The 288,358-nt window shown below is 40.7% G+C and overlaps 1 pseudogene; it reads right to left on the reverse strand.

Moving 5' to 3' along the window:
• Window positions 1-214,957: 214,957 nt before the first annotated feature.
• Window positions 214,958-215,803, reverse strand: LOC118905754 (annotated as a pseudogene).
• Window positions 215,804-288,358: the final 72,555 nt, after the last annotated feature.

A 288,358-nucleotide genomic window follows, 5' to 3' on the forward strand; every position in this document is an offset into this window, starting at 1 on the left:
TTGGGAGTGATCCTCCCTCTGCTATATTTTGGAAGAGTTTGAGAAGGATAGGTGTTAGCTCTTCTCTAAATGTTTGATAGAATTCGCCTGTGAAGCCATCTGGTCCTGGACTTTTGTTTGTTGGAAGATTTTTAATCACAGTTTCAATTTCAGTGATTGTGATTGGTCTGTTCATATTTTCTATTTCTTCCTGGTTCAGCCTCAGAAGACTGTGCATTTATAAGAATTTGTCCATTTCTTCCACGTTGTCCATTTTATTGGCATAGAGTTGCTTGTAGTAATCTCTCGTGATCCTTTGTATTTCTGCAGTGTCAGTTGTTACTTCTCCTTTTTCATTTCTAATTCTATTGATTTGAGTCTTTTCCCCTTTTTTCTTGATGAGTCTGGCTAATGGTTTATCAATTTTGTTTATCTTATCAAAGAACCAGCTTTTAGTTTTAACTGATCTTTGCTAATGTTTCCTTCATTTCTTTTTCATTTATTTCTGATTTGATATTTATGATTTCTTTCCTTCTGCTAACTTTGGGGTTTTTTTGTTCTTCTTTCTCTAGTTACTTTAGGTGTAAGGTTAGGTTGTTTGTTTGAGATGTTTCTTGTTTCTTAAGGTAGGATTGTATTGCTGTAAACTTCCCTCTTAGAACTGCTTTTGCTGCATCCCATACGTTTTGGGTCGTCGTGTTTTCATTGTCATTTGTTTCTAGGTATTTTTTGATTTCCTCTTTGATTTCTTCAGTGATCTGTTGGTTATCCAGTAGTGTATTGTTTAGCCTCCATGTGTTTGTATTTTTTACAAATTTTTTTTCCTGTAATTGATATCTAGTCTCATAGCATTGTGGTTGGAAAAGATACTTGATACGATTTCAATTTTCTTAAATTTACCAAGGCTTGATTTGTGACCCAAGATATGCTCTATCCTGGAGAATGTTCTATGAGCACTTGAGAAGAATGTGTATTCTGTTGTTTTTGGATGGAATGTCCTATAAATATCAATTAAGTCCATCTTGTTTAATGTATCATTTAAAGCTTGTGTTTCCTTATTTATTTTCATTTTGGATGATCTGTCCATTGGTGAAGGTGGGGTGTTAAAGTCCCCTCCTATGATTGTTTTACTGTCGATTTCCCCTTTTATGGCTGTTAGTATTTGCCTTATGTATTGAGGTGCTCCTATGTTGGGTGCATAAATATTTACAATTGTTATATCTTCTTCTTGCATCGATCCCTTGATCATTATGTAGTGTCCTTCTTTGTCTCCTGTAATAGTCTTTATTTTACAGTCAATTTTGTCTGATATGGGAATTGTTACTCCAGCTTTCTTTTGATTTCCATTTACATGGAATATCTTTTTCCATCTCCTCACTTTCAGTCTGTATGTGTCCCTAGGTCTGAAGTGGGTCTCTTATAGACAGCATATATATGGGTCTTGTTTTTGTATCCATTCAGCCAGTCTGTGTCTTTTGGTTGGAGCATTTAATCCATTTACATTGAAGGTAATTATCAATACGTATGTTCCTATTACCATTTTCTTAATTGTTTTGGGTTTGTTATCGTAGGTCTTTTCCTTCTCTTGTGTTTCCTGCCTAGAGAAATTCCTTTAGCATTTGTTGTAAGGCTGGTTTGGTGGTGCTGAATTCTCTTAGCTTTTGCTTGTCCGTAAAGGTTTTAATTTCTCCATCAAATCTGAATGAGATCCTTGCTGGGTAGAGTAATCTTGGTTGTAGGTTTTTCTCCTTTATCACTTTAAATATGTCCTGCCACTGCCTTCTGGCTTGCAGAGTTTCTGCTGAAAGATCAGCTGTTAACCTTATGGGGATTCCCTTGTGTGTTACTTGTTGTTTTTCCCTTGCTGCTTTTAATATTTTTTCTTTGTATTTAATTTTTGATAGTTTGATTAATATGTGTCTTGGCGTGTTTCTCCTTTGATTTATCCTGTATGGGACTCTCCGTGCTTCCTGGACTTGATTAACTATTTCCTTTCCCGTATTAGGGAATTTTTCAACTATAATCTCTTCAAATATTTTCTCAGTCCCTTTCTTTTTCTCTTCTTCTTCTGGGACCCCTATAATTTGAATGTTGGTGTGTTTAATGTTGTCCCAGAGGTCTCTGAGACTGTCCTCAATTCTTTTCATTCTTTTTTCTTTATTCTGCTCTGCAGTAGTTATTTCCACTATTTTATCTTCCAGGTCACTTATCCGTTCTTCTGCCTCAGGTATTCTGCTATTGATCCCTTCTAGAGAATTTTTAATTTCATTTATTGTGTTGTTCATCACTGTTTGTTTGCTCTTTAGTTCTTCTAGGTCCTTGTTAAACGTTTCTTGTATTTTCTCTATTGTATTTCCAAGATTTTGGATCATCTTTACTATCATTATTCTGAATTCTTTTTCAGGTAGACTGCCTATTTCCTCTTCATTTCTTAGGTCTGGTGGGTTTTTGCCTTGCTCCTTCATCTGCTGTGTGTTTTTCTGTCTTCTCATTTTGCTTAACTTACTGTGTTTGGGGTCTCCTTTTCGCAGGCTGCAGGTTTGTAATTCCCCTTGTTTTTGGTGTCTGTCCCCAGTGGCTAAGTTTGGTTCAGTGGGTTGTGTAGGCTTCCTGGTGGAGGGGACTAGTGCCTGTGTTCTGGTGGATGAGGCTGGATCTTGTCTTTCTGGTGGGGAGGTCCACGTCTGGTGGTGTGTTTTGGGGTGTCTGTGGCCTTATTATGATTTTAGGCAGCCTCTCTGCTAATGGATGGGGTTGTGTTCCTGTCTTGCTAGTTGTTTGGCATAGGGTGTCCAGCACTGTAGCTTGCTGGTCATTGAGTGAAGCTGGGTCTTGGCGTTGAGATGGAGATCTCTGGGAGATTTTCGCCATTTGATATTACGTGGAGCTGGGAGGTCTCTTGTGGACCAGTGTCCTGAACTTGGCTCTCCCACCTCAGAGGCACAGCCTTGATGCCTGGATGTACCAAGAGCCTTTCATCCATGCTGTGCCTGGATATACCAAGAGCCTTTCATCCACACGACTCAGAATAAAAGGAAGAAAAAATAGAAAGAAAGAAGAAAAAATAAAATAAAGTAAAATAAAATAAAATGAAGTTATTAAAATAAAAAAATTTTTTAAAGTAATTTAAAAAACCAAAAAATAGACAGACAGAACCCTAGGACAAATGGTAAAAGCAAAGCTATACAGACAAAATCACACACAGAAGCATACACATACACACTCATAAAAAGAGAAAAAGGGAAGAAAAAATATATATCTTTGCTCCCAAAGTCCACCTCCTCAGTTTGGGATGATTTCGTTGTCTATTCAGGTATTCAACAGATGCAGGTACATCAAATTGTTTGTGGAGCTTTAATCTGCTGCTTCTGAGGCTGCTGGAAGAAATTTCCCTTTCTCTTTGTTCGCACAGCTCCCAGGGTTCAGCTTTGGATTTGGACCTGCCTCTGCGTGTAGGTCGCCTGAGGGCGTCTGTTCTTCGCTCAGACACGACGGGGTTAAAGGAGCGGCTGCTTCGGGGGCTCTGGCTCACTCAGGCCGGGGGGGGGGGGGAGGGAGCGGTACGGAGGAGGCGGGGCGTGCCTGCGTGACGTTGCGCCAGTGTGACGTTGCAGCAACCTGAGGCGCGCCGTGCGTTCTCCCGGGGAAGTTGTCCCTGGATCACGAGGCCCTGGCAGTGGCGGGCTGCACAGGCTCCCGGGAGGGGTGGTGTGGAGAGTGACCTGTGCTCGCACACAGGCTTCTTGGTGGCGGCAGCAGCAGCCTTAGCGTCTCATGCCCGTCTCTGGGGTCCGCGCTGGTAGCTGCGGCTCGCGCCCGTCTCTGGAGCTCGTTTAGGCGGTGCTCTGAATCCCCTCTCCTCGCGCACCAGGAAACAAAGAGGTAAGAAGAAGTCTCTTGCCTATTCGGCAGCTCCAGACCTTTTTCCAGACTCCCTCCCGGCTAGCTGTGGCGCACTAGCCCGCTTCAGGCTGTATTCACGCCGCCAACCCCAGTCCTCTCCCTGCGATCCGACGGAAGCCCGAGCCTCAGCTCCCAGCCCCGCCTGCCCCGGCAGGTGAGCAGACAGGCCTCTCGGGCTGGTGAGTGCTGCTCGGCTCCGAGCCTCTGTGCGGGAATCTCTCCACTTTGCCCTCCGCACCCCTGTTGCTGCACTCTCCTCCGCGGCTCCGAAGCTACCCCCCTCCGCCTCCCGCAGTCTCCGCCCGTGAAGGGGCTTCTAGTGTGTGGAAACCTTTCCTCCTTCACAGCTCCCTCCCACTGGTGCAGGTCCCATCCCTTTTCTTTGTCTCTGTTGTTTCTTTTTTCTTTTGCCCTACCCAAGTACGTGGGGAGTTTCTTGCCTTTTGGGAGGTCTGAGGTCTTCTGCCAGCGTTCAGTAGGTGTTCTGTAGGAGCAGTTCCACGTGTAGATGTATTTCTGATGTATCTGTGGGGAGGAAGGTGATCTCCGTGTCCTACTCTTCCTCCATCTTGAAGCTTCCCTCAAATAATGTTTTAGAGTGTTTTGTGGGTTCCTCTACATTTCCCATATATCTTTTAATGAAATAAAAAACTTTAAGAATAATGCAATTCTGGGTTTTTAAGACAGCAACCCCTAAAATATAGCTTGACATTTTACAGAATCTTAAATTAAAGCTTCCCCATCTCCCTGTCTGGGCTTATGCATGCTGATCCAGCTTTGAATCAGCCGGCATCTATTATTCACCCTAAAATTAAAAAGCAAGAAAACAACCTCTCTTCTTGCAAACAGACATTCATGGAAAGTTTTGGCCTTGTTATGTTTGCTATGGTCTTAGTGATCCATATTTATATGGTTATAAAGTATCTCTCACGTGTTTAAAATAGACTTATCATTAGTATTACACTAGTAGTTATAATTACTAAGGTTATCACTTCAACAAAGTTAAACCAACTGAAAATACTATCAAAAGAAATTAACCTACCCTCACATATAGGCAACTCTAAAAATAGCTCGCTTATTGCCTAGAGATGGAGATCATGTCAGGAAAAATTGTGAAAATGGACATGAGTCATGGAACTAACTTTTAGCTTAATCTACATTAAACTCTTGAATGAGCATCACTCAGAATGAAATTATCCTCTTTGATTTTAGCAGATCAACTCCTATTATGCCCTCATTCCAAGATAAAAGCAAAACTATAAACAAAACCCTTTAAAATTTGAGTGTGTATGATGCAGAGTCATCCCTGAATCATCAAGGAATATCTCTTGCTAAATTTAAAAGCACTTGGAAAGGCAGGTATATATATATATATATATATGGAGAAGGGCCCTTACTTGATCATACTAGGGACAGCTTGACGCTGGCAGGGGTCTTTGTCATGCTGGGCAAGAAGAGTCTAGGCAGATATCATCATCATCTTTAGTTTGATGGTTCCAGGATGAGGCTCGCTACTCATGTGGATAAGTAGTAAGTGTTCGTCATTTCTTAATTCTGAAACCCTTGTCCTTATTTATTCTACTTAGTGAGTGAGCTTGTCTAACTTATAATGACTGAGGGCTCATTTACTCACCAACCATTCACTGAGCATCTATTATATGGCAAATGCTGGGCTGGGTTGCGGGGGTACTAAGAGGGAGACCCTGGGCTTTTCTTTCAACTGCTCAGGCATGTCTCTGGCTTTCTTGACAATATTATGGAAAAGTGTAATTGACACTGGGGCATCTGAGTCACAAGTGGAAAAAGAGTCATCGTATGCCTGGAACATGTCTTATTTTTAGGCTATTGAAAAGTGAAGTATGACCCAACTACCAAGTGATTGATAGAAATTTCCCCTTTGATCTAAATGTTTTCATCTTGGCTAGACATGACCGGACCCTTTTTACAAATGAGGTAACATTCACAGGTTCTGGGGATTTGACATGGATATCTTCCGGGGAGCCGTTTTCCAGCCTTCCACAGAGGTTATGTCTTTGTACAGGGTTGTGCAGCTGGCAGCAGTGGGGCTTGAATGTAGCCACGTCTACCTTTAGAATCCACTCTCTGCAACCTCCACACTGACTCTCTAGAATACACTTCGGCTTTCAACAGATGATGAAGTTTTCAATGCAATTATGTAAGTAGTTTCAACTTAGAAATCTAGCATGAAGAACTAGAATGTAGGTTTTATTGATAGAAGTCTTTTATTGCTATCCTCCTCCTTGTTCATTCAATAAGGATCAGCCAGTATTTATAGGGTGCCCAGGCCACTCCAGGCTCTGTGCTGTCATGGAGACTCAATGCTGAGCAAAACCAACTACCACTCCTGTCCTTTCAAGCTCACTGTCTAGTGGGGGGATAGAGATAGACTTTAAGTATCCCATGAATGAATGTATAATCACAAACTGAGAAGGAAAGGGGAGATGTAGAATAAGGAAACCTGACCCAGACTGGATGTGAAGAGAAGTTTTCCTTGGGGAAATGATGTTTGAGTCAAGATTCAAAAGCTGAGTAGGGGTTAGCTAGGTGAGGGAGGAAGGCAGCAGGGAAAAACATTCCAGAAAGACAGAATACCATATGTAAAGGCCTGTGGCAGGAGATATCATCAGCTTTTTAGAAATTGAAATAAGGTTGGAGCAAAGAGTCAGGCAGCTTTGTCAATATGGGCATTTGTTTCTAGGTGTAGTGACTAGACACAGAGTAAGATTCAATGAATTCTCTGTGTTGGCAAGTTCTTTGAGGACAGCAGGCAGCGAATGTGTTTCTTCATCTCTGGATGCTCTGGCCCAGCATGGTGTCTCGTACAGATGATATGCTCAATGCTATGCTTGTTGATTGACTTCATGAATAAATGAATGAACAAATCAGCCTTGACCTTACATGTGCAGGGTGTTTGACAAAGCAGGTGAAATTGCCATAGTCCTGCTTGCTAGGTGTTCCCGTTCCAAACCAGGGAGCCATAGCGTAGCCAAGTATATTCTGGCCATTTGTCACACCCACGTGATTATCCCATGTGAGCCAAAGGCTGGTGAGGGAGCCAGGAGTCAAAGCCCTTTCGCACGTGGTTGTGAAAAAATCTGGGAAGCCCATTGGCCTGAGGAGAGAACGCAAAGATAATAAAACCCAAAACAGCTTCCTCAGCCCTCTACACACGTCACCCTAGCACAGACATTGCTGATTGCATCCTGAGGCCAGAGCAGCGGTCCCCTATTGATTCCTCCATCTCCTTTCAGGCAAAAGAAAGTAGGAGGCTATTTTGCAAGCTGATCTTTATCTGTTGCTCCATTTTTAGGGCACAGCACCAGAAAAGAGCTAGCTTTGGGTCTTAAAAAAAAGGGACAGGCCATGAGGAATGTTCTCCCATCTTCCAGTCTGAGAGCTTCACCTGCCTTGATCACCACACGTTGACTGGGCTGCCTCCTGTTAGAGGAGATGTTTGAGAGATGCATAATTTTTTTTTAATTGAAGTATAGTTGATTTACAATGTTGTGTTAGTTTTAGATGTACAGCAAAGTGATCCAGTTATACATGTGTATCTGAAAAAGAATATATACACACATGTATATATTCTTTTACAGATTCTTTTCCCTTAGAGGTTATTACAAAATATTGAGTATAGTTCCCTGTGCTATACAGTAGGTCCTTGTTGGTAAGGTGCATAATTTTTATAAACACTCCTTTAACTTTTTCATCTGAGAGGGAAAAAATTTCACTTCTATGCAAAACCCACTCAAAAGGACAAGGTCTCAGAGATTGCCTTAGAACTCATGTATTGAGTGTTCTCCTTGGGATGCAACCTAAATGCCACAGATGTGATGCTCTGGCCATGGAAATCTCATAGGCGAGGAGGCCTACATCTGTAATTACCACCATTCTAGACAGAAAGCTCTTAGGGCTGAAAAATTGTCTTGGACAACACCGACCACACATGGTGGTGTCAACTCAGGGATGAGTATGATTTTTAAAATTTACTCCTAAAATAGAAATTCTAGGCTGACCCACTAGCCCTGTGCTTCTAAGACTTCCTTTCTCCCATTCCTTCCTTACTGTTTTTCCTCCTTCTCTCTTTTCTTGTAATTTCTGTATTCTTGAGATGGTATGAGATGCTAAAAATGGACAGTGAATCAGGAGAGTTCTAGACCAGACTCTGGCACTAATTTGCCATGTGGCTGGGCCATGTCACCTTGTTGGGCCTCAGTTTCCTCACATACAAAATGGAACACCGGACTCTCTGAGTACCTTGTGAAGTGCCCACTGTGGTCTTCAGATCTTTCTTGTCTCTCTTCCCCCCCGAGACAGTCCATATGGACCCTAACCGTAAGGCCCTCATCTTCTCTTCCCAATTGTACTCTTCACTTACTTCCCTCTTCTCTTTCTTCTCTCTTCCTTGTTCTTGTGAGGAGTGGATGGTCACAAGTCAGATTTGGTGTTTATCCTCTTTGGAGAATAACGGAGAGGTTTCTAAAGTCCCAGTTGGTAAGGTATCAGGCATAATTACATGAACAAGGGTCTGCACTACTTTGATTAGGACAATTCAGCACCGTGATGTCACAGGCTGGGAGAAGCCATGGACTGACTGCCAAAATCTGCCTGTTCATGATAGAAAAAGGAATTTGGAAGAGAGGGAAGACATGATGGCATTTCTTTCCCTTTCACGTCTATGCCCTTATTTATTTTCCTCATATCAGAGGCATGAGCCCCATGGCCTTTTCTCATAGGGAGGCCAAGAGATTCCCCATCTGCGCCCCTTCACAGGGCTCCAGGTTCTCTGCCAACAGCAGACAATATTGGGTAAACTATCAGGAAACTCTTTCTCCTTTCATCTGCTCTCCCAGATTATACCTTCTTTCTACTTTGTTTTTCAAAGACAAGACCACCTTAGAACATGGCTTCTTCCAAAAGAGCATTTGGCAGCTTTCTTCCAAGCCTGAGGGCAGACCGAGAAGTGGTTTCTTCTTTTTTCCTAATACAGGTATTAAGCTGACTTAATATTCACTTACTCTGAAAAATCCCACTTCACAGAAACATTTTTTAACATGAGCCAAAGCGTTTCTCCCCAATTCAGCACAATTGCGCCTGGTTTATATCCATTGATGTTAAATGATTTCCCGTTTAATATCAATTGGAAATGGCTGATTTCATACCCCAAACAGTACTTAATGTTAATTATGGCAAGTAGGGCAGAGCTATTTTTCAATTAACTACACCACTCCATTTTGTCTGCTGGCGAGTGGTGCAAAATACATGCACACAGAACTGCCTCGTGAAACAGTGACAGAGAGGGACTGAGTATTGATTTTGCTCCCTATTCCCAGCCATTGGTTTGGGAGGTGGTGGTGGTGTGGGGTGGGGAGGTTACCTTTTCCCTTTTCCCCAGGGACCCGTCATGGTTTAATGGGAATCTACCCTTCCATCAGAGGAACCTCTGGTGTGGTGATGACCAGAACTTGTTGAGGAAAGTACAATGCTTAGCTATAAACAGTCTTGCTAGGACAGAGTTCACAGAGATGTGGAAAGGGGTATGGATTCATAAAGAGGATATGACTGTGTTATGGATTCTCTAGTAATTCTCAGAGAGTTTGGGTATGGTTGCCATGTAAGGCTGAGAATAGCAGCTAACATTCATTGAACACCTACTGTGAGTTTGCAATGTTATATTATTTTGAATTCACTCAATAACCTTGTAAAAGATAGTATATGCCTGTTTCATAGATGTCCATATCTGAGACTGATAGGATTGCCTGATGCCATTGAGCTATTCAGCATTTGAAGGTAGAGTTCAAATCCAGGGCTGTCTGATTCTATCTCATGGGCCTTCTTTCTAATGAAACAGATGGTTGAAAATATCCTTGGTGATTCTACATAATCCCTAGGGTGACGCCTTAGTTGGAGGACAGAACCAGAGGGGAATGGGATCCAGGGTTTCTCTTTTCCTTGGTCTAGGATCCAAAGCTCTACACAGTCTTTTCTCATGTTGCTTTGTGTTTTTTCACCTCCCTGTGTGTGGATGCCTTTCCTCAGACTTCTGCCTTTGCTAATTCCACACCTTTTAGGGACTAGCTTGAGTTGCCTATGAGATGTTCCTTGACTATGCTGCCCACCTTTGGTACTCTCCTCTGAACTCTAAGATCCTTTGCTAACATTTTCCACATATGGCTACAGAAAACTTTCCTAAGAGTAGAAACCACGCAGGAAAGAACTTCGGGTGTGGGGGCTAATAGGTCAGAGCTGACATCCAGTTTTGTCATTTCCTACATCATTTTGTCTTCTTTCAACAAAGATTTATTAAGTGCTTACTATGTACCAGGCATTATGCTAGGAGCTATTGATGCCAAGGAGCCCATATACCAGTGGAGGGAGTTGACAATAAAGGGATAGCTTCAACAGAGTATAATAGATACTATGGGACACCCAAGACAGAGGCACTTAACTCAGTGGTGGGGTAGGTAGAGGAGTCAGAGAAGTTTCTTTGGAGCAGGCGTCTGAATTGAGTTTTGAGGAAGTGGTTCAGCGATAGTAGGTGGGGGTCAGAGAGGGATTGATACCTGAGGGAATGTCTTAGCACAGGAGTCAGCAGCTACATGGGTATAGATAACACTGGACCTGGCTCAGTCTTTCATCTACAGCTTCATCACAGGGATGAAGTAAGAATCCATAATAGCATACATTAACTGAGTGCTTACTCTGAGCCTTGCATTGTTATAAGCTCTTTACTTGTATTAACTCATTGAATCCTCCTAATGATCTTAGGAGGTAGGCATTGCTATTATACTCATTTTACAGATGAAAAAACTGAGTCACAAAGGGTTTAATTAACTGGTCCAAAATAACCAAGCTAGTAAGCCATAGGACTGGAATTCAGACCCGGTAGTCTAGCTCCTGAGGATAACCTCTTAGCCATTAATTTATGCTGTTTCTTGAATGAACTGATGCATACAAATTGCACACTACAGTGCCTGAATAAACTAGTTACTCCATTAATAGTTATTGCCTTGATTTCTTGTACTTTTTTTTAAAACCCCTCCTCTTTGGAAAGATAAGTCTTTCCTCTTCAGAACACTATTTTCTTGGGTTTAGGACTATACCAGCTACATGGTGATCCCCTCTCCTCTCCACTTTGGGATCTATTTCAATGATGTGCAAATAGACAACACAAAAACCAAAACAAAACACTGGGATAAATGCTTGTGCAGATGAAGTTTTCCAGCCAGAAAACGAAAAGGAAAGAGTAAAGCTTCTTGTTTCTAAGGTTTATTAGGCATCCAAATGCAGAGGATTTCTTGTCTGGGTATTGCCAAGGGAATGGACAGCTCTTTTCTTGGCTACTCTTTCTAAGATAGTTGGGAAATGAGCCTTCTGGGAGATCCATTTGAGCTTTCAGATTCCAGGATAACTCATACACTTTTAGAGGTGGTTCGAGTGTCATACTTGCTAATGTAAGTTAAGTTTTTCATCCTGACCAATTTATTTGGAGGAAATATCAGATACCAGTGTATGGGCTGATCCCACTGGTTGAAAAATACAGTATATTATTCAAGTATTTCTCTGAATAGCACTTGAAGATGTACATTTTTCCTCCTTCCTATGTCTTCCGTTGACCTACAAAAGACATTCTCTATACCACACATGTGTCTAAGGTATTCAGGTTTGTGTAAAAGACCATTTGATGAGAATTTGAATTTTCTTTGAAATTCTTATAGTAGTAGGTATTTATTCTTTAAAGCTTAAGGTAATTAAAGGTATCCATAAATACTAGTCATTTTTATTTTCCTATATGTTTTTGAGTTTAGGATCAACTTTAAACATTTCAGAAAGGGAAGGAGGATAAAAGACAGTGGACATAGGGAGGAGGTTGGACTCAAGAACCCTTAATAAGTTTTCAAGCCAGTGTATTATTGTTCAGAAGTGGAATTTTTAGCCACAGCAATCAGAGAAGAAAAAGAAATAAAAGGAATCCAAATCGGAAAAAAAGAAGTAAAACTGTCACTGTTTGCAGATGACATGATACTATACATAGAGAGTCCTAAAGATGCTACCAGAAAACTACTAGAGCTAATCAATGAATTTGGTAAAGTAGCAGGATGCAAAATTAATGCACAGAAATCTCTTGCATTCCTATACACTAATGATGAAAAATCGGAAAGAGAAATTAAGGAAACACTCCCATTTACCATTGCAACAAAAAGAATAAAATACCTACGAATAAACCTACCTAAGGAGACAGAAGACCTGTATGCAGAAAATTATAAGACACTGATGAAAGAAATTAAAGATGATACAAATAGATGGAGAGATATACCATGTTCTTGGATTGGAAGAATCAACATTGTGAAAATGACTCTACTACCCAAAGCAACCTACAGATTCAGTGCAATCCCTATCAAACTACCAGTGGCATTTTTCACAGAACTAGAACAAAAAATTTCACAATTTGTATGGAAACACAAAAGACCCCGAATAACCAGAGCAATCTTGAGAACGAAAAATGGAGCTGGAGGAATCAGGCTCCCTGACTTCAGACTATACTACGAAGCTACAGTAATCAAGACAGTATGGTACTGGCACAAAAACAGAAATATAGATCAATAGAACAGGATAGAAAACCCAGAGATAAACCCATGCACCTATGGTCACCTTATCTTTGATAAAGGAGGCAAGAATATACAATGGAGAAAAGACAGCCTCTTCAATAAGTGGTGCTGGGACAACTGGACAGCTACATGTAAAAGAACGAAATTAGAACACTTCCTGACACCATACACAAAAATAAACTCAAAATGGATTAAAGACCTAAATGTAAGGCCAGACACTATCAAACTCAGAGGAAAACATAGGCAGAACACTCTATGACATAAATCACAGCCAGATCCTTTTTGACCCTCCTCCTAGAGAAATGGAAATAAAAACAAAAATAAACAAATGGGACCTAATGAAACTTAAAAGCTTTTGCACAGCAAAGGAAACCATAAACAAGACGAAAAGACAACCCTCAGAATGGGAGAAAATATTTGCAAATGAAGCAACTGACAAAAGATTAATCTCCAAAATACACAAGCAGCTCTTGTAGCTCAATATCCAAAAAACAAAGAACCCAATCCAAAACTGGGCAGAAGGCCTAAATACACATTTCTCCAAAGGAGATATACAGATTGCCAGCAAACACATGAAAGGATGCTCAACATCACTGATCATTGGAGAAATGCAAATCAATACTACAATGAGGTATCACCTCACGCCAGTCAGAATGGCCATCATCAAAATATCTACCAACAATAAATGCTGGAGAGGGTGTGGAGAAAAGGGGAACCCTCTTGCACTGTTGGTGGGAATGTAAATTGATACAGCCACTATGGAGAACAGTATGGAGGTTCCTTAAAAAACTAAAAATAGAACTACCATATGACCCAGCAATCCCACTACTGGGCATATACCCTGAGAAAACCATAATTCAAAAGGAGACAGGTACCACAATGTTCATTGCAGCACTATTTACAATAGCCAGGACATGGAAGCAACCCAAGTGTCCATCGACAGAAGAATGGATAAAGAAGATGTGGCAAATATATACAATGGAATATTACTCAACCATAAAAGGAAACGAAATTGAGTTATTTGTAGTGAGGTGGATGGACCTAGAGTCTGTCATGCAGAGTGAAGTAAGTCAGAAAGAGAAAAACAAATACCATATGCTAACACATATATATGGAATCTAAAGAAAGAAAAATGGTTCTGATGAACCTAGGGGCAGGACAGGAATAAAGACACAGACATAGAGAATGGACTTGAGGACACGGGGACGAGGAAGGGTAAGCTGGGATGAAGTGCGAGAGTAGCATTGACATATATACACTACCAAATGTAAAATAGCTAGCTAGTAGGAAGCAGCTACATAGCACAGGGAGATCAGCTCAGTGCTTTGTGACCACCTAGAGGGGTGGGATAGGGAGGGTGGGAGGGAGACGCAAGAGGGAGGGGATATGGGGATATATGTATATGTATAGCTGATTCACTTTGTTATACAGCAGAAACTAACACAACATCGTAAAGCAATTATATTCCAATAAAGATGTTTACAAAAAAAAAGTGGTACTGATGATAACTTTTATGCCATAATTTCTAGCCTAGACAAAGTGAGTTTTGCTAGTTGACCTTAGACAATATTTATGGACATTATTCCATTCATCTTTGCAGTATCTCAGAATGTCATGAGAATAAATATCTTCTTCAGTTCAGACCAGCTCAAGGTCGATGCCTGGAAGCCAGACCTTTTGACTCTTTATTACGCAGCTGACTCCCAGTGGTTGTCCTGTGCCTTGATTGAAAGCTTTCTTCTCTAGGGTGAGGCTTTCAGAATTGTGAAGAATGGACAAGAAGATGTTTATGGAGAAATGAGTAGTTTATAAAGAATGCCTACTATGTGCCCGGTACTGTGCTAGACAGATTTCAGGCACATTCCTAATTCTTCAGGGGAAGCCCAGTTCCTTGCACCTGAAGTATTTGCCCTTTTGGCATAATCTTTGCAATAGTAGGTGGTGATTATGCCAGAGAACCCCAGGCTTTGCCAAACAGAAACAGGTATTTGGCACGATCTGGTCATCAAGTCCTCATTGTTAAATCTGTTTCACAGATATGGTGGAAAGATGGTCTCCAGGTCCCTGGGGGGAAATTCTTGACATTTGGTTCATATCTCTCCTTGGTTCCTCACCTCTGAGGGTATCTAATCCAACTGCTAATTAAAGGAAAAATAGAGACAGCAGATGAGAAGTGTGACTTTTTTTTTCCTTTCAAAGCAATTTAAACCTTTGGAAGGTACGCAAACGTCCTATTATTCAAGTTAATTTACAGTCCTTCCCCCCCCCCCCACCCCCGTCTACCACAAGGAATTTATGAACCTGGAAGAGCTGGAAGTCCCTTAGCAAAGTAAACAAACTGTAACTCAGGATTGCATACTTCCAGTGAGCCTCTATCAGCAGGTTATATTTTCACACCAGAGATGAAAAGATAATTTGGTGAGCCGTATTTTGTGTCACTGGGAGCAGCTGAGAGACCCCTGCCCGGTGCGAAAAGAGAGGGGCTGGCTAGGCAGCTGTCTGTGGGCCAGCACACAGCAGTTGTCATTGTCCTGGTGACAGTGGTGATGACAGTAAGAGCTAGCATTTACTGAGCCATCCCCATGAGTCAAGTATTGTCCTATGCTTTTTCAGCCTCACCACAGCCCTTTGAAATAGACACCGTTATTATCTCCATTTTACAGATGAGGACACTGAGGCTTTTAGATGTTTGGATATTTTTCCTCTAGAAACAAAGTGTGACTTCATACAATTTATCTACAGAAGGGGCACTATCTGAGCACAGAGAATGGACTCTGTGTGTTTGAGAGTGGGGGTGGCTAGCGTGTTCTGTTTAGGAAAAGGGAGATTTCTTGTCCTCTTCTCTAAATGCAAAAGCATCCCCCATCTTCCCCTTTCAAAGCAATGAGCACTGGACTGGGAGTCAGGAGACCTGTGTTCCAGTCCTAACTCTGAAAGGTGCCGGCCACATGATCTTGGACACGTCCCTTCCCCTCTCTGACATCAGTTTCCGTATTCATGAAACGAGGACCGCAGAGGTAGCTGATGTCTAGGATCGTGGCTCTCAGTTTCAGTGGCTCCAGGATTCTGTGAACCAGGGCTATCGATCGATCTTTGCTTTTCAACCCCTCCCTCATCCACCCTTGTGTGTGGGACAGCGATGCTTCTCTCAGATGTGCAAGGCACTGAAAAGAAGGAAAGTTGTTTTTTTAATGTGCTGTATACCAGACGACCTTGATGTGATGGACTACGGGATCTGGTGACACTGCACACTCAGTACTATTCAACACTTTGCCTGAAAGGGAGAAAGGAATGGATTTATTGACTTGTGACTTTGACTCGGGCCTGTGTATCAGGCCTGTTATTATGTGGAATGATTAGGCTGCAGTGGCAGGGACAAGTTAAACTAGAACAACAAAAGACCTCCTTAACCTTTACCTGGACACAAGGCCATTCATAATGACTTGCATGGTTTGGAAAACCAAGTCTGTCCTGGAGCACTCAATACTTCTGCAGCCCCAGCAAATGAGCAGGAAAGGGAAGATGGATGGGTGAGGGAGATGAAATGTAATCCAATTCTGCATAGTCCTGTTTAGAATGCTGAGTTCAGGTCTGTGTCAAAAAAGACAACGATGGCTTAGAGATCATCCTCATTTTTTTGGCTTGAAAAAGGAATCTGAAACCAGATACATTGGTTCCTTGCTGAGAAAACTTCCAACTATTTGTTATCCACTAGAGCAAATTATGCTCTTTCTGAAAGATATTTTCCCTCTTGAAGGAACCATGTACCTTCCATTAATGTGAACAGAAGTAGATACATGGAGCTTTCACACACACACACACACACACACACACACAAGCCCAGGATCAAACACAAGTTCTCCTTGAAAAGCTAGAATAGCTGCAACCATCTGAGGCTTCTCTTGCTTCTGAAAGATACTCTTTCCTGTAACTCACCTCCCTGCCTGATGAGCCATATTTTTGGTGGAATGGCTGTAGCATCCACCATTTCAAAATCTTGGGTAGGATGAGTTTTTTTCCAGACACCTTCCCCTAAATATTGCAAGTTTTAATGGAGCTGGATACAGCACTAGAATTAGAGAATCCCAGAGTATTACAGCTCGAGGAGAACTCGTTCATCGTCTAACCCAAGGGTAACCTAAGTTTTACTTTAAAGGGCCAGATGGTAAATATTTTAGGCTTTGTAGGCCAGTCAGTCTTTGTCACAAATACTCAACTCTGCTGTTGTAGCAAGAAAGCAGCCATGGCCAGTACATACACAGTGAGCGTGTCTGGGTTCCATGAAACTTTACTTACAGAAACGTGTGGCAGGCCAGTTTTGGCCCACAGGTTATAGTGTGCTGACCCCTGGTCTCACTCATTGTTCAGATGTGTGTGAAGAGGCTCATCCAGGGCCAACTTGGCCAGCTAGCTGCAGAGCTAGGACTGGAGATTCGTGGAGTGGGAATGAGATACTCAATTCCAGGGTCCCCGGCCTGGGGACTTTCCTTCCATAGCATGGTCTTAATCCAGTTGAATGCCTTAATATTTGAAAGCAATTTATTGTGAAAACTAATTTATAAGCTAGAATGTGGAAACCATGCTTGGTTAGTAGAGGTCATGGCTGGAGTGAGTTGAGACTTGTGTGTGGATATTGGTGACCTTGAAACTAGCACTCCCTCGCATACATCATTTGGGCAGACTCTGACCATCCACTGATTTACGTGGCCCTGTGGGAAGGAAGGTAAATCCTTTCCCTCACTGAGGCTCAGACTCATGCCAGCATACTTGGAAAACTTGAGTGGGTTTGATTCCAACAGATACCAGATCACAAAGAAGAACAGTGGGGCTTTAAGAGAAACACACACACACACACACACACACACACACACACACACACACACACACACACACACACACACACACACACACACACACACACACACACACACGGAGTGAGGAAGTCTGGTAGAAGTGGTCCAGCTTAGCCACAGGGAGATTGGTAAAGGACCATTGTTCTGGGACAATGAAAAGCTCTATTGAAATCCAGCTGACCCAGCCACCTGGAGGCACCCCTGAACCCTGGCCACAAAAAAACTAAAAACAAGAGATTGGTAGGAAGCCAAGCACCTCTGCAAGAAGTTTCTATGACCCCTCCCCCCAACACACAAAATAGCACAGACAGAAAGGTCATGCATTTCTTTTTCTGATAGAGATTCATGAGACCTGGAAATCTGGAGCTAGGCAGTAATGGTGTGCCAGGTGGTGTTAGCTGAGAAAGTGGGCACCAAGGGGTGACAGAGGTCATGAATGAGTTAGTGCCATCACCCAGGTGCCCTGCAGAGGAGAGCCAGGCACTGTGCAGACAGGCCCAGAGGCATAAAACACGGAAGACCCAGAGGCAGCCTACCATATTGCCCAGGGGCAGTGGCAGAGAGAAGAGATTACCCAGAGTTTTGGTGGGGGGCTAGTCTATGGCTAATTGGTGTCAGTGTGTTAGAGACTCAAGCTGAACATCAGCAACGTGGCAGGTCAGTGTGCTTGGCGTAGGTGTGGATGCACCTGGAGAAACAGGCCTGTCATGACAACTTACAGTTTCTGAACAGTGACTATATGTCAGATGCTATGCTACCTGCCTTTCAGGCATTATGTCATTTGAAGTGAATAACAACCTTGCAAGGTCCACACTGTTATTATCTTTGGGGTCAGTCAGCTATTGCTGCAGTAACAACTCCCCCCAAATACCAGTGACTTACAAGGTAAAACACTTTTTTCTCATTTGCATTTTGTGAGGGCCACAAGTTGACAGCAGCTCTGTGCCAAGCTGAAGGTCAGCTGTGGGTCTGTTCGTGTGTTTTCTCATTCTGGGACCCTGGCTGAGGAGCATCCCTTATCCTGGACATGTTGTTCTCATTGGTGGAACAACACAAGAAAAATGCAAGAGTGGGTTGAACTTTGTAATCTCTTTTTAAAAAATCGAAGTATAGTTGATTTACGATAGTATATTAATTTCAGGTGTACAGCATAGTGATTCAGTATTTTTATAGATTATATTCCCTGTGCTGTACATTACATCCTTGTATCTTATTTATTTTATACCTAGTAGTTTGTACCTCCTAATCCCTTTCCTCTATCTTGTCCCTTCCCCACAATTCCCCACTGGTAACCGCTAAATTGTTCTCTGGATCTGTGAGTCTGTTTCTGTTTTGTTATATTTATTTATTTATTTTTAGATTCCACATATAAGTGAAAACATATTGTATTTGTCTTTCTCTGTCTGACTTATTTCACTAAACATAATACTGTCCAGGTCCCTCTATGTTGTTGCAAATGGCAAAATTTCATTCACTTTTAAAGTTTCTGCTTGGATATTATTACATCGGGTCCTGCATCAGGTCCACGCACATGTCACTGGCCAAAGTAAATCATGGCCAAGTCTGACGTGGGATGGGGAAGCAATCTGTGCCTGCTGGGAGGCAGGGCAAGTCACATGACAGGGGAAGGAAAAGGTATTTGTGACTAATTTGATCTACATACCATCTCTGTTTTATAAATGAGAGAGGAGTCATTATAACACATAGCCAATCACCCTTGGCCACTCATTACACTTTTGGTGCTAGGGATGCACAGCTGATTTGTGTGGGGGCTCTTTTACCCCTTTTGTTCCCCAGGACATATGTACACACCACAGGTGAGGCCATTGGGAGGGTAGAGGATACTGTGTCTTTAGAATGAGGAACATGCCTAGGGCTTCTTAATTTAGAGTCTATAAACTTGAAGCTCAGGTACATTCAGATTACACTTTTTAAATTCATGGTACAGATACTTTCTTGCTATTAAGGAGAAAAGCTTTTCATCCACTACACCCGATCCTCTGTGGTATCATAAGGATTCCGATCTTGCAGAGTTGGCAGTATTATTTTAGAGATAGGATTGCCCTATGAAGCAGGCTGACTTCTCAGGTTTGAGGAAAAGTTTTCCCCCATCCCTTTATTATGAACATTTTCTAATATACAGAAAAGTTGGAAGAATTGTACAGTGACCACCAAGTTTCAACAACTGTTACTTGTTCTATCTGTAAATAGCTAAACACAGAAATTTATATACACACATACATATGTATATACTGAGCAATTTGAAAATAAGTTGCAGACCTCATGATACTTTAGCCTTAATGCTTCTGATGTACCTCCTGAAAATGGAGACATTCCTTTAAATAACCCTATTACCATTATTATACCTAAGAATAATTTCTTAAGTCTTCAAGATATCATTTATAGCTAATTAAATTTCAGTACCAGGATCCAATCAAGTTTTATGCAGTACATTTGGTTGTAATGTTTCTTTAGATTCCTTTAATTTAGAAAAGTCCAACAGTACCCCACTTTAAAAAAAAATAGTATAGATTTTAAAAATAGACCAGGACAGCTGTCTTGTATAATATCTCATTATCTGATTTTCTTCATCATTTTCTCTTGGTGTAATTTGTTTTGTGCCTCTGTCTCCTGTATTTCCTATAACTGGAAGTTAGCTCTAAAAGCATGGTGGGATTACCATTAGACCTTGATATCTTGGATGCTTTGTAGGAGATGCTATGTGCTTGACACTGTTTCTCACCCAGAGGCACATGGGTCAAGACATCCCACCATCAGTGATCTTAAGTTTGATCATTTGGTTAAGGTAGTGAATGCAGGTACTCTCCATGGTAGGTTTTTGTTTTTCCCTTTGCAATTTAGAGTGATACTTTGAAATCTTGTGACTATATTATTCCTCATAAACCTTTCACCTTTTATTAGCTTTAGCTAATGAAAATACAGACATCCAGTTAAATTTGATTTCAGGTAAATGATGAATACATTTTTTTGTATAGTATGTCCCAAATATTCCGTGGGGCATATGTATACTAAATTTTTGTTGTTGTTATCTGAAATTTAGATATAATTATGGATCCTGTATCTTATCTTGCAAGCCTAGACTCTATATTAGGGGAGAGTGTTGTGGAAAAGGAGAGGAGAAGGGAAGGTACCAAGTGCTGAAAACAAACTGCATAGACTTGGCAAGACTACCTGGAGACAAGTTTACACCTAAAGGTTTGGGGAAGCGTGGCTGGAGATGCAGAAGATGCAACTGCATAGGTTTGGGGATGGTCACAGTGATGGATGGGGATGGTCTGAAAAGATGCTCAGTTCATCCAACATGCAGTCTTCTAATTCCTACTACATACATACCCCAGGGTGGGCACCAGTGTAAGACAGAGTGGTGGTCTTATGGTTATTTCTCCAGTTCTTCAATGTATTTTGGACAGTGAAGGGGCCCTGAAGCTTGAAGTCTGGGGAATGGTAAAGATTAGTGTCTTTGTAACATCAGTGTTCACACAAGTCATCTGAGGATCTTACGAAAATGCAGTAGGTCTGGAGTGGGGTCTGAGATTCTAAATTTCTAACAAACTTCTGTTGATGTTGACTTCTCAGATGGTCTTCTAGCTGTCTAACGTATTGGATAAATGAATGGTTTTGGAGCCAAAGATACCTGAGTTCAGGTCTTGGCTTTGTAGCTTTTGATCTGTGTGTCCTTGGGAAAGTTGCACAATCTTTCTAAACTTCAGTTTCCTCTTCTGTAAAGTAATCTTAATTATACCTAGCAGATAGGGTTGATGCAAGGATTAAGTCAGATAGTGACTGCAAAGTACTCATCACAATGCCTGGCATAATGTGCAATAATATTTGCTATTTTTATTAATATTAACAGTAATCTAATACGCAAAATGAATATGTCTCCAAGCTCATGTGATTTACTCTGTTGGAGTGGAGGAGAGTCACCCCCAATTTGACATGATTTATTGTATAGTATACAAAGTATGACAGGCAAAGAGGGCAGCTGTCCTCTTATTCAGAGTAGTATGTTTCTTCCTAGGAAAAAACCCACTTATTTTTCAAGAGGGGAATGAAGTGAGAGTGGCATGGACATATATACACTACCAAATGTAAAATAGATAGCTAGTGGGAAGCAGCTACATAGCACAGGGAGATCAGCTCGGTGCTTTGTGACCACCTAGAGGAGTGGGATAGGGAGGGTAGGAGGGAGACAAGAGGGAGGGGATATGGGGATATATGTATACGTATAGCTGATTCACTTTGTTATACACCAGAAACTAACACAACAATGTAAAGCAATTATACACCAATAAAGTTGTTTAAAAAAACAAAACAAAACAACACATTAATAGCAGTGAATTCCAAGAAGGGAAGAAAGGTATGAGATATAGAACTAGTAGCAGCCTTGATATCTGAAAAGTAACAGGTAAGGGGGAGGGAGGGACCAATAAATAGGTAAGCCAACTCAAATGTGCAACAGTGTGGGGTTATTTGGTATAAGGGACGAACAGTCTTGCATCATTTCATAACCACTACTGGAATCCAATTTCCCAAAGAAAATGAGAGATAGCCATAGCAAAGACTGATATATGAGAACAGCAGAAAATCATTAGAAATAAATGACACTTGACTTTTGATTCTGCACAATGAAGGCTTTATTTCTTGGGGTTACTTGATGAATCCTTCCATTTTGTAATGATGGGAATATGGCTGGACCAAGAGGGATTCAAGACCTGTAACCAGGGTTCTGAGTTTGGGAGAGCCTGTGCCTGTGTACACCTATGACTGTAGCATGAGTTTTCAAGCCAGACAAATTTGAATCTCTGTCCCAGGCACTAGTGGGTAGTTGCCAAGAGAACTAGCTCCAGAGTCAGGCCATCTAGGTTGAATCCTACTTCTACCGCTTATCAGCCACGTGACTTTGGGCTAATTAATTAATCTCTCTGTGCCTTGGTTTCCTCATCTGTAAAATGGGGATAATAATCATAGTATCTTCCTCATGGCAATATTGTGAAGTTTAAGTAGTTTAAACTATATAAAGTATATAATGTTGTGTTCAGTAAATAGTAGTTCAATGAATAGCACCATTACTTATTCCTCCATTATTGTATAGATGAGAATTGAGTCTTTTTTGTGTGTCCAACTGTGAAAACACGTTATCTATCAGGGATAAGTCTCTGCAAACAGCCATGAAGGAGTATTTGCCCCCTGTTTTAACCAGAGTGGCAGAATGTGCAGCAACTTGAACTGGAAAGATCTGGTTGGTTGAAGTTGAGGTGGAAGTAGAGAGGTTGGGGTGAGAGTTGCTTAGATCCTAAGCAAGAGGTGTGGAGATGTCATGGTACGTGAAGCCAGATGAATATCTGAAGGGCATCATCAGGAGACCTGGTCTAGAAGGTTGAGGTTGAGACCAGCTCACTCATTATTGAGGTTAAAGGTCAGGAACTGAGCACATGCAGCTTGGAAAAGGGTCAGGCAAGCTGAGAAGTGGTGGTGAACATAGATCAAGACCGCAATGCAGACTGTGGTTTGGGCAGCTGTCCCTCCAGTTACACAAACCAGAAACCTGGACAACCCCTCACCACGCATATCCAATCTGAATCTTTTTTGCCTTTACCTCCTAATGCGTTCACTTTTTTCCCACATTCCCACCTCCAGTACCACCCTTAACTGAGCCAAATTGGACTGTAAATGACTCCCAGCTGATATCCCCGCATCTATGCTGGTTTCCTTCCTTTCTGTTCTCCATCCTGCAACCAGAGGGACTTTTTCTAAAATAGAATATGATCATGTGGCAGCCTGAAAAAGTTTTCTGTGGTCCCCAGGACAAAGTCGCAGTTCCTGAAGTGTGTGATCCAACTCCCATGTGTTCTTCTGCAGCCCTGTCTTCTTCCAGGCACTCCTTCTTGCTGTGCTTCAGCAGCCCTGGCCTTACTTTAGTCTTGCTACTCACCACACAGCACCCAGCTCTGGTGGCTGCAGTTGCTTCTGCCTGGAGCACTCTTCCCTCCTCCTTTTATGTACCTAACATCTTCTCATCCTCCCAATCAGAGTCAAGCATCAGGGAAATTCTCCGTGATCTCCCTGATCAGATCAACCCTCCCTCCTCATTTTAGGCTCTAATAGAGCACCCTGAATTTCTCCTTTGTGTCACTTAGTTGAAATTCTACATTTACTTACAATTAACTATTAATAAGCTCCATGAAGGCAAGAATCATGTTTGGTTTTGCTCAGATTTATCCCTCTAGAGTGTAGCATGATGTTTAGAAAATACTAGATCCTCAATAAATATTGGTTGACTGAATAAATGCATGCATGATTAAATAAATGGGTGCATTCCTGAACAAGCAGAGATTCAGGCAGAATCAGGATGTGAGATTATATAATAGTATAGGTTCATCAGGAGGCACTGAGAGCTGAGTCATCTTATCGAGATGGCTCAGAGCTTCCCTAATTGGTCCTGTTCCTTGAGCTCACCTTTCAAACCATGAGGGTTCTTCACTCTCCTCCAAGGTTCAGAAATGCAGAAGCTGCAGTTTGGTTGGTTCGTCTCTGAATCTTCAGCTCAGTGTGTGGCATGTAGTGGGCACTTAATGCATTTTCCCCCCTAATGAAGGAATGAAGCACTGCCCAGGGAGGAATCACCCCCCACATTCTCATCTTATCGGCCATTTTACTGTTGGGCAGTTGGGCTTGGATGTCTGGTTTCTATTGGAGTTGGTGCAGCTTATGCCTCTGAAAGATCTGCTTCTCCTTGGGAAAGGATTCTGAACGGTGTGTTTTGGTGTTTTAGGCAATTCACGATCAGAGCTTTGGCTTCTCCACCCCACCTCTGCCACATTGTGACATACCAAGCCTAAGCCCTCTCGCTCTGGGGTAAATTTGGACCAGGGCTGTCGTCATTCCTCTAGGACCCCAAGCTGGGTCAGGAATCCTCCTCCCCTCCGAGGCCTAGGAGTACCTTTGTTTCCTCAGTCGTTCTGAGGAAATGACTTTTCCGGAAAGAATAGACCCAGGCCCCACTTTCTTGGCAGCCAGACTGGAGGGAGAATGTAAGCTGAGCCTCATCCTTTTTCCCTGCACTTTACAAATATCTCATTTTTTATTTCCCTCCAACAACATGCGATGACCCTTTGGCAAGTCCTTAGTGCTAAATTTCTTTTTTATGGAGGCAGCAGTAAAAACTCTAGGGCCTTTGATAGGCAGAGCTGGGACGTAGAGCAGATGTAAATCACTTGAGCATTGGCTGGATTCGGTTGACAGATTTCTAGGTTCAATGAAACTTTCCTTTCCCAAATAAATCAAATTCTGACCTATGAAGGTCTAAGCTGGGAACACTTCTGAAGTGTCTGAATTTGGGCTGAGGCTGGAGGTCATCCTGTCTGGGTGATGGGCATGGATTTTGTAGTGAGCACGAAGGGAAAACTCATGACATAGAGTTTTGTACATTTCCCTTTTGCTTGAGGCTTTTGGTACTTTTTGCTCCTGGTCCCTTAAATGAAATGGTTACAAAACGTATACAGAGGAAACCGAGGATGTCTTGGAATAAGCATGGAGAATTGAATTCAAGGTTTGGTGGTGGAGACATTTTTATTTGAAAAGAAGTGTGTGTGTGTGTGTGTGAAAAATTCTAAACTCTATGGAACTTGTTGAAGTCTCTCCACAGTCACAGAGGACAGCTATGGCTGGATCCTATTAAGGGATTTGTATGTAGAATGGCCTTGAGAAGATCTGTTTTTAGAAGGACTTGAAATTTTACGATTATCCCCAAAGTGTCAGTTATCTTGCTGTGACTCAAAGTACCTTGAGGATGAGAGGCACCTATCTCTTCGCTTTTGGACTTAGTTTTATCATTTCAAATGGCATATTGTTTCCCCTCATAACTCAAGCACCCATAAGCCTGTTTACCATAGGAGTCCCGGAGACTAGGACTGGACACCCAGGTGTCCAGAATGGGTAATTTCGGAAGGCACCCACCCACCTGTCACCTGTGTGGGAACCATCACGAATGGAAATGTGCCGTTTCTCCGAAGCCACGTATCAGTCAGGTGGGGGACTGCGCTGACACTCACTAATGGCCCAGCTATCACAGAATAGCATAGTGCCATTAACAACTGATTATACACATTATTGGGTAGCTCACAGTTAATGGGACCTGTCACAAGATCTCAGAAGACTGGTCTTATGATCTGTTGATAAATAGATACGTGGAACACGTGGGTCAGTCATTTCCTAGTTAAGAAGGAAGGAGGAAATGAAGTGACAGCCTCAGCAGTTCCACACAGACCATGGCAATGTGCCCGGATGGAGTTTGGTATCAGGACGTGAGGCCTAGGGGTGGGCTGAGGTGCAACGGGATGCGTCTCCATTCTAGTCCTGCAAATATAAAGGGTAGTGGGGGATGAGGCAGTGGCATGGAGATTTTTAAAAATGCATTGGAACTTCAGCATTCCAAAGGGAGATGTCCTCCTCCTAGCAGTTCCCTTGGGAAGCTGAGAACTCTTTCTAGTGAGGCTGCCTTTGTTCTTGTATTTCCTTTGTGGGTTTTTTTGGGAGGGTTGTGGTATATTCTTTTTGAGTGTCCTCAGTTGTGTCAAATCTTTGAAGGAGTAATATGCAAATGTGAAGTAAACAGGGATGGGAATATCACTGTCAACTCGTATTGTATAATTTAAATCATGGTTGAGGTCTGCTTCCCATCCCGATACAAGTATCCAGGGTGATAATATAGTAGATCTGAACTTTAGGCCACAAACACAGGTGTGCAGTATTATTTTATTTAAATCAAATTTTATCTGATTGGGCTCAGAGACAAATTCAGTCTCACTCATTTTGGCAGAGAGGTGGGACCAAAGGCGTTTCTCTAAGCCCCTCTGGCATCAGTCCACCCTGAGTAGTATTCACACCCTCACCTGCTTTAGTTTCTTTTAGTCTGGCGAATCCAGTGCTTCTTTGGCACCATAATTTTGCCAAGGCTGGAAGCCTTCCTGTCTAGGGTCAACCTCTTTAGGTGCATTGTGCCAACTCCCCACCAGTGGCCCTGTCACCTCCCCTTGGTGTCACCACTATTGCAATGCAACCGATCCCTGGAGTCCCACTCCCCTCCAGTCCCTTCTCAGTCTTGGGAAACCTCTCAACTCAAAAGTAATTTTTTCTTTCCCTATGTCTCAGTGAGCTCAAACTTCTAGGGAAAAAAAAAAAAGCCAGGTAGGGATTTTTCTGCAGGCAATTTCTACTTTCAGTCTCTACAATCCTCTGCTAAAGTAAGGGAACACAAAGAGCCTGACGACTCTTTAGGAGCCAAGGAGGGGGAAATGTAGTGAGAACAAAACACACATTAATATCTCAGTACCTTATACTGCTATGATAAGGATGGTGATGACAATGATGGTGATAAAGATGATGATTTATATTGGCATTTGCTTTAGAATTTCAAGCCACTATCTGACATGATCCCTGTAGTAGGTCAGTAAGGTAGGATAATGTGCCAAAAGGAAATGAAGACTCAGAGAGGTTTTGTGAGTTGGCCAAGGCCACACAGCAGGTGAGTAACCACAAGCCCTCATTTGTTGGTTCAACATAGTCTTCTTTGAAAGAGGCCACATGTTGCCATTTTTGGTTTGGAAAATACCAGACCCAGCCTTCTGGGAGAAAGCGACTGGAAGTAACTTAGAGACAGCTGGGGTCTTGGACACCCAGGACACTGAGAGATGTTAACAGAAGGGATCCCAAGACTTGCTAAACCCCTCAAAGTCTCCATGCTGTCTGGGCAGAAGGGGACCTTGTAAGTCAGACAGAATTTGAGCCCCCTGCCATCCAGGTTGGGATCTCCTGGAAAGAAAAGAAAGTTTATTTTGGTGTTATTTTCTCCTCCATATCAATTTCCCTAAATTTCCGCTGCTCCTTTCCTTGTACCAGGACTAGCTGTTCACTTAATTATTTTGCCACTGAAAGTGGTTAAGGCAGGAAAAGATTGTGCTAGAAGGAAAGAGAAATGTTCTGTTTTTTCAGGGGGACACAGATTTACTTCAGTTTTAGTAGTTCCTATTCAAATCCATCTGGAGTAATTAATGAAAGCTAGAAGAAGGCCTGTAACGCGCACGTGTGTGTACACACACACACACACACACCCCTTCCTAGGACTTTTTTCACTCTTACTTGAGTTATTTTGAGCTGTTTGGTCTATTGGTTCAGTACCCCAAGCCTAGTGCAGTATTGTCATCCCTTGCTTTACAACACAGCCATTATATCCCTAAACCACATTGTGATACACAGTGCCTTCTGTTTACGACTCCCGAAACTCCCACTCCATATATCACCTGCCATAAAACCCATCAAACTGCTGCTACTAAAATGGTGCACAGTGGTCTAAGCAGGAGCCAGGCAAATTGTGTGCTACCCTACTGTGGTTAATGAGAGTGAAAATGTGGTTAGGATTTTATTCAGGCGATGTTCATTTGCAGTGCCATTGTAGTGAGATGGCAAAGAAAGATTCTTTTGTTAACTTGAATGACAATATATTTTCTATTGTATGGAGTGGCTCAGTGCAGAGTTTGCCAAGTTATTTGTCAATTGTAAGTAAGTCAAACTGTGACCTTGAACGACTAGGTTTTTATTGCTTGGGGGTCTCGAAAACTAATTAATATACTGAGATAATGATATTGGGTATCAGAAACCTGTTGCCAGATTTGGAAGAACAGTAGCGGAATTCAACTCTTTTAAAGACAAAAATAGTTAAAATAGAAGGCCTCTTTTCTGTAGAATAGATACAATTTATTGTGTCTTCTACCTGGGGGATTTTTTTTTAAAGAGGGGCCCCGTACCTTTTGAATGTTTCACATTCTTCTGAAACCTGCACATAAGCAGAAAATCCTTAGTAATATCCTTAACCATCACTGAGTTCCCTGAAACATATGTGAGGATATTGTTTTTCTTCATTGAAAAATAATTAGAGCAATTAAACATAGCTTTGTTCTGTAAATAATCTTAATTCAAAGGAATTCTCACCCCTCCCCACACCCTCTTCCATCTCCAACTCAAGAGCCAAGACTTTTTGATCCTAGAGAAAGGATTTCTTAAAATGGTTCAATAAATGCAAGTATTTTACTGAAGGAAAAATAATGTAAACTTTTCTCTTGTTAATCCCCCATTCCCCTTATTGTCTCACAGCTCTTTCTTTCCCTCCAAACAACTAATTGTGTGGCATGGAAGACATATACTACTAATGGTATTAGAAGACTTTCTTCCACAGCCTTGGTCCATTTATGAAAACTTTAAAGAAAAAATTAACACAGTGTATATACAGCATGCCTGATCTCATTAACTCATCACTGAGATATGAGTGTCCCCAGAGACTACTCTGGGCAGTGTCATGGGATCAGAGCTTGTCCCTGGCATGCTCCAGCCTCTCTATTTTGCTCTTCTCCACTGTTCTCCCCAGGATGATTGGGGTCCTGGGGCTGTCCCTGCAATAGCGTTGTTATCACTGCTAAATCTGGTATGGACACCCCACCAAACCCCACATTCTCTACTAAGTGAGTCCTATATGTTATTCATTTGACACACACACGCATGCTATCAGGTGGATTCTAGTGTATTTCTCACTTTATAGATTGAACAAATATGAGACCGGTGGAGATTAAGCAATTTTTCTAAGTCAAGTGAATAGGAAGAGGCAGGACCTATTGTGGTCTCCCTTCTTTTAGACTGTTTTTGTCTTCCTCCTTCTGATCACCTTCTCCTGGGATTCTTTCCATCCCCAGTCCTCTTCCCACCACCATTTCTTTAAAGTCTTATTCTCTTCTGAGGAAATTGAGTGGCCAGGGGGTGGGCTACATCCATCCTCTCCACTCCTGTATAAGCACGTGCCTTATTCTCAGCTCAGGACTCCTGTTTCCTTGAGGTCCTTAAAAGGATGCTCTGACTGAGAATGTCTCATGCCGTGACCCCAGCAGAGAAGCTGTGTAGAAGGAGGCACTAAATCCACTTCCTAAGTATTGCTGGCTGGCCCTGTGTGCAAATGAATAGGTTTCCTTAGAGATTCATATCTCTATGTTCATATCTTGGCAGCCCTAACCATGGAAAGGAGTAGAGTTAATATAATCAGGAAGGACTAAATAGGGACTGAAAAAAGTATATTACCCACAAAGTTTTTGTGGGTGATACTAATACATTCTATGTACTTTCAGGAGGCTTTGTTTATCAACCCCAATACCGCACCATCGTAAGGCTGAGAAAAACAAATCATTCAGGTAGAAACTAAAAGGTAGCAAAGGAAAGATAGGATTCTCTATGGAATGACCACAGGCTATGGGGCAGAGTTTTTAGACTGGGCCTCTCTGTGATCTGTTTGACTTTTTTAGGGGAAATCTGATTTCAATTGAGTCATATTGTTTTTAAAAAATTCCAACCCCAAACAGCACCACAAAAAGGAAATTAAACTATAAACAGTGCATTAAGGTAAGGGTAGGGATCTAAGTTACTGGCCCAGAAACAAGTCAAAATTGAAGTTAAGAATAGAACCTGTAAGTTGCTCTAGTTAGACATTACAGATGCCACTGGTATTTACAATTGTTGGATGTAAAACAGTCTACCTTGCAGTGGTTGCTGACATCATCAGCATAGCACTTAGGACTTTGGGATCTCCAAGTACTTTATAAGCATCCCTTTACTTATGCAGTTCTTGTGGACAGTCAGATAAATAGAAAGTGCCATTATCCAAGCCCCATGGATAGAAGCACTCCAGTTGGAAATGCATTCCCAATATAGGGGCTTCGTGATGATTTGGGGGGTAGCAAGGTATTGTTGGCCCTCAAAAGACTTGGATACATTCTCTCCCTGACTCAGCTATCCCGTACTTTGTAATTCATATTTCTGGCATTAGAGATCTACATTAAGATAGGCATTTGGGTGAAGAGGGCTGTTTATATTCTAGCCTTGGTGGTGCCGCTAACTAGCTATGTGACCTTGGGCAAGCCACTATCCTCTCTCCTATGCCTACTGTCCAAGATTATTTTGAAGATCAAACATGAAAAATAACATAATCAAGCCTAGGAAAGTCTGGAGCACAAAACGATTGTATTATCATTATATAGGAGAAAAAGAAGAAAAACAAAGGAAAGACAAAATTTTAAAAATTAAGTTGAGGATTGGCACAGTGTTTTGCTCGCATGTAAGCATAATATTAAGTTTAATTCAGGTATGGTTGTGCCCTTCCTAATTACTTCTTACACCTGATGTGGCCCATGGGGAAATTCTCTCAGAGGCCATGCATTTAGGGTCTTATATATTTTCAAGTTTCCTTATTAAGTAGAAACCAGAAGCCTTTTTATGTCTCCATGGGGACACCTGCAGAGCTTATATCAGCAAAAAAGAAACCATAACCTGAGGTGTTGGGGTTAGGACAGGAAGTCTGAAGGGGTTCAACCCCAGAGAAATGGGAGACTATTACACCTGGCTGGCCTTGTGGGCTACATAGCCCTGTGTCTCCTGGACATGGAATGGTCATTGTGTTTAAAAGGAGCTTTGCCTTTAAAGAAGAAAGAGATTAGAGATGTGTGTGTGTGTGTGTGTGTGTGTGTGTGTGTGTGTGTGTGTATGCTGCGTTTATATATAGGCCCTGGATCAAAAACTTTTGGGTCTCCCTATCAGCAATAGGAAAGAAGTAGCAGAGAAGGAGAAGGAAAAAATATTAGCTAACGAATATTAATTGAACATCTGGTGACAAAGAATATTGTGCAATATGTTATCTGTGATACTGTCTTTTAAAAGAGGTTGGACATGGTTGTATTTTTATTCTCAATTGCTAATTGTTTCCAGGCTCACCAAGCATTTATGTCTGATGGTTAATCCACCAAAATTTGCCTGGTTTTGAGCTGAGTGCTCTGGGGTTCAAAAGAAATCAGAGTCATGGTCACTGACCTGGAGAAATTTATGGACTGGTCAAAGATAATATATTGATAAGAAGAGAGACAGAGCACAAAGAGGATCTGCAATTACGTGTTGCCTCAAGTGGCAGAGACAATCCATGCTTTGCGTGTTAAGAGAAAGAGGAGTTCCAGTACTGGAGAAATGGGTATTGGAGTTGCAGGCAGGGGTAGGGAGGCCTCCTGGAAGTGCTGGAACCAGAAGTAGCAGAGAGAGGGGGTAGAATTTGGAGACTCACCTCTGTGAACACCTTGGTTCTGTGAGCCTGGGACCAGCAGGGGGAGCACAAGGTAATAAACAGCTTTGGTTTGAGAACTTGGCTGCGCTCTTTGGAGTTCCAGGAAAACAAGGTTGTGAGCAAGATGGGATCATTTACTACTGTCCTCTCTCCCCTTGCATGTACCTGGTGTCTTTTAAAAGCCCACCGCTCTCTTCCCCCGCTCACATATAAAACTTGTTTCATGGTAAATGCAAAAACAAACCCCAAACCAAACTAACCAAAAGAGCCCACAAGCAAACACAAAATCTAGACAAGGAAAAAAAGCAATAACATTCAGTTCTTAATTATTCCTTAAAACAACTTCAATCCTTTGCCTTCTCAATTCTTGGAATAATCAGTTAATATGAGGAACTCACAGAATATTATAGCTCAGAGACCTGTCACTTTAATATTTTCTCTGCCTCAGGGAAATGGGCTATTTAACAAAATTCAGCAAAGCAGTGACTGTTGGAAAGGAGATTTGGGGGAACTAATGTGATCTTTATAAGACTTCAGTGGTGAAACATGCACTTAAAAAGGCTGCAGCCTCATGTTTATTCTCAGTGGAACTACTTTAAGTTTCTAGAAACTTGGTCAAATATGGCTCATAGATGTGTTAGAATGAGGCTCCAGCTTTACTGAGCTACCTCTGCCTGGCTCTCCATGACCCTTTTCATGGATCTTCCATCAGTTCATCAAAGAATGGTACAGCTCTGCCTGCAGGCCCTTTGCACATGCTATTTCCACTGGAAGTCTCACTCTCTATCTACCCCTCAAACTTTCTTTTGCCTAGTTGATTTCAATTCATCATATCTCAACTCAGGCCTCATTTCTTAGGAAAGTCACCCATAACCTACAGACTAGGTCTGTCTGCCATATATTCTCAAGGTGCTTTGTACTTTTCATTCATTAACACAGTTTGTAATTGTATATGTATTTTTGTGACTATTCTCACCGTTCTTTACCTTACTAGACTGAAAGCTCCGAGTGTAGGGACTCTGCCCTTTTAATGCACCATTGTATCCTCAGCATGAAGTATAGTTCCAGGTATCTAGTAAGGCTCAATAACTACTCACTTATTGGATGAAAAAACTGCAGACTTAATAATTATCACCTTCTAACAGGAGGTGTTACCTTCGCTAAGGGCTGTGGGAGTAGAGAGAATTGATACTTAGGGGAGGACAGTAAGGTTAGGAGAGTCTTGGCAAATACTAGTTTTTGAAGGAGAGGGATGGAGTGGGAAGGGTGGTGGCAGAGAGGCTGGACAGGGGAGAGCGCATAGTGCTGGTTGAGGGAGGTATAGGGACGTATGACAGAAGATGTGGGGTTGACGGCCCTGTGCCTCAGGTAGGTTAAAGCACTAGTCCTAGTTCAGCTTACCATGACCTAAAGAATATTACAGACTGTGCTAGTTATTCTTCATTTGCTTCCCACCCCTGAACACACTCTTAGGTTTTTTAAGTCCTGCTGAACCTGGCCCCTGGTTGGATTTGGCCAATGGAAGGCACTGGCATGGACTAGACGGAGGGGGGTGGGAAGGTGGGTTTGCCCACCCCCTTGCTTCCTTGAGTGCACATCTCTAGTGGAAGCTGCACCCCTGCCTTACTACAGCTCCTGCTTCGTGGCCTCCCTCCCTTGGCCCAGCTCTCACTGGTCTCAGGAAACTACTTCCCACCCTCATTCCTTAGGGCAGCCTTCTAAGCTGAGTCCCTACATGCCTCTCTGCTCATTCCTCATTCCTTGTTTGTTTCCTTAACTCTGCTTACTCCTCTGTCAGTAGCCCCTTCTTTCAAGTCTCCTTGCTTGAACCATCTGGAGACAACTGTGTTTCCTGCTGGGACCCTGACTAATGTACTTACTTCCTCCAAGTGGTGACACTTACATGTTGCATGTGGTACAATGCTAGGTACAGGACTGCTTGTCAATAGGTAACGAAATTGTAACTGGCCATTTGTCTAGATTCACATTAGAAATATCTATTTCTGGGCAGCACATTGACTGTGAGATTCTTGATTCTGTCAATGGAGGGAAAGGCATGTCTTTCTGCTTCTTCTGCCATGCTTGCAAAGACTATACTGTTAACAACCTGATCCCAGACCTAAAATCTTTGACCGAAGAACTGTGACTTAGAAAACCCCACGCTGACAAGGGCATGGAGAATAGAACCATTAGCAGGTAAAAGTGCTTATTAGACATCCAGTCTGTAAAATTCAGGTCACGAAATCTTTTTTTTTGAACTGGATTATTACACTAGCTGCCTCAGTTCTCTAATTTATTTTGCTGGTACAGACCCTGGGTCTGTACTCCTTCCCTCATCCCCCAAAAAAGTACAGAAAAGTAGAACAGGAGGATTATAGGTGTAAGAGATTCTTTCCTGGTTCCAGCCCTATTTTGATATTATTGGCTAGTTAGATTTTTCTCCCTAGACATATTGAACATGTACCCCCAGATCTATAAAATGTCCAATTAAGAAACCAGAGAAAGAGTTCAGGAACCAACTCAGTTACACTGATACATAATGTAAGGCCTTGAAAAATAGAAGAGAATAATTTAAATGTTTTTAAACTTATGGCATAACATTTCTTCTGACACTTCCCTCACTCAAACCCCTGCCGGATACCCAGAGCAGGAAAATACTAAGAATGAATTTTCTAAGTTAGGAATTGAGAAATGACCCATTTACAGAAAATCAAAAGCAGTCTCTCTCACGTTCTACAAATACCTGGAGAAAATATGCTGAGGACTCATTTTAGAATCTGCTGCGAAAAGGGCCAATGCTTGATCTGTAGAGTCCCGTTCACTAAGGAAACCTTTCCTTGTAGGAGGGAAAGTTGGAATCGAAGGTACCAGGGCCTAACTCCTGTCTTCACTTGGGCTTAATGGGAGAGTGGTGAGATGCCACCCAGAACTCAATGACCTGAAGGAATGGAAATATCCAAGATTTAAGATGGAATGATAACCCGATTAGTTATTCTAATTTTAGTTTCCTTCAGATTATTTTAAAGAAAAACCTTGTATTACACAACCTGTACTTTTCTGCAGATAGACTCATTCTGTTTGTTTTGAGGCTTTACTATGATTTCTCTTGCATTCCTATGTAGGAAATCCTACTCAGAGACCACTGTCCATAATCCCAAGGCTTCAAAGGAGATCTGTCAGGGCCCTCACTGCACTGCCTGTATGCATACCCTCCTTTCTGCTGAGTCTATGGTGGAGATGAACAGAGATAAACGTAAAAATATCTGAACCGGAGACTTCCCTGATGGCGCAGTGGTTAAAAATCTGCCCGCCAATGCAGGGGACACAGGTTCGATCCCTAGTCTGGGAAGATCCCACATGCCGTGGAGCCACTAAGCCCGTGTGCCACAACTACTGAGCCTGCACTCTAGAGCCCGTGCTCCACAACAAGAGAAGCCACCGCAATGAGAAGCCCGCGCACCACAACGAAAAGTAGCCCCCGCTCGCTGCAACTAGAGAAAGCCCGCACTCAGCAACGAAGACCCAATGCAGCCAAAAATAAATAAATAAATAAATTTATTAAAAAAAAAAATCTGAACTGTACCTGAATCAAACCTCTAGACATTTTCTTTAGCCAGTTCTCCCACCCTTTTCTTTCTCAGGAGGTATCTGGCTAAAGGCTTTTTCGTTTGGTCTTGGAGTATTTACCATGTGTAAGGGACTGTGTTTTTGTTTTTATTTTTGTAAGGGACTGTTTATAGGGCTGATTCATAAGCATGTTGACTATGGTCCACAGCAGAAATTCACTTAGGTACTAACTCCAAGCCTCACTGTGTTGGTGCTCTAGGGTGGCTGGACCTACTTCAAGGGGAGCCAAAACATACTTGAAATAAATTATTTTAAATTCATTTTCATTTTAAACATATAAGCCAACCAGTTGTAGTGGCCTGGGAGTCAGAAGCATAGTTCCATTTCTGTCAGGAGTTTGTTGTGCAATTTGGGATAGCTTGAGACATGGCAAAACTTAGCCGTGAGGATTTTTTGATTACCTGATGTTTTATATCATTCATATTTCTTTTCTCTGTTGATGATTAATTGAGATGTGTAAAATAGTAACTTCAGTTAACATTTATTGACTGTGTAAAAAAGCACTGTTAAGAACACAAAGGTGGGTAACATGTAATGTGTGCCGTCCAGGTTGGGAAGGGCACACAGATTTCTAGATAACACGGATAGACCTTGTTAAGGGCTTAGCAATGTGCTGTAGGATTCCGGAAGAGAGAGAAGGAGTGCCCATGCATACTTGACTTGGAGGATCAGAAAGGTCTCCCTGCAGGAGATGCCTTCAAGATGACTCATCCTTCTTCCAGGATTGGCCTGCCCTCTGTCTCACACTCTCATAGCTCCCAGTACTTCGCTTTGCTGGCATGTCTCCCAGTTACAATTACACATTATTTTATTATTTGAATAATGTCTAGGCCACTAGATTGTAAACTCTGTGAGGGTAGAGACTGTGTCTTTTTTGCTCACTTTGGTGACCCCAGAGTCTTTAATGGTGCCAGTTTTAAAGGCAGTCAAAAATATCCAGTAACTGGATGAATGAGTGGCATTGAAGAAGAGGTGGGAACTGGGGTAGAGAAGGAGTCTTCCAGATGGAGGGAACAGTTTGAAAACTGGCCGTGCATAAGTGGCCCCCTATCAATCCTTAGAGACTTTATAAACGTTAGAAATGGCAAACTGCATAGGATTTTTTACCGAATGACGAGAGGGCTTATTGAGAGAAATTGCGGCAAGTCAGGAGTATCTGTAACCTTTCCTTAGTAAACTCAAGAAAATCTTATCACCCACGATTTTATTTTAGCTTTTCTTGAACCTAGTAGGTGCTCATTAAATATTTGGAAACAGAATTAGAAGATGGGTGAATTTACGGACGTTTTCTGTCCGACACCCTTTTGGAATAACAAGCTATCATTGCCTACCCCCCTGCCCCCTCCTGCTTCTCACTTAAGCCATGTCTTTATGCTGTGAGAAAAATGGTGCAATACTGGGAAAAAAAAGCAGGGCATCTGGTTCACCAGATATGCATATGGCCACAACATATGGCAAACCCAGGGCATTTGACCATCGTGCTCATTAGAATGTGCCGGCAACCCGGATGCCGCACGTTCACTGTGTCTGTGTCGTTCTTCTCTCAGCATGCCGACCTGGTGTTAATCATCAAGACACACTTGCCTTTCTCCAGCAAATCACCTCCTCCACTTCTTTTACCTCTGATTTCTTCTGTAATACCCTCCTCTTTTGTGTTTACTTTCAGTTGGTCGGTGGCCTTCAGACCAGCAGGATGGTCCTACTCTACAGATCGTACTAAAAGCATCAACACACCACGCGAGCCACCAGAAGCAATGGCAGCAGCTCATGGCCTTCTCAGGTGGTGAGAAGAATGTGCAAGGTTCGTTTGCATTAAGGCCTTATGGAAAGTAGTCTGTTTTTCTCAGAGTCTGGGATAATTAACTTTGCACAGAAAAAAAGAAAACCCACCCCACCCCAGAGCCCCTGATTCTCACTCAGGGACTTGACAACGTCAGGAAGAGGAGGGCCGGGGAGAGTGCCACCCAACCCCCACCCCGGCAAACAAAACAAGACTACAGGCAATTCAAACACTGAGCCTGGATCAGTCTTCAAAAGCCAGTGAGCTGCGTATTCATTGTGTGTATTAGATAGTTTCCCCTTAAAACGTCCTGGCTCCAGTTTTTCCGGGCCCTTCTTAGGTTTCTATTTCCCTCTCTCCTCAAACCTCTACCTCCCACTTCACTAAGGAGATTCCGTTTTTCAGTTCTCATCGGCAAGTGAAGCACCGTTCATTTAGTACATTTGCATATTCCATTTTTGTGCAGGTTGGTCCTCTCCTGTTGCATTTCTAAAATGAGGAATGAGATCAAAACTCGTATTAACCCCAATGTCATCCCCTTTGCTTTTCATTCATTGCTATTCTTTGTTTATCATCTTTCAGCAAATTTTCAATCCATGTGACAATACTCCCATCGAAATCAATTAGAACCAGTTTCACAAAATAGACTTACTGATGCCCTCTGTCAATCTTGTCTTGAATTCCAGCTGCATATCATTGATGCACATTCACTTATTGCTAGGTACACATTATTCCTTTCATCTGCTAGTAACTATCAAAAAACAGTAACAAATTTGTCTGGAAGGATTTATTCTCCACATAGTTCCCTTCTTCTCTTTCTTTCTAAGTATCGCTGATGATTTGATTGAACTCAAAAGAGTTACAGATTTTTCTCATTTAATACCCAATCCATTATTTCAAGGCAGGAAAAGTGCAGATTTTTTTTTCTTTTAAATAGTTTTATAGACAAAAGTGAAAGATTTTTCATTCTTGCTTCAAATTCATTGTGAAAACAGAAGGCAGTTTTCCCAGATGGAAATCTGTCATATCATTATGGAAATGTCAGATTTCCACCCGGGGCATATTGACAAAAAGCCATGGTTTTTGCCCAGGGGGTGGAATTTCACAAATTTTCCCAAGAAGAGCTGCACTCCCTGGTAGAAGACAGAGGCAATTTCTTTCCCCCATTTCAGATTTGTGAGACCGAGCTCTAAGAGATTGGTTTCAGGCAAATATCCACAGAGGAGGAAGAAAGCTTTAGCATTCCCAGTACTGGCCATAGGGGCTTGGCTCTTGTTTCTGAGTCAGTCCTGGCTGTATTTACTTTAATATTACAGTTACCCTGAGCTGTAACTCTATTGGCAATGTCACATAAAACGGGTGTGTCGTATTGCCAAACAGGGGAGAGGTTTCCTTCTCTGACCTACCTGATTCTGCCATGTAAATATCTCCCCTTTAGTTAATAGATATGCTCTTCTTGAAGTATCTCTTAATTTTGATAATTGTGTTTTTTCCCCCTGAGAATGGAGCATTTTAAACCTCCGTTAGTGAAGTATTCATGCATGTATTAGAAATATTAGCAAATCATGTCCATGTTAATGAATGATAGGACGTTTAGAGGAAAATAAAACAATCCCCAAACATTTTCATACATTTATAGTCATCAGAATCTCACGCTTTAAATAGATGAAAGAGATTTGTGAGTGGCATAAGTCATGGCGGAAATAGCCGTGGGACATGAGTTACTCTATTCTATTACGGAAAAGTCTCTCTGCCTCGTATAATGGCCTGCAGACTAGCAAGCACAATGCAAAGGATCTAAATATTTTTCTTAAATAGATTTGCTGTTCTCAACAAAAAACCTCCTCTAAAGATTACACTAGTATAGGTACTCTGCTCCATTAATATAAATGACTCCAATGTACATTTTTTCCTAGCAGAAATACCTGCATTTAAAAAAAAATGCAGCAATAACTTCAAACTTCAAAGGTTTGAACTTCAAAAGGTTTCTTGCATTCTGCTTGATGGGACAGCATCTTATGCACACATGCTTTTTTCCCTGCTAAATGCCTTAATAATGAGCTTGGGTTCAGATTTTGTGAATCGGAGCCAAGTAACTCTATTTTAGTATATTTGCTGGGAAATGAACTAGCTCAGGGTAATTAGGAAAGCAATTTTATTAGCTTCTATTTCATAAAGATTGTTTTTTAATCAGAGTCAGAACTTACTAGAAATGATTCTGTGCTCATTGCTTGGGTCTCAGGAAATGAAGTGGGGCACCATAGGTCCTAACCCACAGTAAAACCAATGTGATGAAGACAGAAGCTTTGCTCTTAATCTCTAACAACGCTGTAAAAATAAACCCAATCTGATGGCATTATAAATAAAAGGGTCACAGCTAACGATTACCTGTGTCTACTTTATTATAGACTAGGGCCTTGATAACTGAAGGAGTTAAAGCTTTCTTTTAATTGCTCAAGAGTCTTGGATTCAAGTTGTGAACAATCCTGGCTTGGGGCTGAGGGGACTGGGGTGGGTAGAAAGCAAAGTAAAACACTGGATTAGGTGCATATGTCTTCAAGAGACAAATGGGAGAAGGAATTGGGACTGATAGTGTATTTAGATAATGTAGTGCAGCTGTGAAAAAGACAAATGCTCTACTGGGGCACACAGCAGAGAAGGGGGGTGTTGCTTATAGGAAAATGGAGTTTCTGTAATCATGCCTCTCCTGGCAACCACTTATGGAGCACGGCATACTGTTTGGGGCACCTCATTATGAAGAGAACATCAATACTGTAAATTAGAGAGAACTCAGAGAAGGGTGACAAAAAAGATAAAAGGATTAGAAGAGATGACCTATAAAGAAAGGTTAAAGGAACATAGCATTTAAAGCTTTCAGGAAAAGGAGCTGGAGAGATGGAAGCCTATGCTAACTGTCTACAAATATTTGAGCAATAATAATTTTCAGGAAAGAAGGGGATTGCTTGCAGTGGTTGAGAATGGTCTAATAAGAAGTAACGGCTTGAAACTAAGGAAAGGGGAAAATGTCGGTTAGGAGACATTAGGAAGCATTTCTTCCCAGTAAGGGCAATTAGGCACTGAAGTGAACTGCCTGGGGAGGTGGCTGAGGCCCCATCACTGTAAGGGTTGCCAGTGTTTAAGAGGAGTTAAAGCACTCGGGGAGCTCCTCTGAAGGGAGGGAAAGCCCACCCTTTTCTGAAGACATTCCTGTACAGGAGAAGTGGTCTAGAACAACCCAGGAGGACTTTCCCAGCGGCCTCAACGGTGATTTAACACGTGTAAAGCGAGTGTGTGGAGAGTCGGGGTGGAGGTGGTCCAAGAGAAAAGCCATCCACGAGTATGGGAAGTATCCTTCCAGAAGCTGTTGTTTCCAGCTGTCGGTCATTAGAGCTGCTGCTCCTCCTTTACCTGTACAGTCATGAAGACATTTACGTGAATCATCGCACAACACCTCCAGAAGTCAGAGCTAAAGTGGGAAGCGAGGGACGCCTCTGCCTAGAAAGCACCGTTAACAATGGAGGGTGTGAGGCTGTGGGCGTCAGTCTCTGCTGTGCGAGCAGAGGGGAACAGAGAAAATTGCCATGTTTTATCATGTTGGGCTAGCTGGAACAGGTGACGCTGTGATCAGGTATGCGTGTGTAATCGCTCCCCCAAATAATCACCATGTGGAATAATTTCCCCCCAAATCTTGCAGCTTCAACTCATTCTCTGCGAATATGACTCATAACTCTTGGCCTTGAATGTGAATCAAGATTCCAAGCTGTAGGCTCAGGGGTTTGTTGGATTTATTCAACTTTAGTCTTTATTTATAGACATAAAAGTGTATTATTGGTTGTAACATCCAAACAAAAGAAAACAGATTGTAAGCATCCATTAATGTTTTCCCAAAAGGGAAATCGCACGTTTCTCTCCGGTCTTTCATTCTCTCCCTTGTAATATTAAGATGATGTCATAAACTCGTAATTACTTCGTGATGTTCTTGTGCACTTTATATCTGTTGGTTCAGAGACGCAAATTCCCTCTCTGATGAGAATGCAGCAAACAATATGAGCAGGTGGAAGGTAAGTCTTAGGTGGCTTGCAATTTAGAAACCACTGAAGTTTTGAATTCACACTATTTAAACTCTGTTCTCTGGGAGGGAAAAGATACATTTAAAAAACCTTAGATCTTGCATTATATACATGAGATGAGGTGTTAATTTTGCTGGAATAATTATTCTTACTGCCAGAAAAGAAAATGATTTTGGTTAACAATGAATGTAGGGGCTATATGAAAAAATGTTGTATTTATCTGGTAGAAAGTTTTCATCCACTAATCATATCCAGGAAAGCAAAGATACTTTAAAAGAAGGGGTACATTTGTATGTGCGTTATTAGATGTTTGGCTTTCAAGTATATTGGGATAAACAGAAAACACAAAACACAGGTCCGTGAGAGAAAAATGCATCACAAGATGGTGACTTTCTATTTTCTTAGCCAAATCTTTGTTCTTTTACTCCCAGCTCAGCGCTTCAATTCTGCAAGAAAGAGGCCGTAAAGTATCTATTTCCAACTCCTCTTTAAGCCTTGCTCAGGTTTCTTATTGCTCATTGCTAACCATTTTAATTTCTGACCTCTTCTGCTCCACTAGTTACAGACCCATTCAGTGACCCTCTAGGATTCCCAACTCGGTGATTTATGTCCTTGCCATATTCATGTGAAGCACCAGCATCAACCTCAGAGAGAGAGAGAGAGAGATGGGGGTGGGGGGAGGGAGAGGGAGAGAGAGAGGGAGAAGGAGAGAGAGAGAGAGAGGGAGAGAGAGGTGTTTCCCTAGCACTCTCCTGCTTGGTGTTTTAACAACTTTTCTGTATGTTTGTCTCTTCTTAGAATCTTAATAATGATCTTGATGCTGGCAATTTTAGATGTCCCCAGCAATGCCCCACCTCCCCACCCACTCAGAAAAAAGAAAAGGACTCTTTTGAGTTTTAATTGCTGCAGCTATTAAAGACTGAGAGGCAGCATTTCCATGAGTGGTGGAGTTTGGGGCACGATGGGAACGGTGATCCTGCAGTCTCTAATCTGATCAATAAAGCTATTGACTTCTGAGAGAGTCAGACGGGAGAGTAGGGTCTGGGGAAGCTTGCTTCCACCTTGGCCTTAATACCGTCTCTCTCCTGTGGGGAAACAGAACCCTTTTTCCTTTATTATTAAGGTATTGAGGGTTATGAGACCATCTATTAGGAGAAGCTGGGCCACTCTTATCATTTGTTTAATATATGCCCACTCTGGTCTTCTTATAAATTGACAAGTAGACCAACAAATGTGGATTCCATTGGCCATCCTTAGCTGAGTCATTTCCATTCAAAGTTGAGTTAAAGGTAATTTAGCTTTAGATCTTTGTTTTGCCAGTTTTATATATATTCCTTTGTGGTTTTTTCTCACTCCTGTGTTTAATTCCAGTCCTTTCCCCCATTCTCTGCATTCTTTACAAATCCTAGGTCTCCAGCAAAACAACCACATCTCACGTGAGCCCTGCTCGAGGATCAGCTTTATCTGTGTCTGACCCAGGCATGTGTTGCATGGTAACACGTTCAAAATCGAATACGAATGCAGACTAGCAAGCCTCTCTGTCAGGATATGGACGTGCCCCACACGTCGATCCTGTTTAGTTATTACAATCTGAAAACTTAATCATACACTCTAAGAAAAGGCTTTGATAGAGAATTTTACTCCTGCATGTTCATTTAAGATTTAGACTTGACGTATTAACGCCAAATTTAAAATTGTGTCCTCTTCATTGCAATCCTCTGTAGCTACAAGGTTCTAATAAATATTATGTCCTCCCATCGTGCAATTAAAATTTTCCACCTCATTTCACAATGCAAAACATTCACATGTTGTCAATCATCTTGAAACATGATTTTTTGACATCATATAATTTCACTTCATTTTTTCAGACAGACATCGCACCAGGATATTATTTAAGAAAGAATCCTATTATATCTTTATTTTTCCACCAAATTTCACCTTCAAATGCAGTCATTTGTGTACATTTCAGTAATTTCAACAGTAAACTTGCGAAGAGAGGGACTGGCAAGCCCTCAGACACGCTCACATACGGGTTTTGCCGCTCTTGCAAGGCTGCAGCTCAGTTGTGGGCACTCGGTTAGAAAACATGATTTTAGCCATGGGAAGTTTACAAGTCTTGCTGCACAAAGTGAAAAGGTTGCTGCTTGAAACAGCTACCACCTGGGAGGCTGGGAGAAAAACATGCGTGTGCTTTTGAACTTTCCTCTGTTTAATAACTAGCAGACACTAATGATTTGCCAAACATCCTGATTTAAAATGGCAGTAGTCAAAAGCAAGGCTGCCTGCTGGTTGTCAGGTAGCCCACCTGTTCTCCAAATCAAAGTTCCCCTGACCTGTGCCCAACGCAAAGCTGTTATCCTTTAAACCACTGCTAGATGTGCGCGTACGCCTTGTTGGGCTCTCTCGCTAACGTTCCGGTTTGCTGTCGGAGAGAAGCTTCCTACTGGCAGCTTCATGTTGCCTTCCTTATGAAGGCCGATCCTTGGGGAATGAGCTCATGCACACTTGTTGGGGAGGTTTTGGTGGGGGCTGGGGTGGGAGGGAAGGGAGGAGGGCTCGCCGTGTGCTTTAAGCAGCAAGGGACAGTTAACGGGAAAAAGTCGACTGAAGCAGTGCTCAATTCAGGATAGGATGAGGATCCCTTCCTAGTGTTTTAAAATAGTGGGGTGGTTTTTCAAGAAGGGGCAACTGTATTATTCATGACTTGGTGTAGTTTTTTTGAGAAGAAATGCAGAAAACAGCTAGTGGTTGAGGGTGGGAAAGATGTGAAATAGGGAAAGTCGTGGTCTCTAGGAGGGTGAGCAAAGGTGGTTTTCGATGAAAACAAAGGGGCCTGAGGAGGGGGGAGAACACTACTTTGGAGTGACGTAAAGGAGAAAAGTGATTAGCAGAGTTTATTAAGTGCAAGTTTGGTTATTATTTATTAGCATAGAAAAGTTAATTTAATTAACACTTGTGATATTCGAAGTTGCAGTGGGCCACGTGACTATTTCCAGCCAACTGCATAATGGCAAGAACATGGAAGCTGCTAGGCCTGGGCTCTTTCTTCATGTTCTGTGACTACTTGTTTAAGATATTCTAGGTTTGTGTAGATATCAATGAATATATCAGAGTGAAGCATTAGATAGCAATGGAAGGAATTCTTTTAAAATAATTCTATCTAATACTGGTTGTTAGAAGGATTACATTTAGGATTTTATTAATGATTAATCTGTGAAAGTGGTATGGAGTAAGAGCTCATGGCACATTTTTTTTTTTTTCATGGCACATTTTTTAATACCTACTGTGTACTACGCTTAACAAATATTATGTCATTTAAATCTCATACCAACAATGTTGGTATTATTATCTCTTTTTAACTGATATGAGATCTAAGACTCACACAAGGTCACATGGCTAATAAAGTGTCAGAGTTCAAAATCAAATCTCCCACACCCTCAATGTTTGTTCAGTGAATGTTGACAATTAAATCCATACCATAGTCACTTATGGATATTCATGCATGCTTATTCATTAATTATACCCACACATGTCAGAATACCCATCTGTTTTTTGATGGGTTGGTTAGTAAATTAGAAGGAGATCCTTTGTGATAGGTAAGAACATGTCTCCCCTATTTTTTTTCCTAAGTAAAGGCCTTTGTAATGTTCTTTAAGCCCCAATCCAGAGGGGTTGTCTCCAGGGACCAGGGGACACTTAACTTTGTTCTCTAAAGCCAATTGTGCTACAAATGAAGATAGCAATTAGCATTCATCATCCATGGTGATTTTTATCTCCCTCTCTGGGTTGACACAGTGCTTATCACTGGGGTACCTAAGTGCATTGACCTGCTTTGCTAACTTCTCAAGAAACAATGCTGGGAGGAGAATAGCTCCTTCCTCTGAGCTGTTCAATGCCTAGCTCACAGATAACCATTTAATTTTCTCACTATTGCAACTCCTTCATCATCTGAACTGCTATGTTGTTCACACTTGCTCAGTAGTAATGCAGTGAAATTCTTATGTGATGGTGAGCAGCCTTTTGAATCACAAGGTATATTGAAATTTATGCCATGGTGTGTCTACATACGACTTACCACATGTTTTAGGAACTATGTAGTACAAATAGGATCTACTTAAATAAGCTGAAAATAGGTGTTTTCGAAAGACTTCATGGGCATCTCATGAAACCCATAGGTACTAACAGAGCTTTGCATCACAGAAATGGGGGCAGAAGTGGGCATCTCCTCACTCCTCTCTCTCATCCCACTATCTCTCCTCTCTGCTCCTCTTTGCTCCTATGCTTTATTTTCATCTCTGATGACCAGTTTTCTCTGTTTACATATCTGCTTACACATGGCGCATTGTGGCTGCCTTCAAATGGTGGCCTTAGCCTGCAAATCTACGTGACTGTTCAGCTCATACTCCCCACATCAAAGTAATGCAGATCCCAGTTTCCCTATTTCAGATTCCTAGGAGAAGGAATCTGCTGAAGCCCAGGTCATGTGTCTACTCCTGGTCCAAACAGTTGTGATGGGGGAGGGTGGCTGGAGAGGAGAGGTCATTCATGCTTGCTGGGCTGCTTCTTTCAGGACACTGGGCAGAGCTCCTCTGAAATGGATTAGGAGGAGAGAGGTCTGTCTCTCTAGAATCATCTGGAGTGAGGATTGTCTATGGGGAAAAAAAAGGTGGACTTAAGTGTGTACAGTGATGGATTTTTAAGTCACTACACTTAAGAGAGAGAAACAAAATTCTCATACAGAAAACCATATCCTGTACATTTTTAGTTAGAGGTGCTTCTGCAGAGCACCAGGGAAACAGAAATACCTGATCTTAGATCTGAAGTCAAGAATCTCCATTTTTTTCTAGACTAAAATCACACAGTATTTTTGGAAGATTATATGTATTTCTACATATAAACCTATTTGTTGGAATTCAGGGAAAAGAGGAAATTGAATTCAGCCAATATTCTTCCCCTACCCTACCCCCACCCCTAGAATACACTGGAAAGCCACCTTTCTCCTCTCCCATCCATGTGCATTTCATGTGCAGACACAGCTACCACCAGGCTTTGCTGGCTTTGTAAGCACGGCCCCGAAAGTCTTGAAGACCCTTGAAAAGTTCAGTTAGCTCTTCAGATAGTTCTATCAGGCCGTTTTGTAGGTCATAATTGGGATTTCTAACAACCCTGAGTAGATGTCTATGATTTGCTGAGAAAAGGTTAAATTATAATCAATTCTTGGGGAAAGTTTGATTGGAGGACAACTTTCCTCATGTCTGGGGGCTCCCTCCTTCTCTTCCTGGCAATACCATCATGGTCTGGGTGTTTATAACTTCACTCAATTCAATTGCTGTTTCTCCATCCTTGAGTTGTACCCAGACAGCCAGTTCCCTCTCATGAGATGAAAGCATCTATATTTGAACAGGCTGAGACATCAGGTTTCTTCCCTTAATTCTAAGGTTCCAACCAGAATTGGAACCATCAAAGGTTCCGATGCCGTCAAAGAATATGCCATCAAAGGATGACCAATATGGCCTATTAGGTAAGAAGTCTTTTCCCACTTCTAATATCCTATTTGCATATTTCCTTTTCCAAAGAATGCTTTTCACACAGGTTTCTGGCCTTGAAGTATGTGGCTAAAGGTTTATAAGGGACTGATTTCTCTCCAAAAGTGCTTCACTCCCCAGTTGAGACAGACATGCCTACAGAAGCTTGAAGTACTGTGTTCTAGTTCTACTGAAAGGAGAGTTCTAGCACAAAGCCCCTTTGTGCTTTCCCTGTCTTCTGAATACTGTTTAAGAGCATTAAATTTTGTCCCTACTGCTTCAGTCCTTGGCCTCTCTGAGGGACCTAACCTTGGGGTGATGCTGAAAGGTTGCCATGTGCATGCAACTATCAAATTGCTCCACTAGGTGAAATATAAAAATGTAATGAACCCAAGCTTTAATGTAACCAAACAACAACAGAATCACTTGAAAGAGCCACTGACTTCCATTTTCTTGTGCTTTGAAGGCTTGTTGTACATGGGCAAAAGAAACCAGTAGCCCTGAGTCTCTGCCCCTTTCAGGGCCATGTACACGGCAACAAAAATAACATTTTAAAGTAAGTTATTTACTAGACACTGTTCTAAATGTTTCACCTGGATCATCTACTAATTATAAAAACCACTTTTCGAGGTAGGTGTTTCCATTATCCCAATTTTACAGATGAATGGTCTGAGATTCAGAGAGGTTAAGTAACTTGACCAGAATCACAGAGCATGGGTTAGGATTTGAACCCTGGACGGGAGAAGTCAGGGCAGGACTCTGTCGTGGGGAATTTCAGTGGGGGCATTTAAGTAAAACCGAATAGCATTATCAGAAAGTGATCAGATAAGTGATCTAAGCATAAGCCCCTTCCTCTGCGGCCTGTGTAGTATGAACCGAATAGCAGCTGGTGGATTCCCAATATGAACCCTTGCCTGCACCCATCCACTTCCTAACCCTCTTGCCTGCTTTCACCGCTTAGTCCTTGTTATCATTGAACACATTGTATATTTTACTTATTTAGGTTATTTATTATTCAGTTTCTTCCTCTGTGGAGTGTACGCTCCGTAGAGGCAGGGGGTTTTGAATATTTTGATCACATTTTAGGGGTCTTCTTAGGTGCTCAGTAAATACTGTTGAAGGAATGAATGCTGTTGTTGGACATCCATTAGGACAGTCTGGCCAGAGGCTGTGCCTTTGCTTTCCTGTTCACAGTAGTCATTCTGTCTCCCTCTCTCTCATTGTCTCAAGTTTCAGCTGTTTTATGGCCAGGTGGCTGGCTGAATAGGTTTTCCGTTTGGGGCTTTCTTCTCTCTCTGTTTCTCTGTCCTCCGTACTATATTTCATCCAATGTTACTCACTGTCATTTGGAGCAAGTTTCCCTCTCTTCCCCACCTGCCCCCCACAAAATCTTTATGCTAAGCCATGAGGTGGTGTGAGAAAGATGAGGATGACAACCTAGGGTAGACAAGGTAACTAGCACTTTATCCCAGGAGACAGGTGGAGAGCATCCCGGTGGCAGCAAAGCAGACCCAAGGGGTTACAACCATCCTGTTCTAGGTCCATAGGACTAAGTTATCCAGACAGAGAATGAAACATTAGCCAACATTCATACTGGGTTGTGAGTCAGTAGTTTGCCAGTATATCAAACCATCAAAATAAAATGTTTTCCTTTTTGTGGGAAAGAAGATTTCAAAATCTCCTTTGATAGAATTTCCTGGATAAATACTGTGTATGTGTGTATTTATTTATTTGACAAACATTACTATAGTGCTTATTTTGTTCCAGGCACTATCCTAAGTGTTTCAAAAATAAATATTAGGTCATCCAATAGTAAGTACTATTCTTATCCCCTTTCCTCCCCCCTATTTTATAGATAGAGAAACAGAAGCAAGAGGAGGTTATAGAACTTGCTTGAGACTAAGAGGTAATAGTAGCAGAGCTGAAACTTGTGCCTGTGTACCCAGGTCTGGCTCCAGATTCAACACTCTTATCTACTAACCAGGCTACCTCTCCAATATTTACTGATACTTTTATAGTATTGGTTACAGTCTTATTTAAAATCTGTAATTCTCTAGATCTTTACAAAGGAGATGACAAAAACCCGCAGCTGTTTTAACTTCAAAGAAAAGAAATTTCCTGATCTGATTTGTTTTGCTTTAATACATTGATTATCTAGTATATATATGTATACATATATATTAAATATATAAAAATATACATAGATTAGAATATATACATGCATATACATATATATTCAAATGTTACATAAATATATTTCGCTAATCCATACAGAGCTTCATCAATATTTCTTCTTTATTCTCTTTTATGCCAGCAGCTTTCTTTATGCATTTCCATTTTCCGCATTTTTCAGAGTGATTGGATTGGGTTGCATACACTTCTCCTGAAATATTAAGTGCATACCGTCCGCATCCACACGCACTGAGTCTATAGTTATGATCTATTATTTCAAAAACCCACATGGTAAAAAGAACAGAACAGGTCTTGAGTGCTATGAAGTATTAGGTCCAAAGAACCCCCTGCCATTCATCTTCTCACTAATGCCGGGACTAACAAGACCCCAGAGTTTCTGTCTCATTGGCAGATCCTTTGTCCTAAAAACACAGAAACCACACACACACACTTACACACATGTATGCATACCCGCACTCCCTCGCTCATATCCACTTTGTATATCTAAGAGAATTAATCTATTTCATAATGAGTAAGTTGTTGCATAGTCAAATAGGAGAAGGATCCCTAACTATTTTACCATTCCTGAAAAATTTTAAAGGGGATATGGTATCAGCACAAGTGTCAATCCAGATTGTTGAGCTCTGTCTCCAGGATGATTTGGGGGAAAGCTAGATACAGAAATGGCTGGGCAAGACATCATTTTTAACTTTTAATTGCTTCCACCTGATGTTGTCTTTCTCTCTCCATACCGCTTCTTCCTTTTGACCTTTGTCATTAAATACTCCCAGCATCTAAAGGTGCTGCTGCTGCGTCTCCCCCCTTTATTTTTTCCCTCTCATGGCTTGAAAATAGGATAAGGCAGCCTTCCTTGTTTGACTTATGGAAATTGGTCTTATTGCTTTGGAGTCAAGCCGTGTTTGTTGCAGTATAATTTCCTGGCTGGTGGTGGCTCACTGTGGTAACTTCTCAAACACCCCCATGCCTGCATTGGGTCCACAAATTCATTTTTTCTTCCTTGTATCCCAGCGGATTTCTGCTACGATACAGGCACACACCTCTGAGCACACATTCCCTTTACTTCTGTCTCCCCGTGAAGTCCACTGCTCAGAACTTCCGAGTCCCTGTCCTCTGCCTTGTGAGATTTTGCGACTTGTCTGAGGTTGATTCTGCAAGTAGAACAAAACCACAGACCCCTGCAGTATGTTTCTAGATAAATTCATGAGGAAAAAAATCAATTCCACTGAGTTAGTTTGTTCAGATGGAAAAATCTTGTGTCCTGTGTAGACATGGTGTTATTCACTGGGTATTTCAATCACTAGTTATTTATGGCTGTTAAGTCTACAAAGCCCAAACACCCAGATTCGGTCATCTTTATCTATACTATTCCCCAAGTAAGGATACTCTTACATACACACATACCCCTATGGTTAATGTCATGGACCAAAAATCCTGATTATTTTGTGAATTTTCACAGTTCAGTTAGATGTTTTGGCTCTGTGTAGACACAGATTACAAAGTGCTTCCCAGTAGGTATCCTTTTGAATCTGCTTTATTGATGTAGAACAAAGTTTCATTTGCTCACAGGTTTTAATTTAAAAAAGAAAAGCTAATGCATGTTGGATCTCATTCTTCAGTGAAGGTAATAAGCCTCGTATGTATATATAAAAAGCTACCACCCTCTGATTGTCAAAGTTTGCTTCTTTCTTTTCAGGTTCTTCTTTGTATTGTTTTACAATCTAGGTATATCTGTTTAACATGAAATGCAGAAAATGACAGGGCTCAGACAGCTACTGCATCCAGTGACAAAGATTACTGTCATCCTGGCTCATCAGTTAATTCATCATTGGCAATGGTCCATTCCATTTCCTAGTAGCCTAGCAACAGCCAATGATGGGGAGGGCTGCTTGCCATGTGACAATGGTATGTGGTACTTTCCAGAATGCTTTTACATAAAAATAGGATGATAATTTATAAATTTACATTTTTATTTTAATAAATGGGAATATTTGGTTTTAGGGGTTGACATTCAAAAGGGAGACAATTTTATTTTGCAGACCATGACTTTAAAGTGCTGGACTAGTGACTTGATAACAGAAATGGAGCTATCAATTTCACACATAAACAGGGTTTAAAGTTGAGCCTGTGAATGCCTTACTTTACCTTAGAATGAATGATATTCCCCCGCAGAGTAACTATAAAAAATAATATAATTAAATGAGAGCTGTTCTTATGTCAGTGCATGCACATACATACACTCACACACACACACACACACGCGACATAGGATTTGGGGCCTGAACTTTGGCTCCTAATTTTCTTTATCACTGGATAGAAAAAAAAGCAAAGAGATTCATGAGCAACAACAATTATTGTTGTCCTCAATATAAAAAAAAAATCTTTCGGTTTCTCGCAATCCTCCTAACTCTCTATTGATGATTCATGGTTCGGCAACTCACTTGAAAATCTGCTCATTTGTTTTCACTGATTGAATTCCCTGATTGTTAGTATGTATAAATGTGTTAGCTACTTTTGAAGCTATCTTCTGTTAAAGAATTGATAGAAAATCCTATTTAAATGTCATAATGCTTTTTCTCTTGTTATGACAGTCATTGGGTAAATAGTTTTATTTTAGTGCTATAGTTTAGAAAAATCTATAATCACCTCCTCATAAATCTTTTTTAAAAAATCTATATTTAGCCCCATTTGCAGAGACAGGAGTTGAAAATAGGCTACTACCTAAGACATGAATTCCGTTAAATATTAAAGAGATCTCATCAATGATTTTATTAGTCTCCGAGCTCAGTAAAGGCCTCCCTGACATCTAAAGCCTAATGATTTTTTTAAAATATATTTAAAGCCTTGCACTGCACCTTTAAATATTGAACAATATTGAAAAATATTGAAGCCCTTTTTTTGTATATTAGCTTTAGGCAGAACTGTTGTATGATTTCCACTTCTTTCATGACATTGTAATGATGTTACCACATACAACTTTATCTTGCATGAAAAGGTGAAGTCATGAGTGATTTCTCCAATTTAAAAGCACTCAACCCTCACAGTGCTAGAAATGAATATTTTGCATATATTCATGCAACAATGATTCAATTTAAGATTTCTATTTTCAAACATTGCTTGAAACCTTCACTATGTTAGTAGTAAAACTGCCAAAATGTGTAATAAGATTTATTATAGATGAGTAGCATTTTATTTAGTATTTCATGTTAACATGCTTTTAGGGTTACCTGGTTTAGCAGGAGAATTCATCTTTCTTTTCTAATCAGAGATAACATTTTATCGTATTTTAAAAAATACTCTTCCCGTACACATATATATTGTGGCACAAACTGAATTTTTCTTGCTGGCAACACAAACCCAAACATTGCTCCCATCAAAGCTCAGTGTACCCTCACACAAAGCTGCTCCAATTGAAAAAAAAGAGAAGGAAGATTTCCATTTCTCTTTTGTAATCCCTGTCCTTTTTCTCCGGAATAGCTCTCAAACCCTTTTGCTATACATCCTTAAAATGGGTTCAGAATTTTGCTGCAGACTTTACCCCTTTAAAGGGGTCTTGTTATACTCTTGTTTATACTGTGTAGATGCTTCATGCTGTAACAGCATAAAAACACAACATTATAAGTTTCCTAGAAGCCATAGCATATGTTACAGGCGCAAAAAGTATAGGTTGGCGGGAGCTCTTAATTGGGGGGTGTGTTTCTGAAAGAGGCTTGCACAGATGGAGAAAGAGATGTATCTAAAAGCGGTTACCTGTGGGCTTGTGTATGAGAGGTAGGGAAAGTGTGTAACCATTTCATGGCTGTACCTGGGATTATCACAGGGGCAGCATGAAAAGATATAAACTCTTACTATTTTTGTGTTCATTATGCATCTTTAGGCCCTAAATCTTCTTTCTATTCCAGATTTTCAGTTGTTTCAGCAAGGAAAGAGGGAGCCTTCCACAGACCAGTTTTGCAAGGCAATATAGCAATGCTCTTACTCCCAAAGGTATACTTATAAAGCACGGACACACACACACACAATCACATGAATACACACTCATACACATAACAAGGGAGAGCTGTGTATAGGGGAAAGCTTATACAAAAAAAAAAAAACCCAAAAAAAACCAAAAAAACTTACACCCAAAGCACACACTTCTCTCTCCAGAAAGGAAATACTAACTCGATTTTCATTTAGAAGAGACCTATAGTTGCTAGCTACCAACTCCATTTGTTGGTGCAAAGCCACTCATAGATGACACATCCATACAAATGTGATTTTAGGGGTTACCTTAAATTTTATAGTAAAAAAAAAAAAAGGTATAGGCAACTGGAGACGCAACACGCCAGTGAGTGACTTGTTCTGCATTTTGGCGAGGGAAAGAGAGTGGCGATCTTAGTAGGCTCCTGGGTGGGTCAAATTTTCCTAATTACATGGAAATCAGAGGCAGCCCTGAGACCGGTATCTTACCTGCACGGAGTAAACATTCCCCCGCTGTCACTAATGTTCTATAAATCATGTTAAAGAGAAGCATAATTAACATCTCTGATCAAATCAAGCTTCAAAGTCATGAGGTGACTGACTGAATAAAGCCACATTTCAGGGTCGGCAGTGAATAGATTCTCCACGAAGGCTCAGGATGGCTCTGTACTCTTCCTCGCTCACTCACCCTTCTGCCTGGAGGAAGAGGGCGCTCACACCCCCACGAGGCAGAGGGAGATGGGTGAGGAAGTCCTCAGCAGCACACCACATGCAGTTCTGTGGATCTAAGTTCATGAGGCAGCAAAGGACCTGGGGTGCAGAGAGGGAGAAGCAAGCCTGTGTCTGAGAAGAAGCAGCACTTAATTTTTTTAGTCTGGTGAAAGCAGATCCTTTCTGTGCATGGCCAGATTGGTTCTGCTTGTGTTTCCAACCATTTAAAAAGGACACTATTCCCGGTTAAAGGACAGGTGGTTTTGTACAAATTATTTCCATCTTCGCTTTTTGTGTATCTTGAGAAAATTTCCATCCAATTGCCAAAGGCTAATTAGAACTCAAGCTTGTCTGGAGGTGGGTGCCCGAGTGGAACAGTTGAAATCTATCTCAAAGGTTTCTTAGCCTCCAGGACAGCATCCACATAGAACCTGGGAACTCCTGCCTTGGGAGACAGTGCTTTTCTTTCTTTCAGTGACAGAAGAGACTTTTGGGTGCAAATTTCCCTGGAGGTTACTGGTAAACTTGCATTCACACCAAGGAATAAGCAGTTGATAGCAAAGCCTTGGTGAAGGGAGTAAACAAAGGGTGGAGAGAAAGAGGGAGCCCTGGATGCCCAACCAGACCAGTAGAAGGGAGGCGAGAGAAGTGGAAAAGAGGAGGTTGTATGACATGGAATCCTCTTCCTAAACATCACAGTTTTGACGTGGGTTTGGCTCTGGCTCTGAGACGGTCTCAGTGAGTGTCAATGACAACAAAAACAGACGTGGTAATGGAGAAACACCACCCACCCCCCACACCACATCCAGTGTAACTGGAGAAGGAAACTCGCCTTCAGTTCCTCCACTGGCCTAGTTACCCAGGGAGGAACATGCCCTGGCAGCATGGGATGCCAGGAGCCTAGGGTTAGGGTCTACGGCTCCTGCATTCCTGCTGGCTCCCCCTGTAAGCACAGTATGTGAATTTGCCTCCTCCCAGTATACCATCAGTCAGGGCTGGCTTCTGCATTGGTTTGGGGTGGAGCCTCTGAGAGGAAGTGATCCTTACCACTTCCTGCTCTATTGGCTGCATGTATGAGGGGAAGGGGGAGAGGCAGGAGGGATGTGCCTGGTGCCAGGTTATGCTAAGACTACTTATTTAAATAAATAATTACAATATTAAGAGTCCAGGAGCTGTGTGTACTCCAGAAAAGAAGTACATTTTCTGCAAGGGTAATGTAGATTACTTTGATTTTGAGGTATACTTATAGGAACCATAGGTTCTGGGTTTCTGGAGTCTATTTCAATTTTAAAGTTCCAAATATTGTACTTAATTATACAGATGTGTGTGTGTGTGTGTGTGTGTGTGTGTGTGTGTGTGTGTGTTTTGGTGAAGTGTATGCTTTTAGTTATGTAACTATATTCTTTTCCAGAAAGTCATTTTTAAAAAATAACAAGAACTAAGAGTGGCTTAAATTTAATAACTTGGAAAGGCTTTTTATAAAACGAATTCACAAATTAGAAAAATAATTCTTTATCAGGTCCTGAGCTCTAAATTATGACACAGGAATATGGTCACTAGAAATATGCATACTGCCCTTCCTTCTTGGGTCTAAGTCTAAATGCCTGGAAAACAAATGGCTTAAAAAGGTAAATCTGGCCACACTGGTTATCCGGCTGCTTAGAAAGACCAGGTCCTACTCCCTTCTCCCTAGTACCCCATACAGAGAGCCCGCAAGAGTTTTATTCCTTTCTTTCATTTTGCTTGATGTTATTTTATTTTGCTGAATTCAGACAAACTGATCTGTGTTTAAAACAAATGAGAGAAATACAGTTTGCATTATTCTGAGAAAAGTGTTTAATTCCTCTTTTTAAGGCATCTGTTAACTTGAACTCATACTATTGCACAGGAGCTGTAGTCCATGCAAATCTTCCCTGGAATCCTTTAAATTTTTCCTAACGTTATGCTTTCAAGAGGTTGCTGGATCAGTTTGATCATCTTTGCCCCGGAAGAGGAAAAGCTTATTCAAATCGATGATCTGATTAAGTTTCTATCCAAATAGGTCAGTGGTCTAGATGGCCAGTGGGTCAGATTTCACCCCTCAGAGACATCTTTACTGACCATCCTCTGTAAAATTGCATAACAACTCCCCACCCCACACACACTTTCAGCCCGCGTTCCTGTGCTTTATTTGTCTTCAAGGTACATACTGCCATCCGGCCTACTATGTATTTTTATTATTGGTTTGTCACCTGTCTCCTTCCACCACCAGCCACCCCCTTCACACCTAATGTAAACTCCATGAGAGCAAGGATTTTGTCTGTTTTATTCACTGAATCCCCAGGACCTAGACTAGTGTCTGATACATAACAGGCATCAAATCCAGAAATAGTTGTTGAATAAATAAATGGAATAGATTGGACTTTTAAGTTGTCTGGTTATTTTTTGATATGTAACAAATTTAAATTTGATTAATTATCCAAGTTTACTTATCTTTTTTGCTGTTCCTTCCTGTCTTTACCATTTTGGTCACTTCCTTTTCTATGTCTTGTTCCTTTGACAATTTATGTGACACCAAAATGTGGAGAAAAGAAACAAAAGATCCATCATAAAAGTTATTTTGCCTCATGTAGACCAAGGAAACTGGCTATGTCAGCAAATTTTTCACCTTCCAACTGGTTGTTTTGACACTTTGAGGACACGTCTTCTGCTATATGCACTGTCGTTTATTCTTCATGGTTTCCCAGCACATGGATTTGATCATAGAGTGCTTGACACATTCCCCAGGTAAAGAACTGGAGTGGGTAGCTTGAGGTTGCCATGCTGGAGTGCTGAAGCCTCAAGTTTGAAAGTGCGAATTGTACGAAGCTTTCCTTCTTTTGACCCTCAGTGATACAGATACAATTTATATTATACATAACTATTGACCATCAACAGTCATTAAAAACCTAGCCACCATGTTTTTTCCTTTTATTTCGGAGGATGGATATATATATATATATATATATATATATATATATATATGTGTGTGTATATATATACATATATATATACACACACACCTATAATATGTAATATGTTATATATGTACTACGTAAACATGATATATATACGGATATATATATATATATATATATATATATATGGGGAGAGAGAGAACAGGGGTGAGGGGGGAGGAAATGAATGAAGAAATGATATGTTGACTAATGCTTGAATCAGTATAACAGAGCGTAGTTCCACTTTCTGCTCTGGGCTGCTTTTAGCCTGCATGAAGAATCCATACCTTTTTACTTTCTACCCCTCCTTGGCTTTCTTCTGGTTGAGGAAACACACCCTACACCTGCTGGTGTATTTTTATGAGCTGTTTGGGATTTTCTGGGGCCTTCCTCAGAGGTGACTGTGTTTCAGTGGTGAGTGAATAATGCAAAACTGTCTACAGGCTGTATGCACTGAGTAATCACTGGGAATTCTTCAAAACAATCTCAGGTTGGTAAAATTTTCCACAGAAAATAATAATAACAGTAACAATAGCAGCACCAGCAACAATAAACAAGATATGCCCTGTATGCTTCCACCCAATTATTAGCTAATAATGCATAATTATGATTAATTCCACTCTTTAAATGCAGATTCTAAATAGCAATAACCATTTATTTTATGTTTTCACGTTATTTTCCTGCACGTCCTTTATGTCAATTATGTGTTTTCAGGCACATCTGATTGTGCTCTACTGTGGTTTTGATGGTTTGGTAATTGTACATTAAAAAAAAAAATAACAACACGTGTTTAGTATAAAAATTAATTACGTTAAGCATTCCTACTAATTTTGCCAGGCAAAAAATGACATCCCACAAATTTTCAGCATAAAGCGGGTGGCCAGCCCACTTAGGAGCTTTATGATCTGTGGCTGTGGTTTGCGAGTGAGCTCTGCGAAGGCAGTTTTCTCGACGCTGGAGCCAGAATGCAGTGGACGGCAGCATGCCCTTGTTCTGGTCCCTGTGTTCCCTTACAATGCCTCTCTGGCCTCCATCTAATCAACCACTTCTCAACTACAATTGTAATAACAGAGCTGAAAATACCATTTTGAAATGTCAGTGAAATCCAGATTGACAGAGCTTTGGCCAGCAAGCTGCATGGTCAACAATGTAGCTTCCTTCTTTTGGTTTGCTCCTATTTATAAGAGGTGGATCCCTGGTAATAATGAAGAAAAACATTAAATATGCTGTAAAAAAGTCTACCCAGAAAATCCATGGGAGCAGGGGAGGGGGTGGTAGTGGAGGGAAGAAAAGAAGAGGAGGGGAAGAACCAGAAGCAATTGTATGAAAGAGTCTGCTCAATATTGCAATCTTTTGGGAATATTTCCTTGTGAGGCATTAAAAATATCTGATTCTTAAAACAATTTTCTGCTTCTGTAACTCAAAATAGCGTTCAGTAAGGGGGAGGGGAAATGTAGCAATTAGTTGGCTTTATTTCTGAGGTTTTATTACTTTGATTCTTTTTGATTTAATCAGCCACGAACGCAGCTACCAGCAGACGGTGACTTTTCCCTGAAATGTGCTTCCTGCCCAGAACAGTGGCTTGTGATTGTAGGTTAATGTTAATGAAACATGAAAAGGCAGACCCTTTTTAGGAAAATTTGTTATTAACAAATAAAGACTTGGTAACATTTAGAATCACACCAGAAATCACACCGTGGAAAATATGGCCGGAGCAGACTCTGGAGCCAGCCTGCCATGCTCAAGTGATAAATTTGTTTACATCATTTAAAAGTTCTAACTCAGTACAGACGAGGTGACGTCCTACTTTTCACATTCATGTTCAATTCACAAACATAAAGAGACTCAGAGCCATTAGGGAAGCTTTCATTTTGGCTGGGGAAGGATGAAATGATAGTGATAGTGGCTTTCATAGCAGAAAATAATTGTATACTTTTCTTCTTATTATTTTTGGCAAGGCGCGCACATTTTGGCTTTCCGGTGTATTACATCATTACATTGTATAATGCATCATAATGATAGAGTGAATAGAGATGAAGAAATGCCAGCGTCTGCTGCAAGTTAAAAGAGAGAGACATTGCATGCATTTTCAGCTGGGGAGACTGCTGTTCAGCGAAGTGTTCTCTGAGATGAAACAAAGCTGCCTTCCCACTTGGCATTCACATTAATTGTAGACTTGCCAACAGGCCAGTTTCATTGGTGTATAAATTAGTGGGGAATAATTCCACTTGTCTCAGAAACCAGAATATCTGAGGAATGCGTCCTGAGCTGGTGACTTATTTTTCTGTGGTTTGCACCCAGCTCCCAGAATACCTCCAGGATATGCTGAACACAAATAATGCCCTGTGTTCTGTGCTCACATACCTGTGGGAGAGGTAATGGCTGTCCTCAGGACAGATAGACGTCTTCTTATTTTCAGCAGCACGTTTTTCAGATGTATTCAAATAGATCATTTCTCAAATCCTCATTATTGAAAAATGGAAATCCATTGACATCTCCTGAGAGGAAATTTAAACATGCTGATTGTTATTAATAATAATACCAGTAAACGCTAATTGAAAGTCGATGGTAGTCTAAAAGCTGCCAATCAGGATACGTCAATGGGATGCTAAGATAACTAGTTTCAAAGGAAAAAAAATTTTTAGTCAGTTCATTTATTTGTTATATTTGTTTGCCATTGTGTTGCAAAATAAATGCTTTCTCAATGATTACATTTTTTTTCTTATAACAACAGAAATTTATTTCTCACAGCTTTAGAGGCTGGAAGTCCAAGATAGGGTGTCAGCATAATCAGGTTCTGGTGAGGACCCTCTTCTGGGGTGCGGACGGCCGTCTTCTTGTTGTGTCCTTAAATGGTGGAAAGAGAGTGAGCTAGCTCTCTGGCCTCATCTTTTTTTTTTTTTTTTTTTAAATAGATCTTTATTGGAGTATGATTGCTTCACAATACTGTGTTAGTTTCTGTTGTACAGCAAAGTGAATCAGCCATATGCATACATATATCTCCATATCCCCTCCCTCTTGAGCCTCCCTCCCACCCCTCTAGGTGGTCACAAAGCACCGAGCTGATCTCCCTGTGCTATGCTGCTGCTTCCCACTAGCTAGCTATTTTACATTTGGTAGTGTATATATGTCGATGCTACTTACATTTTTTTAATAATACAAATATAAGCAAACCTATTTGATCTTGTCTCCTAAAGTGTCCTGTATTTCTTAGTTCTACAAGAGACAATTACAGTTGCAATAAATATATTGGTCCAGGGCTTTCAGTGTTTCTTTAACCTTTCATAATTAAAATTAACTGAATCTTAAATATTCACTTTTGATTCCAAAGTTTGTGAACATATTGAATGCTTTGTATTGAGCTGACACCAGAGATGTAAAGGTGAAAAACAGACTTGGATCCTGTCTTCTTGGAGCTAAGGGTCTAGAGGTTTAGATGTCTTTACACCAAAACAACTTGATGATCCTGGCCATACGAGGGTTTGCACACTTGCATCAAATCTATTCTAATAGTCACTTTTAGTCAGTCCAATTAGCCTTGAACTTTTTGAGAAAGGCCACGTTGGTTTTAATATTTATTCTGTCACCTTAAGCCTTAGTAGAAAAGGAAAAAAAAAAAGCCTTAGTTAGTAGTTAGTAGGAGACAAAGTGCATGGATATATTTCCATTGTCACCTGTATATTGGGGCAACAAGGAGACGCAGATTTTCTGTTCTTTACCAGTCATGCAATGCAAAGCTTACATAACCCAGTAAAACAGAGGTGTATTTAGTTATTGAGAAATTCTGGATTCCTAAGTTAGCTAGTAAGTTAGTTAGCTAGGTAGCTAATTAATCATTCTGTTACTTGGCTGTTTGACTATGTTTACCTGTACCCACACAAATGTCAGCTGCCAAGTGCTTTACAAGTAACAAAATATTTTTGAATACAATACCTTGTTTGCTTTTAGTGGTGAAAATCACAGGCTTTGGAGTCATCTCGATGAATAGGCCTGGCTTCAAATAGTGGCTCTGCCATATATTTACTAGATGACCTTAAATTCTGTAAGCTTCAGTTCCCTCCTTGTAAAATAAGGATAATAGCCATGAGAGTCAATGAGATAATCCACTAAACTAGCTGATAGGAAACAATAAATGGTAGCTATTATTTTTGTTGTTTTTTAAAATAATTTCTAATTCTTATTACAACTTTATGAAGCAGTCCTCTAATGATCCCATGAAATCCTCCTGTTCATTTTTATCTCTATGTAGCTGTGTAGGCAAATTCCCTTTCCTGGGATTCTAGGAAACTTCCATCTTCTTCAGTTAAGTTTTTCCTTCCCATTCCTTAGGGCTCAGTTAGCAGTCTTTTTCCTGACTTCAGCACTTCAGTTCAATACATTGCTCCACAAATATTTATTTAGCCTCACTGCATGCAAGTCACTGTGTTAAGTGCTGCAAATACAGTGGTGAAAGTGGGAGAGATTATGGTCCCTGCCACCATGGAGCTTACGTTCTATCAGAGGAAGCAGCCTTTCAACAAATATTGCAAAGACAGATGTTTACTTTGGGTTGGATGAAGTGCTTACAAGGTGAAGTACAGGATATTAAGAACACATATCCCTGGGGACTGATGTAGTCTGAGTTTGGAAAGATTTCCTTGAGGAAGAGGGATTGGGTTAAGATCTAAAAGATGATGAGGGTCAGGCAAGGTGGGGAGAGAATCTCGCGTGTTCTCCACCTGTGCAAAGGCTTCAGGAGCATGCAGCCTGCCCTCTAGGACCTTCTGTCTTAGGGGAGCACCTTCCCTGACCACCCTAGTAAACAGTGAGCTGCTTTGTCCTGGCAGCCCAGGAAGGCTTATTGTTGAAATTATTTATTTGACTTCTTTCCAAATATGCCTTGTTCGTCCATTTATTCGACAAATATTTGTAGAACACCTAGGGAGATCCCAAGTATAGAAGCATCCATGCTTCATATGCGTTTTTATAACCAACTATCTCTAAGGTATATATTTAAAGCTTAGAGCTGGTCTTTTACTATGTTACAATCCTGACCGCAGGAGACATGTCTTTCATCACTTTCTGTCCCATTCAGCAACATGCACACAGTGGGCACTCAGTAGATGTTGATGACCCCAGGTGACCTCTGGGCTGATCTCTCACATGTCTATCATCTGCCCCACGTTTTGAATTCCTGGCAACATCCTGCGATGTTGAATGTTTCTAGCCTAACAAAAAACATAATTAGGAAGGTAAATCTGCTGAAGCTGAAACAAATCATTTAATTCATTCCACAAGCCAAATGGAAAATGATTTTGAGATTATCCACCGTATTGGGTTATCTGCTCTACTGCTCCGTACCATTAGCTCAGGCAGTTGGGAATTGCTTGCAATTCACAAAGAAGCAGATTGTGTTTGGTTTGCGTTGGCTGTGTACCCTCCTCTGAAGTGGCTGCAAGTCCTCTCCAATTCAGCTAAGGCAGCCAGTCAGGGCGGCCAATAAGCCAAGTAGGTTTCTCCCATGTTGGTGCTTCTGTGTAGGATGGAGCTTGGGTGCACACGTGTATGCATGCCTGCCTTCCTCCACTCCAGTTCCCCATCAAATGAAGGTGGTACCTGGTAGGTACTTAGTCATCTGAGTTTCTGGATGACACATGGCTTCCCGTTAACCTTTCACTTTTCTTAGGTTAAAAGTGACCTGATACTGTCTTATCCAGAGTCATTTTTCTTTTACAAGAGGCGAATGCTGCCTCTGTTTCCAAGAGGTTTTGGAAAGGCATCCCGACCATGCAGAAGCTCCCTGGCCCTTGGGAGAGGTTGGAGTGCCGAGCATTTTAGCAGTTGAATCCACTTGTCTGTTTAAACGTAGTTCACACTGCTCTGAGGTCTCTTCCTGCTTCCCTGGTTTTTGAAAGCCACGCATCGAATATGGCAGAGTAGGGTAGCGCCATCATGAGGCACTTAAGGCAAGCTTGCAGGGAACCTACACTTAGACCAACCTCCTTTATTCAAGGACAACATTGAAAGAGAACAGCTGATTAAAGCTGTTCTTTGAAAGGTACAGTTTTTAGGTGTGCAGTTCTAAGGTGACTGACACCCAATGCTGCAGTTTTAAAGAGGGTTCAGGTGTCTATTCTCAAATCTTGAGAGTGAGCTCTGTAACTGACAGCAAAGAAGCTGGGAAACACATAGATGGAAGAGTAAAGAAGCAGATAGATAGATGATTATCAGATACTTAAAGTACTGGTTTCCTTTATGGATTTGCTCCCAGGATGGCTAGGGAGTTACTCAGATAGGCTAAGGAGTTTTTCTTCATCGTCTTTGCTCAGTGAATCTGGGGCCCTTCCCATCCTTCGGAGCTGTGAAGAGTGGCAGTGACACCGGTGCTTCGCAGGCCCAGATGCTCCCGCAGGCTGATATGGGCCATTCCGGCAAGGCTCCTTTGAGGCCAAGAGAGACGGACCACGGTATTGGCAGGTGTCATGCTTTACTAGGAAGGCTGCTTATGAGTTTGGCTCCATGTCCTTGTAATGTAGGAAAGCTGAAGTCTTGGGGGAGATAAGTTAATAAAAAGAGAGCACCTGACCCAAAGCAGGTTACTTAACTAGATTAGGCAATTTGCTAATATGAGAGTCCAAATGATGCTTTTCTTATGCTAACCCAGTTAGAATAAAGACAACTGAGATTGTGTCATAAAAAGTATCATAACTTTTGTATCCAAAATATTGTTGTCACCTAAATGCAGGATGGTTCCATCTACATTAGCATAAGAAAGGCCATGGATCTATAAATCTAGCATGATGGTAGCGTGGCACTCCATAATGGACACTTTTGCCTAGACTTTTTGCCCAGGAAGAACTCCCAAGCAGCTAAAAAAAGGCAGGATCTTCTTAAATGTCTGATAGCACTGAAGAACACAAGCTACATGAACTGTGATAGCAGTTCGCTCTAGATCTCCCTCCCATGTGTGTGCTCTCATTCCCTATGCCTCTGCTTGGAAGTTTGCAAAAAAGGTCAACTGGGGCACGGTTCTTATGGTGACAGCCAGTAAGAGGCCCAGACTCTGTGATACAACTGAAAGGAACTGACTTCTGCCAACTGCCATGTGAGCCTGGAAGAGGACCCTGAGCTCCAGAAAGGAACACAGCCCTGACCAGCACTGGGAGTGCAGCCTTGTGAGCCCGTGAGGAGAGAGCCCAGCTAAGCTGTGCCCAGACCCTTGACCTAACAGAAACCGTGAGATAATGAATGTGTTTTAGGTCATTAAATTTGGGGTAATTTGTTACACACCAATAGAAAATCCATACCATTATTCTCTTCATAAAATATTCCATTATAAAGCTTTTAGATAGCAAAGTTACTGAGTACTCTTATAGGATCCAATGTATAAAACTGCAGTTGACACACAGTTTCTGACATAAGTTTTACAATGTAAAGTGAGGTGCGTCTCTACTCCTGCTGCCACCCACTGCTTCCAGCTCCAAGGGGGGAGCCCCATCATGGTACCTGTGAAACACTGGCCCGTCCCATGGCACCCCTGCTCTTGCAGACCCCTTTGTCAAAGAGCATAGACACATTTGATCCAAGTAGGGATTATTAGTTCTGAGGGACCTGGGGGGAGGTGCTGATGGTGACAGGTCTCCTTCTCCTACGAATAACCCCAACTCTCCTGGAATGGCCCCCAAAGCCCTATATTGAGAATTCACAGGGTGCTCCAGGCAGACTTTCTTGCTGATCCTTTTCTGTTTTGCCCCAGGGAGAATCTGGCCAACTATATATTCATTGATATTTTCCCTATTATTTATTACCCAGACAGAATAGCGTGATTAATTATTGATCATAGACCAGTAACTGATTAAAGTGTGCTTCTGATCAGCAGTCAAAAGTCATTTATTTCCAGGCATTTGTAGTTCCTGCATAGAAAGTGGCAAAACAATACTCTCTTTTCAGTGCGTAAAATATGACACCTGTAGGCAGACTGTAGTTATAAGCCAGCAACGGAGCCCTTCAACAGTACTTTATCTTAATAAATGGGAAATAATGATTTGCCAAAAGAGAGAAACTGTTGGGAAGATTTACATGTAGAGAATGCGATGTGAAGAATAATAGGAGGATTCTAATTAGAATTGTTTCTCATGGTCTAAATGCCTTGCTGAAGAGAAACTCACTAGGAATAGCTCTTTACCATCTGGGGAGCATATCAAATTTTGTCTCATTCTTACTTTATTTCTGGGCTTATTCTCCCTCTCCACCTCTTCAAACTCTCCTTCTCCCCCTCTCTCCCTTCCTTTCTTGTTCCCTCCCTCCTTCTCTTCTGTTCTCCCTCCTTTACATTCTTCATCAGATACTCTATGTCAGGAGGTGGCAAACTACGGCGTGCTGGGCAAATCTGGCCCACCAGCTGTTTGTTTTTTGTTTTTTTTAAAATTTTACTCAATTGAATTTTCTTTTTTTTTTTTTGAATTTTTAAAAAAGTTATTTATTTTTCGCTGGGTTGGGTCTTCGTTGCTGCGCGCGGGCTTTCTTCAGTTGTGGAGAGCAGGGGCTACTCTTCGTTGCAGTGCCCGGACTTCTCGTTGCGGTGGCTTCTCTCGTTGCGGAGCATGGGCTCTAGACGCACGGGCTTCAGTAGTTGTGGCACAAGGGCTTAGTAGTTGTGACGCACGGGCTTAGTTGCTCCACGGCATGTGGGGTCTTCCTGGACCCTCAGGGCTCAAACCTGTGTCCCCTGCATTGGCAGGCGGATTCTTAACCACTGAGCCACCAGGGAAGCCCCCCACCAACAGTTTTTGTAAATAAAGTCTTGGAGCACAACCAGGCTCATTCATCTTCATGTTGCCTCTAGGTGCTTTTGCACTGTAATGGCTGCTGCACAGATACACAGAGACCATATTGTCCACAAAGCCTAAAATGTTTACTGTCTGGCCCTCTACAGAAGAAAGTATGCTGACCCCTATTCTATGTGCCAGGCACTGGGGACACGGTCACAAATACGACACAGTCCCTACCTTCAGTGGCTTCAGAGTTGTGTGAGTATCCAGTCGTACCATGTTGTAGCGGGTAGGATGACGGGCTTCTGAATGAACTATTGTGGGAACCAGGGGACAAGCATTATGTATTTAAGAAGTGGGACTAGAGGATGACATCTCAGCGAAGGTAATATTTGAGTTGGGGGTTTCCTAGCAGTTTGAAAATGGAGAAAAAGAATCAGGACTTGAATCCTGTTGCTCAAGTATCTTATTACTTCAGTCCCCACAAAATACCCAATCCAACGTTACGATTCCTTCTTTGGAGGATATACATTTTTTTTCGGCCAGTTATTACTGAGTTATTTCTCAATATTCTGCTTAGAAAATTCTCCAGACACGGGTGGCTTTGTGGAATCTGATTTTGCTCTTGGATTTTGGAACCTACTGCATTGATGAAGCATTGAGCTTCTGATGGCGGGGAGTGACAGGACATCTTGATTGGCCAAACTGTCTCAGAACTCCCGGGATGCTTGCAAGATGCCACTGATTTTTTTTTTTTTAAAGAAATTCACGTTCTTTTATTTATTTATTTATTTATGACTGTGTTGAGTCTTCGTTTGTGTGTGAGGGCTTTCTCTAGTTGCAGCAAGTGGGGACCACTCTTCATCGCGGTGCACGGGCCTCTCACCATCGCGGCCTCTCTTGTTCCGGAGCACAGGCTCCAGACGCGCAGGCTCAGCAATTGTGGCTCACGGGCCCAGTTGCTCCGTGGCATGTGGGATCTTCCCAGACCAGGGCTTGAACCCGTGTCCCCTGCATTGGCAGGCAGATTCTCAACCACTGCGCCACCAGGGAAGCCCCGATGCCACTGATTTTGTCTTGAAAAATATAAGAACATGTCTCTGTTTGTCCGATAATTGCAAATAGAGTCAGTTGACACCACACGAGGAGGGACTCTTACAAGCTCACAGACAGAAGCAACCTTAGGGTTCAAGCAGTATTTGCTGTAAGAGAGAGGTGTCGCTGAGGTTTTGGCCGTGAGTCCCTCCCCATTGCTCCACTTTGACTTTGGCTGGAAGCTAAGTTCATTCCAGAAACAAACAAACGTTATGGTTTTACTTTTTTCTTCTAAAAATGTGTTCAAACTCAAAGTGGGCAGTTCATTCAAGAACCAATGTAGGATACTTTCCAGGCCAAACAAAGACAAAAAACCCAATGACAAAAATCAAGTGAAGACCAGAAGCCAAATTCAGATTTATAATTCTCTTTTTATCAGAGCAGAAAGTAGAATTGGTATCAGTTTGCTCTCTAGAAAAAAGGAAATAGTAGAAGAATGTTTGAAGTCATTTGAAAATGAGTTTTAAAAAAATTGGGTAGCAAGCCTTTGCCAAAAAATGAAAATAAAATCCAACAGAATGGATGAAAACATCACACTTCATCTTCCAGTTATTAAGATGTCAATTCTTGTGTGAGAGGATTTTAATCCAAAATTTCTAAGGCAAAAGGAACTTCCCTTTATTGAATGTGGAGTGAATAACAGTTGAGTGACCTGGCTTACTTTGACTTTTAGGCTTATTTAATAAGACTCTGGAAGGATGTTAGGTTCTCTACTCTAGAAACTCTAGATGCTTTTGGCACAACTAGGTAAGGTAATGTCAGGTTGTGAGCCTAGGAATTGAGCCGACGAAACTTGTGCTTGAATCCCTCTTCTCCGTTCCTTAGCCTGTGGCCTTGATCAAGTTACCTAACTTCCCTAAACCCTGGTTTCTTCATCTGTAAAATGGGGCTAGTAATAGTGATGTGAAATTTTCATGAAGTAATATACATAAAGCAGTTAGTACCATGCCTGACACATAGCAGGCGACTAATAAATCTTAACTATTTTTATTTTCAGTTTAATGTTACAGTAATTTCATTTCCTAGGAGGTTTGAGGGTATTAGAGGATGACTTGGACTTTCAAGTTCACACTGTTGTCCATGCACATTTCGAATGTGCTCACTGAGTCAATTAAAATCAGAATGGTGCTTACTGAGCAATTTGTGAGCACACATTTCTGAATGTCTACTTGAAGAGTGGGCAGCAGAAAGGACAATAGAATCTTTAGGAGACAAGTCTATTTACTCAACATCCATTGAATAAACACCATACGTTAGACACTGGGCAATGGCTTGGGAGACAAAGACAAATACTGTTCTTGGCTCAAGATTTTATAGTCTAGTTGCTCTGTGGACATGTTAACAGAAGGTTATAATTCTGTGTGAAAACTGCCATATCAGAGTCTATGGGATTCAGATGGCAGCAAGGGGACAAGAAAGGCCTCATAGAAGAAGCTTTTAAGCTAAAATTCAAAGGAGCAGCAGTTGTTTTTCAAGCTGGCAGGTGAAGGGAAGACATACCAGGCAGAAGGAACCATGTAGAAAGACACTGTAGTAGTTCAGCAGTGCAGGAACATAAAGCACATACGTGGAGGGAGATAAAGCTGAACAGGTTGGCTGAGCCCTGTATGCCCCAAAAGGCATTCTATTTCAGTCCTGTAGGAGTGGTAGGAGCCATGGAGACATTTTGACCAGATCCAGTATGCTTGTTAGAAGGTTAATCTGGTTGGCAATGTGTGGGAATAACTGGAGACAAGGAGTCAGGGAGATAGATGAGTTGTGAGATATTGGATGTACCCAGGCAAGAGATGATGAAGTTCTGACTGAGGGTTGTGGCAGTGAAGAAGAAGAGGAGGAAAGGCATGTGAGTGATGCTGAGGAGGTAGGAACTGATAACCAGTTGATTATTATTTGAGTGAAGTCTGGTTTAGGTGTGCAGGTGAGAAGTTTGATGTATGTGTTTGAGATCTCCTGTGATCTGAGGTGGGCTCTAGACCGTATGGACTCTTGCTTGCTTTGTCTGGGACACCATTGTTGGCCTGCTCATATTAGCTCAGTAAAACTCTAAATAGGACCAGAGACTCAGTCCTCCAAGGTCAGTTCTTGTTGATTGATTACGTGGTTGTACGTCTTACAGTGGGTCAGCCTAAGTCAAGGTTGAGTGCCCACAGTCCGTGGATCTTAGTTTATCAACAAAAAGAAACAACCTATTGACAAAAATGGACAATTCACACTTTCCCTACAAATTCTGGCTTCTTAAAAACTCTGAGAGAAGCTTTAATCTCTCAGAGATTGTATTTAAATATCATACTATTCACCATCCACCTATTCATTTATCCATACATACATCTTTCCATCCATCGTTGATTATCTTTGACTAGACACAAAAACTACCTGTGAGTTTTAACAGGTGGTGTGAATCAGTTTACCAACCATTGCCATCCTGAAAGAGTCAGGAAAATTCAAGATGTAGATCTGGAAACATCTTTTGTCAAATCTAAAATCCACAAAGCCTGTTTGTTTGCTTGCTCTCGTAATGCAAATCTTGTGTTTATTAACATCCAGTATACAATTTTGTAAACCTGACATAAGCATTTTGTGCATTTAAGACTATGTGTGTGTGTGTGTGTACGTGTGTGTGTGAATAAAATGTTTCTTTTTAAAAGGGTACTTGCTAATTAAGTAATTAGTAGGGATATATTTTTTGGTATATGTATGTGTGTTTGTGTGTAAAAGTGTTTATGTGTATATATATTCAATCTGATTCTTAATATATTCTAATCTCCATAGCACATGTAATATTAAAAGAAAATTTGGTAATACTTTAAATATCCTATCATTGTGAATTCATTTTATATTCATTGTAGTAGCATTGATCAAAATGAATTCATTTGGTATTCATGTAGATGTCACATGTACTTCCATAGGTGTTTCATTGTAAATTAGCATTTCTCAGAGGACACTTAAAATAAGTGTTACTGAAAGTCCTCATTACACATATTGCTGAGATTAGTACATTAAAGATCATGTACTTACATAATACTAATGCATTTCTGCCACTTAAAATACTACATTACCCATTTCTGGTATCCAGCAAATATCTACGGCAATTTTGAGAATTGCTGACATCCTAAAGGAAGTGGTACATTTATGATTAAGCTGATTGCCTGTAGTTTGCTCTGAATTTTTAAAAAACTAGAGTTAGATACAAAAAAGAGGATTAAAATGAAATTTATATGATGACAACAATGGTTTTTAAATGACTTCGTATAGTTAGGCACCCAAAGAAAGTAGAACCTTATCTAATTTTAATTTTCACCAATCACCATGTTAAAAACATCAAGTGAAGTGAAGAATTTGTGGACCAGACTAGAGATTTGCCAATAAAACAGTGAATTCTTGGGTGTGCCATTTTTGAGCTTGACTTATATCAGAAGCAACAAACAAACACACAAGCCAATGAAAGATCATCCATCTTTACAATTTACACCATCCTTGTAACTTACCCATTACTTTTTGGGCCAGAATTTTTGTTGTGATCATCATGGATGTTGGGAGGAAATAGTGGTGGCTTACTTGGGTGGCAGTTGGCTGAAGGGGAATTCTTGAGTAAGTCAAGAGAGTTGTTGGCTCTTCCAACTTCCTGAGAATTCTGAAAGAGAAAGGAAGGAGGTCCTAGTGATTGGCATGCTGGTGGCAACATGCTTGCAGATCTACCAGGGAAAGCTTTGGGATTTATCAGTATATTCTGAGTGATGGTTGGGATATCTATGTCACACTTAGATATGAAGTGTGACATATTAGAGTCACACTTCAAAAAGATATAAAATATGCTTTGAAGAATAGGTTTTCCCAGTACACTGTTGGTGGGAATGCAAAACGGTATAACTGCTATGGAAAACAGTATGGAGGTTCCTCAAAAAATTAAAAATAGAAGTATCATATGTCCAGCAATCCCACTTCTGGGTATTTATCCAAAAGAATTGAAATCAGGATCTCAAAGAGCTATCAGCACCCCATGTTCATTGAAACACTAATCACAATAGCCAAGATGTGGAAACAACCTAAATGTCCATTGATGGATGAATAGATAAAGAAAATGGGGTACATACACACAGTGAAATATTGTTCAGCCTTGAAAAAGAAGGAAATTCTGCAATATTTGACAACATGGATGAATCTTGAGGACATTATACTAAGTGAAATAAACCAGTCACGGAAGGAAAAATACTGCATGATTCCGCTTATATGAGGCATCTAAAATTGTCAAATTCATAGAATCAAAGAGAGGAATCGTGGTGCCAGGGACTGTGGAGAGGGGGAAATGCGGAGTTGCCAGTCAAGGAACAAAGGTTCAGTTAAGCAAGATAATCTTTAGAGATCTGCTGTACAACATTGTACCTGTAGTTAACAATTCAATATCGTACGTACACTTAAGGTTTGTTAAGAAGGTAGATCTCATGTAAAGTGTTCTTAAAGCAATAAAATACATGGGAAAAAAAATACAGTTTCCAAATAAAAAGTGTGCACTGAAGGCGTTTAGGGTCATGCAAGGGAAAACCCTTAGTACTTCCAGGATACCCCCAATCATCAGTTGTATGTCTGAAGTTCTTTTACTTTTTAGAGTCACTTGTTTTTATCCTCCTCTCTGCACGAACTGTCTGTCTGTTTGCTGTCTACATCTGGTATCAAGTTTAAGGGCTGTCCCTGAGATGGACTTTCTCCCTGCAGCCGCCCTGTGAGGAGACAGCACCTTATTTGGTGCTGACTCAGTGGGAGCCAGGTTTCCAGCAGGCTACCAACTCACACCTGCAGAATTTGCCGGCACATCCGTTTTGCAAACACACAAAATGGGTAATTGGGCACACAAATGCCTATTTGCATTGCAATTTGGCATTTGTATACACAGTGATGGATTTTTTTCATGTGCAAATGTGGTGGATACAAGTGCAAAATGGATGTCCTCAAGAAGGAGGGGGCCTTTAAAAACATATATATCTTTTCAGAAACCTGCTGGAAATTTGAAGAGTGCGAGGAAAATAGGTGTGTTCATGAATATATTTTGTATTTTCTCCCCATTCAGGGAAATTCCTGATAGAATACAGTTCATAGTTCATTTGTTACTTTTTGAGGAAGGGCTATTTTTTCCCAAATAGGCAGAGGGACATCCAGGGGTTTTTCACCCTAATAAAAGACTTATCTAAGGTATTATGGAATCAGTTAATAAACGTTAATACTTTAATGAAATGTGAGGAGTTTTTATACCCTTAGAGTGTTTGGCATTTTATAATGAGTGCCATACACCGGTTTTGAGGTGCATTGCTCTGTTCAGTGTTAAAGTTACACACTCAAACCCGTGGGAACATTTGGAACCGTAGATTTTTGTAACTAATGAGAATGGCACAGAAAAAAATAATGGTGGCCCTTGTACAAGGAATGGATGCAGAATGTTGAGGTGCCCCATGTGTTCCAGCTCATTCTTAGGTTTCTTTGTCTCTTCTGTCTGCCCTTGTCCTTTTAAGGACACTGTGCTTCTCACTCAAATCTCATCATATCCATAGGGGCTCAATAGAGGATGTTATGAGCACCCACCTAAGGGGTACTAGACTATGGTCCAGGCCCATGCCCTCTTTTGCCAGTCACTGACTTGTATCTATCTGCCTCTTGTCCCTCTAACCTCTGGTTCCATAACAGAGTCCGTATCTTCCTCTGATCTCGTCTGCTGCTGGCAACTTGCAAGACCTCATCTTGGCTCTTTTGGACTCTGGCTTTCCTGCTCAGTTGTGGCTCCACTTCCTATCTTTGTTTTGGCAGTGCCTGTGAAGCTCTGTGGAATCGGCTTCTAGGACATCCTGACCTGTGGCCAGGAGATGGTTCATACATGAACTTCTGCTGAACAACTATGGGTATCAGTCAAGACTTTGTCCCTGGCTCTCCACTTCTTCCTCTGAGCATTCTTAGTTTTTCTGAGCTCAGGCACACTCAGGCAACTTCCACTCTCACCTGTAGTCTGATCTATACCACCAACCTATGTTTTGTCCAGATTTATTGTGTTGTCATTATCTCTAATTTAACATGCCTACAACCAGATCTTGTTTTCCCTTCTTAGTTTCCTCATCCTAGCATTTGACTTGCTGTCCCAAGCTTCTCTTCTCTCCCACCCTCTTCATCCTCATTTACGACTTTCTTTTCTACTCATTCCAAGGGCCATCATGTCTTGTTGAGACTCCTTTTGAAACCCCTCTCAGGTTCTAAGCCTTTCTCTTTACTACAGTGATCACCATCTGATCCCCTTATGACTGGATGGTGGTCTTTACTGTCTGAGATACCTCTTTGCTTGACTATTGTTTCATTAAATGCTCTGCCTAAAATGGCATTCATCTCATTATGAGCTAAAGAGATTCCATATTATCAGGTCAAGTTCCAGCTACCCATCATGGCCTTCAAGGCACATATTCAACATTACTTCCCACAGCAATAGTGGGAAATTCCTTAAAAGGTATTTTCACTCCAGACTTTTCATTTGCTGCCATATGCTTCTCTCCTACCTGCCTCTGCCTTTTTCCATGTGGATTTCCCAACCTGCAATCTTTTTCCCCTTCTCATATTTATGCAAACCCCCAAAACAACCTTTGAGATCTCCGCCGACCTCAGCTCTTTAAAAATACTACTTTAAATTATCCGAGCCCAAGACGAGTTTTGCCAAATCTGAATCACAGAGCACTGAGAGCCTTATACCAGTGGCTCTACATGGATCAAGATTTCCTTGAATTCTTTTTACAGGTCTTGCTCTAGGCTGGCATTTCCTTGAGGATGGTCATTATGCTTTATAATTTTATGTCCTTTGCAATACTTATCAGAGTGCTAGTCATTGGAAAGTACTTGCTTAATACCTCTTGACTTTGTCTTCACATCTCAGAGAGCTGGAAGTTAGAAAAGAAGGTTGAAGAGTTTGTTGCGAGGGGAAGTCGTGAAGCTCCATTAAATATTCTCTATTTGCAGTGCTGCCAGCACACCAGGTTATTATTATTGTTTTATATTTAAACTCCAGTTCCTCCCCTTTCCTTCTCCTCCAGAGTAACAAGGGCCTAATAGGTTTCATGTGTAAGTGCCTATTTTTATTAAAGACAAGTGTAATCTTTTGTAGACCAAATGTCCCTATCATAAATGCTAACGGAGAAAAATATTAGGACTCATTTATTTATGAACCTGTTAATAATGAGGTGCAGTTATGAAAAAAAGGCTTCCTCAGCAAAAGCTCCTGAACAAACAATGCACACTGGGGAAAAAGAAGCTAGTTAGCCTTCTTGACTTAGATAAAGCTATGGAGAAATGACAAGTGCCAGTAATTAGCACAGCCTCTTCAACAAGATAACCCTATACATCTTTGTCTATTTCAATCACCAAAGACTCCGATTCAGTGTAAAATTAAACCTTGGATGCCATCAATTTCTTTTAGCCTCTTTATATTGTTCTGTGTTCATGCCTTTGTGATAGATAGATTTTGTCATTTTATTAAATGGTGACATCTCTACAGACACGTGACCTAAAAATCTGTTTGCTCCTTAGCAAAGTATTCTTAATCATTTCCTGGTATGTTTCACCATCAGGACTAGATTTATTCCCACACCCCATTGGTGAACTCCTCATCTCTAAAACCTTGACACTTCTGTTTGTTTGAACTACTCTGCATTTGGCTGCCCACCTCAAACCTGCCCTTCCCCAAATAATCTAGTTAGAATACTAGTCAAGGTCTAGACACTGGTTCAGGATGTTTATTATTTATTCACATTTCTATTAAGAAAACTCTGCTTTGAAGCATTTTCTTCCTCCATAATTATTTCCTTCTTCCCACTCAGTGCCACCCTCCAGCCTATTTTAAAGGCTCCCTATTACCCACGACGTCAACGGTTAGTTTTAATCAGGGCTGTTTCGAAATTTTACTGCTTAATATCCTTTGCTGCCAATAGGCTTTTATTAATTTATTCATTCACTATTACAAGAGATAATAAAAGTTATCATCCAAATTGGAAATAATTGGAAAGTATAAGAAATTACAGTTTAACTTCAGGGTCCAGGTTTATCTACAATAAGTCTTATGTAGACTCGTGAAGAAGCCAGTAGAATCAATGCCCATGGCATATTTCAAGCTGTCCTGCCAGGCCCTGGCCCAGGTTAGTGTGCTGTTCATGTATCCACTCTGTGTCCAGGGCACAGGAGAACATCACTTAGCTTAGTAAAAAGTATACAGAGCTATTTCCATCCTAACGTGCTCTTAATTCCCTACTCTCCTTCATTAACTTCCTTCCAAATTTTAATTCATTAAAATGTTTCCTACATTGAATTTTGCCGAGGTCTGCATTCCCTCTTAGCCTCTTCCTGAGAACCTCACTTTTCCAGGTGAATAACATTTTTGTTTCAATGTGCTTCCCCCACCTTTTCTTAACTATGTTGTGCTCGTTTTTTTTCCCCATTCAGGAGACAGCATCACTTGCTTAGTCCCGTATGGCAAGAAAGTTGCCAAAATTCAGCTTCTGTCAACTTCTTTTCACTCTCAGCCTTGATTGCAATGGGTCCCTGGGAAATATTGCAAGCTTTCATTTAAATATGTACTTACACAATATTTTAAGACACACATTATCTAGTCAATAGAGCAAAACAGCTCACAACAAATAAATGGAATAAGGCACATTTAGATGCTGTTTAAAAGCACAGGTTGTTTTGTGGTAAATGGTGAGGGAGCCTTTGAGACAGATGCTGTTTATCAAGGGGACGTTATTCAGAGTCTTTACCTTGTTACTGCGATTGTTTTCCATGACCTGTGGCTTTGCCCTTTGGGTTAGATAGAAAGGACCATTGAGTAAAAATCACTATGATCTTTAACTTTGTGAAGTTTCTGGTAGTTAAAGAAAGAGATAGTGACGGAGGGGAAAGAAAGGCAGAAAGGAAATTAGAAATTAGGCAAGAAGAAAAGAAGATTAAGAGAAAAGAACGTTGATAGTTTGGAAATAAAGAAAACCCATGTAGGCAACTATTCTGAGCTAAAAAGAGGTGCAGACCTCCATGGGAAGTTCATACAAAAATGTGCTCTTTGCTTGTAAGTGACTATGACTGGGGATATTTGGATTGTTAGCCAGCCCCCTGAAAGCCAAGTCAGCCAAAATCATGGGAGGAAACCCCAAATCAGCACAGCCATCAATTCTGTTTAAGAGCTTCATCAAACAAACAACAGCGACACAACAGCAACCAAAGGGGAACTTTTTAGAGGCAGCTGCTGTCCAACTTGCATCCCTAGATATTGAAAAGTTTACAGAATGCAATGTTCCAAGTCATATTCAAGTTTTCCTTTGCTCAGTTCTGGCTCTTCCCACTTGCTATTATTTTTTCTGTTCCACGTCTAAAACCTCGAGGACTGGGCAAGACCTCTGTGATGTGATTGCCATTTCTGCCCAGTCCTCCTGCATTTACTTTTCTCTCCCATCTTTTCTCCTCTACGGCCTGAGCCTTAACTTTATTTTCTAGACACTTCTCAATTTTTTAGGCGCACTCTAAATGTCCTTTCCCTATTTTTTAAAAAAAGAAAGAAAGAAAAAAAAAAAAAAAAAAAAAACTCATGTGATTTAATTTTCATTATTTTTAGTTGTTAAGTTTTAGATTAGCACTCTATGTCTTAAACCACTGTATTAGAATGCTGCTTGACTCACTTCCAAATTGAAGACCGTTTAAAAAAATTGAAGCAGTCTAATAATTTTAAATCACTCTACACTGTGCATTGCAATTTAAAATTATTGGAGTGCTTCAAATTTTTATAAGCCCTTGAATTTGGAAGTGATCAAGGTTCTAGGCATACTCAGTGTAGAGCAATTTAAAATTATAAGAGCTGTCAAATTTTTATATAAGCACTTCAGTTAGAAAAGGGATTTGGGTTCTGGGCATGTGCAGAGAAAAGCCATTTAAATTATTAACAGTACTTCAAATTTTTTTTCCCCCAAGCACCTGATTTTGGATGAGTTTTGGTTTGTGCAGCCTAAAGTGACAACTTCCTTTGAGAGAGTCTGTGTAAAGAGACATTCAATCTTTCAAATAGGGCCAGCACTGTGGGGATATGAGGGAGGCAGCCAGCTTTCTAGGGTGCTCTGGGAGACACCTGGAGAGCGTGTTACCCCCAAACATCTCCTCTATGGCTTGACATCTCAGCACGATTGCAGTTCAATTTCGGATAAAAGTATTTCCAGAAGACCTCTGTTTAAGTGCTAATTTCTCATATTGATGAGATTAATGAGACTAATGTATCAGTGAAGAGCGTGGCCCTGGGGAACCGAAGACTCACAAACATTATGTTGGTGAGGAGGGGAGAGACAGGTCTCTGACACAAGCTGTGTCCCCTGGGGATGCTAAGTATAGGTCTGGACATACAGCGTGGGGTCTCCTGGTTGCTGAGGCTGTGGCTGAGAATATTCCAGGTGGCCCCAGAGTAGGAAGTAGGCAGGAGCATAACACTGACTTTGTGCGTGTCAGGATTTTACTGAGCATTGACCCCCTCCCCCACTTAAACTAATCATTACAAAAAGGTGGATTCTCTGATACTTTCAGTGTTCATTTGCATTATGACTTGCGCAGGACATCAATTTTCTCTTTTCTGAGAAGTGAAATATTATTCATCTGAAGCATTTTAAGGGGAAAATTGAAAGGAAGATAGAATCGATAGGTTCAGCTTGAAGGTTGATTTTCCTTATTTCATCTTCGGGTTGGGAGTTTCAATGATGTGAAAGAAAAAGGAAGGGGACAAATCTAACAAAATGAAAATAATGTTTCCCTTTCAAAGGTTTATTTACAACAAAGGGGAAGGGGAGATAAATGATGTAAAATTTAGGCACTTTACAATTGTAATTTGTATTAATTTCTCACCTCAGCGAGACTTAGGTGACTGTTTCAAATACTTACCTTTATAAGAAACATGACTGTCATGTTGCCATATATGACTGTGCCATTTGGAAAATGTTTGTGGGTCCTTGGATTTCTTAAAGGGGGAATAGCTTTAAATGGAAACTTGAACATGAAAAAAACAATTCACTTTTCTGAACTTCATCAGAGGGTTGTTGATTCCTCTTGAAAGTTGAAACCCTTTTAGTTGTGGTGAGTGAAGCATTCAATTTATCCAATGTCTCTGTCAAGGTATGAGGTGAAACTTCCCAGAGGGCGCCACATATTCATCATTTTCTCTCCCAGGCACACAGAGCCAAGGCACTGGGCCTGCAGATACCCTGACCTCCCACAGAACCCCTCCATCTGGGCCTCCTTCTCCTTGTCTGCATGTGAAAGAGACCTCATCCTACCTCTCCCTTGGAGCTGGTGGGCCTGAGGCTAGTGTTTGGAAAATGGAAACCACTTAACTTGCTGAACTGTTTGTGCTTCCTTAAAGAATAAGGAGAGATTAGCTTACGTCCTTGTCTTTGTCAAAAGTCAGCGAACTCATCGAGGGCCTGTGCAGGCTTCATTCAGAGGCCAGCAGGCTCTCCTCTGTCCAGGCCATGGCACAGGCCAGTGATGGAGCTCACCAGTCTTCGTCCCTCAGATGATGGCAGGAGACACTGCTTCAGAATGAGCAATGCAAGGACAACTTCCTGTGTCTTTCAGGCCAGATGAGTTTGAAGTAAAAAGGTCATTCCATCAATTAATCCAAAAGTTAGCACATTAATAAATATATTACTTAAATCACCATCTATTTATTGAATCTGAGCCATGTGTTAGGTGCTAAAAGATACAAAGATAAATGAGAAATAGTCATTTTCAAGGAACAGCAGTAGAAAGATATGTGCACAAATAGCTAGAATATAAGATACCATATTTTATTATGTGTTTTTATAATATATTATAAAACAATAAAATATATAATACAAATTCTATGTTAATATTACCTTTTATATTGGGCTTGACTCATTGTAATATTCCCACATGGAGCACAATTGTGTATTTGCTCGGTAAATAAATATTAACTAAATATGAAAAGTAGAAGGGATACAAACCAAGTACTTGAGCAGGGCTTCTCAAAGTCAGGCAATATGAAAATAACCTGGGGGGGCTCTTAAAAAATGCTGACGCCCCAGCACTTCATTCCCAGGGTTTTTGAGTTAATTAGGACAGGAAGTCAGCATTTTAAAAAGTGCCCCAGCTTTGAGAAGCACCTTCTAGGGACACTCAGAGGGGAGAGCAGTGAGCTGCATGTGGGGAGCAAGCCGAGGCTGTTCCAGAGGAGGGAAGGCTGGAGCCTGAAGGATGGGTGGGATTTAGGCAGGGTTAGATGGAGGCCGGATGTGGAGAAAATGACATTCTCAGGAGAGGGGACACCAAGGGCAAGGACAGAGGCAGGAATGTGCCCAGTATGCTCTGGGAGAGTCAAAGCCTGGGGTGACTCCACCATCTGCTGTGTTAGTACAAAAAGAGAAGGGGCTGAAACAGGGGATTGGGGTCATTTTGTGGAGGAACGAGGATGTGTCTCCTAAAAGTTTGAATTCATTCTTCACATGCTGAGGAACCAGTGGAGGTTTGGAACCCTTTGTTTTCGGAAAACATGGATGCATCGTGAAGAATGAATTGGAGATAGGGAAAACTGGAGCGGAGGAAACCAATTTGGAAGCCGTGGCTTCCAATAAGACTAGGTGAGGAAGGAGGAAAATCTGCACTAGACCAGTTTGGATGAGAGTGTAGAGAGGAGAGTGGATTTGGGAGACATTTATGAGCCAGCCTTGAATAGATTTGTTGGATAATTGTGTATCGAGGTTGAAGACCAGGGTGCAGTCAGTGAACATCCAGAGGGAATATAAAAGGAGCAACAGGTTCTAAAAGAGACAATGGTGTAGGCGGGGCTACCATATAGAAAGGGCTGACGGACAAATGGTAGTACTGGGTCAGAGCTCAGGGGCAAGATTCAGCCTAATACGCAGAAGTCACGATCCAGAACCCCTCTCTCTCATCATTTAGGCCTTTGTTTCAGTTTTCCTTTTATCCACGTCACTTGAAACAAGCACACATTTTGTTTAACAGCATGCATCAAATGCCAGTGATCTATTTTTGATCACCAGAGCTGCTGTTTTACTCAGGGCTTCTAGAAGAAGCCCATTTGCAGCTCTTACACCTTTCTCGAAAGTTTTGAATAAAAGCCAGTCATAGAATTAAGTCAGGGCAAAGTGGTGTCAGGGGTGAAATTCAAAAGACAATACGTAATAATTGGTTTTAAAACAGGAGCCAGATGAATCATAAGGTCAGACATATGAAAGGGAAAAGCTTTCTCAAGAAGACTTTGGGGCTAAGGCTGCAAGGGGCTGTTAGAAAACAAAGTGGCAACGACAGTGGTGAGTCTCCAAGTGAGACCTGCCTGGGGAACTTCTTGCCATTTCCAACATGTCTGAAAACACTCAGTGAGAAGAAAGAGAGCTGCCTCTTCCAACTGTTTATAGCCTCCCCAGAAAGCGATTTCCACCACGTCTATAGTCATTGCTTCGTTCCCTCCAGAGAAGCCACGGTCAGGGAGAAGGAAGACAGGGCCTTAGGAAGTCAGAAAGCCAGTGAGTCTGCTGGAAACCATTGGTCCCTGAGGGAAGTAGCTGCAGGACCCAAGCGTGGGCTCTAGAGAAAGGCACAGATGTTTAGAGCTGAGAGGGAGAAGAGGGAGAAGAGGTATTTTCTAACCCCCCAACTTCACAGTGGTGGGCGCTGAGGCTAGAATGTGTGGTGACTTGCTCGGAATTGGGGGCTAAGTAGCAGTGGGGTCAGCGGTAGAACCACAAGCTCCTGGCTTCCGGGCCAGAGCTGGTCCACCTCACCACCGCGCCACAGGCAGGTCCCCCACGACTGCCAGTGGGAGTGACTGCAGGGGATGGAGCAAGAGGAATCCCATCCATTCAAACATCTTTTCTGTTCTTTCACTGTTTTGGCCCACTCACCTCACTCACTCCCAGCTTTTACTCTTTGTTTCATTGACCTGAAGAGCACATTTCAGACGGCCTTTTGGAGTTCAAGAGGCTGACATGTGATTCTCCTAAAAGAAGCACATGTACAATTATTGCCCAGTTATGGGTTGTCTCTAGTCCCACGCTACCCAAACTGTCCTCATTGGGCCCTTTCTGTTACATTGGTAGAATCATGCTTTGAAAGATTTTTTTCTATGAAAATGTTTACGTAAACAATGTTCACCTCTTTGGGCTGCTGTCACTCACACTGCTGTCTTCTGGTCACCACCCCTGCAGCAATACATGCCACCCAACCTGCTGCCCCTGACCATGGCTGAGGGTGTCAGGGATGCAGCCAGATCTCAAGCTGCCCCATTTATTCCCCTTCAGAAATTTGCAACTGGGACACAGCGGTTCTGCTTAGCTGGATCTGGAAGGTCGTGGGAACTAGCAGGTTCTGGGCAGTCTAACTTAGTTGCCGAGAGCACAGCTCCCGGGGGCTTGTCGGCCAGGGCTCACATGTGGGCTCCATCACTTCCTAGCCGTGCACCCTTGGGCATGTCACCTCACTGCCTCCTTTTCCACCATTGAAAAGTAGAGAAGTTTATATATAATAATAAATAAAGAATGAATAATATAAGCAAATGAATGAAAAGTAAATTAAATGATAAAAAATAATAAGATTGTTGTGTTAAATGGGTTAATATGTACTATATATGTGCATAGAACAGTGCTGGTAGCTATTCGCATGCTTGCTATTATTAATGTTAGTAATAGCAGTAATAGTACCACCATCATTATGGTGCCTTTGAGATGGTCTGTGAGGAAGGCCAACAAAGGAAATGAAACTGCAGGGAGAGAGATGGTAATACACAGATATAAAGAGAGAAGCCTGGTCAAAATCTTGTGTATTACCTGAGTAAGACAGAAATATACATATGGAGAGAATAAGAGTTTGGAGTTTGATGCCTCTTCAGGCCACAGTTCTGTTATCTCTTGAGGCCTAAATATACTTCTCTCTCTTGGGTCCTCGGAACTCCTGCTATAATAAAACTTCTCCCTTGAGTTTCTTTGAATAAGGGTTTGTTCCATGTGACAGAAGGATTCCTGAAGAAGGACAAAGTTAAGTCACGCAGGGATGAAAGCACTGCCTTCCCGAGGGCAGTGTCCTGGCTTGGCTCAGGTGGATCTCTGACTAATCCCCATTTGGGTAATTCAATTTAAATCACAGGGCCTGATCCCAGAGTAGCACTTGCTGCCCTGGCCCTTGAGGTGAGTCTACGCGCTGTAAGATGTGGCCACAAGGAGCTGATTAGCTCCTGGAAAGTGTGTCTTGTTCAATTTTGTATCCCCATCACCTAGCAGAGGACCTGGCACCCAGAAGGGCTGAAGGAATATTAATTGTGGAACACATAAAGGAAGCAGCCTGTGACTGGCTGCATGGCCAGGTGGTGAGGACATAGGAAGTCAGAGGAGGAAGAGAGCCCCGGGGGCTGGGGTTGGGGACTGGTGACTACACCCTTGGCTGTTAACACTCCCTGATGGCAGTGTCTTGGGGAACAACTTTTGGAGTGTAAATCAGGCCCATTTTTATCCCCATTCCTAGACCTCCTTGACTCTCCCAGTCATTGGTTAATTCAAAAATCTCCAAAATAATCAAAATGGGAAAACCAGGACTTGCACATAAATAAACTTACTTTAGATTGTATTTTATTTTTCATTTTAAAGTTAATTCATTAATTGCATTTTGGATTTCATGGCAGGTTGGGTTTTATTCAAATGTGTATAGTGCTGGAGGACCGTCTAAGGGTTTGTGAGCTAGAGATTCCTCTTATTCCCTTACCTTCGCATCCTGCTCAGGAGGGAGGGCAGGTGTGGAGAAAATCTTGACCTAGACATTAGCCTTCATTCTCCCTGGACTTTTCAAGGAGGTGATATTTAAAATATTTAGCCACCCATGCCGCGCAAGCCCCAACAAATGGGGACAAATGTTGCTCCCGTCAGAAAGGGGCTGGTGATAAACAAGCCGTCCAGTGAGTTCTCGCTGAATGCCAATCTTGCTGTCTCTGGTTTGGTTTCCAAGAATTTGGAAGGAGTTTCCTTTCTTTTAGAAACCCATAGATCCCAGTGCTGGACTTCTATGCCTGAAATATTTGAACCTTGCAAGTGTACCACATATACCGGGAGGTGCACACCAGCCTCATGCAAGGGTCACTGTGGCAAAGCCCATTCCCATAATTGAAAATAATCCTACCGTTACTTTGCGTCTCTCTCAGTCAAGAAAATGGAGGCAGTTTTCAACACTTGCCGTCATTTCATTACTTAGGAAATACATGTAGCATAAGAGGAAGAAAAACAGAGCAGAGATTTTTGCAGTGTGGCTCCTGGCCCCAGGCCTTTTGAGTCTCTCTCCACCGGCCTCCGTAGGGTGGTCAGGTCAGGCACCCGACACAGATGTGTGGAAAGAGCCAGAGGCTTGGAGGAAGGACGCGGGCCCCTTCAGAGCCCATTTCTTGCATGAAGAATGAGAGTAGCCTGCCGCCTGTCCCCACCTCTGGTGACACACTTCACACAGGGACACAAGCAGTTGCCAGCCAGCTCCTTTTCCCCTTTAACTGAAACTTCCCTCCTTGATGATTTCACTTGAGACGCGGCTTTCCCTAAACCTTTCCTCGCATGGAATCATGCTGATGTTGACAGTTTGTCCCCACCCCCCATCCCGGGTTACATCGTGCAACCCAGAGAGAATGCGAGGTGAGCTTGTCGGAGGGGATGAAAGATGGCAAGAAATGGGTGTTTGGGGACCAGTTCTTTGGTGACATCGACTCTGCAATCCTCTTTTCACTCTCAGCGCCTCATTCCCTCTCTCGCCTTCTCCCTCTCCCTCGCTCCCCTGCCCGCTCTCCCTCCTTCTCTCTGAAATGGTGTGTGCCTCCAGTAATTTACATAATACTCTTCTGACACCTTTACTTTAGTCATCAATCACGGTACCTTCTCTCAGTCTATCTTTTGTCTGAGCATGTCTCTTCTTTATCAGGCCATGCACAAAAGATTAATTTCACAGTTTTTCTCCCTTCTTTCTTTCCTTGCAAGATACAAAGCTCATGAAATGACAGAAGCAAGATAATGAAAACAACAATGCAAGCAATTTTTTTTTGTTCTTGCAGGTTGGATCTCAAGATACTTTTTCTAACCTCATTGTGTGCCATCTGTCTTAGAAAAGGTCTGCTCTGTATTTTTTAATACCTTTCTGATGCTGCTCAGTAGACTACCTGGGGGCGGGGTGTGTGGGGGGCGGTGGTTGGAGATTACATATTTAAATCAGATCAGAGCCTTTGGTTTTCAAAATCTTTGGAACAATTAAAGCAAGGGGCCCATCTCTAATGGAGGCATGGACTACTGCACAATGCCCACACCCCAATTAATATTAATGAGATCTTATGCATAGCCAATTTATGACATTTGATTGACTCACCCAACCACCCTTCAACCTGTCTTATAAAGTGAAATATATGGCAAAGAGGACCTTATTTGCATATGCATATGTTCTTAATATTAATTAGGCTAATGGATCTAAGGACTTAGAGATAATTTGGAAACTGGTAAAGAGGGAAAAAAAAAAATCTACCACCCACAAGACAGAAAAGTGTTCATGTCCTGTCTCTGCACTTGAACAAAAGAAGTTGAACTGGAAGATAAAAATAACTCGTGCCAATTTCCTCCTTTTCTTGTTTCCAGAGGATTCATAGTTTTAAAAAATTAAAATACCACAAGCATTAGTATTATTTCTTATTTTTTTCATTTCACTTCAGCTGTTTAAGACTAAACAGCTTATGGAATAACATAAAAATAAAAGCCTAGTTCAATTGCATGCTGGTGGCCATAAGTCAGATCTCTCTCATCCTCTAGGGAGATGCTGCAGCTTCAGGAGCATGCAGTGTCTCACGGGGGCACATGTCGGATATAGGACGAGGGTTATGTCAGGAGGCAGCGTTCCCAAGGACATCTGCTCTAGCAGGGTCACTGATGGAACTTATCCCCGCAGTGGAGTGGCTGGGAAGAACTCCTTTGATGTAGCCTAATGAAGCCTGGAGAAGAGAGTCAGACTTCATGGGTTTTGTTGCTGGGATTGGGGCCAACACATATGCTGATTTTCTCTTCCAAACCATCCTTTAATGGTCTTTGGCTCCAGTGATGATAAGGAAAAACATTTATGTATCAGCTCACCCTCTGTATGCTAAAGGATGGTAAAACCAGGTAACTAGTAGGCTTTGGACAGCAGAATAGTCATATGAGCTTGCTTCATGGTACCATAAGTAAGAGTCATTGTAAATAATGATAGTGACTGTCGCTTGAGTGCTTATTCTATACCAGAAATGATGGAAAACACGTTCTGTATTCTATCTTACACCAGTTCTGTAAAGTATAGATTGAAATTCCTATTCCAGAAATCCCTACTCCAGTGAATTGAACCCCAGAGAGACTGTGGGACATGCCCAGGGTCACGCAGCTGGGAATGGTGAGGCCAGGATTCACACCTGGGGGAACAGTAACTCTGAAGTGTAATCTCTTTCCCTTGGTCTTTCAAGGTCAGGATCACTCAAGGGTATTGTAGACTGGAAGTAGCTCCGTCTGGAGTCAAGAAGACAGCAACAGGCACTGTGGAAAGAGGGACACACTGTGCTCCCTTTTAAGATAGGCAATGGCTTGGCTAACTCCATGAAGCACATAATTGCCTTCAACAGTAGAAATGATTATTAGTTGCCACACAGATAAGAGAAAATGAGATATGGAAAGATACTTGATTAATTGGCAGGTCAGTAAAGTGCTTTGGAACATAAAATATTTATTTGCATTTAACATTTTATGAGTGAAAACTCTTTATGGGATAAAGTCTTTTTAAAAATTAATTAATTAATTAATTTTTTGGCTGCTTTGGGTCTTCGTTGCTGCATGCAGGCTTTCTCTATTTGCACGGGCTTTCTCTAGGTGCGGGGAGCGGGGGCTACTCTTCATTGCGGTGCGCAGGCTTCTCATTGCGGTGGCTTCTCCTGTTGTGGAGCACGGGCTCTAGGTGCGCGGGCTTCAGTAGTTGTGGCATGCAGTCTCAGTAGTTGTGGATCGCGGGCTCTACAGTGCAGGCTCAGTAGTTGTGGTGCACGGGCTTAGTTACTCCAAGGCATGTGGGATCTTCCCGGACCAGGGCTCGAACCTGTGTCCCCCTGCATTGGCAGGCAGATTCTTAACCACTGCAGTACCAGGGAAGTCCCATGGAATAGTCTTATTGAGAGAAATCTTCCAGAGTTCGCTAGAATGGTCACATGCACAGAAAGAGGAGTGGGGCACATAAATGGGGACCAGACTGGGTGAGGTCTGCGCTGGGGGGAATCCAAGGTGGTAACTTTAGAGACCAGCAAGGAATGGAGGCTTCTCGTCTATTTTTCTCTCAACTCCCCATCGCCTCTCTGAAATCTGATGGCTGGGCACAACTGATGTTAAAACTCTGCTGGGGATTTTGCTTTCTGATAGAATTTCTAGTGAGTCTTATGAGCTGCCACAGCCCTCACCTTGCTTTCTAGTCCAAATGTGTGTGTGTGTGTGTGTGTGTGTGTGTGTGATATGAAGGTGCATTTTGGGGGAGGGAAGTGGGAGGAGCAGGGAAGGGTCAGGAGGCACCTTCTTTCCAGAAGGCTTGAGTTCAGCTCTTGTAGGGCTGGTCGGGACTAATCAGGAGAGTCCTTCTCTCCGATAACCATTTATTCTGCCCAAACTTGTTACCTTTTTTGTTTTGTTTTAATTATCTCTGCCGCTGAGAATGCTTTGACTACATTGTAAAGATGTGACAGGTAGTAAAAGAGTGTGTATGAAGCAATCGTGGAGCTGATAAGTTTTATTCTCTCCTCACATTAAATATATGTTCATTGAACAAGGGCTTGTTTGCAGAGAGACAGTGGGAGCTGGAAGCAGAAGGAGAGAAAGGACTGAAGTGTGTTGATGCCTGTTATTCTCACCCACATCGAGCTCGGTGGGAGTCAGCCTAGCGGAATGGTTACAAGTGCGTTAACTCTGCACCCAACTGCTTGGGATTACTTCCTGGCTCTGCCTCCTACGAGCCAAGTACCCAGGGTCATATTACTTACTGTCCCTGCATCGCAGTTTTTCCTTCTGCAGAAGAGGTACAATAAGAGCACCTATCTCATACTGGATTGTTGGGAAACTTAAACAGCTGTACAGTGCTTGGCACATAGTAAGTGCCCAGTACATATTAGCTCTCTTTAGTACTCCTGCCATGTTTCTCCACCCAGTTGATACACTAAACTGCCTACTTTTTTCGCTAAGTATTCTTGGAATTCACTCAAGAACATCTTTTTTTCAATAAATATGTATTACCATTGCCAATCACTTTACTAGTTGCCGGGGATGATCAAGACAAATGAAACAGCTGCCCTCACAGAGCTTATGGTCCAGCAGAACAGAAAGATATTTAACAACTGAAAACAATAGAGTAAGATGAGTGCTCAGCGTGAGGGTTTATATGAGTCGTGGGAAAGGCCAGGGCAGCAACTGCCTGAGTCCAGATGTCAGGGGAGATCCCTGAGTTGGGATCTGAAGAACAGGTTACAGAGAGCCACCGGAAGGAGGTCAGGGAGGAGTGGCATGGGGAAGCTGGCAAAAGCAGCATAAGTAAACTCCCAGAGGTAGGAAGGGGCAGGCGTAGGGTCTAGGGGTTAAAGGAGGCCAGAGTGGCTGGACCTTAAGAACTGCAGGAGGGGCTTCCCTGGTGGCGCAGTGGTTGAGAGTCTGCCTGCTAAGGGGACATGGGTTCGGGCCCTGGTCTGGGAAGATCCCACATGCCGCGGAGCAGCTAAGCCCGTGTGCCACAATTACTGAGGCTGCGCGTCTGGAGCCTGTGCTCCGCAACAAGAGAGGCCGCGACAGTGAGAGGCCCGCGCACCGCGATGAAGAGTGGCCCCCGCTTGCCGCAACTAGAGAAAGCCCTCGCACAGAAACGAAGACCCAACACAGCCAAAAATAAATAATAAATTAATTAATTAAATTAAAAAAAAAAAAAAAAAGAACTGCAGGAAAGAAAATGGTAGAGGGAAGGCAGGAGGGGCTGGCAGAGCTCAGCCACGTGAGGCGTGGTTAGCCATTCAAGGAAGTGGGATTTATGCTGAGAGTCATGGGAAACCACTGGTGGATTTAAAGCAGGACAGTTAGATGTGATGAGATGTACATTTTGCAAAGATTACTAGACTGGAAGGGTGAGAGGCAGAGGGGAGAGGGGTGTACCTGGATGGTAAGGAGCCAGCGATTATGATTGTGATTAAGGTGAGGGGCAGGGGAATGAGCAAGCTCTGGGGTAAATTATCCTGAGTGTCCATCAGCCAAACAGTGGTCTCTTGAACAATTGCTAGGGTCCAAGGAAGGCAGGTCATGTGCTCTAGCGTAACAGGAACCTTCCTAAAACTGGAAGCCCACCTGTGAGCTCTAGGAGCCAGCTCCAAGAGCATTTTCACTTCTACCCTCCGGTGTTAGGTTCCTCCTCCACCTGCCAAAAGGAAGTGTGTCAAGAGCACTTTAGGAGAAAACACACTAGCAGTTTCTCTCCCTTCACCCTCTCTGCCTCTGCCTCCGTGACAGTGAGAAGGCTGAGCCGTGGAATCCTTTGCATTTGGAGAAAGCATGCACGAAAAGTACCGACCGCTTTTCCTTCCAACTGTGCCAACCTCAGGCCTAGACACACAGAGGGTGTTCACTCACTGCACGTCGACTCACCTGGTCCCATTGATCACCGTTTTCTCGCCTCCTGAAGAGGGGCCCGGGTCTGGGGACACGGTGTTTCTATGATTGCCAAATCCTCCTTTTCCATCTGCTCAGCTTCGATCAAGGTGATGGCGATTGGGCTTCTGTGGAGGAGAGGACATTGCAAGAGGAAGCTGCGGCCGACTAGCCCAAGATGCTGGGCTGCAGCCAGAGGAGCAAAATGTGGAGTTGGATCCCAAGCCTGTCATTCAGCTCAACTGCCTGTCAGGCCCCTAGGGTTCCCAGACCTACAGGCTGCCATTTGGACCAACATTTGGGAAGCAGGATGCTTATGGAATCCATTTTAGGTTTGGCAGCCAGAACAAAGAACTCAGTTGGAATGGAGCAAAGAGGTGTAAATGTAGCCCAGAACGGGGGGCTACCGGTTGTCTCATTGCTGACCCTTCTGTAGCAAGGGTGGGGTGTTTGGTGGGAGGGTGTATGTAAGGAGACCATTTAAACCTCCACAACAAGCCCAAAGAGGGTGAGCCAAATTGCAGTTGAGGTCTCTCAGGCATCTGCCTCCCAGAGATGAGTAAACCCAATCTTTGTTCATCTGTAGGTCAAAAGGGTTTTTTGTTCTGCACTGTACATCGAGGGCACGTGGGAGGTGACGTGGACCTCTTGCATATCTACGGGCGTCAGCACCATCTCCTTAGGCCCTACAGATAGGATATGCTATTTCCTGGGACTTCGGCTAAAGCAAGCTTGGCTACCAATGCTCCCCATAACCTACATCCTAAAGAACGTGGGCCTTTGCCGGCAAATCTCCGTGTACCGTCTTCCCAGCCCCCATCCCATACGCACACTCACACACACACCCCAGTGAGCCCTGTTCTGCTTGAAAAAACTCTAAAATATTCTCTGTCCTTCATATGCGAGGGGGAAAAGCCTTTAGGCGTTAGATACTGCAGTAATTTCTATATAATGGAGTAAATACTATACTGTAATAATTAACTTGTAAACCTTGAAATAACATTTACTGTAATTTAGACCAAATATGAATTGTGAGTAATGGAGCTCGATCCAACATGAAATCATTTGCAGGGCGCTTTAAACATATGCCTGGGAAAGAAAAAGCAGCAGTTCCCGTTGTTACCAAAATGGGCCCAGGCGAGGCCCTCAGGCTGGAAGTGCATGCAGCTGCCATTATTTTGAAATATCTTGTTAGCATTTTTTTTTCCTTCTCAATAAATTGCTTCCCTCTTACTTTTTTCCTAAACTGTCCTTTCAGGCTGTCAGAAGGAGCCCAGGGTTTTGTTTTGTTCTGAATTTAGTTTTTACCCAAATGATTGCGAATGCTCTATGCAAAGCTAACATTTTAAAGCCTGGGCAAGAGTCTTGGAGTTGGGTAGAAGGCAAGAAGGTTCTTGGGGTGCCTACATCAGCAGTAAACTGTGGATGCTTCTGGAAAGTGGATCCATGAGACAAAGATGTTCTGGTCACCGTGGTGCCAGGGCCCTGGGACACGCAGAAAGTAACATGCCTTTTGATGATTCAGCATGTCACGCCTTTGCTTCCAAATCCCTTTTCCATAGGTTCCCTCAGCCTCTGAGGAAGTCATGGGTGGGGCAGGGGCGCAAGGGTAGATTTGTCTTTCTGAAAAGCCACACCTCCCTTATGCATTAAAGGCAAGGAAGGGACTTGTATTTGCTTGAACCAAATGAAATTGCTGGTTTTCTAGGTCAAAGGCAAGGTAGTATCAGCGATACCATATGGGTCAACCAAATATGAAGGGCAGGTATGTGCCTTGTGACGTCAGACCCCATACCTTCCTCTGAGCCACTGCTTAGGCTCCAGATTCAGTTAAAAGGTGCCGCTGGTGGTCTCATGTTGCTTAGCTCCCAACCTGCCCTTCTCAGAGTCACACTTTAGAAAAGCATCATCTGTCCTTCACTTACCTTTCTAGCTCTCTCTCTCACTGGTCTACAAACCTTTTACTCTAATCAGACTAAACCAATTTTTTTTTTGTTTGTTTTTTAATCCACAATTTCCAACTCTGATACTTGGTGCTCTCAGGTCCCTGCTCCTCCAGAATGCCCTTTTGGCTGACTTACGTTCTGTTGTTAACATTACATCTTTTAAAGATACAATTAAACTCTGCCTTTTCTCTAATGCCTTTCTTGAACAAAGAGTGTTTAAGCTGGGAATAATAATAGCTGGCCTTCACTGAGCACTTACTATGTATTGTTGATCATTGACTGGGGGCATCATATGGATTATTTTATCCCTCTTCACAAAACACATTCGAGGCAGGTACTATTCTCACCCTATTTTAGAGATGAGAAAACTGACACATACACTAAGGTTTAGTATGGTGCCCAGGGTCACAGGGCTAGCCTGCCAAAGGATTTCTCTTTGGCAGTCATGACCTGAAGTTGACAACCATATCCTTGCAAAGGACAGTCCAGTCTAAGAGCAGTCACAAGAGCCATCACCAGATACTTCAAGGATTGAATGAAGAAAAGGGATAAGATATTTGTATGTTTTTCAGAGAGATCCAGGACCCCTGCAAGGTGTCAGTTTATCACAATATCCAAATCATTCCAGGTCTTTGAAAAATGAGCTATGTAACTCCTGAAAATGGAATAGGTTGCCACCTGAGAATGAGTGAGATGCCTGTCACTGGAGATATTCAAGTGGAGACTGTGGATATGGGATTCACATACAAATGGTCTCTTAGGCAGAACAGCTTGGTGGCTAAGGACATGGGCTCTGGAATACACTGGATGGGTTCAAAATCCCAACTCCACATTTACGGTCTGTACTCACACATTTTTTTCCAACACACGCCCCCTCACACACATGCACCGCCCCCCACACACACACCTACTTTTAGTTTCTTGAATTCATGCCTACTACTTACACTTGTCAGACCTTAATAAAGATATGAATCCCTTTGATCTGGGGATTTTGTTAAAATGCAGATCCTGATTCAGTAGGCCTGGATGGGACCTGAGGCTTCGAGGTGATACTGAGATGCTCTGGTACAAGGCCACCCTGAGTGGCAAGGCCTTATATCGTATGCCTAGCCTCTACCTCCAAAAAACTGTGATATTAACTATTTTCCCTATTATATTTTAGGTAAATAATGATTGATTGATTGACTGATTGATTGATTGGATATACTCTCCAACCTAAGGCAGCCAAGTTTTGATGATGATAAAATCCTTCAAGGGCCCACTCCCCAACATGACCCACGCGTATCACTCTTTGCCTTCATGGCAACTAATACATTGTTAAAAATTCTGTGTGGTTTCCTTCTTTTACTCTTTTATGAAAATTGCTCTGACATCTCTCATAGTGTTTGCCAGCAGAGATTTTAATTGGGACATGGATAAGGCTTTGAGCAAATGGCAAACAGTGGGAATTTAGATCAGTTAAGCCAGCGGTTTCAATGACGGATGTCTCTGCAGAGATAAATTATTTTAGGGGAAGATACACATTCAAATCCGTCAAACTATTCCAATACATTTTTATCAGTTTTTATTTTCAAATGACATCACACTGATGCATGAGTTCTTTTTTTTTACCTTCTGTATTTAGAGCAAGTGACCACTGAACTCTCAGTTCTCGAGAGACCTGAAAGCGTTAATGCCCTTCTTTCTCTTGTAAGTCGTTGGCATCACAGATGGGTTTTTGCTGGACACTGGATCCCAGAGACTTCTGTGTGTGCATCTGGATATTAACATAACGGATTGAAATCATATTTACGGTTTTCTTTTTCAGAGGAGGATCGGAGATGGGGGAGTTGAATGCTTTTAAGCAGTTTTTCAAGAAACAAAAGGCTACATTTTTGAAATGCAAGCTATTACCAGTCCGCAGTTCAGACTCTAGGAAGTCTCACTAGCGCTTGCTCAGGTCCCTCCCTCCCTGGAAACGGTGTAGGAATTACACTCTGAGATGTGACTGTTGAAACAGACTCAAAGTCAGTGTGCACAATTAGTTACCACAACAGTGGTTAATGTGCCCTGAAATATTCCCAGCTCCCCTCAGGCCTGGGGCTTGATGGTTGATATTCAGATTTTCTTGATAAATGTCTTAGATGCTTTGCTTATACCATTTCCCCAAATGCTTCTGGGTTACAATGCATGTGTTTTCCCTCTTCATGTAGATGTAGGACCGGATGGAAGAAGGAAAGCCTCAGAAGGCTGTCACATTACAGCTGTGATGGGTTTAAATAACGTCCTAGCCTGTTACAGCTAAAAAGGGCTATAGTAATCATCTCCCTGGAGTTCAACCCACTCATTTTATAAATGAGGAAATGGAGGCTCAGAGAGGTAGAGTCAAATGACTGTACCAGGGTCACACAGCTAATTAGTGGCTGAGTCCAAATGCAAGCCCAATTCCCCTGAATTGAAATCCTGTGCCGTTTCTGTATCAAAGTGGACTGCTTCTCTTGCGTGTCCCTGCTGCAGTGGGAAGGACTGATTTCTTGTTTGGAGTCACCCAAAGGCCTGATTCTCCTAGCATTACCCCAGGCCATGCCCAACTGCTTCTCCAGTCCTCTGCTCCAGGGAGGGGTAGATTTTCCACATCTGCCCTCTTTTTTTTAATATTTATTTATTTATTTATTTATTTATGGCTGTGTTGGGTCTTCGTTTCTGTGCGAGGGCTTTCTCCAGTTGCGGCAAGTGGGGGCCACTCTTCATCGCGGTGCGCGGGCCTCTCACCATCGCGGCCTCTCTTGTTGCGGAGCACAGGCTCCAGACGCGCAGGCTCAGTAGTTGTGGCTCACGGGCCTAGCTGCTCCGCGGCATGTGGGATCTTCCCAGACCAGGGCTCGAACCTGTGTCCCCTGCATTGGCAGGCAGATTCTCAACCACTTCGCCACCAGGGAAGCCCTGCCCCTCCTTTTCTGACAGTATTGCCCCCCTCTGTCCTGAAACTCTGAGCTCTGTGCTACCGCACATGCTCAGGGGCCTTCCGGTGTGCCTGTGACCCACCGCTGCCCTCGTTACTCTGAGTTCTATGTCCTACAGTTTGGTTGGTTTTTGCACCTTCTATGTCAAGACTTCTCCCTTCTCCATCTCATTCCCTTGGGTTGTGCTCTGTTGTGACACTAGAGACAATGGATGATGTGTTGTCACCTGCCCAGATCACGTACTTGCCCTTGAGCAGCACCTCCAGCAATGACCCAGAAGAGTGACCACCATCCTGGGGGCTGAGTGCACCATGGACAGAGGGTGCAGAGGTGAGGATTGTTCATAAAACACCCAGATGTTTCCCTCTGTGTGCAGCTAACCGCAGCTCTGCAACGCTCAGCCAAGGAGTATCAGCCCTTCTTGGATGTGCCAGGCACTGTGAGGACCCCGGTGTGAAAATGATAGGGTTCCTGCTGTTATGAAGTGCACAGGAGAACAGGGTGACATGAAAAGATACTAAATCGCAGTCCCGCAGAGAGTGGCGTAACCACAGGGCTGGTCCCCTGAGGGGGTCAGAGCGGGCTTTGTATTCGAGGTGGTGGTTGGATTAAGCCTTAAATGACAGTGAGGATCTTGTTGACTTCTCTGCGGGGTTTGGGGATGCTGAGGAAGGGTTGGGGTGGGTACAAAGGGACAGGTATTGCAGGGATGAAACAGCATGGACAGAGTCAAGAGTCAGGAAGACATAAGACTGCTGCGTAGGACAGAATGATGCCCAATAGCCTTGTCTCAAAGTGACTCTCGCCAGTGTATTGACACAGTGTGCTGGCAAAGCAGGCCTTCGTGGAGCGAGCCTAAAGGCAAGCCCACACCCCCGTCTGGAGACACAGCCCCTCACACCTTATCTCCCCACAGGCCTCATCCCCCCATTCCAGCCCGGGCCGCTCTTGGCCTCTGCTCTGACCTCGTGCTTTCGTTCTGTCCTCACTAGTGGCCCCTCTCTTGCATCTGGCCAGATGGTTCTGTCCTTCCTTCTGCCTCCCTAGCCTTGACTCTTCCTTTAAGAGTCCAAGTCCTCCCTCCTCCTCTGTGAAATCTTCTCTAAACACTTCCTAATGGGTAGAAGACTCTCACACCACCAACTTGGTCTACAAAAACTGCCCATTTTGTAATTTTCTTTAAGTCAAATAAAATCTGACTCTAAGCTGCTGTCTGCCCAGAATAATGGTAAATTCAATCTCAGTGATTATTCCTCCTCCTTCCTGGGGGTTCTAAGTCTCCCTGTAGCTGGAAAAAGGAGGAGGAGCCTCTGGTTTTCAATCCACCATGCTTATTTCAGATCTGTTCTCTCTCCAAGCCCATGTCCTGCTGGAACGTGGGTGACTCTGTCACTCTCAGGCTTTGCAGAGCCTGCAGGACCTAGACTGGCGGGGGGTGGGGGGGTCCCACTGCCCAGGGTCCAGCCTTCCTGGGGAGACCACACAGCTGTTCTTCTCTGAGGTCCTGCACTCCTGGCAGTGGGGCATGGGTCTCTGCCTTCCCGGGACTTGCTAGCGTCCTCCTGGTCCCAGTCTTGGAGCCATCCCTCCTCTCTCTAGCTCCCTCAGAACTACTCACTTCTCTCTGTGCCCCAGGAGTTTGCAATAACCCCTTATTTATGAATTTAGGCTTTCATGGAAGACAAGAAGAGGGGGCACTTCAGAATCTTCAGCTTCCAACCTGCTACACAAATCTTCCAGAGCGAAGGGGGCACCCCGACCTTGGCTCCCTTCTCAAGAGAGGTGGGAGTTTGCAAGAGAGAGGATACACAGAGAATGAAACTCAAACTCAAATTAAATGTCAATAAGTTGTCTGGATCACAGTCCTATCCATCTTTTGAATTCTAGATTTAGACAAGTTACCTGCCTAGACTAACTCTCCCTGCCCTAGTTTCCTTCTCTATAAAATGGCAATAATATTAATAATTACTTCCTAGGGTTGTTTAAGAATTAACTTACTTAATACCTGCAAGTTACATAGAACAGTACCTGGATGATAGTTAAGCTCTTACAAATTGTGAGCTGCTTCATTAGTTATTATCCGTTTGACCATTGACATGCCATAGAGGACTGATAATGATTTTATTATGAGATTGGTGGTAAGCATGCACACACGATTAAAACCCCTTGCCCACTGCAGTGCTCAATACATTCTCGCTGATTCTGACTTGACAGAAGGAGCAAGATTTGTCCCACGGATCCCAGAGGAGAGTCTGCGCCCTGAATAACTATTCCAACTATTGCTCACCATATGTCCACAACCAAAAAAAATAATTTTGGAGGGCAGGAAATGAGCACACATGTGCACGTCTGCAGAGAGTTGCCTGCTGAAATCGACACGAAAGACATATTTACCACTGAGGCAAATGCCTTCATGTGTTTGTAAGTGGCTATTTCTGAACACCCAAAAGGGAAGAAGAGAGAAGCCAAATTCAAATGGCATCATGTGTTTGTTATTTTGGAACAAGGTTACTTCCTATTAATTCACTAATAGCTTCCCTTATGCCTGGAACACTTTAAGGGGGAGAAATGAAGTATTTAAAGGTATTTTAATGATCATGAAAGGCACAGGCTTAATAGGACAGGAAACTACGGTTCTCTTTTTCGTCCCAGAAGGAAAATAATAAGTCTGTAGCTTAGCCTTCCCTGAAGAGTCATAAACTGGACTGCAAAGAGGCAGCCCCTGGAGATACCCTCTCTGGGTCTCTGCGGCCCCTTAACTGTGGGTCTGTCTGCTTAGGTTTTCCGTGTGCTTATTAATTAATGATCACCGCACTGTTCTTAGGTAGCAGCAACTTGCATGGGGTTCTGGGAGAAGCCGTTTCCCCCTCTGGCATGCAGGGATAGGGACCATCCTGAACAAGCTGGCATATTTAGTTCCCACGTTTCCTGCTGGCTTCCCAGCTCTCCGTGGCCGGGTCCCCTGCTTTCCAACTCTGTCTTCTATTCTTTACCTATTCAAACACAGAAGTCCCCCCATGCTAGTACCCACCCCCCTCGCTTCTACCATCAGCATCCCATGACTCTCATTATTTGCAGTAACCATGTTCTCTAAAGTCACCAGAATACTGAATTAGTGAACACTGAACCCTTGCTCCTAGGGGAAATTCAGGGTTAGGTTCCTGTGAGCCTCTGGTCCTAACATTTTTGTCAACTAATAAACACATAATCTTGTTATGCGTGTTTCTGTTTAAAGATACCTTAAAAGCAGCCTACTGGGCACTCTGGGCTTAATCAGTGACCCAGGGCTTAATGGAAGAGACATCTCAGGACATCAGGCCCTGGGGTGCTCTCACCTCCACTTTAATTCCCTCTGTTCCAGCTTGTGGACCACTGTGAACCCAGAAGCTTTCCTGCATGGAGTTCTAGGTGTTACAGATTTTAATTCTACTGAATACATTTCCTCATTTCCCATATATGTGTTGCAGCCCCAGTTTGATAAGATAGTCTGACCCTCAAATCTGATCTTTGCCTTTGCTAGAGGCATCCACTGCCACTCTCACTCTGGTCTGAAGCCTGCTACAGTGAACCCCACCCATCATATTGCCCTATGTCCTTCCTTTGACATCTCCCTCTTTGGAATGGAATTTTTTTTTTTTAAGTGCTAAGTGTGTATTTTTCATCTCCTGAATTCCTTTCATCTCCAGAATCACTTGGCTCTCTTCATTAAATAGAAACATGCATGGGAACTATAGAGAGGCCCTCAAGCCAGCATGTTAAGGACACGTGTTACAGACATCATGTGGAGGTCATCAGCAGGCAGTGAGCCTGGATAGCATCAGCCTTTATTCCTGACAGCTCCTCCAATGGCCATTCCATGGAAAGCATGAGCGAGAGGAAGAGTATCCAAATAGTACAAGTCCAAATGAGATGACATAATCATGGAAGGCTCAACCTGGCTTATAGGAGACAGGGCATAGCAAAGAAACCAGGATTGAAATATAATCAGGAGAACATTTAGCAGATGACCAGAAGGCTATAAATATGATTGTGTTTTAACAGTTATCACCTTTCATGGCAGCATTTGTCCTCCAGGTTCTTAAAATTATCACACCAGACTCACTGGTGGCTTCTCCAGGAGAAATCACAATGCTTTTCCAAGTGAGTCCTTCAACCGGTTTCGTGAGTTTAGTCCCACTTGTGTTGTAGTTGCTTAATCTCCAGCTGGCTCTTTTCTCTATTTCCATTTTCCACAGCCCCTTCATCTTACTTTTTTTGTGCCTTTCCCCTCCACTCCACTATATCCTCCTCCTTCATCCCCTCTTGCACACAGGGACGTATACATGTTTTGGATTAGAACCCAAAGCTATTATCCTCCAAATGTGCGAGAGAGAAATTGCCCACAAATGGCCTTGGGTAGTGCTTTCTTTGGGGCCACATTTGTGAAAGTACGTGGCCTATTCTTAAGCTTGAGAGGAAATACTAACTGGGAAAGTTTTTTTGTAACTCAGGAAGAAACAGTCTTTGTAAGCATGAGACCATCTTCACAGGGTGGTCTGAAGAATATTCTCATCAACGTCCCCAGAGAAGGAATTTGAAGGATAGAATTTCTGTCCATCATTGGACAGAGTGAGAAATGGAAGAGCAGGGACAGCCGGTGATTTCTCAGACTCACGTAGAATGGCAGAATAAGGGCTCAGATCCAGGACTCTTGTCTCAAAACCAGGCCCGACCAAACACCAGCTTAGCCTGCATGTGTTACTGTGCCACTGACCAACTTCCGGCCTAGACGGAGCAGCCTTGCTCTTTGCCAGTTCCAGACAACTAACCCTGCTCTGGCCAGAGACCCTCACATGTTCCCTCTTTTGATGGCTCCTAGGCCCCATCATTCTGTGACCAAGAATGGCCCTCTTCCTAGTATCAGGGGTACCTAGATAGATGCAGAAATCAAATTTCTGGCTCAGTAAACTGAGCCTTAGCAGATGTGGTGCCTTCTGGGAAATCAGCCTGTGGAGGGGCTAATGCAGTTGGATTAGAGAGTGTGCCTCTTTTTAAGGTATATTCCCCTAAATACAGTTTCATGCTGCAGGAAACCTTTTTTCTGACAAAGTGCTTGCCTCATCCCATTTCCCTCCGGCCTCTGTTTTCTTAATTTTACACTGAAGGATCAGTGTGCCTGGGAAACATCCATCTCCCCTCGCCTCTTCTTTTGCTCACCTTCTCAGAGACAACAGGGTCTCCCTCCTTCCCACAGGGGTGGTGGAAAGGTCGGGGGGGGGGAGGTACACAAACTGAGTTATCTCAGCCTGTCAGTTGTTTGGAGGACATCAGTGATGGCGGGTGTCTGCTCCTCCCCAGTCATCGCCAGGCTCCTAGCAAGAGCTCCGCCCTTCGTTAAGAGCACACAGTGCCCCTTGAGGATGACCACCACGCTCATTGTCTGCTTTCCAGCACAGCCCCAGGACAGGGTCTGGAGCCTCTGCTTCCAGGCAGCGTCCTATCAGAGCTGAGCAGGGAAGCAGCTGAAAACAAATCCTTCCCTTCCGGAAGGGTACTTGGTGGTATTGGTGCCATGCTGGAGAATTTCATTTTGGGTATAAATGAGAGGCAAGCATTACAAGTGACAGTTATAGCAAATCAGAGTACAGTGGATGGTTCCAACCTTTATGCACATTGTGTGTCATAATAAATGGCTCTTTAGGAAAGACAGCGTGTGCAGAGTCAGATGCACAGGCTGCAGCTCTGCAAAGGAGTGTGAGGAATCGCCATTGTAAAAGCAGAGCATGGCCAGAGGATGAGGTCACCTCCAGCTCAAGCCCTCAAATCTCTTCCCTCCATCCTCTAGCAAACATGGCACACAGCATGACACTGGGTTCATTATTTCTTAATGTCAGAGTTAAGGGAGATTGAGTTGCATATTGATTGCAACTTTGGAACAGGGCCGGATGGGGAAGATATTGCCAGGCCTTGATCTGTTTTTCAGCATCTCTAGGGTGAGAAGGTCAAGGCTTACACAGGTTATGGACTGCAGTCCCCTTATGGCCAGCAGGAAAGCTGATCACATGCCATGTTTTAGCTTTGAGGAAGCCAAACACAGGGATTCTGTGACATAGTTCAGGTTCTCAGCTAAGTGACTAGCAAAATCTGATTTCTGAATCTTGGTCCACTCAGAAGAAAAGGCTGGGTTTCCCATGAGTGGAGGCTGTACTCTATATCAGTATATATTTGCTCACCATTCCCAAAGGTTCTATCTTCTGACTCTACTTAATCAGTAGCACTAAGGGCCAAATATGCCTGTATCCATCCCTCTGGATTTGCTTACCTCAGAAGAATTTGATGATTGGAGAGGTCTGTCAACATCATAGACAAAAATGGTCTAACATATCATAGTCATAGTGGACCTATGTATTTAAACTACATTTCTTCATAGAACTCGGCATTTCTTTCAGGGTTACTTCATGAGTCTCCAGGATTCTAAGGGGGCCTCAGTTGTGTCCCCAATAAGGATGGAGGAAGGAGGATTGTTTAACTGATTCAGAGGAAGCACACCCTTAAAGACAGTACTACCCTTATCCAAGCTCTAAATACAGTGACTACAAGCTGGGTGATTGTTGCTGACATAAAAAGGCCCAGAGATGTTAAGGAACCGGTCCGGAGTTTCATGGTTAGCTGGTTTCTTTACCTGCTCTGGGACTCAGTGCCCTGCCTTCAGCATTTCCACTGGTTGAGGGAGGAACTCAGAGTTCCTCCACCCAAAATATGAGCCGCAGAAGAAAGAACATCCCAGTGGCTTCCCAGAGAACTTGTGCTATTGAACTTGAATTCTAGGTTAAAGTTGAGCACACAGGAGTCTGCTCTATTTTCAGTTTCAGCCTTAGTGAAATGACTAGTGACCCTGAGGGTGGAGTATCCTAAAAAACAAGACTGATAGTAGGAGGGTACAAACTTTACAGTAACGGGCCAGATAGAATGATCCACGTGGCTCTGCTGTTGTAGGGGAAACCGGTGGGCTGGATTTGACACAGGAGCCATAGTTTTCTGACTCTTGGTTTATACTATCAGGTTGAGGTAATGCACTGATTTCCATTCAAAAGCAGTACCCTGTCCATCATTGAATGGGGACGCCGGTATTTTTTCCAGGTGAATTTAAAGGTGTGGAAAAGAGAAGGTAGGATTGTTAAAGAATAGCACTGTTGCTTTGTAAAACGCTACTACTGCTTTGTATAAAATTATTTTCTTCTCTCACTCTATTAATTGAACATGTACCTACATAAGTAGACACTGACATCAATTCCAAACCCATGAGTGCAAACACAGATGCACACACACATATACAAAGGCTTGTACAATACCAGATGTGTGTTCGCAAACACATCCGGGTAGACATGAGCATATGCACCGAAAACTCTCAGAATCCATCTGACACGATTCCCATATTGGGTATTTCAGCGAAATCTTTACAATCACAACTATGCTTAGAGAGGCCTCAGTTACCCGCACTCTTTACCTGGTTTCCTTTGTCACCTATTCTTGCTGCTAAGAAACCTGAATGGTGACACCAGCAGTAGCACGGTTCTGTATAAAAAGGTAAAAACTCCTTTCCATTTTCACCCTGGTCTTTTCCCTCTCCCCCGCTTGCCGGCAGGCTGCCCTGAGTAATGCCCAAGAAGCAGCAGCTTTTTCACTTCACCCTCTGTGCACATGGCTGAGGTCCCAGCGTAGAGAACCTTCCTTCTGTGGGCTCAGAGCTGCAGAGGAGATTGACTTTTAGACTCCAGCACAAGGTTTTCTACTTCTGTGGACTATCTACATTGTGTCCCTTTTCAAAGGGAAGGACTAGGGCAAGCTTCAGGGTCCAAGGTGCTCACTCCGTTTCCAAACCCATTTTACAGTTTACTTAGGGCAGGAAACACCAGTTACCATGAGAGCCTGCTTGATTTCTCCTGTGGGTTCTGCAGGCAAGGAGGAAGCACAGTGGACAGAGTTGGGTGGTTTTTATTCTAGAATTCATTCAAGGATTTTGTCCCCATTCTCCTGGCCACCCCAGGAATGAAGAATTTAAAAGGCTGCAAAAAAGTGTTAGGGCATGGTGATGGTCTTGAGGGCTGGAGTGTCCTGGGATTGAGGGCCTGGGGTGGGGCAGGGGCATAGCAGTGTCCTAGCAGCACTCTCTGTGTCCCTTTACTGGGTGGGAGAGGAGGAGCCTTCTTGGCACAGGTGGACACGTCAGCTGAGTCACAAGTGGTTCCCAGGTGACTCTTGGGGATGCTGGCAGGGGAGGGTAATAAACCAGTAAGGTCCTGCTGAAGGTGTGGTGCAAAGTTTTGTGAGCACAGAGGGGAGAGGTGTGGGATTTACCAGTGGTTCCTTCTGGGTGACAGATGGGGCTCAGCTGAGAGCAAGTCTCTGCTCGAGGTTCTCATCCTTATGAGATAATCTGCAACCTTAAACACCCATTTCTTCCCTCAACATAACAGTGCTATTGAAGAAAACTCCCAAGTTTAGTTCCATTGCTATGCAGTCAGTGCCCTTAAGCCAGCGTTTGCTAAACTGGGCTAGACTTTAGAAAGTTTCTGAATGTCCTGAAATTATATGCCACATATAAGAGAATTTTTCTATGTGCCTTATATGAGTTTGTGTGAGTGGGTGTGGGTGGGTCCATAACTTGGAGCAAATTCTCAGGAAATCTGTGATGTCCACAAGATTATGAACTATTTCTGAAGCCAAAAGAACCTTGCCCTAGTGGTTAGATTTCGGGCGCCATGGTGGGTGGGTGTAGAAGGTACTGTGAGCTAGGTGCTCCTCACTGCCCTTCATGGACAATCTCACTCCCACTGCCCTGCAGGTAAGGCAGGAGTGGGCGATAGGATGCCCAAGTCACCAAAGGGCATGATGCTTCGTAGTAAATAAGGAGCTCATCTAACTCTCCAGATCTGTGGTCTGTGATGGCAAAGCTAAAACTAAATGTGTGTTCCAGCTGGGTATGAAATATCTTCACCAGCTGGGTATGAAATATCTTCACCCTTTTGCAAGATATAGAAACAATAATAATAGCTTTGGTTCTAAGCACCTTGCCTGTATTAACTCATGTAATTCTCATCGCCACTTTATGAAGTAAGTCGTGAGTTAATTCCCCTTTACAACGTAAGGAACAGAGGCACAGGGAGGTAGGTAACTTGTTCAAGTTTACTCCACTAAGGAAAAAAGCCTCCTTTCATATGGTTGGACCGGCGGTTGGCATGGAAAGGGCTTTTTGCACAGGTCCCGGGCGAAGCCAGCTCTTCTCCCAGTGAAGCCAGGTCCCTCCTCTGTCTCTGGTGCCAGGCTGGGCACACATTCCCACCCACACAGCAGCCCATTCTCACATGTGAATGTGCCTTTCAGGAGCACACATCTCCTCTTTCCTCTCTCTGACCTTCCTACCCATGGCTGCATCCCTGGTGGCTTGGCCTGCCAGGTCCCCGGCCCGAATAATCTAGCAAGAACACACGCTTCGCTGCCTGCCAGAGTCCCTGCTTGGACCTGCTGACTCCCAGTTTGGGATGCTGTGCAGAACCAGGTTTGGAACCTGGCTCACCCTGCCTGCTGCTTCTGGTCAGGCTCAGCCAGAGGGAGCGTGGTGGTTTCTTCCCTTCATAAGACCTTAGCATAAGAGGACATCTTTCTGATACTGCCTAATTTGTGTTAGATTTTTCTTCCTCTTTCGGGACTCATAAGGAGATGTCAGTAAGAGGAAGTTCAGGGGAAGACAGTGGGGGCGTTGGTTTCAGGGGCGGTGTGGGTGTGTTGGGAGGATGGGCTTCCACCACTTGCCAGAGGTGTGATGGCAAGTTGCTTTACTTCTCTGAGCCTCAATTTCCATTTCTTTAAAAGAAAAAGTAAGATGAATAATAGTTACTCTATAGGTTGTTGGAAAGAGTGAACGGGATCATAACAGATGAAAAGATGATGGCGTATCCATGCTTAGCACCATTCCTGAGATGTTGTCAGCACTGAGTCCAAGATTGCTGTTCATTATTGAGGTGCAGAGAACGAGAGGTCAGTGCAGGCTGGAGAGTTCAGAATGGGATTTGTAGGTCTGGATATTCACCGAGGTGAAGGACAGGATTCCAGAATAGGGAAAAGCCAGAGGCAAAGGCACATAGGTGGTGTGGGAGATGGTATGCTGGGGATAGAGTTTCCTGCAGTGGTGGGTTCATTGGGCAGCAGGGCCAGGTGTGATGGGAATAACAGATGGAGGTTTTTTAATTGGTGATGCAGTTGAGGTCTTTATTGCCTAAATGATGGTCTTTGTTAAGTAAATAATTGAGAATTTATTCAGAAAGTTTCTGAACAGAATGGAAATGTGGTAAACTGTTATTAAATGGTATTTGAGAAAGGTTAGACAGGAGTGTACAGAAAAGATATATGGCAGAGACTGTCATGAATTCACCAAGGCCACTTTGCTTTTCCTTCTGAGCATAAAATTAGACTACATTTCCCAGTCCGCCTTGTGGCGAAGAGAGGCTGGGTGACAGAGTCCTGGCCAATTAAGAATTAACGGAAGAGATATGCACCACTGTCAGGCCTGGCCCATAATGTGTGGTCCTACCCATTCACTTTCTCATCTTCTAGCCAGAAGCTGAAGATCTGACAGAAAACTTCAAAATTCTGGGGAATGGTGCTGCCACAAGTTGCAAGGAGCCTGGGTCACTGAATATGTGGATCAGAGCCTCTCTCTCTTTGGTGCCTATTGGACTTTATGTGGGTAAGAAATAAACCTCTACTGTGTTAAGTTACAGAGAGTTTGGGATTGTTTGCTACAGCATTTAACTTACACCGACTAATACAGGTTGGGATAGAGAGAGACCAGCAGAGAATCTGGAGGCTGGTGCAAAGATTCAGATATGAAATGATAGAGGTATGATTTGGTGGAGATTGAAGTGAGAATAAGTGAAAAGTATTCCCTTGGGCAGATTCACATGACTTAGTGCCTATTTAGATGGGGACTCTGTGTGTGTGTGTGTGCGTGTGCGTGTGTGTGTGTGTGCGCATGTGTGTGCGTGTGTGTGTGATGCCTGTGATTTCTAGTCGAGTGACTAAGTATGGTAGTGCCATTGACATAAATTAAGATATCAAGTGATGAGACAGGTCTGGGAAAAATGATGATGAAATGTATTCTATTTGTGGTGGATTTGAGGTAATGGTACAAGAGGAAGTATCTAGACAAGGATTTCTCAACCTTGGTACCGTTGATATTTTGGGCCCAGTACTCCTCTGTTGCGTGGGCAGCGGTCCTGTGCACTGCGGGATGGTTAGTAGCAGCCTTGGCCTCCACCCGCTGGATGGGCCCCTCCAGCCTCTGCCGGTCATGACAGCCCATAAGGTCATCATGTCCTCATGTCTCCAGACATTGCCAACTGTTCAGGGAGGCAGAGCAAAACCATCCCTGGTTGAGACCCACTGGTCTAGAGGGAATTGGAGGTGTTCATGAGTCTGAATGGCCTAAGTTCTGTGAAGAACGCTATGTAATCAGGGCACTTCAGTTCTCCTGCAAGGCTCAGATTTCCAGAAGTTAGCAACTCAGTACAGTCCCCATGGAAGCTGTCTCCAGGATCTCAGGCCACATTTTGATGAACCCTCCTGTGATCTGTATTCTGGGCTTCGGAGAGGATGAAAGGGGCGAAGACCTGGGGGACGTATGATTGGACAGAGGGATTCAGGAGAGCCACAGTGAGGACCAAGCAAGGCTTCCCTTCCAGCATCCTAAGGCAGGGGCAGTGAGGTCTCTCTCAAGCCCAGGAGAGGCCCAGGATCTCTGAGGCATGTGTGTTTCCTTCAGTATATTGTCAACTGAGCTTGTAACAAAGCTTTCCAAATGGAATGAGAAAATCTCCCGGATGGCAACTGGCAGCATGGTTTGGGAGGATTCCCTTTTCATTTCCTATGTTTTATGATTTTTTTCTTCTGCTTTTCAAAGAGCATTTTTACAAGCTAGTATTCTATATTGCTCTGCCTGTACTCCGAGAAAAGATAAATATTTTCAATGTGTTTTCTGAGGCATATGTTCCCATTGAGAAAATGTATCCCTTATGGACATAGCTATTTTGACCTCATTAGCTGGGTAGATCAGAGGGAATTTGACAAACAGGCCCCAGTATGCCCAGGAAGCCTTGGTTGGTTTCCAGGGGAGCTGGGTGCTTGGCACCACTGGGGGTGCACATCTGGGTTTCCCAAAGGGCTGCAGCAGGAAGCCGAGGGGAGCCTAGTGAACAGGTTATAATGAAAGAGGCCTGGGAAAGTGACCTTGCTCCTAGTTCCTAACTCCAGAGTCCCACTTAGCGAGAGTGGTGAAGAGAGATGGGAGAGCCGGCTCACAGCTCTACAGAGGCTTGGGGACCGCCCCAGGGAAGCTCACACAGAATGCAAAACCTGCAGCAAGTAGCTACGGCTGCTTTCTCCTTGAGAGGCATTGGGAAGGTTTCACTGGATGGAGGGTGACCAAGACCTTCCCAGTTTTAGCACCAAAGGTCCTACATCCCAGAAAATCCTCTGTCCCTGGCTAACCAGGGATGGTTGGTTATCTAAACTGGGTGAATGGGACCAAGTATAAGCTGAGGCAATAGGGCAAAGCCCGCTGCTCCCAATCTCCTTCACGGCACCCCAAATGTTAGACATTCAGCCTTCGGGGTCTGTTGGCAACGCTGCATTATATTTTAGATATAGAATCCCGGTTTCAGACTTGCTAGCTGGGTGACTTCAGATAAGTCACTTAACCTTTCAGCACCTAACTTTTCTCATCTGTGATTTTGGGTAATTATATCTACCTGCACAGTTCTTGCATGGACAAAATTAGGTGTATATAAGACACTTGGCACGTAGAGGCTGTTGCAGCCTTATGTTATAGATGATAATAACACAGTAATTATTATTACTATAATTAACATCTAGTTCCCAAGATCCTTTATTAATAGGCAGTAACTCCTGAGAAGGGTGATCTTGTAAGCCAACATCAGCTCACAAGCCAGGTCAGTTTCAATCCTCACCTTCCTTGAATTGCCCGTAGCTTTTACACAGTTGATAAAGTGTCATGAAACACTTTCTCTACTTGACTCCTGAGACACCACTCTCTCTGCTTTCTTCTTTTCTCAGTCTCTTTTAATAGATCTTCCTCAAATCTTTAACCTCTCTACATATTGGAAGCCCCCATGTTTTAGTCCTTTGAATTTCTTGTTTCTGTCTGCCTCCTCATTCTTTTAAGATGATCTTTTGACTTTAAATACCATCTTGACACTGAACTTCTGAATTTACATCTTAATCCCCAGCCTCTCCCCTTACATGTAGCATCATAGATTCAATTTATTCTCACCAGTAGATATGAGAGCCCCCTTTGTTTCACATCATTGGCAAAACATATATCGTCAGATTTGTATTTTTCTTCCCTCTGATGAAAGGGAAACGTACTGCATTATTTATTCCTTGTCCATCGTTCTATCACCTAACCCCATTTCTGGCCCTTGAAGTCACTCTCACTCTCAAGCCTCCTTGGTATGAGACTATGTTCTGTATTGATGTCTGAGACTCTCGGATGCTTGGGGGCAACTTTGCGGTATTTCCTTAAAACACAAAATACTGAGGCAAAAAGAGCAGCTTCCTCTTGTCTAGAGGCCAGGACTAGAACCATTATATTTACTCCAATTCTGTCCAGGGACATTGCCTATCTTGATATATTTATCCTTTATTTATTTTATATTTTATTTTATTTATTTTTTTAAATTAAGGTGTGATGATAAAATCTTGTAACTGACTTTAAACTAATACACAAGGATTTGGTCTAAATCATATGATATTGCTCAAAATTTTACCATCATCATCATTTTGCAGTTATTTTGCAAATGCCTCAGTATCTTAAGTGATTTATGGAACAAGGTGGGGATATAGATAATGAATAAATAAGTACCTCTTTATACTTATGACCTATTCTTTTGAATAACATTAGAAATAGTAAATATTGTTTCTTTGAGGGTGAATATAAATCTGGAAATAATGAAATAGTGACACTTAATTATCAGTTTAACTTTCTGTGTGACCTTGGACAGGTTACTTAACCTCCCTGAACCATTTTTACTGATTTGTAAAATAAAAGGGTAGTATTTTCCAATCATCAAGGGTTTTCTCTTATAGTCTATAGTATAGAGGACCGTTTGGTTATCTGATAGCTTAAAGATTTTTATTGATCCCATATTGTTATTTGTGTATTTCTCTCTTTGGTAGATGAACATAAGTATGGGTCTGTGTGTGGTGCACATAAGTATATACGTGTGTATGACAGCTGAGGATTATACGCTTGCACAATCAAAGACTATGACTTTGAGATACCATCTCATCCAGTCCCTGCCTTCAAACCAAAGCATATCCAAAATTACCTAAACTGATAGAGGACTAAACTATTTTGAAATTCACAACTCTTGGAGTTTTTTGTTTTCATTTTTGTTTTTAAGAAATTCTTCTCAAGATTAAAATAAATCTCTCTTGTAGTCCTCTAGTCACAGGCAGCCTTGTTCTCCTTGGAGATAGGTAGACACACACAATGTGAAATACCAAACTTGAAAATGTGAGTTTGCACCCAAAATATACCTCTTTAGGCAGAGGCCAACATGAAGGGATGATAAACATCTGGTAAACATAAGAACAGCAAAAACTTCCCCTTGCAAAAAATAAAAATAAGTCAGTCTCTGTACCTATCTACCTATCTATCTATCTATCTATCTATCTATCTATCTATCTATCTATCTATCTATCTAATCTATCTATCTATCATCTATCTGTCTATCTATCATCTGTCTATCTGTGCGTCTATCTTAGCCTGAAGAACAAATAGGTAGCATTCTCCTCTGACGTGCCTGTCCCATTGTTATGTTAGTCGTTTCTGTCTTCAGAGGCAAAGAGATGTCAGAGGCAGTCATCCGTGCTAATACTAGACACACCACCAAACAAAAACTCACACGGAAGTGTGAATTTGAGGGCCATTTAACACTGTAAATTTCCCCCTTGTATAACAATTATGGAAACATGCATGCTAATTGACAATGCAGTGCGGCACTGTGTGAATGTGAGCAGTGTTCACTCGTCCTCATAATTCCTCTTTTTATGGCCGGCAGTGAGCCTGTCCAGAGGATGTGTACCCAGCCCTCTTATGCAGGAAGCTTTCTCCCAGCTGAATATTGTCCTATATTCCCCATGTGTGTACTCATACTGTTTGGACCAGTATCTGGCTCATTGTACCTGCAACTTGAGTTTTAGTCTCCAAACGCATGATGCCTTATTCCTTGGTTTGTGCGATGGTTTTTATTTTATTTTACTTCCCCCATTTAGTTATTCCCACCTGGGGTAGTTAAGGAATATTATTATACTCAAGAGAGGAGTCTATGACCTTAAGTTATTTGGTTCCCTAGCAATGGTGGAAATGGACTAAGTTTCCGTACAAAAATCACTTACCAGGAGCTGGAGGGGTATCCACAAGGACAAATTTTTTTTAAAAGCCTAAATGAATCCTGTTTATACTCACCAGGATGCTAATCCCTCCTAAAGAACTGTATGCTGTCTCTGGGGAGTCCAAAGAGAGATAAGGCTAAAGGCTTGTTACTGCAGGCTGACCACTTGGGTCTAAATCCCGGCTCTGCCCTAATGGCTAGATGTGTGACCTTCAGGAATGTACTCACTCACTTCGAATATCACTTTTCTCATCTGTAAAATGGGACACAGTTTGAGTTGTTGTGATGATTCGGTGAGATAATCCAGGCAGAGTACTTTACAACGTGCCTAGCATATGTTGAACACTCTTACAAGAAACATTAAGGGACTTCCCTGGTGGCCCAGTGGTTAAGACTCCGAGCTTCCACTGCACGGGGCGTTGGTCAAGGAACTAAGATCCCATGTGCTGCTTGGTGCACCAAAAAAAAAGAAAAAAAAGAAAAGAAACATTAAGTTGTCTTGGCAGGAATCTGGAAAGTGAGAGGAGGACTGGGGTCAGCCAGACGGTACTGAAATCCTAGTTTAAAATAAATAGCAGGCATGTTATCTCATTTGACCCTCATTCACATCAACCCTATGAGGATGGACCATGACAGAGAGGCCCCCACTCCTCATTGCCAGGATGGCCCCAGCTGAGCCCCTTACATCCAAGAGCACCCACTCTGCCAGCATCACACGGTTGATTTGAGGATAAATGAGTGAAAACAGAAGAACGTGTCTGAAAGTTTTAAGTGTTGTATCCATGTCATTCATATTTTAATCTAGGTATTGTGTATTGCATCTCATATCCTTAAAAGTCTTCAGAGTGCACAATGTGGGCACTGAGATTATGTGTGCGAACCCAAGTGTGCACAGGGCTTTGAATTTGAGCTCCTGCCTGTACTGACAGTAAGAGAAGTAGCAGAGATAAAGGTTGGTGATTGGAGTCTAAACTCTCTACTTAGGTTCTCCAGATTTGCCCCAAGGTTACCTCCCCAACAATGACCTTACGAAGCAAACAACACTTTTTAAAAAAAGACTGATGCCATACAAAAGAGGAAAATAAGGAGACACATAAAGGAGGGTTGGAAATGTGAGGGAGAAGAAAGGAGGAAAGAAACATTGTAATTGCTAGTGGTATTTCAAACTGATTTTAGTTACTATTAAATTAAAATTACAACTGGATGTGAACTGACACTTTCTACCCCTTAATGCGTTCTGGCGCACATGATAAATACTTCGTTTAGTAGATTTAGAAATTCTTGATGAAACATCATTAGCAGGCATGTCCTTACAACTGAGTGCTCACAGGTACAGATAAGAGCATCTCTGTTGCATTTGGCGTTTTTTAGATTTTGTGCTTTTGTTTATTTGTTTAATCTCAAAATGCAACCACAGCCTCTTCTGTTTAACATCAATCTTGTTTCCCCTCCCTCCCCAATCCCCAGTTCTCTTTTTTGTACAGTGAGGTCTCAGGGGGTATGGAGGATGGGGTATGGCAGGAAAAAAAACTATTAGATTATAACATTTTATGGATTGTCAAGGCTCTAATGACATTAGCCACCTAACTGCAAGGTAAAACCCTTTGTGATGTCATATAACAGGTTGCCATGGGCTTGACAAACCTTTGTGAAATAAGCAAGGGAAAGGAGCTGAAAAATGCCCACAACACACATCTCTCCACCACACCCGAGAGTCTATCGCCACCCATGGACATCCCCTTTTTGCTTATTAGCCCCTGAAGGGCATTTTTAATATAAAATATATATAAAGTCTTCCCAAATGAGAAAGGTCTCCAAGTCTCCAATTTAATTGGAATGGAAAATGCTAACTAATTGGCATCAAAATTTGATTTGTGGGAGAAACCTCCTTTTTGTTGGAAACACAACAGTGTGTCTGGGAACACAAGCCCAGTCCTTCAAAAATCATTCGTGAGCGCCACCGAGGAATCAATTAAAGTTGATTTGGCATATCTGCTTTTGACAAATATAAAGAACTCTCTGATTAGGCAGAGAAGAAAAGCAGCTTTCTCTTTCTTGCGCTCTCTTCCTCTCTCTTTCCTCTGCCTCTTCCTCTCTTCTCCTCATTTCCCTTTAAAGGCAGTAGGTGTCAGAAGGGGGTGGGTAGTGATATGCAAAACACGGCCTCCGTAACCAAAGTAGCCTGCAAAATTAGGTGTCAGCATGCAAAGCTTATTGATGTATGAATGTGGAAAATGAAAGGCGGCAGTAGACAGCCGGGGCTAAAGGTGAGACAGGCACAGCGAGAGCAGCTGTAGATCCACGTCAAGGTGTTGCTATATGAGCTCGGGTTTTTTCTGGAGGGCCACAGCCTAACAAGGTAAGCCTGGCCATGAAATGATGGAACAATACAATATAGGCACACACAGTGTGAATACCAAATAAGTTGACATGGTGTCACACCTCCCCCTCCCCCCCACATACCCCTCCTCCTCCCGTACTGCCACCCCCCCCCTCCAAAGGATGCCAGTGTATTCATTAATAAATTCATATTCTGAGTTTTCAATAAAAGAAGAAAATGGCAGTGTAAACTGGAGTTACTTAGTGACACCCAGCTCATTGCTTTTTATTGTTGCTTGCAGCTACGAAGCCTTCACAGTGCACTAGTAGAATTTATTACTGTCTGTCTCTGTAGCAAGTTGGCGAAGTGCGCCTTTTGAAGAAAATTGACCCACACTTCATGAATATGATGAAAAATGCCAATAACACTACAAAGACGAAGCTCTTGACATTACTCTGCAAAGAGCTAAAAGACAGTAATGAAAGTATTGCAATTACAAATCATTACCTCCTCTCCAGCCAATCGCCACCTTCCCTCCTCTTTTTTTTTTGGACCACTCTCGAGCTCTGCCGGCTGCCCCAGGTGCTGTTTTGCACAGCATGATGGGAGACAATGGAGGGTGGGTGAAAGCTCCAACTGGCCTCTGGAAGAAGGGAAAAGGAGACAAGAGGAAAAGAATGGAAGGGTCAGAGGGAATGTGACAAAAGTGCCCCTCCTATTGCACCTGGAAAAAGAAGGTATAAGTGAAAAGTTCTTAAAGCCAGTGGTCAGAAGGTCATGCCTTTATTGTGTGGCCTCTTCCATCTGAAAAGTGGACTAAGAACACCCCACCCACCTATTTTCTTGCTAGAACTGTTTCCTTCTGGTGGGATCTTTTTAGTCTGATTTAGGAAGAGCACTTTTAATCTTTTATCTTTTATTATATGCTAGAACTCCAATTCGGACATTGGCAAATGAATTATCAAAAATGTTTTTGATAAAAAACATATATTGGTGTGTTTTCAAGGTAAGAAAGTGGCCTATCTTCTTATCCTGAAGAAGGTGCTGAAAAAGTCTAAATGAGAGAGAGAGAGAGAGAGACTAACTTTAGACTATTAACTTTAGACTTTAATGTGTTGAAAGGATGAAGGCCCTTGTCCTTAATGTTTTGACAGCTTTCTGACATGCATCTTCTGCTGCATGGGCTTATACCGTTGATCTTTAGAATCTTGTTTTGTTTTGTTTTTTAATTTATGGGGGCTTTGTGGAGGTAGTGTATGAATACATGCATTTCTTGACTCCTGTATGTCTGCCCTAGAAAGACAGCAGAATCATCCTCTGCTTCTGCTAAGATAGGAGGCTATTAAAATTTTTGGAATTTTATACAGAATATATGAAGTCAGAAAGAGAAGCAGGGAAGAAATTATAAAGAAAAGAAAGTGGCAGCTTCAGAAACCTGCCTGGGAGAGAGGAGAAACAGAAGAAGAACAGATACTGTGGTGTAGTTACTTGAGTTTGAGGTGGTCCTGCTGCCTCCAGATACCCTTTCCCGGCTCCTGCGAAAAGGTTCATTCTGCTCTCTGACGCTGCTGGAAAGCCTACTAATTGGAGATTCAGTTTGACTCCATAATATCCCGTTAGAAACGCAAATTTCTCTGGGAAGGATAGACTATAAATCATTTACACATTAGTATGAAATAGCTGCATCAGATTTACTTTCCTTCTAAAATCTAGCGAAACTTTTGATTTGTCATAGGACATGGAATATTTTGCATCATGCAAACTGAAGTGGGGAAAGGGTAGAGACTAAGTCTAGGTGGATATGGACAATGTGGGGCTTAGAACACCCTGCAGGAATTGATTTTAGGGGAGAAGAGCAATAGATGGCAGAAGATTTTTCTAGGCGAGAAGGTGGAATTGGAGCTAAAATAACTTAGCCCATTTCAAAATGTCGTATGAGGTAGCCCTTTGACCAGAAAATGGGGAGAAGGCACACTTTCTCTTCCTCTTTCTCCTTTATCTTATAGTAGATGTTCCTTAGCCCTTTTCCAGGACCCAGAATTTAGGTTAATTGAAACATTGTTGTGAATCAGCTTTCATTGTCTAGTCTGCGAGTCTGGGGACCCAAGTCATCAAAAAATCATTGTTTAGATGTCAGAATGCATTGTAGGATCCAAAATCCCAACTTATTAACTGCAACTCACACTCCCAGCCTGGGATGGGTACCATGAGCTCTGGGGAATGGACTGGTTATAGGTGCCTGCCGGGTGGCCATGCCTGCCAGATGCTTGTGAGATTGAGAAACAACTATGGCCATTGTCCTTCCTTCAGGCAAGAAAATACTTATATTCCAACAACTCTGAACTTACAAAGCTTTTATTTCATCTTTTTAAAAACCTCTTACATTTATTAACACATTTGCTTACCTGATGATCTCATAGCTGAGAACATCCAGGTCCAACAATCCAGGCCTGTGGACCAGGTTGTTGCTAAGGACCTGAGGCAGGAATAACATTACCTAGCACTTACATCGTCACACCTCCCTACCATATCCATGGTATCTGTTACCAACAGACTAGTCATTTTCCACCAAGCCTCAGAATCCTTTCAGGAAACTCCTATTGATTGATCGAAGTTGGCATGCCAGAATAGACCTATTTGTCATCCTTGGGCTTACCAGGTCATTCAGTGTCAGTACCCCTAGCAAACTGTTCTCCCTGGGAATAGCAATTGGCCAATGAATCTCCTAAAGGGGAAACCAAGCCTCTGAGCCGTCAAGATAACAACATGAGATACCCATCTCTCATTCATTCATTCCTTCACTCCGCATAAATACAGTGAGTGCCTATTAATTGCCTGGAACTCTTCTGGGCCATGTAGCTACATCAGTGAAACTCTCTAAGGTTTAACTATGAAGAAAGACCACGTGGCTAAGCTGTCTAATACATAACTGGGAACTGGCCTACCAAAGAGCAGGGCCATCTGGGTGGAAGATAGAATTAGATGGCGCCATCTTTCTTTACAGGGCAACAGTGCAGTGGGAGGAACCTACAGAAGTAAATATAAACTAACACTGGGGCTCCTGACTAGACAGACTATGGATTAGTACTGCATGAAAGCTTTATTCTACATTTAAAAATGAGATTTGCAATAAATTACCTGGCTAGAAAAGGACAGAAATGACTAGGAGAGTAGCAACCACTAAGAAATAGAACTGAGATGCATACATAAATACAAATATGACACAAACTGTATATCTGTAAGTATCCATGACGCTAAATTTGCCCAACCATCAGAAGATTTTGCATATGCTCTTCTACTCTCTGTGTGAGTCAAAACATGGCTTTTCTTGTAGAAAGGGTGGTAGAATGAGACTGGAAATGGAAGCCAAATGGGCTCCTTGAGGAAGGAGACTATGTTTGTACTGCTGGGTCTAGCATAGTGTCTGGCATATAATCGGTGCTCAATAGATAATGATTGAATCAGATTGTTCAGAACTCAGAGGAAACAGGAGTGTCTTCAAGGGTTGATTTCAGGTCTCGTCTGCTGGACATGCTCAGGAAATTTGATAAATGGAATTGAATTTGATATGATACTAGAGTGCTTGCATGAAAGTGCAGGGACAGAGTAACTAAGTACTATAGACCCAGATTCTCAGTAAATATTAGTAGATACTCATACATTTTGGTTTCTTTTCCCACTTCCTTTCATTCCTATTGGCCCAATGTGTGAATTAAGCTAACACAAGAGTAAGGTACTGTAACAAATAACTCGCCAAGTTTCAGTGGTTGAACACACTAGAAGTTGATTTCTCACTAAGTAACAGTCCTATGTGGGTATTCCTGGTTGTCAGAAAGCTTTCCTCCATATGGGATTAGATTTCTTCCATCTTATGGATTTGCCATTCCTTATGGCTTTGGAGTCCTCCATAAACAGCCAGCAGACAGGGGAAGAAAGTGTTCCAGAGATCCAAAACTGAACTGCTCACATTCCATTGGTAAAAACCTTTTCAGACCCCTCCTGATGCAAGATGGGCTGGGAAATATGCTACCTGATGGGGCACCAACTTCCTAGTGAAAATTGTGCTCTGTGGAAGTGGACCAGGGATTTTTGGTAGACAGTTAGCCATCTTGCACACATAGGTAGGTGGTCAAGCAATGGCAGCTTCAAGTATAATACGCTTCAGCTCGTCAGATCTTCCCTACCCACTGCCGCAGATCAAATTTCACCAGCAGTTGTCCTTTTAGTTTATTCTTCTTACAGCTCCCCACTCAAAATTCGAAAATGTGAGGCAGCAATAACACATTTAAGTAGTTCACATTAAGGAAGGCAGTTGAAGATTGCTGACCCTTGGCTGCATCATCAAAGAAAATAAATAGTAAGAGGCTGACTTTAGAATCTGTCTAGGGTCATTCTCATTGTCTAGGCCCCAGGTGGAAAGTAAGTCAAAAAGAGTCTCAGTAAGCTGATGGAACCATTCAAGAGATGACATTTCTCCCAGTCCTGTCAGGTGGATGCTTCCTGATAAAACAATAGAAGGCTCCAAGGGAAACCCCTGCCGGCACTTTTGTCTTGGTGTAGCTCCAGTCAGAGAATCCTCTAAAGCACTTCCCAGGGTCTCTTAACGTCTAGAGGCAGCAGTGTTTTCCAATTTTCCAGCATCATTTGTCCAGTACCATCTTCCTCCTCTTCTGGGTGTTTAGGGGCTGTCTTAGTAGGAAAAGTGTAAAAATCCAATGTGAGAAGTGCAGTAAGTGGGCTTTGGTCTGAGAAACTTCTACAGGTGGCAGAAGTAAAAGGCCATCAACAAGGGTGTCAGACTGGGGCTCCTTTCACCCTAAAACAGTCATCTCTGTCCTTCCTCATACTCTCTTTGCCAGTGTGATCTGTGTTAGAATTGTCATTCAAAACCTATGGAGACAGTCCGATTCCAGCTTTGGGGCGTTTTCATGGGTTCATTAGGTTTACGTACTTCTTGAACGTGGATTTGCTGTTAACATTCTGATTGGTTTCCACCAAGGCTGATAACCTTTTTATGAGTGAGCAGGGTGAGCTACCTTGCTTCTGAGGGGCGGGGGCAGCTGTAGAGCTCAGGAGAGGGCCTGTTTCATTGCGCTACACCACCATGCTTCTTGGTGGAAGTAAACACCCAGATTATTGAAAGAATGGAGAGATTTGTTGGCAGTTCTGGGTCAAGGTAAGTCAGTAGTTACATTTTTTTTTTCTGTTTAGAATTACACTGGGGAGAGACTGCCCTCAGGTGCTTAGGAAACTGGCTCTACCTCCTTGTCACTTGGCCACAGAAATTTGAGTGGGTTTGTATACGCAGCTCCTAATATTTCAGGCCATTTACTTGTTTTGTAAGTAATGCAGCTTCTCCCTCAAGTTTTGCATTTGCTCTAAACTAGATGACCATGATGCCTTGGCTAATGCCTTTTAATATCTAAGCCTTGTACATCTAGTGCTTGGTTAATAACAGGGAAAAAGCTCTGGTGACTTACCTTGGCCTCGAGAGGGAAAAAAACATCCTTTTAATAATCTGGGAGTTTATTTGGATCGAAGGCATACTGCATGTTACACAATCTTCTTGTAGACCTGCACAGGTCACAAAGCGGCACCCGTGTTTTTTATGAAGTCAGCAAAGATGTATAGGGGCCAGGCTTGCTGCTTCTCTGAGAGCCTTCAAATTCATCTTTAATATGTAACCTACTAGCAGAGCAGAAACCCTCACTAAGTTTAACGGGCTTTTCTCTGAGAACTTTTCTAAGTGTATAACCTGTGTTGCAATTAAAGGTACGTTTTCTAAATGTCCTTAAAAAGGAGTGCACACCCATTTTTAAGGAGTCAACCCACAATCTCTCATGTCTTCTCACTTTAAACTTTCTCTCTGACACTAAACTGGGAACTACTTGAGGGTAGGGACAAGTACATCGATCAGTGTTCCAAATAGAAGATTGGCTAAATACATGAGTCAGACTTGTTGAGTACATGAATGGATGAAGGCTTGTCATTCACTAGTGAATCTCAACCAGGGGTGATTTGCACCCAGGGGACGTATGGCAATGTCTGGAGACATTTTTGGTTGTTACAGTGGCGGGGAGGGAATGCGGGGACGCTACTGGCATCTAATGGGTAGAGGATGCTGCTAACTCCTACAATGCATGGAACAGTCACCATAGCAGAGTTATTTGGCCCAAAATGTCAATAGTGCTGAGGCTGAGAAACTACCGTATACATCCCACAATATCACACGCATTTGTCTGGAAGATGGCCTTTGGACTTTGGAAGATTCATTCAGCAAATATTTATTGAACATTTTCATGTTGAAATTCAACCATGGCATCCACCCAGGAAGCTCTCTGACATTTTCTTTTTCCTTACCCCACCTCCCCTTTGCCTGTGCTGCCTGCCCTTCCCTTTCTGCACAGTTTTCCAATAACCGTAGGGGGAAAAATGAAAGTATACTGCAGGAGGGAATGTCTGGCGTCAAAAGCATGGTTCTTTCTAGTTACTAATTTGATTGTAGCCATGTTTTTTCTGGACCGTTCCTTCAGAAGATAAATATGTTTATGCTGCCCGTGCTGCCCTCGCACAGCTTAGGAAGCCCTTTGGAGATGGGCATCGAAGGTAAAGAAACACATTCACAGGATGTTTACTCTAATGGTGCTCTCAGAAGCATCTGGGACGTTTAAACATATGCTTCCAGCATCTCTCCCTATCTTCACATTGCTGATAAGTTGTGGAAAAACTGTAAATACAAATAATGGACTCAGTTTATTTTTAATTAGAAGGCTGCTGCTTATAGCTGAAATCGTGACACTACCAAGCATGTCTTTCTCTCATTTGGAAGGGAAGAATGGAGAGTTCCTAGGGTTTTGAACTTGTGCCAGGTTCCCTGAGTCTCTTGGTCTCTGAGTCCCTGCAAATCCAATGTCATTCAGTGGCATGTGACCATAGGACGATTCTCTGCACTGCTTAATAATGTTTTTAGGTGTAGCAAGTAACGCTGTTATTTCTACAAAGTTGAAGAGATGTTTTATTTTTCCTTTTTCTTCATATTTAACTGTTAACATCTATCCCTCAATTCAATAAAACTTGTAGAGTCATATTTATATTTAAATTGTTATTTTAGGTACATGGATAAGTAATGTTATGTTGCTCATATCTCCCAAATAAACGTTATTCTGGGAATATAATATTTGTCCGTAGACAAAATTTCTGAGGTTCTTTTTTTCCCAGCTATAAGATGACATAGATAGACACAGCTAGCCTGGTATTCTGTTATTTTAGGATGTCCTGGATGTTGGGAACTTTCACTGTTGTCTCAAACTTCTAACGGAAGTGGAGAAAATGCCTATCTACGCAATACCCAACTGTGGAATTCCCTGGTAGTGCGACAAAGAACAACCACACGAAGATCCAGCTCTAGGCCCATATGTCCCCCAAAATGCTGTGATTTATGAAGCACTACCTGCTTTGAAAGAGACGTTTCTCTCTTCTTCTCTGATACTTGATTTTTTTCCCTACTGAGTTAACATTTCCTGTTCTGCAGTGGTATGCCAAGCTTAAATATGATGACCCATGGAGAGAAAACTTTATGCTTAGACTATAGTTAGAAAGTCTAAGAAGAGAGTTTGATTGTTTAAATGGATGTTCTGGCAGGAAAACAGGTTTAAAGAAAAGGAAATATGAAGAGATATTTTAGAACTGTGCTGTCCAGTGTGGCGGCTGCTGGCCACATGTGGCTATTTGGCTCACATTTGGAATCTGCCTTATTTTTCTACCGTATGATGCTGCTTTAGAATGCTGTCTAGGAACAGCCTTGCCTTCCAGAGCACATTTCCATGGCCTAAAAGTGAATTTGGCCTACAGTTTTAAATTTTCCGTAGTTTGGCTTAACCCAAACAATACTGTAGTTTCAAGTTCTATAAGCAGTAAATTCCAATGTCACATGAAAGCCCTAGAATAAGGGTTTCTCTTATGTAATCAAGTCAGTGAGTAGATGCCATTGTATCTCCGAAAACTATAAAATTAAATGCAAAGTTTTGAGTGTGTGTGAACTCCACTGGAAAGTTTCTTCGGAATCGCCTAAGGATCCCTGACCAACACCTGCGTTGTGTAATTATAGGGGACCACTATTGCTGTAGAATTGAATGCTGGCTGAACCATATAGAAGTGACGGTGGGCAACATGGTGGTGTTGCCTTGATCTCAAACGGTTTAAGAACTCTCATCCACGGCGAGGAGTCTAAGTGTGGTTCTACCACTCTTTTGTGCTTTAGTCCTAGATGACTTACTGTTGCCTTTAGAATAAAGTTCACATTTTCCAGGATGGCATCTAAGGCCAATTATATGTGAATTGTTTTCTACTACATATCCATGTATGTTCCACCAACAAAAGCTCCATGGTCTCAGAATCTGAGCTCCATTTAAAAGCCATGGCTTTGCAGATGCTTTTCCCTCTTGAAATTCCACCAAACCTTCGTCCATCTAAATTCTACTTAACATTAAACTAGGTTATAAGACAGGATAGGGAGAACATATTTGCTTATTTCTTATAGGACTAATACATCAAACATACAAGGACTTCCATAAATTAGTAATCAAAAGAAATAAATACAATGGGAATGTAGGCAAAAGATAAAAATAAGAAATTCAAGGAATAGCAAGTTATGATCAGTAAACATGAAACTCTGCTCTATCAGTAAGAACATTTTATTTAAATTTTGGTGTTCTGATGTGCTAGATATCGTTTAAAACCCTTTCCATAGGCTAATCATTTAAATAAACACAAATAAAAATAGTAACAAATGCTACTATTGGTGATGTAGGAGAAATGGGCACTCTCATATATAATCAGTGGACTAAAATTGTGCAAGCTTTTTGAAAGCTATTTTGGTACTATCTAATCAAAATTTTAAATGCACACACCCTGTGACCTAGAAATCACACTTCTAAGAATCTGTCCTACATAAATATTAGGAGGGATGCATAAAAGTATAGGTACAGGGCTTTCTCAGTAATGATCTGGATTGGTTAAATAAATTCTGGAATAATCCTGTAATATAGTCATTGAAATGGAATCAAACTGACTAGTATGTGAAAAGAGGTATATGCATTGTTAATTGGAAAACATACATAGTGTAAGATATATAACTTGATTTTACTTTTTAAAACAAAGTATTATGCGTGTATATGTAGAGGTACTAGTGCTATATTTATTGAGTATTTACTGTATGCCAGGAACTGTTTATATTCATTTTCTCATTTATTTCTTAAAACAGACTTAGAATACATACTTTTATAAACACCACTTTACATATTAGAAAAATAACACAGGGAGAAGTTAAGTAACTAGCCTGAGGTCACAAAGGTAGTTGGTGGTTGAGCTATGACTTGAAGCCAGCCAGTTAGATTTCAGAGCTAGTTTTCTTAACCTCTGTGCTTGTGTTGGGAGAGAAGGTGGAGTGGCGCATTTACAGGAGAGCAAATTACAAGTGTTAAAGCCTATGCACTGCACTGATAACACTTTGTAAGCTGAGACTGAGAGCAGGGAGGAGAGACTTACACTTTTTTGTTTTATACACTTCAGTAGACTAAGAAGGAATGAAGGTCAGATTCAGGGTGATTTTTCTATTTTGTGCTTTTCTATATTTTCAAATATTGTCTCCTTTCTATATATTCAAATATTGTCAACTGAATATTGAACGTGTGATGCTTTTGTCCTGGGGAGCATAATCTCTAAGCGCTGTTTTGAAGTGTTAAGACTCTGTTCAGTCTCTAGGAAGCCTTTCCCAGTCTTTTCAGTAAGAATCAACAGTGCTCTTATCTGCGCTCCCTTTAGAACCTCCCCTCGTCGTGACTTGTAATGTATTTGTTTTGATTATGTCTTTCTCCTGCTCTAGACAGGAAGCTCATTGAAGGCGGGGATGGCATGTAGTAGGCATTCAGTTGCTGTTTGTCGAATGGATGGTTGCATGGGTGGATGGATAGAATGAAAAAGGCATGGGTGCCACTGAGGGATTTTCACCTGGAGCGTCAGCTTCCTTGCTGTGTTATGAGCTCAACGTTCTAACAGGTAGCACTGCTGGCACCTCTCTGACTCACCATGAGTGCCTAGCTTGATGCCAGGATGAAGCAGGGCCAAAAATGACAAGTGCTATAGTTAATGTAATTTTCTTGGCACAACTTTGGGCTTAAGAAGAAGAAGAAGAAGAAATGTGGCAAATCAATTGTTTGAAAATTTGTCAGCCTGGGGTGGAGATTATGAGAAATGGCCTATTCATAGCAGAAAAAAAAGAAACTTAGGAGCAGCCTTACAAGGTCGACTCTTTTACTGCAGCCTGCTATGAAGATGAAATAATCCCCGATAAAATAGAAGAATGTGTTGTAAGCTTTCAGTTCAGTACCTGGCACTTGGTAGGTATTCAGAAAAGGTACCTGTGTACATACATATCAAAGGAATATAGCTTCCATCAATTCTTACAGTAATCCTGGGAAGGAGAGTAAAAAGCTCATAGGCATCATTTATTATTTTGTATGATTTGAAAATTTATTCAAGAAAACAGCTATAATCTATAAGAAAGAAAAAACAGAAATGGAACTCACTTGATTATTGATCTGCTCCTGTATTCTCTCTCTGTCTCTACCCTTAAAGATAAGGGATTGATTAGTTAACTGGGGAAGCAATCATACTTCTGAATTATCAGTTTGATGCCACTGTAAACTTGGAGTAATTATTTCTTAAAAATAACTGTGCTGAGTTGAAAGTACAGGCTGTGTCTACAGCCCTCAGCAACAGACTTGACTGGTGGTAGCCACAGGCAGAATTGGCCTCCTTGGTCTACTGATCCTGGCTTAACCCTTTGAAGGCCCAGCTGATTTTCAGTAGATGTGCAAAGGGATGATACTTGCAGGGATTTTCCTTGCATGTATGCTTTCTGTGGGATCACTCAATTAATTATAATTGTCCTGCCCTAAAGAACATGGCCCTCGGCAGACTAGGGGGTGTGACCCTCCAGGGGTTTTATTTCAAACCTTATTTTACGGAGGGCAAGTCAATCCATGGACTCTCTTCCTCAATATTTAATCAGTCAGCAGGAGTTTCAGTGTCACAGCATCTCAGTCTTCACCAGAGAGTTACTGAGTCTTTGTGGTCTCCTTCAAAGAGAAGAAAGCAGGCTGTGCTTGCAGGTCAAGAATAAGCAGGGTAGATGTTACTCTCCCAACGCCCCTGCCCACCCCTCCTCCCACTTCAGCAAGGGCCAGGATATTTTGAGTGGGCTAATTGCTCAAACCCAGGAGCAGGAAACCTGTTTGTAGCATCTGTTTTGGTGCAAGTTATTTGTTGAGGAAGAGCACCAGTGGAAGAGGTAAAGAAGGAGAAAGAGGATGCAGAGGTAGAGGAAGAGGAGGAAGTAGAGGAGAAAATGGGGGAGGGGAAGGGGAAGGAGACAACTATATGATGACCACTTTAATCAGAGTCATCCCTAGAGATACTGACCTATCCTTTGAGCAGGTACAGGGCTCAAGGCAAAAAGTACATTGCCACCCTCTCTCCCCCAGCCCCCAAATCTCTACCATTTTATACAAGGAAAAGGATGCTGAATGTCAGAGAAGTCCTTATAGGAGACAGACCATCAAAGGCTGGAATATGCATGTGTGTTAAGGATGGAGGAGACTTTCTTGGTGGTGGTGGGGAAAGGGGTTTCCGGATTGCTTGTTTATATGCATATAGGTCTTAGGTCATTTTTTATAACCTTATGGAGAGCCACTTTCTTTCTTTCCACAGACCCTCTAGGAGCCATTCAAACTGATGGTCCTAGTTGCGTGAGCCTTAAGAGCAGTTCTAGCTCTGGGCTTTTGTTGAAGACCATTCCTTGGTCCTTGAGTTGTCCAGGAGAATTTCCTCATAAATATAGAGACAAAGTTTATAATATAAGGACCACCATGTGTTTTTGAGTACCTACTACATTTTTGTACCCAGCGCTAGGTGCTGTACAGAATACAAGAAAAGTTCAGAATCTTTGGCCTCAACTGATTTACTACCTAGTCATTAGCCAAGATTTTCCTGTAAGGTAAATACTTAAGTCATTTAATCATGCAAGTTTTGGGGAGCCATTTGTGAAACACATAAATTGCCAGGTACTGGGCTAGGCAGTAAGGTTTAATAATAAATAAAACAGTTTTTGCCTTGAAGAAGCTGTTGGAGAGAGTAAATATTAAATTGTGTTGCATGCACTGTGAGACCATCAAAATTCAGAAGACTGAGGGATCAGCACAGATTTTTCGAAGTCATGGAGACCAGAGCACACTCCTAGTAAATCCTCTTTGAGTGGTCCAATCTCAATGTGCATTTGTGCATTCATTTAGTAAATTTTTGGGACGTAGTACAGGTGTTTCAGCTAGAGTTTGACCCCTGGATAGGAGTTTGATGGCAAGAGAGGAAGGGAAACTTCAGAAGAGGGCTACATGAGTAGACAGGTGAGATCTCAACTGGGAGCTCCAGAGGATTCTTGCTTGTCCTCCCATGTTATAAATGAGGAAACTAGGGCCAGCAAGAGGGAAAGGACTTGAATTCAGGACAGGCAGCCTGGAAAACAGCAGCCCCTATCCAGGTCCTCAGGATTCCTTCTGCCTTTACTTCTTTTTCTCAAGAATGGAGCACTGCACTCTCTGAGCACAGAGGAAGGCTTGAGGCTCTCCAGGGACAGAAGCCTTGGTACAGTCCATTCTGGACATTGAAAATGACAGCAGCTTGGAGTACATCAAAAAGTAAGTGAGGATGAAGAGGGAAAAGAACAAGAGGAAAGGGAAGGAAGGGAAAGAAGAAGGAAAGGAGGAATAGATATGTGTATAATGGGCCAGACACTCTGCTAAGCTCCTGAAGTGAATTTTCTCCTTTAATCATCGTATCAGTCCTATGTACAAGGTAGTTATTGCTCACCTTTGCACATCAAGGCACTGAGGTTCAGAATACTTATATATCTTGCCCAAGCTCACAACCCAACCAGTGGTGAGACCAAGAATCAACCCCATATTTATCAGGTTCCTGAGTTTGTGCTCTAACAGCTGCATTGACTGCAAGAGGAGAGTATCCAGATGACCTTATACTTTGACCCCTGTGGTCCTGTCCTCCCTGCCTGGTATTTTGAGGGAAGGTGAAAGTGCCAGATGTCATGATATTCAAGTGCCAGTGTCACTTGAAACTTCACTTAATCTTCATCCCTCTCTAAAGATGTTATTATAAGTCCTGTTTTGCAGAACAGGAAACTGAGGCTGGGGAGCTCAAGCAAGTGGATTCAAGTCACCCAGCTTGTAAAGGACAGAGCTGATATTCAAACCAGATCCTTTGACTCCAAATCCATGTTTCCTCCTTTATAGTGTGAGTTTCCAAGCCATGGAAGGGAAAGATCCTTTGCAGGTATTTGAGGGCCAACTATAGCATGTCTACAATTTCCAGCTTGAGATGGAGCCCAGAACCTAAGAATCTTATCAGCTTTATTTCTCTGCCTGCCCTCAAATTCTTCCCTTGTGTTTTATCTTGGAGACAGTTTTTAGGAGTTGAATATGACCCATAATTCAAGAACAAGATTCCCAGGCTCCACATGTCCTGCTAAAAACTCAACTTCATAGAGGTGTCTAGGCCATGCAATCTGTCTGCATAATATCTTTCCTTTGTAGAGAAAGATATTAGGAAAAAGATGACTCTGTAATGGCAAAAGACATGACAAGCACCTCCGTTATCATATGATAACCATCTGCTTAAGGAGTTAGAGCTACTAATTGGTCTCTCACCTTCAATATAAAAAATGCACCTCCAACTTGGGGTTATTGTACAGTTCACACATCAAAATCTACATTAACTGAACCTTCAAGCTGTGGCACAGACCACAACTTCTTTTTTTTTTTTTTCTGTCATAGAAATTGAAATGACTGCCAGGAAGGCATGGGGAAAGCTTCTGCGACAGATGGAGGGATTTCTGAGGCCAGGGAAATCTGTACTTTGTATTTCTTAGGGCTAGTTTGAAGCACTCTCCAAAGAGCCAGCCTGAAATGCTTAGGGAGGTCGGTCATTGAGTTGCTAAATGTAGACTGTCTGATAGTGTTAGGATTTCAGCGTGTAATGATCTGATAAAATCCTTGTCCTCATGAAACTTATACTTTTCTAGGTCTTTACCTGTCTATGGCAAGATGGATTCTGAGGTAGAAGTTGGACTTAGAAATAGGCAGAGAAAATGCTGCTCACATAGGATAATTTAAGGACACCTCAAAGTCTGCCCCCCCCCCAAAAAAAACTGTTCTGTCAACTTGTTACAATGTCTGAAATATCACTATTAGAGATGCACTACTGTTCTGAATTTTGAATTTAGAAATAATCTCCTAGTAAAATGCACACATTCTTCCACATGTATTTCTTTCTTTTTCTTCCCAGTACAGACTTCTAGGAAGTGGGGATGTTGCAGTGGGGGAGGTAATGGTAGTAAAAATGAAATGGTTCACAGTTTTGTTGAGGTTGGACCTTCACACAGTATTGGGATTGAGCATCTTCTTTAGCTACTATGGCAGTATTGTAGGGGCACAACTTCACTCAGAAAACCTGACAGGCTAGAGACTGATGGATCTATATGAAGAAGATGCCAGTTTGTTTCTGCAGTCAGGAGGGTCCAAGATCACTCCCTTTCATTCTCCACTGCTCCCTGAATATCTGTAGCGTTAACTACAGAGTCACAATTGCTGTGACCAACTGATTACCTTCATAAAAGTATGTTCTTGTTTCCCCAGAGCCACCAGCCCAGTGGAAATCCATTTGCTACTTGGGTCTGCAGTTTTCTGTGGTTGAACCAATGAGAAAGATGATGACTGCATGAAAAAAAAAAAGATAAAAAGTTCTTCCAAGCCATGACTAAGGTAATGAACAAAAAAGCTTGTGTGACCCCAGGGTTCTTTGCTTCTATTTCTTCAAATGACTTAAAGGCAATGACCTAATTCATGGGCTTTCATCCTGCTGTCACTCCTAGTTGAAATGTCCTCCTTCATCTTTTCTAATCATTTAAATCCCCCAGTGCCTTCCAGGTGTAGAACAAGACTCATGTTCTCCATAAAGCACTTCCTTTACATTTTTGTCTACATAGTCCATTCTTCTGACCTTTTATTGCTCTTATCATCTCCTTAGACTCTTATCATTTTATTACTCTGCAGTATTATGTATCAAGTTCACAGGCATTCTTTGTTATCTCTCTAACTAAACTATAAACCCTTTAAGGAGAGGGATGGTATCTTATATATCTCCAGTGCTTAATGAATTACACAGCACTGTAGCACTTTCTGAATTTAATTGAATTGACCCATTTATCGCCAGTTCAGCTGCAATGCTAAGTTGCCAGCCTTGAGTTGGAATGAACAGTGCCAAAAGAAAAAATATTAAAGTTGATCAAGTCTTCAGTAGAACAGCTCCACTAGAAACCATAAATTCCCCGTGAAGGTCAGATGGAGAACATGCTTTGACTACGTAACCCTGGATCACTGTGAGCCAGTGGGTGAAAAAAGGTGAAGGGTGATTTAGAGGAAAGGAAGAGAAAATTAAAGATTAGGGAAACTGAAGACTATATTTTGAGACCATAACCAAGAGGACAGTCAATCATCATGTGTTTCCAGGGCAAGTGTTTGGTAGTAAAGGATGGTTTTAGAGGAAAAACACTGGGGCAGAGAACAGGTTGTTCAGCTGTTGATGTATGAGCTCCTGGAAATAACTGGGAGAGAAGAACAGTTCTGGAACTGGAAAAACACCGTTGTGGAAATGAGAAAAAATGGATTGGAAACTCCTGGCCCAGAGACTAGAAAATATAGGGCATACTTTGGGTAAAAGATTGTACAGAGCCAGCCAAGGTGTATCTTGAAGACTATCTAGTAGCGTTGTGCACAGTTACCCACAGAGAATGCATGGGCCATTGGGGGTCTTGACTCCTTTCCCCATTCAGGAAGGAGGGGTGGAAAACCACCGACAGGTGGAAGACCTCGAGGGGTGGGATGTGAAGGAAATGAGACTGTTGGGAGTTTATTTCAGCCAAGGGCTGATTATCAGCTGCCCTAACCCATGTTAAGGCTGCAGCCCATCCATCCCAGTGGGGCAGATTATCCCTTGGATAAAGACAAGATTGGGCTCTGGAAAAGAAAAGGCAAGTGGAGAGCAAATCTTTACCCCTCCATTCCCTATCTCATTTCATAGGCATTCAAGAGCTTGGTGTCCCTACAGGGTGTGTCAAATAGACTACTTCTTTTTGGCTGTGTCTACCTGCCCTGAAGTTTGCTCATTTCTGAGGATGAGATTTGTTGTTGCTGCTGGAGGGAAAATGGTCTGAACTTGGGAAAGACTCAGAAACCTATAGCAATGCTTTCATTCTCTTTCCGGGACTGATATCTCTCCATGTCCTTGGGCAAGACCCTCTGTTTTCCCATCTCTAAGATGGGATAATAACTGCTCTGACAGAGATATCATGGGAATAAATCTATTTGCCATGCTTCTCCCTTTGAAGTCAACAAGGTTACGTTATCATTACTATAACCACCCTAACACTCTCTCTTTGAAGACACAGGCATAAACCTGGAGGCATCTCAGATACATTTAATTGAGTCCATTTTTCACCCAGCAGAATTATAAGGAGGAGGACTAACACATTTGAGTGGGAAGAGACAGCCATGTGGGTGGAGGAGGAATAAAATGGTAAGAGAAGATTTTCACAATCCTATTATAGTCAGAAGCCCAATAATAATTATGTTAATCAGGAGCACCACCTGACTGTTTTTTAAAATATAAAGACCCTTCATGAGCATTCTGTAAACATCAATGAAAAATTTGGGTGGCCTCTGGGACTGGAAGCTGATTTCAGGGCTACCGTTTACAGGTGAGGAAAAGGAACCATGGTCAGGAGTCAAATGAGGAGCAGAAAGTTGGAGAAATTTGCCTCATAAGGCAGGTTTGTAGCCCACACATCCTACTTTGGTGGCAAAACGGTAATTCCAAAGAGAATTCCAACTTTCAGCTGCATGCCTTTGTTATTCAAGATTCAACCTCAGCACAAAACCTGTGGGTGATTTTTCCCTCTTTCTTTTTTTTTTCTTTTTACTCTTTCTGGACTGATTCTATTAACTTCCCTCAATGGCACGCACAGCCCTGCACTGACGCTGTCATTGATGATCTCCTTATTCATCTCGTAGCAGAGAGGCCATTTGGATGAATATATGTTCCCCATGTTCTTTGCGTTATAAATTCAGTGTTGTGGGGAAAGGAGCGAAATGTAATGGCAAAGCCTCCACAGAGAAATGTCCCTATCTGAGAAGAGGAGTTTTATAGGGGGGAACAATTGACAGCCTCTCAGTACAGTGCGCACATTTTTCTGTACAACTGCATCACCACTAATGATAAATGAGGAATGTTTGATAGCTGGCTCCGTTGTCTGACAGCTACAGTTTTGGCCAGAGGGCCGTGGCAGGCTTTAGACTTCTGTTCAAAATGAGTTAAACATATTAGGCATTATGAAGGCACAGAAGCCTCGAGAATGAATGCTGAAATGAGGGATCCGGGTAGGCTCCTGGGTACACAACTTGCAAAGCAGATGTCATTCTAATAATGTGTGATATAGAACATGCCTGGCCTAAACCCTGCTGGATGAAATATGAAGCCCCGTTGGTGATATTTAATACCACTTTATGAGGTGCCATCTTATAAAGACAATGCCCGCCGTATGTGGGATGCTTAAGGTATTTTGCCAAAGGCACCGGGAGGTATCTGGAGTAAGTAGAAGTTTTATTATTTTATAAGCCTTTACTTTGCAGTACTTCTGTTTCCACATTATTGTGGGGACTTGCTGCCCTAACCCTTTGTCGAGTGAACTTGATGAGTGGCTTGCCGGTAGATTGACGGATAGCCCTCGCTGTTTCTGGAAGAAAAGGCTAGCTCCCTACCTAAATGCATTCTTCAGAAAGCCCTCAAAGTGGAAATACAGCTTTGCTACAAGCATTCTTTGAGCAGGGACTTTGAGGCCAGCATACAAAAATATTGCCATTTTTCAAGTGGACCATTTCGAGGGTAATAGAGGATTTGTGTAGAATGCAGCTACCGGAACACATTTTCTCCTTCCTCTACAGTTCCTGATGCTGGGGACCTACCAAAGCTTCCAATTTTGGGGTCCCTTTCAGAACATTCTAAGGTCAACAAGGCTTGGGAACCTTAACCACAGCATCAGTGTGGATCTCGCTGCCCCTGAAGTCCTAGAAAATCTAAGCTTGTGAACAGTGATGGCCCAGGGCTGGAAGTGATTCTCAGGAGGGAGGTGTGCAGTGCAGAGAGAGAAAGGTCATTGCTGAAAACGATGAAGTGATAATAAGAGTACCCAACTTAAAACATAGCACATTTTACAGTTCTTTTCCAAGTGCATTCACATTTACAACTCACATACTCCATAAGGCATTCCAGAATTTAAGAACCACATAATTGACCAGACTCAGGATGCTTAGGAAAGCCACCACACATTACATTTCTGAAACAGTGTCTGTTCTCCTCATCCCGGTGTTCTGGGCAGTGCCATTTGTTGAAGGATCTATTAGGGGAAGGGTCTCATATTAAGTATTAATTATGGATACAATGGGTGAAAAGAGGTAGAGTTTTTAATTTTGTTGTTGTTGTTTGGCTGCGCCGTACGGCTTGTGGGTTGTTAGTTCCCCGACCACGGATTGAACCTGCACCCTCAGCAGTGAAAGCATGGAGTCTCAACTGCTGGGCCACCAGGGAGTTCCCTAATTTTTTTTTTTTTTTAATGAAGGAATGTTTTCATTTTTTTGAGAGCTTGGAGAAATAGAAGCTGGATCAATGAAAGAACTTCCCAGCACATCTGCAAAGTAACATAACCAAGGTCAATTACTTCAGAATTCAGGATTAGCTCTCTGGACAGACCTCTGCCTAACAGCCTGTGCGATTAAGCAGTGCCCTCTGTCAACTGAAAATGGTCTGGACGATGCCCACAGCCTGCTGTATGTGTGTGGCTAAGAAGGATACTCTTTCACATGCAATTGCCTTTCTGTCACCGTCAGTGGAACCGTATGCTAATACATAGTCTGGTTCATTTGTTTTCCAATGGGTTTATACATATTTTTCTTGTTATTGTTATTGTGTGTGATTTAGTTAAATATTTAGTAATTGATGAAATATGACTGCAAGAAGAAGGGGGTTGCTCCTCTGTTATTGAAATGCATGCTTTGGGACCACTTGATGAAAGCAAGACACTGAAAAAAAGTGTGCTGTTGAATTAGGCGTGTGTAAGACATCTGCAAAGGATTGGGGGAAGATCATAAAAATTAAGAGCGCTTTACATTCACATTGCTTTGCAAGTGTTTTAGTTCTCACCCCACTTTAAAGAAACTGAAGTTTGAAATTGTAGCTGATGGATGCTATGGATGTGGTTTATGCAAGAAAGATGACTTGAACTCCAAACAGCTGATTCAAAGACAATAAACTACTTTTATAAGTTTTAAGATAAAATAAATGTTTAAAGTCTCTATAGATGATTTTTTGCAGTTCATTTTTTAACAGACTTTTTCCATTCATTATCCCACTCTAGGTCCTCATTGTAGAGGCTCTGAATCGATTCAAGCATAATGGTTACTTGCTTCAATGAGGTGTATTTTTATTCCTGTTTTTCAGGAAATGAAGGAGACTGGAAAAGTTTGGTATTAGAAATAGAAGGACAGTGTTACAGAGTAGGAGCAAGAGCACAAGATTTGTAACTTGATGACCCAGCTCTGCTACTTAGTACAAATAACCTCGAGGAGGTATGTCACTTAACCTTTCTGGACCTGTTTCCTCATCTGTAAACTGAAGATAATGATTTTCTTCCCTATCTACCTTGCATAATTGCTCTGACTAGCAAATGGTATAATGCGAAACCTTATACATCATCTGTGAATATGAGTTACCTTAGCTGCTGCTACTACTGCTACAATTAATACCGTGCACCCACTTATTACTACTAGGGTGCTACTGCGACTAGGGAGAGTAGGCACGGGTTCTCCTCAATGCCACATGGTCTTTTCTGGAAGAACAGCTTTGCTTCGGAGAAGGAGAGAGTGCTCGATTAAGGTTTCGAAGACCATTTTCTAGTTTGCTCTTTGCCCCTCACCCCGCACGAGACTCTGGAGGAGGCATCCCGGTTCGTACTTGTGTGAAATGGGGTGGAGGTTACTAACCAGCAGTTTTCAAGCTGCTTTTCTTCAGGGCCTAGGTATCTGCTTCCATCCAGTCAGTTCCATTATTATGTAATTTTATGTAATGTTTCTATGTAAAATTTTGTTTAGAGATGAAAAATAAGTTAATATTAAAAAGGGCTTACAAATCCACTTCCTTAATGGAAGGAAGGTTCCTTAATGTCTCTTTTGGCTACAAGATTTTTCAACTGGTCATTCTGTTAATAATTACGATCCCTGTACCCTGACTCTCAGATGCTGTGGTTGCTTAATTCCCAGCTCGATCGCCAGAGCCAAGGAGAACAAATTGTCCAAGCAATTAAGTGTCTTGCATATGTGTAAGTGCCAGCTTTCAGCATGTGGTCTGGCCCTTCCCTTTGTGGACAATGGCAGGCTCAAGGTCCATATGACAATATTTTCTATGCCAGACCTCAGGTCCATCCTTTAAATGGGACCTGAGACCCCTCACACTTCTCAAGAAAATCAAGGGGATTGGCAGATTGGTGATTGCCTATCATTTTTAACCAAGGTGTTTTGAAGGCCTGTGTGCCCCTCTCCAAAATATAGGCATTAAAGAGAAGAATGAGTGACTGCTACAAATGCCTTATTTAAGTCTCTTTGTATAAAATCCCAACTGGTAGTGCTTTTGCTGTATATATCTTGATAAATCAATTGAGGAGAAATTCATATTCCAGATGAGGAGTAGAGAAGCTGTGATTGGATGTTATCATAGGGCCTAGCCTCTGCCCCAGGGAAGGTATTAAAAGGAATCAGATTATTTCTCTCTTTACATCCCTTTGCTGGAAAGTTCTGAGGTTGGTCTTCCTTCTGTTGCTACCCCACTTCCAGCTGAGCCCCACCCCTGCAGCTCTGGGTACAAGGTTGCTATGTCCATTGAAGACTCCCTCACCGAGAGTGGGTCATAACTTGACTGCTTAGCATAGGGGATTAGGGGAGCCTGAAACCCCTTGACTGGACTCATTCTCTTGAGTCCTGTAATATCCAACTCATTGTGATCTAAAGAATCAGAGAACTACCGAGGCCAGAGAAGAGAAGCGTCCCTAATTTTTGTAGGTTTCGGAAGCAATGTTTTTTAGTACTGATCCCAGCAGGCCCAAGGTCCTCAATTGTGTTCTATGAATGTTCACCAAGGATGTAGGAGGCTCTTCATTCTGATTTGCATTTGCAGTGAAGAAGGAAGCTCTGCTCTGTTGCTGGCCAGGCAGATTAATCTCCACCTAGTGTAAAGGGTCTCATTTTTCCCACAGTAGGGTACAGACTTTTGCCAACAGGGTCAGATACCTGAATGATTCAGGTAAACAATATTTTGGTTGTTGGAGGGTTATGACAGGTACTGTATACATGGTTACTTATTTCCAATGCTTTAGAATTCAGTACTTAATTTTTGGAATAATTAATTTATGCAACATAATTTTATGAGATACATACCATTGCCATTACTTAGGAGTTACAGATGCCTATCCAGAAACATATAAATAAGGACAAAAAGAATTCTTCCTGAGGGTTAAGCTCTAAAGTCAACATCCACTGGGTCAGAGCAAAGATAAGAGAAACCTCCTTACAGTGATGGAATGACTTCCAAGTTCAGAAATACCTGGCTGCAAGCCAAGTCACTAAAGTGGCAAAATTACACAAATAATATGCTTACCAGAGGAGGGACTAATCAGGTATAAAAGTAGAAAAAGAGGAGGATCCCAGCTGTAAACTATGGCTCATCCAAGTACCATCCAGGGGAGAAGGAGCCTCAGTTTGCTAATGTGATGCTGTGGGCAACATAGGTATGTCAGGCAACACCATCTGCATGCCAACCATACAACTGATTCTTCTTGTTCTGATTTATACAAACTTCTGAGGAGAGTTCACCTTACCATGAGGCTCTAGCCTTGGGAGGAAAACTACCTGGGCAGCCAGACCCAAGGATTTTGGTCTAAATGAGAGTAGTATTTCTCATTATAAGTGAATAAATAAACACTCAGGTTTTATAATTCTCTTGAGCTTGACTTGCATGAGTCTACTAGTAAGATGTGGGCTGTTCTTGGTGTGCTGACAAATCAGTTCCCAAAGGGTGTCAGAAATGCAGACCAAATCCTAATTAACCATGGATGCAGTTGCCTGTGTCCATCAGGGTAAATGCACCAACAAAATGAACGTGGCCCTGTGAGGCCTCATGGGAGACAGCTTGTTGGCCCTCCCACTTAGGCACGCTCTTCTGTATGTCTGTACTGTGACACCATTTCCCCTAATTGGAATTATCCACTGGTGATAGGTGAAGTGAGTGCACATACCAGGAGGTAGGTCGGATCCCTGTGACTCTCCTTTCCTCCATTTTACCACAGCAGACAAAAGAACTGTTGAGTCCTCAAGTCTAGAGTTGAACATCTTCAGCTTTGTTTTTGTCATGCTTAGACCTTGAACACTGGGCCTATTTTCAGCAGTGTCACCATGATTTTCTCTCTATTTAGTTTTTGAATTCTGAAATTTTTCTTTAGGGGAAGAAACTGAAAGGGTAAAAGATAATTCCAGCTTCTCTACCTCTGTCTTAACCAGCATCAGGGTGAGAAATTAAACAACAACAATAAAAATTTAATCTGATTCTCTCACATTTAATGAGTTACCACCATGGCCAGACACTGCTTTACTTAGTGGTGAGACTTAACTGACGGACCATTTCTGTTTTCACGTTGCTTTCAGCTTGGTGTATGGGAGGGGAAAGTTCCTCTTCTAATATCAGAACTCTTTTGGCAACTATTTCTTGTTATAATGGTTATTTATGGGCCCCATGTGCTCAGGGGCCTTTTATGCCTTAGCCAATAGACTCAACCTTACACCTGACTCTAGAAAAATACCTGTTTGATCATTCTAGTCCTGGCAATACTTCTGAAACTTTGATGCTTCCCTTACTGGTGACTGTAGGTCTGTTCCAGGTAAACTACTAGTTAGCTCATTAGGGTTGGGATGGTGGGGGAAATGCTCTGCTCTGGAGAACCTGAACTTTCTATGGGCCATCTACATGTATCACCCACTGGATTTGCATGTCCAAAGTACTGTTTGTGTTCACATGAAATCAGAGCACTGTTTTTTCCTACATACCTCAGTGGGTGTCAGTGGGTTTTGATTCTTGATAATTTTTTTAAGAAATGGAATTTTGGAAGTAAGGTCAGCCAATAGGGCAACTCAGACACCTCTATCCAGAGGGTCTCCTCCTACCTTTGAAAGACAAGTGCAATATGTAGAAAGAAGCATCCCTATTCACTTAAATATCCTCATGCCCATAGTTTGTAGCTAGTTATAAAGAGTTATAAAGACTTTAGTTTCTCATTTATTTACTAGTACCCTGATTTATAATTCTTGCCAATGCCACATCTGGATACCCTGAGCTGTCTCAGAATTCTTAATGTGCCCCCAAACACAGTTAATTTAAATGATATATTTCATAAGCTCATGCCATATAGCTATGTAAGAGAAGAGTATTTCTTGAGACTTCAAAAATGATTGAGGATGCCAATTTTAGAGTGTAGTGACAATAGCTGGTATGTATCTAAATGAGGCATCCAATGCATAAAGTTATTATAAGACCAATTAGCTTAACATAAATACCTTCTGATGCTTATGTACAGCCTGGTGACTATTGTTAATAATGCTGTATTGCATATTTGGGAGTTGCTAATTTAAAAGGTCTCATCACAAGAAAAAAATTTGTAACTACGTGTGGTGACAGACGCTAACTAGACTTAGTGTGGTTATCATTTCACAATATATACAAATAGCAAATCATTATGTTGTACAACTAAAACTAATATAATGTTATATGTCAGTTGTACCTCAATAATAAAAAAAAGGCCAGTTAGCTTTGCACAGGGTAAATCTCTGTAATCCAGTAAATTATAAAATTTCTAGCCTTAGTTTAGCCTTTTATTCCTTTCTGTGATGGAGTTGACTGTGTGTGTGTGTGTTATATGCATGTGTTTTGGGGAGGTGAGTGGAGAGTAGACATGAAAATGAAAAAAGTTATTAATAGTACAAATCCTCCCCACAGATGGTAATGGTGAGTCAGTAGCATGGTCATTATACACAAGCAAATGAATTTTGGTCTCTTTAATCTTTCATGAAATGAAATTAGTTCTCTTCCTTTAGGTTTTTCCCTGAGCAGAATTTTAGGGAGACTAGGTGATAGTGAAAGTTAGGGGAACATTATATTAATATCTCCTTAGAATATGAAATAAATACAAAAATGATGTAATAATCTGCACAAGTACACTTAGGTATGAATCATTAGCTTGTTTCATTCATTCATTCAACACCTACTTATTGGGCACTAGATGCTGTTGAGGAGACACCATGACAATTATGGACATAAACATGAATTTGGCAGTCTCTTCTCACATTGTGGTTGATAATGAACCTTATTCTCTGAAACAATGAAACAATTCTCCCAGCACAGAACCTGTCCCATAGGCTAGGTAAAGTAAGTGTTTTCTGACAAAAGTCACTGTTTCCCAAAGTGTGCTCTGTGGAACACTAGCTGGAAGTGCTCTGGGGGAAAAATAATGAAAAAGAGATTCCTGGTCAAAATGTTTGGAAAATAGTAGCTATTATCTTTCTCTCCTGAGGATTCAGAAAGAACAGTTATATAGTTAAGGCTCTGAGAATTTTGTTTAATCCAGCATTTCCAAAGCTCATTTAATTGGGGTACCCTTTTTTAAAGTAAACTTAGTAACCCCCATGGAACACATGTTAGGGAATACCAGGCTAAATGAAAGTGAAAATCAATGTCGGAAAGACCTCTAATAGTTTAAACAAGCCATGGAAACCTTCAGTTCCTCCCCTGACTGCATGACTGAGGCCCCATCCCTCAGAGGCCTCATTATTGTGTCTTTTTGACTTAGTTCAGAAGAGAAATTTTGACTAAACTAGTAATATTGGGATATATATGTACACACATATATATATAAAACACACATGTATATACACATACATACATATGTATATGCATATATGTGTGTGTGTGTGTTGGTGTGTGTATATATACATACACATAAATATAGTTTATAAAGCAAAACATCACTAGACAAAAACACACCAGTCTTAAAAATTACCGCCATTATAGTTCTTACGGAATCACACTTCAAGCAAATTCTAGGTATCTTTCTATCCCAAGTCACCTCGACGATTTTTATATTATTAACCACACGAGTAGAATTTAATGGGACTAGCTCAAATAAAACTTGCCCTCACACTACCTTTGATTGTCAGTTTCCATTTCCTGAATGGCATTGATGGGGGTTCTACTTTAAATCCTTCCGAAATCTTTGAGGATTCCTTCTACGTTTAAGAAATATGAATCAAGTTTAATTGAAAAAAAATGAGAGAAAATGTGTTTTTATGCTGCTCTGATAAATCTGTGACAAGGCAGTAATTGTAAAACAATACATAGGTGAGAAATAGGAGGTGACAACTCGAAGTAGCAAATGCTGGTTATATGGAATTACATTATTGCACTGGATTATTCAGCCCCTTTTCTATCGCACGCTTCCTTGGGAAAAGCTTGGAAACCAGGTGCATATTTCTGTATCTATTATTTTAGTTATACAGGTGGTTTGTTGAACAGGACTTTTATTTTTGGCTCCCAAAGTTGACTTCATTCCCTGAGCAGTGTGACTTGAGTTTCTTTCATGTATAGCCCTGTTTCAGGCTCCATGAAATTATTCCTTTTTTCCCTTCCTTCTGGATGTTGTTGCCACTGTCAAATGGGAAATACCTAGAAATCGGAGATTAAAAATGTAAATTTTATAAACAGAAATCAAAGGTCCTAAATCCTTAGCAAAGGAAAGCCAACATAAGTAAGAACATTAAAAACATACATAAATAGTGCTTCCAGGCTGAATATGTTAAATAATTCAACAGTTAAGTCATAAGCGTTCTTAAACTTAAGTATAAAAATGCCCTTGACAATATTTCACGGCCGTGCATTTCTTTAAAATATTTAGCATTCTCATTAAAGAGAATGACTTTAGTTTATATATTAGTTACACTCCTGCTTGTTAATATGAAGGAATTTAGGAGCAAAAAGCATTCTTATGTATATAAGCAAAAGGCAATTTGCATACAAAGTTGGACAACTATTCACTTTTTATTTATTTCTGGATCATCAGCATCTACATATAGCTATACAGCATTTAAACAAATTTGTTTTTTAATGTGCAGTATTAATATTCTCTGCCCCAAAGTGCCATTTGCTAATGCCATTGTGAAGACAGGTTCCTTCAAAGCTACACGGAAGTCCCTGCTTTAGAAAGACTTAATGAACCTTACATTTTTTGGAATACTGCACAGTGTAATGCCTATTACATATTCATTGCTAGAATGGAAGATTTCCTTTAACTCTGAGCTTCCTGGTCTAGCTCTCTGTAAAACATTGTCAAAAGTCACCAGAGACTTTCGTGGAAAATTGTGACTCTTGATAGCAGGATGTAATGGGGAGGTTTAGAGTAGAGAAGCCAGGAGCCTATCGCCCCACAGGGAGATGTTCTGACAGACAAATGGATGGATGATAAAATTTTTGACATAATGGGATGAAAAAGTTTATGCCAGAAAGAACTGAATTAAAGTTATTACTTTAAAAGAAAGTCTGAAGGTTGAAATCATCAGAATTTCCAATGTGTGCTTCATTTCACTGCTTATATGCAGAAAAGATTTTAAAACACAGATGCTGTCAACTGATTTATAGAGTTACTAACAAGGCGGCCATAAAATTTTAGTTACCTCTTTGGAAATATCCACAATAATAAACATAATGTTCCTTTTTTTCTCTCTCATATTTTTAATAAAGAAAATCTAACACTGTTTTTTTATATTCCTACTTTCTCCTTGCAAAATGCAGAGAGATAATATTCAGGAGCGGGGGATACACTTCCAGGGGATGGAAGAATGGAAGATACCACGGCATAGCTGTTCACCTTTGTTGAAAAAATGCTTCGTAATGTAATGAGGGGCTTGGAAATCAGCAGTAATGACTGGGCTGCAGGCCTCTGTAGGTGTGGTGAGGACTGATCTGAAAGTGTTACCAACCATCTCTTCTTTATATTTACTCTGTGTGACTCTAGTTTGCCAGCACCGAGGACTAACGTCAAATGCAGCCACCCCTGACGTACACTCCACCTCATTCAGTCAGCTCTGGATGATTGGAAAGGTAATGCCAACTTCATTCTCCTAATGTTCTCCATTTTATTTCAGATGCTTAAAAAGATCACACAACCCCATAACTGGCTTCCATTACACCCTGTCTTGTTCACGTTTAAATTAGTCCGTACTATCATTTCACCAAGCACAGTACTTTGTGCCTACTCCTATTACTTCTTTTCTTACTTTGTACGGATTTTATTCATTTAGTGTCTGTCCCCTTTCTGGATGGTTCCATGAGGGTCACACTATGCCTTTATGTCTTGTCAGTGCCCACCAGCCTGGGTCTAAGGAGACATACACTCTCAGCATTGAGCAAGGGAGTGCCTCTTTCATTTTTCACCATTTGTCTCATGGTACCCTTGGCCCTGCTGCTATCAGAGTGCCTGGCACATAACAAGAGCTCAATACACACTTGGCAAATGTCAAAATGCCTTACTAGATGAGTAAAATTTAAAGCATGTTGTCTATTCTTGGAGTAGACACCCTAATAAAATTGTTCTCTTGCCCCCAACATTTTGGAAGGTAGACAATCATCACCATATTGCAGCTACCAGAAATAGGTTTCATTTAATCACACAGGAAAAGGGAACAGTCAGACTTAGTGAGGGGGTGTATGTCAAACAGTGCAAAGCGTTTACCACTCCTGGGACTCAGGCAGTAGAACTCTTAACGATCCAAAGCTACCTTCTAAGTAATGCTAAATAATGGCTTAAAACTCATATAATTCATTAAAATTAAGTATATAGAATTATGAATATCAAAAGAAAACAGGAAAGGAAAACAAAGGGAAAAAAAAGAAAGGATAGAAAATAAAAGGAGACAGAGGAAAGAAAAAACACTGGTGGCTTAAAGGAATTCACTTCCCTCCCTCCACTGAATTCAGGAACTGGCTTATGTGTATGAAGAGATAATCCAGTGGCATGTGTGTTAGCAAGAAATATTCCGACAGTTCAGTGACTAGGAGGCACTTGTGTAGACTCCCAATTCTTACCATTAGCAGGGAAGGGGAGAAAAATGTAGATCCTGGGAAAGTAGTACTGTTTAAATATGTAAACAATATGTATGTAACGGGAGATGATAGTGTGATGCCATTTGATTTTTTTATGTTATTCTATCAAAAATAACCCTAGGCCCAACATGCCCTTCAGAGAAATAAATTCTAGTTTTCAAACTTTAAGATCACTTGTCAACTTTGATTCTTAAGCCTTAACAGCAAAAGGGGTATCAGTTTATATTATGGCAGTGATATTTAAGAAAAAAATATTTTTAATATTTGAATTAGGAATACCTTCTTGGAAATTAGATGATGATGGTGATGGTGATGATTATGATGATAAACATACATTAATTTTTATAGTGTTTTATTAAATGCATTCTCCAGTGTTATCCCATTTGATTCCCATAGAATCCTATGGCATGTAGGCGCTGGAACAATCAGAATATCAAAAAAGGAAACTGAGGTTCACAGAAGCCCAGCAACTTAACTGAGGTCAACTGGTGAGTACACACGCTCAGCCACTCAGTCTTAAAACCAAGTGGAAAGAACATTCCTTTCTGTGCTGTCATTTAAATGTATCACAAATCACATCGCACAATTGAAACCACTATTGAGTTATTCTATAAAGTATAAAGAGCTACAGGCCTGGCTTATGATATTTTAATTTCATGTGTGTGCCTTAACACATCATATCCATTAAAAATTACTTTGGGGGATTATTTGATGCTTGCTGGGTTGCCTTCCTGGTTTTAAAAGGACACAGCTTGTGTGAATGGAATTCATACCAATATTTGAGATGACTGAAGAACAGACAACCTAACGTGAGCTCTTTTTGTACGGAAAAAAATGCCATATTTTCCTAATTATGACAAGCACAAAAGCCACTGTTTTTAGTCAATGCCCCAGAGCCTCACAAAAGAATGGCTGGACAAGCCAGTAGCTACCAAGGAGAGGCAGTGGGCATCTACTGGGGCTCTAGGACAGGTTGGCACATTGCTCAGCAGTGTACCGGGTAGATTTGGACGGCATTTATTGGAAAATGAACCAATAATGACACAGCCCTTACACAAAAGTCCTTGTGCCCAGTATCAACCATTCAGCATCTAACAGTTCAGTGGACAGTCTCTCTGGGATGAATTTCAGCCATGCCAACACCCAAAATGCAATAAACAAAGCCACAAAATGTGAGAGAGACACACAACCAAGTGACTGCAAAGCATCAAATGGAAGTAACGCCATGAGCAAGAGATTGCCAAGTGTGGCTTAACAATATAGTACAGGCTGGCCACAGGGCAGTTGTTACTGCTCACAAACAGTTGACATCTGCCACCTAAACCAAAAATCATTTGGAGACCCAAGAACACACCAGCCCCAGAATGGTATGCCAAAGAGTCAGGGGAAAACTCTTGGATTGCAGGATAGAAAACAATTAGAAGGCTCGTAGTATCTCAGTAATCTCTCTCTCTCTGTGTCTCTGTCCCTTGCTCTCTCTCCCTCACTCAGATACACGCACACCTACTTTTATATATGTGTGTGTATACACACACACACACACACACACAAATATATATGATATATATGAATATATATATATATATACTCAAGTACATATGAATAGAAAAGCATACAATATAGAAAAACAAGTTGCATCTGTCCAGTGCCAAGCATCTATGTGGTTAATTGCTTTTAGATTTCACGTGCTATGCTTGGGAAAACCTAAGTCAGTTCTCACTGGATTTTCAAACAGTCATATACTGCTAATGGGGAACATCATAACCCACAAAAGTCAGACGCAAAGTGGCCCCTTAATTTATTTGAAGACTGGGTTCAGTACATGGAGATTATGTTGTCAACATAATCTATGCAGAGAGGTATACCAGTTGGTCCCTTGGCTACTCTTTACCCCGCTGATCCTGAGAAATTTAAATTTTGTCTGAAAGGGGAATTTGGAAAGCCCTGGATGTAGTAAAGTATTACCTTGTTTAGATATAGCACTACTTCAGATGACAAGCAACATCTGCATGTTGGGTTCCAGGGCTCTTTGAATAGAATGAAGTCAGTAGTATGACAGTAGGTTGTTTATGAGAGATACAAACTGAGAAACCACACAAAGGGAGGCACCAGAGACCCAGCTCCACAGAGAGAAAATGAATCTAAGTGAGATCCTGGAGAACCATATTCGGAGAGTAGCACAAATTTGGCTGTGCCCTTTGGCAAATTCCATGTAAGCGTGTTTCACCCTTCTAACTTTTTGGAAACACAAATCTCCCTCCACTTGGGAACTTCTACATTCCCAAGTCTTTTTCGTTCTTTGCAAGTTTTCATTATTTAATTTGTCAATTATTAATTAGTTTCTGGGACCGATGTTAGATGATGTTGGTTGAGAGGAGTGCCTAGGATTAAACTGACTTCGTGAGTACCATATCCCTGAGTGGCCTCAGTGGGGAAACTGAGTCTTCTTCCTCAGTCCTTGGAAAAGGGCAAGCTACTTCCTGGGCCATAGGGCACATTTGCTCTCTGGGTTCATCAGTCCCGCTCTATAGCAGGGGTGGAGGCAAAAATTGTTCATGAGAAACAGTGACATCCAGATGCCAGCTGGGCTCTGCAGGGCTGTGACTGTGCATGGGCTTCTCTGTCAGAAAATGGGAAGATAGGAACTGTGGCTTTCTAAGCTCCTGGCTGTTCTACTGTTCAGACCCCCATATGCTATCTGAGCTGGTTTTATTCACAACATTTCTGACACCAAATGTGTGTGGGTTTCCACACCAGCAATCAGTTCTCCAATTCTCCTGCACCACCGCCTGCCCAACAGTTCAATTCCATTCAGTTCTGATCCCATCCATGGTTAGCACAGACCCACGGGCTGAGGGCTCAGTCCCATAGCTTGTCCTTGCTTCTAACCTTCCAACACCAATCCCAAGTCCCAGTACTACTGACGAACTGGCATTACATTCTGAAGTTCCTGTGAACCACCCCACCCCACCCCCGCCCCTTTATGTTGGATAATTCCCTAGAATGACTCACAGAACTCAGGAAAGTGCTTTACTTGCTCTTACTGCTTTAGTATAAAGGATACAGGAACAGCCAATTTGGGGGGAGGTGGTGCCTGGAGCTTCCTTTCCCTTTCTGGGTGTGCAACTCTCCAAGCACCTCAATGTGTTCACCAACGCAGAAGCTCTCTAAATCCTATCGTGTAGGGGTTTTTATGTAGGTTCCCTTACATAAGCATGATTGATTAAATCACTGGCCTTTTGGGATGAACTCAGTCTCTAGTCTCTCTCCCTTCCTCAGAGGTCCTGAGGTGAGGCTGAAAGAACTGACCTTTCTGATGACAGCCCCCATCTGAAACTATCCAGAGCCATCTCATTAGCATATCAAAGACACTTACCACTCCAGAGATTTCAAGGGTTTTAGGAGTTGTGTGCAAGGAACTGCCTAAGATAAAAACCAAATCTTTGTTATTGTACCACACTATCTATCGAAGAAAATTTCCTTCCCGGACGACATTTTTTTTCACCTTCTATTCCATGCCCTGTCTTATTAGAACACCTTTTAATTCAGCTAAACTTCTGGGTCCTCTTTCTGAGAGTCCTGTGTGTCAGCACTGCATGCCTCCTGTCCTCTTTGTCTCTGGGAGGGAGGACAGTGGGGTTCCCTTCTCCATTCCATGACTCACCAGTCTTCCCAGTGTCTCTTAGAACTGGCTTTCAAAGGGCTAGTGCATCCCAGCAGGAAATGTGAAAAAGAGCAATGAATAAAGGGAGACTTCTCTGTTATCAGAGGCATCACCAGCCTCAAACAATTGGTAAGGGTGTGACAGTCAGTTTGGCACTACTGAAGAAGTTTTTCAAAAGCCATAGCTTCTGCCCTCTAGGGGCTCAGACAACTAGTAACAGAACAGTTAACACCTATAGGGAAAATACACAGAACAGTAATTGTATAAACGACAAATAATTAACTGTACTTACTAAATAGGTAAAAAGAATAGCTTAGTTGACAAAACACAGGCCAGGACTCCGGATCAGGGTGTGCTCTGTGACTAAAGGAAATAAATCACTTAGCCCTTCTGTGATGTTGTGAAATGAGGGCAATGATAACCCCATCTCAGAGCTCTAAGATAGGGAGTGAGAGCGCATTAGCGAAGGTGGCCATGAACTGCTCCATGTTATGAAGGACATTATGGCGCCTTGAGAAGAGTACTGAGCACTCGTGGCAGGCACTGTACTGGCCATGAATATGACAGGTGATTTCGGAGAAGGGCAGACGTGGATACACAGGTTACTATTGTGAAACAGACTGCGGTCAGTCTTGAGTAGGGGATACCCGAAGTCCTCTGTGGTCTCATCACCTGTCTCCATCCTCCTTGACCTCCCTGTCTCATTACTACACTGAGGCCCCCTCTCCCTGGCAGTCTCTCTCCTCTTGATTTCCATAATATGGCACTGTCTTGGTTTTCCTAGCTCTGTCTTTTGAACTTGGTATTATAAGCATTTTTAAAAAATGTTGACACATATTCGTTGTAATTATAATATGTAAATGGGTGAATGATATTCCATGATGTGGATACATCATGATATACGTAACCATTCCTGTGGGTAGATATTTAGGTTGATTCTGTTTTCACTCCTTCAATAGGTGAACAGGTCAGAGAGTATGCACATCTCTTAAAATGTCTTCTGCAATACAGAGGCTTGCACCTGTTTCCCTTATGGCTAGTCACATGTAAGGACTGTTCCAGCACCTCCCTAACTTCTATTTATATCGTTTGTCAATAATTCCCGCTCTTTTATGTCATCCCTCAAAACCCTGACCTCAGTCTTCTTTTTTTTTTTTTAATTTTTATTTTATTTTATTTTTGGCTGTGTTGGGTCTTTGTTGCTGTGAGCGGGCTTTCTCTAGTTGCAGAGAGTGGGCTTCTCACTGCGGTGGCTTCTCTTGTTGCAGAGCACGGGCTCTAGGCGTGCGGGCTTCAGTAGTTGTGCCTCGCAGGCTCTAGAGCGCAGGCTCAGTAGTTGTGGTGCACAGGCTTAGTTGCTCTGCGGCATGTGGGATCTTCCCGGACCAGGGCTCAAACCTATGTCCCCTGCATCGGCAAGTGGATTCTTAACCACTGTGCCACCAGGGAAGCCCCCTTTCTTTTTTACTATAGTTTTCCTCTAAGTGGACTATAGAGACCTCAAAAGCAACTCAGCTGAGGGATCTCGAATAGATACCTGTCTCTGAACTGTCATCATTGAGACATCCAAACCACCATCCATCCATCTATCCACCCATCAATTATGGGGCCCCACCGCATACTCCATTTATGTGCTTTTACTGGAGATACAAAGATGAAGACATGGCCTCTGTCCTCAGGACATAAATTGATTAGTGGAGATGAGGGAAAAGATAGACAAACAAACACCTGATTCAGTACAATTTATACAGAGTGGATGGGTGTTCCTGGTGGGGGCTCCTAGCTTGATGTGGAAAGTGGGAGGGTGTGAAGGACAGTTTCCCAAAGCAGGTGACATCCACACTGAGTTCTGAAAGATTCATGAGTATTTAACCAGGTTAAGGAGGATAACGAAGAGTGTCTTAGTCAGAGAAATAGCAAGAGAAAAGGAAAGGAAGAAAGAGAACATGGTGTATTTGGGGAACTGCAAGCAGGTCAGTAAGCCAGTGTGTGTGTGTGTGTGTGTGTGTGTGTACCCATGCACATGTGTGAAAAACCAGTGGAACTCCAAAAGGAACAAGAGCATGGAATTTCTTGTCCATCACACTAAAATTTAGACTTTCCTCAGAAGGTAGTAGAAAACCATTAAAGGATTTTAGGTGGGAGAGTAGCATGATCAGGTTTGTTTTTGAGGAAGACTGCTCTTCCTGCAATGGGGAGAATGACCTGCAACCGGGAAGGACAGAGGCAGGGAGAGAAGTTATGTACATGATGGAAGAGGTGATGAGGACTTAGGTGACAGTGAGATGTAGAAAAGGGAGGAAATACAAAGCTATTAAGGATGTAGAATTGACAGAAGAATTGATTGACTATTTGGGAAGGAGTGAACAGGAGGCATTAATGACTCCCAGGTGGTTGTCTGGGTGGCTAACTTTTCCTACAGCTTCAGTATAGATTGGACCAGCTGAAATCATCCAAGGAAAGTTGGTCAATCGTGAGATGAGAGGAAGGTCAAGGACAAAACCCTGAAGATCACTAGCATTTTCATGCCAGGTGTTCCTCACGAAGGATGCTGAATTTACAAGGGCCCAAAACCAAAAGCTTCCATCTTTAATTCAAGGCTCTCCAACAATACTCTCTAGCATTAAATGGTACTATAGCAGCTGCTAAAATTCTTGACATTTGTATGTGTCAATAATGGTGTAAAGTAGGCTCTATTAGTCTTTTTTTTTTTGGCTACGTCGGATCTTAGTTGCGGGGTCTTCCTTGAGGCATGCGGCATCTTTCGTTGTGGCGCTCGGGCTTCTCTCTAGTTGTGGTGTTTGCATTTTTTTCTCTCTCTAGTTGTGGTGCGTGGGTTCCAGGGTCTGTGGGCTCTGTAGTTTGTGGCACACGGGCTCTCTCGTTGAGGTACCCGAGCTCAGTAGTTGTGGTGTGTGGGCTTAGCTGCCTCGTGGCATGTGGGATCCTAGTTCCCCAACCAGGGATCGAACCCACGTCCCCTGCATTGGAAGGCAGATTCTTTACCACTGGGCCACCAGGGAAGTCCCTCTATTAGACTTTTATTGATGACAATTAGGGAGGCTAAGTAACTTACTCAAGTTTATGCAGCTGGTAAGAGGAGGAATCAAAATCTGGCCCATGTCTGTCTAATGCCCAAGCCATGTTCCTTCAACCGTGTCACACCTTTGACACCTCAAGGTGGCTGCTCCAATCCACCATGCCAGCCCCATCTGTAATGCTGCTCTGCTTTATTTCCATCAATTCACCTCCAGACTTCCTCTAGGAAGCTATGTCTCCCCCTCTAAAGCATTCTTCCTGACTCATTTTATCCTCCATTTTGCATCTCCCCCATGATTTTTTTTATATTGTTTATAGTTCTTTCTGGTTTAGATTTTGGAGCAATTCAGCCAGAATATATTGAATACTAACTGTGTGCCAGATGTGACAATAAGCACTTTCTAATATGTTACACTGTGACCTAGATCTTGGCCATGTAGATGTATGCTGCTCCTTGATGAAGTAAAAATCCTCATGCATGTGTATTCAACCTCTTTTTAAGGTTCTATATTGGTAACATAGAGCTGATTGTGTATTGGTGCTTGAAAAATGCTCACGATAGGGATGAATAGGTAAATGTAAGTTCAATCAAGTGTTTATTGAGCACTTTCTGTGTGTTTATCACTATCCTAAAGAGTGTAAAGTACAAGTAACACAGGAATAAATATAATCTATAGCTTTACCTATAACTATACCTCTATTCATCCATTCATTCAGCTATCTTTTTTTTTTTTTTTTAAATATTTATTTATTTATTTTTTGGCTGCGTTGGGTCTTCGTTGCTGCGCGTGGGCTTTCTCTAGTTGTGGCGAGCGGGGGCTACTCTTCATTGCTGTGCGCGGGCTTCTCACTGCAGTGAGTGGCTTCTCGTGTTGCAGAGCATGGGCTGTAGGTGTGCGGGCTTCAGTAGTTGTAACATGCCGGCTCAGTAGCTGTGCCTCGCAGGCTCTAGAGCACAGGCTCCATAGTTGTGATGCACAGGCTTAGTTGCTCCACGGCATGTGGGATCTTCCTGGAACAGGGCTCGAACCTGTGTCCCCTGCATTGTCAGGCAGATTCTTAACCACTGCGCCACCAGGGAAGTCCTTTTATTTATTTATTTATTCAGCTATCATTTATTGAGAACATGCTGCATGCCTAACATACCTCCCAAAAGTTCAAATATATTCAAGATGCTTACTCTTACCTCTAATTTATAGGTGAGGAAATAGGCTCAGAGAGATTCTGTGACTTGCCCATGGATGCACAGCTTCTGGTGACAACATTGGGATTGGAACTGTGGTCTATCAGATTCCAAAGTCTGTGCTTAGAGGGAGAGAGAAAGAAAGGAAGGAAGGAGGGAGGAAAAAAGGGAGATGAGAAAAAAGGAATAGAAATTTTAAAATAAATAAACATGTAATACAGGTAATCAATTTAGAAGACAGAAAGTTGGACCTACATTGGTGTCGAGAAGGGTGTCTGGCAAGCACAGACTAAATGCAGTCACAGAGGCACACATTTTCTTTCATTGTCTAAAGAGAGGGAATGCTCTTCATGAATGTGACTTGTTCTAGAGCATATCGCAGACCTTAAAAAAGTCTTAGGAAGAGAAATATCCTGGAAGATAAAATCCATGAAACCAATGGGTAGCCAACCTTTCTCGGAGGTGCTACAATTGAGACTTCATTGATATGGCACACAGAGCAGAACATCTGATAATAGTAAATGAGCTGGGAAACCTAACAGTCACTTGGCTCTACTGTACAAATATTTAAAGGTATCACAGTTAATAACTTATATAATAATACAAAATAAGATAATGTCAGATGTGGGAGCTGATTTACTCCCATGTCCTGCTTTGGGGGCTGCTAAGATCTCTGCTACACTGTTCTATTAACATGGTTGTTCACTTAACAGAACTAGATGTTCTACACTTTCTTTCACTGACATTCAATTTCTCACTGGAACGAGTGGCACCCAATTTCCTCTTGTCTGTGCATATAGCAAAGCCACCTATGAAGCCATGCTTGGCAAATTTTTTCTGTAAAAGGCCAGATAGTAAATATTTCAGGCTTCTGGGACCATATAGTCTCTGTTGCAACAATTCAATGCTGCCGTTTGTAGTGTGAAAGCAACCACAGATAAAACATAAAGAATGAGCGTGTGTGTGTGTATTCCATAAAACTTTTCTTATGGGCACTGAAATTGGAATTTAATAATATTTTCATGTGTCAAAAAATTGAATTCTTTTGATTTTTGAACCCCCTTAAAAATGTAAAAACTCTTCTTAGCTTGCGGCTGCACACAAACGGGTAGTGGGCTGTATTTGGCCTGCAGCCCCTAGTTTGCTGACCCCTGCACGGAAGCACAGAAATCTTAGGGCGCTTAGACTCTTCTATGTACTTAGGTGAGCTTTCCAGAAGGAAGTGGTTAGCTAACTCCATTAGTGCCTCTGAGCTTCAACTATTAATTGACATTATTTCTTAATTCCCAGCTATATTTTAAGGTATGAACCTAAGGAATTTTAAAGTCATTATGTGGGTGAGGGACTGTTAAAAATAAATCCTTCAGGTTTAGAAGTGGTAGAGAGGGAATAGAAGGTGTTAGCAAATCCAGGAGTTTTCAGGCAAGCGGTTCAAAAAACATCGAGGTGGGCCACAAGTCGCCGCTAAAGGTCATGGGTAGCACTTTGCGTCTTCTCTTTATGTACTTTATGCCTCTCATAAAATAAAGTTAAAGCAGTTTAATTTAACAGTCTAATTAGTAATGGATTTTTCATTTTATCTTTTTGACTATGCAATACAAAGATGAGATCTGGATTTGACTAGGGCCAGGAAAGGATATTTATATAATAGTAGTTTAAATTAGGGCTTTCCGACAGCAGCATCTAGATGGAAAAGGATCTGTTGCTGTTTGATTGCTAAAGAATTGGTGGGTGTGGGGGGAGATATAGCTGTATATTTTCTCCAAATAAGAGGTTCCAGAATTGGGGGTGCCCTTTGAGTCTCACTTCAACGTCATGCATTTCCTTCCTTATTTTATACGTGGTCAACAGAAAGGATAAAACCACTGTTGTGTTGGCTGTATCCAAGGGTGGAGGGTGCTGAGTTTACTGTCTCCACTAACATTTTATTTGTTCTTCTTTGTAACAGTGTTCCCTGTGGCCTAAGTGTGAGTTCCTTTTCTTCTCTTTCTTTCTTACTCTCTCACATTGGAAATGGGGGTGGGGGAACCTTGCCCAACAGATCTAGAAATCCAGCACCTTGGGATTCATTTTCTTAATTGGTTTTACACCTCTGAGCCACAGCATGAGGGGCTGGGGCAAAGACGAAGCCTGGAGTAAAGACTTGATCTTGAAACTTGACCAAGAATTGAGAGAGAGCCGTCACCCCAGGGAATTCAGTGAGACTGTACAAGTGCCCTTATTTTAGAAGGGGAAGGATGGGCGAGAGGCTACGGGACCATGGTTGATTCATACTTTTCCTGTATAAGCCAGAGAAATGGCTACTTTTAAATTTGACTTTGTGATTTAATCTCTCCAGAATTATTTAATCCTCTTCCCCCACTTCAAGTGATCAGCCCCAAAACAGCAAGGAATATCCCCACAGATATAATAGTCACTAGAGAACATACAGCTTTTCAAGCTGAAAATAGGATTTTTTTTTTTTATGAGCAATCCTGTCAAAACACAGAGTAAGTCCCTCAACCCATCAAAAAAAAAAAAAAAATCCTTAAAAAGTCCATGTTTCCATTCATGCTGTAACAAATCTGTCCATTTGGGGGGATCTCTAATTTATTTAAAAAATAAGATGCCTACAGTTTCCTAAGCTGTATTTTGTAAGGCAGCAGTAACTGACACATACTTTTCAGCATTTTGGTAAAGACAAAAAAATGTGTCTCCTTTGGAAAACAAGTTGTTTTCCAATGATGTACATTCAACTTATATTTTGAAAAACAATACTTTTTATTCTAAAAAGCAGCCCTCTCTGTGCACACAGTGCAGGTGGACGTGTGCAGAGCTCAGCCTCCACTGGCCCTCCTTCCATGTTTGGGAGAAGAGGGCTTCCGCCTCCAGGTCAGGGGCGCTTGATTCACATGTTCTGTGAGTGCCCTGAGCTCTGCTTCTCCAACTTTAAGGTGGGCTTCTTCTTCAGCTCCCTGGGGATTGCAACCCCAAGGTCCTGGAGCCAGTCAGCATCTCAGGTTAATTGTAGGAGTTTTCTTTCCCCACCCACAGAGATGAACACAGAGAAACCAATTTGGTAGTTACTCTGCCTCCTGGTGCCCTCCTGAATTACTCCAGGAAAAAACTAAGCCAGAGGTATATTTACCCAAATCTGGGTGGAAAAATCATTTACATAACTGGGCACTGGCTCCACACAGCTGATTTTCTTCTCGGGGATGCAAGATCTGGGAGGTGAGAGGGCTGGCAGAGAGAGCAAGTGGTCCCGAAGGTGAGGGGAGTGGGTGGGTCACAGTGCAGGGGAAAGCTGCGTTCTTCCAGGTCAAGTTAACTGGACGCTGTAAATGGCAGAAAGGAAGGCTTGAGATGGCTTCACCCACTCTGGCTGATTCATTTAATTAAGTTTGGACAAAGCCTTGGCTGTGGTTTTTTTTGCCATTTATATCCATAGTACCAGACATCCTCCTGTAAGTAAGTCTGGTTTAGAGTAGTCTTCCCTTTGCTGCCAGGCTTATATAGTTCAAAACTGCAAGGCTTAGGTACTCATATCCAGAGGGGGATGTTTTCAGAGGGAGGCAAACGGGAGAGGGAGATTGAGACATTGAAGCGGTTGCATCCTTGCATCCCCTTTAGGTTGCTGGGAGTGGGCTGTCTTTCAGCCAAAAGAGAAACAAAGGATGGCACGGAGAAAGCAGGTTTGCTGAGAGGCTAACCCTTGCTTCCTCAGGGAAGGTAAAGAAAGAGCACAGAAAGAAGTGTCAGGGACCACTGGCACCTGTTATCGGTCATTAACAAACGACCATGTACTGCTAATCTGTGATCATAAAAAGGCCATCTGCTAATGCTCAAAGGTCATTAAGACGCCAGCCGTGTTTACTCTGTTCTCATTGGTTGGGCCAGTCATTCCTAAGAAAAAAGGAACTTAAATGGTTGCTGTGGTGGGGCCCGCTAGTTCTGCTCTCTTTACGGGCCTGTCAGTGTTTCCTTATAAACCCCTGCTCTCGGTGATGTAAACAGCCGCAAAAATAACAGGCCGCCTGTGTGTGCATGCGTGTGTGTCCACATGTACATGTTCTTTTTCTCTTCACAGGGGGGAAAATTTGAGGTGTGCCATCTTGACTCCATCCATGTTCAAAGATGTTCATTGGAAAGGAAAGGTCGTTTCTTCGTTTGGGGTCCTTTTTCACTTAACCTGGCTGATGGACCTATTTTGGAGAATAGCCTGCCCACAGTCCCTAAAAAACGCTATCCTTGATAAAATTAAATATCTTCCCAAAGAGGAGTCATTATCCCAATTTGACAGAAATTTCTGGCTCTTCCATGCTGTGGAGAGAATTGGGTTGCATGTGGGTTGACCAAAGATGGGATTACAGTGTCAGGAATGTTCCCTGTTGAGGGAACCTACTGAATTAAAGCTTACCTCCCTTTCTGCATGCTTCTCTTGTCTTCCCAAAAGTTATCAGATGGGTTACCCAATTTATTTTGTTTCTCTGACCTTTTCAAAAGGATTTATATAAGTAGTTCTCTCTAAGGAGGAGAGTAGAAATGATTTCTTTTTTCTTTTTTCTTCAAGATACCAGTGAATTCACAGGAACTTGTGAGGGTGATAGGAACATGTTGAATGTTTAAAGGTATTGATAATATTAAAGCAGCTAGCTAGAGCTAAGTAATCTCATTTTTATATATGTACACACATGCAAGGGTGTTAGATAGCTCTCTAGAACTCTAAGGAATTGCTCGTTCGTCCCTTCCTTCTTTCCCCTCTCCCTTCCTTCCTTCCTTTCTTATAAATTTTCTTGTCTCCTCTTCTAGGAATCTCCTGGAAAAGGACAGATAAAAACAAAGCTCTGTGTGTAAACTAATTGACCAAAGGACTAAAAACCAAGTTATGTAGTTTTAAAATTCCATTTGCTTATTGTGGCTGGTGGCGAAGGTGGCTCTTATCAGTGGGTAGCCTTACAGACCATGTGCCCGACTACCTGGCCACAGCAGGTAGGAAAGACAGAGTCCACTTCTAAAAGTAGGAATTTTAGCAATAGTCTGTGTGTGTGTGTGTGCGCGCACGCACGCACGCGTGCACACGCGCACATGGACATGTCCATGTATTTGGGGGTGAAACAAGCAAGGATGGTCAGACTTTCAAGGTTATATCAACAGACCTGTGTGCTTAAGTAAGATTTTCAAAAACGCAGGCAGATTTTTATATCTTCTGAGATTCTTTAGTGATGGAGACCAAGACTGCCGTTTTGATTTTTCCTCCTTCATTTATGATAAAACCACCGTTTCTCATCATATCCTTGCCTTTCATCTCTGCCAATTAACTAAGTAGCCAGAGCCTTGTTTTGAAAAGTTCTGCGTAGTTAGTAAGCTCTTTTTTTTCTGAGCCAAGTCAACGTGTCCTCTGGAGGCCTCTGAATGAGGGGTCTATCCACTGCCCCACCCCTGTCTGCCTGTTAGTGCAGGCCTGGGCTTAATCTTTCGTATTCAGCGAGTTGGAAGGCGGGGTGGGAGTTACAGCATAGGGGGTGGGGTGGTGACCGCAGGTGGCTGAAGAAAGAGGGTCTTGTTCTCATGATGCTAAATGGTTGGTTAGCACTGCTTTTACTGTGAAATTCAGCTTCTGTCACTTCATGGCTAATTGCTTTATTATTCTCAGATCCAGATTGGACCTGATTTAGTTCTGTCAGGAGCCATGACTCTCCCTGGCATTGGGCCAGGATCCTTTCGATCCTTTGATCTGAGGTTTTATAATCACATTACCGTTTAGACTGAGGCAGGAGGCACGGGGCTTTGCTGCTTCTTTCTACTTACTGGGGCACAGGTTTGCTCAGTAGGCAGACGGAGTGTGACTGACCTGGGCAGGGTTTGAGGAATGGAGTCTTCTCCGTAACTCAGTTTCTCCTTGATCTTAGGCTTTATGAGTTTAATTTGCTTTCCTTCCTCCATTCAGCCCAAAATGCACTTGCCCCTTCAGTGGGTTTCTTTTCAGCCATCTCAACATTGAACTGTAGGTAAGGTTTTGCTCTCCTTTTTTGCTAAAGCTTTTCTGCACCAGCTGGCCATCCTTAACGTGAAACAAGTCAACAGGTAGTTAAAATGACCTCTCGTAATTGTCAGGAGCGGCTGACTGGCCCCCATCAATTGTTCTGGGATCCAGACGCCAGGGCTGAAAATGTCCAGTGGCCCACAGGCTGAGTTGTTAGCATGCCTGGTGAGGGCAATGAACAGGAGCAACCGCGGCCTGGGATTTTTAATAGGCGGGGCTGTAAAATGTCAGCCAGGCCTAAGTCACAGATGCACCACAGAGCTCTTTCAAGCCCTTATTCCAGTGCTCCACTTGTAACTATTTTTAACCTTATTAAAAGGGAGCAAAATGCTTCAGCTTCACAAGTGCATGCTAGAGTCTTGCAGTATATTTCTTTGCTTTATAACTCCACCTTTGATTCAGAAGTCCAGCGGGCATGAGAACTTGGATAAACATAAATCTCCTCCGAATCTGCTCCAGGGGCCCAGACACAGTTAGGGATGTGCTAGAGACGGACCCTGGGTCTCCAGCTGGAGCAGAGGGGAAGGAGAAGCTCCCCTCTTTGGCTTTTCAGGCAGCTCAATCTTCAATTCAATCTTGCAAAGACAGAATTTGTGGCATTTGTGTAATAGAAACACAGACAAAAGTCAGAAGCATGTACCCAGGCAGGTTCTGTCTGATAACGTGAGCTCCATGTGACCAGTTTTCCAACACAAGGTCAGCAGGGCCGCAGAAGCCAACTGCGGGACGGAGAGACAGAAGTGGGGCTGGCATTACTGAGGGATTTTTGTCTCTTTTTTTTCACTTCTCACATGGCAGCTCCTCTTGTATTGGTGGCAGGACCTAAAAAATCTCATTTAGAATTTCTTCTAAGCTTTCTAGTTTGGAAAGTCTTTGCAAACTTTTGAAAGGACTTTTGGGGGCCTGGCATAATCTTGGTCTGAAGTACCTGCACGGGTCTCTTTTTTTGTCATGATTCAAAACAGAAAGAGACTCTTGCCTGACATAATGATTTAGGTTCAGGTGCCCACTACGTAAAGAAGCCCAAATTGAACTAAGTTTCAGATCATCAACAAGGAGGCCTGAGATGAGCTGACATGATAGCAGAAGTTTTGGGCTTGAAACCTTAACAGTCATTGCAGAGTGTCTGTTCTGTGTGCTGTGCCAGGATGGAAGGAGCAGTGCATAGGACAAATAACACAAGACTTCTGTCCTCTGGGAGCTTATCGTCTTATTATCAATGTCACAACCAGTTATGGAGCTGTGTAGGCCAGTGCACGACTAGGACTAGAGAGTTAACACCAATGGAGGTCAGAAAAGAAAATATTTGTGGTGGCAGGACAGGTCAAGAAAGGCTGATGAGAGCAGGGACACCTCAATTCTCAGCTACTATTAAGTGTAGACTGTAATGGGCATCTGGTATTTTTGACTGTTGATGATTACTTCTCCCCATTCACTTCTGGCAGCAACATTCTTTTTACTGTGGGAAAAATACATTCCACATGATTGGTTCAACTTGGCTGCCCCACCCAAGGACTGGGCATGTGACTGAAGTCTCGCCAGTCTCACCACCATGGCTGTATTGATTGGTTCAAGGATGGACACCTGACTCAATCTGGCCAATCATAATCCTCCTGAGACTTTCTTGACAGAGCTATAGGGAAGGCTTGCTCTTTTCCTCTGGGCTTGCCAGGCTGGAAATGTGTGAGTGGGGGCCCGCTAGCAGCTCTCCTGGCACCATGTGAAGAGAGCCAGTTTAAGCTGAACAGAGATAAGCAGAGGTAAGAAATGGCAAGAGAAACAGACACCCTTTGGTGACATCATTTGAACTTCCATATCTAGCTGTGTCTGAAGCCAGTTATGTGGGATGGTCATTTCTTTTATCTCTGCTAGCTTGAGTCAGGTTCTATAAGCTGTAACTGGAAGAATCTGACTAATATGGGGTGGCTGGGGTGTGATGATAGAAATGTTTCAAGGAAGCAGGGTGTTGGTTTCTGTGGTAGTGCTGGTGGCTCATAAACAGTATAACTTCACCCAAAACAAAACAATAACGACAGAATCTGTCACCCTGGCTAACTCTTTTCTCTTGAAGACCAGCTCAGTGAGAATGTATATAATCAAAGCAAAATGAAAAGTTTATTAGCACTGAGCCCAATGCTTCCATTTTTAGAAATATATTTGTCAGGTTGAGTCCCTCCTCAGGCCTTCTCCAGCTTCCCCAGAACCCTCACTGTTACCATATATTCTGCCTAGAACACACTTTGAAACATGATACTTTGACCAGAACATTCAATTCAGTAAATATGATTGGACTCTGTGAGTTAGGCACTGTGCAAGTTCTGGGGGATAACATTGATGGATAAGAAAGACATGGTCTCTGCCCTCACAGAACTTATGAACTCAACAAAATAGCATAAACTGGCATTATTTAATGAGAAAAGTTTTTCTGTGGCCTTACATTTATTAAGCACTCAGTGTCCAAGATATCTCTCAAGACTTTGTTTATCCACTGGGCCTCAGGACATACTTGTCTTAAATATTGGTGATCCCTAACTCCTTCTTAGGGTTTGTCTGCTAGTATAGCCATGCTTGGTGTCATAAGCCATTGGCCTTGATTAATTTAAGTGTTAAACTCCTAAAGGTTGGGCCATTTCTATTAACTTGCTTTGCACAATCCTGACTAAAGTGTTGCTCTCCAATTAAAAGAAAAAATTCTTAAAGAAAGGAAGAAAATAATAATAAATATTGTGTCAATTCCAGCTGAATTGAATATAATATCCTGTGTTCCCCCTACAACATTCTCCCCACTTTCTGTCTTGGCCTAGAATGTCAAAATTGTACCATTGGGTGTGTGTCCTTTTACGCTTTTAAGTAATGATACACTCATGGTAGCAGAATAGGTTAGCCCAGGGGCCATAAATAGTGGAGACTTTAGATGCTGGTATGCTTCTCCTCTCATTTGTAAGAATGATGGAGTCAGACTGTGATCCAAACCCTGACTCTATCGCTTAGTGGCTGTATGTCCTGGGTTTAGTTGCTTAATCACTCTGAACTTCAGATTCCTCAATAAGAATTAAATAATACATGAAAAATGCTTAGCAAAATGCTAGCATGTAAAAATAAATCTGTAAAGGATGCTAAAATTATGTGACTGTATGATGAAAACCAGAATATTTACCATCTCTAAGTATCTCCCCAAGATACATATAAGTTACAAAGGGAAAAATAGTAATTTTACCCTGGAGAAGCCTGACAAATACCACCTTTATCACGTGCTCAAAGTTTTCAACATAATAAATAATGGTGTTTATTATCTAATAATAGTGGGACAGATCTAAACCATGTGCCTCATGATATGATGTACTGAGAAGGGCAAAACAGCATTTGTGATACTCTTGCCTGAGTTTAATCTTGAGGAAGCATCAGACAAACCCAAACTGGGGGACATTTTTTTTTTTTAACATCTTTATTAGAGTATAATTGCTTTACAATGGTGTGTCAGTTTCTGCTTTACAACAAAATGAATCAGTTATACATATACATATGTCCCCATATCTCTTCCCTCTTGCACTGACCTGTACTCTCCAAAAATATCAAGGTATTTCATGATTTAGGTAATTGTATAATAGTTATGTAAAATGTTAATAGTTGAGGAATCTGGATGAGGGGTGTATGAACTCTTTGTGCCAATTTTATAACATTTTGAAGTCTGAAATTATTTCAAAATGAAAAAAATTGCAAGTAGTAGGCATTCAGTAAACCATGTTGTGACCAAGGGAATCTTCCTGAATCTGGGCCAGCCATTTAGTTGAGGTTGGCAGTTTTGAATGCTGTGTTTATGAGTTCCTCTGCTGAAAGGTCTGGTAGCTCTGTAAGGATGTCATGCATTTGCAAGGATGTTCCTGGGCTGGTCTCTGTATGGTCCTCTCCCTAGGGTATGTCCTTCATCTCCATAGCTCCTTTGAGGAAGAAGTCTGAGACAAGTAGGAAATTACTCTCTGACAGTTTTTAGAAATGAGGCTTCTCCTTTTAGGTCAGTGAGATTGCCCAGTTGACAGAAATCCACCCAGAGCTCTCTCTGTGGCTCAGCCATTAATTTTGTTCTGGAATCTACCATCATTCTTTCACTTGCTGGACCTTGCCTCTCGATCACTGGGAACAGGAGGAATAATGATAGACTTATAAAAACTAAAAATAGAACTACCATATGATCCAGCAATCTCACTCCTGGGCATATATCCAGAGAAAACCATAATTCAAAAAGATACATGCACCTCAATATTCATTGCAGAACTATTTACAATAGCCAAGACATGGAAGCAACCTAAGTGGCCATTGACAAATGAATGGATAAAGAAGATGTGGTACATATATACAATGGAATATTACTCAGACATAAAAAAGAATGAAATAATGCCATTTGCAGCAACATGGATGGACCTAGAGATTATCATACTAAGTGGAGTAAGTCAGACAGAGAAAGACAAATATCATATGATATCACTTATGTGTGGAATCTAAAAAATTGATATAAATGAACTTATTTACAAAACAGAAACAGACTCACAGACTTAGAAAACAAACTTACAGTTACCAAAGGGGAAAGGTTGTGGGGAGGGATAAATTAGGAGTTTGAGATGAACATATACACAACTACTATATATAAAACAGATAATCAACAAAGACCTATTGTATAGCACAGGGAACTCTACTCAGTATTCTGTAATAACCTAAATGGGAAAAGAATCTGAAAAGAATAGATATATGTATGTGTATAACTGAATCACTTTGCTCTACACCTGAAACTAACACAACATTGTAAATCCACTCTACTCCAAAATAAAATTAAAATTTAAAAAAAATACAGAAAACAATCAAAAAGTGTTGTGTCCAAATCTGACATCCACATTATCAATACAGTATGTGCAGTAGAAGAAACATGAGGATATAGAGTTTTAGATAGAGACTCAGTTCCAGAAAACCAAACCAGAGAGAATATGATCTATAACATGCATAAGATCTTGGAAAGCAAACATGTGCTCCTCACCACCCTTGTCAGGAAGACTGCCTGCATGTCAAACTGTAAAAGGACCAGTTCTCAGAAAGTAAGAGGAAAAAATGATTTCACAAAGTAAACAAAACAAATATGAGTCTTGTTATCAAGTAATAAGTCCGACAGTGATGAGATTCAAGAAGGGTTTGAATTAACTCGCAGGTGACAGATATAAAAGACAAGTAAGTGAAGCTATGAAGAGTAGAGTTGCCAGCAAGGAGCCTGGGCATTTCCTAAGCATCTTTGATGTCCTTGTTAGAATTGCATCCAAAACTCTGCAATTTTCTTGTTCTTAATTTTGCTCATTCACTCCTAGCCCCTTGAGCACGGACTGCTCTGTAAGAGTGAATCAGTGGTGATGTTCTCACAAGGCATGTTGTGAGGTTAACAAATACAGTTTGTAATGTGCACTGCAAATATGAAGTGCCATAAAAATGCTAATGAATGGTAATGCCTGTCCACTCGTTAGCAGCCGGCGCAACAGGCCAAGGATAACAGAAAAGAGAGACTGCCTTTTGAACACACAAAGTGCTGTCCTATTCATCTGGCCTCATGCATGCCACCATGGGAGGCTCCTGCTTAGCCCTCATTATTCACCCACACAACTTCCTTTCCTTCCCTGTCTGGGTCTGCAAGCTGCGTTCTGAGCAAAGAAAGATTCCCTGAAACCTTTTGGCGCCATCAACAGCAACAGCAGCAACAAAAGTTTGGCTTGAAAAATATATTCAAGGAATGAAAAAATGCAGTGGAAATCTATGATTATGGATGTTTGAGAGGGAGAGAGGAAAAAAAGACCTGGGCTTTGTTTTGCATTTTGGTAAGAAATGATATATAGCTACATAGTAAAAACAGTTTTATTAAAAAGATCCTCTAGCCCTGAATTCCAAATACGAATTGTACCCTCTTATCATCCAGTCACTTTAGAATGAAAGTTAAAAATGCTGATACTGTGGAACTAGCCCTTGGTATTATATCTCATAGCTGATATATTTGTCTAATACTTTGGTTTTTGAAGGCCCATTACTCAGGACCAGTGCGCAGGGCTGTTCATTTTAATCCTTTCTGGTTAGTGAAAGCAGGAATGCTAGGAAGAGCTTATAGATAAGATTTCATTCCCTGCTTTTGTATGTAGGTAGGTGGTGGGGTATAAACCAGATAGTGAAACAAATGGAGTTCTCATCATCCTGAGAAAAGGGTTTTGACCTCAGATATGTGGGCTTTTGTTTAGGGGAACCCTACTAAAAAGTAGGGTTCTCTGTTGGTCAGAAGGAATCCTTTCTCTTGCAGAGTGGAACATTTTAACAGCCCAACAAGGGTTCAGGTAATATATATAACTGAGAGTTCAGGGACTTTGATCCCTTTAGTTACGCAATAGAGCAGATGTAGGATTTTATCATGTTTATTCTGTCCTCTGAAAAGGCTCCTCTTTTTCTGTTAAAGCAATGTATCGAGGACCAGTCAGAAGGCTTGGGCCTCCTGTGCTGTCCTGTGCTGTGAAACATAGGGCAGTTATGGGGTTTTTACTCAATGGTTCCTTCTGGGCTCCATGAATAGCTCAAAAGGAGGGTGGCTAAGTGATCTACATTAAGCTGTTTAACAGGGCTAATACTTGTTTGGTTTACACAAAGCTGTCCAGCAACTATATTGATGCTTGACAGTGTTACCATCGTTATTTATTTTGCTATAAGCTAGATTTATAGCATTTGTAATACTAAACATAAGAAACATTAATAGCTTTACTAATTATATCACTACTTTACAGATATAAATAGCGATAAAAATGCCAAGTAAAGTGAACTAGTAAAACATTTTTAAGAGAATTTTAAAATCGGTTGCTGATTGACGATGTCTTTGGTGAGCCTTGGGGTTTGAATGGAGAAGAGAGCCTTCTTTGTAGATTTAAGTCTTGCTTTCCTGCCTGTTCATAATGAACAGAAAGTAATTCTGCCTTAACCTGACCGTAATCAACTGAACCATGTATTGAAGGTGATGTCAGCAAAATAAATTTTGTTTTGGATCAGAGCAAAGTGAAAATCCAAGTGTGGAGAAGGAGAGAGAGAGGAAGAGGGAGAGAGAAAGAGAGAGATGATCGATGATCATACATGATGTGCGGGATTAAAGAGAACAGAGTAACTAACATCGTGCATCTCCCCGTTCTAGTATTGATCTTGCCCTGTGTTCTCCAGAAAACACCATCTTATAAATGAGGATATTGAGTGAAGAGAAAGAGTTAAATCCACTGCCTTTGCCACAATTGCTAATGGAAATCCATGGGCAGTTTAAGTGCTGGACAAATAAAAAACCAAACTGGGAATGGAGGACGTTGTGGATAAGGATGGGTAGGCAGCGTGTTTGGTCTGTGAGCTGAAGGAGTGGACAACAATCTTCAACGGGCTGCAAATTTTAGAATCCCTGAGGTCCTGTCTGTTGACCTACATAGCAATTCAGCTCCAAGAATTCCTACTCAGCCTAGAACAGGGGCCACCTGCTTTTGTAAATAAAGTTTTTCTGGAACATAGCCACACCATTCATTTAAGTATAGTCTGTGGCTGCTTTTGTGTTACTACACGGAGTTGGGTGGTTGCAACAGAGGCCTTATGGCCCATGAAGCTGAAAATATTTATCATCTGACCATTTATTTAAAAAAAAAGATTGCTCTAAAGTGTCCATTTTTCTAATTATTTTTCACTGGGATTCAACATATGTGCCTGTTTCAAAAATTTTCACTGCCTACCCCAGGGCTATCTGAACATCAGAAGACTGAGATGGGGGTGGGGGGAGGGTGTGAAAAAGGAGGCCCTTCTGTTTGTGCAAAGCAAGAAGTGTGACCCTTCAAGGAAGGGCCTTAGGTTGCATTAGATAATTCTGATTTTCAATGTCTAATCTTAAAGCTATAACTCAGGGATAAAAGAGTGTGAGTATTTTTATTTGTGGTTTGTGGTAGGTCTTATTACATTTCTGTCTTCTTAGAGCTAGCCAAGAGGTTCATAGTAGAGAATAACTCACCTAAGCCAACTTGAATGAATTCTCCACCACCACCTCCCCAAAGAAAATTCCTAACATGGAAATTCATTCCAGCAGGAGAGGTCTCTATTTTTGAAATGTTTTGACCTGATTTACAGGCTAGATATAAATAAAAAGGAGGGAGCTGTGTACTCACTAAACTTACAATAAAATTTTTGAGAGCTCACACGTACTGGATGCAATCTAACGATATTTGCAAAGAGGACATTGTATTTCTGTTGCTTTCATTTTCCTCTTTACAATTCTTGGGTTTTCCATCACATCTGATCTCATTGTTACCTCTGTAGAATTCTATACTCTGTAAAGTCTAGCTGAAATTTTACCACTTTCATGACTATTTCTCAACCAACTCAGCTGAGGATAGTGGAAAACTCACAGGCTTTGTGATCCTATGGATACACCTGAGTTCACATCCTGGCTTATCCATGGCTGGGGGGCCATGAACAATTTACTCATCTCCTCTGAGTTTCTAGTTCCTCATTTGTAAATGGATAACAAACTGAAGTCTCAGAGTCCTTATGAAGATCAAATGGGATGGTACATGTAAAGGGCTTGGCTTTTAATGAATGATATTCGAATAAGTATTACTTTTTTAGGTGTAAGGCTTCTGTTTTAAATGACAGCAATTGCCTGCACCAATTAAGTGACACTTTCTGTATACTGTCCTACATTTTTAGTTTATCTTTTCATTTACCTGTTTCTCCTACCTAATTAAATTCTGGGCTTTTAAGAGTATGCATCCCATTTGTGTATTTGTTCAAGTGTATCGCAAATAATAGGTACTTAATAAGTATCTGGATTGATTCTGGGTCTTTGATATGTTGGGTAAATGTAGAGGGAAACCCAAGCAGAGACTATGTGTATTTTGCAAGATCACTTTATTGTCCGAGAGACTGCACTGGGTACAGATGAGGGAGTGGAGAGCTAGTCTTGCCGAGGTGTGATGAAATAGCCAGGTGTCTACATTTGCAAAATGGGAGAGATGTATTGAGTAGAGACAGTTTTGAAATGTATGGTCCTACTGACGAGGGCCTGTATCTCTGGTCTTTTCTCTGTCCACAGCCCCATGAAAATACTGCTTTCCCACACAATACTGAGATTAGACTATCAGTGAAGATAGCTTACTTAACAAATTAATTATTCCTTCAGTGGGGAAGATAGCACTAAAATTAATTTTTAAAATCTATCATCTTTAGATTCCCATTCTCATCTGAGAATGTATCAATATTGCAGTAAACATCTTCTGAGATATAATTTACATATAATAAAATTCACTTTTTTTAGGTATATAATTCTATGAATTTTGACAAACTTATGCAATGTATAACCTTCACTACAATTAAGATAGAGAATATTTCCATACTGTTCCAAATTTTCTCTTTGTAGCCAATTTCTCTCTTCCCATCCGTGTCTCTGGAAGTCTCTGATATTATTATTGGCCCTATAATTTTGCCCTTTTGAGAATGAATCACACAGTATGTGTCATTTTGAGTCTGACCCCTTTCACTTGGCAAAATACTTTTGAATTTCCTCTATATTATTTCCTGTAGTAGTAATCATTCATTTTTGTTGTTGGGAATTTCATCATGTGCATAGTGATTTATTTATCCATTCACCATTTAATGGACATTTGGGTAGTTTCCAGCTTTTAATAAATATAAATGAAAGTGCTCTAAATATGTGTGCATAGGTTTATGTGCGTTCATATATGAAGACATGGGTGTGGAATTCTCTTGGGTGAGGGATCGTTGGGTCATAATGTAAGTGTATGTTTAATTTCTAAGAAACTATCAATTATATTCCAGACTGGTCTTACCATTTTGCATTCCTACCAGAAATATATGAAAGTTCCAGTGGCTCCACATCTTTGTTAGCATTTTGAAATGTCAATTTTGTTAAAAAATTGAGCAATTATAGTAGGTGTGTAGCAGTATCTCATAGTTTTAATTTGCATTTCCCTAATGGCTAATAATGTTGAGCAACTTTTCATGTGTTTCATTTCTATCCATATATCTTCTTTGGTGGAGTGTCTTTTCAAATGTTTTGCCTTTTTTGTTTTCTTGGAAGGAGAGTGTTGTTTGTATCTGCAATAGGCATTTTTAATTGTACCATATTTTTGTTGGTCAAAACACACCATTTCATAACATAAAACCACAGTGAATCAGTCAACCTCCCATCCCCTTGGAATATTCCTTTCAGTACTTCATATATGTAAACTTTATTCAAAGCAAATTACCTACATGTCCAGAGTGAGTAAATTACCACTAAGATTTTCTTTTAGCTTCCTGGTGAGATGCCCTACATGACCTAGCGCTTCATCTGTTGTCTCAGCTCATCTCCCTCTTCAGCTCCATGCTTAGTCCTCCTCATCCTTGCCCCCTTCTTGCAGATGAGGGCATATGCCAAACATACTCTTGCCTCAGGGCTCATTGACCTAGGACTCATTTTACCTGGTGAACTCTTTCCCCATAAAGTTGCATGGCTTTTGCAGGGCTCTCTCCTTCACTTCCTTCAGGTCTCTAAACAAATGTCACCTTATTGGGTAGGCCTTCCCTGACCAGCCTAAGTAAAATACATCTACTTCCTCCACATCATCCACTTTATATTACTTTGCAGCATTTATCACTACCTCGTATGCTATATTTTATTCACTTATTTGTTTACTATCTCCTCCCACTGAAATGTAAGTTCCATGAAAGTAGAAACATGATCTGTTTTGTTTCTCTGCTAGATTCGACAGCCTGGAAAGCTACCAAGTATATAGCAGACATTCAATAAATTGTGGGTGGAATGAATAAATCTTAAGGAGAAAGGTGAGAAAAATGCTAATTAGCTTGAGCTTTTAGACAAGCCTGCATATCCTTCCAGATCTGGTCTGCTCCCAGTACTTAAAAGTTTATTAAGCTATTTCACATTTGACCCAGGTGAGCTCCTAAACCGAGCTTCCTTGGCCTAAACCTGTGTAGTAACATTTCCAAATAGGTGCAACCGTCCTTTACAAAGCAGCCCCAAGATGGCAGCAAACAGAGGTGGCAGTGGCTGCCTTTGTTTGAGGCTCACTGCCTGATTTCTTTTGCCTCTGGCTGGTTTACTGATACCAAAAAGTAAAAGCAGGCTCCAAGAATCTGAGGATTCCCTCTCGGGTACACTTTGTGAATGGGTTCAGACTCTTCTTTCTGGGACTGCTCCAGGCTTATATTTTCTTGCCCTTGCTTTCTCCTGTTGCACACACATGTAACTGCTTGCTTTTCCCTAGGGCTCCTCTGAGTAGACTGGAGAAGCCATGAGGAAGGATGGTTTTCCATCATGCAGTGGGTGGGCTGTCCTTGAGTTACAGGTCTCCAGCGTTAGGACCTTTAAGAAGTGCCTCTTCTTTTTGGGGATTTAGATCATAGTGGAGTCAAGGGTAGCTTCTCCATACTTCTCCGTGTTTCTCAGTGTTCCTGCCCATAAATTGTTTTCCATACCTGGTTCAAATCTAGAGACCTTCCTGAATGTGGATATGGCAGAACCCACTCTGGATTGGGACTAATTGGGGAGAATAGAAAAATTCCTAGGAAAAATAATCAGCTATAACCAACCCATCAAATGAACAAAAAAATCCACAAAACTGCTTTTGAAATGGAGAATATTTTATAATTACCAAAAAATAAGGAAACAATGGTTTCTAGAAATGTAATGTTTCTCTTTTTTATTTGATATAGATATTCAGATTTTCCAATACATTTTCAGCTCAAAAATTATTGGAAGAAAATGATAATCTAACCTCCATTAATAAAACACAAAACAGTATTTGGGCCTTTTTATTGTCAAGACTTCACAAATAGGAGAGGGTGTTTTAAAGAGCACGGGGACACCGTCTGTAGCATCTCCCTTGGGCTGAGTTCCTGTATAAAGTGTAGCCTTGCAGATTCTGGTTTTCAGAAATCTTTTAAGCTGAGCATGTTTCAGAACTGATCTTTGCCTCCTCAGTGATCTTAAGCAAAATTATGAAAATCTTCCCAAATCCTGATTTTATAACACAAGAAATACTGACAGTGATGCTTCAGGAGGTTAATGATGGTCTAATTATCTTGCACCAATAAGGAAAAAGAGTCAGCCTTTTGGCAAGATTGTGTCAGAACTAGTCAGATAATATAGATATTTCTACCTCCACACATTTTCTAAAGGGGGATGTTGGCGCTTTAATTGAATGTTATATGAATACATTTCAAATAGATCCAAACACAGGGCAAACTGTGTTTCAGAACTGCTGTTCCTACATTTAAAATGTATTTGAAATGTAATTTTAAAAAAGATAATGGGAAAGAAAAACTAAAATAACTTGAAACAAGCAGAATATAGTACCTCATCATTACACTAATATATCAAACAATGTGGTCTTAGCTTAATTATCCCCTTTGAGAGTTGAGAAAACTAAGCACAACCTTCAATTTACAGCTATTTGGTGCCGGGAACCTGAATTATTATTGAAGGAGAAGGGGGGAAAAAGTTTATTTATTGTGACCTCCACTCAGTTTTTATTCATCGTGGAAAATCTGTATATTCACAAATGAGGGCTATTCATCCTTAGACCACAGCATTCTTCAGCTGTCCAGGCCTACATCAACTGCACATCTCCTGCTTTTGTGTTCATCTCGAAGGCTCTTCATCCAGATTGTTCATCATCCTGATGGTCGAGCTTTATCTTGCTTTTGTGCAGCTGCATTCCGCTTATCCAAAGTGCTGAGGGAGACAGGGAGAGGGAGAGAGAAAAGAGCGAGTGAGAGAGCAGGAGAGAGTGAGTAGGAGAGAGTGGGAGAATAGAAAGGAGAAAAAGCAATGGCCGGTGCACATATGAGGATAATTTGTAGTTTCTCAATAATAATATAAAAAAAAAGGAGGACAGGCTAATTACTGGCTTAACTAGGGCAGCCTGTGGATCTTCATGTCAAAAGGACTGCCGTAATTATTTGCCATCAAAGCACATTCATATTGTGGCACAAAAGAAGGGCCTTTTGCAAATGGATCTTGCTAATCAACAGGGCTGAGAGGAGCATTATGTGTCTCCCTGGTTGCAGGCACATTAACACAGTGACATGGGGCATAACTCGGGGCCTGAGGAACAAAACACCAGAATGATAATTATCCCCCTCCCCTCCCCAGCCTCCCTTGCCTTTCCCTTTGTGTTGGACAAGGAAGCAGAACATGACCTATTGGAGGACCCAAGGCAGGCTATTAGTGACCCCTGAGCCCTGACAAGGTGCCTCTGTTCTTTTAAAAGCCTGCCTCTCGATGTCAGGAGGGTCACGTGGACCTGCTCAAAGTGGTCCAGCAAACGCTTCACCCTTAAAGACACCTGGAAGGTCATGACCAATTTAATTCTGAGGAAGACGGCAGAGACAAGGCTCTGTTGAATCATGGTACTGAAGTTTCCCTCTTGCTCTCTTTTCTTCTTCTTTGTCCACACTTGCTCATGTATTTAAGCCCTCAAAACTCAATTCAGGGGGAAAAGTTCACTTTTTCTGTTAGTACATGAAGAGAGTCTTAGTGGGGAGAAAGGGTGGAGGCAAATTCAGCCCCGTGGATTAACCCTTCTTCTGGCAGATGTAAACACACTGATTTCCCACAGGCTGGGGTCACCGCCGGGAGCAGGGGCCTGCCTTTCTCGCTTCTTGCTGGCAGGTGGTGAGAGGCTCATCAGCAATGGAAAGTCACCTGTGAGCCAGGCTTGCCGGACACTGGCAATCACTGGAGCTGCAAATCATCTCTGAAGGCTCCAGGCTTGTTCTGGTTTCACACAGAGCAGTTGATATTAAGGAAGAGGGCCAGGAATCAGCTTGGAAAATGTACCTGAGACCATTAAGATTCCCTTTCCTTCCTCTTCCCTTCCCCTCTTGTGACTTTTCTGTGAGCGAGGGCTCTTCCGAAACAGAGTGGGGCATCCCAGAACCCAGCCCATGGGGGCAGGTATTCTATTTTACACATGATAGAAGCAAACTGGATCCCTGTTAAGTTTTATTTTACCAGCAGAGAAATTAAGGGTGACAATTTGCATTGCAAAACGATTCTTGCTTCACAAATGTGGGCTTTCCTGAGTATTTAAATATTTAATTATTTGAAAGGTTGGAGGTTGATGAACTTCAAGGTAAAATGTTATGAGCCATTTCTAATGGAGGCTCTACTAGGAATGACTTAGAAACAATGAAAGATGTGTATCTGTGGGGAAATAGGATTAAGGGTTTTTAGGATTTGATTTAACTGTTCAAAAGTGTGCCCTCTATCTGAAGCAGATTTTTAGGGAAGTAACACATTTGTATCAATAGATTGTAAATCTCCCAATAATCAATCAATCAATTTCTCTCTCTTCTTGCCTCCCCCCTCCCTCCCTCCCTCTTTTCCTTCTTTCCACCCTTCTGCTTCTTTCCCCCTGCTCCCCTCTCTCTCTTTCTCTCCAGATAATCTTGACTTAAAGGGAATGGGGTAGTGACATACTAGTTATAGACCTAAATTTTCCGAACTGTTAAGAGTGGTAAAGCAAAAAAAAAAAAAAAAAAAGTTGAAACCACACTATTCCTTACTTTATTTCTAACCTGGACTCTCTCTGGAAACTTAAACTCTTATATCTAACTGTTGACAAGACCTCTTGCATATCTAGTAGACATCTCTTATTCAGAATATCCAGAATGGAACTCTTGATCTCACATTCCTCCCCAACCTCCCAAAAAATCGCTCTACTCACAGTTTTCCTAATATCAGTAGATGGCAAGTACAACCTTCCAAGGCTTAAGTCGGAAACCTGGTAATTATTCTTGTCTCCCTTCTTTCTCTTACTACATCCAGTCTGTCAGAAAACACTGTTGGCTCTACGTACAAATGCATTAACAACTTGGTCACCTCCACTGATACCTTGGTCTGAGCCACTATCACCTCTTGCCTCTACTATTTCAGTAGCACCCTAACAGGTCTCCTGCGCCCTTTCCTACACTCCTAACTTGGCAGCCAGAGTGGTTCTCCTAAACATGTCGAAAGTTTGTGAAAAATGCCCATAAGGCTCTGACTTTATCTCCTACTTTTCCTTCCCTTGATCATTCTGCTCCAACCACAGTGCCCTCTGATTTCTCCATGATCACATAGCAAGAGTGTACCCATCTGAGCTCACTCAACTCCCTGACCTCCAAGTCAGTTTTCAGAACTTACTTTCTCAGTAAAGTCTACCCTAAGCACCCTGTTTAAGCCTGCAACTGCCCACTACCCGCCTGGATCCCTCATGCCCCTGATGCATTTTTTTTCAATCAAACTTGAACATATCATGTAATTTATGTTTTATTTATTTAGTTATTCTTTTTGCTGTTAATTTTTGTCTCATGAGCTTTAAGAGGGTAAAGACCTGTGGTTTGTTTTGTTTTCTTGCACTGATGTATCCCTGAGTACCTACAATACTGTCTGGAATAGTAAATGCTCAATAAATATTTGTCATGAATATTGAATAAATGAATTGTAAAGTTTAAGAAAATGGAGACCTAGAGTAATGATTAAAGGAAAACAAACAAAAAAAAAACACCAGAAATGTTCAGAAGGAAGAGCAGATCTTGCCATGATAAAACAGATCTAGAATGAGAATGCAGGTCACTAGATTACTACCTAGTTTTTACAGAGTTTTCATCTCCAGCTCCCTTTCTCCTTCCCAGAGGTCGGGAGGTGGGGCTGAAAGTTCCAATCCTCTAATCATTGGGTCTCTGCCGACCAGCCCCATCCTGAGGCCATCCAGCTGCCTCACGCTAAGTCACCTCATCAACGTAAACTCAGGTGTGCTCAAAAGAGCACCTTAGGAGTAACCAGAGACTCTCCTATTGTTCCCGACCCTCCCAAGTCATCCCCAACAAGGGTCCTCCTGCCCTACATCGTCGGAGCCAATAGAACAAGACCGAGCTCAGTTCAGAAGCAAAGGAAAGCTTTATTCTTCGATCAGAGAATGAATAGAGAGGTGGGAGCACGCTATCTTCCTCCCAGAAGCCTTGGGCAGGTGGTACTGCTTTACAGGTATCTCGGGAGTGGGGGCGGGGGGATTGCCTCCCGGGCTGGCACAGGTGCGCTCACTCTCACGGTGCCGGGCGCAGCAGCTCTGCGCACGGCTCGCTGCCGCCATCTTGAACTGAGGTATCAAGCACTTCTGCGCGCGGCCCGCGGAGCTGAGGTCGCAGCACAGCCGTTTTTGCACCAGGAGCTCTGGTCTCAAGTGCCGGGTACGAGGCCTCTGCATGCAGCCCCCCTGTGAGCAAGTGAAACTAGACAGAGCACAAAGGAAAAAAAGGTTAGACTTTATTTTATTATCCAGATTCTATTTTTATCTCCTGGGAATTGTTAATGGGCTTTGCCAGTGACACTATCACTCAGGAAAGGGGTTTAGGAGCTTTGTGCCAGGAATGGGGGGACAAAGACCAAATACGTTTCTTATTATACCCCAGTTGCTGTGTAACTGTGGGCTCCGTCAGCAACCTGGAGGACATTAGCAAGTTCGTGAATCAGCTTACACTGCTGTTGTGAAGGAGAACCATTTGTTAGCTCAAGTAAAACCTGGATTAATTACAACTGTCTGTTTGTGAAAATATTGACTAAGGAGGCCTTTGGTATACGTTTAAGAAAGGTGAAAATCTCACCGACTCATGAAATTCAAGCTCCTTTTTTGTTCATCAGTAGTAGTTGGGGGAGTAATAAAAACAGATGCTTTGGTTTAACTGAATGATGATATGGGAAAAAATACGGGTTTCAAATGAATGATTTTGCAAAATGTTGGTTTGTTTTTTCTGAGTTATCTCTGAACACATGGGCTGTGTGGTTGGGTGTTCAAGCAAGACTAGAAAATGCGACTCAGGGTGACTGTCCTGTGAAGTTGTTCTTTCATTGTTTCCCCCTTTTGTGTGGCTTTGGAAGACACAGTCCTAGAAAACCTTGTGAGAAGTTCGAGGGAAGACCTAAAAATCTTTACTCTCTGTGGGTTAACATATTAGGGAATGGGGTTTGGTGGCATGTTGTGACACGTGCTTAATGCTGACCCTAACTTTGCTGAAGTGTGACTTTGTGTTTGGTTCCCTGTTCATGTTTTCAGCTCCTGAATATGTAACTGTCCAAAGTCATTTACTTAGGTTTAAAATCATGTATGTGATGTCAGTTATTTACTTAAGAAACATGCTTTGGTTAAAGTGTTTATTGATACTAGCACATGCAAAAGAATCTTTGTTGAAGAAATACTACTATCATCTTTCTTTGAAGATTTGAATGTAGAACTGATCGGGGCCCCCAGTGTGGGCCTGAGCATCTTGAGCTGGGCTGAACAATCTTCCTAGGCTGTGTTTTCAGGGACCCTCCCACAAACAAAGGGGGACTTCTTTTCCCCTTCTGTAGCTTTCTTATAGCCAAGTGGAATCTGTCACATAATTGTTTCCATAAGGAGAGGCCTCATTTTGTGTCTGAATCCTTTATGCCCTCATATCCCTGTGCTTGCCTTTCCAGAGAGCAATGTGCAGAAAGTCAGTGGCACAGCCCAAAAAACTCCCATGAAAGACAGAAGAAAATAGAGTTCCAATGTGTAGTGTGTGGATCAAAAAAGAGGCAAATGTAATAGTTACATTTAGCTATATTATATAGATCGGGCTACTTATTAACACCATCAAGCAATATGGATGTATTTATTCTTTAATGAAAGCTGACCACCCACAGAATTTGAGAAAGACTAATATTTAGCTCAATATTTTAGGGTAAAGCTTTTTGTTTTTGTTACAGTAGTGGATAAAATTACTTAATATTTACTCTTTTCTTAGAGGGTAATATGTATGTGTCCTCTTTACCCATGTTTAAACCTAAATACACACACACACACCGCATATATACACATACACGCATGTGCATATACAGAAAAAGATATGTAGACATATATGTGTTTATACAGAATAATATATATGTATACATACGTGTATGTTATATATGCATTTATATATGTAATTTTTATTTTTTTAATTTAAAAATTTTTTATCATTTTTTTCAATTGAAATATAGTTGAGTTACAATGTTGTGCCAATCTATATATTTAAAATATAAAATATGACAGAATTCCCAAGACTTCCAACAAGGCCTGCAGAATGCTTATAATATGTATTGTCTTTTATGCCTATAGGGTGATATTATACATTTTTCCTTAAAACATTCACATTTCATATGCAAGTAATATATGTTTACTGTGGAACATTTGGGAGGTATAGGAAAGTACAAAGAAAGAAATAAAAATCACACAAAAATTACATAATACCACTATGTAAAGAAAACCACTATTACTCTGTTTTTATTTTTTTCTAAGCAGGCTACTTTTTTTTTTTTTTCCCCAAATGAGTGAAATTATTTATTTATACTCTCCCCCCAGAAGAGAGAAAGACACTTTTTCTATAATTAAATGCATTTAAGCAGGCTCCTTTTTAATTTTGATTGTCCTCAACCTATTATCCTCTAAGATGAAGGTGGTATATCTCTGTGTGAAACAAATTGTGGCAAAATTGGTTTATTTATTTTGGTGTTTTAAGACAATGCACATTTTTTGTTGTTCAGCAGATTTCCTTCTCTGAAGTACATGCCCATTCTCTATCCACCATCCGTCCACCATCCATCCACCAACCATCCACCAACCATCCATCCATCCATCCATCTCTCCATCTCTCCCATTGGTACTTACAGAATTCAAGGATTTTCTTCAGTTTTGTTTAAAATTTTGTTCCAATAGGTCTTCTTGTCTAACCAGTCTCTTGCACTATCCTGGGTCTTCCCAAGCTCCATTTTGATAATGTACTAAAACGCTGCTGATATATGTTTCCCTGGTGTTCTTTTTTCCCACTGTCTTCTCTCACCTTCAGTCCTTTAGCAACTCATCTGAATGGCTTGGATTATGATGTTACTGTTCAACCCTTTTAACCTGTTTCTCTGAGTTTTTCCTTTCTGAGTACTGCGTGTAGTCCATCCCTCCCATGCCTTCATGTTAATTCAACTCTATCAAGATCTTTTCATCTTTATACCCATCCTTAACCTCCCTTTTATAATCACTTTCTCCCATCTGACCTGGGCACAGCAGTCAATCATTTCAACTACATTCTATCTCACACCTTCAATTTGTTATTGACTTTGCCTGCCCCCCCCCACCCGCCCAAGTCCAGATCAACTCAAATACCCTCCTCCCTTTTCTTGCCAATGCTGAGGGAAATCTCATGATTTCATTGGTTGATAAAAATTTATGATTTCCAACCTCAGATGAACTTTTAAAGTTGCTGAAAATAACTTTTTAATGGCAAGTTAACTTCTTTCCATTCCTTTCTGATAATGGTTGCTCCTCTGTGTCTGCAGTACCACACCTGAGGATACAGCTGACTCTGGACAGAAAATATTCGGAAAAAAATTCCAGAAAGTTCCAAAGATCAAAACCTGAGTCTGCTGCATGCTGGCAACTGTTTACACGGCACTTACATTGTATTAGGTATTATAAGTAATCAAGAGATGATTTAAAGTCTATGGGAGGATGGGCGTAGATTATGAGTAGATACTATACCATTTTACGTAAGGGACTCGATCATCCAAGGATTTTGGTGTCCTCAGGGGGTCCTGGAACCAAGCCCTGGAGGATACTGAAGGATGACTATTTTATCACTTCTTTAAACAACCAATTCTGTCCTTAGCCCCCTTTCTTTTAGTGGGCAGCCTGCAAGGTCATGGATGACAGTCTGGTATGGTGGAAAAATGATGGACTCTGGACTTACTAAGTTAGAATTCTGGCTCCACCATTTACCATCTGTGTGACCTTGGCCAGTTGACTTAGTCCTAAATTTTCATTTCCTTATTTTGAAAACCTTACTTATTTCATATGATTTGTCAAGAAAATTCAATGATATGCTGTGTTCAAAGAGCTCAGAAAACAGTAGATCCTCAGTTGTAGCTCTTATTGTTTTTATTAGGTAACAGTGCTTCCAACTTTCTTTTCCATTTAGTTTCAAGTTTAGTTATATCTTTGTCTTTTCTTACTCCTTCCCCATTTGTTTGGAAGAAGATATAGCAACTCCTTTCAAGACTAATTCCTGGAGACTGCAGCCTGCATCATGAACCATTTGTCCAGCTATTCTCGTTCTTTCTTGCATCTTCAATCTGGGTGGCCACACATCTTCCTCATGTGAACATCCAATCTCTCTCAATTTTTCCTTTTCAAGGATACTTTTTGAAAATGAGTTTATTCAGAGCTCACAAATGTACTCTTCTCGCTGTCAGTCTCCTGCTCTGTGGAATCTCCTTAACTCATTACTGAAACTGCTTGCAAAAGTTCCCAGTGTCTCCTGATTGGCAATTTCAGTTGGGGCTGGACCTCAGTTCTTAGCCCAGCTCCAATACTACATCCTTAGGAAGCACGAGGGGAACATCACCATTACGGTGCTTCCACTAGACTTTATTTCTACTCATACTACAGCATTGTCACATTCTATTGTCATGGTGTTCTGTCTGTCTCACTTGATGGATAATGGATGTCTTCAAGAGAGGGACTGGGCTTTATTCTTAAATGCAAACTGAGTGAGAAACACACACACACACACTCCCTTGTTGACTCCAAGGACTGTTGTCTCAGAGAGAAACTTGACTTAAAAGGATTGCCCTTGGGACTTCTGTGGTGGTCCAGTGGTTAGGACTCCAGGCTTCCAATGCAGGGGAGGGTGGGTTCGATCCCATGGGCTGCATGGTGCAGCCAAAAACTAAAAAAAAAATTTTTTTTAAAAGATTGCCCTTATATACACCCTGAGGTTCCTAAATGCTAAGAATGGGCATCCTTTCATGTTTAGGGGGTGTTACCAAAACATTTCTGACATTGCTATTAGCCAGCCAGTCAGCAAATATTTATTTGTTGACAGTGCTAGGTACTGTCATGAGTAATGGGAATTTGGTTCTGAATAAGACCTAAGATAGACACAGTCTCTACCTTTTGGGGCTGGTTGAAGGTTCAAGGATTTGAATTCTGTATATGTATCCTTCCCCATATGACATATTAAACACTTGAATTTTACAGCTTCACAATTAGAACTCTTTGGAGGAGAGAGTTACACTAGAAATTTCTATAATTTTTCACTTGGGTAGGAAATATATTTCTCTCCAAACTCATCTGAAGCCAGGGATTGATTTAGTGAATTCAATTTAAATTTCAGTAAGTATTTTTGACTTCCACATAAAAATTACTGCATAATATGGGAATATGTATACTCATTATTTAAATACTGGATACCTGTGAACTTAGTCAAGCCCCTGCATTAAGGTTTTGTGCAGATAGCATAGGTCTAGAAAGGAGTCATAAGCACTGGGAAAACATATCCAGATTGGAACGTTTTACTTTTTTAAGGTCTTCTGTTTATAACAAATTATGGAAAAAAAATCTCTACTCTGAAAGGATGAGCTTTAAAAATAGTCTTTAAAAATATATATGTATAAACAGAAGTAGTCTATCATTGCTTCAAATCTCAATATGTGATTTTTCCACTCTGAGGTTTTTATTCTGAGATTCCTGTATATATACATGAATATATATATATCGTAACTTAGTAGCCTGCTAGTTATTGAACAAGAGATACATTTGCAATATCCTTATCAAGATCATTATGTAACTTCTGAAAAACCGAGTACCTTACTTTGAAAATATTTAAGACGATGTAATGCATTATCAGTACAAGATGATACTGCACAGTTTGTGTTGAAACAGGTGTTGTTGCTGGAGTACAAAACATTAATCATTGCTACTAGGTTTTTTAAAAAATATAATCAGAAAAGAAATATGATCACTCCCAACCAGAGTGCTGGAAGAACTGAAGCCACCTGTTATCTTCCAGTTGATAACTTTGAATGAATGTCAGTGTTATTGGGTCTCTGTACACTCTAACTAAGCTGTGACCCTTTTATCATCTTTTCTGTGTTGCCCATACTTTTACTCTCTTTTGTCTTCTTTTTGCTTTTTGTTTCCACTTTTTCAACAGCTTGGGAAGAGCAAAGTTTTATGAGACTTTGGCCATTGAGACCTGGGGATGATGGCTAAGGGGACTTTTTCCCTTCTGATTTCACAACAGCTTGAACAAAGTCTGATGCCTTGTAGTTGCTCTACAGGTATTTGTTGTAGGACTGAATGGAGGGGCATGATTGCTTTTAAGTCTGTGTAATCCCCGTGGACTGAATTCATGGTGCTTTCCCATTTGAAGGGCACCTTCTCCATTCTCCTGCTTCTATTCTCAAAAGAAGAATGGCCATCCCATGATTCCATAGAAACCATCTGAGGCTCTGAGAGATGACCCTTAGAGAAGTTACGGCTGCAATGAACTTTATTTTCAGTCTTCTTAGACCAATTTCCTATCTAGCTAGGCCCTCCTTCTTTCCCTGTGCTTTCTGTTCATATACTTCTTTTACTTCTTAAATCTTAAGAAGATTTTGCAGGAAATTTTGAACTAAACTAAAGGAGTAGCTATCTAACTCAGGTAATTTCAGGTATTGGTCAGCAGTTAGGGGAAGAAGGTGATTGCGGCCAACTGGGATTTCCTGCAACCTCTTGAAATCAGTTGAGTTATGCCACTGCACCCTCTACCAACAGATTAGGCAAGTCCTAAAACTGGGTAGATATTGTTTGATGCTGGACAAGGGAAATTCCACAGAGTCATGGATTGGGATTTTCCTTATTTATTAACATTTTTTTAAAATGACAATGGCAAAGAATTTTTAAATTACTTGGATAAAAGCTCATTTTCTTTCTGACTCACAGGCCCTACCTCCACTGCCAAACCCACACTCAGGCTCACTCAGGCACACACAGGCACATACTTCTTACATACATCTTACAGCAACATTGCCTTCTGTCTCGCTGTTGAGCCTATTCAGATATTTGGGCAAGGGTCCAGGTTGGGAATGCACCCCCTACCCAAGTACCCACAGTTTATTGAATCAGGATTCTCAGACCAGGGACTGTTTGTCTCTGATAGCAAATGCCAGCCATCAGGTCTATGGTGTACCTAGAAAAAGCTGGGAAATATACTCTTCACGTAACTGTCTTGTAGAAAATAATTTGCCCCAGACATTTTCATCTTTGAAAGAATGTAGATTTATAGGCTTGATTTCTTAATCAGGGTGAACTTTTGTTAATGTTTCATGGCTAGGATATATATGGTTGTGCCATGGACCCAGTGGTGATATTAGTAATAAAGACAATATTATTAATATCACTACATCAATATAAAAAGAATTATAGAGTTAACATTTGTAAGAGGAAAAAAAAAGAAAAATCCCAGGTTAATAGTTGCCTTCACTGCCATTAACTCACTCGTTGGCAATATTTTATGCACTCATATAGTTTATGTACCAGGACTAGTATTTGGCAAGAGTAATCAAAGACATACAAAAACAACCAGTTGCTTCTTTTTTTCTCTTTCTCTTTTTTCCTTTCTTTTCTTTTTTTTTTTCTTTTAGCTTTTCATTTCCCCACCTTCTCCTTATGATGTAATTTTATTATTTCTTTGAAACTCTGAATCAGACTCCAGTGGGGTGCTGTGTCCTTTTAGAGCCAAAGTGCAGTATTTGAACTTTGCTATCACATAACACTTTCTGAGGCTGCTTGTCTGAAATGACTTAATTTGCACTGCAAGACCAGCACTGAACCTGCAAATACTCCAAAAAGCCACAGTGAGCCAGGGCAGCTGACCTATTACTAATTTTTTATTAAAATCCCTGAGGCACCCAACACAGGGCCCCAAAGCAGCTTTAATAATAGACAACATACAGCACATTTTTCTTGTATTGCCATGTAATCAAATCTGAGGCTGCTGTTCACTTTCTTTGTTTTACCTAGAGGACCAGCTTCCAATTTAGTTGTGGCCTACTCTAAACTGATTTTTCATTGTAATTAATGCCTACTTTGGCCTCAGCCACTTACAAAACTTTCCATTAGAGGTTTGCCGCCATCCGCTGAGTATTTTACTAAGTTACCCTCACAGACCTGCTATAGCTGCAATTTTGTTAGTCTTTCTTTTTATTATTATTTTTTTGCGAAGAATTTTTAAATTGCTTAGCTAAATAGTTAAAAAAAAATTTTTTTTTCCTTCTCTCTGTACTGTACCTATTAAAATATTTGGGCAAAGGTCCAATTTGGGGAAAAATAGACACACAGACACACACAGACACACACAGACACACACAGACACACACAGACACAGACACACACACACACACACACACAGACACACACACACACACACACACACACACACACACACACGCAATTCAGCCCCTCTAGTGCCCCCAACAACACCTCAGTCTTTAAATGGTTTCAGAAAGGCTAGTGGACCTTATTTAGGTCCACGGTCTGCCGTGGCTAATTTTCTGTCTGTGTTTTGTGCTGTCCATTTCCTCTGAAATAGTACCTGAGGTTTAAAGTTCCTCAGCAGAGGATGTTAGGAGACCTCTGCAAACATTCAGGAGGCAACCTTCCCACCACACTAACCTTAAAAAAGATTATGGCACTGGGCCCAGGGTCAGATTGAATAGATGAAAAAGTATATGCCATGCCTTTGCTGCTCCCTGAGCCTTTCTCTGTTAACTGGGCTGACATTTTCAATGACTTTTCCTAGAGCCTTGTTTAGACTGTCTTCCTAGAAAATTCTGGATCTGTTTACTACCCATCTTCTCTCACCACCACCCTCCCCGGTTGGCATTACTAAATCACAAAGAACAACTATCAGAAATTAGAGCCCTCTGGCTCTTTGGATGGTCCCCTTTCAACCTGAAGATGTAGTTTTTAAAAGGATCCCATGAATTAGTGAGGGCAACTTCGTGGGGCAATTCCTTTAAAGGCTTTGGCTAAGAATAGTCTGAAAAGAAATTTTGAGATGTCTGTGCAGTTTTTAACTTTTACATTTTAAATATTAGTAGTTTACCTTATGGGACTGATAAGGAAAAATCTCCTACTTCCTGGTAATGAGCAATGGATTTCCTTGTCTTAGCTGATACAGGTTACAAAAAGTCTGCTAGCCACTGGATACAATAATTCCCTTTCTAATCTTTAGTAGTCATTTCTCCTTGGATAACATTTTGCACTGTTGTATAATGCTATCAGCCTTTTAAATAGCATTTACAGACTCCTGTTCACATCTACAATGTGAGTTGAAATTGAAAAGTACACAAAGTCTTAATGAAACCCTCTATCTACGTTGTGGCTAACTGTCAATAACTGCGTAATGTTTTATGAAGGAGAACACATTTGCAGGTTGGGGAAGGTGAGATGCAGATCTGCTTCCCACCCCATTGTTTGTTTATTGAACAAATAAGGCCTGCTGGTCCTCATTATTTGGTGTGGCCTCATCAGATTTAAGGCAAGTCCTCCTCTCTTTCTCCCAGCAGGGACCCTCAGGCATCAAAAGATAACAGAAGCACCTATATAAGGCACTTGATAGTTCATTTTTTTTTTAACATAGAAACATGGTTCCAATGGTTATCATTTACATAAGAAGTGAGACTTAAAGAGACTGATTTGTGTGTGAGGCTTAAGAAATCAGGTAGTGTGCTTATGCTCACACCTCATGCATCTTATGTTTGCATTCATACATATAAATCATCTAAACTCATTTAAATATAAAGTGACACTGAAAGGGGAGTAGATTTGTAATTCGTCAGGTGATACATTTTCCTTCTAAAGTGGATGGATCTTAGGTAGGGTAGAATGTGTTGTCGGTTTTGAACACCAAAAAGCAATCTCAACCAAGATTGAGAACCAAATTTCTAAAAGTTTAGTTAAGAAAAATTCTGTCTCAGTGTTAATTTTACTCCTCTGTTTTCCCCAAACTCTTCCCCTTGGCATATATAATCAAAATGATCTATCCTGCCTGCTTTCTGGATGTGATAGCCCAGTCATACCTTTACTCATTCAGCAGTTTCCCCTCCCACCTGCCATTCCCACCCTGTCACCTCCTCTCCTTGCCCCAAAGACCCCTCCATCCCTTGTATACCAGCTGGCTCCGATTTTAAAGAACTGCGGGCAGCGGATATCAGAGACTGCCTAGTGCCAGTTCTGGCAAATAAAGACAGCCCTCCTCCTCTTACCTTTAGAAACATCGGGATGATTTTATTATTCCACCCTACTTTTAAGTTAAAACATGAAGCGTGACTCTCTGGTTTTAGAGTCTCTCAAAAGAACAATTGGTGATTCCTTTTAGTAGGTTTTCCCAAAATATGTGTGTGTGTGTGTGTGTGTAAGTGTGTAAGATGTAGGTCAGAGGAACATTCTATTTGGGTCATTGACAGATGTTAAGATTTTCTAACAAACAGAAAAATTGTGCATCCTACCAGGTGCCCAACCAAAACATCCCTTACCAGCCTTCTAAGTGGAATCAGATAGAATTAGCACAAATGCATTTTTTTTCAATGTGAATGTGATATTTTCTTGTCTTTCTGACGCAAGATAAGATGCTAAGCATTAGGCAGGGGTGCCTGGACCACATGATATGAATGCCGGGCCGGACCACATGATATGAATGCCGGGCTGTTCAGAGAGCCCTTTAACAATACTAAATACAACTGCAAGGGCTCTTTCACATTAATTGGAATGACTTGGTATCACAAAATATCTGAGCCCAGAGGGACTGCAGAGATAATCTAATGCAACACGCTCACTTTACAGATGGGGAAAATGAGACCCAGAGAAATTAATAAAATTGCCAAAGTTCCCACAAGCAGTTAGTGACTCATGGAATATAGATGCTTGTAGAATATTCTCTCCCTCGATCTGCACAAATAATTCTGAGGCTTCCCATCAAAGCCCAAGCCTAAACCAGAGACAGATATATTGAATTTTGGAAAAGCAGTTTAAGGTATCACTTAATCTTCATCTAAGTGAAAGCCCAGTATGACTTCCCAAACAACTATTCTGCTAAAGCCGCTGTTTGAAATAGACCAGCCATTTAAAAACTGCAGCTCGGTGTGGTGGAGAGCATACCACTAGGAGCCAAGGGTGTCTGTCCAGCTCTGGCTAAAGGATTTGTTGTCTGGACTTTGAAACATTAATGTGCTTTGAAATCATCTAGGAAGCTATTTAAAATGCAGATCTCCAGGTCCCTGCTCCTAGGTGGGGACTCTGTAGGTCTGACAGGGTGTCAAGTAAGCTGCATTTTTGTTGAACAATAAATGCTTTGCATTGTTCTCTGTTGTCTGAGTAAGACACACAAATTACTACCTCATGAAGCTTTGCGTCAAATGTGTGTGTGTGCGTGTGTGTGTGCACGTGTGTGCGTGTGAGAGAGGAGGCGGGAGAAGTAACTCATGAACACACCATGAACGAATGTTAAATTCAGAGATTGCTAAATGAGATAAAAAGAAGATATAATAAATGGGTACACAGGTGTGTGGGGCTGCACTTGCTAGTATGGAAAGAGAAGGCTTTTCAAGGGCTCCAACAGGGAGAAAGAACCTGCCATTTGGGGAGTTGAGGGAAGCTTCCAAGTAGAGGGAACAGTTGTGCAAAAACCTGAGACGGGGACACGTTTCAGGTGAATGATGGCCAAGAAGAGAGCATGGACGAGGGAAGAGGAGCAGCCATGAGGTCTGAGGGAGGACAGGGACACGTCCTGGGGTCTGTGGTGTGGAGTGTGAAATCTGAGTGTGGATTCCTTTCTAAACGAACGGGCAATTATTGAGTAGCTGTTAGGAGGGGAATGATATGATCCAATGTATGCTGTAAAGAGATGCCCTTGAACAAGTGTCCCAGGTGTTGCTGATTCAGGGGCTCCTCAAACACACACTTTGAAATTCTCAACTCACCTGTGATCGTTATCAGTGCTTTACCTTTCTGGGCTTCAGTTTTCTTATTTATACAATTTAATTTCTGACCATCTCTGTATCACAGGATTATAAAAATTAAGTGTTCCCTTGGTGATACTGTGCAAAGGTAAATTAAAAAACAATAGGTTATTCATTTTGCTTTACTTTTGTCTCAATAGCCAAGCTGGGAGACAGTTGACTGGGAGATAATTCAGAGTTTGGCCACTGGGTTGGAAAAGTCATATGCTGCAGAACACCCACTTGTAACCAACTTATTTTTCTTCTTTCCAGTATTCATTGTAAGTGGATTTCCCTTTTGTGTATGTGTGTGTTTGAGACAGATGGCAACTTTACAGCATGATGTTAGAAGAAAAAGTGTTTGGAAAGGGAAGAAGGAAGGCAAACAAGAAAAGCAAGCCTTGAATAAGCAATTTTTCTTAAAAGGAATACATTCTGGGACAGTTTATTTTTGTGCTCTGCCTGGAATTTGGGGACAATGTGCTAGAATTCTCTTTCTGCCTTCAGCTGGCAAGCAGCCTAAAAAAGGTGGGGACTTGGAAGAGAGACACAGTGTTTCTATTAAAATAAGACTTTATTGAAAGCAGGACCAGTGGCTAAAGTTAGTCCTTGGCTTTTTAAAGGCACTATGGCTGGGTCTATGTGAACATTGAAGTGGAGAATGGAAACTATTATCCAACTAGGGCACTTGGGCTCAAATATCTAAGTACATATCTTCAAATCATTGCAGGCCAAGTGGTGTGCTGTTCTTGGAAGAAAATATGAGTTATTTGGATTACTTCCTTAATTTCCCACTTTATTTATGGGGTAAATATGGGCTATATTTGAACTGAGGATGAGTTTAATGTATTCTACTCTTCCAGAAATACTTCTCTGTTGTGTTTCTTCCATGCGATTTGGGGTTGTTACTGCTAATGCCGATAGGAAAAGATTTCTGTGGCCTGGGGATCATCCCGGGGTCTGGTCACATCAAGCTCTTTCCCAACATTGCAACCCTCCCCTAGGTGTGTAGGGCTTGCTTCTAAGCCAAGTTCTCGTTCTTACAGTTTCCAAAAGCAAATACTTCTCTGTCACAATCAATAGTTGTTCTTTTCAAATTTTCTATTTCTGTCAACCTTAATACTTTAGTCTCATGATCAGTTCCTCATTTTCCCTATGCTTCCATCTCTGGCTGCAATTTATTGATTCCTTCTTTAACACCCTTCCCAGATAACCATAGCATTCATGAATATTTATTGGAGCTTAAGGTATGTAAGTTGCTGTTTTAAGTTGATGAGTTAATCCCATTAATTCTCATGATAATTTTATTAGGTTGATACAGTTATTTCACCATTTTACAGTTGAGGAAACAGAATTTGAGATGTTCAGGCACTCATTTCAGGTTGCAGAGCTAGTAAATGGTAGAGTATGGGCTTGAACCTACAAATTAGTTACTTTAGTAGACAGATAATGATTGTGTGATTTCTGTGGGCCAGGGATTTGCTAGACACTGGGAATTCAGTAGAGGGTAGCATAAAGGGTAAACTATATGAATTAAAGCATAAAACTTTACTGAGGGGCATTAAGCACTTTAAAGATGTAACTTGTCATGGATGGGAAGGTTGATTACTGTAAAGATGTCTATCTTCCCAAGTTATTTTTATTAATTTAGTGCAGTTTCAAGAAGATTATTTTATTTAATTAACAACATGGTTGTAAAATTCATTTGAAAAAAATTGTCAAAAATGCACAATTATTTTATAAGGAAAGAGTACAGATATAAGAATTCTCTGTTTGACAGTGAAACCTACTACTAAATATAAATAATCAAAATAGTGTAGCTGATAGATACATGGAGTAAAGTAGATAGCCATGAAACAGACTCAAATCCATGAGAATGTAGGATGTGATACATAGAATATCACAAATCTCCAGAAAAGGAAATAGTTTATCAATAAACGGTGTTAGGAAAATCACTTTACAATTTGGAAGTATAAAATTAGAATATTACCTCTTCTCTTATACTAAAATAAATTATTAATAGTTTAAAGATATTAATTTAAAAATATAAAGTCATTAAAGAATATGTAAGTAGATATTTATCATATCTTTAATGGAAAAGGACTTTGTAAGTATGAAAACAATCACAGAATTTAAAAATATATACATGTCAAAAACATAAAACAAAATTGGAAGACAAATGACATATTGAGGTAAAAGTTTTGCAATAATTATGCAAGACAAAAGGCATACTTACTGTATAAAAAGTTACTGCAAATGGATATGAAGAAATCTTAATCTTCTTTTAAAATATGATAAAAGTAAATATAAGTAAGCATATATGTGTGTGTGTATATATATATATATAGAGAGAGAGAGAGAGAGAATAAGTATATTAAATATATGTAACCTTACAGCCCATTAAGAATATGCAAACAAAAATAACAAAACCCCACATTTTGTATTAAGTCAGCATAATCTTAAGCAAGTTGTTACGTTACTCACCATGGTCATGAATGTGGGCAAAAGGGCTTGCTCACTTAGTGATATGGGGATATAAACTGTTACAGTCTTTCCGCACAGCAGATTTTTAACATGAATAAAAGAGCTTTGAAATTTTCAAACCTATGACTTGATAGTTGTCTTTTAAGATTTTATTATAAGGAAATAATAAGAGATATTCAAAAAAACACATACAGACATATTTGTTGCACCATTATTTATCAGAGAAAAAAGTTTAGAAATGACATAAATGTCTAACATAAGGAAATAGTTAAATTATGATATATACAGCACTGTTATGAAATATGCGGCTATTTATAAACTCATATTTTGAAAAAATATTTTATGGTATGGGGAAATACTCATAATAATACATAAAATAAGACACAACTGTATATATTTCATCCTTTAAAAAAAAATCTCTGTTTCTCTTTTCACCGAATAGGCATGCTAAAATATTAAAAGCAGGAAAATGAATACTTTTTGTATGTAAAGGTGGCTAAATGGACACTCTACATCATATATGTCTGTAATTTTCAAGTTTTTTAACTTGAGAAAATGTTGTTTTAAGAGGAAGAAAGCTGATCCTAACATTAGGTCAAGTCAATTTCCTAGCCTAAAGGGGAAACTACTCTTGGACAGTATTTTCCCTGAGCAACCAAGTCTCTCTTAAGATGTGGCAATTCCTGCTTCATCGATAGAACCTTTTTTTTTTTTTAATCGGGGGAAACTTAAGTTCTCAGAATACTTAAAGGAATGTTTGGCTCACATTGTCATTCAAATTGGTTTAATTTCATTGAATTTTGTTTTATCTCTCATAAAACATTTTGAAATGGTCGTATGAAAGACCCTCTACAGCCAAGCTATTGGCTGATCAATTTGATTAGCAGTTAGGAATTATAAATGGAAGATAAAACGAGTCTTTTCTTGTTATACAGCCCTGGTAATAAATGGCAAGTACATATTTTTCTGAGGCTTTTATTCTTAGAAAGAAAGCAAAAGGATATAATAGGTTTTTTAAATACATGGCACATAATTTATTCTGACAAACAGATGTATTTTGTTGTTGCTATTATCATTTGATGAAATACTTTAAAACTAGTCCAAGGTGGTCCATTTTCAAATATAATACATACAGTACATCTAGCAGTTAACAAAATTTGGATGTGTAGCATAGAATGGTCATTATTTTTACTGAAAAAAAATAAAGGCACTAATTACTTACAGACAAGATACTTAGCACAAACAGATAAGCTTCAAAATGAAAAATTCTCGGTTTATGATAATTATGTTCTCTGCTTTGTTTTCAGAGACTGATAATTTGAGGCTTTAAAATCACCAGGAAGCCATTAATTGGAATTCTTCAATAAAAAATAAATTACATAGAAGTTCATGATGAGTTGTAAAAGCAGAGAGACTGTATTATACAGTGAACGACATTGCTTCACTATTTATAGCCTTGTGCAGATATGTCTAACAGAAAACTGTAAAGAATTTGAGATGTGCAGATAGCAATTATTCACAGATCCAAACTATCTGCAGATATTTCAAATAACAGCTTTTAGCAGATCTCTGCACCAATAAAGGCAGGGCTTTAATTTGAGGCAGGGATTTGCTAAACACATTGCTTCTTGTTTTTGACATCGTCCTTGCCTTCCAAAGTCCATCTCAGATCATGGCTTCAGGAGAGACAGATCTTCACATCACGTGCACAGTACAGCCCTGCATTTAAGTGTGATACAGCCCTGTGTACCTTTTGGAGATGTGCATTTTGGAGATGGTGCCTGTCACTGGAGGTCTGAGTTGCACTCTCTGTACAGGTTAGCTGAGCAGTCTCAGCTTCAGAATATTATCTTTTTAATCCATCTAAAGAAAACCAAATCACTCTAAATCCTAAACTACCATGCCCAGAGCTAGAGGTGAGGATTAGGGAGGAAGTGGGGTTGCCAGGAAACCTCTTTGGGATGTTCCAAGAGAAAAACAAAGCCACACTGGGTAAGGGAAACAAGCAGGTAACAGTGATAACAGATGCTGTGTGGTGAAGGCCCACGGGTAGCCCACATGTAGCAGTCTATAATCGGATAGAAAATGTGACTCTGATACTGAAGTCTGGATGCTTTGGGCCTCCCTCTCCTCTAATGTCAGCATGAAGACACTGGCATCACTCATGCCAATTGCACTAGGAAAGAGAGGGATTTCTATGATGGTAGCAAACAAAGACCACCCTCTAGTGAAAAGAGAACAGTGGGACCTGGAGGTATAAGAAGGAAGTTGGGGTTCAGTTTCAGTTCTTTGTTAGGATACCTGCCTCAACCATTCAGTCAATGATTCCATAGGGTACACCACAGTCTGTTCAGAATTGTGGAGGATTCAGGTAAAAATGACCGTAACATATTAGGAATATGATGGGAGACTGGGGAGAGTAGTCAGATGAACATGTAGGCATCTTGGTTCTGTGGAATGAACACGAATTTTATAATCTGTATTTGTCAGGATAGGCTAGGTTATGCTTCAGTGAAGAACAATCACCAAATCTCAGAGGTTTGATACAACCAAGGTTGACTTCTCCTTCTGCTCTATGTTTAATATAAGTTGCCAGGAGGCTCTGCTCATCATAGTCACTGAGGGACCAAGGCTGATGGAAACTCCCTCTTGACCACGGAGGTGAAAAGGGAAGGTGATGAATTGTGCATTGACTACTCAGAACTAACATGTCTTTGCTGCTCACACTTTATGGGTCAGAGCAAGTCACATGGTCAGTCACTCCTAACTTCAGTGTGAGACAGAAATACAATCTTATCATGGATTTGGGAAGAGAACTGGAATATTTGTGAACTATCCAAACCTGTGGCTACCTTATTTTCCTATGGCTGCTGTAACAGATTACCACAAACGTGGTGACTTAAAACAACACGAGTTTGTTCTCTTACACTTCTGGAGGTCAGAAATCTAAAATCAGTTTCACTTGGCCAAAATCAAGGTGTAGATAGGGCCATGCTCCCTCCATAGGCTATAGGGGAGAACCTGTTTCCTTGCTTTTCCACTGTATAAAGCTGCATTTCTTGCATATCTTGGCTGTGGTTTCTTCCTCCATTTTCAAAACCAGCAGTAGCCTCTGATTTCAGTCCTCACGCTACTGCCTTCTCTGTAGTTCATTCTCTCTGCCTCCCTCTTGTAAGGACATTTGTGATTACATTGGGGGCCCCCCTAGATAATCCAGAATACTCTCCCAATTTCGAGATCCTTAACTACATCTGAAAGTTCATTTTGTCATATAAGGTAACATTCAAAGGTTCCAGGGATTAGGACCTGGGTATCTTTGGGGGATATTATTCAACCCATCAGAGTGTCATAGAGTCAGAAGTCCTAGATGTGATCCCCACATCCATCACTTACTGGTTCTATAACCCTAAATAAGTATAATTCTCAGGCTCAGTTTTCTCATTTATAAAAGGAAGGTTAAAAATGCTTCATGGGAGTTGTAAGGATTAAATTACTTATCTACGCCGCGTAAGTTCTCTACAATGATTTTTTTTAATTTTAAGATTTTCTTTCTATAGTCTAAAAGAATTTGTGTACCTTTGTATACAAATATATTCACAAAATATATATACAAACATATATTCACACTCATCTGGATCATCTGGATGACTGCTCTTAGATTCAGTATCTGGATTTGTATTTATGTAAAATCGTATAAGCACCCGTGATCACCTGTTTCTTAGCTGTTAATGTTGTGCTTCTTAGACTTTATGTGCAACAGGTAAAGCTGCTGTATTGGTAAATAATGTAGATTCCCAAGGACTTAAATAAGCCCAATGATCTGAAGGCGGAACTCTGGAGTAGAGCTCAGAAATATGCCTTCTTTTCACCACTAAAGCTGATTTTCATTGGATGCTCTGCAGACCTCCCTTTGAAAAATACCATGCTGGTAGGCATGTCTGGATGTCCTTGTACCAGAATGAGAGTTCAGCTTCCTCCGTGGCTATGCTCATGTATTCAGCCCACAGCGAGCTCTACTGTATAAAGGAGAGGATTATTGAGGTTAAAAACCTATACAGCACAAAGGAAACCAATGTTACCTACTTATGTGAATCAGTGTGGTCCCTCATTCATAATTGCATATGGAAAATCAAGGATCTATAAGATGTATTTTTACAAAATTAAGTGAATAACTACAAAGGAAAAAACAGAACAACTGATCTCAGAGGGAATATTAATAGTGCAAGGACAGAAGAGAATGTTAAATATACAAATTAATATGTTTAGACTAATTTAAGAAGGTATTGCATCCATAATATATGAAATCAGGCTGCTATGAAAAATAAGCAGTCAGGGCTTCCCTGGTGGCGCAGTGGTTGAGAATCCGCCTGCCAATGCAGGGGACACGGGTTCGAGCCCTGGTCTGGGAAGATCCCACATGCCGCGGAGCAACTGGGCGTGTGAGCCACAGCTACTGAGCCTGCGCGTCTGGAGCTTGTGCTCCGCAACAAGAGAGGCCGCAACAGTGAGAGGCCCGCGCACTGTGATGAAGAGTGGCCCCCGCTCGCCAGAACTAGAGAAAGCCCTCGCACAGAAACGAAGACCCAACACAGCCAAAAAAATAAATAAATAAATAAGCTTTCATTTAAAAAAAAAAAAGAAAAGAAAAATAAGCAGTCAGAGAATAAGAAAGGGTTCTTAGAAATTAAAAGTATAATTTTTGAAATTATAAAGGAAAAGCTAAATAATTGACTAGGAACACCTGAATTAATGATCTGGATGAGAAATCTGCATATACCTCCTAGGACAAGAAGCAAGAAAATAAAAAAAGATAAAGAGATGGAAAACATGAGAGAAAAGTAAGAATAATAGAGAATAAATCCAAGAAGCTCAATACATAATTAATAGTGGGTATAGAAGGAGAAACAGGGAAAATTTTTTTTAAAATTTCTGAGCTGAAGAAAATCTTTTCATTTTGAAAGCATTCGTTTTCAAAATGAAAATATTTCATTTAGAAAGTACTAAGCAGAATTAATGAGTTAAAACCTGGTGAAATACATTTTTTATTTTATATTTTAAATTTTTTTTGTTGTTATATGTCTGTTTTATAGCTTTATTTTTTTTAAACATCTTTATTGAAGTATAATTGCTTTACAATGGTGTGTTAGTTTCTGCTTTATAACAAAGTGAATCAGTTATACATATACATATGTTCCCATATCTCTTCCCTCTTACATTTCCCTCCCTCCCACCCTCCCCATCCCACCCCTCTAGGTGGTCACAAAGCACCGAGCTGATCTTCCTCTGCTATGCGGCTGCTTCCCACTAGCTATCTATTTTACGTTCGGTAGTGTATATATGTCCATGACACTCTCTCACCCTGTCACATCTCACCCCTCCCCCTCCCCATATCCTCAAGTCCATTCTGTAGTAGGTCTGTGTCTTTATTCCCGTCTTGCCACTAGGTTCTTCATGGCCTTTTTTTTTTTTTTCCCTTAGATTCCATATATATGTGTTAGCATACTGTATTTGTTTTTCTCTTTCTGACTTACTTCACTCTGTATGACAGACTCTAACTCCATCCACCTCATTACAAATACCTCCATTTCGTTTCTTTTTATGGCTGAGTAATATTCCATTGTATATATGTGCCACATCTTCTTTATCCATTCATCCGATGATGGACACTTAGGTTGCTTCCATGTCCTGGCTATTGTAAATAGTGCTGCAATGAACATTTTGGTACATGACTCTTTTTGAACTATGGTTTTCTCAGGGTATATGCCCAGTAGTGGGATTGCTGGGTCGTATGGTAGCTCTATTTGTAGTTTTTTAAGGAACCTCCATACTGTTCTCCATAGTGGCTGTGTCAATTTACATTCCCACCAACAGTGCAAGAGTGTTCTCTTTCCTTCACACCCTCTCCTGCATTTATTGTTTCTAGATTTTTTGATGATGGCCATTCTGACCGGTGTGAGATGATATCTCATTGTAGTTTTGATTTGCATTTCTCTAATGATTAATGATGTTGAGCATTCTTTCATGTGTTTGTTGGCAATCTGTATATCTTCTTTGGAGAAATGTCTATTTAGGTCTTCTGCCCATTTTTGGATTGGGTTGTTCGTTTTTTTGTTATTGAGCTGCATGAGCTGCTTGTAAATCTTGGAGATTAATCCTTTGTCAGTTGCTTCATTTGCAAATATTTTCTCCCATTCTGAGGGTTGTCTTTTGTTCTTGTTTATGGTTTCCTTTGCTGTGCAAAAGCTTTTAAGTTTCATTAGGTCCCATTTGTTTATTTGTGTTTTTATTTCCATTTCTCTAGGAGCTGGGTCAAAAAGAATCTTGCTGTGATTTATGTCATAGAGTGTTCTGCCTATGTTTTCCTCTAAGAGTTTGATAGTGTCTGGCCTTACACTTAGGTCTTTAATCCATTTTGAGTTTATTTTTGTGTATGGTGTCAGGGAGTGTTCTAATTTCATACTTTTACATGTATCTGTCCAATTTTCCCAGCACCACTTATTGAAGAGGCTGTCTTTTCTCCACTGTATATGCTTGCCTCCTTTATCAAAGATAAGGTGACCATATGTGCGTGGGTTTATCTCTGGGCTTTCTATCCTGTTCCATTGATCTATATTTCTGTTTTTGTGCCAGTACCAAACTGTCTTGATTACTGTAGCTTTGTAATAAAGTCTGAAGTCAGGGAGCCTGATTCCCCCAGCTCCATTTTTCGTTCTCAAGATTGCTTTGACTATTCGGGGTCTTTTGTGTTTCCATACAAATTGTGAAATTTTTTGTTCTAGTTCTGTGAAAAATGCCAGTGGTAGTTTGATAGGAATTGCATTGAATCTGTAGATTGCTTTAGGTAGTAGAGTCATTTTCACAATGTTGATTCTTCCAATCCAAGAACATGGTATATCTCTCCATCTATTTGTATCATCTTTAATTTCTTTCATCAGTGTCTTATAATTTTCTGCATACAGGTCTTTTGTCTCCTTAGGTAGGTTTATTCCTAGATATTCTTTTTGTTGCAGTGGTAAACGGGAGTGTTTTCTTAAGTTCACTTTCAGATTTTTCGTCATAAGTGTATAGAAATGCAAGCGATTTCTGTGCATTAATTTTGTATCCTGCTACTTTACCAAATTCATTGATTAGCTCTAGTATTCTTCTGGTAGCATCTTTAGGATTCTCTATGTATAGTATCATGTCATCTGCAAACAGTGACAGCTTTACTTCTTCTTTTCCGATTTGGATTCCTTTTATTTCTTTTTCTTCTCTGGTTGCTGTGGCTAACACTTCCAAAACTATGTTGAATAATAGTGGTGAGAGTGGGCAACCTTGTCTTGTTCCTGATCTTAGTGGAAATGGTTTCAGTTTTTCACCATTGAGGACAATGTTGGCTGTCGGTTTGTGATATATGGCCTTTATTATGTTGAGGAAAGTTCCCTCTATGCCTACTTTCTGCAGGGCTTTTATCATAAATGGGTGTTGAATTTTGTTGAAAGCTTTCTCTGCATCTATTGAGATGATCATATGGTTTTTCTCCTTCAATTTGTTAATATGGTGTATCACGTTGATTGATTTGCATATATTGAAGAATCCTTGCATTCCTAGGATAAACCCCACTTGATCATGGTGTATGATCCTTTTAATGTGCTGTTGGAGTCTGTTTGCTAGTATTTTGTTGAGGATTTTTGCATCTATGTTCATCAGTGATATTGGCCTGTAGTTTTCTTTCTTTGTGACATCTTTGTCTGGTTTTGGTATCAGGGTGATGGTGGCCTCGTAGAATGAGTTTGGGAGTGTTCCTCCCTCTGCAATATTTTGGAAGAGTTTGAGAAGGATAGGTGTTAGCTCTTCTCTAAATGTTTGATAGAATTCGCCTGTGAAGCCATCTGGTCCTGGGCTTTTGTTTGTCAGAAGATTTTTAATCACAGTTTCAATTTCATTCCTTGTGATTGGTCTGTTCATATTTTCTATTTTTTCCTGGTTCAGTCTCGGCAGGTTGTGCATTTCTAAGAATTTGTGCATTTCTTCCAGGTTGTCCATTTTACTGGCATAGAGTTGCTTGTAGTAATCTCTCATGATCCTTTGTATTTATGCAGTGTCAGTGGTTACTTCTCCTTTTTCATTTCTAATTCTGTTGATTTGAGTCTTCTCCCTTTTTCTCTTGATGAGTCTGGCTAATGGTTTATCAATTTTGTTTATCTTCTTAAAGAACAAGCTTTTAGTTTCATTGATTTTTGCTATTGTTTCCTTCATTTCTTTTTCATTTATTTCTGATCTGATCTTTATGATTTCTTTCCTTCTGCTAGCTTTGGGGTGTTTTTGTTCTTCTTTCTCTAATTGCTTCAGGTGCAAGGTTAGGTTGTTTATTCGAGATGTTTCCTGTTTCTTGAGGTAGGCTTGTATTGCTATAAACTTCCCTCTTAGCACTGCTTTTGCTGCGTCCCATAGGTTTTGGGTCGTCGTGTCTCCATTGTCATTTGTTTCTAGGTATTTTTTGATTTCCCCTTTGATTTCTTCAGTGATCACTTCGTTATTAAGTAGTGTATTGTGTAGCCTCCATGTGTTTGTATTTTTTACACATCTTTTCCTGTAATTGATATCTAGTCTCATAGCGTTGTGGTCAGAAAAGATACTTGATACGATTTCAATTTTCTTAAATTTACCAAGGCTTGATTTGTGACCCAAGGTATGATCTATCCTGGAGAATGTTCCATGAGCACTTGAGAAAAATGTGTATTCTGTTGATTTTGGGTGGAATGTCCTATAAATATCAATTAAGTCCATCTTGTTTAATGTATCATTTAAAGCTTGTGTTTCCTTATTTATTTTCATTTTGGATGATCTGTCCATTGGTGAAAGTGGGGTGTTAAAGTCCCCTCCTATGATTGTTTTACTGTCGATTTCCCCTTTTATGGCTGTTAGTATTTGCCTTATGTATTGAGGTGCTCCTATGTTGGGTGCATAAATATTTACAATTGTTATACTTTCCTCTTGGATCGAGCCCTTGATCATTATATAGTGTCCTTCTTTGTCTCTTGTAATAGTCTTTATTTTAAAGTCTATTTTGTCTGATATGAGAATTGCTACTCCAGCTTTGTTTTGATTTCCATTTGCATGGAATATCTTTTTCCATCCCCTCACTTTCAGTCTGTATGTGTCTCTAGGGCTGAAGTGGGTCTCTTGTAGACAGCATATATATGGGTCTTGTTTTTGTATCCATTCAGCCAGTCTGTGTCTTTTGGTGGGAGCATTTAATCCATTTACATTTAAGGTAATTATCAATATGTATGTTCCTATTCCCATTTTCTTAAATGTTTTGGGTTTGTTATTGTATGTGTTTTCCTTCTCTTGTGTTTCTTGCCTAGAGAAGTTCCTTTAGCATTTGTTGTATAGCTGGTTTGGTGGTGCTGAACTCTCTCAGCTTTTGCTTCTCTGTAAAGGTTTTAATTTCTCCATCACATCTGAATGAGATCCTTGCTGGGTAGAGTAATCTTGGTTGTAGGTTTTTCTCCTTCATCACTTTAAGTATATCCTGCCACTCCCTTCTGGCTTGCAGAGTTTCTGCTGAAAGATCAGCTGTTAACCTTATGGGGATTCCCTTGTGTGTTATTTGTTGTTTTTCCCTTGCTGCTTTTAATATGTTTTCTTTATATTTAATTTTTGACAGTTTGATGAATATGTGTCTTGGCGTGTTTCTCCTTGGATTTATCCTGTATGGGACTCTCTGTGCTTCCAGGACTTGATTAACTATTTCCTTTCCCATATTAGGGAAGTTTTCAACTATAATCTCTTCAAATATCTTCTCAGTCCCTTTCTTTTTCTCTTCTTCTTCTGGAACCCCTATAATTCGAATGTTGGTACGTTTAATGTTGTCCCAGAGGTCTCTGAGACTGTCCTCAGTTCTTTTCATTCTTTTTTCTTTATCCTGCTCTGCAGTAGTTATTTCCACCATTTTATCTTCCAGGTCACTTATCTGTTCTTCTGCCTCAGTTATTCTGCTACTGATCCCATCTAGAGTATTTTTAATTTCATTTATTGTGTTTTTCATCATTGCTTGGTTCCTCTTTAGTTCTTCTACGTCCTTGTTAAATGTTTCTTGCATTTTGTCTATTCTGTTTCCAAGATTTTGGATCATCCTTACTATCATTATTCTGAATTCTTTTTCAGGTAGACTACCTATTTCCTCTTCATTTGTTAGGTCTGGTGTGTTTTGACCCTGCTCCTTCATCTGCTGTGTGTTTTTCTGTCGTCTCATTTTGCTTATCTTACTGTGTTTGGGGTCTCCTTTTCACAGGCTGCAGGTTCGTAGTTCCCGTTGTTTTTGGTATCTGTCCCCAGTGGCTAAGGTTGGTTCAGTGGGTTGTGTAGGCTTCCTGGTGGAGGGAACTAGTGCCTGTGTTCTGGTGGATGAGGCTGGATCTTGTCTTTCTGGTGGACATGTCCACGTCTGGTGGTGTATTTTGGGGTGTCTGTGGCCTTATTATGATTTTAGGCAGCCTCTGTGCTAATGGATGGGGCTGTGTTCCTGTCTTGCTAGTTGTTTGGCATAGGGTGTCCAGCACTGTAGCTTGCTGGTCGTTGAGTGAAGCTGGGTCTTGATGTTGAGATGGAGATCTCTGAGAGATTTTCGCCGTTTGGTGTTACGTGGAGCTGGGAGTTCTCTTGTGGACCAGTGTCCTGAACTTGGCTCTCCCACCTCAGAGGCACAGCCCTGATGCCTGGCTGGAGCACCAAGAGCCTTTCATCCACACGGCTCAGAGTAAAAGGGAGAAAAAATAGAAAGAAAGAAAGAAAGAAAGAGGATAAAATATAGTGAAGTAAAATAAAGCTATTATAAAGCAAAGCTATACAGACAAAATCTCACCCAGAAGCATATACATATACACTCACAAAAAAAGGAAAAGGGGAAAAATTAATATATCCTGTTCCCAAAGTCCACCTCCTGAATTTGGGATGATTCGTTGTCTATTCAGGTATTCAACAGATGCAGGCACATCAAGTTGTTTGTGGAGTTTTAATCCGCTGCTTCTGAGGCTGCTGGGAGAGATTTCCTTTTCTCTTCTTTGTTCGCACAGCTCCAGGGGTTCAGCTTTGGATTTGGACCCGCCTCTGCGTGTAGGTCGCCTGAGGGCGTCTGTTCCCCGCCCAGACAGAACGGGGTTAAAGGAGCAGCTGCTTCGGGGGCTCTGGCTCACTCAGGCCGGCTGGAGGGAGGGATACAGATGCGGGGCGAGCCTGCGGCGGGAGAGGCCGGCGTGACGTTGCACCAGCCTGAGGCGCGCAGTGCGTTCTCCCGGGGAAGTTGTCCCCAGATCACGGGAGCCTGGCCGTGGCGAGCTGCACCGGCTCCCGGGAGGGGCGGTGTGGAGAGTGACCTGTGCTCACACACCGGCTTTTTGGTGGCGGCAGCAGCAGCCTTAGCATCTCATGCCCATCTCTGGGGTCCGCGCTGATAGCCGCGGCTCGCGCCCATCTCTGGAGCTCGTTTAGGCGGCGCTCTGAATCCCCTCTCCTTGCGTGCCGCGAAACAAAGAGGCAAGAAAAAGTCTCTTGCCTCTTCGGCAGCTGCAGACTTTTTCCCGACTCCCTCCCGGCTAGCTGTGGTGCGCTAACCCCTTCAGGCTGTGTTCACGCTGCCACCCCCAGTCCTCTCCCTGGGATCTGACCAAAGCCCGAGCCTCAGCTCCCAGCCCCCACCTGCCCCTGCGGGTGAGCAGACAAGCCTCTCGGGCTGGTGAGTGCTGGTCGGCACCGAGCCTCTGTGTGGGAATCTCTCCGCTTTGCCCTCCACACCCCTGTGGCTGTGCTCTCCTCCGTGGCTCCGAAGCTTCCCCCCTCCGCCACCCGCAGTCTCTGCCCGCGAAGGGGCTTCCTAGTGCGTGGAAACCTTTCCTCCTTCACAGCTCCCTCCCACTGGTGCAGGTCCCGTCCCTATTCTTTTGTCTCTGTTTTTTCTTTTTTTCTTTTGCCCTACCCAAGTACGGGGGGAGTTTCTTGCCTTTTGGGAGGTCTGACGTTTTCTGCCAGCGTTCAGTGGGTGTTCTGTAGGAGCAGTTCCACGTGTTGATGTATTTCTAATGTATCTGTGGGAAGGAAGGTGATCTCCACGTCTTACTCTTCCGCCATCTTCCTCCAGCCCCAATACATTTTTTAAATTGCAAGAATATAGATATAAAAATTCTAGGATCTTCTGGGGTGACAAGGAGGAGACGAGAAGAAACCCATAATTAAAGGGATGAGAAGTAGATTGGCATCAGACTTGTTACTTACCACACTGATAATAGAGGACAATGGAACAGTGTCTTCAGGATTTTAAAGGTATAGAGTCAAACCAACATTCAAGCAGGACAGCAAAATACAGACTCTTCAGATAACTTTCAGACCTACTTTGGAAACCGACTCATACATACAAACAACAAAGCAAAACAATATAGAGAGGAAAGGACAATGAGGCATAGGAGCAATGATACTTAGAAATCAGCAGTTATTGACACATATACCAACATGAGATAAGATCATAGTATGTTGGTGGTGAAGTAGTGAGTAAGGAGGTGGTCGTTTCTGAACATAAGATGAGGAAAATAAAATCTTGCTAAGAGTTTCTTGTCTTGGTGTACGGAAGGATATTGTGATAAATTCTACATATTGATAGAAAACTTTAAGTTTAAAAATGTGGCTTAAACGTTTGATGGTAACCATTAGGAATAGGGTTTATAATTTTGAAACGATTAGCATAAATAAAAAATTGGAGCAAGAAAATGGTATTTTAACAAAAGGCAAAATGGAAAAAAAAACAAAGAAAATAAGAATATATGGCTCATTAAAGTATAAATGCAATGAAAGGGCTATATCTCAAAGTATCAGTAACTGCATTACATTTGAGTGGATTAAATTTACTTTTAAAATATTTGCTTTCTAGTTGTCTAATAATAATGATAATAATAACCAGCCAGATGTTATTTAAAATAAATATACCAAAACCATATAACACAGAAGGATTGCATATAAAAGGATTGAAAAATAAAACATTTCAATATTAATATGACAAAATTAAACTAAAAATACATTAGATCCAACAAAGAGGACTATCATATATTAATTAAAGATACAATTTGGTGAGGATATCCAATAATCATGAATTTTGTGTATCTGAAAATCTACCTCTGAAATATATATAAAGCAAAACCTTTTGTAAACAAGGAGAAAGTGACAAAAATCTGTAAACAGAGATGAAAAGTTTAACACACCTCTCTAAAAAACAAACCAGTGGGCAAAATTTAGGTGAAGCTCTAGGTATTTAAATAATATAATAAAAAGACTTGGTTATATATATCTGTGTAGGTGTATAATTGTTCTCATATTGGGTATAAGTGTACTGGATATAAATGATAACACCCAATAAACAGAAAATATATGTTCTTTTCAGATTCAGTAAAACATTAAAAAAATTGAATAATGTATTAGTCTAGAGAAAAATCGCAATAAATTCTAAATCATAGAAATAACTAGTCCAAATTCACGGAGCACAAAAAATAAAATTAAAAATTAACCAAAAGAAGTGTAGACAAAAGTTCTCTTCACTTAGAAATTAAAAATTGGAACAAGTAAATGTTCTCATTTATTGTAGGAAAAATTGACAGACATGAGGTGGATTTTGGGAATTGTGAAAGAACGTATGAATAATATTTCTATAAATTTAGATGAAATGGATGGTTTTCTAGAATTGACCCAATAAAATTGACCAAATAAAAATTAGAAAATTTTAATAGACCTATAATGATAAAAATAACTGAACAATGTGTCAAAAACTTGGTTCTACAGAAACATTAAACTCAGAAAGTTTTAGAATGTGTTCTACCAAAAATATAAGAAAAAGATAATTTCCTATGTTTTACAAACTTTTCTAGAGCATTAAAAATCACATGGAAATCTACCCAAGTGATTTTGCCAAGTTTATAATCATGGCACACATGAATAAAACTATAGACCAATATTGCTTCTACTATAGATGTAAATACCCTAAATAAAATGATAACGCAAAAAATAAAAATTAAATTCAGTAGTACTTCAAAAGAATCATACATCCTTACCTGCTAGGGTTTATTCTGAGAATGCGAGGATATACGATGTTTGGAAATTATTAATGACATTTACTCTATTAATAGATTAAAAGGGTAAAATAATATAGTAATCTAAGTAGTCTCTGGGGAGAGGTGGGGAGGATTTGATAAAATCAGTCCCTGTTAAATTTGGTAGTATCTATCAAAATATTTATGTGTGTACATTCTATCCCAGCAATTACTATTTTAAATTTATACCTTAGGGGAAAAAATCCTTGCTAATGTGTACAGAGAAACATGGACAAGAATGTGCATTTCAGTACTGCTAGTAATAAGTAAGAAGTAAAACCATACAAATGACTACCAGTGGGAGATACCAGAAGACATGGAAAGATCACCAAAGCATTTAGTTTTGTTAAAAAAAAAAAAAAAAAAATCAAATGCAGAACAGTCCATATAGTATGATTCTTATTTATGTTGAAACAAGACAAAACCCACCTCCTAGAGAAATGGAAATAAAAACAAAAATAAACAAATAGGACCCAATTAAACTTAAAAGCTTTTGCACAGCAAAGGAAAACATAAGACCAAAAGACAACCCTCAGAATGGGAGAAAATATTTGCAAATGAAGCAAGTGACAAAGGATTAATCTCCAAAATTTACATGCAGCTCAATATAAAAAAAACAAACAACCCAATCCAAAAATGGGCAGAAGACCTAAATAGACATTTCTCCAAAGAAGATATACAGATTGCCAACAAACACATGAAAGGATGCTCAACATCACTAATCATTAGAGAAATGCAAATCAAAACTACAATGAGGTATCACCTCACACCAGTCAGATGGCCATCATCAAAAAATCTACAAACAATAAATGCAGGAGAGGATATGGAGAAAAGGGAACCCTCTTGCCCTGTTGGTGGGAATGTACATTGATACAACCACTATGGAAAATAGTATGGAGGTTCCTTAAAAAACTAAAAATAGAACTACCATATGAGCCAGCAATCCCACTACTGGGCATGTACCCTGAGAAATCCATAATTCAAAAAGAGTCATGTACCAAAATGTTCATTGCAGCTCTATTTACAATAGCCAGGACATGGAAGCAACCTAAGTGTCCATCGACAGATGAATGGATAAAGAAGATGTGGCACATATATACAATGGAATATTACTCAGCCATAAAAAGAAACAAAATTGAGTTATTTGTAGTAGGGTGGATGGACCTAGAGTCTGTCATACATAGTGAAGTAAGTTAGAAAGAGAAAAACAAATACTGTATGCTAACACATATATATGAAATCTTAAAAAAAAAAAAATGGTTCTGAGGAACCTAGGGGCAGGACAGGAATAAAGACGCAGATGTAGAGAATGGACTTTAGGACACGAGGGGGAAGGGTAAGCTGGGATGAAGTGAGAGAGTGGCATGGACATATATACACTACCAAATGTAAAATAGATAGCTAGTGGGAAGCAGCCGCATAGCACAGGGAGATCAGCTCGGTGCTTTGTGACCACCTAGAGGTATGGGATAGGGAGGGTGGGAGGGAGACGCAAGAGGGAGGAGATATGGAGATATATGTATATGTATAGCTGAGTCACTTTGTTATAAAGCAGAAACTAACATACCATTGTAAAGCAATTATACTCCAATAAAGATTTTTTTAAAAAAAGACAAAAATTAAGCCTATGTATATAAATATATAGAGAAAGCCTTAAATGATACATGCCAAAATGATAATCCTGGTTACCTTTGGTAAGGGAAATGAGATTGGAGTGCAGAAGCAGGGATACTACTCTATATACGTAATTTTTGCTTAATAATCATAGCTATAACTATATGTGCTCTTTAAAATCACCAAATTGCATTCAAATATTAATTGCATAAAATAATTTTAAGAAAACACTAAAGGAAAAGGGGCTTCACTTGTAAAGCCCTTCACTGATCCTGCTACATCAGGCAGAAATATGTATTTCCTCTGTAGAAGAAGGCTATCCATCAGTTATCAGGTGCAAATCATTCCTTCTGAACATGTAGCTGCCATTACTAGGATTCTGTCCAGCAGTATCCTTAGATGTATGCTTGAGTTTGTTTAGTGATTCTTTCTACCAGAAGGAGATGCTCTGTTCAGTTGCTTGATTCTTATATCAAGTTTATTCTAAAATGATTAAACTAGCCACTGGTTGGTTTAAATAATGAATCCATGCAAACCAAAGCCACAGTCCCTGGAATTCTCAGTATTGGACTTTTTTGTTTGCCACCTTCACATACCTAGGTTTGCAGAACACACCCAGAAGCTTTTTTATACTGTTTTAAATGTAATGCCGATTTCTCCACTACTTAAATGTGACAAGTTCATATCTTTTCATAACCTAATGACAGAGCCAGTGTGATTTTTATGGAGAGAGGGTAACAATGTCGATATAAGATAAAGCTATATTGGCAGTGTCTGTGAACATGTTTGTTTTTTTTTTTTAAAGATTGATTGATTGATTGCTATGTTGGGTCTTCGTTTCTGTGCGAGGGCTTTCTCTAGTTGCGGCAAGCGGGGGCCACTCTTCATCGCGGTGCGCGGGCCTCTCACTATCGTGGCCTCTCTTGTTGCGGAGCACAGGCTCCAGACACGCAGGCTCAGTAGTTGTGGCTCACAGGCCCAGTTGCTCCACGGCATGTGGGATCCTCCCAGACCAGGGCTCAAACCCATGTCCCCTGCATTAGCAGGCAGATTCTCAACCACTGTGCCACCAGGGAAGCCCCTGTGAACATGTTTTAATGTCAAGATGGACTAGGGCAGAGTTGGGGACAATGCCACACAATAAAAATATTGGGTCTCTGCAGGCATGGAAACAGCTCATAATTCTTGTTGAATAAAACCCACAGTAAGTCATATGAAATCAGTTGATAAGAGGTCCCCAGCAGATGAAAAATGGTCTCCTCCCCTTCATTAATAAGTGGCTGCAGTCCGGAGCTGAAGGTTGACGAGGCTCATTTTGATAAATGCCTTCTTACTCATTGAAAGGAAATTTGCCATAATAAAACATTGTCTTCTATTTCTTCTATCAAGTTTATATTTCTGTGTTGCCATCCAGCGAGGCAGAAGAGGGACAACTGACAGCTCTGGCCAGGGAATTTCTTCTTGACATCTAAATTGTCTGCACTCTACTCTGTCTGTTTTCACAAATTTTACCATCAGGAAACTTTAACACACACACACACACACACACACACACAAACACACACACACACACAAACACACACACACAAATACACACACACACACACACACACACACACACACACACAAGCCCATCCAGTCATGCGCTATAGGACACCTGCAACACTGGAATAGGGACCTCAAAGCTACCCTCAGGCTTTGAATTCTGTTTCAGATGATATTCTCTGGGAAGCAGGCTTTGAGGTGGAGATTAGCATGAAAGAGGTTGATTGGGGAATGTTCTAGGAACAAGACCTGTGAGGAGCGAGGGGAGCAGGGCTGGTCCAAAGGAGCAACAGGATTACAAAGCAATGACAACAAAGGCCTCATCTCATCCCTTGGAGCACTCGGCAGCTGGGATGGTCCTGTATAGTGTCTCCAGTTGGTTCAAGGGGAAGGTTCTTTAGAGCTCGTGTTGGATGTGGTGGTTTCAGGAACAGGACCTGACCTTGATGAGGTGGCTCTCTTCAGCCAAGGACTCTCAGAAGGGATTTCCGGCTGTCACTAACCACGTACCCAGCTGCTGGGGAAATGAGTGCTTTGTCTTGGAGGGCAGGACCTGGCCGCAACAGAGTCTACTCCCTATCTAGTTAATGCTCCTGCTAAACTCCTCCTGAGTTCTAACCTGAATGTTTATTGGAATAGCATTGCATTATCAGTTATCTCAGTTAAGTCACTCCACCTCTATGTAAATTGCAAAGATCGAACTCATGACTAGATCACTCCATCTATGAATTCTGTGTACTGAGGATCTTCTTGCTGGAATGTTTCAAGCATCAGGGTTTGAAATAAAAATGCAACAATTGATGTAGTTTCTCATGTCTTTGGTGGACAAACCCACTTTGTTCCTTTTACATGCTTTTGTTTAAACCTCTCTTGGGTGACTGGGGTGAAAGGAGGTCACAGGCATCTTTGACAGTCTGAAATTTTCAGGAACAGTTCCAAAATTTAATTAAGTACTGATTGTCTTCTATGCACATGAGAGAGGAGAAAAAAATCTTCAGAAATAACAGAATTAAGCATGCTCTATTTTGTAGCCTTGTAATGACCTCCAGCAAATGCCTGACCTACTTCTGAAGGCCTTGAGTCCACTTGCATGAACACGATGTCTTAAAAAGCTGACTTGGAAATCAAAGTCAAAAACCGGCACCATCCATGGTAATGGAGCAGGGAGGGATGTCCTGTGCTATTGGTAGAAAAGACAAAATTTAAAATAGAATGGAAATTGCCTCCAGCCACTTAATTTGGAGGCAGCACAGGAATTGTGCAGCATTTCAGTCTGATGGTACCTTGAATTAAAAGAACTTATCTGCAATATATTTTCTTAATATACTGATGGTGTTAGGAACGGATATTTCCCCAGCTATATTAATGCCTAGAGGCAGTAACTCCTGCCTGCCCCCAAGAGGTTAACTAGTAAGCAGTGCTCTTTGAAGGCCCCCAAATGTTATGTGTCAGATTCTTCTCTCTCCTGCTGCAACTGAAGCTGTCATTGGTCAGCAGAAACAGTGCTTTTGCTGCTTTACGTTAGAAGGCAAAATTCATATCAAGAGGCAAAGAAGGGATTATGTCAGAGAAGTCTTGGACTCAGAGCTGATCCAAGAGTTATTCCTTTGCACCATAGGAGAAGCCCAAGGAGAATGACTTTTCTACCTTGTCAGTCGTGGTGTAAGTCACTTACATGCACTAGCAACATTTCCCATACTGTGGCTTATTTAACACTAGTCTTGTGACTGACTTCACTGAAAAACTTTCTTTCCATTAAATAAATTTGGGAAATATTATTTCCTACACCCCTTTCCTGCAGATTCACAGTGACTTTCAGCATATTAAAAGACCATGTGCTTCTGCCTTAAAAGAAAAAATCTGGTGAATCCAGGTTCTTCCACTCTTACTTGATTTGCAGCCCTCCTTCCCCTTCCCTCTTTTGGTCACACCTTCATAATTCCCACGAAATGTACTGCAGACCAGTGTGGGAAATGCTGTTTGAGCTGAACTGTCAGGCTGTCAGTCAAGGTCAAAGGCTCTTCAGTGTTCTTCTTACAAGTCTAACCCGTCTGCCTCCTCCAGGAATCCTCCCATCACCCTGTGAAGGTGCACCTCAGGTTTAGCAACTCCTCATGATTAATAGTCAAATCTCCTCTTGCCTCTCCTCCCCTCCCTTTTCCTGCCTTCTCCTCCCCTTTTCTCCCCTCTCTCTTTTTCCTTTAAGGCAAACTGGAACTTTCATAGCAGAGGATCACCCCAGCTTGGTTATAAACTCTCAATATGTTGCAAACACCTTTAGGTCCCCACTCTGCTGTGCTCATAGTAAGCCCTCAATAAATATTGATGGATAATTGAAGAATGCAAAGCAATGGACTAGATGACTCTGAAAGACTCCATCCCTAAGAGCATGTGTGTTTAAGAACACAGTTAATTCAGAGGCAGGGGAATCCTGGGGATGGGCAGCGGCTCTGCAAAAGGTGGTCTGGTCTTCCTGGAGCTCAGTCCAGGACGTGTGGGATTCAGAGCAGCATGGCTGGGATCCAGGATGACATCATCAGAGCTCAGTAAATATGTGTGGTTGATGATGTATTCTCCTGGAACAAATTACAGTCCATTTGACTACCTTTATTCTTTTAGTCAAAAAGTTACAAGAAAAATCTCATTCCTTTCATCCCAACTCTAGTTTTTTATCCCCCAAGGAAGCTATTCAATTCTGAAAGCCCTTGAGAAGCTCCCCAAGGTACACTGTTTCTTCCTTTTACCACATCCCCGCTTAGAACGTTTTTTTGTTTTGGTTCCTTGAAAAACGCTATAACAGCCTTTTACTGTAAATAGTGGCTACTACCCTCAAATTTACCTCTCCCAAAAGAAAGGCACAAAAGCAACTCCAGTGTGAAGTATAAGGAGGAGGTGGTGGCTATTACACCACTAGGATTCATGTGGCATTATAAATTTCTATAAAAATGGGAATTACAGAGAATCTACTTTGCTTTCAGACAACCTGGTTACCTTATAGACCATTCCACTTCTGTTCACTGCAGAGCATGGGTGGGTAGTATTTTCAGCCATGAATCTACTAGACTTCTCTTTAGATAAATAGATCAATAGATAGAGATGTATGAGTTTTATATATTCTGGAATTATTATATCAACTTTTATGTTGTAAGTATAAATGATATTTCCTATATAACCTACATTTATTTTTTTGAAAAAAATATTTATTGAGCCTGTGAAAGCACCTACATATAGAGACATGAATGCATAAACTGTTCAGATTCCTACAATGTAGTATAATATTTTTTTCACAGATATGGTTATGAGAAATTTTATTTTGTACTGTTCACTATAGAAAGGAAATTTAACAAAGAAAATGCAACATTATGGAATTCAACTCTGGACTCTAAAGGCCCAGTATAACCATCTAATTTATTTCATTTTAGCATTTCAAACAACCAAATGACACATACTGCTTGCCATTTAATATAGTCTCTGTGCTCAAGGAGCACTTTCGACTTTCAGGTTTACTTGATGGTGAAGAGTGTAGATGGATGTCATCAGGGAATGCTTCCTGGCGGAGGCAGCATTCGGGCCTTGAATGGTGGTTAACATTCGACAGGCATTCCCTAAGTGGGAACAGTGTGGGGAGTGTTTTTAGGCTTTGGGAACACCATTATGAATGGTGCAGAAATGATGAGAGCACTACCTTTGCCAGGGCAGTGCTCCAACCATGGACTAAAGTGCAGCCCCTAAGCAAAAAGTAATGGAAAATGATGCTGGGCATGTCCACTTTGGAAATTGCTGGGTGATGGTTTTGCTTTCCTCCTATGGGCCAGCCACTTTTACTTTAGTATTGCAACATGCTGACCTGTCATAATCCATTGTGAGGTGTATCAGTAATTTGATTCTAGGAAGACTAACTAGTAGAGATTTTCTTTGACCTACATTTGCTTTATGTAAATTAAAGTTGCTACTTTTATAATCATGTGTGGTAGGAATCTTAGCATACCATGAAGTCTTCTACTGTCCGTTGCTGGAATTTAGGCATGACTGGGCCAGCATGGCCAATTAGTGGGACAGAATGAGTAACATGCAGTACCATATCCATTACATCCATTGGGTGGGGTTGAAGGCCATCAATCTAAGGGTGAATAAATCCAGCATACAGCGAGTGAGACTGTGCCAAAGCCTTCATGATCAGACGGGAGCCTGTGTTCGCATGGCGGCCGCTCCTGGAATCTGCTTCTGATCCAGCCCCATGATGCATATCTGGGCCCTGAGATGACAGAGGCTATAAATACACATCCCGTATTGGGGCTCAAAGAACATTGCCTTTGGGGTCCTCTAATAGAATGCCACGCAGAATGGAGAGAATGCCACATACCTCCTCACCAGTAAAGGACAACTGAAAGAGAATTACTGTCCTTAAGAGAGTAGCTGGAAAGACTGAAGCACAAAGAACAGCTCAGATGCTGTGAGATACTCTGGAAGTTTCCAGAAGTACTTGAGGCAGGGGCTTCAGCAGATGGAGAGCATATATATATATATATATATATATATATATATATATATATATATATATATATATATGACTTGACTTCCTACCGAAGCAGGTAACTGATTACTTGGGTAAGCAGTGTCACTCACATTCTTTTGCATACAAGTGCAATCACTGAATGGTAAGAAAAAAGGTGGCTTTAGAGCTACAAGGCTTATTGTGTCAACACAAGAAATCCAGTGCCATACGCATGAACATCACCCATCAGGCGTACAGAGGCGGGGGAAACACCTGAGACTCTCAGCTATAAGTAACTGGCTTTGGAGCCATTGAAATTTCAAATGGGTGATATCTAGAGGAAAGTGATTTTCTATGATGAACCTAGAAGCCAGGTGTAGCAAGGATTAATTAGAGCATATATTACAGGCCAGGAGGCCAACTTAGAAGGGTGGAGTTTAATGCAGCCAGTGTTGCAATTGAAATCAGAAAGCGTTATGTTCACCCTCTGGCTCTCCCAGTTAGTTGCTGAGTGCCCACAGTTAAGTTTCTTTGCTTTCTGAGCTCACCCCCTCACATACTAAGTGGTCCGTGAGATAAGAATCTTGGTTTACCTCTCCTCCTCTTCTGCATGGACATTGCTAATTCTACTCAGAATGTATTTCTTCCTTGTCCAGGGCCTATGGGGTATTCTTACCTGGATGTGCTCTATCTCCAGCTATCCCTTTGAAAGTACGAAAACCTTGAAGAATATTCAAAGAGCTTTTCAGCTATTACCACAGGGAGATACACAAGGAAGAAATTAACAAGTATGTGAAAGTTTAGAAAGCAAGAGGGGTAGTGAGTGCTCATGGGGTCATTATGGCCCAGGAGGCCCAAGGAGGAAAAGCATGACCTCCACAGGGAGCTCCAGGTTAGGCAGCTGCCGAGTCATATCCTTCTTCGTGCAAGAAGTATGGGGTCCCATGCAGGACAATCATTGCAGTGGTTGTATGGTAGTTTGAGAAGCAGAGCTGATCACCTCTCCATCCCATAGCCCTTGGAGTATTCTAAGCCGAAATCAACCTGGTGTGAGCTGGGAAAAGGGACAAAGAGATAAAAAAGGAAACTGAATGTGCAATTGTGTCTATATGTCTTTATGGGGTGTGATTGCATATATATATATACGTATATATATATATATATATATATATATACGTATATATATATACATATATATATACATATATATATATATATTTGATGGAAGTATTCAGAAAATGTGTATTGGGAGAGGGGAGAGAAATGGTTCTAAACCCATATTTCCACTCTTAGATAATGTAAAATAATCAGGCCTAGCACACAGTGGGGGGCTAAGGAATGTTGGTTCATTTCCTGGTGAAATTAACTATAAAAGTGTGAACAGGTCATATATATTGGGATTCCTGTTACATATTGAAGTATGTGACACAAATCCTAGGACGAAATATTGAAAAGTTATTTTCAGCTCAGGTTCTCAAGTTCCCTTTGTTTGTTTTTTTTCCCCTCGCCCTTTTTTGGGGACTGGGGCTGATGCTTCTCCTGCACATAGATCATATTCTCTCTTTTTCCTATACTTGATGGATGCCCTTCTCTGTAAGGTGTGACCTGCTTCTGCATGTTACTTAAGTTGCTTAGAACTTCATGGCCATGTGGATTTTCAGCAGGAAGTTATTTTTCTCTCCTTGTTTGACATGGTGGTAGCGGGTGCTTGACGAAGGAATGTGAGAGCTCATTAGAGTTTATTGTATGGTGCAGCAGGGGGAAGTAAAATTATTCAAGCCAGGGGGCGTGGGGGGAGAGGCAATTGCTAGACCAGTGCTGACACCAATAACTTTTTACGAGGGTGAGTCAAAGCATCAGGGAGGCTGGAACCAAGTTTCCGCCCTCTTGAACCTATTACTGTAGATCATGACACGGAATGGAAGGAAGGCAAGCCTCTCACTCAGGCTGGGTGGAGAGAAAGACTAAAGTTATGGAGACAGATGTCAAGGCATTTGAACTCAACTAGTGGTTAGGGTGGGTGGGGCTATTAGGAGAAACCATTAGTGTAGCAAATATAGTGAAAGTTAATACCCAATTGCCTAGAATAATGGGGGCAGGAAGCACATCCCTCCTGAATAAAACAGCTACAGTGGATGATTTCCACAGACACTTGAGATTGTAATGTCTTCCCTCCATTTTCGTCTCCTTGTGAGAACAAGGAAGTAGTGTAATGCTCAAGCTGCCAGAGAAATAGGGTAAATCGTGGACACATACAGCTTGAAAACTAGACCCCTTGATGGAGGCACTGTGATATCCCATCTTATCAACTCTTTGACCTTGAGAGTTGACAAACAGAGTGGCCTGAACTGACCAAGTTGTGACCTACACTGTTGATGAGGCTGGTCCAAACTAATCACTCTGCCAATTCCCATGAGACTCATTTCTTCAGTCCTAGGAAAGGCCACAGTGAGGAAAAGCATGAGTGGGCCAAAACTTGGCTCTTCTCTATGCCAGTGGCACCTAGATCTTTGCATTTACCAGAGATATCATTGTCCTAGAACACTTCTAATCCATCAGATGTCCTCAGCTGTGTCAAGCACAATGGAGAGCCATTTTCTTCACTCAAACAGGAACAGAACTAAATTAGTAAAAAAGTTCTGACGGATGTCTTTACACTTCTTCTCTTCTGCTGTAAGTACTCTATGCCTTTTTCTGTTTATTTATTTACTTCCTTCTTTCACTAATAAACATATCTGCCTCTGGATATTACTAGCAAAAGATTCAAGATACTGTAAGTGAAATCCCTTAACCCATCTGCATTGCCCATTTTATAAAAAACCCCAGTAGCAGCAACAGCCAACTATGGAGAGTGTGTCTGTGTCACAGAAGGTATCAGATTGTTAGTCCTTACCTGCCACTGCCAACTCTTTATGGCCTGTGAGAAAATGCTCCAGCTGTGGTCAGCTTCAGGTGGACACTGGCAGGGGGTAGAGAGTGAGGAGAGAAGGGCTCTCTCTGAAATTTCTTAGAGCAGCATCCTGCCCTGTATCAAAAGAAAGCTGCCTTGTGTGGGTGTACGAAGCGAGGTTACAGACACCCGTTGGGACTGGCTGGCAGGCCTCTGCGTCCCACGCGGTCATTGTGGCTGCCCTGTGTGTGGTCACGGCGGTGCTGCTCCAGTAGGATTCTTAGAGAGTGAGGACTTCTTGCATGGCATTCAATGGTCTTTTGTGCAGACCTAGAAACCAGCCTTGGTGAGGCTTTAATGCATGTGAAGAAGAGGCTGTGTGTAAAGGAAGCAGTGAAATGGAGCTGATTCCAAGGCCCTGGGGTCTAGACATTTTGCCTTTAGCTTACACTGACTTTGGCATTCGAGAGTCTCATCTGACAAGTCTCCTGGAGACAGAGGTGGATTGGTCCCCTCTGCTGACATCAGGAAATCCATTCACACCCCAGCAGTGTTCCCTCCTGGGCTGAAGGCAGTGGGAACAATGCACATATACTTGACAGCGTCTTCTCCCTGAGCACCAGACCCTACTCTTCTCTCTCTGGGCTTGGGACCTTTGGTTTGGGCATACTCCAAGATGAAAGGTTTTCTCTGGTGGTTGTCATGGACAAAACCAGCAATGGGAGAGCGCCCCTGAGAAACATTTGTCCTCAGGCTGCCGTCTCTTCTTCCTAGTTATTTTCCTGCAGAACAACACGCTGCAAGAGCTATCCTCCTTTTTCTAGGCTCTCTCTGACCTTTAGTTTAAGTATCTTGTGACATGTGTACATGTGTTTTTATTGCGAACTGCCTCAAATCCATTTGGATATGGATGCTATACAAATTATAAATAAATAAATACATGATAAAGAGAGGATCTCTTCCCTGCCAGCTCGTTGCTTAAAAAGCAGCAAGTTTGCACTTGCGTGACTCTGCTTTTGCTGGGCCCCATGCCGGCAGCCAACAGGAGTGAAAACAAAATCTGTCCCTTTCAGCACCACACATTCCTCTCCTGAGCCTAGGGGAAGAGGTGGCAAGTATCATTTGCCAATCATGAACCAGATAGCCTTTCCTTTACTGAATCCCACATCTTTAATGAAATTCCACGCAGTTTTGGAGAGTCATGCTGGTAAGTAAGATAGCCACGGCTTTTCCTAGCAGGTACAAAACTTCTCTATCTCATTCCATCCCCACAGTTCTACCCAGTGTCCTGGGTTCCTCTCCTGTTCTGCCCCTCTGCCTATCTCTTAGGAGCCTTGTTTTTCTCATGAGCAAATGCTACACCATCCTTCATTTATTCTACATGTGAATCTCTCAACGCCTGCTTTAATGAAATCGAGGCTTCCCTTGAACTTCCATTACTTCCAAGAGGGCATCTGCTTATTGTTTTAGTAGTTCCTTTATTCATCTCTTGTTTCCTCCTTATCTTGCTGACTTTCTCTTTCAAATCACTTTTCTGCCTTTGAACCCCAAAGCCCCCTCTTCTCTCTTCATTTTCATCAGAGGACGTTGGGCCTGCTGAATTGAGGCTGTTGAAGTCATTCTGGGTGATTCGTCTGTGTCTTCTTTTATTTAGGCTTTCATTTCTCCTGTCTCTGTTTTAGAAGTTGTTTTCCTCTTCCCAAGGCTAGGTTTTCAGCTTTGTCCTGGATTTCAGTTATTGTCTTCTACTCCATTTTCTTGCCCCCTTCAATTTAGCCCTTCTCTTCCCATGAATTGATTTACTTCTCTGCGAGTTTTACCTCCACCTTTATATTTAAAAATATTAATAAAATAGAAACCCTCATTCTGTCTTGTTACCTCTACAGGCCATTTTCCTCGTGTTGTTTTTCTTTTCATTATTAGCCTTTGGGAAGGAATTGCCTGTATTTTGACACCCCTGCCTACTTCACCACCTTCATTCCATTGCTGTGTGACTCCCAGTTCCATAACCACAAAGAAATAACTTTCTTAAATATTATTCATAACCCCTTATCTCCCAAATCCAAGTCACTCCTCCCACCTTACATTCTATGGAATATTTTTTTGCCCCTCACTCTGTGCTTGCCTTCCATGCTATCCTTTAGGTCCTACTACCTCTAAAATTGGTCCTTTTCCATGTCACTTGCTGCCTCTTTGAGTCCTTTGCTCTGTCTTCTCTCCTGAGATTTTCAGTTTTTGAATGTCAATGTTCTACTTAAACTCTTCCTATTTAAGGTTCTATCCCATTAGAACCTCAAACTCCCTTTTCCTCCATTCTGTTCTCATACTGAAAACAACTGGTTTCTTTCACCTTCTTCCAGTCTCTGTGAGCTTTGAGTTGCCTTCTTCCATATTTCATACATCTAATCAGTTGATAGATATTGTAGTTATCCCTCACCAGTGTCACTTACATTCCTTCTCTTTCTATTCCCGCCATCAACCCCTGTTTCAGATATCTCTGCCTCCCCCTAAAGCTGTCCACTGAATATCATGGCTATTTGGAGCCTGACCAATGATATGCAGATGATTCTCTTCTCCACTCTCTTACCTCACTATGCATATGTAGACCATGAAAAAAAATCAGTTCTGCATTCCTAATGAGGGTTTTGTTGTGTTGAATAATAAAATTTTATTTAGCTTATGTTAGGTTTTACAGAAAAATGATGCTTTTTAAAGTCAGGTTGTTCTGTGCTGACCTATTTACTCAGAAAGAGCAAAGTTAATCAGGAGTAGCTTGGGGTGGGCAAAGATTGGAGTTCAAACTCATGGGGAAACCCAGAAGAAAAGGATGCCCTCAGAAGACAGGAGAATGCAGGAGACATTTCAGCAGTGGTAGACTTCAAATAAGACAAGGAAGAGAATCTTGATGGAGTTCATTGAAACATTGCTTCTAAGCAACAAAATAGTGTTGATGTCATATTTAACATTTGAACACTATAGAAAAAAATAAACAAGAAGGAAAAAATCATGAAAAGATTAGACACAATATGTGTTGAAAAAGCAGGAAAACCCATGCAAAATTATAATAACAGAACCTTTATTGCATCAAAAACATTGTACACCCTTTACCCTATGTGTTTATATGTAGTGTTTATATTTGTACATTAATTTTATTCATTTCTATGTTGCTTTATGGATAACTAATTGTATTTCTGAATGCAAAAGACTAGGCCATAATACACACACACACACACACATACATATATACATACACACACTTTGCTTCTTCTTCCATAGATTTTCTTGTGCTGGCTTAAGCAGACTTTGCTAGATTATTGGATATACTAAAGAGGCACCACTAACCCAGTGACTCAAAACAGAAATAAAACTGAAGCACTAAGGAATATTAAGCAGCCTCCTCAAATCTCACCCTATTAAATTTTTTTATTGTGGTAGAATGTATATTCCAAAATTTGCCATTTTAACCATTTTTGAGGTGTACAATATACTGACATTAATTACATTCACAATGTTGTGCAATCATTTACTACTATCTATTTCCAGTTTTTTTCCTCAATCCAAGCAGAACCTCTGTAACCAGTAAGCAACCACTCAGCATTCCTCCCACCACCCAATCCCTGGTAACATCTAATCTATGTTCTATCTCTATGAATTTACCTATTTTAGATATTTAATACAACTGAAATCATACAGTATTTGTCTTTTTGTCTCCAGCTTATTTCACTTAGCATGTTTTCAAGGTTCATACATGTTGCAGCATGTATTCGAACTTATTCTTTTTTATGATTAAATGTATTCCATTGTGAGTATACAGTTGTCAGTCCATATCTGTGGGTTCCATATCCTCAGATTTAACCAACCACGGATCGAAAATACTAAAAAAAACAAATTCCAGAAAGTTCCAAAAAGCAAAAATTAAATTTGTTGCATGCCAGCAACTATTTACATAGCATTCACATTGTATTAGGTATTATAAGTAATCTAGAGATGATTTAAGGAATACAGGAGGTCGTGCATAGGTTATGTGCAAATAGTACACCATTGTTAATAAGGGACTTGAGCATCCATGGATTTTGGTATCCATAGAGGGTCCTGGAACCTATCCCCCCAAGGATACCGAGGGATGGCTATATCTTACATTTTGTTAATCCATTAACCCATGGATGGATACTTTGGGTTATTATAAATAATGCTTCCATAAACACTGGCACATAAGTATTTGTCTCAGTCCCTGTTTTGAATTCTTTTGGGTACATACTTAGGAGTGGAATTGCCAGGTCATATGGTTATTCCATGTTGAGATTTTTGAGGAACCACCAAATTGTTTTTCACAAGCAGCTGCACCATTTTACGTTTCCCTCAGCGGTGTATGAAGGTTCCAATTTCTCTACATTTTTGCCAGCACTTGTGATTTTCTGTTTTTTAAATTAGAGCCATTTTAGTAGGTGTGAAGTGGTATCTCACTGTGATTTACATTTGCATTTCCCTAGTAATTAATGATGCGGAGCATCTTTTCACGTGATTGGCCATTTGTATATCATCTTCAGAGAAGTGTCTATTCAAGTTCTTTGCCAATTTTTGAATTGGCTGTTTGTCTTTTTGTTGTTGAATTGTAGTGGGTATTTGTCTATTTTAGATCTTATACCCTTATCAAATGTAAGATTTACAAATATTTTCTCCCATTCTGTAAGGTGACTTTTTACTTTCTTGATAATGTCCTTTGCCGCACAGTTTTTAATTTTGATGAAGTCTGATTTATTTATTTTTCCTTTTGTTTCTCATACTTTTAGTGTGATTGTTAAGAATTCATTGCCAAATCAAAAGTCATGAAGATTTACCCCTATGTTTTCCACTATGACTTTTATGCTTTTAGCTCTAGTATTTAGATTACTGATCCATTTTGAGTTAATTTTTGTATATGATGTGAAATAGGGGCCCAATTTCATTCTTTTGAATGTGGAAATTCAGTTGTACCAACACTATTGTTGAAGACTGTTCTTTTCCCTTTTGAGTAGATTTGGCATCCTTGTCAAAAGTTAAAGCAGCCTTAGATGTATGCGTTTATTTCTGGACTTTTAGTTCTATTCCATTGGTGTTTATGTCTACCCCTAAGCCATTATCAAACTGCTTTGGTCACTGTAGCTTTATGGTAAGTTTTGAAATTGAAAATTTGAGTCCTCTGACTTTGTTCTTTTCAAGATTATTTTGGCTATTTGGAGCCCTTTGCACTTCCATATGAATTTGAGGGATCAGCTTTTCCATTTCTGCAAAAAAGCCTGTTGTAATTTTGAGAGGGATCGCATTGAATCTGTAGGTTGCTTTGAGTAGTATTGCCATCTTAACAGTATTGCCTTTCTACTCATGAACATAGGATGTCTTTCCTTTTCTTTCAGCAACGTTTAGTAGTTTTCAGTTTACAAGTCTTTCATCTCTTTGGTTAAATGTTTTCCTAAATATTTTATTCTTCAGAAGTTACTGTAAATGGGATTGCTTCTTACTTTCCTTTTGGGATTATTCATTGCAGGTGTACAGAAGCACAGCTAATTTTTGTGTGTTGATCTTGTACTCTGCAACTTTGCTAAATTCATTTATTAGATCTAGTAACTGTCTTGTACGTTCTTTGGAATTTTCTACATATAGAATCATGCCATTTGTGAATAGAGGTGTTACTTCTTTCTTTCTAATTTGGTTGACTTTTATTTCTTTTTCTTGTCCAATTGCCCAGTACAGTGTTGAATAGCAATAGTGAAAGTGGGCATCATTGTCTTCTTCCCGATCTTAGGGAGAAAACCTTCAGTCTTTCACTGCTGAGTGTGATGTTAGCTGTGGGTATTCATAAATGCCCTTTATCATGATGAGGAAGTTTCCTTCTATTTCTAGTTTTCTGAGTGATTTATCATGAAAGAGTATTATATTTTGTCATATGCCTTTTTGGGTTGATTGAGATGATCATGTGTTTTTTTCCCCCCACATTCATCAATGTGGTGTATTTCATTGATTGATTTTTCTCATGTGTAACCACTCTGCATTTCTGAAATAAATCCCACTTGGTCATGATACATAGTTATTTTGATATGCTGTTGGCTTTGTTTGATAATATCATTGAGGGTTTTCGCATATATATTCATAAACAATATTGATTTGTAGTTTTCTTTGCTTTTGATGTCTTTTATCTGGCTTTAGTATTGAGGTTATGCTGGCCTTATAGAGTGAGTTAGGAAGTGTTCCATCCCTTTCTATTTTTTTCATGAGTTTGAGAAGAATTGTTGTTAATTCTTTAAATGTTTGGTAGAACTCAGCAGTGAAGCCAACTGGTCCTGGACTTTTCTTCATTGGGAGGGTTTTGTTTACTGTCTTGATCTCTTTACTTGTTATAGGTCTGTTGAGATTTTCTATTCCTGAGTTTAGATAATTTGTGTTTCTAGGAATTTGTCCATTTTATCTAAGCTATATAATTTGTTGGAGTAAATTGTTCATAGTATTCTCTTACAATCCTTTATATTTCTGTAAAATCATTTATAATATCCCCTTTCATTTCTGATTTTAGTTATTTGTGTCCTCTTTCTTTTTTTTATTGTTAGTCTAGCTAAAGATCTGTCAATTTTGTTAACCTTTTCAAAGAACCAACTTTCAATTTCATTGAGTCTATCTATTGTTTTCCTATTCTCTGTTATTTATACCACTCTGATTTTTATTACTCCCTTACTTCTGCTAGCTTTGGTTTTACTTTGCTCTTATTTTTCTACTTTCTTAAGGTACAGAGTTAGTTTATTGATTTGAGATCGATTTTTTAAATGTAAATGTTTATAGTTATATATTTCCCTTTGAATACTGCCTTCACTGCATCCCATGAGTTTTGTTTGTTTTTGGTTTTGGTTTTTTACCACCAGCATCCCCTTTAATAAAATGTGGAAGATTTTATGACAGGGAAAATAGGAAGAGTAAAATATGACCATTCTAAAACCACAGAAAACCTTCTGTACATGTCTAGCACCTGGCAGAGGGGAGGGCAGGCAGTGCAGTAGCAGGCCGGAGCCAACCCTTTTTATAGATGATATCATAGTGTCCAGGTCAGTAGAGAAGTTAGACCTTAGGTTCTAAGCCCTTGAGGAAGATGTGTGTGTCAGTAGTGCCATAATCACTGCAGGACATGTACTCCACCTGGATGAAGACGCTGAGTGCCTGAGTCAGTGTGATGATGTGGATGTGGTCACTCTCCTTGCACATGGCTTCCACTTCCTGATGGCAGAACTCCTTGACAGTTTTCCCACTTTCCATGAAGTGCTTGAAGAACTTGCTCTTAAGCTGCAGGTAGCTGAGGTGAGCAGCCCCAGATAGACCACCAGGTAATCAGAGGTACTCTGGTTTTTGAAGAAGACCAACAGGTCTGCTACTGAGGTCCGCTTCTCTACCTGCTCAGTCAAGTTCATGGATATGTTGTGGAAAGCCTCAACAGTGGACCTAGCCCTGGGACACCAGGTCCTCTTTGCTCGTAACAGGCATATCCTTGAACCACTGCAATTCCTTCCTGTCATCCAGCAGTGCCTCCAAGTGGGAGAATCTGAAAGCTCAGTAGAAGCAGTTCCCATCAGGCCTGATCTTGCCAATATACGACTACTTTTCGTGGAGGTCCTTGATCTCATGCTGCTAGACACTGTCATCCTCAGCATACTCTTTGCACAGAACTGAGAGCTCCAGATGCTCAGAGACCAGAGGGTTCTGCACAGCATTCTCTTGCTGAATTCAGTCCTGCTGAGCCATGATGACTTCAGCACAGACAAGACAGTTAACACCTTTGGACTTGCTGCCCAGATGTTTCTTCTTCTGCTCCATAAGTTTTTTTTTTTTTAATTAATTCATCTCTAATTATTTTCTAATTGCCTTTGTGATTTTTTATTTGACCCAATGGTTACTTAAGAGTGTGCTTTCCATATATTGGCGAATTTTCCACTTTTCCTACAAAACTATAACTTCATTGTGATCAGACAATATATTTTGTATGATTTAAATGTTTTAAAATTTATTGAGGATTGTTTTGTGGCCAACTAATGTGTCTCAGGGTATGTCTCTTTGAGTTTATCCTATGTGGGATTTGTTGAGCTTCATGGCTTCATAGATTCATGTTTTTCATCAAATTTGGGAACTTTTCAGCCAGTATTTCTTCAAATATTTTTTTCTGCCCCTTTCTCTCTCTCATCTCCTGCAATCTGGAAATCAGATTCACCCCCTTTCCCTAAGGTTTGATGATTTTTTTGTTTGCTGAATGCTGTAGTAGTTCATTTGTTTGATGACTTCCCCAGACTGTTTTTGCAAAGGCTGTATTCCTTGTTGTGTGTGGCCACTGTGGTCTTTATACCTTAGCTTATGTTCAGCTAGAAGTTTGACATGGATTTCCTTGAGTGCCAGTGCTGAACAAACAACACCTCTCCAGGTATTTTCAGGTTGACTCTATGCCAGGGCACTCCTTCAGCACTCAGTCAGGCTTGCACTGAGTGTAGGGATTGGTCTGATGTAAAAGCTTAGTGTATTCTCAAGTCATCTCTGAGCATTCATGATACTCTGGACATGCACATGATTTTCTGTATTTCGCTGCATATATGCCTGCTTTTACATGTTCTAATTTACTAAAGAAACTCTCCCCAGCTTTTGTTCTCAGGCCTTAGGTGGTCTTTTGTATGTTTTGACTATAATCCTTTGCCCCAGGCAACTGAGGTTTGTTAGTTTGGCTTGCCGTGTTTTTGAGCAATACCAACTGTTTTTACGGCCTGATTTTCTAGTTAGGTGAAACAGAGGTGAGCACCTTGTACTAGTCCTTCAGGTCACACTTGGTGGATAATTTCTACTCTGCTCCCTGCTGAACCAGGGACCAGGGTCCTATGGTGGGAATCTGAACTGCTGCTGCTTTGATACCACCACCATTCTGGGGAGGGGATGGGGCGTGAGTGAGTAAAAATGCCACAAAGCTTTCCTACTGTCTCAAAGTTGCCTTTTTTTTTGTTCGACATCCACTTAGTTGCTATAAACCTTTGACTGTTTTCCAGAGCTCTGATAAAGTTGACTCTAACAATTTCTTCTTGTTTTTCAATGTTTTTTTGTGGGGAAATGAGAGCTTGGAGCTGTCTACTCTGCCATTTTGCCAATGTCACTCCCACTCTAAAATTAACCACTTCATTCTTTTGGAAAGGTTTAAGAGACTCCTACAATTTCAGAACTGGAGGAAGCTTTTGTGATCATGTAGTCTGGTAGTTTGTAACCCTTCTCCCCAGAGCACCAGGGGTTCCATGGCATTCCCCCAGGGACACTCAGAATGTTTGAGGCTCTTTACTATCACTCTCCTCCATTTTCACCTGTCATTCAGAGTTTGTCACTATTATTTTTATTTTTTTTTAATGGTAAGTTTTCATTTGAATCAAGAATTTTTAACTTAAAAAATTTTAGAAATCATTGATTCATATCAAGTGTGCTTAGTTCAGAGCTAGGCAAAGAAGGTTCAGGTTCCTTATTCAAAGTCATCAAGTTTCGCGGCTACTCAGCCAGGTGGCTGGACTAAGACATGTAGGCTTGCTTGGCAGGATAATAACTTGGTGGCTTTGTTCCACAGTTAACTAGGGTAAAAGCACTGTGCTATGTAGGGGAAGGCAGGAGAAGGAGATTATTGTGGCAATTCTCAATCCTTTTCTAACATCCTGAACAATCCAGTTTTTGCTCCAAATGTGCATCCTCTCTCAGCACAGGTAGGTCTACAGTTGACCAGATTTGAATCTTCTTGGAGGGTAGCTTGTCAACTATCTATTGTTACTGTAGAATGCCTGCCTCACTTCTTTCACCATTATCCCAGGGGTTAGCAAAGTATTTTTTTTTACCACATATATTTCTCTCCCCTAGAGGAGATATAGAAAATAAAATTTTCTCCATCTTGTTACATTTTCTGTTCCACTTATCTATGGCCACTAGCTCTGAATACGTAAGAATATTACATGGTGGTAGTGAAACTCTTTTCTGTTTTTCACTGTTTTTGAGCAATAGAAGGGAGCTTAAGTGATTACTGAGCAAGACATTGGTACCCAGGAAGAACATGGGACACCACACATGATATCAAGGTAGACCTAAAGAGAGGCTCTCTAAGGTTGGAGAATTTTCTGCTGAGAGAAAACAGCAGTCTTTGTTGGATGAATTTCACCTCAGTTCTTAGCAAGTGAGTTGATCTGCTTTACTTAACCTCTCACAGTCTCTCAGAGCCCTAAGATTCCATCTTTTGTAGTACAGGTAATTAAGTAATTTCTGATTCTGCATATGTTCTGAATGATGAATTTTATTTTCTTTTGTACAATTATATATATTTATATATGTAAATATACAATATTTATGCATATATATATACACATATTTTTATTAGTTGATTGTATAAAAGTATGAAAACATGGTAATATCACTCAGAAGTTTGTAGGAGCAGCAGTTTTCAATCCATGTAATATTATATCTAAATAGAAACAATCGCCTTGGAGGTTTTCTTGCTGACTGGTATATTGACATGATTATGATACCTCCAGCTGGCTTTTTCACACTGACAATTACACGCATGCCCCATGATACTTGATGCTCACAGAGCATAAAGAGGAAGGAAAACAGTGATCTTAGGTCCATGAGGGAAGGCTATAACCACGGACAAAGTAAGCAAACGGAAACCCAGCTAATTGAAAGGGAGGGTAGTTAAAATTTAGCAATGTTGAGTTGGGAATAGCATCAGAGTCAAAGGGAACTTGAATTTAGCTGGGTGATTGAAAAATCACATGGCAAATTATTTCTTCCTCTGAACTTATAGTACCAAAATAAGGCAAAGATTTTTCGCCCTGTGTCTTAGAAGGGGGTGTTTGGAACAAGTGGATAAAAGCTGTTATTTTCTAACATCAGAAGTAGATTTAATCATTTTGCATGTTTTAACTGTGACATTATAGGTATGTAGCTTTACGGTAACATGAACATTGGTGGCTTCTGTTTGAAGGTTCTAAGTATTTGACCTCTTTACCACCATGTAACTCCCTCCCCCACCCACAGTAATAATACTTCTGATTTTTAAGGTAAGGAATAATGGGTGTGTATTACATTAATAATAAAAAATGAACAGTGACATATTAAGGCAAAAAATACTAAAAATCCTCCTTTGCATGCTTCGCAGAGATAATTTGGAGTATGGTGGAAAGATCTTGAACTGGGAATTCAGAAAACTTGGATTCAGGTGTGCACTCTGCCACTTACCATGTGATTTTGTAAAGTTACTTTTCTTCTCTTAGCCTTTTTTCTCCCAACCCTAACACCCCCAATTTGCACTAAAGAGACAGGATCTACTCCCTGGTTTATTTTAAAATAATGTGTAGGGACCATTTGGAAAAAAATGATATGCAAATGATATGGATGGTGATGGTCTCAGCTAGAAACTAATGTTTTCAAAAACTATTATTCTGATGTAGTATCTTACATTTTTTTAAAGGTGAAACAAGACCAATAACAAACAATGTTTTTACAAAAAAGCAAACATTTAATTACTGTTTTCACCTGAATTGGCAGCGAGGAATATTGGAAAAAGAGCTAAGTAGAAGCCAGAATCAACTAACTGCTGTCAACTAACAGAGCTTGTGTATGTTGCTTCAGACCCCTGAGTCTTTACTTTTTTATTATTCAAATGCAAATGCTCTATTTCCTAAGTTCCTTTAAAATGTTGGGACTTCGTTTTATCCTCCTTTATCCTATTGCCATTACCCCCATCCCTCCTTTGCACACATACCTCTCTACCACTTCTTCTTTCTCCTGGCTAACTTTAACAAGGTCTTCATAACTCAGCTCAGATGTCATCTCTTTCAAGAATTCTTTAATTTCTCTTGGCAACAAGAGGCTGGCTTAACTAAGTCACCTCAGTGTTATCTTAACACCTATACCTACCTATATCATTGGACTCTACTATTTGGTTATAAGTGTTTATATATCTTTTACCCCAACTACAATCTAAGACTCTTGAAGATAGGGTAATGTGTTGCTCATTTGGGGACTGGCATTTAGTAGATTTTTAATGAATGTTTCTTTAATGACTGAATAAATGAATGAATGTATAATGTATGAGAAGCTCTTTGAAAAGAATAAAAGACAATGTGGAAATGGTATTTTTCAAATATAACTACAGAAGGAAGGAGCATTTGTCTAGCGAAACAGTACTGTATTTGGAAATCAGTTATTGGGCCATCTCTACTAATTTGGTGAGTAACTCCAGAAAAATCACTTAAGCTCTCAGCATTCAACTTCCCATCCAAAATAGGGCAATCTGCATTTCCCATTGCCTGATATTAGGAATGTCACAAAGGCCAAAATTAGAGCAATTACGTGATATCTGCTGATTTTTTAAAAATGAAGGTATGCTGTGTATTCTTGGGGGATACATTAACACCTGTTCATAATCAAATTGCTTTATACTCAAGATATTCCTGAAGTTTTCTCTAAACGATTTAAAATTAAATAACATTTTAAATGGACTGAAGGAGATTTGTATTTGAAGCATATTTTTGGTCTATACCAGTTTTATAGAGTACGAAATCCTCTTGAAGGGGAACAATTATTTTTAATTTAGATTTGTGATTTGTATTTGTTTTGTAATTTAGAATTTTCTTGTGATATCAACCTCTTAAAGCAGCACCCTCCTATATTCCTCTGACTGTGTCTCCTCTTCTGTTTAATAAGCCATAAGTGACTGGCAGTGGAGAAGAAATATCCACCACTGAACTGCCTTTATTGTCTTTGGGAAGCTGAACTTATGTTCACGAACACAGCCTCTGTCCTGCAAACAATAATTTTCAGAATTGTGAACAGATATTTGTGTCTTTGAGAAATATGTAAATAAGCATTAAGGTGATGGTTCCAGGAACTTTGGGAAATCTTAAACTAAGACAAAAGGTACATGGCTCAATAATTCCCCAGAGAATTGGAGACTTTCTTTCTTTTTCTTTTTAACTGACCCCAGATGAGTAATTAATCCAGAGTTAGTTTCTCATGTAATTATGATATTACTTACCCCTACTTTATCAGGACACTTCTTGTCCTCACCTGGGCAAGAATGTAATTTAGGCTTTGCTTACTCTCCGATTAAGAATACAAACTAAATAGTGTTTAGATTTTCCTTGTTATGAAATTAATGTGGAACTGGGTTCCTTCTTAAGTGTCCCACTATGCTTCTGTATGAAATTCTGTCTCACAGGAGTGTGACACCTATGTCTTAATTGCTTCTTTTCTTTTTGAGTCAACTTGATTGAAGTATACTGTATGTACAGTAAACTGTACCCATGTAATATCTTTGTAGTCACCACCACAATCAAGGTGCAGGGCATTTTGACCACCTCCAAAACATCCCTCCTGCATCTTTGCAGTCATTTCTCATTCCATTCCAGCCCTAGGCAACCATGGATCTGCCTTCCATCACCGTAGATTAGTTTGCATGACTTTTTTCTTGAGCCCACCTTCTTGAGGTTCTTTCATGAGGAGATAAACTATATGGTTGGGAGGAAGGAGAAGGCAGAGCTGAGGCATCTATTCAAGTAAATCGCTTCAGATCTGATAAGCACTAAATTTTGTGGAAGCAAGGTTTATCTGAAGTCATAGGCTGGTAGTTACCTTTAGAACATGGTTAACCAAGAACAACAAAATTGGAATGAAATTTACATTTGGGCCATTTAATTCAGAAACATCTAGGAGGAAGTTCAAGGTTTCCAGCCACTTTGATGAAGTAAGTTTTCCATTCCTCATATGAACTTGGTCCCATGCTTTTAGCCATCACTAAGCTAAATGGGCTATAATATTTATTTTTTACATGTTCACCATTCAGAAATGAGGTGGTGGTTGTCCTTTGTGTAAACTTACAGGATATAAACACTTATTTTTAGGAGTGCAGAACTTTGTTGTATTTAAATTTTGAAGGTGGTCAAGGTACAGGGCCAAGATTTCTCATCTCCATTTGACCTTTGCATGATAGTTCTGACCACTGGACGTTTAACTTTTTATGGCCAAGAGTCAGTTGCTGTTGGTGAAATGTTTGCAAAAGGATTGGCATGAAACTGCCTCACTAGTATTTTATGCTTGTGCCACAGTCCAGAAATAAACATTACATTTCTTTCTCTAAATATATTTGTGTCCTGGATAGCCAACTGACAACTATTGTCTTTTTTTTTCCCCCCCCAGTTAAATAGCAATTGTTCTGGATGAAGGAATGACACTGTTTAAAATACTTTCACGCTAAGAGTCTCCTGGTAGGAAGGAAAATAGATTTCCAGTCTTAAGAATAAAATGGCCCTATTCAATGTCAGTCTTATGACTCTCCTCCCCCCACATTAAAATTTCGTTAAATTGGGCTCTAATCTGTTTCAAAGCAAAGTTGAGAAGTTCCTATATCAGGACTGTCCTAGATACAGGTATCTTTCCAGCTTATAGAAGTACCTTTTTCTTGCTAATATTTAGTGGAAGAAGTGATATTTAACCTTTGGATGCCAGGGTTTCCTTTATTCTTTTCAAGGAGGTTTAATTAACCCATCTCTTTTTTCATTTACCCTATTGTTTGGAAATTTCTGGGAACATAATTTACTTAAAGCAGTAAGTCAGATTTTTTTCCTCTCTGCTCTTTTTTATTCTTCCATAGGCGAGAACTGTAGTATATGCAGATTATTGAGAGAGGAAAAATAATATCTGAAAAGGTGGCTTTCTTAAAAGACACCAGTAGCATTAGTGTCATGTCTGAAGCACCCATTTGTGTCAACTGTAGAGACCTTTCAATGGAAAATTGTGCAGTGCTACCTTTTAAAGTATGAAATGCTAATTTGGGATTTACAGTTTTTGAACTGGAGGGCTGCATTTTGCATGGGATTTTGTTTAATTTCCCAGTGAAAAAAGGCATTTGAAACACAACTGCCTACAGCCAACTGTCAACAAAAATCAACTGTAATAGCACAGAGCCTGTCACTGATGTATGTGGTGATGTGGTAATCTTCTCAATTTAGCTGGATATTTCTCCTTCGTACAAAATAGCTGAAAGTCTTGCTAGGCATTTATGAATATCGGGAGGTATTATTAGGCTGATAATGGGGCCAGATTAAGGAAGTGTACACTGGTTCCAAGTGTCCGTTAAAGAGACACAAAATGGGATCGTGCTTGGCCCTCAGTGTAAGGGAATCTTCGCGTTTCAGGTTTGCTTAAGATTTGGGCGATAGCAAGCTGAGTTCCATCTGCCGTGAAAGTGGCTTTCTGGGGAAAAAAATAAAGTTGTTATGCTATTTTTCCCCCAGAAATCTGTTATTGTTTATCAAGAGGGTGAAATTAAAAATCTCTAAAAATGGATGTGAGGAGGGCAAACTAGGGAAATCTCCTGGGGTGAGACTGGCCAGTGTCCTTCTCCCTTAGGCATTGAGAGCCAGTGGTTGAGGGCTGGCATCTTTTCCCTCTCAGTCATGACTCTCTTGGAGCTGGGAGAAGAGAATTCTTCTGGAGTGTCTGTATTTTAGTAGTGGGACCCCCTTGGATTCTACGTAACAACTGGCAAATGCAAGGCAAAAAATAAAGCTGCGTATAACCTATTCTTTGGCAAGGCACAAAGTTGGCACTTATTAATAGTTGTCATCAAAACATGGCATTAGTGAAGCTTCTCATATCAAAAGGGAATTTAGAATCAAATAGCACTTTATGTTATCAGTTACTATTTTTCTAATTTAGTATTTAAAATGAGCCATATTCAGATCTGGCCACACCATTTACTAGCTCCATGGTAGCCCATCTCTCTGTGATTAAGTTTCTTCATCTCAAAATTGGATTAATAATCACGCCTACCTTATAGGGATTTTGTGAGAGTTAAGTTACCTAGTAGATATAAAGAGCTTATAAAACTGCTTGACATATAATAAACATCATATGATTTGTTATTATTATCACCATCATCAATACAAGCAACATATTCACTGTTATCAAGTACTCATGCTAAAAGGATGGAAAGTGGAATATACTAGCACATATACTACATAACCTATTGTGAAAGGTATATTCATTTTTCTTAATCATTATGTTTTTTTTTTAATTATTATTTATTTATTTATTATTATTTTTTTTGGTTGTGTTGGGTCTTCGTTTCTGTGCGAGGGCTTCCTCTAGTTGCGGCAAGCGGGGGCCACTCTTCATCGCGGTGCGCGGGCCTCTCACTGTCGCGGCCTCTCTTGTTGCGGAGCACAGGCTCCAGATGCGCAGGCTCAGTAGTTGTGGCTCATGGGCCCAGTTGCTCCGCGGCATGTGGGATCTTCCCAGACCAGGGCTCGAACCCGTGTCCCCTGCATTAGCAGGCAGATTCTCAACCACTGTGCCACCAGGGAAGCCCAATCATTATGTTTTTATATATTGGTGGAAGACAGGAGTGAACCACATTATCTGAGCTACATGTAATATGTTCTCAGATACTTATAAATAGCACCATGGCTAATAGGAACTTGACAGTGCCATGCCCTGTTTTGTGCACTGCCTGCCCACTGCCCCTTTCTCTGAAGCTCTGCCCTTCTGCAGCTCCTGCTTCCCATATGACCCTGATCTATTCTCTTCCCTGCTTGTCTTGGCCAATGATGGTAGACCAAGGATGGACCTCTGACGGAGGGGTGTGGCTCCAGAGAGGCATGTCAGTAACATGGTACACCTCTAAAAAAAAGCTAGATTGAGCCAATCCAATTCCTTTCTCTGCAGTTCTGTGATTGTGCACCGAGGTACCATTGTTGATTATCAGCAGGTGCCCAAATTCAAAAGCTATGAGATGGAAGGGAGAGTAGGGTTAGATGTGGCCTTGGCAGTTATGTACAAATTAAAGCTATGAGAAAACAGTGGAGCAAAGAGAAAAGCAACCACACCATGAGAGAGAATCTCTGAGGCTGCATGTTTTTCTCTGTTTCCTGAGCTCTCACAACTGGCTCTGCAGTTTTTCCAGATTCCATGAGACCTCTTTATTTCCCTACAACAAAATTCCCTTCCTCTCAACTTCCCACTAGTGTGAGAGGGTTTCTGTTCATTGCAACCAGTTAGGGCACAGAGGGTCTAAGGTTTCTTGTGTGAGTAGGAAGTAAAGTTTTCTGCTAACAAGTAAAAAAATACTGCATGTAGTAGAATTAAAATAAAACTGAAAGTGGTCAGTGAGGGAAATTTTTATTTTCCATATTCGAAGTCTTAGGAGTGAAGGGGTGCTAGAAATAAGGGGATGGACAATTATCTCTAGGTTCTAATGGACTGACAAGATCTCTGCACACACGGTGATTACTTTTTAACGGAGTAGACAGATAATCAACAAGAAAATATAAATTAAGATGGTAACATGGTAATCATAGACTGAGAGGAATTTTATGAAGGAAATAAGGAGTAAAATTAGGAGATCCATTGGAGGCTTCGTGAAGTGTATTCCTTATTAGCATTAAATTATTTTGTTGGGTAACTGCCAGTGATCTCTGAGTAAAAAATTCCCATATGACCTTGATTCATTCTCTTCCTCTGCTTTGGCCAATGATGAAGGACCAGGGATGGGTCTCTGATGGAAAAGTGTGGCCCAAGACAGGCATAGGTATAGATACAGATATATACTGGATCAACGTATACTCCACTCCTAACAAGACATAAAGCTTTTCTTTTATATCAAAGATGATACCAAGACCCATCAATGTACGACTGAGTTTTTCTTCTCTATTTGGAACAGATTTGGATGGTGGATAATGGAACAATCATTTAATGAGCCTACCTTCTACTAGGCAATGTGCAATATCTTTTTCACAACTTTCTGATTTAATGGACAAAGCCACCTACTCTCACCTTGTAATCATTGACATTCGTGTGCAGTGACTACCTGGGATTCAGGCTTCTGTCTGTATCTGTTCTGGACCAAAGGGTGCCTTAATATGCTGCTTGTTTCTTCTAGCCTCAAGTTCTGGCCTGAATACAGACTTTAATGAGCAACCCATATATAAATAATTAGTATAAAAGAAGAATTAGCTATCATTACTCAGTTGCTTTTTTTCTTTTTAGAAATGATTTGCTTTTCAATTTTAAGTTTTCCAACTATTTGGATGGAGATTCACAGGTTGGAGAGAAGAAGTGTTTCTTTGTTTTCATTATCACTTCCTGCTAAAACTTACGTAGTTAATTTCCAGAGTTAGACATCCCCTTGAGTACTCATGATATGAAGTAGAGAGATTGCTGCTCTGTGGCTTTAAGATCATTGAATACCCAGAATAAACCACCTACAGGGTACCAGACCCATAGTTGTAAAAGCAAAGAGGGATCTAGAGCATTGGAAAGGGAATACACCAAGCACAAGTTTGCAGTTACGAAGCAACAGAGTTTACCGAGCGTGGAAAATTCTCTCACTAAATGGATGAACAGTCCTCTGAGTTCTTCCCAGGATGCCAGACAAGTGGTCTCAGCAAGAACTTTCTCTTCTTCAGGATTTTTATTTTAAAGAAAAGAAGGTTAGACAGATACAAGCACACTGACAAGTAAAGCCTTTGGATGGAGAAGCGAGGCCAGGAGCAGCATGTGCTGCTTCTCCAGAGGATGAGTATTGACTGCTTGCAGTGTTTCTCCAGGGTGCTGACCTTGGCATCCAGATGGGTCTTTGGTTATGATATTCTTAGTGCTTCTTTACTGTGCACTTTTTATTCAAAGGTACTTAGGTATGATGATAAGAAAATGCAATCACCGCCTCCCCCATTGTCCATCAGAAATGACATGTCATGAATAATTATTTCAGGCAAAGTGGTGATACTTCTTCCTCACAGTCTCATTTTATCCCAGTGAGAAGATTTGCATCTACTTCTCTCCGTAGACTTAGGCTCGGGCAAACTATGACACCAGTACGCATATTTCTTCTCATGAGGTCAATATTCTCTGATGTTTGTCATACATTTATTCAACAAATACTGATCCAGAGCCTACTTTGTGCCAGAAACCACTTGAGATGCAGCAGTAAACAAGACAGACAAGGTCTTTGCTCACATGAGATTCTAGTGAGGAAGACAGATCATCAAGTAAATATAAATAAACAATGTAATTATAGATTGTGACGATTTCCAGGAAAGAAAGAAAGAGTAGAACTAGGGTTTCTTAAAAGTTTATCCAGTTGGTGCTAAGGCCTTTCCTCTCCTCATACCAAACCTCTAACATGCTTTCTTAATCTTTGAAGTATGCACAACTAACATTTATTTTTCAGTTTTACATACACAGCTTGAAGTAATTGCAAATTCAAGCTCTTCTGTCCTTTCCAAACAAATTTTAATCCCTAAGTCTCTCGTATATAGACATTTTAGGACTGCCAATAAGCCCAGTATTAAGCAATTTCCTTGGGAGAAAAGACACAAGACACAAATTCTACATTATCAAAGTTTGGAACCCAAAAGGATAAGTATCAAAGTTTGGAACCCAAAAGGATAAGTAACTGAGTGGCAGTTATTTGCATACATGTCTGTCTTCCCTATTAGACCTCCTTGGAGGTAGACACTAATCTGTTTCTTTCTTTTTTTTTTTGTCACCTGTGATACTTAGCATCATGATATGCACATAGTAGGAACTCAGTATATTGCTCATTGAATTCAACTGAATTAGCAAAAACACAGGCACTTGCCAAAGGTATTAGTGAATACATGTTTGAAGAAAATTAACTAACAATTAAGTTAAAAAGTCAGTATTCACATGGATTTTGGCTAAGCAGATACATTTCCTTACTGGTGAACATAAGGATATTCAGACCAATGAATCTGGTATCCTACAGTCCCTTGCCAGCAAGGCATGGCAGGGATGGAGGAAAAGGAATGTGGGCTGAATGCAGACTTTGGCAAATGGTTGGCACTTGAATCTCTCCTGCCATAGTCATAAGCTCTTGGTCTGCCTGGCAGGAGCTATGAGAGATAAACTGAGAGGTCCTAGGATGAGAACTCCCTATGAAGGTGCTGAGGCTATTTTCATTTTGGCCTGAAGTTTGTGAGAAGTCTACACTGCCTGCCCCTACCGAATGATTTCAGGGTGCTTCTCCTCTGAGCCCTCCCTTCAGGGACCTGGTTCAAATGATCCCTTTGTTGAGACCTTACGATGTGCAAGTCCTCTACATAGAGCTGGGGATACAAAGATGGACAGTCACTATCCTTGCTCTTAGGTAACCACGATTCCAAATAATCGGAGAGGAAGGACTTAACATTTAACCAGTAAAGGAGCACCAGCAGTGATATTCTCCCTGCCTTGAGAGTTCACCTTTGTACACACACACACACACGTTAGTACTTTCCCACATGGAATATTTCAGTGCAATTGCTTCAGACCACACATTTTGGTAGTGGAACTTGGGGATGGTTCCAGGCTATGGCAGGGAGCAGGTTACAGGGCTAGGACCAGAAGAGACAACTGATATGGAAGAGGGATGTGGTTTTACTAGCTGGCCTGAGTTTTATGGAACTAAATCCTTCTATGATACAAATTCCTATGAAATGAACAGTGGGAATACACAATTCATTCAGTCATTCATTTGTTATTCATTCAAGAAATGATTGTTGAGTATCTACTATGTGCTAGGGAATAGGGATGCCACAGATGGAGAAAAAAGAAAGATGTAATCTACAGGGGAAATAGACGTTAATCAAATAGTTTGACAAATGTAAAATTGCAACTGTGACAAGGGCTAAGCTACTTAGTGCTGTGAGAGATTATAATAGGGGCATTTAATCTGTCAGGGAAGGCTTTCTTTAATTTACCTGATTTTGCTCATACCATGCTTTTTGGGGTGGGAGAGTGGGTTTGCCTTCCACTTTGTGTTTCCCAAGGTCAATTTTCGCATCAATCTGTGAATGCACGCACATGATTTAAATAAACTGGGTCTATCTTTTCATCTCTTTACTTTCATTTTATTTATTTATTTATTCATACATACACACACCGTTAGAACTATTTTTAATGTAACCATGTTTACTCATCATCTTTGGGAGACTGTGGGAATTGCGTTGAAAATGCAGTTTCTTCAATCACTCACCAGACATGGGAGGATGTTTCCAATGAACTGGAAAACAGAGCTGAGTGATGTATCACAAAACTTAGCTTTTATGTTGAATGGTCCTCTTTTGAATTGGGGTATATTAAAATGGAATGCACTGGAGGCAGCATGGTATGTGGAAAGAGTAAGAATTTGGAGTCAAGAGGCTCCACCACTCGTCCATAGGGAGCCCTGGGTAATTTATGCATCTTCCCTGAGTCTCAGTGACTCCATCTGCAAGATGGGCATTATAATAACCTCCTCAGTTTTTTGGTGAGGATTAAGACAGAATATCTGAAGGCTCTAGGATAGTACCTTGCATTGGTATGGGCTCAAAAAATAGTTTCCTTCCCTACATTCAGATTCTTGGGCCCCATTATCATAGGTCTACTTGGAGACAGCCTGCTGATTTCAAGGAGGGTTTCCTCTACCATGGAAAGGGGGATAGAGGAGAAAATTCAAGAGGGATTCCCATCTTGACCTAGGGAAGATGAGATGCCCATACTCCAGTTTATAGCAAGATTCCATAGAAGAGGGGATAGAAGATGAATGTACATTAAAGTGATTTAAAACATGAGCAGACTCTGTGTTACGCACAGATGAGTTAATTGTTTTGCCTTAAATATATTTCCTGAAGAACAGAAGCCTGATCACAGCACACATCGTTATGTATTTTAGACAGACAGCACTTTGAATCAAATTATAGTATGTACATAAAATATTAAAATAAGACATTTATAACAAATCTTTCTAACTTAGTGCTCAGCTCTAAAATAGATTTATATATGGATAAGCAATAGGTGCGATAAATGTGGTACAGATACCACAATTTAAATTGCAAATCAATGGGGCATCATGGGAAAAAGGAATGCAGACTTTAAGTACTAAGGGAAAAGATCCAGCTATGCAATAGTTTTAGGCCTTCTGCCTGATTTCATTTTGCAATGTCTGTATCTGGACTCCACATTTGATACATCCCAATATCTGCTCCCTAATATAGTTTTTTTTACACTCCCAACTTAAATGATCTAATTAAAGCTTTCATTTATTGTTCTTTTTGTTGATTGTTGAACTGTTGCCAATATACAGTTCCCCAGAGTCTTCAGGTTATTTTAGTTAGCTGGGAGATTTTGGAAGACTGTTATTGTTTCTCAGTTAACAAAATAGGCAAATGAGACGGGGAACAATATCCTTGCACGTGCTGGAGTGCTGCCTACTTCTCCAGATCACCTTGCACTCTTTTCCTCCCCTATGGTTTGTTGGACAGTGTGTGGTGAATGTGTCGACAACTTGTCTACAAGAATGATCCCTGCCTGAGAATATTAAACTTGTTTCATTTATTTTGAAGAACTTTGGGGCTATCAAGTTGGATGACTACAGAGCTGAATGTTTGTAGACTAGCTGGCCTGCTAGAATTCGAAGGATTCCCCCATATCAGAGGCCTTTGGAAGAGCCCTAAGGGATGAAGCTGTACTTTGAGACTGTCATGGTATCCAATTCATTTTGGGGAAGTAGACCTTTGCCCCCAGCGTCAAGTCACTAGTTATAGATGTACAGCTGTGACTTATCCAACAACTAACTATTTTCAGGGCTGGAGGCCTGTGAATGGAGGGGAGGAGGGCCAATCACAAAGGGTTAGTGACAGATTTCTGAGTACTGATAATTAAAGAGATCTCTCTTAGTCAAAATTGTACATGCAGCTACAGAATTGAAACATCTCTCCTCCGCAAGGGGTAAAGTTGTTTTACTTGGAAACCATTCTTCTTTGCCTGATCTATATGCTGAAAACTTCTTTTCCCACTGAATATCTGCAATATTAGTTTTCCTTTACAGAGAAAGTCTGTCTGGCCATATTTCATTTTCTTGTAATGTATTGTATTCAGTTTTTAATGCTTGGGTTCTTGGTGTAGTTAACTCACCTACCTCCTTCCCACTCTGCTTACCATGATTGTTTCCAATACTTCCAATACTTTTTTGGAAGTTGTTACATTAAAAATAATAAAGGTATTTGTTTTTCTCTTTCTGACTTACTTCACTCTGTATACTACCAAATGTAAAATAGATAGCTAGTGGGAAGCAGCCGCATAGCACAGGGAGATCAGCTCGGTGCTTTGTGACCACCTACAGGGGTGGGATAGGGAGGGTGGGAGGGAGACGCAAGAGGGAGGAGACATGGGGATATATGTATATGTATAGCTGATTCACTTTGTTATAAAGCAGAAACTAACACAGCATTGTAAAGCAATCATACTCCAATAAGGATGTTAAAAAATATAATAAAAGAAGAAATAAATGCCTTCATATTCAAGATTTCAGGTGGTAAGATTCAACTGGACTTTATGTCAGCCAACCATGCCAGAAGAGAAAGGTATGGCTATATTCCTGCCGGAAAGTTGTATCCATAAGAATATATCTGTCAGTGCTTACCTCCATGTAGGTCAGTACAATTAGGATAGCTCTTAGAGAGGAAGATATTAAATATAGGTATACAGATTGTTTCTGGAATTAAGGTACTAGTATGGGTTCTCAATAGTCTGTTCCAGTAAGAGCCAAGTGTAACCTTAAAATAGAGATATAAAGAGTTAGATCTGTGCCATCCATTACAATAGCCACTGGCTGAATGGGGCTGTTGAGCAACTGAAATGTAGCTAATCTTAGTTGAGAAGAACTGTAAGTATAAAATATATACCAGATGTTGAAAGTAATACAAAAAAGTAAAAGTAAAAAAAAATTATCTCAATAATTTTATATTGATTATCAAAATAATATTTTGGACATATTGTATTAAATAAAATATAATATTAAAATCAATTTCACATATTTCATTTTCTTTAAAATGTGGCTATTATAAAATTTTAAATTATCTATGTGGCTCACATTTTATTTCTATTGGACAGTGCTGAGCAAGGTTGACGTAAGGTAATATTGTGACTGATCGGCTTAGAAGACTTTGGTATTAGCCAGCTCACTTTGTTCTTTATAGCATGCCTGAAATTCATTGTAAATGGGGGCCTATTTTAAGTGTGCCTGGAGATCTTGCTGGTTAAAGTAACCCCATGGTGAGAACTGCCTTCCTGTGAGTAATTACTCCTTAATATACTTGATTAATAGGTTTAGATTTTAATAGGGTTTTCCTAAAGCAAAGTCCACCAATTTTATCATATGCTTTCCAATATAACCATTATTTATCTTTGTGTGAAGAGTCTCTGGCCTTTTATAATATACCTTTTCTTGTTTATTCATCTTTCACAGTCACCACTTCTTGGAAGGGAAGTGCTATTTAGCTGAACGTGCTTGGACTCTGCAGGTAGACTGCCTGGGCTCAGCACCAACACTCACTAGTGACCCTTGGCACATTCACCTCTCTTAGCTGAACTTTCCTCATCTGTGAAATGGAACAATAACTCAAAGCTCGCAGGGGAGTAATGAGTACACCGTGAGATGGTTGCCATACTGGGCATATGGACTTAATGAAGTGAGTCCCCATTCACTTCCTCTTGTTTTATGAGTGCCTGGGGGCCTAAGTTTCCAGGACACTGAGTCTGTATTGCTGATCATTGATTTTTTTTTCCCAAGAGAAGGCCATTATTATGAGCACTGTGTACCTGTGTGAAGCACAGATATGCTCATGGCAGTTAAGAAGGGAATCACAACAAGTTCTTGGCCTCTGTGTCTTTGTGTTTGTGATTCTCCCTGTCCAAACTACCCTCCTTTTCCCATCATTTCCTTTTCTCATTGTCTTGTCCATCTTTCAGTGTCCAGATGAAGTGCCACCTGTTTCATCAAGCCTTCTTTGACTACTCTAGACAGCACTAATTTATCAACTTTATACATCTTATTGCCAATACAGGCCAGTTTAGATCAAGTACCAAATACGTATCTGGTGTTTCAAATTCCAGTGCTTACTGTCAAGTGATTTCAAGCCTATTCATTTGATTTCATCTGCTGAACTGTAGGTGTTTTGGAGGCAGTGGCCATGCTTCATATCCCTTTCACAACTTCTATATCTTGTTCAAAAAAATACTTGCTGATTGATCGATTGATTGATTGAGTAGGGCTTGACTAATAGAAAATATGTTAATGCGAGAGTAATTATTCATGATAGGCAGTGATCCAGCAAGGAAAAGACCCATATACCATCTTTATAGATACCTATGTTAAATAATTCGTACACGTCAAAATTTAAGTTTATAATGTAAAACATCTTACTTAACTGCTGAGTTCTAGGAGATACCTGAGTTAGAAAAAGATGACTTAAATAAGTTTCTGATTCTAAATTCTTTAAATAAGTTTCTGATTCTAGAATCTTTTTATTACAGTTGCCCTGGGCATATATCTTACACTCCTACAAGCCTCAGAGTACTGTCAAACATCCTTTACAATCTCAGACAGTATACAGATCAACTTTCTTTATAGCCACAGGATTCTATATGGATAATATATATCTCTATATATTCTAGACCCTTTGAGATACACACACACACACACACAAATATATGTAAATATATATGTGTAACTAGAGGTATTAAGATCTCTAAGAAGCCCAGTTTCTATTTGTGGTCTTTCTCAATAAGGCAGTGGAACATTGGTGCTTTCAAGTGAACTTAGAGATGTTGAATATGACATTCATGTCATTAAAAATAGTTAGCTGTTCTTGGCTACATTCACAAAGAAGTCCCTTAATGCTTCTTTTAATTGGCAGGATCCACACTTGGTATCTATTTTGCAAATGTACCCTGCACTGAGCAGCTGGAGCTGTGTATGTGTCCGTGTATGTTCTCTGTAGGTGACACTACACCCTGATCAGACAACTGGGTCATTGTACTAGGACATACTGTATGCAGACAATGCCTTGCCTACCACTCCCCCCCCCCTTTTTTTTTAAACCCTGAAATATGGTTGATATGGTCCATTGCAAAATGAACCTATATTGGAAATGGCAAAATTGTAATGTAAAATATACCGGGGTCAGTGGGGTGTGCTGTTTTTTGCATATATTTTTTCTCCCTTGACCCATGCCATTCCCCTGCATACGGGGAAAAAAGCTTCATCTCGCACAGAAATGTGATGTCCTTTACTGCCAGAGGCTGTTGCTGTTTTAAATGAGGAAAAAGCACAATGCATGAAGAAGGAAAATTAAAGCATATTCATTTTGGAAATTAGATATGGTGTCAGGAGACTCGCAGAAAATAGCCCCGTTTGAATGGAACCCCACACTACAAGACAGTTCACTGAACTTTTGACCACTATTTATGCTATGGAAGCTTTTGAAATAGGGAAGAGAGCAAAACATTTTATAGCTGCTTAATAGCTGAGTTCATATTTCTTTCTTTCTTTTTTTCCCACCAGGCATTTGTCTCTCCCTTCAATGTGTATAAGATATGCAAACACCATGTAGCTTATTGGCAGGCCTTTGTGTTAATGTCTCCAGGTTGGTTCCAGAACACACAGCTACTGGATGAGAGACTCTCCTGGCCAACCCGGCGACCTTCCTTACCCTCCACGGCGCAGTCTGCCTGTGGCTGGTCTGGAATGGCCAGTCCTGCCAGGGGCACACAGGCCTTGGGAGTGACAGTGACCTCTTTAGAGGTCATTCTGCAAATGCGGAGAGAATATACCTTTCACAAGTCCCAGGGATTCCTTATGCAAAATTGGACAGGAATGGGGGAGATGATGGAAAAGGCACTTTGTCTAATTTCCCCCTTCCCATTATTTGGAAGAACAGTTCTCAATTTGTGATCATCCCTGTTCTGCTTCATTGCTTGCCTCCTGCAGAGCACATCACACCAGCCAGGTTAAGTGGGATTCAAGGGCCCTCCAGGAAGGACAGCCTAGATTTTTGACTCAACACTGAATAGGGAAGTACCTGCAAAAATGAGGGAGAGGAAGAGTTAATCAGGAGTGGAGGGTGGGATCAATTAGAGGCAGAAAAACAAATCCAATTTGTATTGGTATTAATGAAAAATATGCTTTAACTTTTATACAGATATGAAGCATGGAGCTAAATATTACAAATTACAGGTTGTGAGTCTATGTCAGCTTTATTATTGTTATTACTATTAATGCGATGATATCAAACCTAAGGGGTCACTGTGTTTGTTTAATTTATTTTCTGGGAAAGCTTAGCATTTCATTTCCAAGTGAGGACCTTTTATTTGGCCTCTTGGTGACTTGACCACACTGGCACAAATTGGACCCCGCCTCTCTCAGGATCTATGAGCTCCTTAGCATTCTCTCTTTTTGATCATTACCAGGTGTATTCTCATATCTTTACCCTCACTCCACTCCCCAGTCAACTGTGGGTCTCACTTCCATTAGGAGGTGATACAGTGCTGAGGTCTTAATGGTGGCTTGAGGGGGTATGAGGACAGGGGATGCTGAGAAAAGGCTTAATCATGATGGAATCACCCTGTGCCGCAAAATCCTGTAATGTGTCTCAATACTGACCTTCTGTGTGTGTCCTTGGTTTGGGAAATAGGGACAATCTGTCCCCGTACATGACTGTAAGCTCTTTACAGATTCACATTAGGACAAACTTCAACATGGGAACACATTGCTATTTTCTTCTGCCTTTTGCTCTGTGATTTTAACTTGAGAGAGCGAGAGAGAGAGAGCGAGAGAGGGCTAGAGAGAGAGAGACAGAGACCATCACTCCCCTCCTCCTCAACCCCAGCATTATTCATTAGGAGAGGATTTTTTTTCTCCTTTGGATGGGAAACATCTCTCCTCTCACTAGCCAGTAACAACCCTTCTGTTCATCCTTATGTGAAACCTTCACAGCTGCACTAATATGATCTCTGACAATTGGAAAGGAGCTAGGAAAATAAGGACCACTGTGAAGTCAGGAGTTAGCCCAGGGTCTTCTCAGGGCAAGAACTCTTCCTGACCACCTGCTTTTTGCCAGGACTAAGAGACTAAGATCTGTGTGCTGACCTCAGGCCACAGGCTGAGAGAAACCTGAGAAGTGCTTTAATCAAAATCTTCTTGGCCTCAAAAACGACCCTCTTTGTTTCCTGTTCTGCCTGAGGCTTCTTGGCACTGCCAGTAGCCATGTTGCTTTTGCTCTGGTTTTGTGAGAGGAAAGTCCCAGGGAGCCCTGGGGGACTGCTTTGTGCTCCTGCCCAAGCTGCCCACCCACTTCCAGTCTATAGCCCAATGAAGGGAACTGAGATAGGATGCAGGGATGCAAAACGGGTGAGGTCATGCAGGCCACCACGTTAGCCACTGGCAAAAACCAGGCATCAGAAACGGTGACATCAGGGAAGTACTTCACAGTTTAGAGCTGGAGGTGGGGGAAATAAGGGATCAGGTTTGGAAAATTCTCGAGCCCTCTCAGTCTGCTTCACCCTCCTCTCCCTACCTCTGAGGACTTCGCTGACGTGGACCCGTGGACGCAAATGCCCTGCATTTTTCTGTCACCACTGCCTTGGCAGTAGATCATCCCTACAGTTGTCACACCATTTGTGGTGGCCTGAAGTTCCCCTGCCATTGTGGTGTCTGATTGGGACTGGGCATTCACATGATGAAGAAAAGAGAAGACAGTGATCAAATCCAGCAATATTAGTCATGATGGTTTTTTTCTCTCTCTTTTTAAGCCTGTGGAAGAGAATGAGGAGACAGGCCTGGGCAGGATTTCTGCTTTGTTTAATTACAAATGGGCATATTATAGCAAATATTAGTGATTTCATTAGTTTAGGAATTTCAAGTCTGACTCAAGTCTGAATATCATGTTATGATGACCAAGCTTTGAATAAAAATCCATCTCAAAAGAAAAAATTCCATCAGGTGCAATGTTGGTAAGATGACCTCACTGCATATTGGGCATATGATGGTGAGGTGTTTTCTGGGTCACAAGGGGTTTTGCTGGTAGTTCCAGAGTGTTTCTTTCATACTTACGGTAGTCTATGAAATATGAAAAATTTTTAAATAGTTTAGCCATTCCTTTCTTTATAAAATTGGTTTCAGATGAAGGTTTCATGACACAGTAGACTACTAGTGAGGCAACTTGATGGAATCAAGAGAGGGCAAACTTGGGTTCAAATTCCAGCTCTGCCACTTAGCTGACTTCAAGGCCTTGGGCAGGTCACTCTTTCCTGACTCTCCTGGTCTCAGTGATCTCATAAATAAAATGGGATAATAATCTTATTATTATTATCATTACAGTAAGAGATCTTTAGAGCTGGAAGATGTCTTTAATATCTATACGTTCGTTCATCCCTCCCCATGTCACAGAAAAAGAAACTAAGTTTTTGAGACTCTAAGAACTTATTAAACAATATGCAAAATGGTCTCAGAGCTTGGTGTGGTCCACATTCTCTTGATGCCCAGACAAGTGGACTGTTTGTGTCCATTCGGGCTGCTATACCAAAAATTAAACAACAAACATTTATTTCTCACAGTTCTGGAGACTGGAAGTTCAAGATTAAGTTGCTGGCAGATTTGGTGTCTTTGATAGCCCTCTCCTGGTTCATAAACAGCTGACGACTTGTTGTGTTCTCACATAGCAGAAGAAGTGAGGGAGCTCTCTGGGGTCTCTTTTATAAGGGCACTAATCCCACCCTGAGGGTTTCTCCCCCATGACCTCATCATCTCCCAAAGTCCCCACCTACAAATACCATCATGTTGGGGATTAGGTTTCAACATATGAATTTTGGGGTTACATAAACATTTAGTCCATAGCAAGGACTTATTTATTCCTTATCATTTCTCAGGTCAAGCCTTTCATGTTGTTGATGATGAGTGCTATATAAGAGTTTTTCTGAAGTGTTTTAATTTTTTCCCCCATTGGGTTTTTATAATATATTCTTTCAGGTCTCGAACCTTGCATATCACTTGTTTCTCTGATGTCACAGTCTTTATTGGTCTAGCCCTGTGATTCCCTTCAGCTGGAATACTTTATTACTTTTTTTGTCCAATGGTTCTTTGATTGTTTTTTTTTTTTTATAAATTTATTTATTTATTTTTGGCTGCATTGGGTCTTCGTTGTTGCGCACAGGCTTTTCTCTAGTTGTGGTGAGCGGGGGCTGCTCTTTGTTGTGGTGCGCGGGCTTCTCATTGCGGTGGCTTCTCTTGTTGCAGAGCACGGGCTCTAGGCACATGGGCTTCAGTAGTTGTGGCTCGCAGGCTCTAGAGCGCAGGCTCAGTAGTTGTGGCTCACGGGCTTAGTTGCTCCGCAGCATATGGGATCTTCCCGGACCAGGGCTCGAACCCACGTCCCCTGCATTGGCAGGCGGATTCTCAACCACTGCGCCACCAGGGAAGTCCCTGATTCTTTGATCGTTTCCTGTCTTGGCCTTGTTTTCCCCAAAGAAAGTAGAATACCTAAGCAAAAGGACCATATAACACATTTTACCTAACCTTGTGTTTCCCGGATTTTTGCTTTCACTGATTAGTAAAAACATTTCTCTCTTCCTTTCTCCCTTTCCTCCCTCTCTCCTTCCCTCCCTCCCTCCCTCCCTCCCTTCCTTGCTTCCTTCCATTTATTTTCTTCCTTTTAATAAGGGATACAAGTTTGTCAACATTTTGGTTTTCCAAGACCTTTAAAAAGATTCCTTTTATCTATTGACATCACTTCATGACTATAAAAGACTTTCGAATACGATTAAAACATAGAAATAACATAATATTAGACTTAAGGAGAGTTTTTCTCAAGAAAAGAATATCAGCAGAAAGGCACGGGCCTTGTCTTTGGATCACTTAAAATTTTGTCACAGACCAACAGAGGCCCCTAAATGAGTAAATGGGAGCTGTTAGTCTAATGGACAGGGGTTGGGTTGCGATGCAAACTGGACAACCTTAACCCATCAGACGCCTAGAATGGGGACAACAGTTTGGAACTCACTTCACAGGGCTGCTATGAGGATCAAAAAAAGCGGCATGGAAAATGCTGTATATATGTTTTACATATATAAATTTATTTTCTTTCTCTCTCTCTCTCTCTCCCTCCCTCCCTCTCTCTCTCTCTCTCTCTCTCTCTCCCTCCCTCCCTCCCTCCCTCCCTCCCTCTCTCTCTCTCTCTCTCTCTCTCTCTCCCTCTCTCTCTCTCTCTCTCTCTCTCTCTCTCTCTCATCTAATTATATATACCAGTATATGAGAGCTCTGAAGGACAGTCATACATCAGCACTGGGACAGACAACGGAAGTGACAATAATCCTGGCTTCCAGTCATAGTCTAGTGAACACAAAAGACTTTGGGAGTACAGACGAAGAAATTATTATGGCCCCTTCGTGATAGAATTTACATGAATACTGCCACCATCCCACCATCTGCACTGACTCCACACTGGAGGAACCATCCCTCCATCTGCACTGACTCCACACTGGAGGAGCTTAGTCCAAATACTAGACATAGCCTCACAAAGGACTTTTGACGGACTGTCTAAAATATGTAGGCTAACTTCTTGGAATGGGATCTTGCCAGCAAGGCAGTAATGCTAGAAACTAAGTAATATGGAGCTGTGTAGAACCTTTAAAAAGAAAAAAAAACAGACTACCTTTCTCTCATTGTTACCATATGCCTGATTCCTAAGCAAACTTTGAGCCATGTTCTTCCTAAGCTTATAGATGACTGAGTGTACGATGATCTTGGGAGCACTACATACTTCAGGCCACTGCAGCTGGGCAGACGTCATGATGAGCCATTACTGCAGATGAGAAAACTAAGGTTCACAGAAACTTGCCAGTACCACATGACAAATAACTGGTAGGGCCACAGTTTAGAACAAATCTGTCTGACCCAACCAAACTCATGGTCTTTCCAACAAACATACAATCATATATGTATGACAGTTACATATCTTAATGAGTACAATGAGTGAGGTTAATATAGAAGTAATGGGCTTCTGTTTCTCCTCTCTTCCCCCAAATGACTTGCCTTTCACCTTTCCCTTGACTAGTTCTCTAACTCTAGTCACAGTTGAATTGCTTTTTCCAAGGTCCAGAGACAGATACTAATTTGGGGGGCAATTAGTTCAGGTGTTATGCGGGGCCCAGCTAACCTATGCTTTCTCAGATATCAAACAAGTCAGGTTATCCAATTATTTCTGAGAGTAATTACTGTGTTTTCACTTTAGCCCATTTCTACTCTTTGGCCCATTGTTTACCTCAGAGAGGAGCAAAGAATGAATTCAAATTACAGTCTGAAATTACAATGAGATTGCCAATAGAAATCAATGACTTGTCCCATGACAAGCTAGGGTTTATGAGGCAGCCTAACAATGTCCTTATATCTTTGCCTACCTCATTGTACTGCCATTCAATCGGATTATACAATTTTCCTGTTATAAAGGGGGTGTAGTCAGGGCAAAAGAAAGTCTAATTGAGTTTAATAAGGCTGGAAGTGGTGGTACAGAAGCCTTATAGAGAAAAGAATATTACAAATAGGATATTCCAATAAGAGTAGTCTGGGCTATCTGTTAAGGTTGATATTTATGTCCACATTTATTGACCTTAGAAAGGAAACATAGACAAAGCAGATAGAGGTTAAAGAACTCACCTTTTCAGCAGCAGAAGCCTAGATCTCAGTGGAATTGAAAAGTTATACTCAGTGTAGTGAAATACCATTCCATCCATTTTGTACTTATGAGAACTTCTGCTTATTTGGGTAAAGTGGCTGAAAAATACACCCTTCTCCAAACAAAGCAGAAAAGCCATAATGGAGACCGTGGAGTCACAGAAGATATACATAGTTCTAATGCTGTGCTATCTGATATGGTAGCCACAAGCCACATGTGCCTACTGATCTCTTGAAATGCGTAGTTTGAAATGAGATGTGCTTTAATTGTAAAATACATAGCAACTTTCAAGGACATAGCATAAAGAAAATCATGCAAAATATCTCACTGATAGTTTTTATTTTGCTTACATGTTGAAATGATAGTATTTTGGATGTATCTGGTTAAGTAAAATATTAAATTAATTTCACCTGTTCCTTTATACTTTTAAAAGTGCAGTTACTATGTAAAATTATATACATGGCTTGCATTATATTTTTAGTGGATAGCAGCGGTCTAATGCAATGCCTAAATGATATCATCTGAGCATCAAATTTCTATAATTTGTCTTTATTTAAATTAGAATGTCAATATTCATTCTGCTCGTGTGGGATATGGATTGCATCCACGAGTATGATGTGCATCTACACACACATCCATATTCATGCAAGTGTGAAGAATCCCATCACCTTTGGAATGAGAGAAATCATCCCAATAAATCCAAAGTTGTTTTCGCACATAGAAATGCTGTTTTTTTTCCTGCATCTCTTTGTTTTAATAAAACCCACAGCCCCAAAGAGCACCATTTGGAATAAGCTACTGGAACAATTTGTTATTTCCTCTCCATGGATTAGAGAGGTGGTACTTGGAGCAGCTTGTTAAAGAGAAGAGCTTGGCCCTTGCCCTTGCTCTGTGTTTAATGATCCTCTCTTCATGTGCCACCTCTCTAATCTGCAGAGAGATAGGTACAAATTGTATCTATAATGTTATATTACTTAACAGTATAATGTATGATAAATCATAGAATTGCATCCCTACCTTGTAATTGGTGAGATGTGTTGCATGAGAGATCCCCTAATTCAATAGAGAGTGGTTGCTCTTATATATAACTGCCTCTCTGAATCAAACCAATTCAGCCCACAAGTGATGAGGGGAGAGTTTAAGCCTTTTTAATTAAAAAAAAGCAAAAATATGACTTAAAATGACTTTATAGGCCCCTGGATTCAAACAACTGCTAAATAATCCTCTATTTGAATGGAGCCACTTCTTTCTTCATTCTGTAGACAGCAGGGATGGAACCATCTGTAGGAAATGGGTACCTGAGAGGACAGACATTTGGTGAATACATGTTATCATATATGGTAATCATCACTTTTAATTTGTTCCCCTTAGCCAGGTGTGTTTATTATTTTTGAAAATTACTGTCTTCCTACTGTTAGCCATACACATATGTTTCATTAGCAACACTTTTTGTTTTAAATCCATTCCTTTTATCTATATAGACTACTCCCTAATTCTTCAGAGTTCTTGTATCATATTTTGTTTTCTCCTCTTATTTCCTTAAGCTTCTGGGCTTATTTTATTTTTTAGCACTGCCTATTTTTGTGGACTCTTTCCCTAACTGCTAACCTTCTTAACTTCCCAAGTGTTAATGGCAAAGCAACCAGCATCAGGGCATTTATTGCTTCAGAAAGATGGAGTACAGGTGATTGTATCTCCACTCCTAAGAAGGCACAGAGGTTCTAATAGCAACATACATCTATACAGAAATAAGAAGGGACAGTGACATCTAGATCAAGATTGTCAATAGTCACAGCTGTGTTCTTGGCCACTGCAAATCTCTGACCAACACTGAATATAATTTGATTACTGACTGTTCAGAAATTAGTTATGAAGACAACTGAAATAAAATTTGACAGGCAAGTTTAATTAAGTCTGTTACAATTGCTATGACTTATACAAATTAGACTGTTCTAGCTGGATGAGGCCATAGACATGACTAATCTTTCAGTAAGAACTGAGGAAACTTGGCTGCAGTAACTAGTACTAGGCTCATCGGTGCCTTGAAGGAGATCTGGTTCTAGAATGAGCTTTCCTGCCCTCAGTCATCCTTCTTTCCATTCCTTCAGAGTCTATCTCAGGAAGTTTCTCTTTAGGAGCTGAATTCTAGGGCTCATTGTTTGGGGCTGAAAAATATCCAATAAAAGTTGTCACATACTTGCTGCTTATATTTTCTATTTATCATTAAGCAAATGAGTGAGATTCTATGACCTGATTTTGCACTTAAATTTTTTTCATATGTTTTTTCTTAAGAAATATAAAATAGATTGTGTGGTCTTATCTTAATTTGATCACTTTCCAAGTCTGACTCTCTGAAAAGAGTAGAAAGGCAGCTTTTTGACATGAGTCATTGATTCTGTCCAAACAGACATAGGAAAATTGCAGCTTAGCACAGTCTACTTGAAAAAGTGGTGGGATGGAGGTGGGGTTGCCTTATGGTTTTCGGTTACATCTGCATTGCTTTTCCTGAAGTCTACAGTTTTACATCTTAGTAAAGAGAAACAATTCATTTGGTGAATAATCTATAATACAATTTCCAGAAGTCACCCTGCCATTTCTCAACTGCCAGATATATTTTATTTTTACTCTGCATGTAACCAAGGAAAACAAGGTTGCAAAATGATGCCAGCTTATGCTTTTCAGCTATGAGATGTCAATAGCCCTTGATTTTGTTGTTGTTGTCACTAATTTCTGCAAGTTCACAAAAAAGTGTCATAAAAACAAATTGCTTTTAAACGTCCTATCGTTATTCATCCAGTATTCTTATGAGAGATAAGAATATATTTGCCATAGTTTTTGAAATCACTTTTAATCACCAATATTCATGCCTGTAGAAAAGGCTACTTAGACTCTATTTTTTATTTTCCTCTCAGTTTTTTTTTTCTTCCTTGTGTTTTCATGCTGACATTTTACTATAAAGTCGCATTTTCATCTAGGACAATGGCATCTTGTTTTTAAAGCAAACAAACACGAGACAATTTGTTTTGAAAATATGTGGGTTGATGACAAAGTCATAAGAATTTCAGAGAAATGTCAGCCCGAGTGTCAGGAGAGCCAGTTCTCATGTGTTTCTTATATGAAAATGGAATTTGGTGCCTTATGTACTGACAGCCTCCACACGGTGCAGAAGTTTCTTTGTTTTTGCTGGGCATTGCTTTCCTCTTTCACTGTAAGCCCACTTGATGATTTTGAAAGATCAATCCTACTTTGCAGTGAATGTGTCTCTTAACCTTTTTCCTAGAAACTGAAACAGCGTATAAGTGAGTCCCACAAAAGGGGGAACTCTATGATGAACGGCAAGGAAGCAAAGGGTTATATTACAGTTCACATAAGAAAGAGCATTTTCACTAATCAGTACCCATATCATACATTTGTAAAAATGACTCCCTGACAGGTGAAAAATCTAATTTTTTTTTGACAGCGTACATTTAATATTAAATCAATCCAACACAACAGTTCCTTTTTTTGCTTTACACAAACTCTCTTTCACCTTTTGATAAACTTTACCCCTGTGAACCAGAGAATGTTTCAGATTCCTACTCTTTTCTGTGTTGCAGCAGTATTTTGAGGGCAATGTAGAGCAGATTCATTTGGCAGAATGTTTTTATATGCATATCAATGCAAAGGTAGGCATTAATGATTTTGAGGATTAAAGGCTCTGTCCGAAACTTTGTAATATGCTGTGAAATACTTGCAGTACGAGTTAGACTCCTGACCCGCTGAGGCCTCTCTGAGGTATTCTATGTTAACCCGATGCATGGAGCACAATAGCGATAAATCTTGAAGCAGATTAAGTAATTTCCCCATAGTGGTGTGTCTATTGGAGTTTCAAATAACCCAGCATGGGGATTCAATTCTTGATACATTTGGAGATTCCAGACTGTATCCCCTCTGTGTAAAAAAAGTTTCCGGCAGGGCAGCAACCTGCACTTTGACCCCCTTGTAAGAGTATAAATTGATGCCCTACTGAGTTCAGTGAATGCTAATTATTTTGCCGCTCCTGAATCCTTAAAAATAAAATAAAAGAAAGACCAAGAAGAAAAGATGGCCCATTTGCATGCTTAAAATATGCCGAAGATCGTATGAAGCGGAAGCTTGAGACATTATGACACTCTCAGGTCTCAGGATGCCGTTGGGGATTTGATTTACTTTTCTATTTTGCTTGGAGATATTCTGGTTTGGCCGAGGCGGTTTTGGCTAGAAAAAAATCTCTGAGGCTCACCAGAGAAGGTGTTCATGAGCATCAGTACCCCAGGGCAGCCAGAAAAGTATGTGCAAGGCTCAGAGGGGCCTTGTGATAGCAGTGGCTCTCCATGGGAGCCATCTTGAATTCAGCAGTTTAGTAGGGGAGAAAGTTTTCATTGTGTCTTCTCAGTGCCAACACCTTTGTGAGGTAAAGGTCAGATCTACATAATGAAACAAAAGCAGAGCCAGGTTGGGGAGAAGGGGACTTGTTTAATCCAGGAGACCAACAAACTTTGGAGATTTGATTGAAAACCCAAATGCTTCCCTGGGAATAAGCATCTAATTAGTATGGAAAATCTAAATGTGCCCTTGACTTTTTTGTTCCTTTCTACAAATGACAAGTCCTCTCATTAAACACATTTTAAAAAGCAGAAACTATGGGCTTGAGCAGAACACTATATGGCCCACTCATTTCTCTACTCCTTTGAAGAAGGGAGCTGTGGGCAATATTGTCATCAGAGGGAAAGAGCACTTGGCAATATCATGCTGATAGCACGTTAAGAAAAATCAACAAGAGAAGTATAGCTTGGGAGACCATACCTCTAGAAGCTCCAACTGCTCTCTGTTTCCCAGATCAAACCACAGTGTCTTTCTAGTGGCCAGTCCATTGGAAGGAAGCAGGAGGGGCAGTGTGACTCTGCAGCCCAAGCAAAGAGGAAATGTGCTGCCAGTATGTGTGTGGCCAGTTGTATGCATGTGTGTCATTGTGGGCGTGTGCATGTGTGTGAGGGGTGTATGCACACGCATTTGCATGGGGAGCATGTGGACATATAGATACATACGTATGTGTGATGGGTGTGCAGGTTGTGTGTGTGTATGTCTGTTTAAAAAAAATTATATACATGACCCATGATTTGATAAAATAACGTCCTCCCTCTGCCTCTCGTACAGTCTTTGACTCCTTGCTCTTAGTTACTGCAGTTTGTCACCATGAAAAACAAGAAAAAGAAGAGCTTACCGCTTCTTAACGGTGATAAGATGAAAATACAATTATTCCCTTTGTGATTTTTGATTCGGTCTAGGAATCTACTCCTGCACATTAAGTTGGGGAAACAGGAGTGTTTGTTGCATGGATCTGAGTCAACACGATGCTTAAATAATGTGCCCAACTCCCCTTATTTCCCATGACTTTCTTACTCTTTTGCCAGCTAAGAGGTCTCACCATCTCAGTGATTCTCCACTGAAGCTCTTTCCTCCTGCTAACACTTTCCTCTTGGAGTTTTCTAACATGGTCTGCATTTCTTTTTCTTCCTTATGTGTGTCTCTGATTTACAAATAATGTAGTAAAAGTTCAATATCCTAGAACCCTAGACCTCAGGCTTGGAATCATGGAAACTTAAAGCTGAACGGGACCTTGAGGATATTCTAATTCAGTTCCCTTATTAACAGATGAGCATGTGTAGAGCGAATTCCAGAGGGCAGCTGGCTGTGGATCTGAGTATTCAAGCAATGGCATAGGGTTGACGTGGACATTTCACTAGAAGTTGTGACAATCTATGTCATGGCAATGACTGGAAACAATGCAAAGGACATTTCCTTTGGGAGATTAAATGTGGTAACTCACATTTGTGAAAGTTCTTTGTGAGCTATAATGTGGTAAATGCATGAAATGTAGGATGATTATCTCTGTTTTTTCTTTTATAACTAATAATGTACTAGGTGAAAATTGTACCATAACTTTTGAGAGTATAAAACCTAGTGAGAACTGAAAAGTCTAAGTGCATATTCCAAGGAAGCTCTCTACTGTGTCTCAAAATTGTTTAATATTTACTTTGTAGAAAGTTGCTTTGAGCACTCATCCCTTTAGACAAGAAGGAATCGTTCATACGGTTACAGAGAAAAAGCACTGGGTGGCAGGTCTGCAGGCCCACATTCCATTCTTGCTTTAGATTTTTGCCATATTTATTCACTTGATGACCTGAATGACCATTAATTATTTAACCTAAGTAGAACTCATCATTTTCTTTTATGGAAAAGTGATCTCCACCTATTGCTATGACAGCGAATGAAACTATCAAGTGTTCATTTGCCCCAACCAGAAATGTGGAAAGCATGCTTCCCTCCTCTTTCTTCCTTACCTCCTCCCACTCCATCACCGGGGTCTGTCAGACTTACTGCTGTATATCTCTTCAGTATCCCCACTGCTATCGTCCACATCTTCATCTCTCACCTCGTTTTAGTTTTAAGTGGTCTCCCTTTCTCCAGCCTTGCACTTTTCTCCTTCAAGTGCTAGCCACATTGATCTTATAAATTTTAAATTTGATTTGCTCACTCCCCTGTTTAATACTGTAAATGACTTCAGAATGCCCTAAGGAGGAAGTTCAAAGTTGTTATCTCCGTCTACAGGCCTTTCTTGACATGGCCTCCTCCGACTTTCCAGTCTCCTCTCACTTCAGAGCCCACCCTCCGGTCTGCATGATCCTATTGTGTTTCTTTGGTGCACCATCTTACCTCTCACCTGCGAGTTCTCACACATGTCATGTCCTTGGCCTAATACCTAAGAGTGAGCTCTTCTTTCCACCTCTGTTATCTTCATATGCTTAAATCCATTTTATCTTTCAAGTCTCAGCTTAAATATTCCTTTGTCTGGCAGCCTCCTATGATTGTTCCCCTCTCAGGTTGCCAATATCTCTCTACTTCTATTAGAGCACTTATCACAAATCATTAAACAGTCTGTGGTTCCCCACAATTCCATAAATTCCCTGAGACTAGGGACCAAGTATGTATAATTTTTATGTCTCCTGGTTTTACTCCAGTGCCTCATATGTAGGATGTGCTCAAATAAACGTATGTTGAATAAATGAATGCATAAATGTCAGTGACTTATTATGTGACCTTGAACAAGTCACTTATCTTATTTGGGACACTATTTTCTTCATGAGTAGCATGAGAACACTGAATTAAAATGACATGAAGGTGGCTTCCAGTTTTAAAGTTATAAGAGTTTATTTTTATATGTTTGTTAACATGCAAGAAATGTAATAGAAATTTGAAAGTAGCTATGAGTGAGTGATACGTTTCTATTTTTGATTTGAGCTTATACCTTTAAAAAGTTTGTAATCTTTGTTCACATCTGGATCAGTACTCTCTACCTCATGATAAATATCTTTCTAATGCAGTCAATGAATGGTCACCATTAATGCCCGAGATCAAGAGTAGTTTGCACCCTGACAATGTGGGGATTTGTTGGCTTTGTGGACATATGAAAGAAACTGCAAGAAATATGTTTTTCTTGAATAATTTGGGTCCAATCTAAAAGAGAACAAATGGCTCAGAAGGAAATGCATTTTCATTCTTTATCCAGGTTAATGAAATAGTTGCTTGAATGTAGTGGACTAAAGATGGGAGTCGGTCAATATGTCTCAACTACTTTGAACCTTTGGAAGTTGAACCATCAATATTTATATGGTGGCTAAGTCTTAGGTCTTTAATTTCACTTCTAAATGAGAAAATGTAGTGTATCTCAATGAGTCTACAGATTATCCATGTGAGGAAGCAGTTGACCTGAGGTAGTTCTGATGGCAAAGAGAAGCAGCAAGGTATTTGAGTGTAAAATATGCAGAGAAGAAATTTTTGAGCTTTTTGTTCTTAGTTTTTGGATGATCCCAAAGGTAAGAAATGCACATAATCTGCTGTCAGAGAGAGCCAGTTTGGGGCAACCATAATGCAACAGACATAGATACCACATTTCCTCCCCAGAGAAGCTGAGAAAGGGTCAAAGCATTATACTGGGAGAATGATCCAATTAAATACCAATATGAAGCCAGCATGCTATGTGCCCAAAAAACAAAGCTAGCTCTGCATTCTTATCAGTGTCTCTTTGAAGACACCTTCAAGCTTGACCCTGTAGTCATTGTCTTTGCTCCTCCTGATTCAGAAATATAACTTACTTTCCAAGTTTTTTGTCCTTGACTTTTTATTTTATTTTATTTTTTACCATTTTCTGTCTTCCTGTGCTTATGTTTTAACATATCTGCTCTGTGGTATTGTGGTACTGGAATTAAACACTCTACATCTAGGATTATTTTTCCAATTTACTGCCTTCTGGGACAAGAATTTATTCCTTAGACTTCCTGCCAATCTGCAGTTGCTAGTAAATGATATACTGGTTTAAAGATTTGGATACTTTAGATGGCGAAAGAAAATCACAAAAGAAAAATGATTTTGATCTGAGACTGAAATTCAGACAAAAGACTGATGGTGGTGTTTGAGTAGACAGTGTATCAGCATGTCTCTATGTTAGGTAGAAGTACCAGCTTACAGCAAGCAGGAGAGAACTCAAGAACAAAATAAAACTAGGCCTACCTCTGCTTATTCAAATACCACCCACAACTTTCTGGGAGAAGAACATATGCAGAGCATATTTGAAAACATTATAAGGCATGCATAAAGTACAATATTAGTCAATTTTATATGCTCAGTTGCATGAAATCTGTGTGTTTAAAAAATATAATAATTTGCATTTCATGGCTTTTGATAACCTCAGGAGTGCACTTGAAATTCAGCACATGCCCACAGCACCTCCCAGCTCACCCCATTTTTAACTGAAGACCAATGGTTTCTATTAAGGGATCAGGCAGGGCCTCTGACAAGCCAGTCAATAACTATGTGAGGTTACTTCATTAATGCTATAATGGTTGATAGAGTGAGCGGCAAAAAACAGGTTCCTGACAGCAGCAAATGAAAATGATAGAGATTCCTGAAGCAATGCGCCTTTCCTTTGTCATTGTCTTTTGCTTCGCTTATTCAAAATGTGGCATTTATGTATTCAGTCTTGATGAATGTTGCAGGCTTTAAGTACTTTTTCCATCTCTAATGCAGTGCCGATTGCACATTGTTCTCTCTCTCTCTCTCTCTCTCTCTCTCTCTCTCTCTCTCTCTCTCTCTCTCTCTCTCTCTCTGCCTCCCCCTCGCTCTCCCCCTCTCCCCCTCTCTTCCTCCTCCCTCTCTCTCTTTTTTTTTTTTTTTCCTATAACCTCTGCTGTCAAGGCACTGCAGGCTGAAGGGTTGCAGGCACTGGCTAAATAGCTTTTGTGCTATAAATGGTGAAGGTGATGGGACAATGCATCATAAGCGCTGGCTGGGTCATAGAGCAGAGAGGGTGGTGGGAGCCGGTGCAGCTAAGATGGTGTAAGTCCCCCTGGCCCTGCCATTCTCTTTCCTTTATTTAGAAATCAAGTGGAAATCCCCAAGGAAAGTAAAGACATCACTGTGGAGTTCAGACAGGGATGCAACTGGGAGAAGAAAGCTCCCTGCAGGTGAATCAAGAAGACAAGTCGCATGACCATGTTCAGAACCGTGCATAGATCTGGGGAGGGTACACTGACATGAATGTCTAGCTTCTCAAGGCTGGGTTTTTTTCCAGTTTCTAAGTGCCCTGATGGGCTGCGTTCTGATCCTTGAGGGGACCATGTACTCTGTTTGGATGAGAAGAAATACAAGGTGACAGGTCTCTGGCATCAAGGAGAGGGAGCTTTAGTGCAGCCAGAGTGGGAGGTACAGGCGCTTCCCTGATGCTGCTGGGTACCTCCTTTGAGGAGGGTCATAGTCAGGCTAAGAATAGACACACAGGGAAGCCAGAGTTGAGAGCTTCTTGGTGCCCATTCTGATGTGGTTTTTTTTAGCACAAATAGGCCAGATTTACAATAGCCCCTTGCACCTTTGGGAGCTTGAGAACTGTGAGCCATTTTGGAGGGAGAAATGTAAAAATCAACTGATAAATACATACATTTGAATTTCAACAGCCTTCACCAGGGAATTAATCTGCTTTGTGGGATGCTTGGCTTTAGCTGGCAGAATATCAGAACAACATCAACATGGTCAGGGACAAGGAAGGCAGGAATGAAAAATGTGATGGCCTCATACAACTTGGGTGGCAGGACATAGCTTCAAATTGCCACCATGTGTTTTCAGAACTGACTCAGATTCTTTGTGAAGGAGACTGTACCCAAATATAAACAAACCAACCAACCAACCCACAATTAGATGCATAATTGTAATCTGGATGTACAGGTGACTACTTGGCCAGAAGCACCTTAGCAGAAAGGACTGACCATTATTTTTCTGTGGTTCCATCACAGAATGTGGTGGTGCTCTTCTATCTTTGTTTACTACAGAGGGTCAGAGCAGTAGTTCCTGCCTAACTGAATATTGAGCTGTCCTGAACTACATAGTATTTTGTTCTGAGTAGCCTCCGTTACTTTGGTAATTACAAAATTCTGTATTCATTGTACCTTTTTCCCCCTTTGGTCTTTACCAACTACTTACATGGTAGATTTTATTCTCTCTTTTTGGTAAATGCTATGGGTTGAGTTGTACTGTCACCCATATTCATATGTTGAAGTTCTAACCCCTAGTACCTCAGAATATGACTGTATTTAAAGACAGGGTCTTTAAAGAGGTAATTAAGATAAATTAAAGTAATACAGGAAGAGAAAATTAAGACATAGACAGGTATAGACTGAAGCCCATGGGAAGACATAGGGAGAAGATGGCCATCTACAAGTTAAGGAGAAAGGCCTCAGAAGAAACCCTGCTGACAACTTGACCTCAGACTTCTAGCCTCCAGAATTGTGAGAAAATAAATTTCTGTTGTTTAAGCCACCAATCCCCTATCATCTGTCCCCAGTGATCAGCATTTTAATGAAATAAGTACATTCTCTCAACCTGTGTTTTTGATTTTTACTTATAAGTTAGGGATCTATAAATAATATGTACAATTAAATTGTGTAGTTTGAAAAGTTCACATACATAAAACACTTCATATTGTTGTGATGTTCCATAACCTGCTTTATTTCACTCTGCATTATAGTGTTAACATGTTTTGATAAATATAGAAATAATCTGTTCATTTTATCTGCTACATAGTACTCCATTGTATAATTATACCACCATTCATTTATCCTTTCCCCTACTGAAAGAATTTGGATTATTTCTATTTTTTTTTAGAGTAATGAACAGTACTGCCATGAATATTCTTACAGGTGTTTTCTGGAGCACAGTATGGGAAATCTCTAAGCCATATTCTCAGAATAGGAATTAACTGGGTCATAGCATATTTTCAACCTAACTATGTATTTTCAAATTGCTTGTCCAAATAATTATAACAGCTTCTCCTCCCAGCAACAGAATATGAACATTCCCATTTTCCCATAACCTTACCAACACTTAGTATTGTCTGGATTTGTAATTTTCTTCTAGTTTGACAGGAGTGAATGGTGTCTCATGGTTGTTTGGAGTGCCTTCCTAACAGGCTATTATTTATAGAGCCCTTATCAAATACCAGGTTCTATACTATTTGTTTTAGATCTTATTTAATCTTTACAACCCTTGTATGAAGTTGGCATGGTTACTATCACCTGTATTTTGCAGAGAAGGAAACTGAAGCTTAGCATGATTAAGTAACTTGCTTAAGGCCAGACGACTACCGAGTGATTAAACAAGGATTAGAATTTATCTGATTCCAAATCCCGTTGCATTAGTTTGGATTTCCTCAAAAGCAAACCCTGAGACAAAGGACTTGGGTGCAGGTAGTTTATTTGGGAGCTGATCCCAGGAAGCACACATGAGATTTTAGGGCGAGTCAGAAAAGGTTAGGGGAGTCAGTACAGGGTATAGTAATAGGCAGATTGCCACTGTGGGGAATTGGGGCTCCATCTTTCTGGGGATCCTTTGAGGGTTGGTGCGCTTAGATTATTTCATCTAGTTATGAAGAACCTAAGGGTATTCCTTCTCTAACTCCCATTTCTCATTGATTGGGTTTGCGGCTGCTCTGCCTAAGGTCTGACCAAGTTCCCCCAGACCAGAGAGAGCCCTCAGTCAGAGAAGCAGTGAGATTTAGGTCCTTGAGAATATCCACCACGGCTGCAGGGGAACATAGAGGTGGGCCACATGTATGGGGAGTGGCATCAATGCCCACCCTGTCTCCAGCTACACTGCCACCTGCTAAAGCAGGAGAAATCTCCGCACCAGCTTCTCCCTCTCATGACCTAAGGAGAAGCAACCACATTTTAATCTCTGCACTGTGGGGTTGATTTATAATTGATGAGACTTTACCTACAGAAGTGGATGTACGGTTTTACACTTCATCAAAATCGTCTAACTTGCTATGTGATGGATTTTTGGGGGGTCACATTTATTCTTTCTTGGTTTTAATTACTTTGTATGTGATAACAAGGCTCATCACGTACTTTTGATAAAGTGGGGAAAATGTCAATTTCCTCACTTCTTTCTTGTGAAATATATAAAATAAAACTCATCTCTAACTCTGGAGTGGTTCCTATAATTATCAGGATGCATTTTTCACTCTACAAAAGCTTCAATAAGGTCATGGATATAAAACTGGCCCATAAATAAAAATTTCACCAGAAATCAGACTGGAAACAATGAAAACAAGGCAGTGTGTTTAAAAGAAATAATAATAGTCACTTAGATTTGTATAGTTCTTTGGGGTTTCAAAGCATTTTCATGTTATTTCACCAGAACTGCCTAACAAGAAAGTAATGTGTGCTGAGATCTCATTATTCCTTCTTACAGATATAAAAACAAATGCTCAGAATGGTAAAAAAGGCTTTGCCAGGGTGACTTAGTGAATCGGTGACCATGGTTGAACTTGAACTCTGGACTGCTAAAACCCAATCCTTTGCTGTTCACCTACATCAGTTTTTCAATATGCAGTTTATAGACAACCTGCATCAAAATTGCTGGGTTTATTTTTTAAATGGCCAAGTCCTAGGCCTTACCTCAGAGGACAGGTGTCTGTTCCAATCGCCTGGATATCCATTTGCAAAGGTGAAAGCCATTTTGGTGAACACGTGTGTTGACCCTTGGATGTCATGATGATCATGATATCCTCACCACCCCTAGAGATGGTCTGGGGAGCATACAAGCCACCCACGATCTGCTCCCCAGGCTCAGGCAGTGTCTTCACACAAGCAGACGACCCTGATTTTCACAGCAAAATGTTTTTGTGCCCACCCATAGTGGTGGTCATCGTGTCGATGTGAAGAAGCCAGAATTGCTCCAGGAGAGAGAACATATTTGTGGTCATCCTTTCCTTGCCAATAATATTTTTAAACAAAACAGATTTACCCCCAGACATACAGACAGGCTGATTCATGCAATCTGGATAACCCTTTACTTTTTTCTTCTCTCTCTCTTAAAAAATTAACAAATGAGCCCCAACAGCATGTCAAAGAATGACTTATTGTGGCATTGACGAAGCGTCGCTTAAGCGAGTTTTAAATACTTCCTGTAAATCTTCTAGTGTTTTAAGAGGCCAAACTGTTCAGTTTTATTTTCTCTGCCTATCAGAACTCCACTGTGGTTAACATGTTCTCTAAAACCTTTTGGGGGTAGCCTGAACTGAGTTCTGCACCATCAAAATGAACCAGAGATGAGATACTCATCATACTCCCTTGATTTCCAGGATTATTGCCAGAGGCTGTGGCAGCTGTCCAGTTGAGAGATGATTGGGGTTTAGACATTGAGGAGGCAGTGGGGGTGGTCAGAAGGAATTTGATCCATATACATTTTGGAAGTAGAGCCAACAGGATTTCCTGATGGATTGAGTGTGAGGCAGAAGAGAAAAGGAAGGTCAAGGATGACTCCCAAGTTTTCTCCCTGAGCCACTGAAATGATGAAACTGCAGTAAACTGAGATGGAAGAGGCCATGGATGATGCAAGTTTTGTGAGTAAGATCGGTTTGAGACGTTTTATGTTTGAGACAGCTCTTTGACATCCAGATGGAGATGTCAGTAAACTCTTGGATTTATGAGTCTGGACTTTGGGAGACAAGTCTGGACTGAAGATATAAATTGAGGAATCATCAGCATAGAATTCAAATTGAAAGCTGTAGGACTACAACTCACTGAGAGAGTGAGTTGTAGAATGAAAAGAGGAACCAGGACTAAACCCTGGGGTATTTAGTAGAGGTCAGGAAGACCAGCCAGCCACATTGACTTGGAAGAAACAAACAGCGAGATGTGTGATATTTTGAATGTCAAGGAATAATGGATACTGAGGCAGAACAAATGACTTCCTGTCAAATTCTGCCGATAATTGACCACTGGATTTAGTAACACGGAAGTCGTAGGTGACCTTTCAAGAGTAGTCTCTATGGATAAGAGAGGCAAAAGCCAGCTTGGAATGTGCTGAAGAGATGAGAGAGGAGAGGAACTGGTGCCTGCATTCACTTGCTTCCTATTTAACATCTCACTTGCACCCTTAACTCCAGAGGGTTGCCTCTCTGTCATGCTAGTCCAGCATCTTGGGCACATGGTCCTAAGACCACGAATTTAACCAGTTGGATAGAATGCCAACAACCTGCAAAGGACTCAAAAGGACCAGTTTTCACCAGTCTGACAACTTGTAGCCAGCATGTAGAAGTGCTCCCCTCTGTTGTGGGGAAGATGATTATAATTGGTCCCAAAATAGCCTATTCGGCACCCAGCACAGTGCCTCATACATAGTAAGTATTTAATAGCTTTTTTGTGGTCTGAATGGATTTGTAAGAGAATGAATGTGCTTGGGTATATTTGGAGCAAATTATCTATGTTTGGTCAATTTTCTTTTTCAAATAAAAGATCTACAAATGATTGCTAGCAAAAATAAATAAATAAAGCCAGGGTGGGAAAAAAAAACCTTGTTTGAGACAAACACATTGTGTCCTGAAAGATCTATTCTGTCCTGCCAGCAGTCTCATTGGCTGTGATTTGTATATTAAGAAGATTTTAATTGCTCAGGTAAGTGCCTGCACCTGCTAAGACATTGTGTATTAGAGCACTTTATTCTAATCTTTTACAATACAGGGCACACTTCACCCATAAAATTATTCTCTGCACAATTATCACTCCATTTTGCTGAGGTAGAAAGTGCAACTTAACACTTTGGGTTTCACGCATTATTATTAAAATCATGGAAATTAGGATCATTGGGTAAAGCTTGTGCAGTTAACTGCTGAATTGCCCCCGTCCTTTCTGCTCCTCTTTTGCTTGCACCAATGAGCAGGATTTGAGTGAGTTTGTTTGCTGGATTGTTTTCATGGGTCTCAGGGAACATGTGAGCTAGCTGGTTTTCTTCTTTATTTTTAATATATATATATATATATATATATATATATATATTTCTGATTAGAAAAGAATTGCAAAAGGAAAATTAAAAATAATTACATGTAGAAAGTATTGGAAAGTTTAGAAAATACAGGGAAAAACACAAAAAGATTCATAATCAATCATTATTGATGTGATTTTGATATGCTTTCTTCCAGTGTATATATAAATATAGAGACTACCTAAAGCACAAACACACACTCTCACACATCCACAGAAGCACACAATTTCAGGTTGGCATAGAAGCAAAAGAGTGGTTACATTTTTCTTTTCCTAAGATGAACTACAGCAGAGGTTGGCAAACTACAGCCTGCAGGCCATCCTGCCTGTTATCATAAGTAAAGTTTTACTGAACACAGGCGTGCCCCTTTGTTTATGTATCATCTATGGCTGCTTTCATGCTACAACAGTAGGTGGAGGTGAGCAGTTGCAAAAGAGACCATAAGGCCCACAAAGCCTAAAATGTATACTGTTGGCCCTTAATGGAAAAAGGTCTGTTGACCCTGAATTACTACGGCAACATTTTGCCACATACCTTGCCCTGACCACCAGGTGCCTTGTTGCTGCTGTTGCTGCCATGTCACTTCAGTGATTGCATTATCAATTTATTTGGTGGCAGCACTTAGATATGGTGTCTTAGTTGTGGTGTGGTTTGACCCAGCTCATCTATATTACATACCCACTCTAGGGTGATGTCTCATTTCTTCACCCATTTTTTACCCCAGTTTCCTGAGGTTTGTTAGTGCCCTGACTGCTGTGCTCCCAGTAGTGTTAATCTGGGGATGATGCCAGACCCTGCCTTCTCCTTTTCCTAGAACATCAATTATCAAACTTCAGTGTGCCTTAATATGCACCCCTAAAGATCCTGAGTCAGTGGGTCTGGGATGGAGTGTGGGAATCTGTATTTCAAACAAACATCCCTTGGCAATTCTGATGTAGGTGGTTTATGCAACCTCATTTGGAAAATATTGCCTGAGGCTATTTCTCTTCTCTCCACCTGCCCTACCAAACTTATCTGCACTCCCTTCCAACCATGTAGGGCTTTGATCTTGGTTAGGAATTGAAAAATCCATTAGGAGTTAGAAGGTTAACATGTAGTAGTTTCTAGGCAGTATGCTTTCATTCCATTATGACTTCCGGGAGGCAAAGCCTTAACTGAGAAAAGTAGTTTTTCTGAAAATTTCAAATCAGTGGTATGTCAACATAGGAGAAGTCTAGACAAGTGGGTCTTTAGATGTCCCTAAAGTATGATCATGAAATTTGTACTTGGGCCAACCCCGTTGAACACTGACTGTTTAATAAGCGCTATATACATTTGTGAGCTGTCCTAGATACTAAGCAAACAAAACAAAGCAGTGAGTTGACACATAAGGCAAATCTTCATTGGTCAGAAGTAGTTAATATTCCTCTTACTTTCTGTGGTTCATATTTTCTTTCATTTCATCCATTAGCTTCTATTTTTCAACAATGAAACCCTCAAAACCTCTTTGGACACAATACAGACTCTGTGTGAACACTGATTTGTAGTTATAACAGTGTTATTTGGATTACTAATGGAATAACTTTTTTTTTATCAAAGGCCTAAATAAGTTTCCTGTTTGAAAATTTCATTTCTGTGCATTGACCGCAAGTATTAAATGAAATGGTTTCTTTTCTTCTCTAACTCATGAGCATGTCTTTAATATCTATTATAGATTTGTAAGGACTATAAGCCCTCAGGTTAATATGTCATTTTCACCATTCCCCTTTCCTTAGGCAGCATAGCCCTGGAAAGCAGTCATTTGAACAATTACTATTTTTTGAGAACCTGAGTATACCCAGTACTGGTTTAGGCATAATGGGGGAATACAAATGTGCCACAAAGCATAGTTTCAGTTCTAGAATTGCTTATAATATGATTAGTAAGAAAGATAATTAGGTAACTTACAATTGGGGCACAATTCAGGGCATAGAAGTAGACCCTTGGTGTTCAATGTTTTAACATTAATCATTCAAACAATAAATATTTATTGAACACTTACTATGCGTAGGTACTATACTAGTAGTGAACAAGAGAGGCAAAATATAAGTTCCCTTGCCCTTAGGGAGCTTATATTCTAGTGGAGATGACAGAAAATAAACAATAGTATGGGGTCATAAATGCTCAGGAGCACAAGAATAAAGCAGAAAAGGGGGTCAGAGAATGTGTCTTTAGGGGTTAGAGGAAGGGATGGCGGTCAATCTATTTGTAAGCTACTCTAAAGGCTCAAAAATTGAATCTCATGAACTTTGAGATGAATGCTTAGATCCTAGCCTTTAATGCTCCTAACTCAGCATCTCAAGGCTGCTGTGTTGTTCTGGAATCCTCTTCAAGCAGGCAGAAATTCTAATCAAGATAAAAATCCTTATTTCTTTACAAAACGTAGTCTTAAAAGAGAAGGTGTAATTCAATGACATAAAGACATATGGGAATCTATGAATATAAGTACTTATCTCAGTTCTGGGGGAAGGGTCTGGAGGCTTTTCTGGCCAGAATTTTGCATGTTTTGCTCCTTATCGTCTGATCTCAGCTACTGAGGGAGGCCTCTCCTGACCACCCACCTAAATCATTCCCATCACCACATACCTGATGCCACTTAATTTGTTTTCACAGCACTTATAACTAATTGAGATATATATATATATACCTGATAACTGATATCTTTCTTACTAGAAAGTCCCCAAGAAAGTAAGGAACTTGTTTGTTTTGGCCCTTGCATAAAGTAAGTTCTCAAAACACGTTTGTTGAATGAAAGAAGACTGCCAAGAGTTAGCTATATGCAACCACAGGCAAGAAAGAGAAAACTCTTCCCAACCATTTTACCCTCAAAAAATTATCTCAACCTAATTTAAGATTCTAGTTCACTTTTTTTTTTTTTTAATTATTAGCACCTTTAATTATTATTTATTTATTTATTTGGCTGTGTGGGTCTTTGTTTCTGTGCTAGGGCTTTCTCTAGTTGCGGCAAGCGGGGGCCACTCTTCATCGCAGTGCGCGGGCCTCTCATATTGTGGCCTCTCGTTGCGGAGCACAGGCTCCAGACACGGCAGGCTCAGTAGTTGTGGCTCACGGGCCTAGTTGCCCGGTGGCATGTGGGATCTTCCCATACCAGGGCTCGAACCCGTGTCCCCTGCATTAGCAGGCAGATTCTCAACCACTGCGCCACCAGGGAAGCCCTGTAGTTCACTTTTTAAAAAAGAATAAGTAACTTATTTTAATTTGCAGTAATTCACTAATTTGGAATAATCCCAAATAGAACACTTCTTATTAGTGACATTTTAAAATTATCTAGTTAGTTTCCAGACAGATAAATATATTTTCATTTTATGAGCCCATTGTAGAAAAAGCTGTATTTAGGCAAAATTCCCCATTTTCCTAAAAACTAATGTGCTTGCATCTTTTTTCTACTTAAATGTACCTTGCAAATGATTGTTTCCCTTTAAGTAACCCAATTTTATGTGTATCATTTGAAACAATTGTTTTTCTATACTATGAAATAATTGAAGCAAATGGAGAAGTATACCGAATAATATAATATGCATCTGTGTGCTCACCAACCAGCTTTGTCAATTCTTAACATTTTTCCATATTTGCTTCATATCTATATTTTAGATAAATAAGCATTTCAGATACAGTTGAAACCCCTTGAATAATTCTTTTTTCTCATTTCATTCTCCCCTTCCCAGAGGAAATTTAACAGGCATCTTTTACTTAACAAACTTTAAAATGAATCAATGTTTTTACACTTCAAAAAAGTACAAGTATCTTAGCCTTCTAAAGATCTTTCTGTGTCCATTTATCTTGTATATTATGTCATATTTTAGTTCTGCTTTATTTTTATAGCATTCCAATTAATCATTTTTATAAATATTGACCGATGCAGCCAATGCTTATTTATTTCTCACATTTTCTTTCTCTTAATTGTTTTTCATCTTAAACCTTACTTCTGTGTTCAATTCCTTCTTCCTGATGAATATTCTTTAGTAGTTCTATCAGTATGCTCTCAGTATTTGCCTGAAATATGATAGTTTAATTGGGTATAGAATTATAATTTGACAACTTTTTCCTCTCAGCACTTAGCAACTGCTATTCTATTATTTCCAGTTTGTTTGATCTGGAGAAATCTTTGACACTCTACCTAATAATAGGTAGGGTCTATGACTCTTTGCCTTGAATCTTAATGGTCACTGTGACTGTTTGATTAATGGAATATGGTGAAAGTGACACCTTGCCAATATGTGGGCCTAGGCCTTGAAAGATTGGCAGTTTCCATGTCTTTCCTCAGAGAATTCTCACTCTCAGGGAAGCCAACTTCCATCTAAGAAATTTGATACTGAATGCTGTGAGGAAGCCCATGTGAGTCACATGAAAGATTGCACAGAACCAGTCATCTCGGGCCAGGTGACAAACAGGGGTAAAAAAGCCATCTTGAACATTTAATCCCCTGCTGATGTGATGTAGAGAAGATCTAAGGCCACAAGCATAAGGCCCCAATCTCATTGTCCCAGTCTTTTCCAGCTATTCAAGATACCCTAGCTGAGGCCTGAACCATTGTGGGGCAGGGAATAGCTGTCCATAATGTGCTCTGCTCAAATCCTGATCCATAAAATCATGAGCATAACAGAGTGGTTGTTGTTTTACATGATTTGAGGTGATTTGTTACAAATTAATAGGTATCTGGAATATCTAGAATTAGCATTTTCTCTTTACAATATTTAGATCATATTGGGAAATTATACATTAATTAGTATGAAGTATTGTTTAATGTTTATCTTCCCCCAAAGAGTATATTCTATGAAAAGTAAACAGAAAACATACTTTGTTTTACACTTTATTCTCAGGGTATAGCCCATATAGGTGCTCAATAAATATTTGGTGAATGAATAAATATTTTGAAAATTTTATAATTCTTAATTTTTGTACTAATTATTCTTTATTATGAAGTCTTTTCAAAAATTATTTTTACAGTGTTGTTTATCTGGGCTTCTGTAATCCACTAAGAAAAATCAATTAAAATAATAGATGGAAAAAGCTCCAAAAATCCAATTTAATATGCAGGTGCAAAATCAGTTTCTTTTTATGTTTGTAAGGCTTAGTTGTACCTTCTGTACTGATGATTTTCCTGGCCATATAGGCCGGAAGTAGTCAATGAACAAAATAAGCTAGATTGAGCAGATGAGTACACATTGAAAAGTTTAGGGTTTAAATTTAAAGATTACTTAATCACTTTTATTCTGAAATCTGGGAAACATCAGAATGCTTCCCCGAAATGGGCCCTGGCTCCACTATGTAGGATGTGACAATGTGGCTACTTCACGGTTTCCTGACATCTGTTGCTTCATGTCTTCATGGACAGCTGTTGGAAGTGTGATCTGTATAGTCTCCTTGTCACTTGGTTATTTCTGCTTTCACCCTCCAAAGATAAATAATTCCTTTGTAATGAGAGCCTCTTGAAATAGAGTTTGGGGAAAGAACTGTTTGATTATTTTTTCAGACCCCAATATGTCCTAGAAATTAAAGTCAGCTTATATAGACACATAAAATAAAATAACAAGATGCATTTTAAAAGATAGAGAAAGGAGAAAAGGAAGAAAGTAGAAGAGTAAAATAAAGGGCAATAAAATGGTCCTGATATAAGATTCAGAAAACTCAAACCATAATGACTTTTCTTCTGGTGTTTGGTGGGCCAACATTTGTCCCTAAGCATCACAAGAAAGGGGAAGCTGGTCAGTTATGTGGTTCAAGTGTCCACAAATATGAATGTAAATCAATTTTTCAGAAGTACAGTTTCCAACAGTTTTTCTTGGTTCCCATACCATACAGTAATTTTCCCAGGTTTTTCATAAAGGGGACCCAAAAGGAGGAACAAAATAGTTTCCACTGAACTGTACTTTAGACAGCATTTAGGAGAGCTATAAGCAATTGAAGAATTCAGAAGAGAATAGGTTGCTTTCATATTTGGATTCCTACTATTAACAGTGGCAGGCAAATAGTAGAAGCTTATAAATATTCCTTACTTGTATGCAAAAAAGAAAAGAGAAAGAATTTGAGATTTATTGATCATCTTAACAGAAAGTTCTCTGAAAGAGAAACTTTCTTCCAAGGACCTGATGTGACATCTGGCACCACTTCCATCACCATTCATACCAGGGTTGCTATGGAAAGAGCATCCTGTCTTGAGGACAGTGATGGACACCACTGAGAGTTAAGTAAATATTAATTGCATAGAATTGAGAATGCTATTGTGGGTTTAGACGTCTTGGAGGAAATGTCTGTGTAGCTTCTGTAATCATCATTGAGATCCTGAGAACTTGGGAGGCAAACAGTAATAGCTGGTACTGTGAACTTATATCGCCTCCCTACTACACAGGGCAACTGGCCAATCTTTTTACTTTATGCCTTTGGTCTTCTAATTCCCTCACCTTGAGCTCTGTTTAATAGTATAAATTTCAGGACTGGACCATTTTTTTCCTACTTTCTTCTTCAATTCTGGATTAAATCATAAAATATCTATCTATATTCAGTCAATATTAAAGCTTACTTTTGCAAGTCATAGTTTTCTTCTCTTTACCAACCTTTATGTACACCAACAATAATTATACTGTGGCCTGAAAGACCACGTATCATTGTAATGGTTAAAGTCAGAGAAGAAAAAGGGGGGGTGCATAAAAATGAGGCTATAGTATTCTTTGCTGTGTTGCAACTGTTCACCTATAGGTTATGTGAGATGCCCAAAGGTGAAGCCAAGTCACAAAAATAGGTTTGCTTTGTTACACACTGCTCCACCCTCGGAAGCATATTGCTTCAATTAGAACAATGCTACGCAATTTGTGTTGGTAAAGAATGAGACAGTCTATCCTTTCTTTTCTTTGGTTAGCATTTTCTTTACTTGGAAGAAAGTAAGTCCCTATGTGAAAAAGCAGGAAACAAAGCACCCTCATTTGGACTTTACTTTTAACCCTGCCAGTGAAACACCAAAATATTGCAGTGGGCAAGTCTCCCATGATGGCCTTTTCCACCTCCCCTACTCCAGCCATTTGGCCATTGAAATGGAGACTCCTGTTGATTTTCTTCCTGCTTTTTGTTAAACCTCAGAATATGCTTTTTAAAGAGCTGGTTAACATTTCTGTGCCAAAACAGAACACCTGTACAGTAAAAGAGAGAGAAAGAGAACCAGGGAATGCAGACCTTTGCTGCCGCTCCACCGACTATGTAGCAGACATTGAGAAAGTCCAACAAGCCCACTTTGGGTTGTCAAAAGGGAAACCGTGCATGGTAATCCTCCAGTGAGCAGAGTGTTAAGGAGGTCACCAGACCAGCCCATGTTTGAGAGAACTCACAATCTCCCAGGCATCATGATGACAGACCCACAACACATGTGCAGCCCTTGCCCAGTGGAATCTGTTGCCATTGAAACACTTATATCTGGCAAGCCCTGAAAGTGGAATTTTATGTCCTTTCACATATATGTAGGTACCAAACTATAGGGCAGGAAATAGCTTGGAGGAGGCCAGATGCGATCTTCATTCTATTTTGCTTTTTTTGAGCAGTTGCCTCCACCTTGGCTGTCCTTGTGCACACAGAGGGGAGGTCAAGGAGCTAGGGCAGCTGGCGTTTCTGTAGACCAACAGCACAGCTCTGGCCAGATGGCTCAGCAAACCCTTCTGCAGTGAATTGATGATCAGTAAGTTGTACTTGTTTGTGAAACTACAGAATCTGAAGAGAATGAGAAAATTGAGAGACAGACGTAGCAGCTGAGCTCATAGTCTTGCTTGGCCTACAGTTAATGGGAAATGTACCTACAGGAGGAATGGCTAAGAAAGGTGGGCTTCAGGTAATCAGGGCTGTATGGGTGTTCCACAAGCCATATATAAAAGTATAAAAGAAATGGAAAGAGACCTTCAAGATGGCAGAGGAGTAAGATGTGGAGATCACCTTCCTCCCACAAATACATCAGAATACATCTACATGTGGAACAACTCCTACAGAACACCTACTGAATGCTGGTAGAAGACCTCAGACTTCTAAAAAGACAAGGAACTCCCCCACGTACCTGGGTTAGGGCAAAAGAAAAAGGAAAAACAGAGACAAAAGAATAGGGATGGTAGGGAGCTGTGAAGGGGGAAAAGTTTCTACACATTAGGAAGCCCTTCATTGGTGGAGACGTGGGGTGGCGTGCGGGAAGCTTTGGAGCCACGAGGAGAGCGCAGCAATAGGGGTGCAGAGGGCAAAGTGGAGAGACTCCCACACACAGTATGGTGCCAACCATCCTGAGAGGCTTGTCGCTCACCCGCCGGGATGGGTTGGGGCTGGGCGCTGAGGCTTCGGCTTCAGAGGTCACATCCCAGGGAGCGGACTGGGGTTGGCTGCGTGAACACAGCCTGAAAGGGGCTAGTTTGCCACAAGCTAGCGGGAGGGAGTCCGGAAAAGTCTGGAACTCCCTACGAGGCAAGAGGACCGTTGTTTCTGGTGCGCGAGGAGAGGGGATTCAGAACACCTCCTAAACGAGCTCCAGAGATGGGCGCAAGCTGTGGCTATCAGCACGGACGCCAGAGACGGCATGAAACGCTAAGCTGCTGCTGCAGCCACCAAGAAGCCTGTGAGCAAGCACAGGTCACTATCCACACCTCCCTCCTGGGAGCCTGTTCAGCCGCCACTACCAGGGTCCCGTGGTACAGGGAAGACTTCCCTGGGAGAACACACGGCGCACCTCAGACTTTTGCAATGTCACATTGGCCTCTGCTGCAGGCTCGCCCTGCATTCTGTACCCCTCCCTCCCGCTAGCCTGAGTGAACCAGAGCCCCCCAATCAGCTGTTCCTTTAACCCCGTCCTGTCTGAGCGAAGAACAGACGCCCTCAGGTGACCCACATGCAGAGGCGGGGCCAAATCCAAAGCTGAGCCCCAGGAGCTGTGCAAACCAAGAAGAGAAAGAGAAATTTCTCCCAGCAGCCTCAGGAGCAGAGGATTAAATCTCCACTATCAACTAGATGTACCCTGCATCTGTGGAATACCTGAATAGACAACGAATCATCCCAAAATTGAGGTGGTGGACTTTGGAAGCAACTGTAGACATGGGGTTTGCTTTCTGCATCTAATTTGTTTCTGGTTTTATGTTTATCTTAGTTTAGTATTTAGAGTTTATTATCATTGGTGGATTTGTTTATTGATTTGGTTGCTCTCTTCCTTTTTTTTTGTTTTATATGTAGATATATATATATATATATTTTCCTTTTTCTCTTTTTTGTGAGGGTGTATGTGTATCCTTCTTTGTGTGATTGTGTCTGTATAGCTTTGCTTTTACCATTCTCCAAGGTTCTGTCTGTCTTTTTTTTTAGTATAGTTTTTACTGCTTGTTATCATTGGTGGATTTGTTTTTTGGATTGGTTGCTCTCTTCTTTCTTTCTTTCTTTCTTTCTTTTTTATTCTTTTTTTATTACTTTTTAATTTTTTTATTTTTAATAATTTAAAAATTTTTTATTTTGATAACTTTTTATTTTATTTTTTTCTTTCTTTCTTTTTTTTTTTCTCCCTTATCTTCTACGCCATTTGGCTGACAGGGTCTTGGTGCTCCGGCCGGGTGTCAGGCCTGTGCATCTGAGGTAGGAGAGCCGACTTCAGAACATTGGTCCACCAAAGACCTCCCAGCTCCACATAATATAAAATGGCAAAGCTCTCCAAGAGATCTCCATTTCAACTCTAAGACCCAGCTCCACTCAATGACCAGCAAGCTACAGTGCTGGAAACACCCTACGCCAAACAACTAGCAAGACGGAAACACAACCCCACCCATTAGCAGAGAGGCTGCCTAAAATCATAATAAGGTCACAGACATCCCAAAACACACCACCAGACACGGTCCTGCCCACCAGAAAGTCAAGATCCAGCCTCATCCACCAGGACACAGGCACCAGTTCCCTCCACCAGGAAGCCTACACAACCCACTGAACCAACCTTAGCCACTGGGAGCAGACACCAAAAACAACAGGAACTATGAACCTGCAGCCTGCAAAAAGGAGACCCCAAACACAGTAAGTTAAGCAAAATGAGAAGACAGAAAAACACACAGCAGATGAAGGAGCAAGGTAAAAACCCACCAGACCAAACAAATGAAGAGGAAATAGACGGTCTACCTGAAAAAGAACTCAGAGTAATGATTGTAAAGATGATCCAAAATCTTGGAAATAGAATGGAGAAAATACAAGAAATGTTTAACAAGGACCTAGAAGAACTAAAGAGCAAACAAACAATGATAAACAACACAATATATGAAATTAAAAATTCTCTAGAAGGAATCCATAGCAGAATAACTGAGGCAGAAGAAAGGATAAGTGACCTGAAAGATAAAATAGTGGAAATGACTACCACAGAGCAGAATAAAGAAAAAAGAATGAGAAGAATTGAGGACAGTCTCAGAGACCTCTGGGACAACATTAAACGCACCAACATTTCAATTATAGGGGTCCTAGAAGAAGAAGAGAGAAAGAAAGGGACTGAGAACATATTTGAAGAGATTATAGTTGAAAACTTCCCTAATATGGGAAAGGAAATAGTCAATCAAGTCCAGGAAGTGCAGAGAGTCCCATACAGGATAAATCCAAGGAGAAGCACGCCAAGACACATATTAATCAAATGATCAAAAATTAACTGCAAAGAAAAAATATTAAAAGCAGCAAGGGAAAAACAACAAATAACATACAAGAGAATCCCCATAAGGTTAATAGCTGATCTTTCAGCAGAAACTCTGCAAGCCAGAAAGGAGTGGCAGGACATACTTAAAGTGATGAAAGGCAAAAACCTACAACCAAGATTACTCTACCCAGCAAGGATCTCATTCAAATTCGACGGAGAAATTAAAACCTTTACAGACAAGCAAAAGCTAAGAGAATTCAGCACCTTCAAACCAGCTTTACACCAAATGCTAAAGGAACTTCTCTGGGCATGAAACACAAGAGAAGGAAAAGACCTACACGAACAAACCGAAAACAAGAAAATGGTAATAGGAACATACATATCGATAACTACCTTAAATGTAAATGAATTACATGCTCCAACCAAAAGATATAGACTGGCTGAATGGGTACAGAAACAAGACCCGTGTATATGCTGTCTACAAGAGACCCACTTCAGACCTAGGGACACATACAGACTGAAAGTGAGGGGATGGAAAAAGATATTCCATGCAAATGGAAATCAAAAGAAAGCTGGAGTAGCAATTCTCATATCAGACAAAACAGACTTTAAAATAAAGACTATTAGAAGAGACAAAGAAGGACACTACATAATGATCAAGGTATCAATCCAAGAAGATATTCTCTTATTTTATAGATTAGGCAAAATATTCAAAGAAGTTATGTACACGGTTTGTCCAATGTCACTACTAGTAGGTAGAGGTGCTAGGACTTGAACTGAGAACTTCTAGTCCTAAGGAGAGTGTTCTGCTCACTGATTGCGTGAAAATGATGACAATGTTTTAAATAATTAGGACACATTAAAGCTTATTAACTGTACTGTTATACTGGTTTCACAGACACTTCAGAATTTTATAGTTCTTTGTGATCATCATTATAATAGCACTTGTTACTATTAAAAATCGGTGATCACCAGTCATATAGAGGCTGCTTTCAAAAGTTTAAAGGGATTGGGCAGAATCTGTACTGACCCCTTAATATTCTCAAGATGTTACTACTTTCCACTGAGTAAATAATTATTTGTTATGCCAAATGAGACTTACTCCCATGTTATTATCTGCTTCTCATAAATATAGTGTTTAAAAAGGCTGGCAAGTTGACTTTTATTGTCAATTTTATTCAAAGATGATGATGGTATTGATAATAATGTTAATAGATACATCTGGTGAGCTCTTACTTAAAGTGTCAGGCCTTTGCCCTGTACTCACATAGATTTTCCCATTTACTCCTTTCAAACCTATGGAGTTATTACATCTCTTACTCTCATTTCATAGTTACAGAAACTGAGACATCAAGAGGTTAAGTGACTAGTCTGGAGTCATAGACCTAGCAAGCAGTAGCACCACGAATTGAACTCAGATCATTTATCCTTATATATTTTTCAGAGGTAGGTTGGGTTGTCTCTTTAAAATACCATTGAGCTGAAGGCTTGTAGTTAATCCTTTCAGTCCATATTTGTCTAGCACCTACTATGTGTCAGGCACAGTGCTGGTGCTGGAGAGACAATAGCGAACAAGGTAGATAGCCCAGTATGTGGATGAGAAATAGGAATAGTCCCAGGTGGGAAGGATGGCAGGTAGAATTATTTAGTTGTTTCCACAGCCAGTCTGTCTCTATCTCAAGAAAATGAAAGTTCTCCCAAGTATTCAAGACTTGACTTTCTCCTGGTAAAACAGCTCATTCTGGTAGACTGGATCACTTTAGGACCTTGAGGTTCGGAGTGTTGCTACTATGGACTGAAACCAGTTACCTCTCCTCCAGGTCCATTCTTGGGATTGATGTAGGACATTTGCCACTGTCATGTTGTCACACCCACTTTGATCCTGAGGATGTTGAGAGCCCACCATTTTTTTTTTTAATTTATATAGTTGATCTACAATGTTGTGACCACTAACATTTTGGAACAAAATTACATTGGGGCTCTAAATTCTTCTACTAAAATTCATTCAGGTTTAAAAAAAAAAAAAAAAAAAAAAGAGAGAGCCCACCATTTTGAGTAAGCACATTCAAGTCAGAATTTTGTCAGCTTTGATTAAATTTTGTTGAGGAAGAGTCTTAGGGAACCCATTTCATCTGGCAAACTTAATTCATTGATCAACTTTCTGTAAGACCCAGCTAAAACGTTTTCAGTTCTTTCCATTCTAATGTTCATGTTATTGAAATTATTTTCATCAAAATCAATGCCTTTTCCATTTAAATTTAACAGTGAAGATTTGATTCATTGATCAGTTTTGTGTCCATAACAAGTTAAACAGATTTTAGGGGATCTTCTTTTATGAGCATTAGTTTTGTTAAGCTAATTTTTCTAAAGTTTGACTTTTCATATTTCATGAAGTATTGACTTTTCTATCAAAATATGTTTTACAAAAGGATTTAGTTGTGCATTTTAGGCTCTTATGTTTTATACTGATTACTTTTTCTCATGATATTCATTATAAGTAATGATATTTTGTATATATTTCATAGCTCATCCATGAAAAAGATATGAGCATATATTTTGAAATGTTGAGATGGAAAGGGAAGGAGAATAACTCAGGCCATGAGGAGACTGGAGGGTGGTAATAGAATGGAGAGATAAAGTGAAAGGTAGTGAGGACAAGAAGGATAAATGGAAAGGATATTGGAAGAGGAAGAAAATAGAGGAGAAAGTAAACAGGAGGTGTGGGAGAGGAAGTCAGAACAATCTCATTTTCAAAATGGAGGAATCACAACAGTTGGCTGTAAGCAGTGAGGTCTAAATAACCTGTACCACTTAATATTATTTGAACATCTATGTGTTACCTCTCAAAGTATGTTGAGTGGGACTTTGTCATTTTAAACAATGGTGACCCTTTTAAGATGTTTCCTTTGCACGTCTGCCAGGCTTTATTGTATCTTGACAGAGTCACATATTTTCTTGCTTTATTCTTTTCATAGTAACCAGATAATGTTCTATTTGTCTGTTTCCTGGCCCACCTATGTTGCAAATGTTGTCTACAGACCTATGGACAGAAATTTGGCCAGAGAGAATATGTTTGGATGAATCTAGTAATTCATTTTGAGAAAATGCATGGCATCTGGAGTAGTTATGCTCTTCCAGAGAGAACACCTTCTGCGGAGGCAGGGGACTTGCTCTCTCCTCAGAACTCCACATGACTCCCTATTAGAACCCCCACTGAAGTGAACCTGAATGGTTTTCAGAATGGTATTAGTGAAGCCACCTCAAGGTTACAGAATTAACTGGGGCTGTCGAGATCACATAGTCAGAGCTGGTAACTAGAAACTGAAGCCTGCTCTTATTTGGGAAGGTTGAGTAAAGTACTATCCCTCGACGACCACTGCCACCAATATACTCTCCAGTCTCTATATTTTTTCTTCATAAGCTTATTCCCCTTTGTTATTCAATATTTATTTCTGTGATTACTAATGATTCCCCCTGACTAGAGACCATAAGCTCCCCAAAGGAAGGAACCAGGTCTGTTTTGTTCACTACTCTGTATCTGTATTTAATACAATCCCTGGCACACAGTAGGTACTTAATTCACATTTGTTAAAAAAAAAAATAGGTGCATGGATAATCTAAAACAAAGGACAGAACAGAACTTTTGAACTTGGTATGAACTAGAGTTACCTTGAAGACTGTCCCTCTGGATCCCTTTATGTTGATGTCAAGAGGAAAGAGGATCAATGGAGGGGAGCATGGAGAAGGGTCTTTTTTATTCATTCCTCTGCTTTCTGTGCCTTTCGTGAACAGTGGAGCTGGCTTGTGCCCAAGCTCAAGCTCTCAGCCCAAGCTCATCCAAGGGAAGCTGGTAGAAGTGAAAAACTCCAGGGTCCAGGCTTGACTCTTGAGAACAGGCTAAGAGAAGAAAAAGACCTTTAGAAAACTGAGTGTAACAATTTTTGACATGAGGAAGGGCAGACAACATGAAATCAAGAGTACATCATTATTTGAGTCTTGGAATTTTTCAGGTGTTTGGAGGGCACTCTGGACCCCCAGAGCACGAAGAATGAAATTGCTGCTAAATGATGGCTCTAATTATAACAAAACCATCAATTGATCCACTTAGTTTATGGAGTAAATATGTAAAAGGACTGTCCTTGCCTCTCCCTTCCCTTCATTCTCTATATTTCAGCAACACAACTGTCTTTTTGTTCTTTGAACAAATCAGTCTTGCTCTTGCCTTTGAACCTTTGTGTGTTCTGTTCCCTCTGCCTAAATACACTGCCTTACATTCTTCATATGACTGATTGCTGTGCATCATTCAGTTCTCTGCTTCAATGTCACTTTCTCATCTATTACCCCCCCATCTAAATTACTCCCCAACATGAGTCCTATTTTTATCTTCTTATGAATAGTTATCTCTGATTATCTTATTGCTTCATTCAGTCTTTCATTCATTCACTTTCTGTCTTTCTCCCTATAATGTAAAGTTTGTAAGAATATAAATGCTGTCTGTTTTGTTCACTGCTGTATTGCCAACCTCTAGATTATTACCTGGTACATGATGTGCATTTAATGCACTCTTGTTAAATGAATGAATGAATGGTTGAATGAATGGATGAGATAAGGAGAATCTGGGAACTTAAGCTTGTACTAGGTTCTGTGGTTTTTGAAGGCTACATTAGGGAGTTTGGATCTTATTCTAGTGTAGGGATTAGTCTAGATTCTGTGTTGCCAACAGCAGAATCCACTCATGCTAGTGTAGGCAAAAAAGGAATGTATTAAAAAGATACTATGTAGCTCTTAGTTAGCACTGCCCCTAGGTTTATGGGCCCCAGGCAAATATTTTGTTGCAAGCGATGCATGACAGTTAACAGTAAGTGATAAATCTAATCTATGAACACTTACCTGTTTAGATGACAGTGCAAGACATTGCACATTTTTTTCTGTGATTCTTAACCATATGTGGATCTGGGACTATTAGGACACCATCTCATTTAATCCAGACAACCGGCTGGTTTAATTAGGTGTATTCAGACATTTCCATATCCTGTACAAATAAGATATAGGATATCAAACATATGCTTGATTATGAGGTTACTCATTATTTTTTATGTTTCATTTTTATCTTAATTTTTTGTGGTGATAATGAAAGGTATCTTCCAAAACATGGGGGGGTCCCTGAGACTCAGGGCTTGAGACAGAAGTCTCATTTGCCCAGGTCTAAAGGTGGCACTGCTTATAGAACTTTGGGAAGGCTAAGGAGCCAGGCTCTGGAGCCGTGCCATCAGGATCCACACCCAACCTACTGGAGACTGCTGTAGTGAAACGTCCTTTTCACCTTGGCATCAACAATGCTTGGGTGTAAGTGCCCGAAGTCCTGCCACATGTGCTCTCAGAGAGCCAGGCACTCTCCCTGCTGTGCTTCTCAGTGCATCAGTCTCTGTGTGGAGGTCTTTCTCATATTGCACAGGTCCCAAACCATGTCTCAACAGATGTGTTTTGATGGGTAGAATTTAAGTTAAACATCTGTCCCCTCAGCTGCAAGAGGGTTTGAGAATGCAATTCTTTTTCAATTCTACTTTTGAAAGGTGGGGCTCCTAATGTGGAAAGTTACTCAAATGTTGGGAGGATTTTCAGTGATGTAGCCTCAACTGCCAGAGGTCCAGTGCAGCAGCTTATTAGCATTTCAAATAAGAAATATGATATATGTTTTTAAATCATAAAAACAATCTGGCTTCTGATTGGATTGGATTATGAGTAGGAAGGTGGCAAGAGTGGAAACAGGGAGACTGGAGAGGATGCTATTGTAGCTGTGCAGGGGAGAGATATGAGACATGAAGGTCACCTGGACTAGAGTGTGGCAGCAGGATAGATGGAGAGAGGTAAGGAAGATTCCCGTCCAGTGCAACAGTGCAAACCACTGCACATCTGATGCAATAGACTGGAGGAGGTAAGCTGCAGGGAAGATCACCTCATCTAACTAAGGTGTTTCTATAATAACATAGAGACAATGCCCCTTTTATTAACTTAGTCTTCTACTGCTGATAAGATGTCTGTGAAGATGACAGAAGACCAGAAGTTATCAAATTGGTCATCTGATGTCATCTAAGATATTCAGTACCAAAATGATGGTGTAGTATCTATTTTTCTTAGTTCCAGTATGGTTTTCATAATCCTGCTCCTGGATGATAACTGCTATTTAATTAGATGGAGTGTCTAAACCAGGCAGGTTAGCAATATATTAACCTTTTTCTTTTTTTTTTTAATATTACTTTTTTTATTTGCTGAAACTGTAACAGGCATCCAGGTCAAACTGCAAAGCTCTCTATTTCAGTTGGTTCTTATCTCCTAAAGAAGCTAAGAGCCTGGTGTCCACAGACTAAAATCTGATGTGAATGTTGCAAATCTCAGCCACCAGGAAGTGCTTTTGAAAGGAATTTCCTGATAATTGTAAAACAAATATTATCAACTCTTTTATTACTAATCTGAAGATAGATAGATAGATAGGTATATATCCAGCCATGGCTCAGAGGAATATAGAATTCTTGAGGTTCGAAAGGTTGAAAACCCTCTATAAGGAAGAGGAATTGTTTTAGGAGATCCTATTATAAATAATAGAGTGAAAGTTAGTGAGGGGAAAATTTGAGCAGAACATCAAAGAAAATTTCCTTCAATAAGGATCACTTCTGTGGTGAAGGAACAAACCTTGGAGTCTCTCCAAACAGGTTCAGTCATCACACTCACTACACAAGACAGCCAAATCCTGACCCGGCTGGTCCCTGGCCCACACAGGGAAGAGGTCCTTTCCCTCCAAGACTATCTTTGTTCAGTAGCAGTGATTAAGTGAGAAATGAATTTCAGAAGAGACAGAGGATTTGCACCCCAAAATATCATGGCACTGCTCATACCTCCATTGCTGCTTGACAGCAGAGGTGAAACAGAAGGTGTCCAGTGATCGCTCACAGGAAACAAACCCTTTCTCATGAGAACAACCTATTTTGAAGGAAATTATTGCCATTATAATCATAATTTATTGATATGAGACATAACAATTTTAAACAGTGGCTGCCTGACTGGTGGAAGGTCTTCATTAACCATGAAATGGGTTAATGATATACTAGGAAACAGATTGAGTGAGGTTCATAATTTTCCATCTGAAATAATAATTTGCCACATTAGGAAAGGAGGACCACATTTTAAACAGTATGTTTACATTTCATGCCTTGACATTTCATATCTATTGCTAGAAAGTTTATAGTTCTGTGTGGTTTAGCTTTCGTGGCTGGAGTCAAAGGAAAAACAAAAATTTTGCATACAAGCTATGTGAATGAATCTCCTTTTTTTTCTTCCAATTTTTAATTTTATTTTATTTTAGAGAAAGACGTAGAAGCAGAGGTCAGGGGAAATCTGCTGTCGGTTTTCATGAAATCCCGAAGATTGGGATAAACAGGGATTGCCAGTATTCACCTGTTACTGAAATTATATGCATTGGTGAGAAAAAGAACAGAAGACCTAGTGAGAGGGAAGATATACTGTGTCCATAGGCCAGAAGACTCACTGTTTTTCAGATGTGAAGTTTCCCCATATTAATCCATAAATCCAATTTAATCACCATTAAGGTCACACTGGGTTTATTTTTCTTAAAGAAATTGTAATACACATTCTAAATTTAATACGGAAATTCAAAGGTTCTAGAATAGCCAAAACAACCTTGAAAAAGAAGAACCAAGTTATAGAACTAACACTGTTTTGAAAACATATAATAAAGCTATAGTAATTAAAGCAATCTTATATTAATGGAAAGCAGGAATAGGAAAACTTTTTATGTATAGGTCAAATAGTAAATATTTTAACCTATGTGGGCGGTGCTGTCTCTGTTACAGCTAGCCAGCTGTGCTGTTGTAGCATGAAAACAGTCATATATGATACATAAAAGAATGAGTATGGCTTTGTTTCAATTAACCATTATTTAAAGACACCAACATTTAAATTTATATAATTTTTACATGTCATAAGAAACTATTCTTTTGATTTTTTTCCAACCATTTTGAAATGTGAGTATCATTCTTAGCTTGAAGCTGTACATGAATAGGCAGTATCCCAGGCTTGACCTGGGGGCCATTGTTTGCTGACCCCTGGGGTAGAGATAGACAAAACAATCAAGGGAACAGAATAGATAGTCAAGAAATAGACCTACATACATATGGACACCTAGTTTTTGATAAAGGTACACAGGGAGTTCGGTGGAAAAGGATAGTCAAATGGTGATGTAATATTCATATGCAGAAAAAAAGAACTTTGATCCATACCCTACAACATATGCAAATACTAACTCCAAATAGATGATGTAAAACATAAAACTATAAAAGTTCTAGAAGAAAATCTTTGTGATCTTGGTTTAGAACAGAATTTCTTAGAATACCAAAAGCATGATTCAGAAAAGAACAAATTGATAAATTGGACTTTATCAAAACAACAAGAACAAGGAAAAAGACTCCTGTTCTTTGCAGGACACTATTATTAACATTGAATATCCATCAGTAGGTGAGTGGATAAACAATTGTGGTATATCCATACAATGGATCAGTAAAAAGGAATGAACTATTGATGCATGGTGCAACATAGATGAATCTCAAAATAATTATGCTAAGTTTAAAAAGCCAGACAAAAAGAGTATATACTAAATGATTCTTAAAAATGCAAACTAATCTCTAGTGACAGAAATCAGATGAATGGTTTCTGGAGATTGGGGTGGGTATGGATGGGGTAGAAGGGAAGGATTATAAAAGGGCTTGAGGAAACTTGGGAGTGATGGATACATTCATTAACTTGGTCATAGCAATGGTTTTTCAGGAGTATATAGATGTCAAAGCTTATCAAATAGTATATTTTAAAGATATGTACTTTTTATATGTCAATTATATCTTAATAAAAAGATTGTAAATACAGATACATACCTAGAGGTAGTCTAATTGTAATTACTGTAATTAGACAAAGACATTTTAAAAATCTATGATTAATATATTCAAGAAAATAGATGACATAATGGAGATTTTCACTGGAGAAATGGAATATAAAAGAAAGTACCAAGTAGAAATCTAAAAACTGATAAATATATTTTCTAAAATTAAAAACTCAAGAGTTAGGTTTAACAGATGACTAGACAAATCAGAGGAGGGGATTAATCAGTGGGACAATAAGTTATGCATTGGTTATTTATTTCATAATAAACAACCAAAAACACATTAAACATTCATTTTGTTTATTGGTCTGAAGCTCATATAAGGCAACTCTGTTTTAAATTACAGTTTCTGGGGTGCTCTGCTTCAGGCTGCAGGTTTGTGATTGGCTAAATTCCCTGAACTCCATGTGCCCATGTGGAGGGGAAAGCAGCTTTAGGCAAAGGAATTTTTAAATTTAGATAAAATGGACAGTTTCCTTGAATAACACAGTTACCAAGTTACCAAAACTGACACAAGAAGAAATTTTAAAGTCTGAATAATACTAGATCTATTATAGAACTTGAATATATAGTTGAAAACAGTCTCAGACAGAGATCTAGGTTCAAATGGCTTTTGGGTGAAGTCTATCAATTGTTTAAAGAAATAAAATCAATCTTACATCAATTCTTTAGAGCAATAGGAAAAAATGGGATATTTCCCAACCCATTGTGAGGTCAATATAAACTTGGTAAGAACATTACAGATCAATTTATCTCTTGGACAATGATGCAAAACTTCTAAAAAGTGCTGGCAAGTTGAATAATATATAAAAAGGAAAATACATCACAACTAACTTGGGTTTATCTTAAGAAAATAATGTTGGTTTATTAATTGAAAAATCAATGTTAAGTCACTGCATTAAGAGAACAAATGAGAAAAATCATATGCTCACTTTAATAGATGCAGACATAGCATTAGAAAAAATCTAGTAACCATTCATGATAATAAAAGAACTTTTCCTTAATCTAGTAAAGAGTATCTAGAAAACATCTACACTCTTCATACTTAATGGTGAAATATTACAAGATTTCCCCTGAGATTGGGAATGAGACAAGGAGGTCTGCTCTGATTCAATTCTATTCAACATTGTACTAGAAAACCTAGCCAGCACAACAGGGCAAGAAATAAAAGGCATAATAGTTTGGAAATAAAAAATAAAACTGTCATTATTCACAGGTTACATGATCTTGCATGTAGAAAATCTAAAAGAACTGAATATAACTTATTAATTCTAATAAGTGAACATAGCAGAAATCAATTGAGTTTTACATGCAGTGTAATAAAGTTTCACAGTTCATAAAGTTTGGAATGATAAATGTATGTATGGTTACTGTACAAAAACGTTGGAGTCAGATGCCAGTGATCTCTGAGGTTAAGGTTTTCTCGCATGGATTTTTGAAAGACCCTTAATTGTCAAATCCCAAGCAAATGGTAACAAACTATTAGAAATTAAAATTTAAAGAATGATGCCACTTAAGATAGCATCAAATGATCAATTGTTTAGCAATAAGTCTGCCGAAAATTTGCAAGGCTCCTATGAAGAACACTCTAAAATATTACTGAGAAATTAAATAAAACCTATCATATTCTTGGGTTAGCAGACTCAACATTGAAAAAAAGATGTCAGTTCTTCCCATGGATTAACCTATGGATTCAGTGCCATGCCAATAAAAATCCCAACAGATTTGTTAATGGAAATTGATAAGCTGATTCTAAAATTTCTATGGAAATGCACATGGAAAGATTAGCCAAGAAAATAATGAAGAAGTTGGAGGATTTATACTATCAGATATTAAAAGTTATTATTCTTACTATAAAACGCAGGTGCTACTACAATGCAATGGGGAAAATAATTGTCATTTCAATAATTGGTAGTGGGTCATTTGGATATCCATAAGGTAAAAAAAATGAATCTTGACTCCTACATCACACTGTACACACAAATCAATTCCAGGTGCATTGCAGATTTAAATGTGAAAGGTAAAACTTTTCAAAGATAACATAGGAGAATTTCTTCATGAACTTGTAGTGGATAGGCAAAAATTAATTGAGAATTTTGTACTCAGCTCCACTGAGCAAGAAACAAGCTCAAAAGTGTGAAACAAGCTATAAACTAGGCTATTCAGCTGACCTTCTCACTTCAAGCCCCTGCGTCTTGATTTTAAATAGTCCAAGTCCATTTTTACAGACGTCTTTCTATAACAATATCTAAGATGTTTGGGGGACTTTATAAAGACAATAAAAGGAAAAATGGGGAATGCATGTGGAAACCCTGAACTATATTTTGTTTACTATGTAGTAAATGTAAGAATGAATCCATATATCAAACTATAAACAATATTCAGGGCTATGATATTTATTTCCAAATCTATCTCCAAGGGTTTAATGAAAACTGTGGCCAGCTGAAGCTAAAGGCTTTTCTGTCTTTTCCACTATGATTTAGATTTCTCCTCTTTTATCACTCAGGTCCTGCTAATGTTTTGTATTCCATGCCATGCTGGAGGGATTGGTTATGGTAATAGCTGCCAATACAACCACTCTGCCAAAGCAATAGAAAGTATGATAGGAACATGGGCTTTGGGGTCAGACAAATTTCTCTGGAATCCCACCATGGATGCTTGCTGTCTAAACTTGGGCAATATATTACATCTCTCTGAGGCTGTTTCTCCAGCTGAGGAATAAGGTGAGATATTCATAAGGCTATTGTGAGGACTAAATGAAGATGGAATGTCCAGTCCATAATAGTTGCTCAAAAATGGAAGCTGATTTTCCACTTCTTCTTGGTAAGAGTCATTGCTAACTGCAAGGAATACTTCATCTCTGAAACAGTAATGGCTCAAATTTAGATTTCAAATAGAAGTTCATATCCACACATTTCTAAAGAAGCCTTTGCTTTTATTAAACATGTTCCACAAATTGTGTGTGGTCAGTTACTTTGGAGGTACTTTCTTTACCTTTCCCCTTGTATCTACAGCTTTTGTTTTCTCTCACCCCCTCTATGTGCCCAGCCCCCATGGTACAAAGGAGAGGGTTTATGTGATCCAAGGGTTCTGTTGTTGTTTGTTTTGTTTTTTTACTGAGAAGGACAAGTCCTAGGTTGGATCAGAAGTGAAAATGGGTTTTCCATTGTGCAGAAGTGATGAGTCCCATGGTATTTTCACACAACTCCCTCACTGCAGCAGGAATCAGAGTTCTACTGTTTGGAAACATATGACACAAATTATGCCATAGGCCAATTATATGCAGAATTGTGCCTTTCCTTATAGGTCTTTGTCACAGGTCCTTCTTGTTTTACTTGCAGACACTGGCATGTATTACAGCGGTTGAAATCCTTCCTTCTTAGCTATTCCGTGGATACCAACTCATGCCTCTCCCTTGGATGTCCTACTATTGAGGAACACGGGATTTTTTTTAAATTTACAAATGTGAAAACCTGCAGCCCGGCATATCTCTTTTACAATGCAGTGAACCTTCCAAACCCTTCTCTTAGTCTCTTGGAACCAAACAAATTACATGCCACAGTGCACTGTATATCACAGCTAGAATGTTTGTAACGTCTGGCTGAGTGGACTTTGGGAATGGGCTTCTCTGGTGAGCTGGAGCAGATTGTGTCTTTGACTGACAAGCTGCCATTTTCTTGAGATTTGATGATTTGGGCTCCTTCACCTATCCATGCAAAAAAATCTTAACCTCAGAGATCTTTGGTATTTGACCCCAATATTTTTATACAGTAACCATACATACATTTATCACTTGGAGCTTTATGAACAGTGAAGGTTTATTACACTGTACTCAAACCTCATTTAACCTTTTCTCTTGAAGCAATACTTTAAAACAGAGTTGAGAGAGTTTGTGTAACTAAGTTGTTGGTTGACCCTTTTTTGTGCTTCCACTCCTGAGAAGTCTTTGGCATGGATGTTTGTGATCAGTAGATGTTTTCTGTAACCTTGGAGAAATTTACCCTCCTGTTTGAATGTGTTCTCTTGGGGCCTCTAAGTCCTTGGAAGCTTTTGGGTTGGCAGAAATTTTGTAATAGGCAGACCTCAGAATTGCTTGTTCTTTGGTAGAAGTGATCAGATCTGTCCCTCCGGAATACCATTATCACTTACATCTTTGAGCATTTCCCTTTTTCTTTTCCCCTTTTCCAATCCACACATCAGCCATTATATAAGGGCCACATTATGCCTGATGATTATTATTTCTTTGCTTACTATTCTGGCCCACATGAAACTCCATTCTTTAAAAGTTTCTTCCTGCCTGAACCTACAGAATATAGCACTTTATTTCCATACCAATACTTATTGCCATACCATATTTTTAAAAGCTTTCTTTTTTATATATTTTATTTTTTGCTGCGTTGGGTCTTCATTGCTGCGCGTGGGCTTTCTCTGGTTGCAGTGAGCCGGGGCTACTCTTCGTTGAAGTGCGTGGGCTTCCCATTGTGGTGGCTTCTCTTGTTGTGGAGCGTGGGCTCTAGGCACGCGGGCTTCAGTAGTTGCGGCACGCGGCCTCAATAGTTGCGGCACGCAGGACCTAGAGCACACAGGATTCAGTAGTAGTGGTGTGTGGGCTCAGTAGTTGTGGCATAGGGGCTTAGTTGCTCCGTGGCATGTGGGATCTTCCTGGACCAGGGATCAAACCCTTGTGCCCTGCATTGGCAGGAGGATTCTTAACCACTGCGCCACCAGGGAAGTCCCTACCATACCATTTTATTACCATATTATTTTGGATTATTTTCTGATTTTTATTTGTATAAATAATGCTTTCCCAACTTGCTTGTAAGTTTCCTGAGGACTAGAATTGTATGCTGTACTTCTGAACTCCATACAAACCTAACACATAGTAGGAATACAACACAGGTTGAGTGAACACATTTTGACATCATATCTTTAAGAATATAAGTATTTACATTTGAAGAGAAATATTCCTTAATAAGCAAGCAATAATTCAGAATGGGGAAGAATTTCCTGCCTTGGATAGTTAGAAGGTCCATGTGGTTATTATTCCTTGGAAATGGATCTATTTGTATTTGGTGTCTGCGAAGGGCTAACATGTTGCTTCTTGGATCTAGAAGCAAAGCTTTAAACCCTTTGTTTTATTCCCTCACTGATCCAACTCCAGTTGATATGTAGGGGCTGCATGTATCATTGAGTTGCACAAAGAGAAGTTTTAAGATCAGTGAGAAAGAGGACCATGTCCTCACAGAAAGAGTGAATGGAACTGCATGTGCCATTAATTTGTCATTGCTGCAGTATGTATCTCAACCAGGGCTGAGAGCTAATGCTTTGGTTGCTATTAGTGTTACTTTTGGATCTGCTTCTTAGGTGGCCCTCTAAAACCAGAGCTAATCAACAGCAATAGCATTTTCCTCTCACTGGGGAAATGAAAGATGCTGACTCTAATTTCAAATAGGTCTGTAGACATTCAGTAATGGCAAAGTCGATCATTTTGGTTCATCTTTTCAATTTTGCTCAACCAAGCCATTGTTCCCCTTTCTGTCCTTGCTTCTAGTAGGAGCTTTCAAGGCACTTCCACTATTTATTACCCTACTTGGGGCTTACCATCACGATGTGCATTGTCTTTCTGGTGGTTTGGGGAAAGAACAGACAGGTGACATCAAGCAGAGCTGCCAAACACTTTAACCAGCTGGTAGATCTGAGCTACATACAATACCAAGAAGTGTATTCCTGAGCCCCAGCATCTTTTTATTTATGTGGTACATTTGGTGCTTAATACCTATCAGATACTGTTCTAAGTGCTTTATAGATATTACCATAGTTAATCCTCATAACAACTTGATGAGGTAGGTACTATAATAATCCCCATTTAATAAATGAGGCCCAAAGAGACTACAAATATTTTGCCTAAAGTCACACATTCAGTAAATGGCAGAGCTGGGATTTCAATCAAGGCACTCCTGTTCCAGAGCACATGCCTTTAAGCACTATGCCTCATTTCTTGTGTTCTGTGTTTTTAATTTATTTTTGTTAAGCAGATACTTATGGAATACCTATGCTCAAAGCATTATGTAAAACAATTTTGGGAATATGGAGAAGAGGGGACCCAGTTCATGACTACAGAGGACATCAGCATTCAGGGGAGTGAAGGACATGTCCAACTCCGCACAGCATGTGTGGGTGTTCTCTCTGCCCTTGAGGACACCTGATTCTTCATTGGTGAGAGGAGAACAGCTCAGATGTTGGGAGGATTGAAAACTCATTTTACAAGGAGAGCAAAGTTGTTGGAAGTGCTTGTCCGTTAGGAGACCTTTCATATGGGTTGTGTGGGAGTGAAAAAAAATAGAACCCCTAGTCATTCAACAAACATGTATTAAGCATTGGTAAGTACAAGGTGTGATATTAGGAAATACTAGAACCTTAGGTTCTTACTTTTAAATATTATTATAAAACTTCACCAATTCGGACCAAATGGGAAAAGACAGTGGAAAAAGTAATACACATTTGCAAATTTCATGTTCAATTAATGCAGTGCTATCCTTGCACATCTATTTTTACAAGGAAGGGCAGTGAGAGAAACAGAGAAGGGGGAAGAAAACAAAGGATTGGACATATGCCAGTAATTCTAGCACATTTCAGTTACTCTTTCTCCAGATTCTCAATGTGGGTACCCCTGCTTGGCATTTTTAAAATCCATAGGCAGCATGAACTTGGCCAGTGTACCAGCCCCGTAAGAATACTAAATGTACTCCATTTCATTTATAGGAAAGAAGCAAATTAAGACAGAACACTTTTGTGTAAAACATAAACTGCATTTAACAAGGCAGGAGGCTTGGGAATCCATGGTCAGGCTGCTTGTTTTTCCTGGCACCTTGTTAAACATGGTTGGAAGTTTGCATGCTGGGGAGAAGCCCACTTTCTCTTTGTTCCTGGGAATGGCTCTAACTGACCTGGTAGACCTGGGTGGTTGGAGTACAATCTTAGATACTGGGGCTGGAAGAGGACCGGGGAGCTCAGTGGACCTAAATTTACTACCTTCAAGCAGTGCCCACCTCAGTTGGGCCCCAGGGTCTCTCCATGAGTCCTTCTGTTTGCTAAGCCCTCAAAAGAACAGGGCTGCCTCAGACACTGATTCCAACATCTAATAACACTTATTATCAAGCCACTCTTTCTATGTCTAAATTAAATCCTTCATCCTGCAGTTTAGTGCATCTCCTTTTGTTCTGCCCTGAATAAAGATGGAGAACAGCTGGTCAGCATTCCCTGTAGAATAACTCTTCAGACAGACACTTGAAAGCTATTATTAAGTTCCCTCCGAGTCTCCTCTTCTCCAGACAAATGCTGAAGCTTTCTCCCACTTTTTTTTTTCCACTCACCTTTCTCTTTCTGGCTGTAGGTCCTTCTCCAGCTGCTTGCTTCTTGAAGCCACCTGGAATTCTAACTCCATTTGTTCCTAATGGTATTGTTACTGGGAAATGATGGTCGGGGATTTTGCTTCTCTTTCGGTCATCATTTGCTGGTGAACTTAGTCTTTAACTGTCTTAGAATTTCATTCATTGGTTTGAATTAATGGAATAATTTCCCCCCAGTTTTTAAGTATTCTGTGTCTATAGAGCCTTTGCTAGGAAAATTGTGTGTGTGTGTGTATCTGCATATGAAAATATGTATGGTTTTCTCTGTTTTTCATTCATCTCTTCCTAAATATTATAACATGATAAAATGTGTACTTCCATTTTAAATGTGGTTTCAAGCCACATTTCTTTCTGAATTAAGCATGGGATATTGGAGTATGTGTGTGAGTGTGTGTCTGTGTGTGTGTGTGTGTGTATTTACTAATTCTGATTAATTTGTAATACCTGCCCAGAATTCAATGGTCAGGAGGATTCTGAGGCTCTGTGTAGTTAAGCAGGCAAGAGTAATGATGAATGTTCCGTAGCATTAGCTATGGGTGAGAACAGGTGTGGCAGCATTATTGCCAGGTTGTACGGTACCTAAATAAGTGGTTGAAAAATTAAAATAATGAATAATTGTGTTTTCCATTCCCTCTCTTGATATTTCCTTTAGGAAATACAGCCCTTTTTTTGATCTCCCTGTGGGGAGCATCATTAATTAACTTCTCATTTACTCTGATTCAGTATATCCCAGTGCATTTTGGTACCTCCCTCACCTTCATCCCCTATATTCTAATGGTTCACTGGCAGTCTTGGGAAGCATCTCCATCACATCCTAGCAAGTTATTAACCCATTCTTGGATTACTCACAGCCTGATAACAGCCTGCTGGCCTTTTTTCCCACCACTTGGCCACCCTGCCAACACCCTGGTGGATACTTTATTCTTGGCAGCCCCTTGTCAAGAAGAGTTAGTGGATCAATAGGGCTTAATGCAACCCATCTAAATGTTTCTTTTTTTTAACTGACTTTTGGGGTTCTCCAAAGTAGATATCATCCAGTATATTTATTTTAGTTTCTTACCACTTTCCAGGAACCCTTTTGTTTCAGAATTTTAAAGTACATTTTGCACATTCAAAGAGCTGTTACCATCCCACCTCGAATCTCCTCCCCTCTTTCCAGGCATCTAAATCTTACCCATTGTATGCGACCCATCATCCATGAAGCTTTTCAAAATGTAGATTTTCAGTCTTTATTGATGTCTCCTTTCTCTAACCTCCTACTACAATTATATTCTGTCACTTAGCCCAATTATGTACAGTTTGTGTGCCTCGCTAATTGTTCCATGTGAACCAACTGGTCTACTCTCTTCAGTTACATTCTAATTTTCTTCAGAGAAGACACCATACCTTCCCTTTTGTCTGTTTGTTTTACCCTCCTTCCTGTTGTTTTAATCTGCCCCACAGCAGTGCTGTGCTCAGAAATAGTACTCCAAAAGTACCTATTACATGACCCTCCAAATAAGCAGTCTGCTTTTCACAAAAGATTAGATTAAAAAAAATAATCTGACCACTCTTTATGGCTTTGGATAGATAGATTAATATTTCAGAAGGTAGAGTTACTAGTGACATTAGTAAAGTAAAATGTATTTGGGGGTCACACAGAGTTAATAGATGATTCTCTTTTAGAGAAGAATAAAAGTGATTTCATTTTGATGGAGCTTAAAGTATTATTAATTACATAGATGCTAAAATGATATTGAGGAATAACATAGAAAGGTATTGGAACGCAATTTCTCATCTGGCTTGCATAAAGGGTGACGCGATGTCTAACGTAAGATTTCTCTACTTTGGTACAGTGAACATATTAAAAATTGTAGGCGAAGTCCAAAAGCAGAAACAAAATTCTTAATCTATCATTAGTAAATAATATTCACTAGTGTGGTCAAGAAAAATCAGAAGGGAACCTGTTGACTGTGGCTCACTGGCACAGTGATGTTTTGGTAGGGTGTGCTTCAGGCAAGGGAGGCTTTAGAAACCCAGGAAAGACACTGGAGGACCCCAGCATGGCTATCATTCTGTTCCCCACGTAATAGTGGAGCTCCCTGAAAGTCACCTGAGAGGCAAAGCAAAACTGTGCCATAAAATGGCATTTCTGCACCACAGCATAGTGGCTTAATTGATTTATACTTTAGTCTTTTCAAAAGACAGCTGAATGTCAAAGGTCTTTCTTCTGTGTAATACTGGAAAACTGGTTGTCAAACAACCTCCACTCATTTAATAATTCATCCCATTTTGTAAAAGAAAGGCAGCTGACATGCAGTAAATCTACTCCATATTTAAATTACTACACTGAACAATAATAAGGAGAATGAAAAACCTAGTCTATTATTTAAAATTAAACATATATGAAACTGTTTTTTTCCAAATGATCACCAAAGGCTATAGTTTAAAGGCAGCACTGAAGCCCTGAGTGAAATAAAAATGCCTAACAGTACTTTGCAAATGGCAGCAGAATTATTTATTCTATTTTTTCTATACATAAGAAATTGAGCTAAATGAACAATGTTTAAGCATGTCAGAATTTCATCAATTTTGCATGAGCATTCTCAAATATCCTGGTGGGGGTAATTGCTTGCAAATACATTTAAACTAATGATATGTTATATCTTTACTTGATATAACACTATTAAAAGATACATTATTGCATTTGACAATGCCATGCAGCTGGGTCAGATCTTAATGACAGATTTCTGCATTTGTGAATTAAGATACACTCTGCTGGAAGCAAATATTTTGTAAAAATAAAAGCTATATACTATGTAAGTTTGATCATTTGTCTTAAATTTCCATTTCTGTTTGTTGGAAGCCACAAGACTTAGGAGAAAGGAAGGATTTGTCCCTTTCCTAAAATTGGGAAATGAATCCAGAACTATAATTGAATCCTACTCATACCCCATTCCCCTCAGCAGGAGCGAACAGAACTTGTAAAATCCACCATGTGGTTTTAAAGGTCCACTTAAAGTGTGGTTTTGCATCCCTTGCAGGCTGAAGTGACTGACGTGCCTCAAACCAATTAGAGAAAGTGGCCCTTTCCTCCCATGAAAAAGGGATGTTTATTTTTAAGGGGAATTAAACTAGGCTGAAAGGAAACATCAGATGGGAAAAATAATTGAAGGGAAAAAACTGAAACAAAAATCCACTTGCAGAAACAGTTTTATTAAAAGGAAAGTGTAACAATTTTCTGCAAGGATTCTTTGGTCCTTCACTTTCAGAGGATATTGGCTTTTTTTATTTTTTAGTCTCTTTTTGGTTTTGCCTGAGGTCAGTATACACAGGGTCCAGTTTGTGTCAGCTTGGGTTTTACTTGCATGGATCTCACCCTCCGCTCTGTGATCAAAACCCCTGTGTGGTTTCCTTTCTTGACAGTGGGCTAAAATGCATATTAATTTGTCTCCAGTGCCAGGATGTGTGACTCCAAGATAGACTGTGAAGCAGGCATTAGTGCTCATACGTGATTATGGAACTTGGGGAGCTAGCTTGGCATCCCACTGGAAATCAGATGATGTTATGATTACAAGGGAAGTATTGATATACTTCCCTAATTGTTTCTTAGGACTTTGGGTTCTATTTATGATGTCATTACAAAGGCATGCATTATCTGCATAATCACCAAGGAAAAGACTCTCATGAAGGAAAACACGTCCCACTGAGATAATGCCGCAAGCTACTGCTATACGTCCAATGGCATATGTATGGTGTTGAAATAATAAGACAGCATGGAATAGTGATGAATTCTTGTTCCCATCATTACAGAAAGCTTTCCTGAAATTATCATTATTACTGGCTTAATTGATCCATGCTCAGTGAAAGGATTTCAGCAAACGGATGGCTTTGGGACTCAATCCCCACTCTGCAGTACAATTTCTGACAGTATCAGCCTAAGAAAGGCCAGTTATTCTTTGCAGGAGCTGTGATTGCCCTGCATAGAATGTACAGGGCATCTGCAGAAGAGAGAGAGAGAAAGAAAGGGGGGCGGAAATGTGTGTGTGTGTGTGTGTGTGTGTGTGTGTGTGTGTGTATCTTTACTCAAACATGCACACACACAATTTGGCTGATAGCTTAGGGTTGAAAAATAAAGGCAAGATAAACTTGCCTCTGGAATAAGAGGAAGATAATTTTTCTCAGTGAACAGACTATTCACAGAGTGAAAAAATTACACATTATTGTCGCTTGGTGTTACATATATGACGCTCTCGCCTTGACTCGGAAGCCTAGCAGGACTGGATCTTTTATATGGCAAAGAACAGTACAATATACCTTTACTGCAAGGTTTTCAGTTACACGATAATTCTGATACATATTCTCTCCCTCTCCTTAAAAGGCACGTATGCTCTGATTTTCAACTTCATTGAAGATTATTACAACTTCACTTCATAATATACTGTAAGTTTTATTATAAAGCACCAATTCCTTAGCTCCTAAGAACAATCTTAGGGAAAGAGTGCACTATACTTCTTCCTCTTTCAGTAATGTGAGAGGAGACCTAATGAAGCTCTTTATGCAAATTTTCCAGTTATCAGGTAAAATCTTCACATCGAAATCTGTCACATGTTGTAAAATTTCTTTATGTTATCAAATGCTAATGACGACTCAGAACACAGCCCACAGAGCGTCTTTGAAATCCTTCATAAAAACTGTATTCCACCCCAATATCAGAGGCCTTGGAAATTCCACCACTCTGAAGACGCAGGTTTGTAATTAGCATGGTGCAGGCTTCTCTGCCCTCTGAAACCATAATGTTAATTACAAAAATTACACTGTGTTTAAAAGTGCAATTAAGAGACTCCACCGCACAAAGGGAATCTTGGAACCTCTTTTCACACTTTGAAGCCGGGTCATAATGTAGCCCATAAAAAGGAGGCCAAGGCTCATTCCCTTTTAAAGGCTTCAGAAGATCAGAGAGGCGATCTCAGCAAGAATGAGCTCTACTGAGCTCTGTAGAGCTCTTAATGAACAATGTACTACCTGGAGCCAGGGAGGAGGAAAAGGAGAAAAGCAGCTGAAAAATGATGGCTGTTCTACACCCAGCTTGGCTATTGCCAACATCAACGCCCAGCTTGGGTCTACTTTGGGCCAATTCTGGAGTCATTTGCTTGGTCCTGGTGTCTTCGTGCCTCCCAAAGTGGGACCCATATATCTGTAAGTAAAACTATAAGACAGAGTTTTGTGGATTCAGGCCTGTTTTGTTTTGTTTTTTGTTTTTTTGTTTTTTTTTTTGTGCTTCATTCAAGATGGAACACTGTAAGATTAATTTGAACAAAAATTATACCAGGAAATAAGTCTCCCCTCCCCCAACTTTTTGGAGGAACTAGGAAGAGAAATTGTAGAATTAAGCTGGGCACTTCTTTGGTGACTTAATGGTAGGACTCAGGCTACATTGTTGGT

The sequence above is a fragment of the Balaenoptera musculus genome, chromosome 13 (genome assembly GCF_009873245.2).
Source record: "Balaenoptera musculus isolate JJ_BM4_2016_0621 chromosome 13, mBalMus1.pri.v3, whole genome shotgun sequence".
Classification (NCBI taxonomy): Eukaryota; Metazoa; Chordata; class Mammalia; order Artiodactyla; family Balaenopteridae; genus Balaenoptera; species Balaenoptera musculus.